This window comes from Carassius gibelio, chromosome B14, assembly GCF_023724105.1.
Source record: "Carassius gibelio isolate Cgi1373 ecotype wild population from Czech Republic chromosome B14, carGib1.2-hapl.c, whole genome shotgun sequence".
Taxonomy (NCBI): domain Eukaryota; kingdom Metazoa; phylum Chordata; class Actinopteri; order Cypriniformes; family Cyprinidae; genus Carassius; species Carassius gibelio.
This window is the reverse complement of record NC_068409.1, coordinates 23,495,622-23,742,225: the sequence shown is the minus strand read 5'-3', so window position 1 is coordinate 23,742,225 and position 246,604 is coordinate 23,495,622. Positions and strand designations below refer to the sequence as shown.

Here is a 246,604-nt window from a genome sequence, read left to right as displayed (position 1 = left end):
CTGGTAGATGGGCCATCTCAGTGACGGGTGAAAATGGAGGCCCTTCCACAAATGACAGCCCCCTGGGAGAGGAGAGCCTCTCATGGCAAACAAGCATTAGGAGCTTCTTGCACACTTTAGCAAAATAAATAAATAAATGGAAAAAAAAACAATGAAGAACATCACAGAAAACTGACAAAAAAGAACCTATTTTACAAAAACAGAGCATGACAAGAGACAGCACTTAACGTCCCCAAATGCACTACACCCATGGGATCTGCTTCAATTACTGCTGCAAGTTCAATGAAGAAAACCATAGACAGCCTTACAGCGAAGACCGGGCCTATGAAGGAAACTGAATCCGTCAGAAAACATTTCCATTTGAACACTAACAGGCGTCTTACCTAGTTACGTTATTATTAAACAGCAAAATTCTAAATTAGTAACTATGGAAGAAAATATAGACTTATGTACCATGAGCAGTGATTTATCCATCACATAGTTCTCATATGAAGCTTTGATCAGCCATAATTTAGCTTGATAATTTTACAGTTAAGTTGGGATATTCATTGAACATATACATGTGTTTATGCAGGAATGCAGTCACCTACAGTTTTAAAAACTGATGTCAATGCGCATTCTTTAAGAATGTTTATGAAATTCTGCATTTACTTTAATGCAGATTTGGCTATTAGTAATTGTCAATTTGTAAAAAATAAAATAAATTCCGTAAAAGTAAATGTCTGAGTAAATGTCAAAATATCAGAGAAATGTCAGGGGCAAAACATTAAGTTGGTAGATATGTTTTGGTTGTCTTGAATTTATTTTGGCCTAAGATATAAGCAGCGGGATGTTAATGAAATGAAAATAAATGAAACGGCTCAAACAGTGGAAATGTAAATTGCATGTACTTCAAAGTGAAATCTGCAAGGGAGATCTTGGTTGTAAATGTACAAAGGCATCATTGTCTAAAATGGTCCATGAAATAAAGTGGAATGTTTTTAGTTTTCCGTGCTGTTTGATTTTATGCACCCAAATCAACATTTAGATTTGAAAATGAAAAGTTTTGTCCTGATAGAATAATGTCTCCCTGTTTTTTTTTGTTTGTTTTTTTTTGCCAAAAATAAATGATGGAAGAAAAATAGCATAGAAAATAATATTTTATCAATATCCAAAACATTGGCAGGATGTGAGCTTAACTGTCAGTAGGGGGCACTGTCACACAACATAAAAATGTTCTCTCTTTTCCCTCTCATCACAATATGTAAGGCCTTAATAATATTTCAGTCAGTATTTTTCACTTTGTTATCATTATAAACACCCTGGACTGTGGTGGAGCAATAATAGTCAGTGAATGGGTGCAATAATAGCCTACCTATTTGTAATTATAGATAATAGTATACAATTAGCACAGAGCTTGGCAAGACACTATACCGAACTGTATTTAGATGAGGTTTTACAACACCATATAAACCCCATCGTTTTAACAGAGTTTCATATCTGCATTATGAGCTCTGTCTCAACTACATCTTATAATTACTGTCCCAAAACTGCCTCACTGCACACACACACACACATATACACAAACATGGTGCATCCTGGTGGAAAGGCAAAAGTGACCTGTCATGCAGAGAGAGGTCAGATGATGGATGATGTGTGGGTGGTTCTATCGCTTGGGAAAAAGACCCAGGGGCTGACTGTGGCCTGTGCAAGGGCCAACAATAACATCCTTAAATAAAACAGCATGAAAAGAGTCCCGTATCCCATAGCCAGTCCAGCGCAGGACTAAGAAATGGCTACAAAATGGAGCAAGAGCTGTAAAATTAGAGCAAATGCCACAAACAATGAACATTGTTTCGTAATGGCATTGTAAAAGGGGAAAAACCCAACTATGCCGAGTTTCTGCAGATTGGAAACATGTGTGGTGAATAAAATAAATAAATAAAAATTTTCAGATTTCCCACTCCCACTCTGAAATGATGTGCTGACCACATTTTCATGGGAAATGCTACAGCGTAAACGGCAGAAATTTACTAGTGATCACTGTCCCATGGTTTTCTTTTATAAAAAGCTTGCACTCAACAACATTTTGTTTAACAAATCTAACAGGAGTTAAAAAAGCTGGGTGTCTATAATACACAATTTTTGTGAATAAAATCATTCAGGATAAATAACTGAAAAAATGTATCAAATGCCTAAAATGTCCCTGGATGGACATTTTAAGTATCATATTTAATTGTGTCTTTCCTGTGAATTACAGTAAACAAACACATACTGATTACTGTAAATTGTTTATAATCTCTTACATGTATAGCTATATACAATGTCTTGGCACTGAATGAGTTAAAATCCACTCAGTGCTTTAGTCCAATTCCCAACATGTTCCTGTCATTTTTGTGCCCCTGACACATTGTGTTCTGAAGCAGAAAGCATCTGCTCTTTTATGGGCAAATTCAATTAGTAATTAAGCGGAGTAAAAAAAAAAGAGGAGTCAACATCTGGAGCAGTTACATGTTAATGTGATAAACTGAAAAAAAGGTAAGATGGGAGAATATGACGGCATAAAATGTTCAAGGACATTGGTCTCACAGATACTTTTTCACATGTTAAGTTTATTCAGCTGTAGAGGAAGGGTTAAATGGGAGATGTCATGTTTACAAAGACCCCAGAAAAGAAAGCTCTTTTAAAGACAACTTAAGTAATACTTTTTTTTTATGAAAGCTGGTGTATAGGGTTTGGATGTGAAATCACTTTCAACAACAACAAAAGACTGTAGTATTGTTGGCGTGAGGAGAAGGAAAAATTCCATAGTAGAAAAACTGAGGGGAATTGAGATAAGACTAGCAAACAAGACCCAGCTGTGAAAAGGTACTGTTGGCAAAACTCCAGAAAGGATGGGGAGGGTTCCATCTTCACCCACAACCATTACTTAATTAGTCCATAAAGTGAAATTACACCTATCCAACAATGAATGCATAATCTCTATCATCCTTGAGCATTAAACAAATGAATCGCAGAACAAAAGGCAAACAGACCACAAATAAGAAATCCATCTTGTTATTGGATGCTTTGTGGCAAGTACAGAGTTAAAAACACACAAGAAAAGTGTGAATGATGTCACTCGAATCTTGTTGGTTTCTCATAAACGGCAGGGTTTTATTGAGCCAGAGATATAAAGATAGTCAGCTGCAGTTAGGAAATACGGGTTCACTGAGCAAGGTTTACTGGAGACGCTGTGCCAGACTACAATTAGACATGTTCTCTACACGGAAAATATTTAAAAGCAGTGTAAAGTGCATGGGGGGCTTTATTCATGAATAGATTATGTTTATTTAGTATGAATTCTCATATAAAAAGTGTTGTTGGACGGCTTTGTTAGTACTGAATGGCGTATCCACTTTCCTCATTGTTGGCACCGTTAAATTATGTATTCAATTAGTTATGTAGCTGCTAAAAAGTATATAAAACAGAACTCAGAGTAATTCTCTGCACTGACCCATCTGAATTTGTTAATATGAAGTGAAAATATATATGTTTGTCCTACAACTATACGTATCTTTGTAAGAAGTGCACATTTTAGCAGTGGATTGAGCTTACACAAGAAAAACAGAATCTTGTCTTCATCATCACACAAGAATGAGCAAATCTGAACGAAGTCAAGGCCGCATGATGGATGAGCTCCACCTCAGTAATGGAGACTTGATCAGAGAGATCCAAAGTTATCTTAGGCTGCACTGAAATTGATCAATACCGTGCATTTTCCCTCTCTCTTCAACTTTTCTTTCTCCCGCTATCAGCACATCCCTTCATTGGTCTTCATTTGCCCCCGCAAACTTATGAAAATGCTCCGAGATGATTAACACAGACTTAATGACCTGCAAAAACAACAGCAGCTCGTGAGTTTCTTCAATTTGCCATTGCCCACCTCCCTCCCCCATATGAGGGAACAATATACCCCTGCCTTGCTCTCATAAGGATTCATTACCCTGCTCTGAGATTTCCAGGCCAGGCGAGGGAAGCGTTATTTCCCCTGTGTTGGCTCTCACATCGGCAGGGCCATTACTCTTAACACTCCTGCAAAGGGGCTAATGGGGCAGCTTTACTGACAGAGAAGAGGAAGGGGAGGAAGAGAGGGAGAGGGTGGGTGGGTGAGAAGGGGCTGAGATGATATGGTAATCAGAGAGGGAAGGGATTTGGGAATTCCGAGTGCATGGAAGAAGTGGGAATGAGAAGTAAGAAATGTAATTTGTTGAACTTGGGCCAAAATTACAAAGCTTTGAAAAATGAGATAATGAGGCAAACTATCGTTCCATTTATGCTTGTGATTATAAAAAAATTAAAAAAAACTTTAATTCAGGGTAATGTCGTTCTGTAATTTGGACACTCATTTACTCTTTGTAATGACAATGTTGAATGGTGGAAGGTGCTAAAAGGTGAATGGGAAAGTAGTGTATGATTACATCGATGCAACACTGTTCCCATTGTAAGTAGACCCTCTCAGTTCCAGAATGAGGACACATTAAGGTTGTTTTATCCATATTACAGGGAGCTGCCCCTGCCAATATCCAAGACCTACAGTACTACTATTACAGGCCCAACCAGAGGTGGCGATTACAGGGGCAATTAAACTTAAACGTAGAGATGTAAGATTGGTGGGGACTTCCAAACACTGCAAGCATTCTGAGACTTGAGAGAATGAATGCTGGGGGTCAGCAGTCTGCCTAGGTCAAACTACTTATGTAAACATGAACGTGGGAATAATATTTACCTAGCGGTTTATTAAAATGGGTAACCTATTATTATGCAAAATAATTAACAATTAATTCTTAAACTGGCGTTGTGGTCTTCATCTTAAGCTTAATGATATTTTTGTTTTTAACTAGTGCTGTCAATTGTTGATTAATCGCATTCAAAATAAAAGTTTTTGTTTACAAAATATATGTGTGTGTACTGTGTTTATTTATTATGTAGGCTTATATACAAATACATGCACACACAGAATATTTTGAAAATATTTACATATACAGTATATTAACGCGGAAGCAAGATTAATTTTTAATGAGCTTAAAAGAAGGCATGTCACACCACTGTTTATCAATTTGCACTGGCACCAATAGCTGCTCGCATAAAATTCAAGGCATTGATGTTTGCCTACCAAACCACCACTGGCTCTGCACCCCTTTACCTAAATTCATTACTTCTGACCTATGTGCCATCTAGAAGCTTGCGTTCGTTCTGCAAGTGAACATCACTTGATTGTGCCATCCCAAAGAAGCACAATGTCACTTTTACGTACTTTTAAATAAAATGTTCTAAACAAAATGTTCTAAACAGATCTTTTATTTTGTATGCAATTAATCACAATTAATTGTTTGGCAGCACTATTCTTAACACACTATCAGGTTGTGTATTAGTTATAAAAAAAAATAATAATAATTCTGCCGGGTACATTTTTACTACAGTAGGTGACTGTTTTTATCAATGAGTCACTGAATAATTCATAACTTTGATTCATTAAGTAACAAAACAAGTGAATGCAATTTTGAGTCACTGAACTGTTCACCAATTAAATACAAACCGTTAATTCATTCAAGGATGAAACACCATGTGTTGCTGTTTGCATGAGTTGGTACTAACCAGTGTTAATTTTGACAGCAAATTCAGATTTAGTCTTAGTCTTAGTCTTTTGAATAACACACCATTTAGTTTTAGTCACATTTTAGTCATCTGAAATGTTTTAGTCTTAGTCTAGTTTTAGTCGACTAAATATCATAAGAGTTTTAGTCTTAGTCTAGTCTTAAGTCTTTTAGTCTTAGTCTAGTTTTTTTTTTAGTAGAACAAAGTCAACTTAGTTGACTTGACTAAATGTTTCCATCAGTCTGTTATGGAATGGTATTTATAAAATAAACATAAGGCCTGCTCTCAATGAAAAATATACATGCTCTCTGAAAAAGATATGCATTCGTCCTGAATGATATGCAATGCATATGACATTCTTTCAAGATGAAGTACAGTATTATTGAAATAGACAACCACCTATATTATATTTGTATTGTATGTTCATTCTATTTCTTTATTTGTGATATTTACACAAAGTTTACATTTTTTAAGTTTGTTTTTGTTCATTTAAAATAGCACTGCATAGTCTTCACTGTAAAATAAAATACACAATCAAACCAAAATGTATTCAGACACCTTCAACGTTTCTTACAATATCACAGTTTATCTGCTGTATTTTAGAAATTGGTAATAAAATATGACAATAACTCAGGGTTAAACGGTGTCAGAACAACAAATTCATCTTGATAATGTCTGATGCAATGCTTAATTTGGTTCAGTCTGTGGTGTGAAAAGGTTGCATTAGCAATTAAAGAAAGAAACACTTAAGCAAAACATGCTCAGGTCCCTAATAATTTTTTTTTTTTTTTGTATTTTTTAGTCACTAGTAAAACAATATAATCTATTCTATCTGATTTTTGGATTGACTTTGGATAAATTCTTGTTAAAACTACAAAGTAATTTAATCAAGAGCAGTGAGTGATTTACTTTCATTTTCATACATTAAAGACACTGACAGCAGAGCTAGTAAATTAGGCGCGGTCACTTTAAGAGACAAATGCATCCGTTATAAAGATACACATCCGATTTCTTTCCAACTCTTTACTTTCACTGAAGACACAACTACAGACCTTTTCGAACACACTTTCCAAGACGGGTACTTGACATATTTAGTATGTATTTGTTGTCGGTACAAAAGCAAGAAGACTTTGAGACGCGTCTCTGCTTGCTCCCTGAACACCGCGCTGCTGAATTGAGCTCTTTCACTTTTCGCTCTTTTTCTTATGTTTATTTAAAATGCGATTTGTATTTGTTCGTTCAGGTGCAGGAGGACGCAAACGTCCTGAAGGAGAACTCGGTTCAGTGTTGCGCGAGTAACCAGCTGCTCAGTTCAACTTTCCCGCAGCGCGGGGCTGAAGCCAACTTGATGTGTTGAATGCTTGGAGCACGTTATAAAACGTATTCTTACACATTTCTGTTTTAATAAATGCTCATATTAAAACATAGCATTACACATAAGTAGGTACAAAAATAATCAGTGATACATTTACGACCCCATAAAAATTTGGGTCGCAATGGCATTTCAAAAGGTCGCAGTAGTTCCCTGTGTAAACAACTTAACTGTTATGAAAACGTCCTCGAAACTGTGCGAATTTCTGCAAACTCATCTTTGTTCTCTTTTCTGTGTAACTGCTGCTGCGTTTGTTTAGCTGTTGCGCTTGCATTTGCCGCGGCTTTTTAAAATGGCTCGGCTGCTTCTGCATAGATCAACCTACCCTCAAAGATTCGCTCTGATTGGATCTCTTCTCCATTCGTCCCTCCCATATATTTTCGTCTCATTTTTATTCGTTGACTAAAGTGTCAGTTATATTTCGTCACGTTTTTCGTCATCATATCTGACTTTTTATTTAGTTTTTATTTAGTTTTCGTCCGTGAAAAAGGTTAGTTGACGAATATTTTTCGTCATAGTCTTCGTCAACGAAATTAACACTGGTACTAACCTAACAGTATGTGACTTTGTCTGGAATTATTATTTGTTAAATCAATATGTGAGGAAATGTGATGCATATTTTATTTGAAAATATATAAAACCAAACGTTTGAAGTTTTGTTTATGCATTTTTGTTTTTTTTGGTATTAGTATTAATATTAATATCTTAATACATAATATTATATGGTCAAAATATTTTTTATATATAATTTTCATTCAAATGTATTTTTACAAAAACTGGAATGTTAATGAATGTTAAAGATCTAAGTTGATGTTTGGATCAGTTAATAAGAAAGTATAAAGCAGCATGTAATCTAGTAGGCTTCATAGACAACAATAAAAGCACACTTTGTGTACTCAAGTGATGGATGTTTAAAAACTGGAGATGTTTAAGATCATCCTTCAAGGGTTTATAGTAAAATCTATATCTGAAAAAAAAAAAAAAAGATATAGAGTAAAATATCTTAAGTCCTTTGGTCCCATGGTGCATAATGTCATCGTCTCCCACAATGCATTGCTTAGTACGGTGCCCTTGACTTCCCCCAGTCCACAGTCTCAGCCAATCAGTCGTCTCCTCCAGGGACCAAACCTCATTAACTGCTTACAGAAAAAAAAATTCTCTATTTAATTGCTCTTCTTAATAGACCCGAGTAGGATGGAGGAGTGACAGCTGTATACATACATGCTCCTACACTCTCACAAACCCAGACACATGTACAAATTCTTCAAGAAATAATAAATGCTCATATAGTATAACCCGAATGCATTGTATAAGACAAAAATTGGAAAAGGGAGAAGACAAATAGTAATCTCGACCTGTTTGGACCCAAACTGTAGTCCTCCACAAACCATAATCCCATATTCACAGGCACCATTTGGCAGTCGTTCCGTTAATCCCATCCCGCCTGATTTCCAGGGAAAGATACAAGGGAGATGTGGGAAATAAGTTACAGCTCTCATCACGTCTGCCTTTGGGACAACAGCTTACAGAAAGCTGTCATTTGGGAAACCGGGCTGTAATTGCTTTTTGTGTATTAAAGAGAAGTGTCAGGGCCAAAGACCGAAAGGGCTTGGCTTGTGTTCCACAAGAGACCCCGTCCCATGAATGCATTCATCCTATGTCTTTCGTTTAGAAGATCCTTGCGCATTTCCCATATTTCAAACAAAAGAGGAATTAAGGGCCTATTGGTGAGGTGGCGAACAGGGGGAGTCTTTGTGGAGGGACGCATGGGACAGGAGAGCTGCATTGTCTCTCCGCACACATTGTATTCCTGTAGTCACAATGAAGCTGTGAGTCAGCCTGGCAGTCAAAGCCAAGGTCAGACCTGAGGAGAGGCAGGGGCTCTAGAGGCACAGCGATGTTAAACGCACTCATTTTAACCACACTGTACGTCCTCTCTCAAGCACAGATGGGTGGTGACATGCAGGGAGAGTGGAGAAGCGTAAAGCTGTCCCGGGTGGAGGGTAAAAAGCTATGTAATTATGTATGTCGCATGACAACATATTATGATCCCGTGGAGTGTAAAGGCATACGCAGAGCAAATAAATTTCCAGTCGCTCAGTACAACACATTGATCCACATTTTGCTTTAAAATAAAACATTTTTAATACAAATGCATTAACAATATGCTTTTTTTTTTTTTTTAAATACATAAGTCAAGAGTTTCTTACATTACAAAAATAATGATCTACATTTAGTTTAGGTATTTTGTCTTATTTTTCATCATTAACATATAGACTCAAGATACATATTTTTAAGAATATGTCTTCTTCATTGGCAAATATTTTTGCTTGTTTTAAGCACAAATCAAACTGTTGTCAGTGAAGCTTACACTTCAATGGGAAAAAGAAAAACTTTTAATTAGGTACGAGCAATAGTCTTATGTTTTATGTCACTTTTTTATGTCTCAAGTAAACTCATCTTAATGATGTTTGGGTTTTCTGAGAAAAGACAAATATATAATTTTTTATATCATTTTCATTCAAATGTTTTTTTTTTTTACAAAAACTGGAATGTTAATAAACGTTAAAGGTCTAAGTAGATTTGTAGGTTTTGATAAGTTAATTACAAAATATAAAGCAGCATGTAAACTAGTAGGCTATACATAGACAACAATAAAAGCACACTTTGTGTAATACTACTAGTGATGGATGTTTAAAAATGGAGATGTTTAAGATCATCCTTCAAGGGTTTTCTGTCCTTTTAATGTAAAATATATATTCTGGCACTGTAGCACTAAGATGCTGTATATATTTAAAATTGATCTTCATATTGTATATTACTGGACTTTTTTCAGTGCAAACTTTTTCAGTGTTTTCTTTCATTTGTTTCATCAAACCATGTAAGCATTTCCCTCTTCTCTCAGCTCAATAATATCATTATAAGAGCTCCAGAAAGTTGTTGGTCTTTTATAATTCCACATTCCACTTTATGTCAATAGACTCTGAGCTGTGACAAGAGTTCGGCTTCCATTCACTTCCCATTATGGACTAGAGAGTGGATTGTTGTTTGTCTTTTAATACAGTAGAACACTCTACATCTATCTCCACCTCGTATATATGTTTACTTCTGTATCTACACTCTTTCCACTAACAGTAATGGAAAACATAAACATAAACATTAACATAAACATTAACATTAACATTAATAAAGAAACAAGTGAAAACCTGCACACTGCTGATTGTGTTCTTCAGGCCAATTGCACATATAGAAGCAATTAAGACTATTGCATTGAAAGAATCCTATATTATCATTAAACACTACCTCAGGCCAAAAGTGTTGCTTAGGCTATTTGGTTTTCAATGATCAGAGCAATCTGCTCTCTGTTAAGTTATTCAAACAGCTCCACTACAATGTAACCTAAACATTTCAAGAAATCATACCAAATGCACTTAAGCAGCTGAAAAATTAAACAAAACTGATTTCAATTAGGAAGAGTTTAATAAATATTGCAAGTGCAGGGACACAGTGTAATGTGAGGGGCAGAAGAAATTAACCTCATATTTAATCACTGTCACACCAGACAGAAAAACAACAGAAAATGACAAAACTCTCTCCCATGATGCTGCACAGTTTGACAGGAAAGATGCTAGTGACAGGTTGCTGTAATCTTGGGAGATTGTTCAGCATAGAAGTAATTAATACAAAACCCATCACAAACAAATCTGTGAGTACATTCCACATCAACAAGCCGGTAACGTCGTGATCCATGTGAAATTCAATCAAGACATCTTTCCTCCGGGCATTTTTAACACTTGAAAAGACGTCTGGGAGACATCCACTCCTGAATGACCACTGAATGTGAATATTTATGATATGACTGGATTATCTTTTATTGTTTCAGGAAACCCTAAAGACTTTATACAAAAACAATTGTTCCTTTCATTTTGGAGGGCTGGGATAAACAAAGGTGTCTGATACATACACCACAATTCAAGAAGAAATTAATATTCAGCAAGAGCACATTAAAGGACATTTTTAAAGTTAGAAAATGTTAAGCGGCACGACTGGATTCAGCATTGATAATACTAATAAATTAAGCTTCCTGCAAAATTCTTAAAGATTTTATGAAACATTTAAATGTACCCAAATAACTGACATGGATATCAAAGATCAGTCAACGTCCATTGCTAACTGTGTCAAGCCTTTGTTGTGGCACTAATGGAGAGATTCAGAACGCGAGGAAGAGGTGGTGACCTGCCATGCATGCATGTCTGAAACGCACGTTGAATACAGCCCCACAAGCTGCTACATATCCATTTACATAATTTACCCATTGCACCCATATGCTAGCAGGACAAACGCCATTGTTCCTGTGAGGGCCGTCTGAACACTCCTTCTGTGTTCCAGTCTTTGGAGAACACACAGGGAGAGGCTGCCCAGTCATGATTAGCTATTCTGCTACTCCTCCCAAACAGCAGCCCAGCTAATGCTGTTTTTGTCCGTCTGTATTACTAAGGAGGAACTGGCCCCTAAATGCCACTGATAAGTATACAAGTGCAAAATCGGATCAGCAGCTCTCTTTCTCGCTCTCCCTCACACATCCACACACTAACTCTCTTTCTTTCTCTCCTATAAGTCCTTAACTGGGCTCGAGGCCTCTAAGCAAGTGTCGTCCCTGGTGGCAGTTGGTGGCAAAGAGCTCAGTAGATGTCAGCGCTCGAAGAAGGGTGACTGGGACAGACTCCAGCCCCCGAGAGCGAACGAATTCCCACTGTTACACAAAGCAGCACAGATTAGAGCTGTTGAAGAGCGACCACTACTATAGAAGGACAAAATGATATCCAGCCAAGATGGCTCAGATAAGTAAGGGTAATGTATATGATTAAATCCGAATTTGAAAGGCCCACACAAGCTCCAATGTCCAAACAAATGCTAAACACTACATACATTGCCTCTCTGTTATTTCTTAAATATACGTAAAGGGTATTATCCCCCTACAAAACTGAATTAATTATTTTCTCTGAAACAAACTAATGAATGATTTAATAAATAAATACAGGTATTAGAAGGTTTCAGAAAGATGTTGAGCAGTGAGAATTGTATTTATTTATTTCAGATGAATTAGGTCACACAAATGGCAAAAGATTCTGTAAAGGTGAATATTTCTTTATGTTGTTATATGTATATATAAATTAAATATTTTAAAATAAACAAACTAAAAAAATAATAAATAAAAAATAAAAATATGAGTGGAGGCTAACAGGATTAACAGTTTTTTATTTATTTATAATTATTATATTATACTTTTTATTATATTATACTTTTCAGTAAATTGCTAATATTATTATTATATTTAATGTGTGTGTGTGTGTGTGTGTGTGTATTACGCCTATATTGCATTAGTATTATATTACGATATACAATAAATATTGTTAAATAAATATAATAATTGTGTATGTATTAGAAGAGTATCACAAAGTTGTTGAACAGTAAGCATTTTTTGTGTATTTTTTATAAAATGTATTAGGTCATAAAAAAATCTGATGTTTTCATTGGTTATTATAACAGTTCTATAATTATTATTAAATAATTGTTTTAAATGTAGTAATAATTTAACTTAAATATTTTAAATAGTTAAATATGCTCAATGTCCACAATTCTTTTATTTTGCCGTGACCTGATCACATCAAGCCAAAAGAGGGCAGCATAGAGCTACTAGGAAACGTATCCTGTGTTGCTGTCTGTCATCGTCTGATCAGGCTGTGAGTCTTAAACTGAGTGTTTAAGTAAAATGTTGGTACTTCATCAATGTATTTTACTACAGAAATTACAGTGAATAGTGTGTGCGCCTGACACTTCAGAGCTTACTGCAATAAAAATGTGCATGTGAATTGCTATTAATCAATAACGCAAATAATCAAATTAAAAAAATAGCCTAAATAAAGAAACAATGTTGATAAATGTTCAACATTTCAACATGTAACATTTTCTGCTTGTGATTCTGTAAAACGATGTTTCGGGTCAAATTTAACTCAATAAGTTGCACAATGGTAGATTCCTTTAAGATCATTATCAGCCGTTGCATTTCAGTTTGTTGCTTTTTGATCTAAAGTCTACATTTAATATCCTATTTACACAACATCCAAAATAGATTATGCACATTTTTGCGGTTTAATATTATTCTCCCATAACAGCCAGTTAAAAGATTTTACAAGTGTATTGACAGTAAACAATATTCCTAGCATTGCATTTCCATTCTTTTCCAAGTTCTAAATTAAATTCTTAAGTAGAGAGTTTATTACAAACAAGCACTGAATTAAACCAAAACAAATGATCATTTATGTATCATTCGAGGAAAATATTTATATGTTACCACAATACTGACTTACAGGTCTAAAATATGTTGCTATTTAAATGGAGACATAAATCTACTCCTGATGTTTTGATCTGCACTTTAATAAAAACAAGAAAATATTTGGTGCAGTGACAAAGAATCCTCTGTCAGCATCTTTAGTTATGGCACGTCCGGCTGAGGGCATGTGAGGCACATGATGGGGCAGGGGCTCCTGCAGATGACAGATCAGTTGAGATGTAAACATTATTCTGGAGACATTTATGGACCGCGCTGTGTGGCAGGCGGCATTGTTTATGTTCTCCCTCTGTAGTGAACAGAGAAGTCATATTTGACTTGCGTGCAGCACAACATCATACAATTTTAATGACTCTTAAGTATCACATTTTCCTCCCCATTCTTCTCGAAACGAAACGGCTTTATATGCATCAATGGCACTTGTTGGTCTGTGGTGACATTTTTATAATTCCAGCCAGGGCTCTGCTATTTATTTACGTGCAATGGAACTTTTTAAGTTGAAAAATGCTGCAATCGATTTTAAGTGCCCATGTGCCACCAGAGCTCTGCAGCAGTGCAAATTGTGGTTTGTTTGTAGTCGGTGCATCCTCACAATTAGAAGAATGCAAAAAATGGTGCATTCAGAGGTTAAATTGTTCAAATCTTTTCCCAATTATGCCCCAAAAGGTACAAAAGCTAACACTGGGGCAGTACCTTTTTAAAAAAGTTACTCCTTTGCACCTTATTTACCCCTAAAGGTGCATATTTGTACCTTAAAATACCCAAGTGGAAAACAAGGGACTCCAACAGACTAGCATAGCAGGTTTATGAACATAGAGACACCAAAAGCTGTGAAGAAGTCCCTCTAGAAATGCTGTATTTCTCTCATATGAGTGGAGGCTAACAGGGTTAACAGGTTCAGGTGGCTTGCTATAAGCACAGGTAACTGCTGGATTTGGCACAGTTATGGACTCGTGTTTTTCAGTTGAGTCAGCCAGTGAGGGATAAGGATGGGACAAATGCCCCTTCAAAAATAGCATGGGGCAGCTGGTGCATGCAGTCTTTCAGCACACCCCTCCTGGGCCAGGACATGGAGGCTGGTACATTAACTCTGGTCTGTATGGCCTCTCCTCAGCTTTGGGCCAACACTTTAAAGGTTAATGTGGACCCCAAGGTTTCACCAAGCCATCTTCCATTACGGCGCTGCAACAGTATGGGTTACAAAATCGCTCCCAGTTGACAAGGAGGAGTGCTTGTGTACCCTCGGTGAGACATGGAAATCATTTACACCCATTAGCTCCCTGCCCCAACATGTTGTAGCGAGCCAGAACAGCGCTCATAATGTATTAATACTTACTAATTCATTTGATACGCCCTTACAAGTCTGTCCCTGAAGCCCACCTGCATTTACTTGTGTGGTAACAATGCATATCAGCATGTTGTGTGGTTCAAAGAATTAAAATGGTTTTGAAGAGCCTATAAGTATATATAAAGCGCCTATTATATAATATAATGAATTATAATAATGTAATGAATTATTATATATATATATATATATATATATATATATATATATATATATATATATTTATATTTCACTTTTTTTAAAAGATTATCATACATGTCAGAATAATGTTTCACAGTAAAATGAAATATGCTAATTAAATATATACATTTGCTATCATTATATATTTATTAGATTTTAGAATTTTTAGTCTATAATACTTCACAATTTTTTTATGTATTACCTAATAAAATATATAAATATGTAATTTTATACATGGCATAATACAATATATATTTCTAAATAGATATATTTATAATATATTATTATAAATGTATTTTATTATAATATTTTATTTTATAAAATTGTAAAATAAAATGAATTTAAATAAATATATTTTAATATATTTTTTGTAGTATTATTTACATTATTTTCTTCAACAAATTAATCAACATTCAACATTTTATAATCACCTCAAACAACTTAATTCACACACTAACTTTTGCGAGCTGATGTAACAGAACAGTTTGTATGCAGGCAGAAATGAGGCCAGCCCTAATGCCCCTATCAGGCTAATTGAGACATATTTGCTCAACAGTTGTGTGTTCTCATGCTGCCAGCAGATGTCCCCTGGTACAGGGTTTCACCATGTTTGACAGGTTGGCTATTCACCTGTCAGTCAGAGCAGAATTTAGCCGATCTCCCCCTTCATTCGCCCTCACGGTGAGCCAGCTATCAAGAACTGCTCTTTTTAAAACTTTGTTTGGAGTAGTCGGGCCACATGTGTCTCTGCGCCACTGACAAACTATGTGCAAGTGGTGACTGAGCCATCATGACAAAGACATTACCCAAAAGCCCCCATACTTTAGATCCGGCAGCCAATGTCATCATGACGTGCTTCAAAGCAGCTGTCTCTCCTATCCACTGCAATGAATGACTGAGGTGGAAAAATGGAAAGAGAAATACATGCCGAACAGAAAGTCAGTAACCTGGAATTTAGTTTATTTTATTATCACAAGTTGCTGATAAATTAAGCTTAAACAGGATCGTTTGTTAAGAATATATGCTCAATATAGGACCTGATACACATTGAATGAAATGTAATAAAATATTGCTGTAAAAAGTTGTTGGATATCTTTTTGACTCAATGTGCCATTTTCAAGTTATTTCGGCAATCACTGTGCCATACTTTACTCAGGTCATATTTAAATATTTGTTTATTTATTCTTTTCATCAGCATTTTTCTGCTTGACACGTGGTACTTTTCGACAGTGACTTCATCATTTCTTTACTACTTTATATAGATCTTCTTACTGGTAAACATGCAACACTTGTAAAACTTACATTTGAATTTAAATGAACATATTTTAGTACAGAAGCCTTGAACAATTCCCTTATAAATAACAAGCACCGACTTTACAATAAAACATAAGTTCCCCAATTAATAAATATTTGTAGTTTAGAGTTGTGTGAAATTCAGAACCGGAATTTAAACAGCATTCTTAATTCAATTCTCAATTCATGAGGTAGCAGGATAGATAAATGCAATTTACGTTCGCAAATAAAATGAACTGAGATTTGGAATTTAAACAGCATATAAAAATAAAACATTTAACTAAAATCAAAGTTGGCCAAGGCTAGGCTTTAGAGAATGACACATGGATGAATGAATGTATAGGTAGATGTATTAATTCATGATTTTGAATAAACTATATATATATAACTTTTTTTATTATTAATACATCATTTTCCAGAATGCATTATCTGACTTGGATTATAATTATTTTTTTATTACAAGCTTGTAAATTATTTTTTTTTCTGTCATTCATATTCATCTTTCTGTGGAATGTGGCCAACTCAATCCAAAATCCTGGTTTGCTTCTTGGATGCACATTGGATGAAATCGCATGAGAATAATACTGTAAGCTCCAGGTATGAATCTCTCAATATGCGCTTGTCTCTGTTGGCAGAGAGTCGGGGTCATGTGGGCATTTATGTAACTCTACCTGACAGCCCCGATACAGTGATGTATTTTTAAGGTGAGGCCTATACTATAATGTGGTGACAAGGCCAGTAGTGGATTTTACAACATCTCAGGCAAGAGCTTCCTGTAAAAACAAAGCTCTTAAGCAGCCAATTTATGGTCCCTTCGCAATCTGGAGTAATGCCTATTTCTCTTGTTACCGTGGCAGTGAGCCTCTGGCACATGCTGCGTTGCGTTTGAATAGTAGAAACGTACATGACTTCATTGTGTGGTGATACAGTGAGCTGCCCGTGGCGGAAAAGCAACAGAACGAGAGCAGAGGAAGATCTCAATTCCGTCCTATGGCATGAATAATGCTCCTGAATGGAAGAGCCAGATGTTTATTTAATGGAGGGCCTCACAAAACCCACCAGAGTGCTTCTATTATTCTAAAGCCCTTAACTCTGGGCCCTTCAATACGGTTTAAACAGTTTAAACATTCATCAAACTGCAATCAGCATTCTGAAGAGGCAGATGAAACACAGACGGATGAAATTAGACACACTGTCTTTCATTAAAACACTGTGGATGTATTCTGTAAAACAAAGTGGATGTATGATGAACTGAAACGAATACAAAGCAAGAAAATGCCCCAGTTGAATTCTCGCCATTAAAGTCAAATCTGTCTTTCGCTCCCATTCTCCGTTTTTCTCTCTCCTCCTTCTCCCTTTAGTCTTCTCTGTCTTTGTTTCCACTAACTCTTTGTTTCCAAATCTCTCATTCGCCGTGTCTGATTTGCAGCTACTAGGGCCGTGACTGTTAGAAATTGGGACTTTTTTGGGAAACAAAGCAGTTTAAATGACCTGACAAAGTTTATTCTGGTGCCCCCGCGTCACTCACTCTCGTTCGATTCCATCAGCCAGCTTCTCATTTATGTGGGGCGTCCAGACAGGGTTTTCATTGGCCGGGCATCGGTCCAGTGTCACAGGAGTTATGGACAGGTGTCACAAGCAACTTCTGTCTCTCCTGCCTTTCCTGTTTTTCCCAAGGGGCAGCTGGATTCTGCAGACTAGACACTGAACAGAGGTTAACTGCAGTGACCTTAGAGAGCACAACAACCTGCATCTTACAGACTGGGACCTCAGGGACCTGTGGGAGTTTTCTGTGCATCTGATATTGAAGTCGTTGGGCCATGGGACTGGAGTGATTCAGACTATTAGATGGTACTGATCACAATATGCTTAAGGCACAATTGTAAACACATTAAACTCATTTTGAACTTTAGTCGGTCAGTTACTGGTCCGTGTGTGATATTTCAACACCACCAGGTAAAGAAAATCCTGCTGCTTGTTTATTTCTTGTCTCTGAGTATCATTAGCACATTTTCTCTCTCTCTCTCTCTCTCTCTCTCTCTTACACACACACACACACACACACACACACACGGATGCTTCAAATCTATACATTTTGTTTTCTAAATAAGCACATACATAGACTTCTACAGACTCACCATAACCTATTCTACTCTTATTGAAAATGTTTAGCAAATGTAAAATAATATTAATTAAAGAGAACTGCAAAACAGTATTTTGTTCTAGTTCTATTTCTCCAGAGAACGGTTTTGACATATTTGTTTTATACTTTTAATTTATATAAAAGTATAGTTAAATAGTTTCACAAACACATTTTCCCACTGATTCTATCTTTTTGATCCAGAGCTAATAGATAGATAGATAGATAGATAGATAGATAGATAGATAGATAGATAGATAGATAGATAGATAGATAGATAGATAGATAGATAGATAGATAGATAGATAGATAGATGTGTATATCTTCACACACACACACACACATATATATATATATACAATATGTAACAGATTAAATTTTTTTTAAACATCTTTACTTAGTTTAACACTCCTCACACATACACCGCAATTCCAATAAAGTTACAAGAAAGAGAGGAAAACAGGAAACAGATGTGAGAGAGCAAAAAAAGGAATGAAGATGTTAATCACATAAAGGAGGAGATAAAACAGTCCTGACAGACGTAACATCACATCCTGATAAGACAGTTGTATGACTGTGTGTTGCATAAGTACAAATCAGCCTCGCTCTTACACATGCTCCCTGGGTGAAGGTGATGTCGTGAGCATGTGACTGGCAATGAAATAACGTGATTGTGGCAGTGCATGTCTTGTTCTCCTGACAGGCAGAGCACTATTTGCATGTCCGTGAGTCTCAGATGCAAGGGCCGACAGAGAGAGAATCCCACCATTTTCTGATAATGATGTCCTGTGGTTCCTCAGCTGTCTGTGCCTGCTCCCTAAATGTTTTTTTTTTTTTTTATGGCAGATAAGCTAAGCAAACTAAAAGGCTGTTTAAAGCTGTCAGGACCTGACAACTATTACCCACTCATTTACATGTCTTTAAGCATGCTCCGACAGGATGTCTCATAACTCTGAAGCACCTAGTTCAGGCTTTAATGAACTACACCTTTCCCTCCCTTTCCCCTTATTTGCTACTTTCTCAGTACTTGGTAACAAGAGATCATGTCTACAAGGAATAAGCAGAATTTATGAATTTATGAAGTGGTGCCAATTCAGGGGCAATTTAAATCGCATATGCCACACATATTTATATGTGTGTGTAAATGTTAGAAATGTTGTACTTTTTTAATAATATAGTTAGTTCATACGGAAAAAGTGAACTTCTCTTCTCTTGTTTTCTCATTAGTTACTGAGTGTGAGCAAAAGAGGTGGAGTGAAATATAGATTGCAAGAAAGAAATATTTTACATTACCTTTCATTTTTTAAAAGTCCAATACTGTGTTCTACAATAATATCGACTTCTCACTTTGATAAAATATACACTGCTAAAATCTTTAGTAACAGACCATAGTGTTTAATGAGGCAAACCTCCATGATGCATCATGAATTGACACACATCTTTTTAGCGGTGGTTGGGGTTATTAAGATTCAAGAGTCAAGGCCTGTTCACACCAAGGACGATAACTACAAAAACTATAATGTTTAAAAAATCATTGTAATAATAGGATAATAGGAAAGTTCAAACCACAACTATAGCTATATATCACAGAATGGAATCACATACAGAATGATTTAATCACAGCTGATAAACAATAAACATTGACAGCCAATCAGAATCCACCTGATGCTGTGGAGCTTACATCAAATGTGTTTTTTTTTTTTTTTTTTTTTTTTTTACATTGGAATTTCAGTTTTTAAATAATTTTAATGGTACACTGACCTCTAATAAGTCAAATGGCTTTTGTTTCTATCCCATACTTCCTCTCAAACATCACTTCTGGGTGTTATACAGACAACATAACTGCAGCATCTTTATAGTTGTCTCAACCTCAGATGTATTTGATGCCTTGGCTATTCAAAGCATCCAAGGTTCCCAGAGGTTCCCAAAGTTCTGGCTACGTGATACTATCTTCATAGTTATCCTTATTGATTCTAATCAGCATTATTATATCTGGCTAATGTAAGTGTTCAGAATGTATGTTTGGCTCATAAATGTCTAGTCTCCATTATATCAAATCTGAAAAATATAACAGGGTGCACAAAACACCTTGACTATACAGTATATACAGTAGTTATATCTGGCCAGTGCACTTTTAAAGTATCAATACAGAGTTAATTGCATAAATTCCTTTGTGTTGAGATCCCTCTGCTCTTCTCACTATAATCGCCCTCAGTCTAACATTGGATCAAATTTCCCTCCTCTCTGACCTTCAGCCTCCTCATGTTCTCCAACCTTTCTCAAGCAGTGCAGCCCACCCCTTGTTGCTCGTGTTTCCATCTTGACAGGTCCGTGGTGTTACTCAGAGGGTTGTGCCTCCTGCCCGAAGCCCTCTATCTCCTCACAGAAGCAGCTGTTTTTACACAACTGTATCATCCTCTGGGGCTCCGGTGGGACTCCATGCAGCATCGTTAATCACAGCACCTCGTGCCTTCCTGGAGCTGAACTTCTTCTGCAGCACCATCCATCATAAAAAAGCAGAGTATGTGCTTTGGCTTTTCAGAAATAAATTGAGACACTACAAGAAAAAAGCAATTAAGGAAGGAGTTTGGCCTATCATTCACAGGCTAATGTATCAAAATCCAGGATCAGTGAGTGGTAAGGGTTTTATTTTTTTTATACTTTTGATCCAATCTGTCAGATGAAAACTGATAAAGAGAAAGCCAAATAAAAAATATGAAATATGTAGTTCGCATTGGCACAACTGAGTCCTACTATAATGAGCATAAGTTTTGGCAGAGGTTGAGGATTGAGTGCGCCTGGTTTGGCTGCCACAGTTGCAGGAAGAAGTATGTGAACATTTACTTGCATTATTAGAAACATTTCAAGGTTCAAAAAGAATGTAAAAACAACAAGAAAAAATATTTTCAAAGATTTTCACTGCAAACATTTGCAAGAGAGAAGTAGCAGTGCCTGATTAATGAAACAATCATTTGTTTCAGCAGGATCTCTCTTGAATAGGATTTTGGTGAATCAGCTGACTCAGTTTATAAAATCACTAAATTATCTGGTCAGAAATTTGATTCAGTCTTTTTGACAGTCTACTTAAATAACATGGAAACAATGACATCCTCATGTCTTTAGTGAATACACCATATAAACATTCACAGTGCAAAAGTATGTGAACCCTTGGATTGTTTGGTATTAATTCAGCAGCAAGATTTTCTGCACAACATTTTGGAAGATTTTTTGCTACATTTCTATTTACAAAACTCACAACCGGCAAAATTCTTGAGATATGAATCACTCTCTTGAGATTATGCCAAAGCATCTAAATTGGGTTAAGCTCATTAATTCTCAGAAATAACATTCTGTTTAAGACATTTTGTTGTTGGTTTATTCCTATGCTCTGGGTAACTGTGTTGTTGCCTTACCCAACTTTGTATAAGCATCAGTTGGTGGACAGATGGGCTTACATTCTCCTGCAAATGTCCTGATAAACATGAGAATTCATTGTTCTGTCGATGATAGCAAGCTGTCCAGGCCCTGAGGCAGTAAAACAGCCACAAACCATCATGGCCTCTCCTCCATACAGTACTTTACATTTGGGATGAAATATCGGTGTGCAGTGCCATTTTTATTAAAACAACTTGATTTTGGTTTGATCTGTCCCTAGAATATTTAGAATATAAAAATATAAGCTCATTTACATCTTAAATATTCTAAGTATAAACTGATAAAACAGATAACATCAGAAATACAATAACAAATGTAGATTCTACAGCGTCTAATACTTCAGCTCCATTCATCGCACTCATAGAAAAATTGCAGTGCTTTACAAATATAGGACAGGAAGAGCTAAATAAACTTATCATCAGAACCTGTAATTACTGAAAGAGTTGTTACCTGTAGCCGAAAGAACCACTTCTCAATATTATTAACTCGTCGTTATCTCTAGGTCACATCCCAAAACCATTCAAGCTGGCAGTCAGTAAGCCTCTTATTAAGAAGCCACTACTAGATCCTAGTGAACTGGCAAATTACAGACCCATTTCAAATATTCAATTTGTGTCTAAAATTTTATGAAAAATTGTCTGCTCAACTGTGCTCCTTCCTGCAAAAAAAAAAAAAGGATCTGTATGAAGAATTTCAGGTTTCAGGCCCCACCATAGCACAGAAACTGCACTTGTTAAAATTACAAATGACTCCCTTCTTGTGTCAGACCAAGGCTGCATCTCATTGCTAGTTTTACTTGATCTTAGTGCTGCGTTCGACACCATAGATCATGACATACTCATAGATTGATTACAAAACTATACAGGTATTCAAGGGCAGGCTTTAAGATGGTTTAGATCCTGTCTGATTGCTACCACTTTCTTTATTCACATTAAACGGGAGTGGATGGCTTAAGATTTACTAACTCATATTCATAAATCCTCAAGGGAATGTCTCTGAATTAATTGATGCTCGTGCCCCCCTTGAGATGTGCTGGCACCCCCCTGGGCTAAAATATAAGAAAAATATAAGAAACCCCCTGGGTTAAAATATATATTGTTATTCCCTGAAAATCTTGATAACCACCCTACAATGTCTGATTCATGAATGAATTGTTCCATTGAGTCAGACAGATATTTTTTTATCAATAATTTAGTCCAGTTCACTAAATCAGTCTGAATGATTTGTTAATGTTAACGGATGAGAATTTTTGTTATTAGATGAACTATTATTGTAGGTTAATGAGAACCAGTCACCTGGCTTAGCTGGCCAAGAGGTCTTTATTTCACAAGCTCTGATTAGTTGACATTTCACTTTAACCTTGAGCTCAGAGAACGTTCTATCACTGGAAGGCAGGGATAAAAAATAGAAAGTGCACTGGAAAAAGAAAATCAGCACGGCAGGTTGACTGAAAGTACATGGACAATATTGTTTGCAATACATGTTAACTTGTTCAACACAGCCATCTTCGCCAGTTTCTACAAACATTTTAATGGTCCTTTCATACAAATGACCACATCATTTGGTTGGAACACAAATGTGATATAATAACTCTATCAGTCGAGATTTTCGTGAAAATGAACTCCAGCCTGTCCTTATATCAGACGTACAATTACTGGAGATTACAAGAGAATTATTTCCACATGTTCTCAATAAAAACAACATAATCTCTCTCTCTTCCAGAACATTAAGGTACTTTTGTTTGGCCTTCAGCTGAAAGGCTGGGGATACAGAGAGCATACTGAGTGACAGACTAATATAGCATGTTACTATCGTAATTATATAGCTCACAGATTTATATAGTGTTTGAAAAATCTGTAAATATCAAATATAGTACTGAAATGTGTTTTATAAAAGGAATTTGGCTGAGCGCCCCCTGTCTTTAAGCATAAATGTGTACTGTACATATTTCAGGTTACACACACACACACACACAGACACACATTTCCCACTCACCAGCTGCATGGAAGTTTAATGCTTGTTAAAGTACTAGATCAAATTGTGTACATCTAAATCAGTGTTCACTAGCTTCATTCAGCAGAAAACTGTAATTTTCCTTCTCCAAAAATGTAGGTCAGTGGCCAAAAAAAAGTATTTGAACAATTTAGCTATATACTTAAAAATGTATGAATGTCTTTGAAGTAGCTATAGCGAAATACAAAACAGATGCAACGTAATAAAACAGATAGCACACTTTTCAAGTAAAATATATTTAAAAAGAGCGAGAGAAAAAGAGAGAGAGAGAGAGAGAGAGAGAGAGAGAGAGAGAGAGAGAGATGATCAGAAAAGTTACCCATACATTAAAATGAAATTCAAACATTTCAAGTGTCCCAAAAACTTTTTTGGGCCACTACATGTCACCCTGGATCATTTTTATGTATTTATAATATCTTAATATCTATGGAGTTAGAAATGTGTCTTTATTACATGCGAGAAAATAAAAGATCTGAGAGAAAAAAAAAAGTTTGAGAGAAAAAGTTATCACACTAATAGCAAAATACATTTCATGAGAGAAAAAACAATATTTGAGAGAAAAAGTTTTCATGCCAATAGCAAAAAATAATAATATTTGAGACTAAAAAAAGTTTTGAGATAAGTATTTTGTCATAGAACATAAAAAAATATACATTTGAAATTTTAAAAATTACTTCTGAGAAAAAAATCTCTCTCAAAATACTTTGAAAAAAAACTCTCAAATATATATTTTTTGCTATCAGTGTGAAAATATTTTCTCAAAAAAAAAAAAAGTGTTTCTCTCGAAACGCTTTTCTTTGCTCTTGATGCAATTTCTTGCTCTCGTGTCAGGATTTTGCTTTCACTGTGAGAATTGTGTCATGGGCGGGGCCACGTTCCTATTGGCCAGTCGGGTGAGCATCGTCTTGTCTTGGGAGTCGAACTGAATCATTACACCATTGTTCGGTTCACCTGCATAGATGCCTCTGCCTTATGGATAGTTAAGTTGAGCAGTGAGCACGGACACTCCAATGTTTGGGTAAGATGATGACACACAGCTGGCTGAGCAAGTTCAGTATCACTGAAGATTAAACATTAAAAATAGCACTCATATTCATGAATGAATGTGTATTATATTATTTGCTTGCTAATCGCTAGTAAAGCTAACCAGCCATCATGCTAGGTAAACTTGCAAACTCACCTGGTTTATACTATGTTTAAATCAAATGCCAAATTAATGTTTTGATTTAGATAGTTTCACGCCTTATTTAGTGAGTAGTGAGCAGTGATTGATATACCGTTTGAAAGTGTCCCACCTAGTTTTGTTTAAAATAGTCTTTGTATGGTTGTTGCACATGTTTAGCTACACTGCATGTATAGCTCGCAAACTCAGCTACACGGGGCTTATTCTAAATATTTTTTACCATCTAGCTGAGGTCTAGAGCTGACAAGGTAAATTGCAGGTCTAGGACTAACTCTTACATTAGCAACCCACAAATATGTTTGTGCCTGTACTGTCATGGTAATTATTTTTTCTTTTAAATCTTTCAAACGGTATGTCAATCACTGTCTAACGTTAGCTAGTTGTAGGGTTGCCACCTTCCATGCATACTAACTTAGTTGAAAGTTGTGCGGGAGGTTGTAAGAACAAGCAGTTACTCTTCAGGTGCTTTGAGGCTAGCAAGTGCAAAGGTAGAAACTAGCTCACTACTCACTAAATAAGGCGTGAAACTATCTAAATCAAAACATTAATTTGGCATTTGATTTAAACATAGTATAAACCAGGTGAGTTTGCAAGTTTACCTAGCATGATGGCTGGTTAGCTTTACTAGCGATTAGCAAGCAAATAATATAATACACGTTCATTCATGAATATGAGTGCTATTTTTTAATGTTTAATCTTCAGTGATACTGAACTTGCTCAGCCAGCTGTGTGTCATCATCTTACCCAAACATTGGAGTGTCGGTGCTCACTGCTCAACTTAACTATCCATAAGGCAGAGGCATCTATGCAGGTGAACCGAACAATGGTGTAATGATTCAGTTCGACTCCCAAGACAAGACGATGCTCACCCGACTGGCCAATAGGAACGTGGCCCCGCCCATGACACAATTCTCACAGTGAAAGCAAAATCCTGACACGAGAGCAAGAAATTGCATCAAGAGCAAAGAAAAGCGTTTCGAGAGAAACACTTTTTTTTTAGAGAAAATATTTTCACACTGATAGCAAAACATATATATTTGAGAGTTTTTTTCAAAGTATTTTGAGAGAGATTTTTTTTCTCAGAAATAATTTTAAAAATTTCAAATGTATATTTTTTTATGTTCTATGACAAAATACTTTATCTCAAAACTTTTTTTAGTCTCAAATATTATTATTTTTTGCTATTGGCATGAAAACTTTTTCTCTCAAATATTCTTTTTTCTCTCATGAAATGTTTTTTTGCTATCAGTGTGATAACTTTTTCTCTCAAACTTTTTTTTTTCTCTCAGATCTTTTATTTTCTCGCATGTAATAAAGAACCAAATCTCACTCCATAAATATCCCATTCGGATAAAATTTCTCAACAGTCTAAAACAAAAATAAAGACATCAGGACAAGCATCCTGAAGAAGAAGAAGGAAAAAATAAACACTCCCACATCCATATCAAAAGTTTAATTTAAGGACTCTAGTGTGCAAAAAGGTATGGAGAGAGATACTGATAGATGAAAGGCTAAATATGGAATCACACAAGAAATTGATCCCATTGGCCATTGTGTGCGTGCTGTCCATGGCCGGCTCTGTCCATCTGGCTGAACTACAAGACAAACTTCATAAAAGGGCCAGGAAAAACAGGTCACTCCTGATAAGAAAACAGCACTGACAAAGAGTGTTCTCATTGGACTTCATTGCTGTAAGGATGTTGTTCCTCAAAAAAGACTCTCAATTTCTGTGCGATCAGACTGTGAGTTGAGTGTTCAAGTGGGTGTGTCGGCAGCTTTCATAAAGGAAGTGCATATACGTTAGTTCAGCTAAAGTGCTAGGAAATATGAGCCTGATCGCCCTCTGTTAGTATGGACTGTAACAGTTCTCTTTATAAAAGGGGAAAATACATATGTCTAACACCGGTTATATGACAAAGCAGAAAGTGTTCTCATGACCTTAATGGTGCAGTGAGTTTTAATTCCAAAAGCATGTGTTTCAAATATAGATAGTTGTTTTAAGTTTTTCAATTCTACTGTCAAACAATTTGGTTATGTTTTAAAATGTAATTGTGGAGCTGAAATGTCGAAACCAAAACATCACTATGGCTTGGGTTTCTAATGTTTCTAATTTGTTAAAATATGCTGAGTGAATGACAAAAGTTTAACTTGAGCTCGCCAAGAAAAACACATCAGACACCGGTCCGCTGTGGGACAGACTTTCTTTTAGAGGCATAATCAATGTATCCTTTGTTGCTGGTGAAAGGAAAGAGAACTATTGTCAAATACATATAGGGTATTTTTTTTACAAGAAGCATGACTTTTAAAATATTCCCATGAGCACTTTACAAGATGGAAGTTCAAATAGACCGAGTACTTCTCTACAACCAAGGACCACCGGAACATCTGGCAGAATCATGCATATGAAATACAAACCTTCCTATTGCACAAGAATATGTGAAAGTGAAGCGGTCAATCTAGAAGTTGCATTTTCATGTGAGAAGTAAGAAAATTATACACAGAGTACTATGGCATACAGGTGCATCTCAATAAATTAGAATGTTGTGGAAAAGTTCATTTATTTCAGTAATTCAACTTTTGAATTCAAATTGTGAAACTTGTGTATTAAATAAATTCAATGCAAATTAAATTCACAGACTGAAGTAGTTTAAGTCTTTGGTTATATTTAATTGTGATGATTTTGGCTAACATTTAACAAAAACCCACCAACCCACCATCTCAACAAATTAGAATCCTTCCATAAGACCAAAAAAAATAAAAAAATCTGGACTTCTGGAAACTATGTTAATTTACTGTACATGTACTCAGTACTTGGTAGGGGCTCCTTTTGCTTTGAATCGATTTTGCTTGACAATCCTCATAAGGCTGCGGTTCTCTCAGTTTGTTGTGTATCTTTTTCTTCCACACATTTTCCTTCCACTCAACTTTCTGTTAACATGCTTGGATACAGCACTCAGTGACCAGCCAGCTTCTTTGGCAATTAATTTTTGTGGCTTACCCTCCTTGAGAAGGGTTGATTGTCTTCTGGACAACTGTCAGATCAGCAGTCTTCCTCATGATTTTGTATCTGAGTGAAACAAACTGAGAGACCATTCTAATTTGTTGAGAGAGTGAATTGATGGGTTTTTGTTAAATTTAAGCCAAAATCATCACGATTAAAAGAACTGAAGACTTAAACTATTTAAGTCTGTGTACATTGAATTTAATACACAAGTTTCAAAATTTGAGTTTGAAATTACTGAAATAAATGAACTTTTCCACATTTTTATTTATTGAGATGCACCTGTACATGAGAAATGTAACCCATCGTAGAGATGAGAATCGTTTAGTGTTTTAACGATTATGGTTCCACCATCTATCTATCTATCTATCTATCTATCTATCTATCTATCTATCTATCTATCTATCTATCTATCTATCTATCTATCTATCTATCTATCTATCTATCTATCTATCTATCTATCTATCGATCTGTGTTTTGATGGCTCGTAAGAGTCACTTGTTCAGGAATCAAATGTACTGGGTGCAATTTATGCTTTTGAGTCAGTAAAAACTACACTTTGAGATCTATAGTTTCTTTTTCTTTTTTTTTGCAACCAGTTCTGAAAAGAACTTTAGTGTTTTTAGGCATTTAGTGTATCTGTTAATGTGTGTGTGGCAGCTGGTCACAGGCTCTTCGAGGAAGCTATAGGTCTGAGAGAGGCCTAAGTGTTTCATACCTGCCTCCCACCCATTGCCCCCTGCTCCCTCCGAACAACGGCCCCTTACATCGCTGGACTTTCTCACCTCCTCAAGCCCAACACAAACAGAGCGCAATGTGGAAAAAAGATCCCTATTTCCCAAGAGTACGCGAGAGAGCTTCACCAGATGTTTATAAACCATAACTTTGAAATATGGCACAAAAATGCTTACATGCTGTCATGTTGCGTTAATACTGAGAGAACGACAAAAAGAAGTCTAATTATTTCCAGATGAGGATATTTTTCTCTCTCTCTTTCTCATGTTGGAACGCGAGGAGTGTCCAAACTTCATAAATCTGAAATATGTGCTGCGCTCTCCATTTTTTGCTTCCTCTAAATGCCCCCCACCCAGCTGAAAAAGAAAGAACGAAGAAGAAAAACACAGAATGGAAGTGGGCTACAGAGAGCTTGGCCTCGGGGGTGGGGGTAGGTGGAAGAGTTACTGCCCTCTAGTTCATTATAAAAATCAGCTCGGCGTGTTTGCCTTTCTGAGCGGTTTCCTCATGCTGTGAATCGGTGGTGGAAAGAATCTAACATTTATCATCATTTTGATGAAAATAAATCCATAAAGCATGTAAAATCGACTTATTTTCGCACCATTTTCCCCACACCATTCACTCCAAGACAAAAAAAAATCACAACGAACGATCCTTAAAAAGGGCCAAACAGCAGCATGACAACGAGGAGGTCTTTTTAAAACCGAACTGCACAGTGCCTAAGAGACTCGAACCTGGCTTCTCGCTCAGTGGAATTCAGAATAAAGGTGAAGAGCAGTAACACCACACTGTAAAGCCTGCAGGGCATTTGGGCACTGTGATTAGATTGAGTCCAATAGTACAGCCAAGACGTCAAAATGATGGAGAAACACGCAGCAGACCTGCAGGTCTGGAAGCCATTAGACAGGTTTGAGGCAACACTACACCACAAACAGACAGCTATTGCATCCATAATAGCAGTGGGTGTTCGCTATCATATTTTATGCCCTTCTTTGTGGATGTCTATGTAAAAATTTTCAATGACCCAACATATAATAGCTGTAGTGTGTGCTAATAACGGTTGTATTATTCTCCACTTTTCTCTGTTACGCACACATTCACAAAAATAAACGTGCACACAGTGCCTACATCACACCTCGCTGTTTACGGAGGTTACAAAGTGCCAAATTCATGTCCACACATAATGACTCCCAGAGTTCCAAAATCATGGAGAATCCCTATTATCCCATCTCCCTGCAGATGAACTCATTCACAAAAAGGTCCATATCACATGCCGCATGTGTCCAAACTAGGAGGCATTGCCTTGATACAGTACAGTATATCCCCTGAGAAGGACAACAAGCGAGAGCTTCTTCAACACGCTCACACACACTCGAGCGTAATTGAGATGCATACATAAATTAGACGTGCAAAGTTTCCTCCCCCCGGACTGAAGTTCCTTGGTCCTTGAGATTAAGCACTCATCTCCGTATTGACATGTTTGTGCGGCTGTAGGTGTTTCGATTTAAGCCCAATCGATTCCTTTAAGTATCTAATATAAGGAAGGCAGGCCGTAAACACGTCAAATTAGCAGTAATGAATAGCACCGCACAAGCAGAAGGGGCTGTCGAAGGGACAATACTTTAGGAAGAGTTATATGTGCCTGCCCTCTCCAGCACAGAGGGTTAAACGGTGCCTTGGCAGCCTCCGCTCCAAAGTGGATAGGGCTGTGCGGTGGTCACACACTGTTTCATTGGCTGGGGTACAACAGCAACAAGCAGAAATTAATGTGAATCTGTAGCTGATTTTAGTGGGCAACAGGGCCTGTAAACAGGAAACTTTCACAAGCCCTCCAGCCCCAAGGAGATGAGCCAGGAGCGGGGTATGAACGCGCCAAGATGGAGCACGGGGGTGGTGGCGAGGATGGATGTGTGTATGGAAAGATAGCTATTTCACAATCACACACATGAAGCGGAGATGGATAGACGAACGGATGAGTAAACTATAAGGCCTGTATGAAGACGCAAGAAAGACAGGCAGAGAGAAACGGAGGCAAAGAGGAAGGGAAAACAAACGTGCACATTTATTTTCCCTCGCCGTATTTATAAAACAGCTTTAATAAACCATAATTCCTTTCGCAGGGTCTTGTATATTGTTACAAGAACAGCTGGGGCATGTTTTGTCTCAATGTCGTGGTTTGCCTTGCCAGAAATTTAGGTTGTACAAAAAAGATCTTATACTACATCTGATATCCGTCTTTGCTATATACGTTTGCACGAATTCAGCATTTAAATACAGAATTGTTTCATTAAATGGCAAATCTTCCATCACTGATACACAACATTAATCACCGATTAGCTTGTCTCGTGACTCTGAAGTTCTGTCATTATACTATAATGGCACTTAATGATGCTTGGGAAACGTAACTAATAGAAAAGAATATATAACATGAGAAATCACTACAAAGCATCAATCAATGTGTCTCTGTCAATGGAGAGTCCCGTCAAACGAACAAGCCTCTATTCTGACCCCATTAAGAACAAATCAAGGGCTGATTTGCTCCATGTCCAAATGTCACGCAGAGTTAGTGCTATACAAGACGGTGATAATTATTTGCTAATATACAGTAGTTCTCAACTGGGACGCTAACATGGAAGCAAAAGGACCGGACAGAACATTAGTAAACAATTAAGTTTACAATGTGTTTAATGTGTGTTTTTTTTATTAGAGCCAATGGAGTCCAGTATGTTTTGGACACTATTAACTTTCGTCGTAATGTCAAGCATTCTTCAAAAAATCTTCCGTAGAAGAAAAAAAAAAAATCAAACAGCTTTGGGTAAATTATGACATCATTTTCATTTTTGGGTGAACTATTCCTTTTAAAAGTTGCAAAGCTCTGTCCTCTTATGTACCTGTTATGGAATATGTTTAGTTAATGAAGGCTGTTAGATCGATCAGTTATCAGAAAAGCCAAAGATCACCGTCGCGTAATGCACTCCGGCAAATGCACCTGCCATAATTGAGTGACGTGCACATGCTCTATTAGCTTTGTGGATTTATTGTGGTGTCCCTGTCCATTTATCTCCTTTATGATGTTGTAATCATAACCACACATTGTGATAAATAATTACTGCCATGGAATAAACAGCTAAACACACAGATACCTGCACTAATGGCTCCACATTCATAATTCAGCTATCTCACTCCTCTGCCACTCTGCAGTCAATTTACTGAATCACAGCCAATTGGCAGCCACAGCAGGAGGTGAGAATAGCCAGAGCAATCAAACGAACGGTAATATATGCAGGTTTGTCTAACAGAGTTCATGTTCCCTCATTCTCTGTGGTGCCACCTGTGATATCTAAACGGCTAAATGCAGCCTCCGTCATCCATTAGGTCCCTCCGACCCTCTCATTAGTCCTACTCACAGCAAATTACCTGCAGCAATTAGAATAAATATCAAACACAACAAGCGACACTGCAAGCCCCGGCCACGGCACATTCGGGTTCACGCTGGAACACCTACTGTGGGTGTTCTGATTAGGGTGAAACTTACATCAGAGCCCTGCAGTGCAGCCTAGGTAAAACACGGTGTTAAATGGACAGTGTCACCGCAGTCTTTTTGCCTTGTCAGGATTGCACCTTTTGCATTGTATGTTCTGGTTACAGATGATGAGGTTGACTCAAAGATCTGGTTGATAATAGCAGTTCGGGGGAAGAAAATCAGTACATATTGGTCTGTTCCTCTAACAAATCTCTCATATGACTGTAGAAGACTTTAGCTATTATACAAGTCACAAATCATGCTCTCATTGTGCTTTTGTCTGACAATTCCTCAAAGTCAGCCATGATCACTAGTCACGTCTAGCTAGATATTCACGTTTGTTTTGTTTACAGAACCATCAACAGCGCGTCTTGTGTGCTGCGCTAATCACTCCGCCCAAGTAGCCACTCCACCAAGTAACGTTAGCTGTGCTCCTACGCCTAGTGAGAATATAGTTCCCAGTATTTGTACGATTAAAAATGGTCTCTGTCTCATATTGCCTTGTTATGTGTACACGCTGTGACTATACAGACCACAACATGTAAATAGGAAAATGTTTGCATTATTTTGTCACTTATTGGGATTACTATGCTACCATTATCCATTTACATCCAGTCTTTGTGCTAAGCTAGGCTAGCGGTGGGTGCGTCAAATAACACTTACAGAATCCCAAGTCCCAAAAAGTCGGAGTGTTCCTTTAAAGTTGGAAAGCTTCATTCTCCATTAATTGTAATAATGTAAAAGCACAACCAGTTAATTCTTTAAAAACAAGTTGGTGAGTACACGAATGTATGAAACTACACCGATTACATCTCAAATACTTCTGAAATAGGCTATGCGACCATGTAATGCAGACTTCAAACTGCTGAAGATGGACCCTGATGTGCAGAATATGAAGTAAATCTTGATTTATGCTTTTGCCCTTTTCTTCGAGTGTGCACGTTAATAGCAGTAAATCTGCAGTTATGTCTAGAGGGATCTGTCTACAGTGCAAAAATCTAGGAGGCTTTTGCAAATCAAGCCCTGTATCAGAATTGACTGTTATAGACAAACATGCAAAGATTAGCTATATAAATACATCTTTTTTAGAAGATACAAAGCCTTATATGGGAATGACAACAAGATTATGTAAACAGCATGTCGTCATTGTCTATGGCCATATTCATACAGTAGCAGAATATTGTTTTAAACAGAAAACAAACCAACACGCATATTTGAGTGCATAATGTGGTTCTTTTCACACACAGTATTGTAGACAACAGAATTCCATAACCAAATTTTGGGGGTTGGGGTAGTCCCCATCGGTATGAAATCACGGTCCGGACATTGACCGGTGTTCTGTCGATTTGTGCGACCCTGTCAGATTTTGCTATCTCCCATTAAAACAGTGGGTAGTACAATTCGACAACGAAAAAATGCTACCTGTAAAATGATGGTTTATTAATGTCTAAAAAAAATTTAATATAATAAAATGTTATATAAGTATTGACAATACCCAACACTGACTGAAACGATTTAAACAGAAACTTCATATTGAAAAAAATAAAAAATAACTATGAACCAGTTCCCAGCTGTCTTTATTTTATAACCACAATAATCCCAATGCATCCAATTCAATTCTTCCTCCTAGAGGGAAGTGTCACTCCTCATTTGAGGCCAAATGTTTTAACATTTCATGTCCTTTATGATCAGTGGAGTCATGTAAAGGACATGTGAGTTTACATTCACTGCATTATTGTGGCTGTTTTGTGTGTGAAGTGTCTGTACCCACACACTCAGGTACCTGGCAGCATTCCCTTCTCTCTTGGTGCCTTCCCGCATTGGTTCGAACATCCCTCTCTGATCTTAGGTATCTCTCCCTTCTCTCTGTGGACTATGAGGACCCTCTCACTCGCTCGCTCTCCGTTTCATGTCCTATTCTTCTCTCTTGTGGCTTTTTATTCATTCAATTTTTTTCCCCCTCTTTTCAACCCGTCGTCTTTGTCTCGTTCTTTCCTTGTTTTCTCCTTTTCTCCGTTCTCCCCAAGCTCCCCCGTGGGACCCCTGCTTTCCCTCTCAAAGATGCCTTTCAGCTCTCCTCTCCTCCTCTATCCCTGCTCAAGGGAAGAGCTGGAGACCTGCTTCATTAATTAATTTATTTATTTGGCGCGGGCTGATGTACTTCCTGCATGTTTTAGTCTTTGTCCTAAGGTATAATCTGAAAGGTTTTTGAGCAGGTATCTGTGCAGTAAAGAACATTCCGTACATGACTATTAATTGAATGATACGCAATAATGTTGTATGGATTACATCAGGATCTGCTGGCTGGAATATCTGGAAAGCATGCATGTTTACGATATTTCCAATGATTAAACATAATTGCAAATATTGAACATAAACAAAATTAAAATAAAGTTGATAATGTATAGTGTCAGAAATAAATCAGAAATACTCAATCAGTTTATTTATTTAAATTGAACATTGTGGAAACTAATGATTTTTTTTCTTGAGAAACAAGATGCTACTTGACATAGCTGAGAACTGAACGAGCAACTTCTGAGGAATATACATGTTCCTCTGTGTGTTCAGTACTCTGATGCTTTCTAAGTGCCGCATAAAAATAATCAGCTCACTCATTAATGCTGGAAGAGGCTGATTTGCTCTATAGAGTTTCTGTCAGCGAATGTCAACAATGACAAGTGGAGAGAGATGCGTACACACCTCTGTTCAAATTGTCATCTATCACTCATTCCTGTACATTAGCTCCCAGACAGTCTTCCCCTGGGATCTGTGACGAAGAGAGAGTGGGAAGAGTGACAGAAAGAGAGAAAAAGACAGTAAGAGAGAGAAGGAGAGATAAGTAATCCTTCACTTGTGATGTTTAATGTTCAAAGTGGGCTTTGTTTGCTAAGTGCCTCACGGCGGGGTGTGGACTGAAGGTTTGGGGGGTGAGGGGGGCGGCCGTGTCTCTCAATAATCCATTAGCTAATGGCTGTACAAAGCTCTGCCATCTTACCTCCATACAGAAGCCAGCTGAACAAAAATACTGACATAAAACTGACAATTACTGACTCCAAAACACTCAGACATTAGAACTAGGTGGCAATATAAAGAATTCAAAGATCAGACTTGACTCAGAATCAACTTTCTGGCAAGACTGAGCAATGAATAGGAAAAGAGAGAGAGAGAGAATAATAAAAATAATATAATACTGTAAAATATGTTAAAATACTTATTTTTAAATTTTAATTATATTTATCAGTATTATTGTTTTTACTTATTTTTGATCAAATAAATACAGACTTGGTGAGCGTGAGCAGCTTTTATTAGATTATTTTTCAAAATAGTTGAAAAATAAATTATTTATATTAATCACATTTTCCCATTACAAACAGGGTTGCCAGGTTTTCACAATAAAACCTACTCAATTGCTACTCAAAACTAGCCCATGCCATTTCGAGGAGGGATGCATTCTGGGGGGTAAAATAATTTTTTTGACAGAGGGTTCCACTGGTTAAATTAGCATTTTATGGTCTAAATATCACATGGGGTTGTTTAAGCCTGCGGACATTAAAACAATCCCTGGCAACAGTGTTGAAATAACCCAGTTCCGAGGGAAAACCGCGGACTTGGCAACACTGATTACAAAACTTTTTTTTAAATAGTGCATTGTGGATCATAACCTTACTTTATATTAGGTGTCCTTAAATACTATGTACTTGCATGAGGTATTGGTATGTTTAATGGTGGGTTAAGATGTAAGGGATGGGTCAAAAATGTAATTATGTTATGTAATTATCTCTGTATTAAGTACAGAAATTAATTACAAATGTAACTACATGCAGGTTTTTTTTATATATAAGTACAATGTAAAAGCATGTATGTACACAATAAGTGCATTGGATCAAATATTAATTTAAACGTAAGTACATAGTAGTTAAGTCTACCTAATATAAAGTGGGACCAACAATCTAATAATTGTGGCCTCTTTATTTCAGCAAACAGACAACCACTGATTCTGGCTTTAAAACAACAGCAATTCCCACTGAAACCATGAGCTAGATTTAGATTTTTACTAATGTTTCAGGGTCATATGAAGCTCTTTTAAGCTGAGGTGGAGTTTGCCCTCATGTAATCGGGTCAGCAGAATCTTGCCAGTGACTTTTATAAGCTAATCAGATCAAGAGCATCTTAAATTAAATATGCAAAAAAAAAAAAAAAAAAAGAGAGATTAGTTTTTGCTGATGACCGTAAATGCAAATGATGAGTCAATTAAATGCAATGGAAAGTTCAATTAATAAGTTGAAGAGCCCATCTTATCATGTTTGTGAAAGTCTGAGCCCACATTCATTATGCTATCAGGTATATAATAATTTAATGAATGGGGCTAATTAAAATGTGCTACTTAAAGGGGAATTAGTGGGTTGGGGTAGAAGGAATGTGGGCTGGGCCCAAGGAGAGATCATTCCCCAGAGATAACGAACAATCAGACATCTGTTGGCAATAAGATGGCACAAAAATAACATGCCGGGTTACTTTGTAACATCTATTTTCCTAACATGCCCCCAAACGCCTGCTTCTGGAAGAAAGGATCAAGGAGAAAAAAAGACACTCCAGGAAAAAAGAAATCACAGACAAGAAGTAACTTTAATTTAATATTGTGAACTTTGAAAAGTTATTTTACAGCTTTCATCAAAAATGATAACAATCTATACAGTAGTTTTTGTCTTGAGTTTTCCTATCAATAGAACGGTTCAGTGTGTATTCAGTCAAAATAATAAAAAAAAAAAAATTAAACAAACAAACACAAGAATAGGAGACAGGAAAAAAGGAGACCAGCTTTTTGGTTCGAGTCTTGTGTCCAATCAAATGCTTTCATTTTATAAGGAGTCCATCTTATTCATTGCGTTGGAGCTGCTAACAAAGCCACAAATGGAAAAGAAAAACATCATGAATGGTCTATCATCAGTCATTTCTGATCAAAAGTCCTCACACATCAGCATATTAAAAGCCATTTTTCTGTTAGATGGCAGATCGCAGACACACATTACAGAAGACAGCACTTAAACCATTGATAAAAGAGCCCTGAAGACGATCCTCGAGGGCCGACTCGGCTGACAGTAGAATTAGACTCGAGTCACAGCGTTACAGACTGGGAGTCAGAACCTCAGCTCCGGGGGCAAGGCCTTGTGCTCTGATATGGATTCACTTTGCTCAGGGTGAGAAATACATCAATGATACCATACAAAGTGCTATGGCACGACCCAAAAACATGCAGGTTCACATGCACCTCCAGCTAAAGCGAACGTCCCCTCAGAGTGAACGGTGACACTGTAGAATATGGCTTGAGCTCTCAAGAACGCAGCGGACATAAACGAATGAAAAAAGGCAGCCTTTTGCTTTAAATTAACAAGAAAGTGCAACCCATGGCACTAGCAACACAGAAAATATAATCTCTCTCATTATCCTTCATAATACAAACAACAGAAAAAGGGCAAATAATTAATTTAACCCTTCTCGTTTTAGGTAAAACAGACCAATTTGTGCTTTTTTTTCCTGGAAAGAAATCCCTTAAGGAACTCTGTGGCTACTGTTACTGGTAGTGGTGGTTGTGAAGTCTGTACAAGTGATTTTTACGCTTATGGGTTTGCATTGTTAAGGCATCAATACTGCTGGTACTGATATATGTGTGAGAGAGAGTGGAATAGACAGGTCTATAAGCTGGCATAAATAATCAGATAAATAAAAGAGGAAAGAAAAGAGCGTGGATTAAAACTTCATCAAACACGTCCTTCTAGGTTTGACACACAAAATAAAACCATCACTCTCAGAGAAGAGCCCATGCATGTTATTACAATAGTACAGGTTCTGTCAGCCTCAAGGAAAAGATATAGATTTATATATTCATCATATATTTATATATATATAATATATATTTATATATATAATCTACGTAACTAAATGCTGAGATGCTACTTTTTTGCCATACATTAAAAAATTCCAAAAAGAAAACAATTGCTTTTTAACTTACAAATTATACAAAAATAGACAATGGCTTTTTACGAATAAAATAAAAATGGAAAGCTTGACGTGATACAAAACATGGACCTAAATTCAAACAAAGACATTAACAATAAAGACAATGCCGGTGATAAACGCCAACAGATGGATAAACAATCACGAAAAACCTTCCACAATCAAAGTGAATTTGGGGAGAAAAGCAATATACAAAATCTGGATATACATACATTATTTATATGGATATTTTACAGAGACTCCCCTCTTTTTGTCCAGAATCCATGATTTGTGTTTGCTGAAATTGGTGAGATTTTGTGTAACTTATGCAACGAACCGACTGTCAGTATTATTATGAGCTGCCATAAGCCATTCTGAGATAAATACAAATAAAACAAAGACTTTGGCAACTGAAAGTATATGTACAAAAATAGACGACTACCAAAGTGAGCCAATCAAATTGCTGGGTGTTGGGTGTTTGACACATTTGGAAAGCATCCTTCCTACAATGCTGTCTAAACATGAAAATACTTAGCTAATTCAAGTAATGTCCCCCCAAAACAAGCCAAAGAAACACATAGAAAAGGAAAAAAATGGGTTGCTTTAACCGTTGGCTCTGAAATAATATTCTTCTTATACTTCATTTAACCTGTATCCTTCACTAGCAAACACAGCAAACCAAACACATTAAAATGTATATATCACAGTTTCATTTTTTTTTCCATAGACAAAGCAAAAACTAAAAAGAAAAAACTAATCAGCACATTCTTTGAGCACACATAAAATTCAAAAGTTATTTTTTTTTTAATTTAAATGGCATGGCAACTGAGGTCTTTTTCCTTCAGTCCATCTGCTTACTGCATATCTCTGCTCTATTTAGCAGCAAATATTTGCAAGAACATAAATTCTGATTTGTTGTGGAAATTGGGTCACTTTTTCTTCTCTTTGAGGATGGATCTGAACATTCAAAAATTACAGCATGACAGCATTTAATAACTCTTAAATAACTTTCCTACATCATAGCCATTCAAACCAACTGGTACCCAAATGCTTTGTATGACATATGATAAAAATAAAAAAAAACAATAGGCAAGTGAGTATGGCGCTACAATTTCATTTCGTATGAAAACAAACAATATTATGGCAAACATTTTGTTGGCTTCTCTTTTTTTGGGACAAAAAAAAAACAAAAAACTTTTTTTTCTGTGTTCAAACGGTTGGCCGTTGCTCTCAGTTGGATTTTGCACCAATGTGTCTATTTATATAAAAACTGGTCAGTATTAACAGAGATCTGTGCTGTTGCCCGTCGCTGCTCCAAGAAACATTACAGATGCACCCGCTCCTAAAGTGTCATGTTTGTGTGATACAGTCTGTAAAAAAGGCATGTGATCATTCAATTCATCAAAAAAGCCCATGAACAAAATAAAAAGGAGTTACATCTCTCCTTTCTGCATGGGCAAAACACGGGGGTGAAGTCCTTCGGTACAGCAGTCCAGAACAGCTTAAAAACAAAAGCAAACAAACCATTTCTTCCCATGAAATGAGATTCCTTTGTCAAAAGGCCTGAGTTTTAAAACTTTAGTTTTCATGTCTCCTCCACCAGAAATTGCCTTCAGCCTAGAGAGTAGATTCTCTGGTCAGAGCTGAAATCAAATGTGCCTCTTCAGCGGCCCAGGAGCCCCTACATGGGAGGAACAATCATCCCTGGGATCGCTATAGTCACAGGAAGAGAGAAAGAGAGAGAAAAAGAGTAAGACATGGGATTGTTTGGTTTCATCTGTCATGCAACAAAACCAAAAGAAAAGCATCTGGAAAGCACATCGTACTCAAATGATATGAACAAATAAGACCTTGCACAAAGAGAGAGAAAAATCGTATTGCTTTTTAAGTTTAGGACTTCAAATAATGCAAATAATTTCCATTAGTTGCCAAAAACGTATAATTTTCTTGTGTGTGTGTGAGAGAGAGAGTTTAGAAATAGTTTTAGTTTTAATGAATGATTTTAATCCTGATGCGCTTACTGAAATGTTGTGCAAAGAAATGTAAGGGTTAGCTTAAGACAATGCTCATGGATCACATTCAAATAAGAGGGTACAATATGGCTTCAATCAACTGAAGGAGGGATGGAGAGACTAAATGGATGCAGTAGTATATTCCATAATTCTCTGTGCTTTCGATCACACCGAAGTTGTGCATTAATCAGAAGGATGTACAATTCCCTGTGAGTGGATGAGGATAATCTTTATTCCGTATGATCCACCTAAGGTTGCAGGTCGGCCGTGTTTAATTGGAGTCATTGTCAGGATAAATAGTGACTTGCTTTACAGGCTGTATATCAGTCTCCCCATCAGGGAGCCATTATATGAACAATTCATCAATCCAATTAGTGATAACACTATAGGACGGCTTGGCAACGCATTAGCTAATGCTTCTCTCCCATGAGGACAAAGCTCCAAGGGTTCGGAGGAGACGGTCAGGATATTCTTACAGTCGGAGGGATTTTGCATTTACATGAAGAGCGTAGAGGACAAACTCAGTGTATGCATGCAGTTGAAGTTATTTTTACCCTTAAAAATGACTTCCATTGGTGTAATCCAGTATAATCCAGTCATATTAAATAATATATTTGACTTGAATAAAAACAGGTCATTTAAAGCAGTTTTTATTTGACCTTGTAGCGTTTCGCCTGTTTCGATGAGCGACTGAGTGTTTACTTCACGTGCCTATGGGGACCGACGCACATTTATGCGGACATCATTTTTACGAGACAAATTACATACAAACAGCTATGCTAATGAAAAGTGCATGCAGTGTATACATAGTCTGACCGAAATTAACTGGCTTGCCAACATTTAAACAAAAATAGCTTAAGCTTAGATAAATAATATTGGCTCTCAAACATTAAACAATGTTCAGTCAAACATTAGTATCACTTCTGTTCATTATTGGCCAAGAAGGAGGAAGTCCCATGAGCACTGAGCCGGGTTTCTCTCTCCATCACTCCCAACTTTCAGCAGGCCACATCACCGCACCAGATTTTTCATGTAACATATTGGCTTCCTATTGATTTCCTCTCGCTGGTCCCTCATCTCTAATTCCTGGGTTATTTCCTGAGTGTCTCTGCCTCATTTGGAATGGAAAAAAAAAATTGAGTGGTGACCGACAATCGGTCATTGGGTCAGAGTGCTGAGTGCATATCAACATACGGAGAGGAAGCACTCCACGCTCGCAGATAAGAGATGTCTGCCTCAAACGCTCAATTACTTTAATATTGTCTCAATGAGGATGTCTAGATATTTCAGATCAACACCCGGGGCCGAATGCTGTGCAGAGTAATTGTCATAAATCAGAGGAAGCTGATTATGGCTTTGTTTCAGAAAATAGTGAACATATGTCTTTATAGATATCACACAACTGGTTTTATGTAGCCTGCTACTATTTGGCTGAGTCTCAAAAAAAAAAAAAAAGATGAAGGAATGTACCCTAACTGAAACTAACTAACTAACTAACTAACTAACTAGATAGATAGATAGATAAATAAATAATAATAATAATAATAATGTAATGTAGGACCATTAACACATTTGTTTACATTGTGTCATGTTTGCAATTGTCAGTATATATTAAAATCCACGTATTTATTTATTGGCATTTTTTAAACATTTGTAGGCTTATTTTTATCAAACAAAATGGCCAGGATTACTTTATTACTTTATGAAATATTGTCCATATTAAAAAATTTAAAATCATGAAAATAATGCCCAAAACGCAGAAAATTTTAATAGCCCTAAATATTCAGCTTTTAGAATTTTATATTAATGGATGTTAACAGACGTATGGTTGGTTAACTGACAAACACAAGCGAACAAAAAACAAACTCTGAGGAGGATTTGACGCAGGAAACAGGAAGTCAGGCAGGAAATGAAACACATATGGCATGCTCTTCAAGATGTGCAGCAGGCTCCCAGCAGAAGAGAGGAGAACGAGGGAGGATGAAGGCAGAGGATGCTCTGACAGTAACGCTGATGGATGGCTTAATGGATAGAAAGAGAGGATGATGAAGAAAGAGTGTGAGACAAGTGTAACATACTTCAGGAGAAGGCCAGTCCCTGCAGGGAGCTGGCGGTTGAGTACTTGCTAGAGTCCACAAAAGATTGATCTACTGGAAGCAGAGCGAGAAAGCAGGGGAAGGGGAAGGAAGATGATGGAAACAGAGAGAAAGAGAGTTATTTTTTAAGTACAAAAAGAGGAATTGGGTCAGAGAAGCAAATACAAAAACAAATTACCACAAGTTAGGACAAACTGACAGCTGTCTAAGTGTTAGAAGGCTGTAGATCAGACACTTCAGCTCGGTTTCAAAACAAGTGAGTTGCATCACTGCCAAATGCCTACTTAGACAGATGCCTTTCAACCTCATAAGTGACTATTTGGAAAGCTTTACATAGGCACAGATTCATTGTGTTATATAAACAGTGCTCTGCTTTGACAAAAAAGTAGACAAAACTAGGTCCCTTCGAAGGCAGCATAATTAGCTTATTGTAATTTTGGAGGCAGCTCACTTGGTTTTATAACAGAGTGCTTTGAAACAACACTGCACAGCAAAATCCATATAAAAAGGGTATAAAAACTATATACATATATAAATATAAATATACACAAACATACCGACACACATTATTGTTTAAAAGTTTGGGTCAGTAAGATTTTTATTTTAAGAAGTACTTTTTCTCTCAAAAGGGAAACATTATTGATCAAAAGTGACAGTACAGGCTTTGACATTATTGCAATAGATTGCAATAAATACTGTTCTTCAGATTTGTCTGTTCTTTAAAGAATCCTGAAAAAAGGATCACTGTTTTCATCAAAACATTAAGCAACACAACATTTTCCCCATTAATAATGATGATATTTGTATCTTGAGCAGCAAATCAGCATATTAGAGTGATTTCTGAAGCATCATATGAAGCATTAATAACGATGCTGAAAATTCAGCTTTGCCATCACAGGAGTGAATTATTTTAAAATATCAAAAGGTATTTCACAATATTACAGTTGTACTGTATTTTTGATCACATTAATGCAGCCTTGGTGAGACTTCTTAAAAACAACTTACGGAACCCCACGTTTTTGAAGGCACGTGTGTGTGAATATACAGTATGCATATATAGGTCAAGCTTTATATTCTGCTGTTCCTCTCACCTTGGAGGCCGTTTCCATTGGCACTGGTGCAGGTGGGGGGCGGCGAGGCCTGGGGCCGCACGACGGGAGCAAAAGCGCTCTTCTGTTTGACTGCAGACACCATGTTGGCCGGAGAGAAAGAGAAGATGCCTGAGGAACTGCTGCAGTTGGAGGGAAGACTGGTGGAGGAGGCCATGGTGGGACTGGAAGGAACAACTGAGGGACGGGAATGAACGAGAGAGGGGAAAGGGTTTAGGGAGGATACCTTATAGACCTTATATATCTTATAGACTTATACCTCTCATATTATAGGCAAATACCTGTGTAATATAAACATATATAGTACTCCTTGACTGGAGGTTCACAGTGCTTCACAGATGCAGTCTGCTCCTCTCAGAACAACATTAGCACAGGTCCCTCCCCTGTCCCATCTCTACTGCCTCTCCTTTTGTCTATTAATACCCTAAGAGCATTTTCCCCCTCAACGATTTTACAATTACTCCTGTCGTATTTCAGCTGCTCTCTTATATCCTGCTCTACCTTTATTGTTGTTATTATTCTGCGCTTAAATTTTATGGCACTTTCCCAAGTAAATTCTCCTGATAGTGTCATAATCCATTTATGAAGGCCTAACTAATCAATTAATGAAAATTGGAGTCCACAAAGCCTGCTCTCTCGCATTGATTGAAAGTGTCAGCATGGAGTCAGTGAGCCTGTTAAAATACTTGTTAACATCACGGAATCAAAGTACCGAAGTTGAATTGCTTCTCCCGCAATTAGTTTATTGATTTAATTAAGACGCTTTAATTTAGAAGCCGCGCGAGAAGATTGGTGTTATACGAATGGCTAAGCATTATAGACAGCGTCTGATCATGACTGAAGAAAAGAGTGGATAGGATTTGATTTCTGTTCTTAAAGACACACACACATACATACACACACGCGCGCGCACACACACACACGTCAAACGTTTGGGGTCAGTAAGAAGAAGCTTCTTATGCTCACAAAGGCTGCATTTATTTGATCAAAAATACAGTAAAAATACAGTAATATTGTAAAATATTGTCACATTTCAAAACAACTATTTTACATTTTGATATATTTTAAAATGAATCTTATTCCCTAAGCTGAATTTTCAGCATCATTACTTCAGTCTTCAGTGTCACATGATCCTTTAGAAATCATTCTAATATGCTGATTTGGTACTCAAGAAACATTTCCTATAATAATCACAGTTGATCAGGATTATATGATGAATAGGAAGTTCAAAAGAACAGCTGAATGTAAAATAAATAAAAGTAACCATTTCTTTAAATAAAAGGAAAAAAAAGAATGGTAATGGTAATTTTGAAAAATATAAAAAAGAGAGAAAAACAGAGAGGATCAGTACTCACTGGCATAAGGAGAGTTGGCAGCAGAGCCATTGAGGAAGTTGGGCGAACCTCCCAGCGTGGTCATGCCTGTGTTGCCATATCCATTCATACTAGTAGAGACGGTACTGTAGCTACTCTGCTGGGGGGTCGTGCTGGGTACATAACCGTGAGGGGATACACTGCTTGTGTTTCGACTGAAACCTGAAACACACATATAATGAGGAAAAGAATATATTTAGAAATGAACAGAATCAGCTCCTGGTCATCACTGACTTAAATTTTATGGAAAAGAGCACTGTGAGCATTCTACTAAACTCCTCCTTTTTTGTTACTGGGTAGGAATAAAATCATGGACGTCTGGAATGTCATGAGGATGAATGATGAGAGAAATCTCATTTTTGGGTGAACTATTCCTTTAAAAAAAGATGTGTGTGTCAGTGGCATACGGAGGCAGACAGGACAGGAGGATGATATGGACTATAAATATACATCAGGACATTAAACGCTGACATGGGTGAAAGCAGCAGGAAGTTCTCGCTCCAGGAGTCCCCGCTGTCTGGTACAAAGGCAGCGCTCATCTCTGCTCTGCTTACTATTCATTCTCCCTTTCATCAGACGACTGATAAATTATTGCTGACTTAACACAAATCATTAACTGTCACAGAGGCCAAGGAATGCTGAGGTGAGGTAAAGGAGCCTGGAGGTTCAGGGAGCATTGCTGAATGCTTGTATTTGTCTGCATGCTGTCTATCTCGCTAGTTTTCACCTACTTGCCTAAGGTTTGAAGGACGCAGCAGACTACTGAATACCGTGATCTGGCACAATTTACTGAGACAGAATCACTCTTATATAAAAGGGAGACAAATGGAAAACAGACAATGATTTGATAATTGCTCAAGTGAATTTGCCCATTAATTTCTCTCTTTTCATACACACACGCAAACTCTCATAGTCAATCACTTTTTTTGTGAATGGTCAAAATATAAGATTGGTGGCATCTCTGCTCACCCTGATTGGTTCCTTGTATGGACTCAGAGACATTGACAGCGAGCTGGCTGTGGAAGGAGTTGACTCCCATCATGCCAGCGTGGACTGAGCTGTTGGCCAGACCTGACAGTTGGTTGTGTCCACGTGGGACGTTGTAGAGCGCCTCTGCGATATCCGCCGCTCTTTTCAGAATGATCTCCTGTTAGGATCAACACAAAAATGGACCAATGATTAAAAGAATATTATCTAGCCAAAAAAAAAAAAAATTATGTATATAGAATTCAGTCACCTTAAAAAATAATCATTCAGTATAAATAATAATGGTATAATATACAAAACAGATCAATAAATAATGTTAATAAATAAACAAAACAGAAACCAATAAAAATTAAAATTAAATGAAAAAGAAATAATAAATCATCAAAAAATAAAAGTGAAAATAGTACTTAAAAAAATAAAAATAAATAAACAACAATTTAAAAACCAAAAAAAAAATACCCACTGCAATTATTTCTTAAGATGATTATATCTAAGCACGGGCAACCTATGAGCTGGCAGATAAAATTCACCTTGGTAAAATAAGATCAAAGGAATCAGTGAATAAGAGAGTCCATTTTTTTTAATACTAAAAGAACAAAATCTAGAAGTAGAATCATTAAAGATATCTTTATCTGATAGTCAGCCCAGCTAGAGAAAAGACACTAGTTTTGGTGGCTGGGGAAGGGGGGCTGCACATTTTGATCGAAAATTAATGTCTCATAATTTCCCCTCATAAAGACTACAGGACCGTGAGGAGGTTGGGGGGATAAGGGTTCCTGAGAGAGAGCTCTTTGAGTGGGTTGATGACTGGAGTCATGCTCCATCCACTACCCAGCCTAAATAATTCAGCATCGCTGCACTCATGCTCAGCTCTCAATCGATGAGCATATGCCCTCACTCGCAGTTCATAACTGATCTAACATTGAAGATGCCCTTGTGGTCATTCAAACCAATGAGAGAGAGAGTTCTGGAGGAATTATATTGGGGGATTTATGTTGAGGGAAAATGCTAGGGAATATTAGAGAACAATTCTATAGTCTTAAAGCTCTAAAATGGCCTTAACTGAGAACAAATGCTTAATTGTGTTGCTCAATTAAACCACTGAAATGTGGAACATGGCATTATTTACAATGATCCTATAACACATTGTGCCTCTTTTACTAATTATACAGTTTGATCTCTCTTATGCACATGCACTCTTGCCTGAGAGGATGTGTAGCTAAATTTTACTTTTCATTTTAGAAAAGAGTTTTTCAATATCTAATAATATGCAGTATTTTTAAAAACGGTCTTAACAGATTACTTCTTTTTAAGGTAATTTTAGAATGTGATTTCTAAAAATTATAAAATGTCATAGTAAATTAAAAATATATTTTACACCCAAATTATTTTTTAATTGTGATTTCTACATGAATATGTACCTAAACACATTTATGAACAAATACATGTATATGCATGGATACCGAATGAGGCCCTTTTTGTCTCTGAGTGCTTATGGTTTGACGTTTCATTGTGTTCAACTGAATCTCACCTGATTATTGTGTGGCATCCCATACAGAGCTTCCACCAGGTCTGCTGCCCTCTTCAGAATCACCTCCTATAAGACAGAAAAGACAAATGTGGCACTTTAGATTTCCAAGACAGTTTTGATGCTAAATACACAAAACATAATCTTCATAACTAGACCAATTTACTTGACAATTGGTGATATTATAACTGATAAAATGGAAAAACAATAATGGAGAAAATGGAGAAAAAAAAAGATTCAAAAACATTTTATAGACATTTTCTGAAAACAAGTCTTAATCATATGCTATTATTTTATGAAATTAAGCATTTTAAGTAGTTTAGAAAGCAATGTTATTATTATTAATTATTTTTTTTTATTAAGCCAACACATTGCATTCAGTTTTTCCAGTCTAATTGGTTACTAGACACTCGACAGACACAAACAAACTTACACTACAATTACTACAGGATCAGTCCCTTTGGAACAACATCAGTTTCAGTGCTTTACTAAAGGACAAAATGCTAGATTGCTCTTGACAGGGTTTAAACATGCAACCTTTGAATTGCTAGCCAATATCCTTGACCACCACTCCCCTACCATTTTTAGAAGGTACAGTATACATCTTAGAAAACACTTTAACAGCCCTGTACTTCATCTAGCTCTTCCTACCAACAATACTGCCACCGTTTCCATGTATAATACATGAATACAAACACATTTAAAGCAAATACATGCATGTTAGTACATGCAAACGACCGCTCCACAGGAGGCAAGAGCTACAGTAACGCTATTTTCCTTCCAGGTAATCGACTTTCACTTCCATAACCGAAAATCTATTTATTACCATCCTTTTCACACATTAAACATTTATTTACACAGTGTTTTTTACACTGTGTATTCATTTCCTTTCTTCCAAGCCCTCTTCTCCTCTTCATTTTTTTAAACCCTGAAGCTCCAGCGGAACCCTTTTTAAAAGTTAATGTGCCGGTGCTGAGGAAATAAGCTCGCAGTGCGACAACCAGAAAATTGTTCTCACCCTCGGCGTATAACCCTCGCTGTGAACAAGCCCCCGAGCATGTGTGCCTGCCTGCTAGCCGACATATTGCCTTTCAATCAGGCCCCCCGCCTCCCCCCGGCGGCCCCAGATGCAACACACAGGCACGAACATGACGAGGGGGTCAGCAAAGCAATAAAGATTTTTAGTGCGCTGTCCAAGGTGCTAAATTCACTCAATAATGGGAGCTCTGGCACTGCGTTAACCCCTCGTTAGGGGTGCTTCGCGGGGGAGGCGCCCGTCTTCGCTCGCCCGGGCTTGGGCTGGGTGATTGAGAGAAGTGCGGGAGCCTGGGGAGGCCTAAAGTGGTGCTTTAGTATGGATGTGTGACTCCGACGGACTCTCTTCTCCTTTACCCTCTTCTTGGCGGGATGGTGGAAGAACATAAGGGATGAGAAGCATTAGTCTATGGCTTGGTCCCCTGCTGCACCAGCACTGTGTCATTTTATCCAGTCCACCTCTCCTCTACTTCTACCCTTTTCGCACTCACTTGCCTTTGTTAGAAGGTCTCATCCTTACCTATCAATCTCCTGTCATTACGATATTGGGGGGTGGGGGAGAGATCTGTTGAGAGGGCAAATCCAATAAGGAAGGGGCCAAAAGTTTGTCCAGATAAACAAATAAATGCTATTAGCACGGGCCGTGTGTGGTGGCCCTGTGTCTGGAAGCAGAGCCCATTTCCTGGGTGAGTAGCAGGGCTTCCAGTAAGGACCAAGCAGGGAGCCAGGAGCGGTAAACAGGAAAGAAACCTGATCTCGGATCTGCGTGTCTGTATAGCTGTCTATCAGTCAGAGCCATCATAACCCATACTCAATCCTCCCCCTTCTCCATGAGCTGTGAGCTACGAGGACCCGATCTCTGCTTCGACCCATTTGGAGTGTCTTTAGCACCCTGACAGGTGTTTTCCAGCCTTGTTTCCCATCAACGTGAAAGCTGAGATGTATATATACATTCATAGTAATACATAAGCAAGTATAAATGTGAATGTGTGCAAGCAAACAACCCCAGGCGTAGTGTTTTGAAGAATATAATAACAAAATAGCCCACAGCGCAGCACCGTTAGGGCCAGCCTCCACATTAATGTGTGCCGGACATTGAATCTGTTCCTGTGTGTAAATTATGGTGGCTGGTAATATGATATACATTCATTAGGAAGGGGACTGCTGAAAAAATGAAATAAGGCCCGGGTCACATCTGGAATGTTAAGGCAATGGCGTCTGCACATTTACAAGGAAGCCAGGCCTGTAAAAACATGACAAATTTATTCCTGTGCTTGTTCATTTGCAATTTTATCATCTCCTAATGTTCTATTAGAGCAGTATTACCAGCAGGGTCACCGGCGTCGCTCATGCGGAACGGAGCCCAGTGATGATGTCATACTTCCTGCTCTGCTTCCCTAACCTCATGGACTGCTGGACTTGTGGAGATTCTGGTTTTATTACAGTAGCTTAACTGAGGTCCCTCACACTTGCTGCTGTGCAGTCTCAAAATAAATATATCTTATATGTCCTTCAGTCCACAGCATCTCATGGAAACAAAGGCTGTCAGGTGATTAACATTTTTTATTAAATGAATTACATGATATGCAAATTTAGGGGAAACGCCCCTAAAGGAGATTATTTAAAGCATTGTAGTAGAGTAGTAAAGCACTGAATCAGGAGTCAATGTATTTTTATCTTATTTACATATTACTGAATATATAGCATAAAAAAAACCTTGCTTAGATCAACTAACCACATTTTTAATTTTGGTAATTAAATATTTATAAACATAACAGATTATAAATATTATTAATCATTAATATTGTTAACCATGCACTTAAAGTTAAATTGACAGCCTTAATGCAAGCATTAAAAAACTAATTTCTAGCATGTAAGAACAGCATATACTCTATATATGGTGCACTAAATGCAAACCCAATCCAAGTGGGATGTACATATAATCTTTGCAATCTAACCACACAAACTCATATGCCTCTATCTGTTTTCAATAACTGTAAATGCTTGGCTCAAACTGTGACCACACTGGTGTGTAATGTCATGCTGTTTATATCCACCAAGGCTGCAATCCATTTTGATGAATGAGGGCTATCTTATAGTGAGCCTTTCCCTATCCTGACAATAATCTAATCTTCAGTTTCAAACACACCATTTGTCGCTGATGTAAGAGATACGATACTCCAAAAGTGAGTCAATACAACCGTGACAGTTCTCAGAATAATGTGTCAGGTTTTAATCTGACAGAAAAGTGCCTTTACCATAGTAATCGTAAATATATGACAGTAAGTAAATGGAACCTTATGAGTGCAGTGGTTCATAAAAAATATGGCTTGTGTTGTTATAATGTATGACAGTTAATGATTAATTCAGTAACAACTGCAAGTTTTTTAAGGTACATATGTGTTAATTACCTTTGCGTAAGGTAAACTGTGATTTATGCAAGAGTGCATTGAGTGAATGTGGCCATCGTATTGCGTAGACATGGTGAATCACATGTGAATTAGAGCAGAATGTCCGTTACATGAGTGTGAGCACAGCTGATGCACACTTCTTTGACTTCCGCAGATTTGAGTTTGCTCACTCTGTCAAATGTATTGCTTAACATGGAGGCTTATCCACTGAGCTTATCTAATGCAAAATCAAATATCCTTAGTCTCCCTCCAACCCCCCCCCCCATATCTTCCTTCCATCAATATCTTCCTATCATAAACATCAGTCACTGTGCTCTTTAACTAGTGTGGCTTCATTGCATAATTCATATTCTCTCCGGGCCCCAAAGGTTACTTTCTGAAAGTCAATAATAACCTGTCTGTCCACATCTGCACAGTACGACAGTGGAGTGCAGCCACCAACAATTTGCAAAGACTCAATTGCTTATATAACGAATACTATTTTTTAAATAGTTTTGCTACAGTTGTCTTTACTTGCTTTGAGATTTGCAATGCTGGCCTAGAATAACTTGTGCAGGTTAAGTTTAACTAGATCCATATTCAGATATTTTATAGCGGCCTTATGGATTTCCCAGCAAAATATAAAGAGCGTGCTGCAGTGTTACCCAGAAGCAGGAGATTTTTTCCTGGAAGCACAGATTGAATTCTGGACCCTGTGGAGGCAGCCAAGGGGGATCAGGTGGATGTGAAGTGACAGGGAAAATGTGGGAAACAACGCTGACAGAAGAGATGGAGAGAGACCAAACAAGGCCGCAGCCTAGATGTGCTGAATATGGGCCAGGTGCATTCTGGGACAAAGATTCCACTATTCAATTATTAGTTTCTCCTTCAAATGATTCCATATACAATAGATAAATATATAAACTCTACAATAAACAAGAAAATAAATTATTTGTAATGTATTATATTAATCAGTATATATAAACATCCATTTAAAATATGAAATAATATATGAAAAATTTACACACTTATATACATAATAATACATATATTTTAAACAATATTTGGGAAGTCAAAGGTCCATTCAGTGGGTCCTTGTGGGCCTTATATTACTATCACTGCACACGTGCAAAAATCGTGTTGTTATATGGTACTTCAGATGTGATATTTCAATAAACTTTTCTTAAAAAAAATATAAAAAACCATCTTGTTGAACTATTGCTGCGTAATAAATTTGCTGGGCTGGATAACATAGTAGTAAGCTTGTTCAAGGACTGAGAGAAACAAGTTAACCTGCCGTGTTCCACACTTGGCCCTCACCTGTGATTGAGTCCAGCAGTTTAGAGAAGTGCCGTCAACAAACTGTTATTGCCTCAATAAAGGGCAAAATCAATAGTGCTGAAATGAGTGGCTGGGCACGGTAGCCGACGCTGTTAATATCTCGCTGAGAGTGTTTGAACGAGAGGAGGAGGGACAGAAATAGGGAGGGGAATACAGGGAATACAGGGAAAGATGCATACAGCCTCAGATACTCGAGGAAATCAGGGTAAAATCCATTTGCTAACACCAGCCTTGTCCCGACAACTGGCCGGACATGTATAGGTACACAAAGAAATTATTTCTCATTTACCTTTCCCATGTTCAATACTCTTTCCTTGTGCAGCCTTGGCTGCCTCTCCCACCTTGTGGTGACTCAATTATTGTTGGGCGAGCAGTAATAAAGTGAGGGCTGTGGTGCCTTCGATCGGCTGACCTGTGAGAAGGCAGCACCGGACAGCTGACTTCACCATGATGGATCACCCTGCTCTCTCTCTCTCTCTCTCTCTCTCTATGCCAACCTGTCAAGGCCCAGGACTTAAGGTGTACATGTTTGTGTGTTGTGATCTGCATTCTCTGGAGATGAACATTAACCAAGTTGGCATACACAATGAATACCTGTGTGTTGGCTCTATTTTTGACATGTGCATACTATATAGGGCAACATTTGAGGGTAAAAAAGTCATTTTCTATTCATCAGTCTTTCATTTTTTTCATATAGAAAAATGTAAATCTGTCAAGAAAGACCTAACATGAGCTTGGGGGTTGTTAAGTGATAGCATATGCTTCTGGTGAAGCCAAAAGTACACTAAGCCCTACACTACCTGTAATCCTCCATATCACACACACACATGCAGAGCATTTTTTAAATGTCTTTAAGTAAAGAGTGGTTAACATTCTTGAAATAAGACTGAGAAGCAAAATGACCAATATATTAACATTTGTATTTAGACAAATATAAAAAAAATGTATAAAGGTTTTAAAGGGAAAAAAGCAAATAGGGCAAATATAAAAAAATTATATTGCTTCATATATATATTTTTTTAATATGGCTATTTTTCTTACCCAATTAGATTTTTTTCTCTGTTTATAATCATGAACCTCAATTAATTTGGTTAGATTTCTCTGAAAACAAGGCTTAATATGTCATTTTGCTTTTAAAGTGGGGTTGTTGAAAAAGTGGGCACGTACTTCAGTATCTTAATATAACCAAACAAGCATCTAACTGCTTCCTCTGGGACTTCCCCTACACCTGACCCTGAAGCTGTCTCACCGAGTAGTTTTGCCTACCTGTTTTATTCAGCACCTCTAATAGAGTGAGGCTCACTTGTGGGCCATCCCACCCTATTCATTAAAAGGTAAAGATTCGGTTAAAAATATGGGCGGCCGTTAAGCGGGCTCTCTGGGGAGTGTGGCCACGAATGTATTCAGATCTACCTCCTTTGCACTGAAAATAGTGGGAAAGATGTGACAAGTGACCCCGACCATGACCCACCTAATACATTCAGCTTCATCATCAGCCCAGGAAAATGAATCCAAATCAAGCCAAGGTTAAGATCACAGAGAGCATATGTGAGCAACATGCTGCCCCAGTTTCAATGAGAATTACCAGACTGTTCCAATATGTCAGAAAAAGAAAAATAATCATCATGGGGTGCATTTAACTTTTTCTCTTTCTGCAGAGAAGCTGACAAGCAAATGACAAAAACAGGGTTCCCGAATATTTTGACAAATTGATTCCTATGGCATGTTGATTTTTAACAATTTTTTAACAATATTTTATTGATTGTTTGAATGAACTGTATGAATTTGGAAATGGAAATCACAATTGTAAAATGTAATATATATATATATATATATATATATCCAGATGACCGTGGGAACTTTCAATGTGCTATTTTAAATGTCTAGCAATTTATATTTTATTTGTATCTGTCATTATAAGGGTACATTTATATCTTCATCAGTGACATCAATGAGCCAGTAATGTAATAGTCCCTATCAGCGTAAGGAGGGACGAGTAGCAACACATGTTTGCTGGGCCCTTTAGTGGGTCAGCACAGTGCTCCAGTACATGATGGAGGGGGAGTGTGTGTTTGCAAGTATGCGTGTGTGTGTGTGTGTGGTAGCACAGGGTTCAGACTGTGGGACTGCAGAGGAAGGTATTCAGACAATGTCCATGTGGTTCATTAGGGACTGAGATCAAACACTGTGGCCCTCTTTAGCCCCACTGACAGGAGACAGAAGATCTGTCCTCTCCCCACCAGCTGGGGAATGGACTCTAACATGAGGGATGAGTGAGAGAGTGAGCGAAGAGAATGAAAGAAGAAATAGAGAGATAGAGGAAGGAAAAGGACTACTATGTGGGAAAGCCTGAATGTGCAATCTCCTGATGTTGGATAAAAAAAAAAAAAAATCTAATGGAAAACTGTTTAAGACATGTTAAGCTAAAGATATTCTTAAGCTACAGATAACATTTTGGACACATCTGAGTTAATATTTTCATAGTTTTGATTTTGTCATTATTATGTAGATAAAATGTGCATGATAATAATAATAATAATAATAATAATAATAATAAATGGGAAATATGCACACATTTGACAGGAAGCATATTTTTTTAAACCTTGCCTGACTACAACACCCAATCTGTGCTGTAACCCATGACCCGTTTAGTGTGCCTGCAAAATGTTAAAATTTGACATCACAAAGGCTCAACTATGATATCACTTCCTGTCAAACACTCACTGAGTTCCACATCACTGAACTGTGTGCCTCAATGAAAATAAGGAGAGGGAAAAAACAGACTGTGTGCCAGGGTTATTAAAGTCATAAAAAAGAAAAAAATGAATTTTGCCTCAACAAACTAATTTGCTGCTTATTACTAGTTAATAAGGTAGTTGTTAAGTTTAAGTATTGGGTAGGATTAGGGATGTAGAATATGGTCATGCAGAATATATGCTTTATAAGTACTAATAAAAAGCCAATATGTAAATAATGGGCATGCTTATAAACAACTAGCTAATAGTGGGAATTTGTCTTTACACTAAGGTGTACGTATAAAACTATGATATTACTATGATATTAAAATAACATTGCTGTGTGCTGCAGGTCACATGAGATCAGCAGTCCACTGGAACTACTTGACCACCAACTCTACATTTGCCTGATTCCTGTAGATTGGGTTTGGTTTGACTCCACATGCGTTGACCCCCTGGTCTAATTTGATGTGTTTAAGATGTAATGGATTGGGAGGTGGCTCATGGGCCGGGAATACTGATGGCCCAGCTTTGATACAGAGGGCTTCTAACAGCACAAGGTCATTCCTGAGCGTGAGCAGGCCCAGCCAGCCATAATTACTTTTTTTTTTTTACACTATTAAGTGGTGCTGCTGGAGCGGGGCTCTGGGGTATAGGACACGCACAACAAGATAAAGTAATGTTTATTTATCCCTCCCAAAGGATCCATTTACTTGGCCTGCCTCTCCTTAAGAAATGTGCATGGAGAGAGAAATAACCACCAAACTGGGTCCACAACTGGGCTCCTTTCATGAGAATGCCGAACACAACTGCATGGAATTAAATATAAAGTATATAATCTCTGAACTGAAGGAGTCTTTAATGAATGGTTCAAATACATAGACCGTGTTTCAGTTAAGGCTACCGTGATAAATGGAAATCAGGACAAGTGTGTTTATGTTAGTAATTGCTCTTTGAAAACAAAAGCGAAGTAGAGAAATTAAAGTCAACACTGAAACCCATTTTTCTTCTATAATGCGATGAGTGAAACATCATATTCAATGAGAAAATATCTGGACGATGGGAGTTATTCTTTGGGATTTCTTATTCTTTTAGATACCAGATTAGAGCCAAACAGTGTCTAAATAGTTATTTGGGTATTGGTTAACATTATTCAGTAGCCTGTGTGGCCTGACTAACATCAGCAGAAAACAAAAAGCTATTTGAAAGGATAATCTTTGGAATAAAGCACCAATGAACTGTCCACAATAAGAAAGTAAATAGGGTCAATATTGACTTCATGTTAACGTTAAAAGAAAGAAAGCACAATAGTTACGTCATGTTAGAGAACTGACCTTTGGTAAGCGCTCAGGGTCGCCTGGGTGTCTAGGGATCACCTTCTGTAGCCGCTGGAAACCGTAGTCAATAGTGGGTTCATTCAGTGCTGCAGGAAAAAGAAAATTCAACCATGTTACCGCAGGGTAATTCAACACCCCTCTGCAATTACCATTACAAAGAAATCTATATAAAACATAAGTGTCATTTCCTTCAAACCTCAATATATAGTTCCAAAAAACACAAAAGCAAAAAGCAATAAAATGATAGCTAAAGTATCAAATATTATGTTTCCTAACTAGCTGCCAAAATATCTGTATCGATTCCCACTATGCTTTAGCAGTTTGCAACCACAAGGCACCACTTTATGAATAAAACAACACTTGAGCAGTTTGTGTGAATGGATCCTGTCTATTTTTGCAGTCGGCGGAATGGCACAACCTTCATGGAAAGCTTCAAAAACCGGTTGTGAGCAATGAGACTTGAGACAGATCCAACTGCATTGCAAGTGCTATAGTTTAACAGCAATGTAACTTTTTGAATTAAATTATAATAATTTATTATTTAACAATTAATTATTAATAATTTATTAATAATTTAAATGATTAAAATTAATAATAATAATACCAAAAAAATGACAAGTTGCAATTATTATTTGTTGCAATCAATATTATATGGTGAACACATAATGTTTATTAAGCTTAAGATGTACTGAACTAATAATATCCCTTTAAACACAAAACCACATACAGCTAATATCACACAGAGCCAGAAGCAGCCAGATCATTTCACCTATAAGCAAGATTAAGATCAACACAGAACTTAAAGGCGCCTTTTTAAATTTGCTGTGTCCTTAAACAAACTCCAATAACAAATAATTCTGAATTCTACTCCCTCTTCTGTTTTGTATATGTAAGCACCAGTAATCTTCAAAACAAATCCATAGACCTCTGTTATGAGCAAATAATTAAATTAAAGTTTTCATTTCTGTAAAGCGGCACCTCCCACTCCTCAGAGGCCCACAGACAGCTTCAAGAATGCTCACTGAGGACAAAGCAATAAGATAATATTGAAAAAGGAACCCGATCTGTGTGATAGGGCCAAACATCCTGCACGGGTGGACCACATGGTGCTTGGTCCAATGTTTTTCTAACCTCCCTGGATTGAGTGGGACTTTCACACTGAGACAATGGGTCTTTCTCCAGCACTGGCCCACTGAGATTGTTTGTGTGTTTATCTGTTGTGGTGTTAAACTCCAGCCCTCAGGGGCACATTCACACAGAGCCCTTCTTTACTTCACTGAGAGAGACTAAGAGATGTACAGAGAGATATATTTTCAGCAGAGATACTCGATATTTGATATGCAGCATACAGAAAAGTGGTCCAAAAAGTAGACCCCGATCAATTTATCGTTTTGTTGATTTTATCGGCCGATATGAGCCTGTTGTCGATATATTGGTATTGGCGAATATGCCACCGATACAGTTATTTAATTTTTTTACAAATCATATAAGCGCACTCCATTATTTGCTACTGACCTGGATAAGATGCTTTTTAAGTCTATGGAAAACCATTAAAACTTTGAACGGCCATATCTCCATAACGGCGCAACAGATCCGCACCAAATTGGGGGGGGGTCACTTCAACTCAAGGAACCCTCTGGAACGGCGAATCGAGTGTACGTCTAGAGGCCCCCTTTCGAATGAGACCCCCGCGTCGACAGCCCCCAGGGTTCGGGAGTTACGTGTGGTTAGATTTTCAGTCCGGCGTCGGATATCACTATAATCAGACTGATTTTGTTTTAAAGTTTAATGTTAAATTGTTAAATGCTCTGCCTCCATTACATATCTTTGTCACATCATTACAAGTGATCGATCACCACATTTGAGTATTCATTGCAATAAATGTGTTTATGTACGTATATATATTCTGTTTATGTATATACTATATTCTACAGTATATAGTACCAGTCAAATGTTTGGACACATGAATGGGAATGTGTCCAAACATTTGACTCTGTACTGTATTATAATATACACAAAGAATATTTGCTGATATAGCAATATTGGCCTTTTTTTACTCCCTAATATCAGTATCGGCACCAAAAAACCCATATCAGTCAGGGTCTATCCGAAAGTAGTAAGACATGAAAGATAAAGAAATCAATGAATTTCAATGCATATTGTACATCGATCCACTAACATTTGAAGAGTTTCACAATAGTTGAGTTTCAAAATAATGCCAAAAAAATTTTTTATATTCATACTAAACTGTATATCCATTTTTTAAGTCTTTTTAAACCTAACAAACAGCCTTTTTTAAAAAGTTGTCTTTGAAAAGTGTGCTTTCCTATTTTAAAATAAATGGCTTATTTTAAAATAACATTTTAAAGTGTCACGATACATTATGTTGCCACTTTATACTGGTTTTAAGCTGGGTTTATACTATATATGTATATATATATATATATATATATATATATATATATATATATATATATATATATATATATATATATATATATATGCTGCACAAAATATATATATTTTAAAATTTGCTAAACATTTTTCATACTTAAACAATTATCAGCACTTACAGTGAGCAAATTCAAAGAAATGTACGTTGGACATAATGTATTCCACAATGGAAGGAAGTCAGGAAAGAGGGCCAAGATCTTACTTTAATTCTCAAATACTATAATAAAATGATTTGGGTATATGACATAAGGTCCCTTAAGAGTCCCTCTAATAGTTGTTCACTCCTCACATGTACTTTTACCCTCTCTTATTCTCTTTTGATAGACTGACCGCCTTTCTTTAGCCTGAAGCATCAAATCTCAAACAGAACAGAGGAGGAGCAGCAAAAAATAGCAATTGAGGACTGGAGTCCTCTGGCCTTCAGTTAATTGTCTTGCTGAAGACTGGGGTAAAAGAAAAACAGAAGTGTAACAGCCTCTCTCTCTTCCGGCCTCCCTTCTGTTTGCCCTGTAGGCCGCAGCCTGGACGTTTCCTGAGGGAGTTCACCCAGCTCCCATCAGCTCCACAGCTGAGAGGACAGACTGTGGGCAGCCTCTGAATGCAGTGGAGTGGATTCAGATGGCCAAGGGCCCAGACAGAACCAGACCCCTGGAGCCCAGAACCCAAGCTGTGCCCAGCCTGGCCTTCCTCCACCAGGGAACAGGGGCAGCTCTGACTGTACATCGATGCCTCTTGATACAACATCCAATGGCAGGTGGGATCTACAGCTTTGTGAGAACATGCAAATGCTGGTCAGTATCTGGTTTTGACATAAAGCCTGAAATGTGCATTGAAAAGAAATAAGTTATTTGTGAAATACCAGGCTAAATCCTAACCAACTCTATAAAATGTCATGTTTACTTTTACAATAAGCTGTAACTTCATTAAAAAGCGGTTGACATTGCCTAATAACAGCAGACCTCATCCGGCGAGACACAGCAGAGCTCAACGACTCGCTGATTGAGTGGCGGCATTAACCTTGACTCTCTCGGCCGCAATGACCGCCTGGATGCACAATCATTCACGCCGCACTGTGAATGACTGGCTGTTTACTTAAAGAGCAAGACAAGAAAAAAAAAACAGTTAAAACAATCCTGGAGAATGATGGAGAACAGACCACAGCTATCGGCGAAGGAAAGAACAACAAAAACAGTCGAATGTGACAGAATGATTCAAAGCCGCCCTGCAGCTGACAATACATCATATCTAAATAGGCTTCCTGTAATCAGGTCTGTTGGTGGTTTGGAGACAGGGATATGGAAGTGCGGACCGGTGCAGAGTGCAGAAGTGGCCCGAGTGGAGCATGAATGGGGGCTGGGGGGGAACAGATTGCAGGATATCGTAATGGGAAAGAAATAGATGGAGGCTGAATGAAAGATTGTGTTGTGCAGTATTACAGCAGGTCTGACATGGAGGTAGAGGAGAGAATGAATGGGAGAGTAAAAGAGCGTGGGTTGAATGAACTATGCAAAGAGAAAGCTGTAGCTGCAAGGTCTGGACAGCCACCAGCTCCTGTGGCTTGAAGACAAAATGACGCAATATTCGCAACACAAATAATCTGTTGTATTTCTGGGTGAAACAAAATAGTAAAAGGTACAATACCATCCAAAAGTCTGGGGTTGGTAAGATTTATTTGTATTTTTTGGAATGAAATTTCAAATAACTTCGAATAAATGTTCTATTTTAATATATAGAAATGTTTTGTAACACTATAAAAGTCTTTACGGTCACTTTTTATCAATTTAATTCATTCTTGCTAAATTAAAGTATTAATTCATTTCCAAAAGATCAATCTTACTGACCCCAAACGTTTTAACAGTAATGTAAAAAAAAAAAAAAAAAAAATATATATATATATATATATATATATATATATATATATATATAAAACATAAAACATAAAAAAATAAATTAATTTTATCCAGTAGTATTTGAATACATTTTGAAAAGTGATAAATGGTTAATAATATTTTTCTCTGACTAAACAGTTGCATCATAAGAAAAGTTGTTTCAATGGAAGAAGAAGATATTGCCTGTAAATTATAAAATTGCCTGTAAATTAGATTTTTTCTTTTTGTATTTTTTTATTCAAATAATAACAAGAATTAATGATTTGTGAGACATGGACCAAGACCTGAGACGATTATTAGCAGAGCTTCAATCTCATTATAAATAATTTGTCTTCAAGAAAACACATGCAATAAAAGCCGTAAAAGAGCTGGTTTTGAGGAAATCCCCACTAAACTCATTTAGGAGTGAATAATCAAGTGGCTGCTGGAGCAGAACTTTTGTGAGGGTCTAGACAGGGAACATTTAAAGTACGTCTCTTTCAAGTGGACCCATGTGCTAGCATAATGAGACTCAGGCCATGATGCAAAGCACCTCTGGGTGTTGAGTTAATGTGCTGATACAGAGATGGATGGGCCAGATCTCAGGCTAAACTGTACTCCGCCACACTTACAGACATCTGCACATGTTTACTCTCCTTCATTGCTATTGATTTTCACATACTGTACAATCCTCTCACCAGCCGACTCAATAATGCAGATAATGCTTGCTGGGAAAGAGACTGTGTACTGAACAGTTAGCCGTATAGTGCTACTATAAATTATATAGCCTCTGAACGGCCACTGAAAACAATGATGCAAACATTTCGTGGACATGAATCCATGCAATTCTGGTATGTGTCACAAATCAAACTGACATTGACCAGTGACAGTACAGTAAGTTACCACAATAACAAACCCAAACCCTTGAGACCACACAGAGAAGAAAAAAACACCTCCTGTGGTGGGCCATGGAGTGAACTTTATCAGAAAGATTGAATAAAACAGTGTATTTTGAGAGATACACTTACACCAAACAGGGAAGTAAAATCCCAGGAGCTTCTTCATTTCCGGAGCCTCTATGTCCTACTTGGTGTGTAACGTTGTTTACCAAACCATGTACAGCAGAGCTGTATATTTATAGAGAAACACCTTTCAACTGTCCATGCACTTGTTTACTTTTACAGTTCCAGAAACTCGCAAGCTGCGGTTTCCATTTCTTTCTGGGCTCAGGGAACGGTTTCACGACAGAAATAACACCGGCCAGCACCCAACATATATGATAGAGTTGGTTTCATGTCATCACAGATTCATTGCAGCTCTCCGATTTCATACGCGAAGGAGAACGAAAAGGTTACGTGTGATGTCATGAGCTGAAATAAAATCTACAAAATCAATATTTAAAAGAGCAGAATATCTGCCATATACCATGCCATCTCATTACGTTTACTGAATACAATCAATATAGGCAAATATAGGTCTGTTACGGATCTAACCGGAGCTCCTGGAGGTGTAAATTTAATGTTCTGCCTCGCGGACAAAAGAAAAAAAAACTATCAAGGATCCTAGCCGATTTTCCAAAAAAGGAAAGCTACAAATGCATTAACAATCGACAGCTCTCCTTTTTCTCGTGAAGATGGGATCAAAACGAGTAAAACATATCAGCAATAAATAAATAAATGAACAACAACCACTGCTTGAAGGATTCCTCGCAATCACACAGATCAATGCTCATTGAAATTTCATGAAGGCACAGCCGGATCGCTTCATATTTCACAATAATAACTACAGGCCCGCGGGGGTGAAGAGGGGAGAGGAGGGGAGGGGAACAAGCCACTACTAAAAGACAATACTATGAGTGCTGTCAAAAGCAGATGGAGATAGTCAAAACAGTGCGATTTAAAATACCTTACACCACCAAAAAATCCTACACTTAATATCTCGCACAGAAGCCCGAGGGCAGCATGTGGGCGGCAGTTTTTAGACGGTATTTGTGGCTTTCCTGTTTTTGAGACCAGATGCTAGCACTGAGCTGCTGGTGGTAAATTGAATCAGCTGACCACACATAGACCTGCAGGGCTAGACTGACGGAGCAGAAAGGCATGCTGGGTAATTGGTCTTTAGCAGAACCTTTTAACAGGCACTTGTGGGCTTTGTACAGAGCTGTTAATGTCAGGGTGGTAATGTTCTGTACATGTTAGGGAATGGCAGACTCCGTTTTAGCTTCTCTCTCTCTCTCTCTCGCTCTCTGTTTTCCCCAGAGCTCTCTTTCATTCAGGTGTGATCTCATATGCTGTGGATAGGAATCGATAGGCTCAGTGGCAGGGTGTTCGATGCCTGCCTGAATTATTGCTTCATTTCTCTCCCTATATAGATGAGGCCTGTTTTTCCTCAGCCCTCCCCACGCCAGGATCAATACCTCACAATCTCATTTTTATCCATTTTTCCATAAACCCAGTGATTGCGTTTATTTGGAAAATCCGACAAGCTAAATAAGGCATCACTTTAAGACAGGGGGGAGAAAAAAATCTTGGAACCTGTGGCCGTAAAATGGATGACTTGTTTTTCTTGATCGTGAGCAGAAGCTTCTAAAAGACAGAGACATCTGTGTGAAATGGCCCACTGAAGACGCCCCGCTGTTGAGCAAACCAATTGCTCTATATCTTTATGGCTACAATCTCCACCATACAGAGGTTTAGCAATTTAATTGGAACGGTTATCATTGATCACCTAGTGTGACCCCATTTGTCAATAGAATTAAAGAGACTCATTATCAAAATCGAACGATCACTCAACCCACTCAAGAAGAAAGCCTCTATCAAATCTAGTGCTTGAAAAAAAAATAATAATAAGTTGGTGACTATGAATGCATAAAGGATTTACATTTACAGTGGGGTCCAAAAGTCTTAGACCATGTAGAGATTATTATTTAAATTAACATTAAAAGGTTTAGGGTGAGTAATATTAACTTATTTATTCATTAAAGAAATGTAGTCAGCAGGAATGCATTTAATGTATTGAAAGTGAAAGCAACAACATTTATAACATTACGAAAACAATTTATATATATATATATATATATATATATATATATATATATATATATATATATATATATATATATATATATATATTGCAAGTTGCTCATAAAGTCATTCATAAAATTATGCTGGATAATATGATCATCAGGTTTTACACAAACTTGTAGATTCTACGCATCTTGAGTGTATTAAAGCAAAAGGATGAGCAAAATTTAAATATTCTGAGCTTCAACCCAAGCGTTGATATAATTTTGTATCAAACTGATTTTTCCATGTCGTCTCACACTTTTGGACCCTAACGTCAATGCATTTGCATTAAAAGAGAGGGTGAATGCATGTATGATGTGAAGTCTGGCTTTTCCTCAACTAAAGTGACAAATGCCTCCCATAGACTTAATCATTGGGCAGGCGTAGAGAGCCCCCTCTAATGTGATCGAGCAGAGTCTTTTAATATCAGGCCTGATGGGTGCTGTTCAGCCCACTGGCCTGCATACTGAGCAGCAACCAATTGCCTGCTGAACATTTCAAGTGATTCATCAAAACCTCCAATCTATCGGCCGCACAGGGCTTCACATACGCTCACTGGCAGATAGCATTATAACTGTCTCTTTCCCTCAAAAACAGACGGAAAACTCCTTTGACGAATGATGCAAACATGGCAATCTGGTGAGAAGTAATACACAACCAAACATGGAAATACATTTGTTGCAGATGAATTGAAAGGGAGGGTGAGAGAGAGAAAGTAGGGAGGAATGATCCATCCCTCTTATCTGCGGAGTGCCATGCAGGATGGGTAATGTCCCAGGCGGTGAGTGTTTAATTGTTTCTGACAAAAAATATAATTGCAGAGAGCTTCTGGATGTTTAATTGCAGAGACCCAGAAACTGTTGGCGACATCACTTTGACTGGGTCTTCCTCATTAAAGCTTGGGTTTGTGAAAGGGGCCTTAACTTTAATGTTCCAGCAATGCAAGAAAGTGCCTGGTGAGTTGGGAAATGATGGCTACTGTACCAAATGTTACTGAAATATGCTGTTACTTTTAGTTAATTCCATCATTTCCAAACCGTATGGTTTTCTTTCTTCCGTAGTGTACAAAAAAAAAAAAAATCTAGTGGTCATTTTTCCATTCAGTTGAATTCAATGAATGGGGACTGGATCTGTCAAACTTAATACCTTAATTATGATATCTTTATGTAAGAAACAGACCAAAATGTAAGTTACTATTTACTGAAAACTTATTTGGAACCATGTTCCGCAGTTTTTACATTTTGCATATTCTTTACTATAGGTACTGTTGCAAAGGGTATTAAACCCTCCAGAACAGACCACCTCCGGGCAAAAGTGAGCTACATATTAAAATATACTGGCATACTGGTAAACCTGATGGTATATTGGTCAGAAAATGCATATCTTTGCACTTCCTGTATTTAATCGTAATTACCCGAGTAAGTGTGTGCATATATTTTCCTCACAGCTGCCTTGATAATGCACTGCCTTTTTAATTAATCTAACCGCTGCCACTGTATACCATCCAATGCACATCCATGACATTTCTGTATCCAGTTCACGTACAATCTGTTGCACCTTAGCTTATTTTTATGCGTATATAATGTAGAATGTGTACATTCTGTGTATAATGTGTAGTGCTAACTGTATGTATGTACGTATTGAGTATAATGTGTAGTGTAATGCTAACTGTAAGTAGGTCTAATAGTACACTGTGTGTACTGACTATATGTATGTGCATATTGCACATTTTCACCTGATGAAGTCTGTATGGTTATATGTCAACTGTTTCTGCAATTTCTGTAGCACGCTCCCAAGAAGTTCCCTCACCAAGTTACAGTACATTTGCTGTGGTGATGTGACAATAAATTGACTTGACTTGTCTAATACAGCTTATGAAGTGAAAAGTCATTTGAACTACCTTGCCTAAAATTTCCATCCAGTTGTCTAAAAGGAAGAAGGTGTCTCTCCAGGGTGAGCTCGTGCTGTGTTATGGCTTCTCTGGAGTACTGAGTAATGAGTGCTCAGCACATCACAAAAATAAAGTTGTTGAATTTGATGTTTGAAATTCACCTGGTAGTCGTGTCTATCTCTGTATCTAGTTGTAACACAATATGATAAACAGACACACACGCACTCACGCACACTTTATAGTGCTTTTGATTATTTGCGTTTATACCCCATTTATTGTAGTTGCATGGAAATAAACACCCAGCACATTTTCCACAGAAAAGTGAAAGTCATGCGTGTTTGGAATGATATAATGATGAGTAAATTATGACTGAACTTTCATTTTTAGGTGAACTATCCCCTTAACTAAAAACTGTTGGCCAGCCAGAGGCACCGTTCACACGAGCATGTGCCAAGAATCCTAGAGAATCTGAGACTTCTGAAATGAGAGGAATCCATTTACTGGGTGGCTGCTGGGTTCATAATCAGAGTGAAGTCAAAGCCAAAACACAGCTCTATCACTACAGACGGAATGGTATCAAATATAATCAGCATCATAATTTACTCCTAAAGACAATACTCTAAAATCATACATGTGGTACATACATAATTGTGAGAACCATGCATTCAAAGTAAAAAGCAAAATGAAATGAGTTTTTTTTTTTTTCTGAAAGGCTTGTTTTTTTTCTCTCCACCATGGCTGTAAGGGATGTTATCCAGGTACGGCTCAGCCTTTCCGCATGGCTGTGTGGTGTTTGAGCGAGGCAGCATCAGTGCACCATTGATTTAATTAGGTCTCCATCTCCTCTGCCTGACAGAAGTTGATTAGAGGTGCCAGATGCCCCATGTGTAATTCCACTGCCAGCTGCCACATAGCTTTGCCAATACTCTATGATTAGTACCCACTGGCAACTGAGCAAGGCACAGGTGCCAACTGGAGCTAGGAGAGAAAGACACATACAGGCTGATGTCCCACTGCAGTAGCTGGTACAGGGGGACAAGAGGAAGAGAGACGGCCCAAAATGCTTCAAACTGAGGAAAATTGCATGGTGGGGCCAACCTGAGGGCTGGGCAGCAGTTTAATGTGTGTGGAGACTGACAGCTCTGCATTTGGTCTCTTGTCATTAACAGCATTGGGTTTCAGTGCTGTGCGCATTAAAACGGCACATTTAATCAAAAGCTTTCTTGATGGTTATTAAGCTTGAAGCTTTAGCAAAAGGGGCACATCTAGAAGTGCAGCCATAAAACGGGGTGACCATCTGCCCTCTGTTTTGGAGGGTGTGTGGCTGAACGTGTGCTTGCATGGTTGTGTGCGAATGTCTAAATCCCTCTCTCCACTCCTCCCCATGTGCTCGCTGAATAGGCCATGAAAAGAAGCCAAGTCCAGAGCCATAAACCCAACGAGCATACTCATTCACACCCACAAATGCACAGGCATATACATAGACACCTACTGAGCCAACAATACCCACAGCTGTGCACTGTTTAAACCTATTGATGAGACAGGCCTTTAACATTGCTCCCTTCAGCGTTTTAACGCTCTTCAGAAAAGCTGCGCTTGTACTTTGACTGCAAACTCTAAATTTAAACGAAAAAAGCTGCAAGATCAGCGAACAAACTCTTCACCTCATCCTCCACTGTTTCATGTTGTTTTACCATTAGATTCCATCTTACACTTCCATCATGTGCTTCTCTTACTTCTGGAACTAAGTTAATTACTTCTCGTTGGCTGAACTCCCAATATGTAGAGTGTACAGTAAACTCATTTTGAAGCCAGCAGATATCACAGGTGACCTCTTTTTCCTCTATAAGATAAATCCTACATTTCCCTTATCTGTGCAGGCTGCAGGATCTTCCTAGAGTTCGAGGCACAGCCATTTGTATTAAGCTGTGTGCTAAGGAAATTGGTAGGATTCCTCTATGGTGTAGGTTTCTCGCTACAGGAAGCACTGGGTGACATACTCAACCGCGACCGACGAGAAATCAAGAACAGTTGAAAAGGAATACGACATGATGGTTGTACACAGCTGACAGATGCTTAATGTTATTCTTACCTGTGTAGATAAATCTGCCTGGTGTGCCTTTGCAGAACTGCTTTGACTTGTAGGACAGAGTGACCTCCACAACCCCGGGAATGTGTCTGGGAGGAGTCTGAACTCGGATGGCATGAGGGGTAATGAGCTGAAAAATACAATTAAAAATAAAACAGATTATATAGGTTGAAATAAGGCAACAAAATATTAAAATAAACAAAATACAATGTGTATGACCTTTCATTCCAAAGGAACCTGAACTGATCACAACATCAATGTTCATTATTTGGTCAATTACTTCCAAAAGATAAGACATTTTACTCTATTATTATTATTTTTAAATATACTGTATTTTTGACCATTGTACTGTAGAACTATTTCACAAAAATTTAAAATGTGCATACCCACGTCTAACTGCAACCATACTAGCTGAGATATTAAACTGTATTGTATTGTTCTCTGATTAGACTATGATTTGACTGCTTACAGTGTGAAACTGTGCTCAATTGCTTTTGAAGAGGATCTATGCAACTACAAAGCAGCTGCGAGTGCTCAGTTTCTCTGCAAACGCTCTGTCATATTCAAAGCCAGCAGCACTGGTGCTGCTTTACATGGCTTTAAACTGTCCCTTTCATTGCTCACTTAGCTGGGCTTTCATATGCCAGGCACTGCACTTCTCACCTCTCAGATAAATATGGCATTGTCAATGAGAAGCTTTTTATAGAATTACCTCTTTCATCTAGCTCTTCCCAACATGAGCAGTGCAGAAACTGAGTGAGTAAAAGACCAAAACAGATGGACAGACAGGAAAACAGACAGACTGGCTGACCAAAATGGAGAACAGAAGCATTATGCCCATTCAAACTGGCACGTGTCTTTTCATATTTGTAAGCCAAGTGGATTTTGGTTAGGTTTCTCAACTATTTTAGTTAAAAAGGAGCATTCATTAATTTTTATTTGTATACAAATGTATTTTGATCCTAGTTGTGATTCCCAAATCTCTGTTGTAGTTGTTGTTTTTTTTGGCGAGAGCATGGCATGGATTTATTCTTGGCAGAAGTTTGCATAGAAAGGTAACTGACCTCACTCCAGACCAGCATGGTGCCAAAGATGACCTGTAGACCGTCGAAGAAGTTATCACCAATGATGATGACTGTGGCACCCCCTGTCGTCCAGCCTTCACTGGGACTGATGGCCTTAATGCAAGGGGTAGCTGTTTTAGAGAAAGACGAAGTGGAAAGAAATGAGTAAGCCAGTGGCTGTTGTATAAAATAAACAGCTAGTTAATCTCGAAAAGGCATATGCAATATACATTAATTATGACTATATGTATTTGCCTGAATACATCAAGATACCTGTAAAGAGACAAAATATAAATGATGTCAAAAAGCATCAGAATAAACATCTGGAAGCAGCCAGCAAATCATCACTAGTGTGCATTACCTGTGACATAATTTCATGCACAGACTTAATACTTAGGAAATAAATCTAAACCTGTGCAACTGATTTCATCCTGATTACAGCAAATAGATTTATGAGCCACACTCTATTAGGAAGCTTTAGGCACAGCATAATGACAAGTGACTGACTCATTAGAGTCGTCACATATGATTAGACTGTGGCCATTCCTCTGCACCCTCCCCATATGCTTCCTGACAGCGGCGCGAGCATGAGAGATGATGCCCGCTCACTGATCATTTATCTCAATCCACCCTGTATAGTAGCATGATTCACTGCTGTGGTTGCCAGGAAATCACCTGCACCCTCACCCTGATCATCTCTATCTGTGTTTTAGGAGCATTTTATTGTCGCTATTGCCACGTGAAGGAACACGACTCGGAGAGTGGAGTGACAGCATTGTCTCCTCCCCGCTCAGTGTTCTGCTCCAGCTTCACTCTTATTCTCACTGGTGACAGAAACCCCACTACATAGTCAGCATTGTTACAGCTCAACTGTCAAGTTTCTCTTTATCCTCTTCTCTCTTTGACATATGTATTTATTTAAGAGATAATATAAATTTCAAAAAAAAACAAAAAAACGTAAATTAACAATTTGACATAAGTATATATATATATATATATATATATATATATATATATATATATATATATATGTGTGTGTGTGTGTGTGTGTGTGTGTGTGTGTGTGTGTGTGTGTGTGTGTGCGTGTGTATGTATATATGTATAGAGTGCAATCTGAAATTTCATCTAAAATTAGGTCCTTTTCATTGCCATTAAGGTGAAATAACTGAACATAAACATAGGAGCCTGAGAAAAAGGCTAATTTATATATATATATATATATTATTTATATATATATATATATATATATATATATATATATATATATATATATATATATATATATATATATATATATATATATATATATATATATATATATATTATATATTATATATTTTTCTCAGGCTCCTATGTTTAATATATTGTTTATTCTATGTCTATGTATACACACACACACACACACATACAACATGCACGTTTATATTATTAAATTTAATACAATTTATATACAAATTTAATAAATCAATATTGGAAATTTAATTCTGCATGCTAATTTTCCCCAGTTTTCACATTTTGATTGCTTTGCTGTTATCTAATGCTCAGTTATTTTTTTTAAGAAGACAAACAATTTATACATTTTATTTATTATTAAAATTACTTTTTGTAAAAATTAAATATTTTAAAATATTACATTATGTAATTACATTGTTATATGTAAAAATTATAAAAATAAGTATGTACAAAATAAAGTTGTAACACTTAAACTCAGTTTTAGCATTTAAAACTATGACTAAAGCTATTTTAGTCTTTAATGTTTTATTTTGAAATTATTCAAATGAGTATATCCCATATCATGAAAATTATCATCAGCAGCCAGAATATTAATATTAAAATCATATAATAAGAAGTCAAATCATGTTTGCCTGATTTCCATACAGTTGTGTGATGCATTAGTATGATGAATTTTGATTAGACTACAATATTTTGCATTGTCTATATTCTGTATATTTTCGCTTGATGATTTCTCATGTCTCTTCCAGCTTGTTTCTGGTCGTCCTCATACACACTCATGTTCATCTGTCATTTATTTAAATGTTTTGTTCTTTTGATATTGCATATGATATATACAACTTATTCATACTGGTCCACAGACGCTCAGACTCGGTTGACCAAACGGAGAGAAGGCAAAACAGGGAAACAAGACACAGAGTGAAAGCCCCCCTGGTGCTCTGCTTATAAAAGGCATAATTCCCCTCCGCCTTTGTTTAAGTCATGGACATAATTAATGAAATCTGAGGGTCGGGCTGGAAAAGATCAGTCAGTGATGAGTGTACAATAGCAGCACTCCTCCCTCCAACCCCTCCTTCTTTCCCCTCTGGGGGTGGAAGAAGAACACGAATGCTAATTCCGCTTGATTATACACACACCTTTATTAAATATTACACTGACCCCATGTGTGCGCGAGGAGGGAGGGGGCCAGGTGCAAGCGCTTGTTTTATGACACTCGTGCAAATGTCATGAGCGCTGGAGTTTGCCAGGCACAGAGAAAATCCGGAGTCCTTACAGCAGTCGATCAAAAGGCCAGGCGCCCTGGGACACTCTGAGAAAACAGCAGCCAGCCATAAAAATTCAACACCTTAACGAGTTTAAATTTCATTTCAACGTGTTGAACTTTGGCACAGGATTCTAAAGATCGGTGTCTCACTGAAGGCGCTTAAACAGACTAATTACTGCTGTTCTAATTTGCTGCTGAATTTAAATAGAAGGAAAAGACATGAGGGAGAGAAAAATGAAAAGTAAGAGTCCTCGGAGACAGAGAACAGGAGAGTCTGTCACGGGTGGCTCTGTTGTCTTCTCTGACTCTGGTAGGGGGACTGAACACACATCCTTTAACAAGCATTACACACCGCTCTGACTGTAGGCAGGACCCCTGGGCAAGGGTGGGGGTCTACACTCAATACACGTATGATAGTGCACCTAACTGAGGCAGACGTGTGGTGGAGGCAGATGGCCTGTGTGCAGGAGGTGCTCGGTGCTGCTGACAGAACCTGAATTGAGATGAGACGAGGCTGTAGGCCTCACTCGCACAGCTCCAAACTGGTGTGTGTCAGCTACCGGCGATGCTCTGGGAAGAGCTAGCATAGATAACAGCAGGGGAGATGGAGAGTTTCAGCAGCAGGGGATAAATAGTCTGGGGAATGAAGTTAGGGAAGCTAAACTGTAGTTTGTGAAGCTATAGTGCAATCATGCTACCCACTTGAAAAAGCAGTTAGCACCACTACAAGCTACAAATGAATGGAAGCTAGCTACATTATGATCAAATCTGAAGTCGGTTCATTGAAATTCTTTAATACTAACTAAGACTGCATTTATAGTTAAAAAGTATAACATTTATTTTATTACAGTGATGGCAAAACTAAGTTTTCAGCAACCACTTCAGTCTTCATTGTCACATGGTCCTTAAGAAATTATTAAAACGTGCCGATTTTAAGCATAGACATACATTTCTCATTATCATCAATTTTGTAAATATTGCTGATTAATATTTTTGTAGAAAAATGTTGTGAAAAAATGATAATGAAAAAAAGTGTTTTAATTAAAAATTATTTTATTATTCAGCAACAGCAGAAAGTCTGTTTTATACTGCAAGTGTGTAATCATTTTTGGGTGAGTTTAGGACTTTTTATATCCATGTTAAATATAGAAATGCTAAGTAATAATATTCCAAACTGCTGCATCTGTGGAAGACCGTTATAGTCTTCCAGGATTCATATCATATTTGCAGTGTCCTGTTGAATGTTTTCCTGAAGGTATATTGCATATTAAGTATGGAATTACATCTTTTAGATTAAGGAGCTTGATTTTAATGCATTTCAATGACCCCAAATGTACAAATCAAATCTCCTTAGACCAATCAAAATTTCACATATATTCTGTGTACCAGCCATGTAGTAATTTTCAGAAGTGAAGTAATCCACTTTGCAGCCCTGAGGACTTCCCCAGCTTGTCTGTGCTCTTTTTATTTTTCTTCTCCGAAGCTGTGTCGTGGGTGACTGCTGGGCATAATGCAATTTGGCGGCGTGATAAACCAGGAGAGATGAAGAGGAACGCTGGAGCAATCTGTGATGGTAATCTTGGCCTAAGACGACTCTTTTCCAGGGTGCTGAAATTGTGCATGGATTAAGCAGATGGTGGAATGTGAATCCATCTGATAGGATTAAACTTTGGTGCCTCCTCTGCCGCCATCTGTTCCCTCACGCTCGCTCTTACACACATCTCAGATACAAGCACAATAGCTTTCTCTTCTACAAACTTACATTCTCAAGCCCTGCAGACACCTATTTCCACCACAGTGCGTTTGTGACATGACCTCACGTATTGGTGCCCTCACTTTACCCTCGTCTCCGCAGCCCAGAGCAATCAACACACATGCACGCCATATCTGACAGAGCAGGCTCATTAGCTGGAAGGAACTGGAAATTGTTTAAAACTGACACAATAATGGCCAAGAGAGGCTGAGCAGGGGTGAAAGAAGGGAAGTGTGCTATTAGAAGGCCATCTTTTGTGTTAATTTTTGTAGAAAAACTTACAGAATAATTTTAAATCGATTTAAATATGGTAAAATGTGTTAAAAAAAAAATTGGGAGCGGAAAGCATTATTATATTAGCTAAAATAGTTCACAAAAATAAAGAAAATATATTTATCCTCAGTCCATCCAAGAAATAGATGAGCTTATTTCTTTACAGAAATTTTGCATTACAGTGCATCACTTGCTCACCAGTAGATCCTCTGCACTAAATGGGTGCCGTCAAAATGAGATTTCAAACAGCTGATAACTCATTAGCATCTTGTGAAGTGAAAAGCTGCATGCTTGTAAGAAACAAATGCATGTCCATAATCCATAATAAGGCCTTCCCATCCACAAATGTTTTGACCAACATATTTGTTTAGGCCTGTTTTGGACTATTTTCTCTCGTAAACAGTGTTTGATCTGAATATACAATACAACATTTTCATGGCAGAAAGCAATATTATAGATAGAGGACTTAGATAAACTCATGTACATCTTGGATGGCCTGAGGGTGAGCAAATTTTCATTTTTGGGTGAACTATTCCTTTAATAAGATCATACACAAGGGGCAGGAATGTGTAGCACACGGTGAATGACAGGTGTTTCAATTTCAAGTGGAATTTAGTTATTACAAGAACTCTGTTTTGAATTTTGGAGCTCTGACATTGTTTCTGCATTTCCCTCCAAGAAAAATATATGTGCATGTCAGGGTTTTATATGAGACATAATGAGGAATTACAATATAAGCCTGTCTGTCTCAGGAATTATCCTATACTTTCTTTTGGAAAAAAGAGAAGGAAAGAAAAATAAAAAATCTCCACAATTTATTTTTTTAAGTATGTCCAAGGCTTTAGAAAACTGACTTTTTTAATCTTCTCAGTGCAGTGGAAACTCTGCTGAAGACGTCCCCAGGAGAATAGAGAGAACTTAATCATCATCATCATCATCATCAAATCAGCATCATTTAAATCCTCAATTTCTCATCATAAATAGAGGTTAACAGTCCAACTGAAAAATATGTTCTTATCTAGAATCATCCCAAACATAAATGAGAAAATGATTGGATTTGATTGCGGCTGAGGATCAAATCAGTGCTCAAATCATGTCCACATGTTATTAGACAGATTTAGGAGGGCCGCACCATAACCTGCAACACTACAAGAGGAAAGCAGATAAAGCCACATGCCATTCAGAAAAGAAATGCTCGGGCTTAAGCCTTAGAGCTCTCATAAGACACATGTTCAAACCTATAGAGAACTGGCCACTTGCGGAATGCTGCATTCTCTGCTCTTTTCTTAGCCCGGGTGCATTGTTGGTGCTTTACTGCACAGCTATTGTTGGTATGCTGTTTATAAGTCAAATGAAAGCCCGGTTAGCTCAAACCACCTGTAATATTTGGCGGTGACGAGACTTGTTAGTGGCATTAAAACATGACAGCAGCACATAGACATGCTGACTCTGATTAAATGGTCACAGTCGTCTTTCAGCCAGTGGAGAGTCAAGAGTTTCGTCTGTGCTCAACTGCTCCCCGGATCATTAAATAATAAAGTTGAAAATAGTCTGGATGGATAGTGTACTGATTAAAGCTCTGAGCTGGATGAAAGGTTTCAGGTTCAAATTCAGTTATACCACTGTTCAACATTCCCTGACTTGTTATACCCACTAGGCCATATCCGCAATTTTAAAGCTTTTTCATATCCCCTTTATATGCTGAGAAAACTATAAGTAAGTTAATTTTCATGAACATTTTGGGTTTGTAACATTCAGATCCTTGTTTTGTCCCGATTATTTGTCCCGGTGTTCCTGTGGCCAGTGGTAGAGCATTGCGTTAGCAGCACAAAAGGTTGTGGGTTCAATTCCCAGTGAACATACATACACTCAAATGTATAGCCTGAATGCACTGTAAGTCGCTTTGGATAAATGTAAACTGAAGATGGGGGAGGGTTCAGGAAACCTGAAATCACAATTTTTGCAAATTTTCCATTTGGTGGTTAGAAATGGCACACTTCAGCTTTAAGCTGTGTCAGTAAGTTTATAAGTTGACGTAAGAGAAGAGTACAGTTCTAGCCATGATGGGGAACCATCTGTGCTCATGAAGCCAAACCATGAAACTAAATTGAGTGTGACAAAAGTGGCTTAGTTTCGCTGAATGGTGCTAGGGACGTTGCTATTACTAGTTAGCTTCGTGAAAAAAAAAAAAAAAAAAGAGCTGGTTTTGAGGGAAGTATAATGAAGGAAATTTTACATTGGGTTGCACTACATTACACTAAGTCTTTTATTCCTGCAGTCTGTCTCTTCCATATGTCTCATTTTTCAGTCACTATACAAAAAAAAAAAAAATGTGTATATCAATATGAAACAACGTGTGATCTTTTTTCTCAACAAACTGCATGTAAACAGATACAGTACATACACTCACCGTGTTCTAGGTATGATGGAGTGCCTTCAGACGGGTCCAGCCTGCGAGCTCTGCGTCCATGTTTAGAGTTATTGTGAACAAACATGTTATCAGACACAGCCAGGACGTGTCCATCCACGCTCACCGTTGTAGACACCACCACCTGCAAGAGACAAATGCTGACTGTACTTCACTTGACCCGCAAAGACATACTCTGCTCTTGTATACAAATTAATACGTAGCTCAAACAAACAGCTGAAGTGTTGGAGCAGCACATACACATGGTACGCCTGTGTGACTGCTGACTGATAAATCGACGAACAGACACATTTCACCAGAGAGCCTTGAACAATGACAGCAGCTAACAGCTCTCACAGAGCTGAAGATGAAGACTAGAAGTGTCCCACAGCAACTGAGGAGCCTCTTGATTTAAATGACTCTCAGGCTTTGAGAGGTCTCTCAATCTCAAGAGAGGAAGAGGCTTGATGAGACTTGGCGAACACTGCTTACATTATCCCTGTTCTGGGCAGCCACTTCATTCGCTCAAAGCTTTCTTTTTCTCCCTCTTCTCTACATCCGTATCTCTTCATTTATTCTCTAGTACTCACACTTTATCTGGTAAGAAAACCTTTCATTGGTCAACCATTCATACATTTTTAGTGAAATACAGTGGATTGTCAATTGAAAAACAGAATTTATAAGGGTCATGTTTCGTAATATATTCTCTGATTTCAATGCTTATCTTAATTTAAGGTGTTTTAAGTATTATTTAAATATTGAAAGTGTTTTATTGTGTTTAAAGCTGATTAATCACCATGTATTATGTAATTAATTCATTTAGAAAAGTTTATCAATTGACATCTCTGAAATATTTTTACATTTCAAACTATTTAATTGTTCATTAACTACTTATTTGTTTTGTATTATTGAATATAATAATGATTTTAATGTTATTAATGGACATTTTTATAGTGTTGCCATTTCACGCAGCAAGCAATGCAAGTGTAGCTTATGTCATGGTTAAAATTGTAATTTTGCCATTTTAATTTGGAAGTGTGAGCTGAGCGAATGTGTTTCCTACCTGAAATCGCCGCATGTCTCGTGGGTTCCCTGCATTCTTTAGGCAGTTCTGGTTGCATTTGAGGAAGAATTTCAGGAAAAACCTGGAAAAATACAGAATAGCAGATTTTATTAGGTAAATCTGTTTTGTTCTGATCTAGACTGTGGTGTTACAAAGAGGTAAAGATTTCAGTGATGTGTGACAGCACATCACTATTTTGTTGTTAACATACTTTTCTGTATAGACTTTTACTATTCTGTGCATTAATACTATAAGGTCACAGCTACACGTTTATTCACACACACAGACACTGGTCTTAGAAATGAAGCACAGATCATCTGTCGAGAACCCAGAAACAGGTTGTCAGCTGACATAAGGAGAAAAAAGCAGGAGAAAGATCAAGAGAGATTGAAGTGTGATGTTGAGGTCACTCTGAAGCACAATTCAACCCAGCGAGAACATCCAATATTGTGAGTATTACTGTTCCATTCATCAATCAAATTAATAATGTGTGTCAAATGATTTGTACATGTTTCTTATTTATGGGTTTTAAGAACAGTGTTTTTATGCTGAATCCAGTGGGTTGTCAAATCTTGTTTGGCTGTGATTCTGTGTGTTTCCCCTCCTTCTCTGTGGTCCGAAATCTACAATATTAATTAGCACAGCAGGGTTTCTCTCTTTTTTCTTCATTCATGGTTTTCCTGTTCACTGCACTGGTATAGTTGAGAACCAATGTCTGTCTGCAGCATCTATCCACTATTATATCTGCTGTCTCTCACTATTCACACAAATGCATCAACACTCAGTAGCCTTGTGATCACACAGTTTAGGATTCCATTGCTGGAGTCTTTTAATAATTCACTGATAAACAAGTACTTTCTTAGTTTCCTTTTAAGAGAACTCTGCGATACTAACACATCATCTCCACAGTAGTAATGCGCCTGTATGCATGTTTCATACACGGATTACATAATCTGAGAATATTTGTTTTCCATTTATACTGGTTCATTTGAAAGTAGGCATTTCACTCTCTCTATATATATTTTGAATGTCTGTAAGGCAAAGATATATATATCTTATATATCATATATATATGAAGTTTCACCCTCAAGTTCACACAGCCCGAGATGGCAGAAAGTGCTTCCTGTTTGCTTTCATCATTTTACAAAAGCACATTTTGTTGTTATTTTGAGTGCACCCAAATAAACGTAGAGTCTTTACAGATTTGAAAGATGTATTACTCTCATCTGTATGACCAAAAATGATGGAGTATTTTAGGAGTAGGTGCGCACACTGGTGTCTGTCCTGCTGTGAGCACTACTGTTCAGCTTCCACACTCCACCCAGACACTTCAATAGGGTACATTTATTTATGTAAAATTGCTAATACTTACATATTTCAGATGATAAGCCATATTTGTGGCGGATTAATGTTTAGATGTCCTGCCTGATGTACTGTATTAGACAGCATAGACCAGCAGTTAACGATCTGTCAGTCACAGAGTGTGTGTGTGTGTGTATGTGGAGCTGGCTTGTTAGTGCTGAAGGAATGTAAGATGCATAGTCTGTGTGCGCTCGCTGTGATTAGTCTAGGATAAGCAGCCCAGGTCTCTTCCTTTGCTCTTTAATCTACTGTTTGTGTCGCCCCTCTAACATCTACACCATCTTACATCCATGTGCATCAATCCATTCATCCCTTTCTCATGCCTTTGTGCCTTGTAGCATGTAAGATTGAAAATTTACACTGTATGTATATGTTTGTGTGTGTGGGTGTATATACATATGTATAGATATCATGCATAGCAAGGCGCATATACTGTAGATCACATCTTGCATTTTGCAGCTCAGTGTGTGTGTGCATTGATGAGAACATGTTTGTCAGTGTTATCCGCTGTGTTGTTTGGGTAAACAGATTAGCGCTACAGGCCTCGTCTATAATATCATTTAAGAGCTCTAAGCCGCAGCTTTCTTTCCCACTGATTCCCTCCTGCCACTGACCCTGTCTGAGCGCTCCTGACCTGTCCCTTATTCTTCCACGCTCTCGCTTTCCTTCTCTTACTCTCTTTCCTGCTTTGTGTGGAGATAAGTCTGGGCTTAACCCCATCTCTGACATCACGCTCTCATAGTCCTCCTAAATCCCCTGCAAAACCCTGGGTGCCCTTAGTTTAGGAAGACATCCTTTGTCTTTCTTTCCCTCCGTGCTATGGATTTGTCCTTTTGGTCTCCCAACCGCACGCCACTTTCTCATAAACACTCACTCATAGTTTTTAGAACCCTCATCCACATGTGTAATGTGGATATAGTTTGACTTTGTTGACCCTGTAGCTCCATTAGCAATAGCGAGAGTACTCCGATGCCTGCCGAACAGGGAGGGGACATGTAATCACACGTGTAATGTTTAATAAAGTGCGCACTGTCCCCTCCATAGGGCACTTCGGACAGGGACCTTATGCTTTTAGAAGAGATTGGACGGTATGTTGCAAATGGCATGGCTAAGAGCACTTCAATTAGAGAGGGCTATTATCACAGTCAGCGTGAGGAAGAGGGCAACACTCCAAGTGTCTGATGGGTAGGATGAGTTTAAGTCACAGCACAGAGCATGACCTGTCATACATACTGCTCTGCTTAATAACTCTTACATTGTACTTTTAGACACATCAAACCGGCTGCTAATGAAACTGTAACTGAGATGGAAGGAGTACAGATGACAGCGTGGAAGAATGAGAGAGTAGCTGCGCTCTTATTCACAGGGGTTCTGTGCAGTGTTCATTGCTTGCTATACACACTGAGTGAGATATATCGGTTAAAGTTCACTTCACTTGAGAAAATGCCCCATTCGGGAATGCTGCAGTGTCATCAAACACATGAGACACATCGCACAGGTGTACATTTACATTACCGTTCTAATGATTGCCTGTGATTTTTATTATTTCATTTTATCTTTATTTTAAATCTTAAAATATATTTTGTTTCCTTGATTTCAAAGCTGAATTTTCACCTCCTCTCTTTGTTTATTTAAAAAACAATGATGTGATGTCAGATGGCTTGCAGTGACTTGTTGCTATTATTTCTATACACTAACTGTGATGTGATGTACTGATTGATACGATTGCTTCCTGTGTATTTTGCAGTGCCATTCGGACTGAACACAGTGGGTCAAATAGCCTGTAACGTTCACTTTGCAGTGCCCTAATGGGTGATTGTAGCTTACCCAGGCCATGAAGAGGGGTAAGAGTAAATGTCAGGCCGAAAAAGGAGCGCAATGAATTAAAGCAGCAGTGGAAGGGTGATGGTGTTGGAGTAGGCAGGGTTAATGTAATCCAAAAACAAATCGACCTTTGACCTCGGCCTGTCTAAGGGTCACATCTGTCCGCTCAGCTCTGGCCTCTTAATTAACTCTCCTGCAGGGTCGCCCAACTTGGACACTCAGCCGTTAATCCATTTGCATTATTCACCTCAAATCTCAGCCGAGGTATGATTCACAAAAAAAATGAAGCCTGTTTCGCTCTACGTCAAATTAAATACCAAACAGCCACACAGGACAGTGCTCTTTACAATCAAGACACCCACTCAAAATGCAACGATCACAGAAACATGCGCTTTAATAAACGAAAGAGCATTTGGGAAAGTCTCTGCAGCCTCTCATTGAGTTCGAGTCACTCCTAAAAGCACATCAAACAAAATCAAATTGCCCCCCACCCTGTGTTTGCAGTAATACTTGTAGCCTAAGTCACTAGCGCTATTGATTTAAATGCATTTGACTGTAGCTGTGAGGGTGGTTTCAGATGAATGATAGCGGCGTGCGGAGAGAGCGGCTGATCTGGAGTCAGCACTAACTGCAGCAGCATGGCATTATAGCATGTGGCATGTGCGAGTATGGTATTACCCACACTCTCAGTAAATGAGACCAAGTCAACGGCACCAGCCATCAATTATTCAGAGGCTGAGATGGCAATTATGGCACTGAGCACAACCAACATGAATATTTTATGAAGGCTAACGCAGACCATAAGAGTGTGAGAGGGGGTGACTGAGAGAAAGATAATATAAATGTGTCCATTTCTGGGAGACACAGCCGATGCCAGTTCTTGCCATGGAGCGACACTCAAAGTGCCATTCGGTATGGCATGATATCTTTCTTCATCCGCTCTCTCCTCACCTTACACCATCTTATCTTCATTCCCATCTCCCAGAATGTCTCTGTGAGAGAGCAGCATGGGCTGTCTTAATAGGAGCAGGGGCAGATGTCCTCACAAGGCAGCTCTCCATTACCTCTACTCTGTGTGCATGATAGGAATGTTGCAGTTGTTTAAAACACAGAGTTTGAGTTGTGGCTAATTGAGTAAGGCGACACCATGTTGACGAGTGATAGGCTAATCTTCTGAGCGGCAGCGTTAAAGCCGAGCAGCCCTGTAACTTGCTGTACGTTTCAGCCTCTGTTTGTCATCCGCTCTCTCTCTCTCTCTCTCTGCCCCTTGTAGATAAACATATCGCTCATGCTTTGAAAATACACAAGTGCGTCAGTTAGCCTCTCTCCTGAACGGTCTCTAATATGCACATAATTCCTTCAAGACCAGATACTGCAAATAAAATAATAATAACGCAAGTAGAACAATCCGACAGCTACAACACGTCTAACCTTCCCCTCTTTCCGCCTTCAGGCAAGCAGAGACCAGTAGGCATGTTGTGCTGACAGCTCTAAAATTGCTTACAATACACATCTCCAAAAGATCTGTCCCAGGCAAAAAAAAAAAAAAAAAAGGAAGAAATATCACCGGCTTGCTTAGCTGGTCTTTCAGATGTCTTATTTTTCCCTCCTCCCTCCATTTATTATGGCTGGATTTCTGCACTGGCCTGCGAGTTTGGTGCCAAATGCAACCGAAGAACTATTTCAGAAAGAAAGAGTGAGAAAGAAGAAATGGAGAGCGAGCAAAGAGAATTCTCTTATCATAACATGAGAGTAGAAGAATTCGCACTCTGTGTCCTCCATTGTCTACAAATGTTTCCTCAAGAGAGGAAGCATTATTTATTTTTAGTCCTGTTTAGCTGAGGTTGTGTGGACCATTTTGGTGCACAGAATTTATATACTTATAAAAATGTATTTATGTATTGTATATTAAAGGTACACTAGTAATTTTTCTCATCTGAGGTTTTAAGATATATGTATACGTACATTATTACAGTGCTAAATATAAATGCTGTTTGATATATTTTTAGATGAATAAAACGTAAAAATAAATAAATAAACTAATAAATGTATCACAGTTTCCACAAAAATATTAAGCAGCACAACTGTCTCCAGCATTGATAATAATAATAAATGTTTCTTGCGCAGCAAATCAGCATATTAGAATGATTTCTGAAGGATCATGTGACACTGATGACTGAAGTAATGATGTGGAAAATTCAGTTTTGTCATTATATAGTAAATTACATTTAGAAATAATTTCAAATACATTGATTTAGATTGTAATAATATTTAACAATATTGCTGTTTTTTTAATCAAATACATTATTTTACATTAAGTCGGCCACCTCATTGGGGATGCCATTTTTGATACCACATGACCAGTCGCTTTATATCATTAAAAATCCTCTTATTTAACACTTTCAGCACTGGACTAAATGAGTCAAAGCTTATTGAATTGCACATTTCTCCAATGGTATCACGTGGCAATGCATTCTGCTGCATCCAAGCCACTAGTTGTTAGTATAAGTCCAAGACAACCATTAGCCAGCTAAACATAAAAAAGATAAAAATATATATACACTTAAAAGTATCATAGTATATTGTGTGCTCACTCCAAAGAGGTTACAATTAATGAGGCCTGTTCCTCTTACTCTACGAAAGCTCCTGAGCATTAACCGGTTTGATTTGCAGCATTTCCTCTCTCAGACAATCCACTGGCATCTTATGTCATTACCTCCTGGCCCGTGTCGATTTAAGAGCAATGCATGCAAGACACAATCTCTGCAAAATAACAACAAAGAGTAGAGTGAGACAGAACGAGTGAGCGAGAGACAATGAACGTGAAAGAGGAGAGCGAGGAGAGAAATTTCACATCAGACAGCGGGACCAGACCCAGGAGACGAGTGCAGTGCAGACGGGAGAATTATTTTACATAATAAATGCTTCAAATTCAAGCCTGTAATTGATAGCTGAAGCCAGGGGACGATGTGCAGCCACCACACATGGGTTTTGGGGAGCTGTCAATCAAACGCTGCCACTGGAGAAGGGATAATGATTGTCATATGACAACTGCCTGATTTAATGTAATCATTGCAGCTAAAGCTATTGTTTACAAGTGCAAGTGAAGGTGTGTGAGCGAGCAAGACCAGCAGTAGTACAGCAGTCGATGGTGTAATAAGTCAAACTTGAGGGTGGGTTTAGAGAGTGGAAGTGCACTAGTTTGCAGCTGTTTCATCCATTTTTTGCGAAGATTTACACATCGAACTCTTTCGTCTCCGGCTTAATGCCTGTAATTGACTAATTCAGCATAAATGACCTCTGTTTCAGCTAATCATACAGAATGCTACGGACAAACAGATATAATTTCTGTAAACAGCCTCTGTACTGTGCATCGCCCATGTATACAAGCCACAAATTAATTGCATCGCTCAGAGGGAAATACAAGATCCCACACAACATATTCAAAGCAATGTGAACTGCGCAAATAGGTGGAAAGTAAAAAAATACAAATAAAAAAGTATATTAAATACATTCTGTTATGCATAATTTACATATCTTAAACTAAATATACAAGAAAAGAGAGAAAGGGAGAGAGGGAGAGAGATAGAGAGAGAGAGACCACCCTCCTGTATATTTCAGAAGCTGTAGGCAAACACCTCAATAATTCATGACGGAGAGATTGATTTTTTTCCTTTGGCGAGAGGCAGCAGATGTGGCAGGGATGGATGGAGGGAGGGAGGAAGGGTGGGAATGGAGGGGTGGTGGAGGGACAGCACAGGCCTGAGGGTTAGCAGCCAGTGGGATCATTAGACCGCCTGCTTTTTGTGTGAAGACTGGAGCTTTACAGTACACTGTTACTCACTGCCACAGGGCTCAAACAAACCAGCCTGAGTAATACTCAGTTACACACACGTCCCTAAATTCCCTAAAAACCACAGAATAGAAGGATGCAGTCAGATCAAACTTGTTTTTTGACCTAATGCCATTCAATGTGATGTCTGCAAAAAAAAAAATTCAATTCAAAACTGGGCTCCATGGATAGTTACATCACATTCCTTTTTGCTATCTAGTGAAAGTAAAGCCTAACTTTTTAGCTGATTATGACATGAATTCAATTATTATTTATTTTTATTGACATGGTTTGCATTAGTTATTTTACTATGGTATCATGAACAAACAATGAACTATTCACTGAAATTTTTATATCATATATTAGTCTAGGTTAATTTAATGTACTGTATATGTGATATATATGATACAGAAATGATGAGGTTAGAGAAAAGAGCAGAGCAGAGAGAAATGTAAAGGAGGGAGTTGGTTCCCCCTTGCGTGTCTGATGGAATCAACCTCGGGTGTGACGGGACGGCAGGTGAGGCTTTGAGAGCAAGCGACATCCTTTTGTCATCGCCTGCTCTCACAAATAATTCATGGCATCAGAGGGAAGGCGAGCGAGGGAGGCGTATTGACAGCTACCACTTCTACTTGCCTTCACCTGTCTTATCCAGTCACCCGCAGATGGGACGCAAAGGACAGAGGGACCTTTTCACAGAGACCGAATGCGAATGCTTTTCTCTTCCACTGACCTAATTAGAGCTCACTCGCGCTCCCTGCCTTCATCTCCTGTTATCTGGCATGTCCCACTAAAACCTAATCACTCTTTTAACCCAGCGCAAAGGGGTCCATTTTACCAGTTGTATATTGGCAGCGCTCACAGGATGCTTTGCAAAAGTGCATGTGGAAAATTCAAATCAAACTGCTTTCGAAATTATTATTCTGTGTATCTCTAAGGAATCCACTTATTCTTTTTGAATTCTTTATTGGCTTTGGTTCGATGAAGAGCCTTTAGAGATTCCAAAAGTGGGTTTTCTCAGCATTTCAATAGAAGAACCATTTTGGGTTCAGCAAAGAACATTTCTGTGAACAGTTATTAAAAGAACCATTTTCCATCGTGTAAAGAACATCCAAATAATCTTATACCATTTTATTACTATTACATTGTTTATTACATTATGCTTTGGAACAAGGCATTTAAAAAATGACTGTCAACAGCGTTTAAAGACTGCTGATGACACTGTTTATTAATATGTCTTTTGCTCCCTCCCTTTCTCTCTCTCTACATACTGTATGTTAATGCACAGTACATCTATTTATATGTCTGTTCCAGTGCTTTTCTCCATCATTTGATTCATTTCTTTAAATGCAATAATTCGTATAAAGTTAATTCCAGTCCTCAAATCTGATGCTAATAAAGAACCTTTCTTTGTAATAGTGCGATTCCACAAATGGTTCCATATAGAGGAAAACATTTTCTTCACATTAAGAAAAAAAAAATGGTTCTTTTAGGAGCTGTTCACTGAGAGGTTCTTTTGGGAACCCAAATTGGTTATTTTTTTGGCTGTGAAAATCCACTTTCTGGAACCCTTATTTTTTTAATTGTAGGATATTTAAAAGACTGAGCAGGAGACAAAAAGGTGTGGCAAAGTGGGATATGCGACCCTTTTAGTGCTATTGAGTGTTATATCAGAGGGTGACTGTGAGGTGGAGTGTCTCCGCCGCTTGGTAATCTGCTTCTGATAATTTATTATTTACATTATATTAGACAACGCCGCACAGTCAGATGGGAGCGCTACAAAACTACAGCATATTGATTTTAACAGCGAGCTGTCTGCAGCGATTTGTGGCGGCACAGGGGCTTGTCTGCGAGTGCCAGCCTCGCAGGATCACAGGGACAGGATGCCACTGTGCTACATGCTAATGCGCACTTTAAACATTTAACACTAGGAGGTGCTGTAATTGCTCTGACAGTTGACAGGTGACCAGCAGAGTGTAACACACACTGCTGTCCCCACCCCCCCTCCTCCTCCTCCCTTATACCGACAGTATTTCTCTCTTCCTCAAAAGTCTCTTTGGGTTAAACCCTGCTCTCTCAAGCTCTCCGAAAAAGCAGGGATGAACGTTGCGATTCTGCATTCTACCTGAATGCAGTGGCTAATTAGAAGAGGAGGAATTATGGGCTGTGAGATAAGTGGAGGAATTTTTTCACTGGTCTGAGATAGATAGTGTCCGCCGTAGCGTGCTGGAGGTGCCGTCACCTTTTCATTAGCATCTTCGTTAATTACTGGTTCCAGGCTGTTTGGAGTTAGCATCATTAGCCCGATAGTGCTGGAAATATTAGTACAGCAAATTGGTGTGGTTTTCAATTGGGTTAAACAGGAAAACATTCAACCTTCATATAAAGAGGGTTGAGGTTTATTAAATTAGCCTCCTGCAAATGAGTACATTTTGCCCTATCGTGCCTCCCAGCACAAATTTACCAAAATAATTACACAGCCGGGCTGCCGATGCAGTCATATTTTAATAATCTCACTTTCTCGCTTTCATTAAGTTAAGATGGGGTTTATGTGTCACTTCAGTACAATTAAACACACAATCACAACCTGAGAAAAGCGCGAACATCAAAGCAGTAATAACTTTTAAATAATCCCTGTAGCGACCAAAATTATTACACCAGATATAATAAACATCTTGGTAATTGCCAGCAGTACGGCATCCTCAGTGGGACATTTTTTTTGATCTGCGGTACGAGCCGCGTCAAGATAAAACTACAGAGTGGAGAGAGGAGGGGCCCGAAGGAGCCGAGAGACAAGAGCTCTAATTATAAGAACATGAAACACTTCCTAAATAGCTACTAAATGAGGAAACCAAATGAGTCTGGTGATATTACAGTTTAAAATACACTTTAGACAAGTTGGCCTGGTTAAAAGAAACTTTTAAAGACACAAATGCAACCATAATCAGCAGAAGAAAAAAAAGAAAGAAATGTTGGTTTGGAAATAATGGATTCACTGGGTTGATTTCATGTTTACAAAGACATTTAAGACATTGTTTGAGATAAGCAGATAAGTAAGGAAGTATATTTTTGCATACATATATAAGGTAAATATAATAAACAAAAATATATAAGGTAATTGAGAGATTAAGTTTTAAAATTAGAAATTAAGGCACAATTGTGAGATACTGTATGAAGTTTATATGAAGGTATACAGTCGCAATTACTAGTTGCAAGAGTGAGAAATAAAGTTAGAGTTATGAGATATAAAGTCAATTTGTGGGATATAAAATCACAATGTGATATCTGAAGTCACTTTGTGAGATCTGTAGCTGTAATAACCTTTCTAATTAGTTTTAAAGGTGGAAACAGACTTTTATACTGTAGGTAACTGCAGAGATACACACATAACTATTCCAAATGTCAGTAAGAATTTGTTTTTTGAAATACTTTTTTTTTTTTTTTTACTCCGCAAGAATGCATTTGATTAAAAGTCATTTATAACGTTGCAAAAGATTTATACTGCAAATAAATGATGTTCTTTTAACTTTCTTTTTATCAAATAATCCTGAAAAAAAGAAAACATGACAGTTATTAAGCAGTTCATATTAGAAGAATATTGAAGGATCATGTGACACTGATTCAGCTTTGCCGTCACAAGAATAAATTACATTTAAAAATATATTTCAAATTGTAATAATATTTTCTAATTATTTTGAAATGCATCATAGAGACGACTTTCAAAAACATTACAAATCTTAATTTTCAATGGTGTAACTGTTCTGATAATCACATGAGCAGGACAGTTCTCCTGAAATGAGAGATGGGTGTTTTGGGTGCCCCTCTTGCCCTTTAGAACTTGTCTCATAACTGTGACCCGTGTAAAAAGGTTCTTTATAACTATCTGTTTTAAATACTAACCATATCTGTAACATGATATGATAAACTCAACTATAATCATCAAGCAAGTCCACAACATCAGTAGGATTAATAGAGCATGTCATGTGTCACTGGAGGTGCAGTGCACTAAAAACCTTATCTGATCCATATTAATGGCCCTTGAAGAATGGAGTTAACCTGTGGGATCCATCCTTCTCACCTCTCAATTAAAAGCTTCCCTCCCTCCCAACCACACATACAGTACACAATGCTCAAGTAGTGCTCCATCTCTATTACCCAGAAGACATTAGCCAGTCTGTTTCTTTATCCAATCAGATGGAGGTTCCATTCTCTTCTCTTCCCTGCCCAGTTCCTTTTTTGTTCCCCTCTGACAGTCTGTATAAATAGCTCGGGATGAAGTCATTCCTCAAGCACTGCTGGCAGGCCCTTTCATTATTTACACTATTTACTTGAGGGGGGAAGTCACGGCTTGCCGTCTGATTTATCTGTCTGAGAAATGAGCTCCGCTATGCAGATCATCTCCGGAACAAAAGCGACGCGCCGGCGTGTTGCGCTGCCACACTAATTTGGTTCATGAAGTGTGTAACACAGTCCTCTTTGGCAGGGGGGCTTCATTTGTCTCTGACTTTATTAAACTAATATATAACAATCTTCTCTGCGCTCAAAGCTCCGGCGCACAGGCTGCGTACCCTGAGCCGAGCGCAACACTGCAGGCTGCTTCAGAGAAGAGCTGCTACTGGAAGAAGTCAGTAACTGCTAGTGAACTCTTGAATCAAAACAGCTGGAACATGTCAAAACAATGCTATCTAACTTGCAGAGGTTTGGTTTTATCAGGACTATTTAAATAAAAAAAAAAAAAACTATATTTAATTATGATATAAACATTCATGCACTACAGTTCAAAGTTTTTGTAATATTTTTAATGCCTTTGAAAGAAGTCTTGCAGGCTCACTGAGCCTGCTTTTATTTGATCAGTAAAATTATTTGACATTTTCAGCAGTTATCAGTGTCACATGACCCTTCAGAAATCATTCTAATAGGCTGATTTGGTTCTTATTATCAATACTAAAAACAGCTGTACTGCCTAATAGTTTCTGGCGAAACAGTGATACATTTTTATAGAATTGTTTGATGAATGGAAAGTTTGAAAGCTAAGGACAACGGGAATTTGTACCAATGGGAATGTTTTTACTTTCATTTTTGATCGATTTAAGGCATCCTTGCTGATTTCAAATTATTAATTGCTTTCTTTCAAATAATGACAAATTAAGAAATGTGTATTTCTTGCATTTTACTAATTTCTTAAATAAAATTTACAATGTTAAAATATTAATGCTATTTTTTTCTTTTTCTTTTTTTCCAAAGCAGCTTTTCGAAGAATAGAAAAATCCTCCAGTACCCAGACAAAAACTCCTTAAGATCTTCAAGCAGATGGAGAACAAAACCAAGACTCAGCTGGAGGCTGGCACATTTAAACAAATGTATGGGTGCATATATACATAAATGCTTATTTAAACTGATGTAATCCATTTTAGTAGAATTGAATTCCCAACTAAATCAGATAACAGATTATTATTCTATTTTTATTTAATTTGTTGGCATTTTTGTCTCTTATGGTGATATTGTCGACCTAGTCCTGCTTAGTTTCTGAACTCAGTCTATAATCTTCCAAGAAATATTATCATATCCACATTTTGAGTTCACAAAATCTTCTGAAGCACGAAGAGGAAAAAGCGTGGGAACTCTACAGTGCATGTGAAAGTGATGTGTGTCAAGAGAAGAACAATAATCAGACGGATGTGTCTATCATCACAAGGTAGTCTCAGATCCTGCCTCCCCCCGCTGTTGGGCTGAACCCTGGGGAGGGTGTTAATTCAAACCACATGTTCGGTTTTCAGCTGCCACTCCACTACCTCCTTCGTCTGTTGGTGGAGCTCTCATTTTGGGGGACTTCTCTGCATCTCTGGAGTCGAAGTTTCACATGAAAATATATATCTGGGTTTCCTGATAAAATCTCTTTCATAGTTCCAGCTTGTGCATTGTTTTGATACCCTCCTCCCTTTTTTTCTATGTGTGCGTGTTGGTAAGAACGTTACCTGCATTCAGAGGGCACAGGCCATGCATCACTGACACTTCATCTCAGCCTTACTGCCTTGTTTCTGTACTGACCCCTTTCCCCTAGCTGCCGTGCGGTATTATTTAAGTAGATTTATGAGGCGGTGTCCCGTGCCAGGAGCTAGGGAGGCAGACACCTCGGGGGCCGAGGAACAACAAGGGGGGCCCATTAATAACCCACAGCCAGGCCTTCGCTCCCAGTCTGGACTGTGGAGACTTAGGTTCCTCCCCCTTAGGAGAGACCGCAGGCTAGCAGGCAGCTACCTGAGTCCCACACACGGAGGTGGGGTAACGGATCTGGCAGACACGTGGGCCCCTGCCGAGGAGCTCTGCAGAGCAGCCGCTTGTGATGGATGGGAGGAGGCAGATGCTATCTGAGCTCGGGCCATCTGTAAGAGCTCAGAGTAACAGTGGGGTCACTGACAGACAGCGCCGGAGAGAGAAAAAGGGGCGAGCCCGCCTAGTGTGTAGGATCCCGCTAGGCACGTGTATCGGGCAGAAGGTGCGAGAGGGCATGTTGGCATGCTAATACTGTGTGAGAGAGTCAGGACGGGTCTCTGTACTCACAAAGAGGGCACCATGTTCTTTGTCACTGAGGACAGGCAGAGACACACACACACATTTCTTCATGTCACACATGCTCAGACAGGCTGCCATTCGGTATCGGGTGAAATACGGGAGGATGACACCAAATTTGATGTGAAAGTGGAAAGAAACAATGCACTGAGAAGAGTATACTGAACTGTATAGGAAGTCGGTGTGGCTGTATGTGACATGAGTGTGTAGCTGTCAACGGCTTCGCTGAGAGACTGGCAGGAAACACCTTCCATGTTAGCCCATGTCTATTTAAAAAGCAATGTTTTATTCAGACACAACATCTCATTGCACTGAAAAATTTATCAGTCCCTACTCTCTGTCTAATCCTGTCCTGTGTCAGGTAATTCCACTCTGTTTTTCTTTAAATATTTCTCATGACAAAGTGGAGGGGTGCCGGACTCATCATGTCACATTGATGGAAGCAGAAAGTGGGAGTCTCGGACTCCTGAATTCAGAGTGCATTTCTCCAGTGGAAGCCCTAAAACCCCTTTTAAGGGAGTATTGGCTATGATTGCCTATTACACCCTTTAGTATTAATGCAACTTTGTTAATTCCACATAGACTGACCCTTTGCTAAGAACCGTTCCTCCTGGGCTACTGTTTCTGTGAACAGCATGGTTTTCAGTAAATATCATTACTACACGTGCCACAGTGTCTATGTTTTTTATTATTATTATTATTATTATTATTATTTTAAGGTAATTTAAGATAAATTGTGTTTAAAACTATCCAAACACGGATCTTCCATAGATTTGGATTAGAAATAAAAAAAACTTTGTCATGAAAAAAATGGTGGATAACAACAGTTGATTATGTACACTACCTTTTAAGGGTTGGTAAGATTTTTTCATCTCCCCAAAACAAACACTCATTAGCATAATCAGCCACGTCTATCAATTTGTTTTTAGTTTAACTGCTGTCATTCCAGTCTAACAGTTTATAGACTTAAAGTTATCAAAACTGTCTACATGTCTGTAGCTACAGTAGCTACTTAAAAACAGCATGTCCGGTTTAAAGGCTCAGACATTTGAGGGTAATCTATCGTCCTCATGAGTACTGAGGTTTCTTCCGGCCACAGTAACAATGCGTTGGCTAAGTATTCACGTCTTTGTTTATGTACTTTCTTAAAGGTTTCTTCCACTTAGCCACAGAGCACAGCCTTAAATAAGGGCTTCCCTGGCATGACTGGACTTCAGCAGGGCAATGGCCAAAGTACATAAAACAATATGACTGTTGGGCAGAATGAATGAGATATGTATTGCTGAAAGAAAGATGTGTGTGTGTTTTTGTGAAGCACATAGTACATAGGATTTAATTCTATGATGTTGTAAATAAATGGCTGTCAGGGTGATGGACATGCTCGGCAGGCACGGCTGATTGAAACACTTCCTTTCTAAAGCAGCCCTCATAAATCTGAGACAGACAAAGTGATGTCAATCGCGCCGAGCGTCTCCCAACTGGGTGTGCCACCGCTGGCCCGCTGCCAAACCCCAGAACCACATTACCACCCAATAGCCCACCCCAAGTCCCCTCTCTTCCTGCGGCCATGAGTAATAAAGAATGGCCTTGTCACTAGGCCACTCGAAGACTGTCAATACACAGCCGTCTAAGCGCAAGATCCGTTTCAGCATCATTACAGGCACACACACACATAAAATCGGCACCCTTGCTAATTAAATACTCCAGCAGCTGCGCTAGGTTATTTCTTTTCAAGTGGCCCAGCACCCAGGGATATCCAGGCGCCCAGCCAGAACAACAGTCCAGGGCCCAAGTAAAGCTACAGGGTTAACTGTTGACCTGTCAGAGGGGCTTGACCCCTGCTAAGGAATCAAATAATGCTTTATTACCATAGGACTGCACTAGTAGACTAAAATTTGCACTAATGCATTTATATTAGGTGACGGCAGTCCGCCAGGGTACTTTTTCTTTGCTTGTAGGTGATGTATAAACGCACAAATACTTTAAAATTAAGTATCTGCAAACTAAATTCAAAGTATAGTATGCAAGCTATATTTATCTTGATAAAGAGTTCCTGTGTAAGCAAGGGCACATTGTGTAAATGCATACGGTGTTGATAGATGTGCTCATTTTATTCTTCTTTTTTCATTTGCCGTAACTATTGTATTAAATTACACTAAAACAATGCCCTTTGCATGAGTTTGGAGCAGGAATCCCACTTCTCCTCTTGCTGTGTATTCATAATCCATTATAAAATATTACAAATCTGTTGTGGAGAAACTCCAGAAAGAATGGGTTTGATTTAACCTTGAGAATGGGAACAAAGGACAAATGGGACACAGCTGTAGTGTAAAATAGTAATAAAATTAATTCAAAGAGTCGCAAAAGCACCATGCCAGTTTCTGAATGAGAATAAACTACTAAAGTCTGACCGGTTTAGTTGATTTCAGTCATCGCTATCACATGATGGCACTTTTAAGAAACAATCTTGTTAGAAATATCAATCAGAATCTTAAAAGAATAGTTCACTCAAAAAAATAAATAAATAAAAAAATTATAATAAAAAAAGAAAAAAGTATTGATTCATTCTAATGTCCATCAAACATGTATAACTTCCTTTCTTTCATTAGTAAAAAAATAGATGGTGGAGATGGAAAAAGGAAAAGAACAGCATGAACATTCTTCAAAATATCTCCATTTGTGTTCCACAGAAAAAAATAAAATAAAAAAATAATCATGCTGGATTGGAACATCACAAATGTGGTAAGTAAACTGAATTTTCATTTTTGGAGGACTGTCTCTTTAAAAAGTTAGACGTTAGACGTGTTTATTCCACGTACAAGTCGAGTTTAGCTTGGCAGTATCTGGGCAGCTCTCTGTGCTGCAGAGCAGTAGCTAAAGGTAAAGGTGGGTGCAAAGGGAGGTGAGGGTCACAGGGGCGAGCGGAGCGCAGGGTGCCAGAGGACGTGTTGTGTCCCCTTCCGTGTTTGTCAAACAAATTAAACACGTTCTGGAGTCTTCACCTGCCCCAGCCACCATGCCACATATGGCCCACCAGAAACAAAATAAGGCATCGCGCATACATTACCATACTTAATCAACCACCCTCTCCATTTAATATGCAAATTTGCTGAAATATTACTGAATGCCGTCTGTTCTAAATGAATAAATTTGAATCGCAATTAGAATAATCCTTTATAATTAATGAAAACTGTCAATTTCGGTTCATAAGTAATTTGATTAACGAGATGATGGCACACTTATCAAGTTCAGTGGACTGTTAGATTTTCGTACGGCGGCTAAAGGAAAGAATATAGGTCTTGTTTCAGCACAGCACTGGGACGGACATCAGAAACCATGATGAATAGTTAATAACAAAAGTAATTAATAAACTTATGAGGTCAGGTTGCGCCCCAGCAGGGTTCCTGGATTTTAAAGCCAGAATCTTGAGATATGTTTATCAAGTGAGGCGAGAGAATCCTTGAACTTGAGCGCAGCGCTCTTCCACTCAGTTTACACTTCTCTCTCAGCTGACTTTAGAGGCAAGTACCGGGTAAAAGATCAAAAGTTAAATATGTAAATAAATGCCACATATTACAGGCCTGTTTTCCTTCTAATCAGGCTGCACATGCCCAGACTAGTGTTCAGGGTTACTGCCATCTCATTGTGAATCTGCTGAGGCAAACTCAACTCTCCTTATTGCTCCAGATTCAGTATGTGTACGTACAGTATGTTGAGTCCTTGACTAAACACTGCCGTAAGCACTTTAACAAACAAGAGATGCTGTTCTTACGGCCAATGGGGTGAGAGCCAGAGATTCTAACATCATCCATCCACACAAAGCTCTTAAAATATATATATTCCCTTTGTAGCACTAAAACTGTACAGAGCACTGGGCAAAGAACTCAGCAAAACGAAACTGGCTTAGGCTCTGTATGTGTGCATGTGTGTGTGTTGAGGTAGGTGAAACAGAAGGGGGAAGCAGTTAATTAGAGCCGTTATGGTGTTGGGAAACAACAGCAAGGTTAAGGCTACATGCTGATGAAGTATTTGGAAGTCATTAGCCAAGATGAGTAAAGGTCTCTCCAAAAGAGTGCATGAGAGAGAGAGCGCGAAAAGGAAAAAGGAAAGTAATAGAGATGAAATTATATCTGGACAGGGTAAAATCAGTGAAGGTATGAGGTAGATGGAGAACGTGTGATATGTTAACAGTCTAAATTAGTGCACAGTACTGCATCTAAACACACATTCCCATATATTCTATGATACTAATGGTATTTTATGGCTGTTGAATTAACTAATGGTATTTTTGTCTTACCTGTTAGAAGACAGCATAGCACAGAGAAGCAGCAGCATTAGAGAAAAAGACACAGACAGAAAATGTTAAGAAATATTTAAGCATACACACTGTATATTAAAAATACACTTTAAATGCAGAAATGAACATACATTATTGTGCTTGAAAGTTACGGTTACAGGTCACCGCAGAAATGAGCTATGACCACTGTGTTATGTATTTGGATGAAAACTTCTACATTTGAACACTTCATGATCGAGTTTGCATGTACACTATATTATTCAAAAGTTTTGGGTCAGATTTGATAAATTTTATAATTTGATCAAAAATACAGTCAAAACTGTAATAATGTGAAATTATTTATTGAATAGAAAGCACTTAAAATTATTTAATGAAAGAAAATGTCCTCACATTTGCTAAATGCATTGCATCCTCACTGGACAGAGAAAAAAATAATACGTAAAAAAAGACCATCTGACCAGTATTATATAACAGAATATTAGCTATTATTACAGTCCTGTCACATAAGACTTCATATGTAAATATTGAAAACACCAACGTTCCATGGTGTTTAGGATGCATCTTCATGAAGAAGCTCATTATGTAGGCAGCAAAGCAGCTAGAGTATGAACATACAGTACTAATGATTAAAAGTATTTCACAGTATCTCCATGATGTTTGATGGAGTTTAACTGCTCTTAATTGAAGCGAATATTAAAAGGATTTTCCCTCAGGCAATCAAAAGGAAATTCATTTAAACACAGTCAATAGCAACAAACTAACAACCAGCTAGAGCTCCTGCAACAGCCCTAAAGATTTCAGACATGAATTATTCAGAGGCCTTGACCGGATTTTTAAAGACTATAAAACAAGATAACCACATCTTCAACAGATTTTCTTCTGTAAAATGCACTGCACAACACAACTTTAGTGAATACATTACACACACGCACAACAACACACTAGTACTTGTGTGCGTGCAGGCCTCTGTGGACTGTGTTTGGAATATGGGCTTCAAAGGTCTGTGTGGAGATTAGGTCACACAGCAGGAAGTGACATGCTGTGGGCTGAGATGTGTTTTCCTCCTCAGTCCAATATCACAGACAGGCCGGTGGGGTCAAGAGTAAAGCCGATAACATATTAATTAGTGAATGTGTGAACGCTGCGTCTTCAAGTATTAGTAAATAAACTGTGTCCAGTGTTGATGTAGTGCATTTTATTTAAAGGGGGAGACTAACAGACTACAAGCCATTAAGGCCCTGTTGGGTCCTGAGTCACACCCATAATGGTGAGACCCCATAATAATGTGATTTTCACCTAAGTCACAAGTGTCTATTGCTCCAACCCACCAATAATTAGTCACATCCACAGTGCTGTGTCTCCGACTAATTAGCAAATTATGTTGAAAATAGCAGCCCCCTAATTAATGCTATTATGGCATTTCTGAAGTTGCTGCTTTAATTAGTGAGGAATCGGAGCATGCATTTCAATGCTGGCAGAGTTATACATGCTCTCTTCTGTGTAACTGGCTTTTTAACCATCCGTATAACACATATCGTGTAATTAAAAACACACTCCTCCCCCCAAACACACTCATATGCGCTTCCTCTCATCAAGCGCCACATCTCCTCCCACCTGTCAATTGTCCAAAAAGCGCATTAGAACAAATGATCTATGCGAGCGTTGGATCACCGAATAACACAAACAATTGAATGTGAATCATTTGGCATTTTGGAGCAACAACAAAAACATTTGTTTTACTTCCCTGAAAGAGTCACAGATTGTCCCCATTATTACAGACGCCTGTTTCAGAGAAACAAAGAAAAAATGCTCTGAGGTAATTGTGATTTCATGTCTCATACTTGTGGGTTTATTAGTATTATTGAAACTTTATATTTCACATTGCAATTTTTATTTCTCATAATCGTGATTTTATATCTCAAAATTAGATTTGTATTCTTTCTTTCTTGTAGCTCTGACCATACTTTATTGTTCACTCTCATTTCACTCTCTTCCTTTTTGCTTGCTCCTCCATTCTCCGTCAGCATCAAAGATGAGTGTGGGACATAGAATGAAGTGACAGTAATGAGCTTGTTGAAAATGATAGCTCAGCTCATCAGTGTTCAGGAGACGTGTTTATTCTATAGTGTCATCAATGGTGCTCTTAACCCAGACTCACGGTCCAACACAATGCCCTTATTCTCTGTTCTCTGGCCTTTGTTAGGCCTCAAACATGTACACAGTATCCCACACAAGGACGCTCAGAGCCAAAGCATCTCTCTGTCCCGATCACCTCATGCATTCAGTCTGATTGTGTAACTAAATATACGGATGCATCGGCTTCTTCTCTGGTTTCACGACGGGCTCATTGTTTTCATCATTTTCCTTTGTTTTCCTGTCCGTGTGGTAAGATTTTGTAACTGTTAAGTAAGATTTGTACGAGTGATGGAAACCTCCCTCTCAGGTAGGATGGTTGTCTTTGGTTGCAAGCTGACCCGGGCCGCCCTTGCACAGTGTGCACTTAGCTTGGCTTTAGCCCAAGGTGAACTCTGAAACGCTAGACATATCTGCTCTCTCTCAGTGAGTGGCACTTCAATGAGCCATCAATCCCCACTCTTGCCCCTCTCCCTGTGTAAAGTTCTGGGTTCTGATGTATACTGGGCTTCTTCCCCCTTCTTTCAGGCCAGTAAATGGGTCTATTTTAATCCGAGAGGGTGGGGGGGGGTTGCTCATGAAGCACCCGTTGCAGGTGGGTGCATGTCCACATGTTGTTACTTTCGCTGTTTCGTACGGCAGCGATTCCGTCGAGACCTCTTGGAAAAATGGTTGCGGTTACGGCTGCTACGCTGGGCTAAGCAGTGCTGTGCCTCAGGAGAGCATGACTAACACAAATATACAACAACAACTTAACACAGCTCGTAAAGCACAACAGAACCCGCAGACACGGCTCTGGAACACACACGGCCACATGTGCACTCGCTCAGCCCGATAGCAGTAAGATCTGGCAATAAGTCACGGCCAATCTCCCTACTATTCCTTCAGGGCCAAATCGGATCCCGGTGTGGAACCCTGGCAAGACTTACTCAACACACAATGTGCCTGTAATAGTGCAAGTCTAATCTCTCCAGTTTGGCCGGGGCACCTGGTTAAAGTTAAGAGGGTGCAGTTATAGTCAATTATGATCCCATATAACACGTAGAAATACACGCCACCCGTTCCAAGGGCATAATTGGAAACAGCTCCGACATGCCTGAGGTCAAAACAAAATGTAGCAGAGCACCTCCCCGCCGGAGCCGGCCAGCCTGGGAGGCTTCAACGGGAGAGTGTGCCACCCATCAAAGCTCCCCAGCAGGCAGGAGCCCTACCCCTTGACCCCACCACCCATGTGGGCCGCATGACATCCAACCCGCTCTGGGCCTCACCACTTTGACCTGAATGAGAGTAACACACACTTATACTTACTGCCAGATATACACACAACCCATCAGATTAAAGTCCTGCTGTTTGCAGCGTGGACAGAAGGGCACAGCGGGATACCTTCCTCCACCTCATCTCTCTATCTTTATTCTCGTTCCTTTCTTTGTCTCCATCTGTCACTCCAGCTCTGACATGTCCAAAGGTCTGCCCTTCCCAACCTCACTTCAATAGGACACATCTTCACCCAGCAGTGAGGATTTTGGGGGATGCTGATTTGCAACCGCTCACCCTCTGAGAAGCCAGGCCCTCCTGTTCCCTTCTGCTAACACGTCGAATGACAAATAAAGGCTCAGCATTTTCTGCGTTGATAAGGGAGCAGATAAAGCTGTTTCAGACAGAATGAATGGCACTTTTTGCAGCAGGCGTCATAGTGAGCCACCACATCTGCTCTGTAGCACCCCTGCCCTTGGTTTCCTCTCTCAGGTCTTACTTTGACGGGACTGATGAGTGACTCCAGGTAATGGCTGTGGAGATCTCTATCCATTCACATAGACTTAAACAGTGCTTAGTGCTTTTCTTGGCTAGTATTAATCTTATTTTACAGTTAAAATATCTAAAATGCTTTGAAACAAGATTATTTACTTGAGAAGCAATACTTCGTTAGATATTAAGAGAATGGATCTTTAATATATGTTGTAAACACTAGTAGATTTTTATTTAAATAAAAATAGAAAAAAAATATATAGTAAGACAAAATACACTTATTTTATGTACAATCTATAAAAACAAGGCATACACTGCATTGATTTTCTAATACATAAATCTTGTTTTAACAATATTTCGGTATTTCAGTGTATAATTATTAGTACAAATTATTTAAAAATAAATAAAAAAAACATTAATAAGTCATTTTTTGCAGCACTGATGCAGCAATAAACACTTTTAAACAATAAAAAAAATGTACTGCAGTGCAAAACAATATGTTATGCAAAACAACTACATGTAGCATTTTCAACCTTGTCACAAAAATGTTTTCTACATGTTACAGATATTTAAAGCTAACTCTGTATCTCTCTAATGCCCTCTTGCATTTAGATAATAACCACCATGTTATGCCAAGAATTGGTGTTTCCGTATTGATGTTTCTGCCCTAAATGAAAAGTGAAAGAAGAGGCCGACAGCACATGCAAACAGTATCATAACCACAGAACAGATTTTTCTACTGAAAAGCTACAAGCGCTACAATACAAACACAGACTGTGTAAAAAATTGCAGAGGCAATTGGGTAGTGCAGAACAGGTGTTTAAATGTCACACTAGTAAAGCCATCCTATCTTAGAGAGGATGCGAGATGTAGTGAACCACCTGTGCTCTATTTCCCCTCCACAAACTGATGCTTCAGCTCCTCTGGCCCAGCCTTAGGCTGCAACCGGGGTAAAAGGTGGTGCTGAGGGGGGTGTCAGGGGTGAAAGGTTGCCTCTTTGTCTGTCTCTCAGACAGGCCATGCACAGCAACGCAGGAACCAGAGCTGCATGGGGACTAACTTGATTGACAACTGACATTACCCCCCCTGCCCTCATGGCTGGAGGGACAGAGGGTGCGATGGTTATCCAAGCAGAGAAATGTCAGAGTCCAGACGCTGTCAGAGTGCGTCCTTCCAGCCGCCCTTTTCTCTCGCTCTTTTATAGTGTCGTCTTTTTCTCATGTCCAATCTTTAGAGCAGTTTTGTGCTTTCTTAGAGTGTTGTAGAGTTGCTGTGTGGTTCGGGTCAGAGAGAAGCATCACAGAGGCAGAAGGGCAGCAACAGTGCTTATTTAATGAGGTTACTGTCTCCTATTTGAGAAAGTTACATATATCCCTCCTGAAACACACTCACAGGAGAAATACATCACACAGAGATATCAAACTTGGTGACACACACACACACACACACACACAAAGGCTTGGCACACAAAAGAGTCTGGGCTCTTTGTATATGTTGACGGCAAGAGTAGACAGAGATTAAGCGATTAGGGTTACAGTGATAGGGGAGTAGTGAACGGCAGCACAAAGCCTGGATCAGCTGACCCCACCAAACCAAGTCATTTACCGAAGCCGCCAGTGTCTATCATTCATTTACAGCATGCTATACTTAGACAGGCCATTCAAGGGCCACTGTACACCTTTACTGTGTGCATAAGTCCATGCAATCTATCCATTTCATTCAGTTGATAGGCGAAGTAAGAACTGATTTTGATTCACAAGGACAGTGCTTTAAACAAGTTACTCAGGCTTTTAACTTTTTTGTTTTTGCTTCACCAAAAAGAACCAGTTCACAAGGTTCATTTGTTTGTAAATCAGGCTACACTGCCATAGTAAAAAAAGTATTATTTATAAAAAAAAAAAAAAAAAACACATTTATTTTATACTATGTATAGTTCAAATCTATTAACATTTTTACTGGCATGAGACTTAGTGATATAAAAATTATAATGAAACTCTATTTAAATACTTTGCTTATTTATTTCTTATTATTAAGCCTAAAATGTGTTTACTGTTGAGAGTGTCACTACTGTTCAGAATTGTAAGTCTTTAATTGCAAGATATATTAAAAATTTACCTTAAGTATACTTGCAATAGTTCTACTTTGCCCCAATCATAATTCTTTATTTGGACTTCAGCAATACTGGTTGTGATGTACATGTATGTTTTTGATTAACTAGGAAGAATTTTGTAATTTTAGTCAGTTGTTAATGAATAGTACTACACTGATTGCATTCATCTTTACTATTAACTTAGCAGTTTTTTGCATGCAACATTCAAGATGCAATTAAGCTGCTAATGAATAACTGATTCATATGCAGCATTCAGATGACATGCATTTTATGCATTAAATTAATTTGAAACCATTAAGATTTATAAAATCTCAGTACCGCAGAGACAGGGAAAGGTAGAGCATGTAAACCATGACACCATGAGTCAAAACAGGGATCATTAGCTAACCGGAATCCCTGAACTAACCCAGCAATAGTTTTAATTTAATGCATGTATGTGGGTTTAATATCGCTGGAGGCTAAAGTGTATTTGCAGTAGCGGTGCTCGGAGGACGGTGCGCTGTTTATGCATTCAGCAGTGGTAATGGAGCTCTTTATGCTGCTAAAATGCGAAGTCTGGGCTCATTTCCACAGTGTTGCTGATTCCTTCAGCCTCTGCTTACTCCGTTTTCATTTGCAAGCGCAGGTCTGCCCCTCCATAAACCAGTAACAAGCTGCACATCAGAATGTATGGAATCAAAGTCCTGCTACTGCTTACAGAGTCTATTTATATTCCTCTGTTTGCTAAACCTCACTGGTGTCTCATTTGAAAAAGAAATAAAAACAAACATATAGCCTTGTTTTCCCTTTCGAAATATAGTGTATTTACTCCTTCATTTCACACTATGCAGTTCTAGTAATCAAAAAATGTGAAGATGAATGGAGTTTCATTTGAAGTTGCCATATAACAGAGCATAGCGTTAGCATCACCCCACATTGTAACCTTGCTCCCAGCAAGCTCAATGATTGTAGATAAGTATCTAGGTAGAGCTACACATGCTCCTCATGCTCGACTGACTGACTAAATGACCAACCATTTGCCTTCATTACTGTAGTTTGGACCACCAGTTGCCCTCTCAGTCCAGACCTCAATATCTATTTGCTTCATTATCATTAAGCTAATTGCTTCTCTTGGATGCAAGGGCTACCTCATCAATGACCTTGTTTAGGGGTAACATTAAAGTTATCTCATGAGCTCTAGGCCCCACATTGCGAAGAAATATGGGATTAGGGGGGGCGTTTGTGTAGTACCACAAAACTTATCTTCGTTTTTGGGCAGCAAGAAGCTGGCGACAGTTGGCTAGTTAGCACAGGGTGCGGCAGTCTGGGCAAGATTAGCATCGTGGAGAAGCAGAGAAGGTTCTGTTCACTTCCTCAGATCAGCAGTACTCTTCATACTTCAACTTCAAAAGCCACTCAACATCAATTAAACACAGCCACCACCAGACGCCCACCACTAAAGACCTGGAGTTATATAACGGCTTTCTTGTTTGGATGCGGCAGAAATGAGTTTGCTTGTTTTTTGTTGTTTTTTTTCAAGAGAAGGGAGGTTTTTAGAAGATGCCATAAGGCTCATGTAACCGTACGACAAGGGTGTTTTACTTCAAAGTACAGCATGCTTTTTTTTTGTTGGAAATATAAGATATCTTTGGTTGCATCATTAAAATAATCATATTTTACAATCAAAGATTTGGCCTAATTGTGAAATTCTGCCATTTTGTTTTGTACTTGATAACATTTTACATTTAAATTCAGTACAATAACAATTATTTCATTTTAGGTCCCACACAAGGTGATCGTCATATTTGGGAGCCCTTGGCATCAGAACATTTAAAAAACCCTTGTATATTTTGTTCTCAAGAGTATAGTCTACTCATATAACTAAATGCTTTGGCAGAGCTAGTAAAATAGATGCAGTGAACAATAATAATGACTGGTTAAAATTGTCATTCTAAACTGTTCTTGTTTTGTAATTCTTCCAGAACAATCATCCCAATCTATTCCATATTTTAGATACACAAAAAGCATGTATTTTTCCTACAAAGCTACACATAACCCTGACAATGTGAATGTTCGTCAAACTAAAGTTTCATTCTCATCTGATATTTGCAACTTAGGCCACTTTGAAGGTGCCTTCAAGCCTCTAACAAATTAGTTTTTCTCCCATTTTTATTCATCATAATTAGTGTATACCTGCTTGTTTTTGTTTTGGAGGAAGCTTGCATCATTATGAATTAACAGGTCCTATTGTTCCTACATCTGTTATTGTTCTGGCTGTAGCCTGAACCCTGATTACTGAGCAGTGTGAACACCTGGAAGCAGGTGTTTTGGCAGGACGCATGTGCCTGAGGAGGGGTTGCTGGGATTTGGAAGGCTACACAGCAGAGGGACACATAATTCTGCCCACAGCGCTCTTTCACCCGCAACAACTCACCCAAGTCAATCACTGTTATATGCATAAACATTTGACATGCATTTTTTATCCACTGTTTTGCTTAAAGATACAGTAAACAAGGCTTAGAGGCTTGTCTTTTGCTGTTCCATGACTCTTCTCCTCAAGTGTCCTCAAAGACAGAGAGAAATAATTGGTGTGTGAAGATGTTTACTTCAGGTTGGTTGTATATCTTCACCATTTTCTGATGTTTGAACATGAAAAAATACATCAGGAACAACACTCAACCACTTATTTTCTTCTCTTAGACCTGCATCGGATGATTTTACGTTGTTTATTTACTAATTTAAACATTTTGTTTTAAGCAGACAGACATTACTGAAATGCTTAATGGATGGGCCTGTGAAACTGGAAGGTGAGAGGGTGTCAGAACGTTCCAATAAAAACATTTGGAGATGAAGAGAAAAGCGAGAGACAATCTTTCATCCTGCTCTCTTCCTGAAAAGCAGCCTCGCCAAAACAGTGTACCTCTAAAGACTTCATGAAGTTGTGCTGATCAAAGATACAGCGCTTCAGTATAGATTACAGCTCAAGGGAGATATCCAGACGCCACGCTGTTTCCCTCACAGTCAGTGCGTTTACATTAAACTCTGTCCAAATCATTACAGCGATCCAAACAGCGTGTAAAGGTCAAAGGGTGGACAGACTTGGATGAATGTATAGACTTTCAGCTATTCTGGATTATTAATGTACGTAAAACATCAGCATAAATGTCAGCTTCTAACAAATTAACATTAGGAGCAAAGTGCAGTACTATTCATAATGAACAATGTAAACATGGCAAGCTACCGTCTGTCCAAAAAATCAATTCTCACTCATCCATTGTTCTTTAAATAAACACGCCATCCTATAAGGCTGGATTCTACCTAATGCGTGTTTAAAACTAGTAAATGTTTGTATACAATAGGAAATGAGAGGTGGACACAGGATGTTAGACATCTTGCTATTCAGCTTTGTCCAGTGTCATTCTGATTGTACACTATTTGCTCCAGGATATATAAGAACAAGGGAAGGAAGGGTAGACAACGACTGGATATGTTTCCATTTCACGCCTGGTTCCCATCGCTCAGATCTGCTGTGCACCAGAAGGAATTGACATCATGGCTTTATAATGGCACACACTGGACTGGACTAAGAATGTGACAAGAGCTAGAAAGAGACAATGTGAGTTAACTGTATATGTTTTCCATATAATTTCATCCAGGTTTGCTGCGCCTGTTAGTACTATGTAGCACTGTTACGGTGTGTGTTTGAAAAAGTGTGTGTGAATGTACCCTTTACAGGTGGAACATACAGATATAGTCTATATATACAAATACAGATTGATATAGTCGTTATAGATATAGATAGATGATTGGATAGATATGTATGATGGATGAATGGATGGATGGATATGTAGATAGACAGATATTCATGAATATAGAGAGACAAACAAACTGAATGACATTTTGTTTGGCACTTTGCATATTCACATGTGTGCCTCGGACAGATAGAGCCACAGTGCATGTGTGGAATTAGCTGTGTGTTATTGATAGAGACAGCATCTCGCTCAGGTTTGTCCCGCTTCCATTAATGAGGCTGAATTTCTCCTTGCGTCCTCTCACAGGGGACCTTACCATGCATATTAAAATTCTCCCCAACTTTCAGAAGTAATAAAGTAAAGGCGTGTAAACGTGTATGTTTTTTTTCCTCTAGTTTTCCCCTGTGTGCGCTGTAGAGACTGACTGGTTTCATGGGAACTAATTAACCTCACCTGTGTTAATTACTGCCGCAAACCAATCAACTGTTCCGACGCTAATTACCCTTTTTTTCTGGCTGGCTGCAAGTCACCATGACAACACATATAACCTCAAGGGCCGACAGTCACACCGCAGACCAAGTTTTCCTGCGTTTTATTTCAATCCAAACTGTGAACATCAAAACATGAACATAAGGAACAGAAGTTTTGTTCCCAGCTATGTACTTGAATCCTACATTGGAGGTGTTTATATTCGTCGGACTTAATCAAAGAGAAAAACTCCTGCATGCAGCATTTGGAAACACACTTGCTTCATAATGTGAGTCACGTAGCTTTTAAAACGGAACGCATGAAATAAGGTGAAGTGTGTAGACTTAATAAAGAGCAGCCCAGTAACAACATCTTATAAAGGTTTTGTGTGTGTGTGTGTGTGTGTGTGTGTGTGTGGATAAAAGAGAGGTGAAGAACACAAGGAAGAGAGGAGAAAGGGAGGGGGATATGTGTCTGTTGTATGATGGGATTGATTTTCTTTCAGTGGGGTGTAGCGGGTTGGCCAGAGTAGACAGAGGGGTCTTGTGGTGCCCTGCCTGACCTCTCCATATGCCTGCTGTTCACCCAGTCACCATTGTACTGACAACCACTGCCTCCTCCCTCATCAATACACTGAGACACAGAAAGAGATAGTATGAGAGAGAGAGAGACAGAGAAATGGGTCTTTGTTGTGTGTCGGGGGAGTAATCTATGATAGTTAATAAAGCAGAGAAACGACAGCATTTTCTCATATGCCCAATATACAAGCCCATCCTGTCAAAAATATGACAGCAATAGAACAGGAGTGCTTTCATTTTAATGAAAAACTGAAAAGAGAGAGAAATATTTCTGAAATAAAATGCTTTGATTCTTCTTTAATTGACATTTTGTTATGAATTGTTAGTGAGATGAGATGTGTAGCTGAATATTATTAGTAAATGTAAATTATTACGCATAATAAAGGTCTCAAGCTGCATAAAGTATTGCTAATATATATTTAAAGGCAAACAACACAAAATGTAGGCCAAGTCAAGTCAGTAAACAATGCATGATTTTATTTTATTTTATTTTATTTTAGCAGTGCTGGTTCACTTGGTTCCCCTTGGTATGATAATAGGTAATTCTTTTTACAAAATTACACAATTTTATTGTAAAGAAAAGAGCAGCTTTGACATTTTACTAAGGGTGTATTCACACCTGTCTTGTTTGGTTCAATTCAGTTGTGGTGGTGTTTACGGGCGACCGCACAGTTAATTCACTACGAAAAATCTCCATGATTAGCCTGTTTTGAACTTCCTGCTTTTCCCTGCTTAATCATTTTCTGCCAATGAATGGATGTCCTTAGTCAACGTGTGGTTTTGTTTACAATTTTTGGTTCACTTGCAATATGGGTAGTGTGAAAGCGAACCGCATAAAATTTTTTTTTTAAATCAACATTGTATTTGGTCCAGAACAAAGCAAGCAACATAGTGGACTTCCCTGATGTGAATACACCCTAAGTAACTTCTTTGTGTTCAACAGGAAAAACCAGCAACCTGAGGCTTACAATATTTGGTCCGATACATTTTACATTGTTCTTGTTACACTTTACTATAGTAATAACTTATAACAAGTATGCATAGTTACATGCAACTAACCCTAAGCCAAACCTATTGTTTCCAATACATGCTGTTAATTAATATTACTCAGTAATTATACAGCTATACCGTAACAAGAACACTATATAGTGTAACTAAATATTTTCTTCATTTTAAATCTAATGATCCAGAAAATGTGCGACTTGATTGGAAAAACCTAGATTTAGATGTAAATCTGTAATTTACATCTTGTAGCCCTACAATAATAGCTCAATTATCCAGAGTATAAACACTTTTATAGGAAGGTGCATTCAAAAACCACTCTGCTTAAAAATTGGGGGGGTTGGGTGCTGTCATCTGTGTCTTCCTGAAGACCTTGCTGTTACAGCCTGTGTGTGTGTGTGTGTGCGGATCGACCAGCCCCTCTTCCACACCCAAAGGTCTGTTGTCCAGTGCCGAGCGGAGCTTCTGTCCTAATGTAATATAGATGAGGCTGGATACAGGCTTCACATACAGTGATAGGTTCTTGCAATAGTAAATTATAAATCAACATCGATTTAGCCCCAATCCATCCTCTACCCCATCCCCCCCTCCAAAACACGGCCTCCCTCTCTCACACACACACACACACACTCATCATAAACACACATGCGTGCACACACACACACACTTCTGCACTTCCCACTTAGAAGTTCATCAGAAGGCACCAAGGCTGAAGTGCACTTTATCAGATTAGGTCTGGGCATGTCTATCAAATATGAATGAGACGAGAGACTTCAGCTGAGCCATGAGCCAGACAAGGCAAAAGAGGCAGTACAAGGTTAATCACACACACACACACACACACACACACACACACACACACACACACGTACAGTACCTGCACACATAAGCACTGAACACACCTCACCTTTAGCACTCACAGCTACACGTGTGCCATCTAGTGTGACAGGTGCAGATGCAGTAGATGTTCACACACACAAACACGCTCGGGCTGACAAGCTTGCTGAGACTGCACTACAAACATTCGCACATCTATGCCTCTATCACTTCCCTCATGGGACAGGAATAGTTCTCCAAGGATATCCCTCCGTTGCGCTCTCTTCATCTCTTCCTTCGCTCTGTTCTTAAGCCCTCTTCAAAGGCTCCACTGGTTTTTGAAAATAAAGGACCTTGGCTGAGAGCTGCTTTTATGTTACCAGCTGTCTTATTAAGGGGATGTTTTTCAGCCCTCAGACTCTCTTGATTCCATTCAATTTCCTAATGAATCTCAGAGGTTCCGCTTATTTCCAACATTAGGGTGTGGAGAGCACTGGGGTGGAGAGGAGTCATGGCTTAACTTAGATCCTCGCAGCATGCACACAATGGTACGGGAGCACTGCTATTATATTCGCTTCGGGAAAAGAAGATAATACCTTATTCCTCTGCTTATTTTTTCTTAAGCGCCGTTTCCATCTTTTATAGTCTGTTTCGGTATTGTGTTGAAACGAACGGCGGCTGGAATTCTCCATGCGAACACTCAGCATTTTCAGCACTCTCACACCCTCTCCTTTGTTTTTCGGGACTTTTTTCCCCGCTTTCCACTCCCATACCTTCTTCCCACCTTTAGTGTTGCTGTTAGAAGTCAGATTCCTCTATAGAAATCTCAAGTGGCACTTGTGCTAGGAGTAGTGTGTGTATGTGTGTGTGTGTTTATGTTTGGCTGCTGGAGTAGATCTGTTTTGGAACACAGCAGCTGGTTTCTACCTGGAGTATGATGGTAATCAACTGAATGGCCTGCTACCATGTTCCAAAAAACAGCATGACCACCTTATGACTACTGGTAGATTGTTTATTGCTGGTACAAGATGGTCAGATGACCAGTTTAGACCAGCTACAAACCAGTTGGAAAACACAGATAGCAGTTTAACCTGGATTGTGGTTGTACCTGACCATGTGGAACAATTAGATGTGGGATCAGTTGATTTAGTCAACTTTTAGATTAAACTGACAAATAGAAAAGAACAGTTAACAAAGTCAACAATAAACCATTTTGATTTAAAGTCATATTTAAGGGCAGTGAAAGAAGAAACAGACTTATTATGGAGATCCCCTTACAGAAAGCACTTAACAACTCCGTATCGTCCACACTCTCTGTTGAGAGAGTTTTAATATAAAATAGCTAGGAGATATTGTGCACAAACACACAATGGATTTTAAGCATACTAATGCGATAACACGCTTAAATTCGCTTTCCTTTTATCTCCATTAACTTCCATTTCTAATAAGAACTTTTTGGTGCTTTTCCACCGTAATAAACACAAGCCTGAGTTATTGAGCCTATTTTTCAGAGTTGTTTGTGGTAATTTCATTGTGCGCTGCGTCTTCCTCTAAATAAATTGTGTTTCATTTCTTGAAGCGGTAATTTCCATCCCTCATTAGAGAGAGCGCAGGCCTGGTGCTGCGGGTCACAGGAGGCAGATCGGGAGGTAATGAGCAGAGGATCTAAATATTACAACTGCCATTTAGAGTGTGATACCCAGCCATTACACACACTTAACTAATGCTGACAGGCTTTACAATTACCTCCTCCTCTCTCGTTTTTAACTGCACCCATAATACACTGTAAAAATCTCAAATTATTAAATTGCGTAAATATGATGAATGGGCGAGCGCTCTGAAATCGTTTCTGCGATTCAATGCTTTAGTGCATAAATGTTTTGCCCGCACAATACGTTTTTATTCAATAACAGCCGGAATGGCTCCTTGCAGCGAAAAGGACTGGACTTATTTCAACACATTTGCTTTAAATGCCGCTGCTGGAAATCTGATTTGTTGATATTTAGGCCTGCGTTTAAGTAAGTTAGGGGCAAAGTGAGCCACAGTGAAAGTGAATGGGATTAGAGGAAGGGAAAACTCATAAAGATGAAGAATGGAGAATGAACAGGTTTAAACAAAGCAGCCATTGAATTCCGATAGAGCTGCGGCTTACCGCTCATTTTTTTGAGCGAAGCAATAACTGAACAGCAATAACCGAGCGCACCTCTCTTACTCATGCAAACACACTCACACACATAAAACCAGCTTCAGAGGCCTCATTTATCTGTACAATTAAGCATGTTCACTCTTACAACGGACACATTTAAAGCCGTCCAAGGTATGTGGAGCGGGGGCATGAGCAGCGCTATCTACAAAGCTTATGTATCTGTTTCCAATAGAGCCCTTCTGTTCTCCAGAGTGCTATTGATTGGCGACTGATGGCCGAGCCGGCAGACACAAAGCTAAACTAATTAAAGTGTGAGCTGGAACGCTAGCACGGATGCTGCCTGAGCGCACATTCAATTATCATGTGGGCACAACAATGCACTGGTAAAAACACACACACATGCACCACACTGCATGACCGAAGCAAAATCGTCTGCTCTGATTAAGTGTGTGTTGTTTGTACGGTAAAAGGAGGAGTTACACGGAGCCCACATTACATGCCGTGAGGAAGCTCTAGAAACATGCACAAACCATTTATGGAGATGTATAGCAGCAAGGATTTTGATTTCTCGCTATTGATCTGTGCTGCTGTATGCAAACAGCCTTAGTAAAGCTGGAGCAATGCATGCTGGGTGCAGGTGATATATAGAGCTGGAGAGCTGTAAAAGCCCAATCAGATACTGTGATTCCGCTACAGCTCTTTTATAGGAGCCAAGCTTAAACCTAGGGGCTGAGCTGTCAAAATAAAGATTTAAAGTCAAAGAAACAGCACTGCCAACACATTTTGTTTGCATAAACTGATGTTTTTCTGGGTGAAACCGGATATTCATTGAGATAGAAAATGTATATTGAGAACTTTATTTAGCTGGGAATTGATTGCATCGTAAAAAATGAGCCAGACCTGAGATTGTGTTTGCTAAAATAACACCTAAAATACTATTTTGCTGTTTCCTAATATTATCCACTAGTCTGTGTGGACAAAGTGACGTCAGTGGAAAAATGGAAAGTCCTTTTTAGCAAATATTCTTTGGAATAACATGCATGTAAATCATGTACAATAATACCAAGAATGAATTTTAAGAAAGGAAATAGCGTTAAAAAAGGGTATAATATAAAGTGTATATTTTCATTTATTTAAAACCATAATATTTATAATTTTAATTGTGCTAAAGTGCTAATCTGCTTTCTTTTTAACTCCATTAACTCAAATTTCTAATAAGAACTTTTTGGGCATTTCTGACCTAATAAAACACAAGTCTGAATTACCAGGAAGAGTTGTTCATAATAAACATTAACTGAAATGAAACAAAATATTAAATACTTAAAAACTTGTTTCAGCTAATCGCCAAGGCAACATTTCTTATTTTTATTTTGTTTAAATTGAACAATAATAAAAAAAGAAAGAAGAAAAGAAAAGAAATGACAAAATCTCACTAAAAATGAAAACACAAAGTGCTTAAAAATTAGTTAAAATATATTAATAAAAAAGGATACCGATTTACTAAAAATAACTTTAAACTTGGATCTTACATAAAACAATCCCAAGGGGAAACAAATATAAATGAAATTGTATGTTCTGTGTTTTCTCTGTGGTATGTCACACAGGTCTTGACTGTTGCCCTTTAACGCTGAAGTCACCATATGGAATAACTGTGAGGAGGGAGATCTGTGACAGTGTGGCTTTAAATCAACCACAGCCAATGATAGCGCTTGTTAATCTCTGCTCCACTCAAAAGCCCCCACCGCTGCCTGCTGGTAAACACATGCCGCGCTAGGGGTCACAACCTTTGACCTGTGTAAGACAAGCTAGTTTTGAGGCAGACCTCTCATATAATGGCTCATTAAAATGCACGCCCACAGCTGCCATTATGGGATGCTTTGTAATGACTTTATGGCGAACAGGGAGAATAAATAAGGGGCACCATGCCACGCATGTCTCCTTGACACATAGTGACCCCTTCTTCAGATGACCATTGTTGGAGTGTGCCAACACTATTGTGTACATCAGTTTGTGTGTTGAGTGCATGTGTTCTTATGGGAATCGTAATGAATATAATAATTTCGAATTGTCTTAACGAAACTGGTTCCATTAATGATTCTATTAGATTTTTAAGATTTTTCAAAGAAATTAATACTTTTATTCATAAAGTTTGCATTATGTTAATAAAAAGTTACAGTAAAGACATTTACAGTATTTACAAAAGATTTTATTTCAAATAAATGCTGTTCTTTTTTACTTTCCATACACCAAACAAAAAAAACTTTTTCAAAAAATATTTCGCATAACTGTTTTCAACACTGACAAAAAAAAAAAAAAAAAAAAAAAGTTTCTTGAGTGTCAAATAAGCACACAATTTCTGAGGGATCATGTGACACTGAAGTCTGGCTTAATGATGTTGAAAATTCGGCTTTGCATCACAGAAATAAATTACATTTTAATTTAAATTCAAATAGAAAATTATTTCACAATATTTGCTGTTTTACTGTATTTTGGATCAAAAAAATGCAGCCTTGGTGAACCAAAACATGTCTTCTTTCAAAAACAAAGAAATCTACCTCAAGTTTTTGAATGGCAGTGCATAAATCATGAGATATACAAATTAGATTTCAATTAAAGAATGCACAAATCGTTTAAGTGATGATGAATGAAGTCTTGAAGTTAGCTGTTAGCTATATGTTTCTAATTTACTAAAAAGAACCCTTGAGCTTTGTTTTTGATTCATTAATAAGAACAAACTGATTACATGTACATGTTTGTACAAAAAGAAAAGCACTAGTGTTTCCAACTTTTGCACCTCTCTGTATTTAGGATTTATATGTGTTGTGTGAGCACTGTGGAGGAGGTTATGAAAGATGGTGAATGGATGGCACTCTGATGAAAGACTCAGCGAACATTCGTAGGAGGAACACGCACTGGGTTCTGAGCTCTCATTACACACCGGAGCAAACACACCTCCTAACTTTCCTTGAACCCCTCCCTCCATCTCTCTCTTTCTGTGCTTCTCTTTCCTTCCCACAATCTCCTTTTCCAATTCCTCAGGGGCTGACTGACAACTCCTCACCACCTACACCCCTTCATGACACCTTTCAGTCACACAAGATCTCCTTTTAAGTCTCAAAATACAACACACACACACTCTACAGTAATTACTACCATATCTTTGTGAACTCCACCAGAAAGGTATTGTACTGTATTTTAAAGCTGTTCGTAATCATGACAGCTGCATTTAAAAAAAAAAAAAAAGACAAAAACAAAACAAGAGTAGTACTGGATGAAGAGAGATCTGTTGTTTCTTTTTTTCTTCACATACTTGTTTGTCTCGAAGGTCCCGGAGGAGATCTGAACTAGTAAGCATATATCTAGGTAAACATGTTGTCACTGTAAAGGATCTCCAGAACTGAGATGCAAAAGGTGTTGAGATGTCATTGTAAGTTGTTTCTGCTGTTGATCTCTGCTCTTGCCTTAAATAAATTGTTTCAGTCATTCTGAGGGAATTGTGGGAACTGGTGTGAGTTTGTGCTTTACAGGCAAGGGGTAATGGGAAGCAGATGTGTGGAGAGCTGGAATGTCTCTGTCCAGGATACAGCAGGACCTGAGAGCAGTCCTACCCATCATCCCGGGCAGAAACAAACACACACACATAAGTACTCAAACACAAACAGTTATAAATGCTTAATGCAAAAGATAAAAAATAGTTTTTTTTTTTTTGCTTTTATTTATTTCCTATTTTGGTTATATATATATATATATATATATATATATATATATATATATATATATATATATATATATATATATATATATATATATATATATATATATATATATATATATTTACAACCCCAAACTTATAAATTAATTCCTAGTATGTATTAGGAATTAATTCATAAGTTTGGGATTGTTAAGACTTTGAATGTTTTTGAAAGAAGTCTCTTATGCTTACTAATGGTGTGTTCACCATACGCAAAGCGTATATGCCCTTTGCGTCCCTCGATCTAGATTACTTGTGTGATGTTTTTCGTGTCACTCGCGCAATTTTTTTTATTTGTGCAATTGAGGCAAAAAACATCCCCATGAGTATAACCATGGTGAGAATAAAAACGATCACTGCTTTGTACCTGTTGTGGATGTCCCAAAAACTCCAGAAAGCCAAACACAGATCCGGGTTCACAGCACCATACAGAGGCGCACACAACTCTGAAAAGTTGTATCATAGGTTTCGGAGTGCCCACAAACAGCTACAATAATGCGCCTCTCCATTTCCGGATTAAATCAGATGCGCCAATAAGCTCTGTGCTGATTGGCTTGCGCGAGAACGCATCAGGCGAATTTTGAACTTGCACGAAAAACGAGATTTAGGCGGATTTAGATTAAAAACAGGTGTTGTGCTTAATATTTTTGTGGAAACCATGATAAAAAAAATTCAGGATTCTTTGATTAAAGAAAAAAAAACATTTATTTAATCTCTCTAAACTTTATATCTTTGAAACATTTCTAACATTATGCCTTTACTGTTACTTTTTAATAATTAAAGCATCCTTGATTATAAATACCATTTTTCTATTCATAAAGAAGTCGTACTATGCATAAAATGTATTGTGTACTTGTTTATATTTGGCACTTAGACTAGAAAAAAAGAAAGCACGGAAAACAATGTTTGTCCTAGGATGTCTCATCACATTAAACTCCAAGTAACGAACTAAGGCATTCTGTATTTTCTTTTTGAATTGTAAAAGCAGTTTAAATAATAAAAATACGCTGCCCCACTGAATTAGCCTTAAGTTATTTACATTATAGTTTTATATAGCATGAGTGTAAAAACAGTTTGACAGAAACAAACAGAACACTCAAACAAATGAGGTGGGTTCATAAGCTAGCATCTACATTTAAATCTTCACAAATCCTGACAAGTAAAGCAACAACAAAACACACCAACTGCTGCATGATGGACTGGGTTTGAAGACGGAATACATAATGTGTGCTCAGATTAATGCCTGCATGTCTTTATATTAAGTCCAGCGGTCCCATCAAAGGAGCGGGTGTATTTGAAATGAGAGAGATGACATGTTTACAAGTTATTTGTTAATGATTTTGAGTGTATTTTGAGGCTATGTAGTCATCAGCAGCTTTGATCATGGACTGCTGTTGACCGTAATTGCCTGTGTATTGACAGCTTCTCTTTTAATTAATTACTTGGGCTCGTTCAGCTCACAGCCATACTTTGTTCTGCTATTTTTGTATCTCAGATGCGCAGGACTGATTGTCAAAATCTGATAATAACTCAGACTTTGCACAAGTCAAGTAAATAAAAAAGAGATTAAAGGAGCAAGAAGATGCGCTGTAAGAAAAAAACAAAGCTATTGTCTGCGTTTTTGTGCCGGTGCAGGCATTCGTGTTTACTGTTCATCTACAAACAAATGTCATGTCAGTATGACAGTTAGTATGTTGTGCATCTGTAATACATTTCAGCTTGTGTTTATTACGAGTTTCCTCTCTTCCTGTTCTTTTGGCAGTGGCGCGGTAGTGGTTAAGGCTAAAGGATGATGACCTGACGTTTTCCGGTTTGATCCTCACAATGACATATTTGTTCCTTTTCTATTTTGCCTTCACGGATTTTAGGAGAACATTCGGGCAATTCTGTCCAAATGCATGCCAGAAGATGTAGCATGATAAAACAGTGCTATGAAGATTCTCGAATTTTATCATAGTGGTATTACGGTTGATGAGTACAGTATATCAAGAGCGGTCAGGTGATAAATGTCCCACCGCTGTTCCTCTTTCTCAGGTGACTGATATCAGCTCTTCTATCCATCATCATCCCTGTACGGTGGGAAATGGAGCTCTTTCTGTGTTTTTTCGTCAGGGTACTGCCGTCACCGCCTCTGACACTCTCTGTCACAGCACAGTCATCCAGCATTCACACCTCTCAGCCTGACGAGTCGCTTGGGATGCCACATACACACTCCTGACAGACACCTCAAACAGCCGTCATTCTCTTCATCATTAACACAACACCCTGGCACACTTTTAAATACTGCTCTAGCAACCACTTATTGACTGACTCACCGAGAGGATGGTTTGTGCTGTCTGAAGAGGCAGGTAGAGATGAGATGGAATTCTTAATAAAAGTACCTACACCCTAGAAATATTCACTCAATACACTGTTTGAGTATTTGGTTCTGAAATCAATCTTAGATATAATGGAAATGTAGGGAGAAAATGTGTTAATTGTAATGAAAGTACTGCTAGAGTCATTTCTGTGAGGCATTTTTATGAAAATTAAACACATTTGCCTCCCGCATTTGAATGATTTTCTTCTGTTTTACCGTTTCGCGGCATACCGCATTTTTCACACCTGGAAACATCAATATTTAATCATTATAATTCATCATTTTTATTTCATTTTCTCCTGTTTTACAGTCTCTTGGCATTCTGCATTTTTCACACCTTGAGACATCAATGTTTAATAATTATAATTTAGAATTTTTCGAAAATATTTGAATTATACAATTTTAAGTTTAAAATTGTTATTAATTTATTTATAATAATATGCCATTTATATAATGTTATATACTTTATGATTTGTTTAATTAGTTTTATAACATAATTTCAGACAGATGTCTGGAAGTGAAATAAATAGACTTGCCGATAGAAAGATTACAAATTAAATATTAATACTTTTACTGAGCAAGAATTAAATTGATAAAAAGTGACAGTAGAAACCAAAATATTTATGTTTCTAATAAATGCTGTTGTTTTGAACTGATCTGGTTTTCATAAATACTTTATGCAGTACAACTCTTTTCTACATTGATGCAAATAGAATGATTTCTGAAGGATCATGTGACAGACAGACTGGAGTAATGGCTGCAGGCTTGTTACACAGCAATAAAGCACATTTTAAAATATATTTAAAAAGAAAAGTTGTTTTAAATTGTAAAAAATATTTTATTTTGCTTTTATAAAAAAGTAATATGATAAAAGACACCACAATGTCTCAACAACAATCACAAACTAGACAGCCCAAAAAACTGAAACTGTAACAAACAAAACTGAAACTGTAACAAACAGAATGTGTATACCTTGTTTTATAACATGCATCTGACAAACATACTGTACGCACACACACATTCATGCAGTTTACTCAGACCCACACCCCCTCTCACTCTCCAACACACAACGCAGGTCTTCCTACTATTGTCAGGACTAAGACCACAAGTGCCGCTCATTACTCGGGAACGATTGTCGACATTTCCGGGACAAATTATAAAAAGCAACAGCAGAAATCCATACGCCCTGCCATCAGCGGCCGGGCAACTCAAGCCAGCAAGGATACAGAGGGAGTCACCTGCAGGAATGTCGGTACGGTACGGAAAAAAGACAGAAATGGAAAAATGGAAGAACAGCGGCGGATTAAAAAAGAAGCACGCCTGCCAGTCACAGTGTTTACATTTGTTCTGATCTCCCTGACAGCAGCTGAACCTTTCGGCTTCTCTTTGAAGTCGCTCTGCTTGTGTTCACACTCTTTCTCTTTTTGACCGGTAAACACAAGCCAGTGAATTCAGTCCTTGTCAAACACTGTTCTAAGAACAGCCAGGGGTTCCCTGCCAGTTCTGCTAGATTACAGAAGAGCAGGGGAGGTCAGAGCGACTGACGGGTGACTGCAGGGACAGATGAAGAGATGGATGAGGAGGGGAAGGGAGATCTGTGGTGCTTTCCTCCTCATGCATCCTCACTCATTTAGGCTGTAATGAAGCGTGAGACAGGCCCCCTCCTTACACTCCTCTCATCTATCTCATTCTCTTTCTGTCTCCCTCTCTTTCTAGGTCCTGATCTGGAATGCTTCAACCATGAGATACAGCCTAAATGAACACCCTGTGATAAGGGCACAAGGTCATGAGCCAGTGAAATTCAGGTTAGAATATAAGCAAAACAGCTCAATTTACAGAATTTACTAAGTGTCATAATTAAGCAAATTCACATAAGCAAGATTTATGTTTTACTGAATAAAACCTGTGCAGTTGTCGGTATGATTTAAGCTGATTACCTTGTTGTTTATGCATTTGGGACCTAAATTTGCTTAACAAAACTAAACATTAATTCTGCAGTTGCAAAAAAATAAATAAGACACAAGACTGTTAAACAATAGAAAATTACTGAAATGTGAAGGAAATAATGCATAATTGCCATAACTAATGTATAACTGTCATAAAAATAATGCACAAAATCTTAATGCTTCTAAAAATGTACTTCATTTTCTTTAGATACATAATGTTTTTTTTGTTTTTTTTTTTACATTGGCTTCAATGTTGCTTCTAATTAAGCAATTTCACAAGCTGTTGTACTCAGTAACATGAGTTGTATGAAATTTTTTGTACCAGTCTTATAAAAAATTACATTATTTGGATTAATTTCAGACAAGATTTGACCAGTTAGTTTACCATTGTATAAATGCACTTACATTGCATTTATACGCCATATTCCTGCAATCTCAGTTGCAGGAAAATGTGACTCAAATTTGTCAATTGAATGATGGAAATCTAAAAATAAAAACAAAAGAAAACATCTCACCACCATAAAAAGGCTATGGAGGAGATGGCGCAAAATTACAGATTTTATATGTATGACTTCAGGGCTTTGTGCGTGGGGCCATGTGTCATTTTAAGTGAATGATGACAGGCATAGAGCAGAGCCCTAAAACACGCCAACCTGCATGTTTCAGGTGAGCTGTAACCCAGCATGAGTAGAGCCCGGAGGACACCAGATGTGTCAATCTGGCCGTTTTGTCGCCGGCCGCGTGTAACAGATCACAATCAGTGAAGCACTGATAACAGCCATTGTAAAGTTGTGAGGTCTGCTCTTATTTCTCTCTCACTCCTGGCTCGGTGCCTGTGGTGAGTGGAGGTCGGGCCGTGCTGCACGGGGCAGGCCTGTTGACGGCTGACAGTGGTGTGATGGATTGGTTCCCGTGGAAACAGCCTGCCTGGCCATACATCACCCAGAGCTGAAGCTGCTGCCTGGAGCAACATGGGGGAACGTCCACTTGCCATACTCTCACTAACCCCTCTCACACCTATATAGCCTTTAAACTATATTATTAAACATTATTATTTTTAAACTACCCAGGGAAACCTTTCTGTTTGAATTTTGTGTCCGATTTCTTATTCGCCTCATTGGGTGAGTGTGTGCTTTTGTGTCAGAGGAAGGGGGTGGGCCGCTGCGTGGAGGTCTGTCTGGCCTGTTTTTGGAAGGATGAGGGAAAAGCAGCTTCCTGTCCCTTGTAGGGGGGATGATTTCAGGAGCAGGGGGGTTTAAGCCAGATGTGAGGCCTGGTTTAAAGGTCACGGCGTAGCAAAGCTCTCCTTCCTGCAGTCACACACACACACACTGTTATTTTCTGCATCTCAAGCATCTTTCTGTCAACAGAGCATCTCTGTTGGCCTGTGTTTTGGAGTCTCCCTCCCAGCTTCCCGAAGAGGTGTAGACAGAGCTGATGAGCCTGGTGTTGTTTTTACAACCAAGGCTCATTGGAAAAAAAACTGACATTTATGTGAAATAATATTACATTGCTTCTTGCATAAAAACTAATGGTCCAGTGAGTGGTGCTAAATGCATGTCAGTTCTATTTGAAACAGAAAGACATGAATTTGGCAATGTTTTATTACGTTGGTATGATGTATATTTTGGCAGTTTGGAAATGAAACGTCCAGTTAGTTGCAATTAAAGGTTAATGCTGTATCTCATACTAAGCCCTACTGTAAACCGAACCAATAACGTTAACAAAATCTTGTGGTTCACAGTATTTACACCTAAGCACTCCATGTTGTACCGGGGGGGCTACCAAGCAAGTTTACTACATCAGAAAAGCCATATACATGGAGATGGTTATGTAATTTGAACAAAATGTACTACTTTACAAATCGTGTACTATGGTAAAAGTATTTTGAGGTCATGCAAATCTGTATAGCTCTTGCATGATCTGTTCTTTTTATTTATAGCTTAGTGCAAATGAGTGAAGTGAAAAGCAGAATAGGAAGGAAGGGGAGGAAACTAAATGGACCTGGAGAAGAGTATAAGATAGATGAAACGCACTTGTGCAGCCCCTTTGCTTCTGTGCTCAATTATGGAGTGTTTAGAGCAAGGTTAATCTGCCTACACAGCTTGAGCGTGGCACTTAACAGACGACTCCTCATTGAGGGTGTCCAAACAAATCAGAGGTGTGGGAACAAAACAAAGAGCCAACGGAGTGGCAGAGCCCCATTTCACACCTCATTTGAAAAACAAATTGAATGAATCTCCCCAGATTCACTGTCGGATCAAGGAACTGGATTGAGTCAAGTACTCCTTCCCTCCACCTACTGTATAATCGCTCCATCTATAATCTAGCTCATTCCCGAATCTGTGCTGAATGACCTATTCTAACCAGGATAAAAAGAGGGGGCAAGAGAACAAGAGAGAAAGAAAAAGCACCAACACTATCAAATTTATTGCATTCTTCCTGCGAATTCAGGTCACAAAGATTTCCTGCATTAGTCCATGAGGATCTCAGCACCATATATCACATGGACCTTTTATGAATTTATTTACCAAGCCAGAGCTCTCCGTGCACCCGCATTTCCTTTGCTTTTCTTCTGCATCTCTCAGGAAGCAGCCATGTGATGGCCACATAAATCCTGAGTCCTTTTAGAGCATTTTTACTAATTAACATTCCACTATACGGACACTTATGCCACGATGCATTAAATAGGAAATAAGGCAGTAATTTACAAGCTTTCATTTACAATTCAACATCAAAACAGGCGAAAACAAACTCTCATGGTAAATTCAACCAAAGTAGGCACATAATCAAACAGCAATCCTTCTAAATCTGCTTAAAAAACACACTAATATTCTTCATGCATTTTTTATGTTTCTTCTCCTCAACAGTTCATGACTTTGACCTCAGTATTACAAAACACAAACTCTTTATGTGTTTGATCTATTGCACTTGTTATAATATATGATAGATGTGATTGATTTTTTTTAAAGGTTTATTATGCAATGACAGCTATGAGCAAGCCAATTCTAGTCAACTGACTGTCCGTCAGTTTATTTATATATTTAATTTGCTGAAATATCTCTATAAGACCATGAACACCTCAATAAAGTGGTTGATCTTGAGAGTGTCAATTAGTCATCAAAAACCTTTATAACCCACAAGCAGATTGAATGAAGGCAGTTCCAAGTTGCAAGTTTGTACCAAATGTGTGCAAATTCAGCTGCAAAAGTCATGCCTTGATGTAAACCTCTAGTTATTCATTCAGGTTGCTCCGAAGACTCTCATCTGCTATTTCCAGTATAATCTCGATATTCATGCACATGCACGGCCCAGCACTCGGCAAATAGTCATCTCCTCACAAACGCATGGACACGCGGAAGGGTCAGGGGAAGATGTGTGGTGCAGGCAGAGCAGCCACGCTGTAAACATTTCATTGTAATGGAATTTGTAATTTGATGATGTAGTAATGTAGAGGTCAGGGAACGAGAGCTTCAATAAAACAGCACACGCTGAGGCCGTCTCTCTCTCTCTGCTAGATCTGTGGATGTTTATCCTCCACGTTTCAGTCATCGTTGCTCTCATTATTGTAAAAATGACTATGCAGACATAAATCTCACCTCTAATTGTTTTCATCCTCAAAAATTTCAGTCGCCAACTTTAAACGATAAGACGAGGAGTGTGGGTGATCAGGGACATCCAGTAATGAGCAGTCAGGAGCCGTTAAATAAAGCCCTGCCCCCAGAGCCACCTCTCTATCGCAGTGTGAGACCATTAACAGCACGGAGCAAAGCCCCTAAATCAGCAGCAATCAGAGCGCTACTGGTCTGGACTCCTCATTACACACACACACACACATACACACACATACAGCCATTGTCTGACCATACTGTGCCCCAGACACACTCATCTGTCATGAGGGAGGAAACACAGATAAGGAGATCTGAGAGGAGTGGATGCGAGCAGCAGACCTTATTAATACGCACAAGTGCGGAGTCGATAAAAGCCATGTCCACAGCTATCAGGGGCCCTTTACGGCTTAAGAAGGGATCCGTGAGCCGACCGTCATCAGTCAGTTTAGTGTGTTATTCTACATTCTAATGATAGAAGCCACTCTGGGAGAGGAAATGCTGTGGTTTAGTGGTCTTCATGTGGAAGGAAACAGCCATGTTGTGACAGGACCACCCTTCATCCCTCCTGTCCCGTATCTCTCTCTGTCTGTCTTTCTCTCTCAGCATACACCTTTCAGAACACGCTGCTGACCTGTGACCCCTCTTCCTGGCTGGACTCAAATCGTAAACACATGAGCTGTCTGCCAAGCTCTGCTCTGCTGAGTTTGTTCCATCCCTTCAGCATTAAATGGCCGACAGACAGCTATCAATCAATCAAAATACCAATGAGAGAGAAATATACCTTGATTATGATAGAATTTGAATTATGATATAAGTATATTGAATGTTTTTTAAGTTATATTTAGAATATTATTTTAAAGCTGAATTTAAAATGATTTACAAGCAGGTTTCTGGCACACTCTAACAGTCTGCCATTGGTCGAACAGAGAGTTTGCTAACTTTAACTTATGTAGAGTATAATAATATCAGATTTACTATATAATTCAATTTCTTTTTCAAGGCTGAAAATTAAAAGTAAGATACTTTTCAGCCAGCATAATTACAGAAGGATTAAAAATATATCTATTTATTTATTGTATTTGTATTATTATTATTATTATTTACATTAAAAACAAATTACATAATAAATTGTTATTACTTTAAATCTATAAAATAACAAAATAAAATATTTTTACAAAATTTTACAAAATGACTTTGAGTGGGATATGTCTCCCCCAGTATTCAAATTAGCACTCAATCAATATGGTTTTAGATTGACAGATCCTTCTGTTTACATTAAGGTGATGAATTGGAATTGGTGTGAATTAATTTCTTGTCTGTAGAGCAAATGTTTTAAGACTAAGGCAAGAGAAAGTTTGATTTGGAAATACTGTCACTATCCTGAAAAGACACTGTGCCAAATTATAATTATAATAGAAGAATGAGAGAATATATGTGAGGAATAAACTAAAGCTCCATTTCTCACAATGAAAGCCTGTTGAAAGAGAGTGGCCATGCTACATGGGTGAAGAATTATTCCTGCTCAATTCCCAATCAATATTGCCCAGTTCATACACTGATATTCAATAACTGTATTTGCCTTATAATTTCTGCATCTGTTTTTTCCTCCAACCTCCTCTGTTCTAAAGGTACCAGCACTTAAGGCGCTGAGCAATTATGGAAATGGAGCTCAGCATCCCTCCATCGCTCCCACTCGGAACAGACGAGGCGGCAGCGGCTTGACGGCTAATCGATAAGCGCTCTCCTAAGAGCAGCATTGCGACCTCTGACCTCTGTAAGCCCGGCGTCTGACAGCTGACAAAAGGAGAGCTTTATTTGACTGAATTAGAAAATTGCATCATTCCATTTCGCCTCATGGACAGAGAAAAAGGAAAAGACAAAGAGAGAAGCGGGAGGTGCAGGGAATGATTGTCAGTTCAAAAACAAACAAACATGCAGCAGAAATCAGGACATGAGAGACAGGAAGTTATGTAAGCGCTAGCTCTGCGGTTTTGGATCACTGCCTTCCTCTAAACTCTATACATTAATTTCGCTGTTTTTATCAGTTTTCAGCGCCATTGTCTTGCTCTCAGTCACTTACAGTAAACATTCAACGTGTAAACTGCTCAGGAGAAAAAACTCAACCTGTCAGAACAGAAGAATGAGGTAATTGGGTGGTATACAGGCCAGTTGTTAGCTTTTTCCCCCCACTAGAGCCAAGCAAACAGTCATAAGTGCCAGATTAGCCATCAGTGGTTTTCAAAGTCAAGTCTTTTTACCTAATTTTTAAAGCAATTCACCCAAAAATGATCATTCAGCATAATAATAAAGGTTTTTCGTTTGTTTCTGTCATAAATCTACTGTATGGCCGCAGAAGGCTTAATAAGTGCCATCAACCATATTTATGGTGCGTTTTGGTCCTTTTATGAGTTTGACATCACATTATGTATTTGTATAGGAAAGAGCAGCAATTCTGCTTAATACCTGTTTTGTGCTCCACAGATATAAGAAGTCATTGTTCGAGTGACATGAGGCCGATTACAGTAGATGATAAAATAATTTCCACTTTCCAGAAATGTTTCTTAAGCAGCAGATCAGCAAGAATGAGAATTAGAATTTCTTCTTGTGACACTGAAGACTGGAGCAATGGCTACTGAAAATCCAGATGTGCTATCACAGGAATCATTTACATTTTTAAATATATCATTATTCATGTAGAAAATGTATATTTTAAATTATAATAACATTTCGCCATGTTACAGTTTTATTCTATTTTTTATTAAATAAATGCAGCCTTGTTGAGCATAAGAGACTTCTAACAAAAACAATGTCTTATCGTTTTACTTTAAATGCATTGACTGTAAGCTGAATATAACAGATATGGTAACACTATTGGTGATGGAGAGAGTCTAGGTGAAGGTCAGACAAAGAGGGAGAATGAGGCTCTTAAGGCTGGATTAAAGTCTGCCATCCTCTAATTGAGTTGAAGCAATTAATGAATGTGAATAGTCTTCTGTGACAATAGCGTGATATATGTGCAAACTGAAATGTACCGGACATGTTTGTTGTTTTTGGGCACTGGTGCCGTACTGTCAGGGTGGAGGGGAGTGCTAAAAACAACAATGCAGACCACAGTAGGAGGCTGTGGTCTACTTCCTGTGTGGTGCACACTGGGAAGTATCAAATGCACAGACACAACTATCCTAAACAAAACAACTCTCCCTGTAATTCTTAAACATCTGTGACTGACAGCTGTGCTGTAGAATATAGTCTGGGTAAAAATAGCTTAGCTCAAAATGACCTGTGTGCAAATCTGGCCATGTTGTGTTTTCAGTGGAGGCATCCTAATTTGCATCTAGTAAAGAGGGGGCATATTTTCTCTGCATTCCGCTCTTTCTTGCTTTCACACACCCTTTCTCTTAGGTCTAAAATCTACTGCACAAAATGCCCTAAATAGTTGACGCACTGCCTCTGGAGAACTGGGACATAATTCATTTGGGTTAGTGTGGCTCTCACATCCCCTTCACAAACATCTGAACAAAAGCAGACAGAAACACAAGCAGGTAGGGAGTCAGATTTAGGCTTCATGAAGAAAGAACAAGAGAGAGACAGTGGATTTTCACTTGGCTGAAGAGAAAGAGAGAGAGCAACAGGGTGTCTACAGCTTACTGCTTACATAGGCAGCTGACTTCTATGGTTGCATCTTAATTGAATGATTGATTTGGAACGCATAAATATGCATAGCACACACATTTTGAATAAAGTAGTAAATATTTATTTCATTTTCTTTTAATTATTTAAAAAATATTTTATATTAATTCTTTTTTTTAATTGATCAATGTATTTTTTTATACTTTTTTAAATATGTGAGCCAGATTTTTCCACCAACAAATGTTATTTCTGATTTCAAATATCATGATTGTGACTATATTACTTTTCACAATTAAATATTTTATTAGTTAAAAAAGGCAGAAACAGGCTTTCAATATTTATTTATTATACATCTTACTGAGTTCTTTTAAAAGTATATATTATATACTCTACCATTCAAAAGTTTAGAGTTGTAAGATTTTTTTATGTTTTATGTCTTACGCTCACAGAGGCTGCATTGTATCAAAATACAAAAAAAGTAATATTTACAAGAATTGTTTTTTATTCATATTTATTTAAAATGCATTTTATTTATGTGGTTGCAAAACAATTTTTTTTTACTTCTGAATTTTCGAATTATTTTTTTACATTGTAAAAGTTTTTTAGTTTTAATTACTAAATTAATTTATTTCAAAACAAAAATAAAACTTACCCCAAATGTTAAGAATAGCAGTGTATTTATCTGTTTTTTCTTTTATTCTTTTAATGCAATTTATTTATATATAATATATGGTATTTATTTGTCAATTGAGTTCATCACAATGCATTCTGGAACTGCCTTCTCCACACAAGTTACATGCAATGCTGTTTTAGAATTTGTGCAAAATGAGGTGACTCAGAAGGTAGCATAAACTACATACCACCGACCTGCCATGAAAATGATACCTCCAGAGGCAGCTCACTAGGTTTTGAAACAGACCTTGGTTGTGTACTTTTTAAACACATATAAAAAGGACACACTTCTCCAAACTCTTCCACAGTGTATCCTTAAAAAGAGGTACCACAGACAGGAGGAGGTCAGGTGAGCTCTGAGGCAATGTGAGAAACCAGCTCTGAATGCACCCAGTGCTGAACTATAACATGTCCATCTATTTTTCATTCTCTGACCCTTTTGTGATTCAGAATATCATTCTCTGCCCTTCGCTCTCTCTCTCTCTCTCTCTCTCTCTCTCTCTCTCTCTTTCTTCATCCAGCACTTACAGAGCTGTAACCTGAGCCATCCATTTACCCTGCCAGGGCCACAGCTCTCTCTCTCTCTCTCTCTCTCTCTCTCTCTCTCTCTCTCTCTCTCTCTCGCTCTCACTGTGTGTTTCTAAGTTTATGTGAACACTGAATGATAACATGAGCACTTGTGCATAGAAGTGGAACCCTGACATCACTTCATGAAGGACTTCAAGGCAACACGGCAAGCATTCAAGCTATTAATACGAACAAGATTAGCATTTTTTTTCCACATGCACATCAATAATAGAGATGCACATTACATCTCGAGCACTACATCATTTACGTACCAAGAGCACGTACTACACTTATCAAAATATGTATGTCAGCAGGTAAAACGTATTTGTAATTCATTCAACGCTAACACCCAGATAGGGGTGGCATGTACAAACGCAGAGACAGAGAGACAGAGTGAGTGGTCCTCTTTCCTCAGCAAAACACTAAAACACAGAAATCTGATTACGCATTGAGGATGAAACAGATGAGAAATGAGAGACGCCTCCACCAGCTTCTACTAGACAGATGTGTGTGTCTGTGTGTTTGTGTACACTTTTGTTCCCAACCCCCAATTGTGCAAAATTAAGCAAAAGTGTCAGACTTGTTTCCTTATGTTGTAGGCTTCTTAACTAGCTTAACCATCACATCTCCAGTGGTCAACCAGCCTCACGAGAACCTTCACAGTTTAAAAAAAATATGTTCTAAGAATGTTTTGCTAGCATTCCATTTATGCTCAAAACATTCAGTTTTTTAAATGTTTAAAATACTTTTTTATTGGTTATATTAACAGTAGGGAAGTGAATGTTCTCACAATCATTTGAAACTAGCAATAAGTTATATATATATATAGATCAACTGAAATGGTTCAGAAATATGTGCTATGAGCAACTATGAAGAACTTGCTGTTTATTGCTTTGCCAGAATAGTAGCCACAAGTTATGAGAACATTCCCTGTTAACTGGGATGCTGGTTGACCAACATTTTTGGACCATTATGAAAGTTTATTTTGGTTTAGACTGTTTCACATTGAGCAAGGCAAAAAATTTCTCTAATCATAAAATGATCTTGCGCACTCCTAGCCGTAAGTGGCTAATTCAGAGCAGAATGTATTACAATAGCATTAGCGCCATAATATGTGTTGATTGTGCACATATGTGAGCTTGAGCACATAAAGAGTGAAAAAACGCGAGAGCATGTGTATAAAGAGAGCTGGTGTCCGCTACAAGATGAAAGCCCATTGACGTTTTAAAGCAGCTTCGACCTTTGCCTGCATCTGGCTGTCAATCACAGTTACCCACAGTCCCCTGAGGCAGTTTTGCCCGGCCCCAGGAAAAAAAAAATTAAAAAATAAGATGGTGAAAGAGTGAGAGAAAGAAAGAAACATCAGGAACACAACATGGAGGGAGCTCCAGGCCAGCCCAGTGAAGCCACCAGCACCTTAGGGCTGCATAATCATCCACTACTCAGCAACTCAGCAGCATTCACTGTGCACTACAGTTCCCACAGTCCTCAGCCCTAAGGCCCAAATATACAGGATGTCAATCAAATTGTTGAGTACTGATGGTGTTCTTGGAGATCCAATAGCTGCACTCGTCTTCTGCACTTGTTTGTACAGGCTCCCTGATGTGCGGAATATTGATGGAGGAAGATAATGATTAGTGTTTGTGATAGACCTCTCAGCCACCCTACTGACCTATACAACTACTGCAACTCCTGCCTTTATTGCCCAATCTTTATTGCCCAGTCACTGTTAATGGTTTTTAAGATCTGTATTGCCAAATACGTTTAAAAGGAAAGTTCACCTATTTTTTTTTTGTCATAATTTACTAATCATCATGTCATCTAACTTCTTTCTTTCTTCAAATACATTTAAATGGAGACATTTAGCAGAATGTCCCTGCTACTCTTTTCAATATAATGCAATGTAAAAAATAAAGTCAAAACTTTCATCTGTCATAATAAAATTTGAATCAGGTTTGATTTTCTGTGTTTTTCGCATCTGTAGCAAGCATTTTGATAGGAAAGGATGATGAATACAAAAATCCCCTGAAAAAACGAGGACCTCTAATGATGGCAGAACTTTTTTTCTTGGGTGAACTGTTCCTTTAATGGCTCCCAGTGTAGATTGAATTGACAGGGCATGGCATAGAGTTCAGACAGATATTTTTATTGGGCAGAGCTAGTGTAGGGTCTAGCAATTAGAGGAGTAGACATAAGGCATAATGTAGTCAGTCTCAGACAGTACAAACAAGATTAACTTCCAGGTGGGCGCAGTGTAAGGCACACACACATACACACACAACCAACACACTCAGGTCCAGCAGCAGAAAGCACGTCCAGTGGTAAAAACATATTTGAGCAGTGTCAGCCAATGAAAAGGCTCGGTATTCTGTATGATACTAATGAAACACACACACAAACTATAACTGATCTGGAAAAACATACACAGTCCTCCATTGAATACATTTACTCTGAGAGGGTCTAAACATCTCACCCTCATGGTAGCAACATGGGAGGTGTGCTTGAACAAGGTCTTAGGTCTTAAAAATGGACTTAACATAAGTTCTTAATGCATATTTCTTGTCTTACTATGATCCCTGTCCTAAATTGTTTCATTTTTGATAACCTGGATGTATGACACAATACAGAAGAAATCCGTCAATCTCAAATTCATGTTATTCTTTCTATATTCTTAAATGTAACAGTTACTTTTCACTATCAAATCAATTTCAGATTTCTAAAATCAAGCCCTGTTGCTCATTTGCATCACATTGTGCAGGTAAAATGGGTTGCAAATGCCACTTCACATTGATTTAACATAATACATTCCGTGATCTTTACCTGAACTGAATGAGAATGTATAGCAAACGTATAGGCCGAAGACGACACGGTTGTGGCGATAAAAATAGAACAAAGAGAAAAAGAGAGAGAGCGATGGATGACAGGGTAAATGACAATGTGTGTGTTTAAAAGAAAGGTGATCATGAGGAGTGAAGGGAATAGGGTGGGAGCTAAGAGAAGGGGTATAAAGAGGCACATCTGTGCTTAACTTGCTCCAGGGCAAGTCTGTTCCCTCTGACACCTTCTAAACACACACACATACTCGTGTTCAAACACTTCCAATGTTTCAGTAATGGGGCACTTTTTTTTTTTTAAATAAACTATAATTAGTGAACAATGAGTGCTTAACGGTTACAAAATCTCTTACTTTCTCTCCTTCATTCTTATTTTTAAGACTCACACTACATATACTATGTGTAAGTATAATATTTGTTTCTAAGAAAATATCATAAAAATAGGGGAACCCAGGCCTGTCGGTAAACTAAATTAGCATCTAATGCAAATGAGTTGGGTGCTTAATGGTGGAACAGGTGCAGTCAGGGTCCCTAAATGAGATAAATGAATAAAACATCCCTGGGCACGCCTGTGAAAGCTGACACAAAATCAATGGCATGAATTATTCAGCAGCCAGCCCAGGCTGTGTGCTGCTGACCTCTCACCACAGGAAGTGCATCCCAAACACAACAAACCACAACAATGGACTTCAGACACGGGGGTTCCCTCTGTGCAGCACGCACGCAAATACACACACCCACTGAGCGCTACACAATGCTAAATATAGATCTATGAAATCTTGATTGGCTTCACCATGTGGATGGGAGAAACCAATATAGAATGTGTTTAATGCCAAAAAATTTGTTCTTAATCAGAATTTTTTTCTCTATTTTTTTCTCAAGGAAAATATCTAAATAAGATTTACTTTAGAGGAAAAACTGTGGATATGAACCTTACTCAATTTTGTTCGATTATTGCTTTAAGCAAGAAAACAAACATTATTTTCCAATGATCAAACATACTGTAATTCAATATAAATTCAATATAAAATTCAATATAAACTCTATAAAAATGACTACATATTTTGAAGGAATACTCCATCCCAAAATGAAAATTTTGTCATTAATCACTTAACCCCATGTTATTCCAAACCCGTAAAAGCTTCGTTCCTCTTCGGAACACAATTTAAGATATTTTGGATGAAAAATGGGAGGCTTGAGACTGTCCCATAGACTTCCAAGTAAATTTCACTGTCAAGGTCCATAAAAGTATAAAAAGCATCGTCAGAATAGTCCATTTGCCATCAGTGTTTCAACCATAACGTTACGAAGCGACGAGAACACTTTTTGTACACGAATAAAACAAAACAAATTACTTTATTTAACAGTTCCTTTGTCAACAGTCTCCTCTGTGTCTCCCCACATCACTCAAACTGTCTACGTCTCTTGTATCAGCCGTGCCACAAGGATGCGCTGTTTTCTTTCAAATCAAAGCATAAATGCACATAGAAACAAAGCATTCTTGTGGTGTGGCTGACACAAAAGAGCAAATGCAGCATACAGTGATGTGGAGAGACACATAGGAGACTGTTGACAAAGGAATTGCGGAATCGAGTCGTTATTTTTGTTTTATTCGCATACACAAAATCATTTACTTGGCAGTCTATGGGACAGTCTCAAGCCTCCTGGTTTTCATCCAATATATCTTAAATTGTGTTCCGAAGACGAACGAAGCTTTTACAGTTTTGGAACGACATGGAGGTGAGTGATTACATTACACAGTTTTCATTTTGGGGTGAAGTATCCCTTTAGGCAATTTATGTTTATACATTTTTTTATATTTTGAGCTATCAAAAAGACAAAAAAAAAATAACCTAAATAAAGGTATTTGTCTTCAGTAAGGAATTACAAGACAAATAAACATTTAGGATGTTCACATACTTTTTACAAACTTGTTTTTTCACATACTTTTTACATACCTTTTTTTTTCATTTTTGGATGCGGCTGATCACTTGTTTAAGTATGTGTGTGTTCATCTGTGTGTTTGTGTGTGTTGAAAGAACTAATCGGATTACCCTGATGCCCCTGCATGAGCGCATCCAGTGGAGATAGGCGGGGTGGGGGGGGGGGGATGCAGTGGTTTCCCAGCATGCCCTTTACAGGGAAATCTGACGCTGCTTACAGTAGACTGAGAAAAACTTCAGGTTTAACATGAATAAGTTGTATATGCGAGCTTGCATTTTAAAAAGTGAATGACTGGGAGAGTACAGTGCATCTGTTGCTGCAGAACTAGACAGGAAGCCGCCCTGAAGCTGCGGTGACATCACCTTCCCCGGGAGGAGTACTTCCTGTCTGACATTCCTCAATCAACACACATACACTTGTGAGGAAATGGCATACATCAACAATACCCTCTATATGAACACACACAAACACACGGTCTCACCCGCACACAAGCTTCTTAAAACAACACCAGTCTAATCTGTGTCACCAGTAGTGTGTGAAAATGAGACCGTTTGGTTATTTTTCTTGGAATGAAAGCACATTTTTCTCTTTGTTTTACTCTTACACACTCTTTCTCATCACTAAGTGTTGTCAGTAGCATTGAGTGGCTGATCAGTCATCATGTGGGTCAGATCTCTGTCTAAAGCGTGTGAAGTGGATCAGTGATCTGGCTGATCTGTGGCTCTTATCTGTGGGAGCAGAGGAGAAGACTCAGGCTGCCAGGGTTTCCAGCATTAGCCTGAAGGGCCGATCAGCCGTTCCAGAGATCACAAACTTATGCCCTGTGTGTGAACAACAGGCTGGACAAGCAGAGACAAAAGAGCACTGAGTAAAGCAGAGAGAATAGTTGTGTGTTTGCATGTGTTTCTGACCTATGAACTTGGGGACTAAATGTTCTATCATTGAGAATGCAATTCATTTGAAAAAAATGAATTTGCAAGTAAAGCAGAAATCTTTATCCAGTGTGTTAAAGAGCACATATCTGTCACTTCCAGAGACAGTTACACAAAATATGCATTACTTTTAATAAGTTTGAGGTCAGAAGTAATTTTTTTCTTAAATGAAATTAATACTTTTATTCAGTAAGGATGCATTAAATTGTAAGTTATAATTTTACAAAATATTTTTCTTTCAAATAAATGCTGTTCTTTTGAACTTTCTATCCAAAAACATAATGATAATAATAACAAGACATTTTTCTTGAATACTAAATCAGCATTTTAGTATGATTTCTGAAGGATCATGTGACTCTAGACTAGAGTAATGGCTGCTGAAATTTCAGCCACAGAAATATGAATTATATATTAAAATATGAATTAACTAACATTTACAATATTTCTGTTTTTAATTAAATCAGATGAAACTAAATCAAATTATTTTTATTAAATGAATGCAGCCTCAAAAGCATTCTTTCAAAAACATTAGAAAATATTACTAACCCCAAACTTTTAGCATAAAAGTTTGATAGCATAAACTGACAAGTTGTAGCCTCTGGTCAAGCCATTATAACTGAATGATTTGCGGTTTAAAGCGTGAAGACATCATACTCTGAAGAAGTTTTCAAGCAAATTTGGGGAAAAGTCACATGCCATTTAGAAATTAATGAAGTTAATATGTGTCATTCCCATTTAGATACCTAGATAAATGTGTTTGTGTGTGTGCGTGTGTGTGTGTGTTTGGGTGTGTGTGTGTGAAAGAGAGAGAGAGAGCAACAGAGAAGCAAAGCGGGTGCTCAGTACAGAGAGAAAGTAAAGACAGAATGGTAAAGTTGTCATGGGAGGACAGCACACACAGGGCCACACACACAGGCACGGGCGAGTGGAGAGGAGTGCATGCTCTTCTTTGGGAATCATCCAGGCGGATGATGGAATTGTTGACAGTGAGCTGCATATCTTTAACCCCGTATTAACTCAGAACAGCAGAGCTTGGCCTTTTATTATTCCTGCACCGTTTGGGCTTAAGTAGGCCACACATATACACCTATACACAGACTCACACACACAAGCACAGACACACACACACACACACACACACACACACGGGAAGAGACATTGTCACTGCATAGGAGCACATCACCTTTCAGCAGCTGTGACAGCCCAGCCTAGAGAGTCACGCACACTTTTTAAAGGCCAACCCACACATTTTCCTGGACTCACAGTTCCTTTGTATCTCTTTCAGAGTGAAAGACTCCCCAGTTCATTTTCAGAGAGAAGACAGAGACATGTTTACCGCAAATGCTTTCTTTCAATGTATTACGATCATGGCTCACACACACAGATGCTCACGCTGAGCTCTCCACAGTCTCTCAGTCTTAATTGCCACACAATAGGCCTACAGACCGGACAGGATTACATTAACAATGGGAGCTCCAGCGTGTGAGGATCACTCTCTGGCCACCGATTCAGAGAGCAGCTCTGTGAAATAGAGCCCGCTAATCCACTAATGCAAACATACTGCAAGAATATAACGCTGCTCACTGTCACTGGCTCTTTCCCAACCATCCAGCCTTGAGTTGCTGTTTTATTGCTTAAATGATGCTCTTTTAGAGCTCAGCAAACTATATATACACATTGTTTTTTCAAAGACATTACAAAAAAAATCTTAACAACCCCAACCTTTTGAATGGTAGTGTAAATAATCAATTCATTTTTAAACAAACTGCAAATAAGAAATAAATTGGCAGCATTCCATAATGCACCATAAGGGCTCTGTTCACACACTAGACATTATTGCGTCTATCTGGGCTATTTTTTAATTGTGTAAACAAGCATTAAATGGATGCTTTTTCAGCATCTAAATCAATGAGCACTATTAGCAAGGCGTTATATCACTTTAAAAGAAGTTTAACTTTATGAAATACATTCTATAGCATTCTCATGCTGTTTTTGAATAAAATAGCACATCCTTTTTGAGCGGCCCCTAGCAGAGAAGGAGCAAAAATGGTTCTGTGAAAGCACCCTGTGAAACATTTCTCCCTGTTCTGCTTTCATGAGAGCCGAAGGTCTTCTTCTAGAAGGTCAAATCTAGCCAGCAATATAGTTGCGAGCCAAAGGCCTCCATTAAACATTCAGAGAAAGGGCACATCAGCCCTTTCCGTGGCGTTTTCCATCCTTCGCTATGTTATTTCTTCATGAAGTGGATATCCAGATGTTAAAGATTACATCACAAATAAAGCCTTCCAGCGGGGTCAGGGCTCACGACTGAGTGCAAAGCCACAGAACTCCCACGGTTAGCGCGGGAACTCTGAACTTTCTGCACTCCGAAATCATTATCAGTGTTTAAGAGTATCCATGGTGAGGAAGGCATCAACTGCAATGTTCCCAGGGAGATAGAACGACACCTTTCCCTATTACTGTACAGCTTATTGAGCTTCAATTACTCCTAACACACACAATGATAAGAGAGAAAGAAATCGAGAGAGAATAAGCGAGAGAGAGAGCTTCTAAGGGATGTGAAAGAGATGAAACAGGAGGCAGTGAAAAGGCCTGCTATTAGATGTCACTGGCCTTTTGTGTCCGTGTCAATGAGAGCAGATTAAAGTATTTGAAATAATCTTACTGGGGCATTAACAGAGCTCAGAGGGTAAAAGAGGAGAAGAAAAGGAGAAGACGAGGAGTCAGTCACAACACACATACATTTACACATGAAATGAGATTAGATACAGCCATCCAATGTAAACTAAAAACACCATCTGAGGAAAAAAAGGCTAGCCAGTTTTAAATTCAAGTGAGTAATTCAATTTACCCCAATCAGATTTTCAAAAGCTTCCCAATGAGTCCAAAAACTCGAAACCCAGTCCCGTGACACACATCTCGCACTGCTGCAAGTAAGATTTGTTCTTTTAACAATCTAATAAGGCATTGTTAGTTGTCTTTATTTCCCTGGCATTCCTCTGGTTTTGCTGAAGTGGCCTGTTGTGCCGTCTTATGAGAGGAACCTAATTAGGAAATCACTTTCATTACTCTTCCAGAGGAATTAGCGCTAGCCTTGCTAATTACTGCTGTAAAACCTAATCAGCTCTTTGAAACAAGACCACACTAATGAGCTCTTATTTATTCAGCTAAATAACTTCAAGGAAAGGAAGACGCTCAAAATCATATTTTTGATGAATTTGGGAGCGCGCGCTCGTCTGCGCTTGCCATAATTGATTCTGTTCAATCCTGCGCCTTGTTGGTTGGGAACCCCAGAATGTGTATCCAGCCAAGAAAATTCAGTAAACTCTTCCATATCCCCCACTCTTTTTTCAAATGACCTATTTTCCCGGCTTTTGAGACACACGTGACTAATAGGAAACTGTTACTAATTCCTATTTTACTTCTAGGCAATTAGCGATGCCCTCTGAGCCTAACATCTGACATCTGAGCCTAAAGGGCTGTGTGGTGACCTCGAGCCCAGTTGCATGACTTCAGCCAGACCTGAAACACAACCGTTCAGAGTCAGACCACAACAGGAGGATCTGAGGAAGCATTTCACAAACTTTATGCAGAATAAGTGATGGGCAGTGTGTTTGTGAGAGCGTGTGTGTTGGGTGGAGGTGATGCCACGTGGCATCGAGGGGCTGCAGCTGTCTATGTAAGCTGTGAAGCGTTCTAGCCCAGTGGAGCAGAAATGGGCCAGCCGCACAGACACAGCAGCCAGGTAGAAGCCTCTCTTACTCTGTTACAAACACGCACACACACTTCACTACGGCTGGCGAACCTACAGCTGTGTTCATCTGATAGCACAGGCCACTGACTTATTAACACACAGATGAGAGCACACCTTTGACACTTAACCGCACTTTAATCTGCAGAAATCCACGCTTAGTTTGCTCGCACCACAACACGATCGAGTCAGAAAATGAAACAGTCTCGGCCTCAATAATAATGTGAGATGGTGGTATGATCTTTTAAACAAAAACGGTAGGAGACGCGCTTCGCTGCACACGCTGCTGCCTCCAGAAGTCTCGCACATCTTCAATGCTGATTATTCATACATGCACACTTCAGAGCACACTTCATACTCAACAACCCCGACAGGGCCTCAAAACAGCCCGGCCCGATCACTAAACAATTACTGTTTTGCAAACAAATGGCTTCTGGTCCCAGGAAGCCTTTTTTATGCTTGTTGTCAAGTTGTTTTTCTCACTGATGGTGAATTCTTTGAACTGCTGCCTTTGATTTGGATAGTTTTATATTGAGCAATAGAGTGTATATAGTGATGTAGAGCAGCCACACAAAGCTATCATATTAAATGCAATTTTTATTTGTTTGAAAATAACTTGAATTTATTGAGTGCATTATCTCTGTACTGACGCTAACACTGCATTAAACATAGGCTCTTATTTAATTTGATATGAATTTAAACATGTTTCTAAAAAAAAAAAAGATATACAGTCTGTTATTTGTTTGTACTTACCCAAGTTTTGGTTTGAACATGGGGGGGGGGAGTGGGGAGGTTGAATTGTTCCTTTAACAGTTCATCAGGCTCTGAATGATTTAATCTAAACCATCTTTTGCAAGGCTATGTAGCGTTGCTTTTAACTGTAGCATTTGTTATTATAGCCTATTAATCATTACCAGGCCAATTTTTAACTTTTTTTAATTAATCAATATAGCATTTGTTATGAAGAAACAATCGCCTGCACATTTAGAACCAATAGCTACAACATGCCACAGTAAAAATCTCTAGGGAAAAATCTATTCCCTTCACAGACTATGTAATACAAATTCCACAACAAGTTTGACTAAATTTTACACAATACATAATCATTCTATAGCCTAATAAAGATACATTCTAGTAAAGGTGGTCTGGATTAGTTTAAAAATATTTTAATATATGTTACTCCTGATTCAAGTCTTTTTAGTTTATTTGCCTTTTCATTCTTGCAAAAAAAAAAAAAAAAAAAAAATGAATTACCCCCCCCCCCCCAAAAAAAAAAAATCTTACTGACCACCAACTTTTGAACAGTAGTGTATTCTGGTAGTGTATGAAGATATAAAGACTTTCAGTAACACCACTTTCAGCACTTCCACTGGACTAGCAAAGAAAAGTAATGTCTACATACAACATGCAAACATCTGATATCCAGCTCTTACCTGTCAATGATGACCGGGTCAGAGGGCGTCTCGTTACGATTGCCACAACTTTTCTTGTCACAGCAGCGGCTAAAAGAGATGGAGGGAGAGAAAGAGAGGAAGAAAGCAGTTAACCTACGTGTTACTGCACATATATCAGCACTGACCTAAAACACAGTGGAGAAGGAAGAGTTAGCAATTATAAAGTAGTCTTTCTTTTACTCCTCCAAGGCAGGCATTCACTCAAGCTGTACACACAGCACACAATATGCTGCCTCTCAGCCTGTGTATTAGTAATTACTGCTAACAGACTCTCCGACTCAGGGATGATCACTGAAGCATTAGAAATGTGGCTGATAACAGGGCAGTTAACCAGTGATGGAGAGAGAAGATGAGGCCAGAGAGCAGGAAAGGAAAGAATACAAGAGGAGAGGTGAAAGTAAAGAGGGCACTTAAAGGAGACTTTTTTAGAATACATCCTGGAAGGATTTCAGGTCAGACAGAAGGGGAAAGTTGCCTGTGTGTATGTGTTTTTTAAGGTGTTTGAACTGTGTTCCCAAAAGAAAATGTTTTATTTAAATATACACTATATTGCCAAAAGTATTAGAACACCCGTTCTAATAAACAGGTTTGACTTTGGTAATTTCCATGAGTACAGATCTTAATGTTTAAGCCTATGATGATATTCTAAGGAATCGTGTGCTTCTAATTTTATAGCAACAGTTTGGACAGGACGCCTTTCTATTCTAACATTACAATGCCTCTGTGTAAAAGGCAAGGTTCACAAAGAAATGATTGATTCAATCAGTGTGGAAGAACTTGACCGGTCTGCTAGAGCCAAGTTCTAATCCCAGCTGAACACCTCTGGCGTGACATTAAATGCAGACTTTGAGCCAAAATCTCATCCGAAACAACCAACGACTTGTATATATGGGTACGGTAATTTTTGACACTTCCAAAACTGTTGCAACAGAGATGGAAATACAATTTTTAAATACACAAATTATGTTTCCATCTTTGTTGCCACAGTTTTGAAAGTGCCTTTTTCTGTTCTAAAGAAGGGGTTGTTATGTTTTTAAATACAATATTTTTGTGTATATGTGTATATGTTATAATATGTATTTAAGATACAGATTATTATTATTATATATATATAATTGATATATTTATGAACTTTATATATACTTTTTCTAATTGATGTTTATTTTTATAGTGAATGAAAACAGAAAAAAGTGGGCACACTTGGGCTCCAAACATTTTTATAGTTAATAAAATTATAATGGTTTTGATGCACAACCTATTATCATTCCCTAAATATCAAAGAAAATCAAGCAAAGTGTGATGGTGGTTTAGTATGTTTGTCAAACATTCTATATTTAATTTCATAGGTTACTCTGCATGGGACAGCAGAGGAGAGCAAGATGGATACTAGAGCATGAGCAAGTAAAAGAAGACAGGAGGGATGGAAAGGAGGTGTATACATGATGTCTTTGGTGGATGGAGGCTGGCGGTAAACAGCAGGTGGGGCGGCGGTTTCAGGTTTCCCAGCACAGATGGCAGAGGGGCTCAATTGAGAGAGAGTATAGGGCTTGAGGTGTCATGTGATAGGAGCAGAACCGATCTGTGTGTGAGTGGGCTCCTTTAGGCCTGATGAGCTTGATAACATGGATTGAGCTTGACCCCTCATTCACGTATAAGCACCCTCGTTAGTTTGGACACAGTGTGGGCTTCTGTCTCAGTTTACTCTTGCTGTCGTATTTTTATCGTCCTCTGCTCTCATTTTCTCTCACTCCTCTGAGAGCAGTCAAGTCTTTAGCAATGTTCTCTCAGAAGTGGGTCACACAGGAGCAAAGCTTTCTGGGATGCGAGGGGTGTGCAAAGATGGATTTGACACTCCAATAACCCAATGGTCAGCCGGAGCCCAAGGGAAACCGCAACACGGCCGCCCACCACCACCCGTGAACCTCCAAGCCCCCCCAACAACCCTATGCTAATGACTCCATGCATGCTCTGGCTTCATTCAGGGGGATTTTTCACCCATTTCGGCTCGTTCTGCTCCATCCCAGCGGACCTGCAGGGAAACTGTAATCTTTAATCTCAAGCGTTTCCTCCTGCTGCAGCATTTGAAGAAATTATATCCAAATTGCCGCACGTAATTACCAGGATGTGGCCCGCGCTGATGCCATTAAAGCTGAACTGCCCTTAGCCCAGCTCCTTTACAGACAGCAGCTCTAAAATATCCCCCAAAACCAAACAAAACAGCATTTCTCCAACTGTGACCACCCAGCCTTTAATAATCTGGACAAGTTTGTCATGTTTTATCTGCACCACTCAAACCAAACAAAACCTCATCAATCCGTGCATATGAGGATGTGGAACTCCATCATAAAGAGCCCAGAGTGATTGTTTCTAGCCTTGCCTCTGAGCGAGTTGTTTGGGAAAATGTGCCTCTGTCTCACGCTTGCAGGCCCATGCGGCACCATATGGCTAATGGCAAGGCGTACAGCAATTAACAGCCCTGATTAATGGAGAGCAGTCTAATTGCAGACTGGTAATTGTGCCTTTCTTTCAGCACAGGCTCTGCATCGAAACACCATATACAGATGAAGAAGGAGAAAAGGAGGAAGATAGAGACGACAATGGATTGTTTACTTATTTTCATTTTCGCCTGATTTTGGAAAGCTGTTTGGTATGAAACGGAGTACAGGCATTTGCATTTGTGGGACCTTAAGAGTACCAGTAGTGATATGTACTTCAGATGTGATCTGTGTAATCCTACAGTGGCAGATCAAAGCTGACGTGGTGAGCCTTTGTAGACACGTATGGTACTAAGTGTTTGTGTCAATACACATCGTTAAATCAGTGACTACTTTGAAAGAGCGATAACAGAAGGCTGTGCGCGACTGCGTGTGTGTGCGTCTAAGAAAGGTAGTCAAGGGGAGCCAAAGATTGAAAGAGAAAGAGGAGAGAGCCTTGGCTCGCATGCACATATTTCATTGTCAAAACTCAAAGCAAGCTGCATTCATTAGCTCTGGAATAACAAGAGGATTCTTATTGAGTAATGAGTTTTTCCTTGTCCTAATTAACCAAGCATGAGTGGTATATTTTTAGTAGAAAACTGTTCAAATGCTCTCCACTTCAACCAAAAATAGATGAGGACTCATCTCCACAACCCAGTTTTAAGTGCAAGGAATTTATCTTTTGATTTTAATTAAAGGTGCATGGCTTTCTCTCGCTCTCTCTTTTTCTTGCAGAGCAGAAAGTGGATGACCTGGATAGAGATTCAGGAAAGGGGTTGCTCTGAACTTAAGGTCCGTCTTCATTCATTTTTCATATTTTAAAACTCCATTGCTTATGCTGTAGCTACAAACAGGGACATGCAAAATTCAGAACTGGCTCCCTTTCAATTCAATAATGTGAATTTAACAGGAAGTGAAATATGCATATCTGCAAATGAATAAATAATGGATAATTTCTTCTTTTTTTTTTTTTTTTTTTTTTTTGCTTAAGTCAAATTATCTGCTTTTATGGTACTTTTTAGCTCTATGTGGGGAAGAAGCAGCATAATCAATTCTGTCTAACATGTCTATTTATTTTCAGCAGAAGAAAGTAAGTCATAAAGTTTTGAAACAACGTGAGATGTTCATGTTGTTTTTATGTTTTGGCAAACTATTGCTGTGACATCTAGTACATCACCCATCAATCCATTCATCCATCCCTGTAAACCTTCAAGGCTACACTTTTCATCAGAATTACAAACAAGTTTTACGTTTTTTTAGTTAAAACTAGTTAAGTTTAAAATTTCAATTGCAATTACTTATTCAAACTGCAATTATGCAGTTCAAATTCAGTACAAATACAGGAATTACAATTCTGGCACACAAAATGAACTGTACAGAAGTGTATTTCTCTGCTTGCTTTTTGTGTGTGTGTATTTATGTCATCAAGAAATAAAATAAGCACCACCAATCACTGAAACATCAGCCTCCAAAAATAGAAATGCTGCCTGCCATCTTTTTTGGACAAAGCCGAGCTTTGATTTCTAAGGCTGAGGCAGAGTCTGGGAAAAGAACACGTCTAACTCTGATAGGAAACAGGCTGGCATACGTTTATCAGGATCCCATTTGGACTGGTGGAAAATGATCTGGGAGTGTATTGTGTAATAGTGCATTGTAAGTCTAAACTTGAGCCTTGATATAAACGCACTGCATCCCTCTGAAATAGAAGTAAACTGTTTATAAAGTTTTGACGGATATGTATGATAAATTTAAAAATAATGATCTGACCTTTCAGCAAATTTAAAGTAATGTTAATCTATCCTCCCCTTATGTCTAATTTTACAGCAGGGCTTTTAACACAGCTGTGTTTGTGTGTGTGTGTGTGTGTGAGTGAGTGAGAGAGAGAGCAGAAAGCTCAGTCTTGTCACACTAACACTGGATCCAGAGGTCTGCAGTCTTGCCAAGACCAAAATGATGCCAAAGTAAAGCTCTCACAGTCAGCGGGCAGAGCTTGGTAGGGAAGGTTCAAGAGCTTGATTGTGTAATAGTAAAGGAGGGTGTGTGTGTGTGTGTGTGTGTGTGTGTTTCTCACCTGCACATGATCTCGTGCGTCAGCAGGACCCTGCACATCTCTGGGTTTTTGTCTTGCCCTTCATAGATAATTGCCTGATGAACAAGAGAAGGTGGAAAATGTGGTTAGAGAAAATTGACAAACAAGATTTTCTTCTTGTGGTATGAACGCTCTGAGCATGCACACATTTCCATGACTTATTCCCAGGGTGTTTAAATGCTATCATCATAATAATCGAATGTCTGTTTGCATCGTTTCACTGAAACAGAAACATTATGACATCACATCGTTGTGCCATACACACAATGCAGCACTCATGGGCGGTTATGTGACCCTTATTCCATCTGGCATAGGACGGCCGTTGAAAGATCTCGTGCAGCATGGGAATGATCAGGTCAGTTTCAGTTTCTGTTATCAGAATGTTCTGTTCATTTGGTGCCATGTTTCTCACTCTACACATTGGGCTCTGAATTTCATAGATGTCTTTTCGTTTCAGCTAATCAATCAATCAAAACTGCCCCATGCACAGTGGGAATGCTTGTACAGGGTCTCTGTGTGCCGGGTGGGCCGTCTATGACTGAGCCAGGCTCAAAGTGGGCAATTTAATGCCCACTTACCTGCTGCAATGGAAAACGATCCTTAACTGCCTCTCTAAGAGCTTAAACTTGATGCATCACGTTGGGTTATGTGAGAACCAATGGTGTTTGGTGTTTGGTGTCAGTCAACACAAAAGTTTAAATGTGCACATCTGTGATTCAATGAATAAATATTTAGATTTCTGTGTGTTCCACATAACACTACTGGTACTTTTTGAATCTATATGGGAAAGAGCAGCGTTATCATTCAGTCTAAGATCTCTATTTGTGTTCCACAGAAGAAATTGTCATTCAGGTTTTAATGATGACAAGAGTTTTCATGTTTGTGTGAACTGTTACTTTAATATCCAATCTATTACTTGTATCTGATAACTGCCAACGGAGTTTATTTATTTTGTTTAACATTTGACACAAATTGCCAATGCTAGATTTTTATTGTGACAGAGCTGCACACAATTTGCGATTCAAACTAAATGAAAGAATGTTCATGTAACTTTAATTTTTAACTAAAAAAAGTTTGTCAAGAGAATTTGATAGATAGATCTGTCAAAACATCCCAGAATTCATTACCTGTGCAATTTAATTGAATTCCAATTCAGAAAACTACTCTTTCTGTCATTCCAATTATGTGGGGGTGTGGTTAATTTAATTCCAATTCACTCCCATGAATTGAAAAGAGGCCTGAATTTTGCACAATCCTGCATTGTACGTATGCTCTTGGCACCATCCAGCGCCATCATTTGTTACTCGTTGGTTTAATTAAAAGCAGACAGGGAGAATAAAAAGAACTATGTGTGTAGTGTTTGTTGAACTGTGCAGATTACTGTCCTATTATGTCATAGCGGACCACCCTTGCCATAGTGCCCACCCCCACAGGCATTACAAATTGGTAATGCAGAAACTCAAAACATTATTGCTCAGCAAAGCACCCTTATTACTACATGATCAAATATGTTTGTGAAGTAAAAAAAAAAAAAAAAGTTAAAAAAGGACAAACAGATAAACTGCTTAACTACAGGTCCCTCTAAAGATGTGTTGTACTCCAGCTAGTGTGAAATAGCCCTCTAGGAAAGATGTGTGCATGTGAGCTGCCATAAGCCTGCATCTGTGAGACCCAGTGCATGTGTATGCATTCACGCATGTATTTGTGCGTTAGCATGTGTGTGTTTATGTGTGTGGCAAGCAGTTGGGCTGCCAGACTGGAGCATAGTGAGCCATCTGGCCCAGCCAACACTTCATCCAAAAACCTCAGCTTTGTTTCCATCCTCCAATTCCACACAAGATGTCCCCCACAGCCATGAATCAGTGACTCTACTCAAAACATACACACACTGCAGCCTATTAACAGGCTGCTCTCTGTCACACACACACACACACTTAAACCCGATTGCCATGAATCACTCCCTATTTCTCTATGAACACACATATACATGGCACCCATGGCAACTGAAGACACAGAAAAACAGCTGATGGTTCTAATGAGGAACTGTTTCCCTCACAAGCGCACAATGCTTTTTCAATTACATGAAACACTAAACAAGTTTTATAAGCAAAGCATCAGACCCAGAAAAAAAGAAGAAAGTTTATTCATATTTGATGTATTTATTTCCTGTCATTGCAGTGACTTGAGGACATAGGTGATAGGGGACATCTGTTTGTTAGGTTTCGTATTGTGGAAATGAGGGTCAAGGTCCTCTAAAAGCGCACAAGCATGCATCACTGTCTGAGCCTAGAGCCTCGACCCCGCAGGCTTTCTGAGAGAAAGCGGGAGGCAGAGAGAGCAGTTCAGGCCACACAAAGACGTCCTCTACACCACACATTCATTTCATATATAAGACCAGCTATTTATCACACAAAGCCCCTGCAAACAGACTCGGAATAACTCCATGCCGAGAACAGTATATAAGTGCCTGGAAAAAGTCTGAAAACAGTTTGTCAATTTCTCCTCAGAGGCAAACTCAACAATGGCCGTGCATCCTCTGGATTCGAGCTAGTGCAACACCAAGCTTATTTGGGTGGATTTTTCTCTATCCCCTGCTGTCACATCTGTCGTCGAAAGGCAAAATGCTGCATGTTGTTTATGTAAAGACTGAACTTTGGTCTCTTTAACCAGGGCATGTAACCTAACAAAAACATAATATACAGTACATGAACATATATACTGTAACAAAATCTATTTTAGGACTGTTAAAAGTAAATGTAAATCTGCTGTGGAGTTATATTTATTGTGATTTATTATTATTACAAAATGTATTAAACATTATAGATTAGGGGGTCACTGGCATTGAAAAATTGAAAACACCTTGTCTTAGACTATGATCAGTCTTGTGTCAGGTGGGTTTGGTTCGGTTATGCTCAGATTTAGAGAAAATGCATCTTTAAGATTACAGTGTATAGTAGCTTTGAATGCTTAATCACTGCAATCTTTAGGCCCTCAAAGCTTGTGTGTGTAAATATTTGCAAATGAGTTGCATTAAGCCTTTATGTGGGCTGGCACAGAGCACCCATTCACGTCCTGTCTGACATCATCAGAGTCTCCAAACAGCTAGTGATTACAGGAAATATCTAATATAGGAGATTTGTGTCACTTTGTTGCATGTCGTACACTTTGGGGAAGTGTTTCTGGCATGTAAACACACCCTATTCCGTAATTAACAGGAAAAATACATACACAAGCAGAAAGGACGGCCGAGACCTCCCTCTCTCCTGTGCAAATTTATTTAGGAACCTGCCTGAAGCTTAGCTCTAGAAAACAAACGCAGCAACAGGCAAGCTACAGCTCAGAGTTACCAACCAGTTCCAGCCCAGCATTTTTCTGAACAAAGCTCTCCTTACGGAGGGCAAAAAGCGCATGAAACATGCATGGCACGGTGTGCCGAGGTGTGTGTGAAGCTTTCATTAGGCCCTGATGCTGCTTTTAATGCATATTTTATATTGCACAAACTGCTTCTCAAATCTCGTTTGAGAGCCGCCAGTGCCGCCTTGTACTGACAGCCGCATCTGAGGCATGTAAACAATGCACTGTAAATACATGAAAACACATTTCCCTCTTTGTTACCATCACGCTAGCGTGTCAGCGCAGTGTGGGTGCGCATTAAGCCCGAGTATGTGATTCGCTTTTGTTCTGCGCTTCAGCTGTTGAGGGAAACATTTGGATGGAAGGATAAAGAGCGAGAGAGAGAGTCTTTTACTGCATTGTCTTCATCAGATCTGTCACAAGCTCATGCGTTGATCACAGAACCGGCCTGTCAGCTTGACACCCGCTCCATCTCTCCTTACCAGAGCCAACCGTTCCCACAGGCAAACCGAGAAAGCGTATATGGGTCTGTTGGGTGTGTGAGCACAAGACGGCCACTGAATATGTCAGTTTTATGCACTGAATGTAACCGTTTTGATCCCAGCAGCTCTAGCCCAAGTTGTTTAATTGTCTCTAATAGCTGTGTGTATGTACAGAAGCTAACTGTGTGGTCAGGCGACTGGACTTTACCGCCTTGCTAAGTGCTAAAGAGAAGTGTGTGTTGAACAGCTCTATAAACCTGCTCATCAGCCCTCCCGCCTGACACTGCCAAAGCCAGCACATGCTGAGAGGAGAGGCGCTCTGTAGCCTCTCTGTGCAGAGTTATGGGGCTTTAATGGGAAATCTTAAACACATTGCGAGCCCTCCTCAGCATATGTAGGCTGACTGCTCACCGCAGAGTGGTTTTGGACTGGGTTTTCCGAAAGGCATTTAAAGACCAGCTAACACTCTGTCATAACCTAAACCGTGTTTCACGCTGACATGGACAAGAGAAAAAAAACTGCGCAGTCAAATGACAACGAGAGCAGACAAGTCTAAAGTGGAGCCAGGCTTAAGGTTTTAACACAAAAAGGTATGTTCACATGCATGTGTCCATTGTGCATTGTCAGTAATTTATTAATGTCACATTCATACAAAGCAACTTTCTTTTGGTCAGTGAGTTAAAACCATATGACCAATTTGAGCATCTGGCAAATATCTGTGTTAGTAAATTTTTCACCCTCATAAAAAATTAAATGACTGAATTTCACACTCCAAAAATAGTTTAGCAACATTAAATATACCCTGCCCCTAAAAAAAAAACTAAAAAAAAGTTTTTTAAACATTTCAGAAAGGGATTCTGGGTAATGTAGTGAAAAAGCCTTCTATTGTTCAAAACCTGAGCGAAAAAATTTTACCTTTTGGGGTACAACAGCTTGTCACTGGAACAGTACCCTTTAAAGGACATAATTGTACCTTTTTTATTTTTATTTTTTACCCCTATTAGGTACATATTAGTACCTTAGAGAAGTGATACATACCCTTAAGGTACTAATATGTACCTAATAGGGGTAAAAGAAAAGGTACAAATATGTCCTTAAGGGTACTGCTCCAGTTACAAGCTTTTGTACCCCAAAAGGTTAAATTCTGACCCCTTTTTTTTAGTGTGTAGAAAAGTTGTACCTTTAGGGGCTTGTCATTGATACCCTTAAAAAGACGACTTTGTACCTCAGCGTGACAATATGTACCCTTTTGGTACTACTATGAAAATGCGCAGTTGTTCTTTTAACAGTACGGCCACACTGACAGGCTGTTGTGCCCCTAAAGGTACAGATTTTGCATATTTTTATGTAAAAGCCAAAGTACCTTGCTTTACTACCTGATACTAGCTAGCATGTTGGCTCGGCCGCCAAACTCTCTTCCACACACACCATCTCTCTTTCTCGCTCACTCAGTGGCACCACATCATTAACAGGTATGGCAGGGCAGTTTGCCACAGAAATAGCCAGTAAATCAGTTGGTAATATATGTGCACGTGGGAGACAACCCTGGGGAGATAAACGGCTTTTTATTGAGACACTCCGTGAAAGGCTGAGCCGAGGCCAGTCCCCCTGGCCACTGTATTTACCTCAGGGGTGTCAGAGAACAGTCTCACTCCCTCAGCACAACGCTCCTGCCTTTCACCCACACACATAAATCTGTCCCGCCACACATCGGCCAAACCACTGAGCAGAGCGAGGGCAAGCACTAGCATCAGTAACAGCACCTAGCTCCTTGCACATAAACATTCATGCAAAGGAAATTATAAACCACAAACAGATCACACAATACAGAAAGGGGAGCTGCGGAACTTTTTGAGCCAAATGTTACATGCAGGGATTTTGTAGTAGGAATTTCTGAATAGAAATTAATGGTGTGGGTCATGACAACAAGTATATTAGTGAAACTGTAGTATTTGCTTTTTCTTTCTTTTTTATTTATTTATTTATTGTCAAAAAATTAAATATATTTAAAAAAGAATTCTAATACTTATAAAATAAATATTAGACACTATTACATAATGAATACATTAATTTATAGTTGTTTTCAAATATATACAAACGGTAATAAATTTAAGAACACATTCTGTAAAAGATTAAATGTTGCATACAAAATAAAGATCAAATTAAAATAATTGTAAGATTAATTTTAATATTTCTCTCACTCTCCACTTCTTAATAAGCACATATACACACACATAAAGCAAAACAGTAGCAACAGGGTGAAACAATGGGGTAAGCGTGCTGGCATGTTTAAATCACATGATATAGTAAGTGTTCAGAGCGTTAGCAGGTTGTCTGTCACAGCGCCTGCTAATTACCTCATATCCATACACACTTCATCCAGGCTGGGGTAACACACACACACACATATTACTTGTCCTAAAAAAAATGCCTTTTATGAAAACAGCTCATAAGAAACACAATTATTTTAGTAATTAATCAAAACAGCTTTGCATATTTATTTGATTACAAATGAATTCTAAATATTTTTCTCTCATTTATACTTATCAACTCAACTTTCAACTAAAATGTATTGCCACACATCTTGACTCGCGGCTCTAATCGCTGTTGAATACACTTCCCTAAAATGTCTTCATAACAACATTTCTAGACAGAGAGCATGGGAGAGGAAATGAGGAGACGAGTGGGAAAGAGAGAATGGAAGAGAGGGAGAGGCTGTTTCTGATTTAGGGGGAAAAGGAAGAGCGCCACATATGAGATTGTGAGGTCACTCTTGCTGCCCTGTTTTCTCATATGAGTTTTTCTCCAGGGTTAAAGCTCACAACCTGCATGGTTAATATGACAAGCTATAACAGCCTTCATAGGTGTGTGTTCATAACAAACATCTGTTCCCACAACACATTTGAATATGCACTATCTGCAAGAGAGTCACACGCATACACACACACACACACACACTCAAAAACTTATGCTGTTTAAACATTGAAAGGCACCGCTGGATAATCCCCTGTGACAGACAATGAATACAACTGAATGTCTCTTTCTTTCTTTCCCTCTTAGCTATCAATCTCACTGTCACACGTATGCACATAAATACATGCATACGCTCAGTCATCTTAAATGATGTCCCAGAGAGAGTATGTCATATTTAGACACTAACCGATCCTCGTGCCCCTGAGGCATGCTAGAGTGTGTAACCCAAACTCACCAGGGTGCACGGCACACATGCACACGTTCACTCTCACTGCATATCACACACAGACTCTCACCAGACGATTCACCAGCGAACCGTGGGGATTTTGAAATAACGTCCTACCTGTTTGGTCATGGAGTCAATCAGGCGTACATAAAAGTCCTGTTCTGTTCTGATGCCTGCAGAGGAGAGAAAATAAGTCCTCTTTAACTCACAATGCAATCATATGCACAAACATGGATCGGAAATGAATCTGGCAGGTATATATTTATCATACACAATGACATGGCTTTAATACAGCATAGATGCTTCAAATGTCTAGACAACCCAACCCAACATAGAGTGCACACAGTGTTAAAGGATTATGTGGAAAAATGGCTTTGGATGGAACTCAAACTTATGTAGACCTAGATACATAAACTAAATAAAAAAAATAGCTTTTGCAAAAAAAAATATCAAGAAAAATGTATGGTTTATAAAAGTGTGAAATAGACATAATCAGAAATAACAATTGCAGAAAACATGATTTTCGAAAAAAATAAATAATAATATGTCCAAAACATCTTCTAAAAAGGATGAGGATCGTTTAGGACCAGCGCAACAAATTTTCAAACGTCTGGTTGTCATTTACCACATTAGCAGACAGAAAAGAGTGTACTTTCATTATGGCCAGGCCATTAGCTTCCATCAAAAATGAAGTGCACATTTCTGGAAAACGCGTAACCGGAAAAGTGCACTAATGGGGATCGTTTTGTGTTACATTAATGTTTATAGTTAAAACGCTACGACTTTGCAGCGCATCTTAATCGATTTTGTTTGAACAATTATACGAATTGTTATTATTATTGTTACAGTATTATTGTTATTATTTCAGGACATTATATTCATTTGAATCAATCTGATCTAGTTACATGATGAATTATTTATTTCTGTCAGCCCTCCTTGTCTTTCTATCAGTCTCGCTGTCTTTTATATTATTCAGATTGTCGCGCTGAAGTAAATCCCTGATGTGTTTATGCAAAGTTCAATGAGTCTTGATGCGTTTCTTCTTACCGTTGCTGTAAAGAAGCTGCAATCTGTAATGGATCCCATTGTTTGTCTTTTCTCCGGTAGTTTCCTGCAAAAATAAATTCAATGGTTAGCGAGAAAGACCTAATTGTCTATTTCTGAAGAGCCTCGTGAGTCAGAACGGCTATTCCCTTGCGGACCAGGAGGCCGAAAAAAAAAAAAAAAAAAAAAAAAAAACCTGCTAACGCACATTAGCCAGCCGAAACTGAGTAAACGAACGAGTTAAAAATACTTATTATTATTATTATTATTATTACTATTATAATTATTATAAGTCGTATGTATTGTACAGGGTGATTTCACAATTTAATAACAATGTGCCCGTGGTATAGACGTGTACAAAATTATTAAATACACAGTAGGCATTAATAGCCACATCTTTTAATGAAACCAGCCACTTCGCTCACCATGATTAAGTGCTCACAAAACATTTTATTTGTGTGGAGTATTTTTATTAAAGCAGCATATGGTCCTTCAAAATAATAATAATACAAATAAAAATAAAATCATTTTTTTAAATAGAATCTTAAAAGGAAATATTACCTTTATGACCCTAAGTTATCACTGTAACATTTCTGCAAAAATATAGCTACTCTACAGATTTGTTAGTAAATGGATAAATTACTGAAGGGAACAAATATAAAACATGAGGCTTTCTTAAATTATAAAGGATGCGTAAGAAAAAAAAAAGATATATATACAAATAAAAATCTAATGATTAAATTGAAGTTTTTAGGAATTCTTGCAGAACAGTAATTTAATGCAAGAATATAATTTACTGAGTATAGGCAAATAAGCGTTCAGCTTTAGGCTAATATCAATAACATTTAATCTAGCCTAAAATTATGCATTTTCATTCAAATTTGTAAAACCAATATGCAAAAGAGAACGTGTCACTTGCCTTTTCTTTTTCAACAAATCCAACAAAAGTAGTTCTTTCAATTTCCACGGGTTGTCCTTGTCTGTCGTATAGCGCTAAAACGAAGTGGAAGAAGTTGGATTTGCGAAGATTTGAAGGAGGCTGTTTCTCAAAGTGTGCTCGAGCAAGACCCACTCCACTACGAACACATACAAGACAGAGAGAGGATGAAATATATTTATATATGTATAATAAAAAAACTAACAAAAAAAACATAGTTTTGTGATTATTTAATTACAAAAGGGTTCAAATGCATTTTTTAGCTTTCAAATTGCAGTGCAAAAGCTCTTAAATTTTACCTTTGACAGTTTAATAGTTTAAACAAATAGGCTATTTAAAAGTAGCCTGTTAATGAAAGGCCAGTCTTTTAAAAAGTCAGTGAGATGTTTCAATTATTTTTATTTTCTTAAATAGCATAACAACAACAGATATAATTGTTGATAATCAAATATATATATATAAGAACTCTGTTCAGCTGCTTATAACAAGCTACTGGAAAGGATTGTCTTTCAAATTCAGTATTTAAAATTTAAAAAGTATTTAAAAAGCTAGTGGTTGCAAAGTCACTTAGAAGCAAACGCTTATGGCTGTTTTAACGTTAAGAATAATAATGTTAGAAACAGGCTAAGAAAACCAGTTTTAATGTGACTTGCAACTCAAGCATTCTGTGTGTTGATGCCAACAGCACGCCGAAGAAGATGCTACGAACTTATCGCAGCAATAAATCAATCTCTTTGTCACCTGGTTATTAATAAGCAGATATCGCGCACTGATTACGATGATATACAAGAGAGCGTTTTGTGTCGTCCCAGGAAGATAAGCGCACAATATTCCGTCTAGCTGTTCACGTAGCGCTGAAGACCGCCGCCGGCTTACCTCTGAGCGGCTGTGTTCGCATCCAACACCCCGGCACCCTGCATCCATGTCCGGACAGCGTTCATCCCGGCACCGATGGGCTCCTCTTTCATACTACTCCCGCTCCTTTGAATGCTGTCTTGAATCCCGAACATGAAAACAGACTCCTGTCACCGTCTCAGTCGGCGCTTGCTTCTTTTGATCGCTCCGTTAAAAAAAAGACAAGGAGAAGTGTATGGGTGAGCAGGTGTCACCGCGTTTGTCTCTATTAGCGCTTCCTCTCTGAAACAGAAAACAGAGCGACGTGCCAAAAGAAACGCGAGATGTCAACATCCAGGTTTGGGAACACCGTGCAACAAACAAACAAAAACTGCGAGATTAGACTGGAGTTCCCTTTGGTCTAACGTGCGCAAGAAAAAAGTCTAATGTCACTTTAAGAAACAATAGGATCAAGAACGGGCTTCGCTGAGGGTTAGATCAAATGTCATCATCCAGAGACTTTTTTTTCTTTATTTTCTCCTCCTTTCCTTCCCTGTCTTTCTCCACAAAGAGTATTCTCTGATCAGATCACATGAATGAGCAATATGAAATCAACCAGGAGAGGTGGACCCTTGTGGAGACAGCTCCCTCGCTGTTCCCCTTGTTCAAACGGGAGTGATTTGTGTCCTTTCCCAAAGGAATCCGATTTGACTGTCTCTGGGAACTAAACACAAGCAAACTAACCCCAAAGGGAGGAGGAAGAGGAGGGAGTGACTGCGCGCGCAGGGCCGCCCCCCAAACATAAGTAAAGCCGAACTACCATTAGCTGTCCACCCAACCACGAAGCCCGTCGCCTAATTAGATATCACAGCCCGTCCTGCCCACTTAGCGAGCGGCATGTTTAGAAATAAAGAAGAAAAAAGACACGGAAAAAAGTAATGCGCCGCGCGTTAAATGTCACGAAGAAACTGGCAACCAGAGCGCGCGACTGAAGCCAAATTTATGAGGTTCACATGGACGCAGATATAGTTTATATATATATAGTGTGAGATTATTTTAGAAAAATCACAGTAAGTTTGTTTAAATACCGGTCTAGGGATGAGCTGGTGTTTTAAAACGTTCAAGGGTTGGACTTTTAAAAGGGATTTTTCAAGAAAATGTCGGGGTGTTGAGGTTCGTCTCGAGCTGTTAAACTTGTCTTTTGGCGCCCCTGACACAGTTAAGCGAATATCAACTATCCTAAAGACTTTTTAAACAAGGCAGTATTTTTGGAGAAATGTAAATATAATAAATTGATAAATAATGTCAGTGTTTCTTCATATTTTTTTTGATTAAATATCGATGGTGATCCTGACACAAAGTGCTCAAGCAGCCTCCTGTTGCTATGGTTACCTGATGGGGAACGCTGTTTCTGCTCGCGAGCGTCTGTTTACATCCAGGTAAAAATGAACTTTTACATACTTTTGTAATATAATTTATTTTCCTTTTTTTTGGTTAGTGAAACAACACCAAACACCCGCGTTTTTATTATTAGGATATTATTCTTTATTTAAAACACGTTTGAATATAATTAAGACAATGATGAAATATACTAAACAGAGATCCCCTGTCATCGAGTTTTTATGTATGAGACATATCAGTCCACGTGACATGTTTGACAACTGATGTGAGGAAATTAATAATTAGTGTCAAACCAGTGTCGTTAGATTTAGAAAAAAAGGCGTTAGAGCAAAATGTGAACTTTGTTTCAGATTAATTGTTATCAATAGCCTAATTAAAAACGTATTAATAATATGATTAAATTATTTAATACATTTAATGAGGCATATATTGTATTTAAAAAGCCATTGCTGATATATAAAAAAGTCACGTACAGATTCATAATCCATAAAACATCTGTTGTAATACATAAACGACGGTAAACGCATTTAACAAAACTGGATAGTACAGACCCAAACAGTTTAACAGCTGCTTTGTCAGATTTGATATAAAACGACTGTAATAACGTATGTACAGAAGTAAATGCTGGGCGCGCAAAACCATTTTATAGCAACTTTTTCATTTTTCACACAACAGCAGTTGTGTTTTAGATTTAGAATGCAACTATAAAGCTTTATGATATTTTAGAAATGATGCAAAAATGAGCATATGCATGCACGGGAAATGGATATTGTATCTTCTAGAGCTGAATGGAATCCTGCAGACAGCGGACAGAGGAAGTGTAGAGTCCGGTCCAATCCAGTGTTGGTCAGAGAGAGGGGAATTCTGCTCCCCCTGGGTCCCCCTGTATATTTATATTCCCACACAGCAGTTTAAAGTGGCAGAAACTACATAAGCAGTGGTAGTGGAAACGGTGCGTTTTCATGTGTCCAAATAAGAAACAGCCATTACTTATATTAAAACGAGTTTTGTGCATCACTTAAATATAGCTTCGTGTGCATGTGTGTAGTCTAAAAAAAATTGCCTGTATTTACGATAACCTGATAAAGATACTTAAATTAACCTTTATATAATATAAATATTCCTATTGCTGACAGCGACAAATTCGATTTGATTTGTAAAACAGATGTCCACATAAATCACGCTGTCGTTGATGAGTAGCCTACCAACCGTATAATTGAATTGAACTGAAACATAAAATAAATCATAATGCAAAACAAAGTTCTTGTGACGTGAGATAATTCAGTCAGTAGGCTACTTTTATCAGTTTCAAACCATTAGGCCGCGTGTCAATATATATATATATATATATATATATATATATATATATATATATATATATATATATATATATATATATATATGTATATATGTAGCCTATGTTTATTTAAAAGAAAAAAAATCTATTAACACTGTCAGGTAGGCCTAGTTTTATAATGTTGTAGCCTGCGTAAAATTCGTGCAACATAAAACAAAAGTCAAGACAATTGTGTTGTTTTCTTAATGCACCAAAATATCCATTGTTACCTTTGACTTTGTTTTCCATCTCAGTTTGACCTATATGAAATTGAGAAATAAGAGTTTCAGCTCATGGTGATTATGAAAACTGCTAAAATGTGTGCATATTCTGTGCATAATATAACGACTAAGAGAGTCTGTGGGTAGTGGAAAAGAAAAGAAATCGTGAACGTGTCGAGAATCGGACACAGGAGACGCGTGATTATTGGTTGACAGTCCAACATTGCCATCTTGTGGCCACACATGGAAAAGAAATGGGAAAAGAATTTGACTAAAGCTATAGTTAAAAACCTTATGTACTCGCTCATGTTATCGCAAACCCGAATGAGGTTCTTCAGTGAAACGAAAAGAGATGTTAGGCAGAATTCGAGGGACTGTAAAATTCAGTCACTGATCACATTCATTGATTTTTATTTCATAAAATGGAAGTTAATAGTATCTGGCACGTTATTGGATTTTTGGTTAAACTGTCCTTTTAAAATAGGCTTATCAGAATGAACTTGTGATCGTAGGCCTACTTTTGATTATGTGCATTACAACAGAACCCCTCGTCAAGATTTAGGTCAGAATTGAAAAAATGATATAGCTACTTTACTGTGATACTTGACCTTAAACTAGCTGTTCCATTGAAGGCCTTCAGATACACACACACACACACACACACACACACACACACACTCACTGAGAGACACACACACCAAAATGAGTGGAGGAGAAACTCACACTGGAGGGGACTTGTGAAGACAACATAATTTATATTCTAGTTCCGTGAGAAAAAGTACCTAGGGAATATCTGGCCTTTCCAAAATGACCGAGTGCTTTGTTCTTGAGTTTCACATGTATTTTTTTGTAAAATTTTTTTTTTTTTCTATTTTACACAAAGGTCGGGGTTCAAGGCTAACTTTGATCAGAAGGATGGAGAGGGGTTAAAGGGTAGCGTTCTTTGATTTGCTAATGTTTCCTCCATTCTCTCTTCCTGCCCCTCATGCTAAAGGGAGTTAAAGTGCTCACACAGGAAAAGCAGATAAATGCTCACATCTGCCTGCACTGAGACACCTCACACTGCGCTTAAATATCGCGGGAATATGCCATAACTGTTTATCACATTTCCAAATCCATACAGTAAAATACTTACGTTAAAAGAATAATTATGGCTATGACACCTGCACAGATGAGGGATGTACAGTAACTCTATAAGAGGTTAAGGGAAGCAAGTGATCTTCAGACCTCTGAAAGATGGTGAGTGGTCAGGAAATGAGTGCATATCCTGTCTGTGTCTCTTCATTGGATGTTTTGATGGTTTCAGCAGTCTGACATTACCTCAGCACTCAGGTGTGGGTCTGTTTGATTCATCACAGGTGAGTTTAAGAGTCCTGTAGGTCTTATTATGCTTCAGAAAGGCACTGTGAAAGAAAGCCATGACAAATGTTTCATGGGTTTGGTTTGGATTTATTCTGACATTAAGGCTCACGTTCAGGCACATTTAACTGAATTCAGTTGCAATTCAAACAGAAGTTACAAATAGGAGCACAAATTCAGAACAGTAATAGAATTATTTTCACTAAATGTTCACATCATAATAATGTACAAAATGGAAAAATGTATATTAATAAAAGATAATAACAGATTTGTTAAAGGGGTCATCGGATGCCCATTTTCCTCAAGTAGATATGATTCTTTAGGGTCTTAATGAAAAATCTGTGACAGTTTGGTTAAAATTTCTCAATGGTAGTGTAAAACAACCCTTTTTAGCTTATCGAAAAGAAGCTCTTTTCAGAGCAAGCCATTTTGTAGCATTTTCCTTTAAATGTTACTGAGCTCTGCTGACCCCGCCCCTCTCTTCCTGAGTTGCTCTCAGAGAGAGTTTACTTTAGCTGCATTCATGGTGAAACTTGCTAATTAGCACATTATTAGGTGAATTGCAAAGATTCATGATAAATCAACAACAACCTTATACTCACTTTTTCTGTTGGTTAAACCAGATCACGAATGACTCACACGAACATAAACTAATTTAGATAAATGGGGGGGGGGGTGCATTCCCTTCAAAAACAAGCATAGTCCACTGCATCTTCAGCGGCTCAGATGTCAGGAGTTAATGACAACTGCTTTGTTCATTATTACATCCAACAACAAAACACCTCAATTGATTAGGAGACATTCTTGTCTACATCTGCTCCAAGTGAAACAATGGCGGACTGATGATGACAGCTCACTCAGGGCGGGTCTAAGGTAAGACACCAGTCCAGTCTGTATCGAAGTGCTACTGTCAATCAAACTATTATGGGAGGGGCCTGAGATCGGCTTGATTCGCTCTGTTCCCACGAGCCACGGCTCTCGGCCCCGCCCCACTTGTCACAATGAAATAATAATTAAATTAATACTTATAAATTCATTATTATGATCATAGTCACATATGGCTTTAAGAGCAGTAGGTCTAAGAGCTTTAAGTCTTTTATGACTTAGAAAGGCAGTGGAAGAAAGCCAAGACAAATATTTCATACTTAAGGTTTGGATTTATTCTTACATTCAGGTTCACGTTCAGACTTAAGGCATATTTTACTGAATTCAGCTGCAATTCAAACAAAGTTAGCCTTCACATAACACCGTTCTACATTTTTATAAAATAAAAATAAAAAATAAATAAAGAGGTTAAATTCAGCATGCTACAGAATACACTCCAGTCTCGTTCAGATTTGCTTTTAAATGGAAAATAGCTGTAACAGCTTAAAAAAAGAAAAAAAATGGTGGCTTAGATAAAAGTAACCTTTTTGTAGATTAAAAATCCCACAAAACGCAAACACCATTCATTTAACAAACAATGTTAAATACATTTAACTTAAACACTAAATAAAAAGAAAAACAGGCATTCGCAAAGTGTGCTCATACATTGTGTTGTACAATGTATTTAATACATACAATGTATTCATATTCACAAATGCGCTAAATGCCAAATACTGATGAGAATGATATTGACTCTCTTAAAACGGTCATAGTGTTTATCCACAGCCAAAGGCACTTCCCACTACCGCCACTAGAGGTCGCAAGAGGCGCAGCGTTCATATAAGCCTGAGGCCGCTTCACGACACGCGATGCTGCTTAACACTGTACTTTTGCATATCAAAACTCCTTTACATATATATTTGTACATGGGTATATATTTAATATATAACTTGATTCAATGCATACACACCAAAATATTTGGTATCAGACAAGACAAACTTTGGAGCATTTCTTTATGTCATATTAGTGCAAATGCAGTGGCATATATATGTATATATATTTTCTCTGAATAAAACAAATGGAGAACAGAAAAAAGACAGGCTACTGATATTGGATACTTAGAGCGTGCTAGTGGATATGTGCTAAGTGCCTACAGAGCATCACAGCACTATATTGAAAGGTAACATGATCACATTCAGGTTGGTGTTCGCTGAAGATTGTAGTTTCGTAATAAAGGGTTGAGGATTGGGGAACAGCTGGTGTTTTGGTAGATCCAGATGTGGAAGGGGTAAAATTTTTATTTTCACCTCTGATAAGCTTTCTGACCTCTAAAATCTATGATTTTTCTGGATGAGAGGGGGGCGGTAGAAGGATTTGGACCGTATAGATGTCTCAGGAGCATTCCATGTGTACATACTGTATCAGTCACAGAGTGGGCCGACAGTGTCCCATCAGACCCTCTGCTGTAACACTGTCTTTTGTCCAGCAGTGTGTGGAGTTGGGTTTGGCTCAAGGCAGCTTTTAGGATTGGGAGGAGGAGCAGGCAGGAGTGTCACCGTCGTCTTTTAGCCCAACCATGAGGTCTGATGCTGAAGCGAGAGTGGTGTCATCTTGCTGGGGAACCTGGAGAGCTGAATCTGACTCTGGATGCTGTGAAGGGTCCAGATCACCTGCTAGCTGTATTGGGGGCTCTTGTGGCGGGGCGTCCTGTGTTGAAGAGCCGGGTTGTAATGAGCCTTTCAGCTGGTTGTGGCAAAGAGGGCAGGTCTCCTGCACATACAACCACTTTTTCAAGCAGCCGGCATGGAAGAGGTGACTGCAGGGGGTGATCACAGCTGACGTCATGTCCTAGATTCAAGAACAGAAGAGGAAAGTTATAAAAAAAAAAAGAAAGAATAATTAATAATAATAATACAATTATTATCATCATCAATAATATAACAATTATTTATAATTATAACATTATTATAATTATATATAATAATAAATTATTGTTATCATCATCATCCTCATCATTATTCCAACAATGGCAAATTATTATAAGTATAGTTAATAATAATAATAATCATCATCACCATCATCATCATAACAATAATAATAATACATTATTTTTTTATTAATATGTTTATTATATGTTGAGTAATAATATAATAATTTTCTTTGTATATTAATATTCATTATACTGATATAATAATTTGTCATTGGTATAATAATAATGCAATTCATTAATAATACAATTATTAGTAGTATTCAGTAATATAGTATACATAATAATAATAATAATAATAATTCTTCACATATTATTACATTGTTATGGTTATTATATCATTTTATCACTGAATCATTTATTCAGTTGATTTGTTCGAACAGCTGATTCATTCAGGAATGAAGCAAGTGACTGTGTTTATGAAAGGATAATCATGAATCACTGACACTTTCATGAATAAAACATGGCTGTGTTTGCTTTTAGAGATGCGCAACGGCTCAGCTGTGACTTTGTTTTAAACAATTTTCATTGACAAAATAGAGCAAAATCAGGCAGTAGTGTAATAGTCAGACAATATAATGTTGTCACTTAATATTAACTTAACTAATTGTTTATTGAACGGTTGTATTAAATCATTATCACATTTGCAATCTCCCTTAATAATCTTTAAACGCTGTCAGTTTTCACTTCAAGTGTTTAAGGGAATGTTTTTTTTAAGGTTTCTTCCTAGTGTGTTATGAATGTGGTTGTTAGGTGGTTGCTTACTGACCAAAGTCAAAACAGCACACCCTTAATTAAATCTCTATTATATTCTAGTCTCTGGATAAGGCTCCTTCAAAGTAAGTCTACAATATTGTCCGCCAAAAAAAGAAATCTTAAATCCAATCACTTGGAAAAGTCCTTCCAATATTAGATATGTCCATGTATATAACACAGATGGTGTGGCACAAATTATGTGCATAAGTTTAATAGTTAGAGGATTGTATGAACAATAGTGATGCACCGTAACTGAACCCACCATCTATCTAACACAGAAATACACAAGAAGACACGTGCTACAGAATGTACCTGGGCATCCATCACACACACACACACACCTGGTAGCAGATGGAACAGATGTCATTGTGCTGCTGGAGTTGTTGGTGAGAAGCTGTAGGCAGGCTCTTGATCTTGTTGACAGCATCTCTGCGGAGCAGGAAACTCTGCCAGCCCAGCTGGGCCCTCAGCCACACGTTATAGTAAGAATGGATGAGCACGATGGTGGAGCCCATCACGGTCCACTCCCCAAACACTGTCTCCGACACACCGTACGCCACCACGCACAGCGCAACCAGGAACTCCAGCAGCCTGTAGGTGCCGTTCACCCAGTAGATGACATCATCCATGTTCTCCACCGGAGCCTTGCTGAGCTCCTCCACCATGAAGAGCACATAGATCAGCAGCGTGCCCAGCACCTGAGAGTCAAAAGAGTTTAAAACAGAGGGACAGTTGAATTTCACCTTACACAAATGAGCAATAATCACACTCCTACACACCTGAAATAGGTCTTTCAGTGATTAGTAGATAGTAGGGTGGTGAAATGCTGATTTATATAATGTAAGAATTGGTCAAATTATTAGGAATTATTTAATAATAAATAATCATAAATATATGATTTTTTTTTACATATAGTTTTATTTTTGGCTTTGCATCGCAGGAATAAATTATATATGAAATATATGAAAAAAAAGAAAACAGTCATTTTAAATTATAATAACATCACAATATTTCACACACAAAAAATTTCACAAAAAAATGCTGATTATACATAATGTAGAAATTGGTCCAATAACCACTTACTTTACACTTAATCAAATTATTAAACTGTATTAATTATTATGAATATGAATATATATATATATATATATATATATATATATATATATATATATATATATACATACACATTGTTGCCATTAATAAAAATGTAAACATAGAATATCACCATTATAAATAAATTACTACTACTAAATTAATTATTTAAAGATCAATAAACATTATTATTATATTTAGTACAAAATATTGTTAACATTTTACAATAACTTTACATTTGTTAACATTAGTTTAACTGTATTATAGGTAACATGAACAACAACAACAAAAAAAAATAATACATCTGAAACATTTAAGAATTTTAAATTCAACATTTACTAATACATTATTAAAACCAAAAGATATATCTGTTAATATTAACCAATGGAACTGTGCTGACAGTAACTAAAAATTAAGTTATATTTTATTAACTGTGTGTGTGTGTGTGTGTGTGTGTGTGTGTGTGTGTGTGTGTGTGTGTGTGTTTGTTTAAAGTATGTATGTATACGTTTTAATAATTAAGTTGTAGAACACATATGTGCATTATTTCCTTACAAACAGGATGCAAAGATTCTCTTAAAGCAGAGTTTCATTTCTCCTTTCTTTAAGAATAAACTTTCTTTAAGAATAATCTTTAATTTCCCTGAGATACAGGATATTTTTTGGGAATTACAGTAAAGGCTCACAGAACCAGTTTCAACAAGATGATCAACGAGAAACATAAACATCATCCAAATAACGGGAAAGTTTTTTTTTATAGCTTTACATTAGAAGGCCGTTAGAGAACAGAGAAAATCATATAATACATATATAAGGATCCTCTATTAGATCTGCATTTTGTATGGATAATGCTACCAAAATTCATTAAAATCTCCAAGATGTTTGTCAAGATTGTATTGCAACAACATATTCTATATCAGGAATAAAATCTCAACACAATGATAATATTCCTACAGTGCCATCCAGAGAGTTACAGTTTCTCAAATTAATTTCTGTTCAGTTTCTACTCCTTTACACTGTTTCTCACACTCAGAGCTGATGGCGTGTTTGTGTTTGTGTGGGAGCTCTACCTGTAATGAGGTCAAGATGCTGGAGGAGATGATGATCAGCAGCCAGAAGTCCATGTGGAAGAACTGACATATCATGTAGGACATGTAGGCTGGGAACACCAGCAGAAACGAGCACAAGCTAACCGCTCTAAAGTGTTTCCATAAACTCCTGTTGGCAATAATGATTATAAAATTAAATTACAATGTTGACTTGTATAATACAGAAATATTTGACTTCAGCAATCATCCTTATGTACTTGTCTCTGGAGGCTCCCAGCGCCAGCACTATGGGATCAGCTATCTCCAGCATAGACTGCAGGATGGAGGCCACCACAATGAAGAGGATGATGCTGAGGAGGAAGGCTCTGTGGATGACCTGGAGCTCGATCAGTCCAGTCTGAACAGCGAGGATCAGAAGAGTGATTCCCTCCGTCATTCCCCTGAGAGAGAGATGAGGGATTGATGGACTTGTGTGATTTCCATAGTCAATTGTGTAAAAAAAAAAAAAAAAAAGTGCCATAATGATTCAAATATAGACTTCATGCCAAACTGTTTAACAGGGTTATAATGGTATACTGTAGTTACTTAAGGAAGGATTAAATGGAAGACAGATTGGCAGCTCAAATAGAGGTACAAAGCATGAAGAAGAGCCCCTTTGCCGAGATAAGACAGGTTCAATGCATTGAACTGATCAAAAGACATTTTGACACTAAACACATTTATAATATGCTGAAAGATTAGTATTTTAAATAAACACTGTTCTTTTGAACTGTCTATTAAGCAAAGTATCCTGAAAAAGAAAAAAATAAGAGGCACAATTGTTTTCAGCATTGATAATAATAAGATATGTTTCTTTAGTAGTAAATCAGCATATTAGAATGATTTCTGAAGGATCATAGGACACTGCTATAAAATAAATGTGGAAAATATATTAAAATAGAAATTAGAAAACTAATTTAATTTAAATTGTAATAACATTTCACAATATTTCTGCTATTTTTTAATCAAATAAATGCATTTAAGTCTTTCTTCAGAAACATTAAAAATAACCTCAAATATAATTAATATTAATAAAAGTAAATAAAACATTAAATAATAAAAAAATGATGTTTTATTAATTAATAATAAATAAATAAGACGACATTCCTACGTGTTTCATAAGAAAAAAAACTTTTTGAGTGACAGGAGGGTGGGTATATGATACCTGTGCATGGTGTTGTCATTCATGAAAGCCCTATAGCCCTGCAGGTAGAACTTGCAAAGAGTGAGCACTCCCAAAGCAACGAATGAAACGGTGAAGACCAGGCCCAGCAGGGAGTACGGAGTACAACAGCACTCTGCAATACTGGAGACCATTTACATTTAGAAATGAAGTGCTGTGCACCTTCATGTGACCAAAATCAATCAAACATTTAGCATTTACAAACAGTTCATCGAATATTTTACTGGAAAATAAATCAAGATCAGTGACACCTATGTTATTCTATTTCTCTATGACGATCTTTAGTTTAATGTTCAGGATTGACAAGCAGAGCAGAGCAGCCTGAGCTTCAACTCACCTGGTGAGAAAAAGGAAGAGCAGCCTCTCTCTAGATGTGGGCTGGTCCCGTGTGCTGAAGTATGTGTAGATTTGCAGAGCAAACAGAACCAGCCAGAAACACATGAACAACACGGGCAGAACCAACTGATTCCACAGAGACATACCGAGAGCCAGCAAGCCATAAACCTCCACCACCTACCAGAATAATATGGAGAAGAGCTTAATTCTTGTTTCTTTGATTTAACACTGTTCTAAAACTCATTCTTTAGCCTCTAACCTGTGCAAGTTCCCGGTACGCTGTCTTGGCCAAATTAAATGGCACCAGCAGGTTGGAGGCCAAAAAGTAGATGACTTCCAGGCCTGTGAAAATCATGGCAAAACGATTGACGAAAACGATGGTCTCCAAAGGGACCAGGCACAGCCTGGCCACCAGAGGGAGCAAGTGCGCTGAGAACAGCCAAATGCGCTTGGTCTGCATCACACAGGAGCACAAGGTACAGACCACCAGCTGGCCTATTCACACATAAACACAGAGAAATAAAACATCTTATTCAAAAAAGAATTAAAGATATAGAAATGTTAGCAATAATAAGATGACTATTAGAGTACAGCAAAGCATCAGACCTAAATCTGTGCCGTTTGTTCCCTACTGTACTCACTGACATTAATGAATGCATCTGTTCTGGCTGGAGTTAATTAGGCCCTACAGATTTTAGAGTAATGGCTGAAGGACCCAGCAGCACTCAAGAACTCAATGAGCACAACAGTGAAACAGCAAACAGTAGATGCTAGGGATGTATTTTACCACAAAATGAAAAAAGACAGAAATTAGATGCATACATATCATGAAGCCTATTATGGACCAGCATATTCTTTCAAATGGGGGGGGGATCTCATAAATGTGATGCAGTAAGAAAAGAATTCTGTCTGTACACAATGTCTTTCTAAAAAATAAATAAATAAACATAAACTTACAAAATTACAAAAATGTCCATTCAGTATAGCATGTACTGTATTAATGTATACATAGGATTATACTTTAAAGTAAATGTACTTTACGATTTAAATAGTTATTTTTATTTACATGAAAGAAGGTCTTAGTTTAGACCAATGTTTTATTTTTACTTTTTCACAAATTATATATATGGTTTGGTTCAAACCTTATATTTTGATTTAAAGACTATAAATAAAGACCTACAGATGTTTACTGTAAATTATTTTTTAAGTACGCATAATCTTTGCTATGTACTAACAAAAATAAAAAATTAATACATTTATAAATAAAACCCACCGAAAATTCTGCAGTTTCAGTAAAGCCAGCCAGTTTGTTAATGCATTAACTAAAGTTAATTAATGGGACTTTATTGTAAAGTGTTACTTATGCAAATTGTGTCATTTATTATTATTATTATTATTATTATTATTATTATTATTATTATTATTATTATTATAAGGTGAAAAATGACAGGGATATATTTGGGTAGTGAGATTTATCTCCCTAAATGTCAAGAGTAACATAGAAAGAGAAAGGGTGGAAAAAATATAGTTGATGAGAAAGCAAGAAAGTCAGGGGAAGGGACGGAAAGTGAGATAGAGTTAGGGAAAGTATGACATATTACAAATAAGGGGAAGGGGATACAGTATTTGTGAGTGAGAAAAAAAATTAATATAGGAAGTGAGCAGGAGTGGTTTTGACATTAAGTAAGGATGGTTCTTATAGAAAAAGTGATGAGAGGGGAAATATGACAGCTGCATCTATGGCTTTAGTGTGGTTTAGGGCAGGCAGCATATAAGACGGGAACAAGAGTGGGAAATGCCTTGATCTCTGACATCACATCTCAAGACATGCAAAACTACCCAACTCTCCCTAGAATGACACTACATGAGCACACGTTCCGACTGAATAAGAGCTGTAATGAGTCAGTATTGGACTCGCACACAACAGGAACATGACTTGGAACATTCATTTGAGAGTCAACATGAAATCAGAACTGGCCCGCTTTAACTTATTAATACAACTTCATAGATAGTGCTTGACTGTATATTATTTTAAATACATTTTTATTAATTATATATATTTAAACAAATTATATTGTTTTATTAATAATTAATAATTGATTAATTAATTGATTAATATTAAAAACAAATATTTGTAATTATATATTCAATAATTCATCAGTACACATTATTCTAATGAAAAAAGTTTTTATAAGCTTTTATTAGAATGTAATAACTTCTTACTCTAAAACTAGCTTTTCAACTGACATCACAAGTGTCCCTTTCTTTCAGGCCTGCAACAACCACTGAGATGCTTTAGAGAGTTTGTAAGGCACTTACAGATGAGCGCAGTAGTGAAGCGGTTGATGGACAGAGGCTCCAGGTACAGCGGGCCCTCATAGCCTGACTCCAGTTCACTGCGCACATAGTCCCTGAAACAGAGAACAGAGACCTTATTCTAACCTCTCACAGCGCGACATTCCCCGAGTCATCACAGCCTGTGGAGGATCTATACTTACAGCCCGAGTCAGACAGAGCAGAGCGGTGGAACCATCGCTCCATCTGTTTTTATCAGACTAGAGTTCCTGAGAGAACAATCCCTTATATAACACTCAGCTGAGTCCCACTGAGCAAACAAAATAACCACTACTGACATTCAGAAGTTTAAAATACTCATTTACCCTTAGCTAAGTTTTTTTTTTTAATAAGGGGTCTGCAAGCCCTAGAGGCTCTGCAGGGGCTCCAGCAATTATTTTTGATCTAAAACTAATTTTTTTTTGTGTGGTAGGAAAAAAAATGTCCTGTATAACTTTGTTCATGGAACACAAAGGAAGAATTTCTGAATAATGTGCTGGTCACTCTTTTTTTAACCAATTATAATGCATGAAACTAAAGCTTAAAAATTATGCAAAATTATAATTAAAGCATCATAAAAGTGGACAGTAAATGCTGTGCACTTTTAAAGCCCTCCAATATCTTTTGGTAAAATTTTGATTATTGAAATGGCTTCACAACATCATAACAATTTTTTTTTCTACATGACTCGGACAAGTTGGGAGAGTAACTTTAGAGGACCGAATGGATGTCATATATGGCACACATATACCTGAATAAACATTTACAAAGCTTGCTTAAATTCTTATCTGAGCTTGGCTCTGCTCAGTTTGAGCAGGCAAAGAGGGAATAAAGGGAGGCAGGTGAGTTACGAGCTGGCAGTAATGGCTTTGCCACACTTGGTTGATCTTAATTTGAGCAGCCACTGCTTTTTCTACCAACACATATAATGCTGAGAAATGTGCTAGAAAGCTCTCTCTTAATCTGACACTAAACAGCCAGCTGTCAAACACAAAACACAACACTGTAATTGAGGACCAATGAGCATGGCAGAGGAGCCTCCAGTAAAGTAACATGTCTGTTGTAATGCCTGCTCAGATATTAACGTTCTCTCTACCTTCCAAGCATTAAAAACATTTATTTTTGTGTAGCATTAATATAAATGTTAACAGAAGTAAAAAAAAAAAATCTTCCTTTTGGCTAGGTTCTTTGTTAATCACATTATTAATTAGGTTATTAATTCATTATTATTGTTCAAATAGTACTAAAGGTATTAAAATACAAAATAAATAAACATTTATGTTCCATGTAGAAACAACTGCATAGAGGTTAGAAAGACATGAAGGCAAGTAAATAATAACATAATATAATATACACTACCGTACAAAACTTTGGGATCCATACGCTTTTAAGAAATTATTATTTAGCAAGGATCAAAGGTGACAGTAAACTTTTTTTTCTATTTCAATAAATGTTCCTTAATATGATATGATATATGATAATATAATACAATACAAAACCATTTTGGAGTGACCTATCACCTTAAAGGGATAGTTCACCCAAAAATGAAAATTTCCCCATGATTTACTCACTCTTAAGTCATCCTAGCTCTATATTACTTTCTTATTTCAGATAAATACAATCAAGTTACTGTATATGAAAAAATGTCCTGGCTCTTCCAAGCTTTATAATGTCAATGAATGGGGGTTGAGATTTTGAAGCCCAAAAAAGTGCATCTGTCCATCATAAAAAGTGCTCCACATAGCCCTGATGGTTAATAAAGGCCTTTTGAAGCAAATGTACTGTATGCATTTGTGTAAGAAAAATGTCCATATTTAAAACTTTATAAACCATAATCTCTGGCTTCTGCTAACCATCATATGTGGATTCACGAGAGAGTGGTGTTCCAGTTTAAAATAAATAAAATAATAAATATAAGAAAAAAACAAAACATTTTACTTAAATATAAAAAGCTAATATTTACTCCTTTTTATACATATGAACTTTCATAATTTTCAAACTTGCTGGCTAGTAAGTAAATGTGCTGCCAGATTCAGCACTGCTGAGTGAAGAGTGAAACGTGTCAGTGAATGAAATGACACAGTTTTGTTTTGTGCTTTGATAACAGCAGCGAATAGCCTAGATTTATGCTTTCAGTTCGAACGGAATGTCAACTATGTCGGTATGCAAATGAGTAGTCTGAACTTATTTACACAGGGCTTTTTTTGCTCACACATGCACACCTGCGTACTTATGTGAACTCCTAATAATAAAGATTGGAAGAGCCAGGACATTTTTAAAATTACTCTGATTGTCTGAACGAAGAATGTCATATACACCTAGGATGACTTGAGGGTCTGTAAATTGTGGGGTTACTTCAATTTTTGGGGAGAACTATCCCTTTAAGGACAAAGTAACAAACAAAGATAAGTGTAAACAAATATAATCAACCATACTGTAAAAATTTACCTGATTTAAAATGCATGATGGATTCTCTCCTGATGAATGGCAAACAGTGTTTTTTAGGGAATTTTAGTGGCTATCAGGGTTATTATGGTGGGAGCAGCTTTTCTGTCAATCTCTTTCTATTTCTGAAGTCCTAAACTCTCACCTTGAGATCTGGTGACCAGCGAACAGCAGCAGAGCAGTGAGCACATACAGGTAGAGCTGCACCAGGTGCTGTCGGGGCAGGGTGAGCAGAACCAGACTCAGGATGTAGCCTGAAAGAGAGAGGGATAAAGAATGAGACCGCTGTTAGACTGCTATGTGAGGATGCTGTCAAGCACACAGAAGGGCCTCTGAGGACACATCTCTCTCAATATCTCTCAGACCAGCAGAGAGAGTCCATTCACTCAAGACTGTCACACAGCCAGAGCTCACCGACTGAATTATCCGGATATCCCGTTCATTGATACTCACACCTGCAAAAAGAGTCTTTGGCTATGCTCAGAAAGGAATACTAGCATACTGTTCAGTGGGCAGAATATACCATATAGAGTACTACCTACTATTTTTTTAATAGCATATGAGACAAACAACATGCAAAATGCTAATATAAAAAAGTAGCTATATTGTAATATTGTTCATAACTTATTTGGCAGTCTGATGTGCATAATTAGTAAGATCATGTAAAAAAAAATCATGAATGTATAAGCTATAAATAATGTTTAGACCAGCACCATTTAAATGTATGATTTAGCTTTTATACAACAGTAACTTACATTGTAAACCTTAATTTTACAACTACAAAATCTATTGCAGTTGTGTATGAATCAGTGTTTCTGAACAAATCGAGGGAATAATTAGATGACTCATTAATACACACAGCTACATACTATTATTTTTTTTTATATTTATATTTATGCATTTAGCAGACGCTTAAGCGACTTACATTGCATTCAAGCTAAAAAATTTCTCCCATCATGTTTTCCCTGGGATTCGAACCCCCAACCTTGCGCTTTGTAACGCAATGCTCTACCACTTGAGCTACAGGAAAAATACTTAATCAGTATTTTTTAACTAAGTAGGTGAGTCAATCATTCATTCACTCAAAGGGCAATCACTTGTCACCACCTGCTAGAATTATAGAAAGATGTAACCTGCAAAAATCGTCACTTAATATTCTCAACATAATGTACTAATACACAAACTGACTGGAAAATACTGACAGTCACTTCTGGAAAGCGCAAACAGAAACTATCGGAGTGATAGTGACAAGTCCCAGTGCTGCTGAACTGGCACTCTTGAAGCACTGACTGGCCAATCAAATTCGAGGACTGGAACTAACTGCTATTTAATGCACTGTACATTTATGTAACTAGTAGATCATCAAGTTATTTTAGGCATACAGAAAATGTGCAGCATAAACAGTACAAGTTGGATGCTGTTTTGAGCCTACTGTATGTTATGGCCATCACTGAGAAAACGGAAATAGTAGACAACACAATTTCAACATGAGAAGTAGGTTATTGGAATGCTTGCATTATACATTTACCTAAAAAAACAAAGCATTATTTCCTGAAATGTAAATAGATTCAGTATTATATGTTATAACGAACAAGGGTATTGTAGTACATGATTCAGCCTCCAGTCTTACATTCACTGGCTCACGCTGACGTGTTTGTGTGTTCATACGAGTGTGTGTAGACAGGATGAGGTGGGAGATTAAGGCTTTTGCCATGCACAGATTAAGCTTTAATTACTCCACTGCCAAACCCTCTTGATCCCTCCTGTTGCGTAACTGTTTATCTGATGTTCAACACTCACCCTCTCCACTTCACTTCTGCCATTCACAAATATAAAAACATGCACCATACTCCACTGTCTAGAACACAGGAGAAACGCAACACAGTGGAAATATTCTACTTGGATTGAAGACACAAAGTTTATATCAGTATTGATTAATGTGAAGTATGCTGGCACACTAGCTTGAACCAATGCAATTACCTGGGAATAAAGTTAGCGCTGAAATATGAGGAAGCTCTCGCCAGGTCAAAGAGCAGAGGACTTGGCCAGGTTTGTGGCTGGATAAAATGTTGAAAGACAGCTCATATTATCCATAGGCAGTAAAGACGGAAAGTGCCCGTGATCTTGCTGACAGTAGATGTTCTCCATGTCTCAATTTAACCTCTCTGCTTTTGTGTCTTCAGCCAAACCAAACTCTCTGTACTTTATCTTCTCCTATATATATGTATTGTTAAAAAGAGTTGGATGGACAATGCTCTGTTTCCAAAATATAATCATAGGGCTAAAGTCCAGGATATATAGATTATAACAAAAAGTGGAGTTGTTCTGCAGAAATGTCAGCTTCATAGTGTTAAGTAAGGACATCTCTATTAGTTCTAATAGCACTGCAGTGTCATATTTTGAAACTGAAGTGTTGAACAGACAGAACAGGCCTATTTTTTTCCACTTCATTCTAGTGCAAAATCCACAGGAGGTTCTCAGGGCCAGGTGGTTTTTCTTAACTCTAACACAAACCCAGCAAGCCTGAGATTAAAGAAATGCACCAAAGTTTCTCCTGACAGCAGCGCTTTTCATCTGTGGGAGCTACTGTACTTGGACTAAGTCCCCCATTCAGCAGGGGGTCCTGAGGGTACTGTAGCACCACCAACACTGAACAAGTTACACCTGCAAAACAAAGCTGCAGCCAAGAACAGGAGCTGCTGAAATTCTATTAAACAGAACACCAGTAATGTTCCTGCTAGCAGTAGCTCTGAAATGTCAGAGCAATAGCTAATAAAGCGCACTGCAGAGATGGAAGAATGGAACTGTTTTCTGCTGCTTTGTTTTATGTAATAACCGAGAAAAACAAATCATGCCTGTTTGTTGTAAATTATTCATTTATTGTTGTGAATACACTTAATCTACTACATGTTGGTATTTTAGACAGTTAGTGTGGAAAGAGAATATTATGTTTAATAAAAAGGTGAATGTCATAAAAAGAAAAAATCATTTAAATAGTTTAAAACGCATGTGCAGCATTTTCAAAAAAAGTAGTCTTTGATTTATTTTGGTTTCATATGTATTTATTATGGTTTTAATAAACAAATATAATGAATGAATGAATAAATAATAAACAAATTACAATATTGCAGAGTTTTTTTGTTCAGTATGTTTCTGAATGTTGTTTTCATGTGCATGATTAAATGGACTAAAGATCTGTCAGTATGCAAAAATAGCAGTTTTAAGGAAATATTAATAAACAAGTCAAAAATATAACATAAATAAAGTTGAAAATGTTAATCCATTTGTTACGGCCTAAGCAAGTCAAGTCACTGTATGTATAAATTGCATTTTGAATAAATGATTAGATGAGCATAGTTGCATTGGCAAAAATTACAATGTGTATCCATCCAAAACAATAACTTTTTATTCTGTAAGCTAGATGTACAGTGTGCCGTATTGTTTTGCAATTTGCTGGGTGTTAGTCTGTGTTCTAGAGTCATTACCAGAAGCTGCCATTATTGTACAAACACATCCGCATGTAACCTCAAAAGCCGCCTCTCCAGGGTAAATAACAGCCACATGGGCATAGCACATGACCACACACACACACACACACACACACACACACACACACACACACACACACATACAGACAAATCACTGTCATTAGGGTTTGTTCCTTTGGGTATTACACAAACATCTGCTCCAAAAGCCAGTTTTCCTGGAGTCTGTGGCTTTAATTAAAGTTTATAAACCATAAAAAGATGGGGTTATGTGGATGAAGTTGTACTAAAGTTACTTACAAACAAAACAAACTGGAACCTAAAAACATGCTCTACAAGTCGGAAACCCTTTCAGATAGAAAAACAAATGTGAACAACTGAGAAGGGGAGAAAATAAAGTAATTAGCAACAAAGAGTTTCACAAACATCAACACAGCACGATCCTTGTGAATAACTCATGAGATGCGTGTGTTTGGATGTGTGCAGCAGATGAATGGGGGCTGATGCTACGCTCCACTGAGTCTTTTTAAAACTCAGGACAGGGGGCTGAGAGAGTCCTGTGGCCTGAATCAGTCGCCTCTGACTCCAGACCATTGTCAGCAGGACCACAGGGTAAATAAACAGCGAGAAATAGGTTTGAATGGGTTATTTTCATTTGATTATTCTTTTGCATTTGAGGTTTTTGCCAGCTCATTTAAGTTTTTTCCATTTTCCACTCAATCATCTTCAACATTCAATTATTCGTAAGCACAAAAACATATTAATAAGATGCAAAAAAGCCACAAATTCACCAACATGTAAAATAGATACACATTTCCAAAACAGTGTTTTAAGTAGCAAGAAGGAAACAGGGAAACAAATAAACTGATCTACAGATGAGTACCATGGTGCAGAGATGGCAATACCATGCTACCTTGATGGGCATTTCATGGTGTACCCCAGAATTCATCACATAAAATAGGTTTGTTACTCACCCACATAGTGAAGGTAGAGGGCCAGGTACTTGTACTGGAAGAGGGGGTTGTTGTTGAGGCTGCTTCTCTGGATCTTTTGGAAGAAGGAGCTGACATCCCAGCGGTACAGCACCTCTAGTAACATGATACTGGGGACCCGCAGGCCCACATTCAGCACCGCCTCCACCCGCTCCTTCACAGCCATCACTCCTGACTACCGCCAACCACACACAATTCACTGGCACTATCACACACCAGCACTGCACTGATACGAGATAGAGAGCAACAAACAGAGATAGAGAGAGAGGTTCATGACTGTCAGACAGTAAAAAAGCTTTTGTCTGAGACATGCCCCGATGCATAAGAAAAGCTCTGAAAACAAGACCAGAATACTGATTAAGAGAATTATTTCTCAACTGAATACATGAGCGAATACAAAAAGTTTATATGCAAGTTATAATTAGACAGAGTACATTTAAAATGTGGCAGCATTGTACTGAAGTGGACAGAGTTAAACACAGGTTATTACATAACCTGTTTGTTTCCTTAGGGCTGCATGTTTTAAACTTACACAAAACACAGTGTAGACGTTGCATCTGATAAACAGCATAATAGACTATAATTTAGCAAATAATGTAGATAACTTGATTGTCAAAGTTTCCAAAGAACTGCAGAGCAGCAGTTACATGATCTATTTTGCACTCAGTGTGCTACCTGTACAAACTTTTGAAGGAGGCGTACATTTTTGTAAATGTGTTCTTTTTGTGACATACTTGTAAAATACCTACTTAAATATATAATAAAGGTATATATACAGACAGAAGGCTATATGTTTGTATTTTTAGCAGGAAAATGTTTCGCCAGCCTACTGTTGCTATGGTTACCTCGTAATGCTTGAGCATTTCTGCCACTTATCTAACTTTTGTGATTAATGAAACCTTCCAAATCCCTTAAAACGTATACTTGTCTGTAAAAATAGATACTTTTATCATCACAACTTGTTGTTCTGACTTCCTTTGGGAGATTTAAACTTTACTAAAAAAGTATCCCGGCCAATCGACCCCACTCTGATTCAGTGTTTTCTAATGTTAGAGCCAGCGGGAGCTGTCGAAATGAACTATAGTAACCCCGACCACATTGAAAATGCAGTGTGTGACTGGTTGATCTCACAATGAGCCTGTTGCAGTACTAAATAAGCGCGTCGACAAAAAGAACTTCGTTTTCCGTGCTATTGAGGCAAATAAAACCAAACGAGAGGATATTGATGTAGCCAATGTTGTCTGTAATGTTACACTGACGCGACGCTGCGTTAACACGTACGTTGTGATTACCGGTGTTAAACGTCTGTAATAAAAGGAAACCTGCACGGAAATATTCAGATATCTCTGGTCTCTAATTGCACGTTATATAACGTTAACAGCGTTACTTGGATGCAGCTATAGCTATGTAGTACGCGGCTAACGTTATAAATGTGCCTCCTCTCTCTAGAGATGCTGCTATGAACTGCAGTGACCTCGGATAACAAACACTGACACACTCATGTCCGGATCCCCAGCTCAATGAACCGCAATTTAACAGACAACATAAACATTCAACTTACACAATTAGGACTCTCGCAAGTGCTCACGACTACGATGTCAGACCTTTATTCTTCTGTCGGATGTCAACCATGTTGACGGAGGAATGAACGTAGTGGTTGGCGGTCTCAGGGAAATGGCATTCCTACCAACGCGGCGCGGCACCTGGACTGGTATCACATCATCCCGCAGCCATTACAGATCGCCACAGTGATCGGTACTGAGCATGTGCGCCGCGGAGAGCGGATTAGCGAGCGCGTGGCATCGCGAGGGCACAGCCACACACTGGACACTGAGAGAAAGAGAGGGAAGAGAGAGAGGTTGTGGACAGGTGGAATGATAAGGAGTCACACATTCACACGGGCTGAGAATAATACAAAAATGATAATCGACTTTAATTAGGCTATATGTGACACTGCCTTTTCACATTAATATATCTCTGCCCCGTCGCCTTTTTGGCGTTGAGAAAAGTCAGCCTGAGAGCCTATTATTTCTTTCAATAATAAAACACATATAACACACACACACACAATAGTCGAAGTAGGCCTGTATATGTATTAGTGTGTTTGACCCTGGACCACAAAACCACCCATATAAGGGTCAGTTTTTTTTAAAATTGAGATTTCTACAGCATGTATGGTTTGTTAGTATAGGACAAAATTTGCCAACTATTTGAAAATCTGGAATTCGAGGGTGCGAAAAATAATTCGAAATATTTGAACAATAATTTTGACCCATACAATGTATATTTGGCTAATCTTACAAATTTACCCATTCTACTTATGACTTTTTTTGTGGGGTTACGCACATATACTGTAACATATTTAATTGTGTCAGTGTCAATATATATATGGACCTTACTGTATAGGCCTATATAGAGAGAGACAGAGATAGATAGATAGATAGATAGATAGATAGATAGATAGATAGATAGATAGATAGATAGATAGATAGATAGATAGATAGATAGATAGATAGATAGATTTAAAGAAGTGTAATGATCTATCTCTGCTTCTTCACACAGAACAAAAGAAAAAGCATGTGGTGAAAAACTGTTGACCTTAATCACACTTTGTGGGGAATTATCATCTCCCAACCCCTAGTAATTTCTCCTCTTGTGGTGAAGACACAGCTGGCTCAGCTATTCACTCATGTCGATGTGAACTTCCCTCCTGTATGAAGCATCATTTACGGAGTATGAAGTAGCACTACGATGTAGGAATATACGGTAACTATCCATTCAGTAATAAAATACAATAGGTCACATGTTAACCCACAATGGCGGTGCCAAAGCAGCTGTCTTGTGGTAAACCAAAACAATAGTTTCAAAAACAAGAGCCCTGAATCATGTCAAAATCACAATCTCATCATTTTCATCTTGAATTTGTTTGTTTGGTGAAAACTCATTTGTGAAATTACTGTTAGATGCTAAAAGAATAACAGGGAGATCACTGTAGACATTTCAGACTGTACTCTACCTATTTGCATATTAAATTTTTCATATCCACAGAAGGGATGTCTGCTACATATAGACTGTAAATCATTTAATTATGAGATTGTTTCTATCAGCCTACTATAAGAGCACATGTCCTAGAGGGAGTGAGCCAATATTCTCTTTTAGTCTCTATCCTTCATAAGTAGGTCAGCAATCTGAACCCTGTCTCTCATAATGATGTTGAGGAAATGCTTATTAAATCAAGCTTTTTTTTTGTCGCACTTGCCCTGAAATAACTGTTAACTGAAAAGAGTGACTAAGACCTTCTCAAGGTATACATCTCAGTCTTATAAACCTCAATGTTTATTCCCAGACATAATGCATTTAACCAAGTAAATGTACAGGCTCTTTTTTAATTACATGATCTATTTTCATTTTTTCATTTTCATTCACCTCATTTAAAATTGCTTTCTGTCTGGTTTGTGATTAGTAGAGTTCCAGTCACAGCTGATCAGATAAGTTAATGATATAGCCCTTTCATATAAACATTTTATTATATATTTTTTTATTATTATTATTATTATTTTTTTTTTTGTCATTTACCAGTTTCAGTTAATGAATGGCAGGTGTGTTTGGGTAAGTTCCTCAAAATGAGTTAGTAATGCACCAATTGTGTCATTTCCAAAAACCCAACATTTGTGTTTTTTACGACAGGCAATTCATGGTGGTTAATGTCACTCATGTGTGTTACACATGTTTTTTCCAGGCTTCAATACAGGACTTGTTTTTCACACAACACTTGAACAATCAGTAATCAGCTGATTTAGGTGGTTCTTTTGATTTGATGCCCGAACTGGGGAATAGCATGTCGCTTTGCTCCACATTGAGATGTGACAGTAATTCCTGTCTTGAGCAGTCTTATGTGTGATCTACAGAGAAAGAAAACACATTTGCACATAATTAGGACCCTAACGAAGTCCAAACCTTTCAATGTGAGTGATATTTAGCAAAATACACACTGCATAATTGTTTAGAACTGGTGAGGCATCAAGTGAAACCAAGTGAACTTGTGAGACATCAAGGGAAAACTAAACATTACAAAGCAAAACCGAATTAAGAGCATATAGATGTTTTATGTCTTAAATAATCAAGTAAAGACATCAGCAATCATAATAAATACATTTAACACAGTTAAAATGCACTACAGTTATAAATAATTCATTTAAGAGCATAAGTGTTATTACAATAAATACATTATTACAAGAACACATATTATGTGTTTGCATTTAATTACACAGTATATGACCATAGAAGGTCTTATAGAGTCAGTCATTGTTCATAACTACAGAAAGCATCATAATGGTTCTATTGATTTTGATTTAATGATGCATAATAAATTATAGCGTCTTTAACTTTGGTTCTCTGTTCCTCTGCTTTCCGTTTTTCCTGGTTTTGCATCTAAAAATGAACAGAGAAACTTTGTATTATAATGTGAGCAGAAAATAAACTTTTGTAAAGCTATAAGGACATTTAAATGGGAGTAGAGCAAATTGCTAATGAATATAACAAATCTTAGATACACATACTTGTACTGGCTCCAGTCACTCCATGAGGAATTGCAGAATTCGTCCTTGGCTCTCACACACACACACATCCCTTTTGTCACTGGCAGCTGGTGACTTTGTGTGAATAAAATCTGAGCAAAACAAATATTAATATATTTAAAGTTCTGACCAAAATGTAAAAAAAAAAAATCTATATTACAATTGAAAACAGTTCTTTTAAATTGTAACAATTTTTCATAATATTACTGTTTTTATCGTATTTTTTATTAAATAAATGCAGCCTAATTATTCCGGATAGTCTTTTGACCAGTAGTGTGTTGATTACCTCTTGTAAGTTCGGTTTGGAGCAGTCACATTTTTCACGTTTCCGACAGCGAACCACTTGGAACATGAGAGGGAAGTAAGATGATGGTGTGTTCCAGGAGTGTGGGTATTTGACCTCTACTGATGTTTTGTTGATCCTACTAATAGGCACCACATCAGGCCTCACTACGGAGAGCAGAGAAAAGTTAATATTTAGTTTAGCAGCAAACGGATTCAATTTTCTTAGCAGTTTTTGAGAGCTCACCGATATCCATGAAGTAGAACTTTGTATTGTAGGATTCAACAACAAAGCTGCTTCTGAAGTATATGGTCAGGTTGATGCGCTCCACCTCCTCTGCATAAGAACAGTAGTCATGGTCCAAGCATGTGATAGACTGTCCTCCGTCATCCAGACTGCAGCTGATGTTGCTTCCACCATGAGGGCTGGAACAGAATCAATCAAGATTTTTTTTTTTTATTACTATTGATTTATTTTTCTCCATTGCGTCATTGCAGATCGCAGAGCCTAAGGTAAGACTGAGAAACTTACCGTGTGGCTTTGATATGAACAACATGGCCATTCCTGTTCTCACCCCATTCCCATTTACATTTGAACGAACCTCCGTAGTTATTTGTTGAACAATCAATGTAACCTTGTTAGGTAATTCAGTAAAAAAAAAAAAAAAAGTTATTCAGTAATAAAATGATGATAAACGAAAACATGTTATATAAATTATAAACACTACCATTCAAACATTTGCAGGGGAAATTTATAATTATTATTTTTAAAGAAATTAATGCTTTAATTCAGCTTTAATTTATTTAATGCATATATTTTATTCATAATGCTACAACAGATTTAATAAATGCTATTCTTTTGAACTTTAAATTCATACAATCAAGAAAAAAAAGAAGTTTTTTTAAGCACCAAATTAGAATGATTTCTGAAAGATCATGTGACACTGACGAGTAATTACTGTTTAAAATGAATTAAAGTACATTCAAATAGATTTTAAAAAATCATATATATATATATATATATATATATATATATATATATATAATATTTCAGTTTTACTGTTTTTACTTACGTTTTTCTAAAATAAGTGAACCTTTAATGATCATCAAAAATTTTAATCCTACTGACCCCAATATATTTTTGTACAAATAACATGATATAATTTAATATTTTACTGTTAAAAAGTTTCACTATTGAAGACTTGAAATGATAAAAAATCTTTACAATTTTTAAAATCAATATCACGACAAGTTTACACAATGTTAAAGATGGTTGTACCTTTCTCAGGAGTATTCTTGATAAACTTCCTGAAGGACCACTGAGCCAGCACCAGTGTGTGGTTTAGATAGGATCCCTCACTGTTGAAACAGGAGAAGTTGCCCCCCTTCCAGGCCTCCACTGTGACGACGATCCTGTTTCCTTGATCCTCCAGATTTTCCTCGTTGTTTCTGGTCCATGTAATATTTTCCCCTTCATAGGCTTCTCCACAGATAAGTGGCACCATGTTTACATCTTCACTTGCATCGACATTCACAACAAGCACTGATGATAGAGAACAGAAAAACATGTGAGAAGTGCAAATATAACAATATATGCTTTCATTCTAATAAAATAAATTCAGCAGTTTAGAAAAGAGAGCTCAAGTATTTTTTCAGACAAACAAACCATTTGGTTTAAGTGTCCAGTAACTCTCAGCTGTTTTGATGGATCCGTCAGCAGAGGACCGGAGAAACACCAACATACTCAAAAAGAGAAAAAACATCTGTTGGTGGAAAAAAGAGAAAAGTTTAGACTGCAATGAATACTCTTAATCACTGGTTCTCAGTTGTGACTGCAGGTTTAATCTTACAGAAGGTTAAAAAATGCAACTATTTCATTAAAGTTGTGCTTTTAAGAAAGCAAAATCGAGACTTATCAACTTCTAAAAGATAAGTGAAAACATTACATATCATGTTGTATCTAGTTAAGCGCTTTGTTTTGTAATATGGATATTACTAACAGAACAAACAATAGGCTAAATATTTTATTTGTTAAACTGGTAAATGATACTTCAGTAGTTGTTTATGCAAGAATAACATTGCTAATTATGTGCTGATAATCTTACATATTATTGGGCCTATGCAATAAAAATGCATTAAAATATATTTAAACAAAATAACTGAGCGGTTATTTTAATGACAATATAAAATGAGTTTGAAATAAGACTTACCATCGATCGGTCAAAAATCCAACAAGATTGACGTCCACAACCAGAATGACTTTGCTTTGTTGTTGTGTTTAGAATGCAAGCTTATAAGTAAAATGTCAGGAGGACAGAATTTCCCTGACCAGGAAAAGTCCACTGCAGGTTATAGAGGAAGCAAACCCTGCATGAGCAACTCCATCATCACTAATTCTCTCACTTCCACTGAACCTTTTCACTGTCCACTCTCTTCTCTAATACTGGACTATTTAGAGCCTATACATTAACACAACCCATTCGATATATATATATATATATATATATATATATACACATATATATCATTATTCTTTACCAGATTGTATTATATTGGGCAGGAAAACATAAGACATGAAATTGCTAAGTGGTTTCCAAGGCGGACTATAATTGAGCCTAGGGTGGGAAAAGATATTAAGTCAATATTTGTTTTCCAACACCTTGGGTATTTTTGCCACAAGTTCTCATCTAAAAGCCAGAGGATGATTTACCTGGTTGTGTTACTGTGTTTAATTTGCTTGTCCCTGCTATCCTTTGGTTTTTCCATTTCACAATTGGGTTATTCCCCTTTCCTGTCAGATAATGACATTGAGTGATTTGTGCATTTAAATTACTGATTTTAAAAATTACTGAAACTGATTACTGATTTAAATTTCACAATAAATAATGATGACACTATTCCACCTGACATATCAAAAGAGTTTTAAATGCCCGGATAACATAGAAAAAAAAAAGGAAAGAAAAAAAGGAAACAAAACTGTCAGTAGGCATTTTCCCAAGCTGTTGTTATAAAAAGAGTGATAAGAAATAGCATTGTAATTTTTTTATAGCCTATGCCTACTTAGAACATGGACTTTTTACCAATAATAAACCACTTATTAAAGGGGTCATATGATGCGATTTAAATTATTCCTTCCTTTTTGGAGTATTACAAGCTCTTGGTGCATACAGAAGATCTGTAAAGTTGCAAAGACTAAAGTCTCAAATTCAAAGATATATTCTTTATAAAAGTTAAGACTCCTCCACACCTACCTGAAGCGGCTCGTTCTAACACACCCCCACATCTCTACGTCACTGTGGGAAGATTAACACCACCCTAATGTTCACACAAAGAAAGGCATACCCTTTATTCTCGATGTAGTATTGCTGTTGCCACCATCATGTCGTATAGACGCTGTGTGTTTCACTGTGAAAGTGAAACTACTTTGTTTGGCCTTCCAAAAGAGGACGATACTCGATGCGTCATGCCTGGAGCTGATCCGTGCTGGTCACTGAGGAAATACATCAATTTTGCACTGTGGATCGCCGGATCGGCTTTCACCATGGCTTACTCCTTCGTAGAATCCGCCGGCCGCGCCGTTCTAAAGCCGTGCTCACTCTAGGCCTCCAGCCTCTGCTTACTCAAGGCCGTGGTGTGTGACGCTGATTTGTTAAGAAAGCAAAACTACTTTGTTTGGCCTTCCAAAAGTGGACACGACTAGAAATCATGTTCATGTCTCATCGTTCCGGCCGGACAGTGCCTCACAATATGTTAAGGGGTGTAACATTTCTGTCACACACGTGAGGTATTCGGCCAATCACAACACACTGGATAATCAGAGCACACCTCGCTATTCAGACTGATGAGTTTTGTAACAATTAACGTATTTCAGAAAGCGGGGCTTAGAGGAGAAACAATAATGTAGAGTATGTGTAAATTAATGTGTGTGTGTGTGTTTTTCTTTTTACCTTAAACAGCATAAACATTTCATCACAGCAACATCTTTTTAGCATCAACTTTTTAGCAACATCATATGACCTCTTTAAACTTTCAAGAACACCCTTAATCTCTACAGTAAACCCACAAAAACCAGTCAAGTCTTGTTACAGTTTATTTCCAGGGTGCAAGTAGGAATACAACATTGCTTATTTAAAGTAAATAAAATAAAATAACGTATATGCTGTGCCATAGATAGGCTATTACAAAAGAAAAGGCTATTACACTGAATGCATCCAGGTTGCGATTGGAGCAGTGGATCAGGTCTGTGTAAAATTTCCCCACAAAGTTTTATAATGGAGCACAGCCAAAAACAAACATGCACTGAGAATGACTAAACTAACTTAATTATGAGCGCCAATGAAAAATTTATTTCATTTTTTAATGAAATAAACTATTGCGACAGCCTGAGCTTTGAAGCTAGTAGTTGCGACAGCCATAAAAACCGCAGTTTTCAAACAAATTAAAAAATATATACATAAAAAAATCGAGTTATATCCAGTTTTTTCATGTATTTGTTTTGTGATTCCACTATTTTAAAACTATTTTGAAAGTCAGTAAACTTAATATAATTTAAGTTGAAATTACTCATACAACTAAGTTGATTATACTGACTCTGTTCAAGCAGAAAGCTGTAGGCCTATGTGTCTCATTTCTGTTCGCCTTTGGCGTTCTTTAGATTATTAGCAGTACTCTCATAAGACAAACATAAATGCCGTTATGTACTGAAGCATTGGAAACAAAACCAATGGTTAAAAAACAGTAGCTAATATATAAAAATGAAGAGGACAGCTGCGTATTTTGCCTCCTTCTCCTGCCCGTCATTACTAAGCAACGGGGTAAACAAAACAGTGCCTAATTACCATGGTAACAGCATTAATTGTTGATTGATAGTGGTTAACATTACTCTAATCTAAAGAGCAAAATGAAGTTAAAAAAGGGGGTTTTCTTCGAATATTTGAATTTCAACAAGTTTCATTGCCTTCTCTCACTGACTAACACTAAAATAATTTATGATTATTTTTGTCTTCTGGATATTCATGAGAAAAAAACACTGAATGGTAAGAATACGCTAATAATTACTTGTTAATGCGCATTTCCCCTTCAACACGAGATCAACTGACAAATCTGTAATTTTTTTATGTAATCAGTCTTTTTATGTAATTTTTATTCATCTGCAATAGGTGGATACATAGCTACAATGGAATTTCGGTATTTGGAATAACTGTGATGCTTTTCTTTTCCCTTCCCTTCCTCAGACATTCAGTTCTACCATTTCATGAAGCATGTGACAACAATGGGGAAGAAACATATAATGCTGACGTTCGACATGCTGGATTGGGATGGTGATGGAGAAATTGGTTTTGAGGAGTTTTATATGATAGTTTGCATTCTCCTCAGTAGTGAAGTAAGACATTCTCTTACAAAACATGATCACATCAAAAACAGCCCCTCCACATGTACCACAACCATACAGGGCTCACAATATCTGAGCAAAAAACGATCTTCCTCTTTTTTTTATGCTGCAGGAAAAACCCATTCAATGCCAAATTTCCTCAGTCTTTATCATTGTTATTGTTTTATGAGAGGTTGTGATCAATGTCACATGTGCTGAAATGTGTATCTGTACATAGCACGATGTGGAAGAGACCTTCATCTGTCACCATTTCCTCCCTGTCTTTGAACTGTTGGATATGGACGGTAGCAAAACCATCAACCTGAAAGAGTTCAAGACGTCTGGATTCCTTTTCAATCTCAAGGGGTCTGATTTCAAAAAGATCTTGAACCTGTTTGACATCACTGGGGATGAGGTACAGATGTCATACAACTACCAGTGCTGCTTAACCATCAAATATGGAATCTGTTAACAGCATTTAACATCACTGTAAAATCCTCCATAATTACTAACATATGCGAACACAATTTAGTGACTATTAACCACTGATTACTACATTTTCATAGCACGTACAAATAATTGCATTTTAATTGGCAAATAACAGTTTATCATTGTTAACAGATTCTTTCAGTAAAGGATGCATAAATGGCAATCATATTGCTTTTTTTCAGCAAATTAACACTATTTGATTTTAAGTATTTTTATTTTTGGTTAAATAGCTAAAAAAAAAATTTTTTACATTTATGTAAACACTTAAATGTTATGTAAAAAATATCTTAAATTAAATACAGAAATAGCTAGCGGCAGGCGACCACCTCCAATGTGTACATAGAGAGGGGTTATCAATTTCAGACAAATTTGGAAGATATTATTCATGGGGATTGTTGTATGATCAAACAACTTGTGCATAATAGAGCATTAAATCTAAAATGAAATCTTTAATTACCAACAGTGCCTGAATCTAAGTGAGTTTCAGAAGTTTACCATGATGTGCATGGATGCCCAGAAGGAGTTTCAGAGAAAACCTGGAAAATTACACCGTCTCATGGACATCTGCACATATTTTGTGAAAGAAGATTAACTTCATTTACTCGACTGAGTAAAATATGCCTCAGAAAAAAAAAAAATAATAATAAAGGGTCTTCTGTTTTACTCTGACTACTGTCTTATGTAATTAATAGGAAAAACAATATCAGTAATTGTAAGCATCAAAAGTAAAATAGAAGAGACAGTTAAGTAGGCCTAAGAAGGTTAAGAATGATATCACATACCATATTTTCCGGACTATAAGTCACACTTTTTTTCATAGTTTGGCTGGTCCTGTGACTTATAGTCAGGTGCGACTTATTTATCAAAATTAATTTGACATGAACCAAGAGAAATGAACTAAGACAAATGAACCAAGAGAAAACATTACCGTCTCCCGCCGCGAGAGGGCGCTCTATGCTGCTCAGTGCTCCTGTAGTCTACACTGAAGACATAGAATGCCCTCTCGTGGCTGGAGACGGTAATGTTTTCTCTTGGTTCTAAATAAATGCGACTTATAATCCAGTGCGATTTATATATGTTTTTTTCCTCATCATGACGTATTTTGGACTGATGCGACTTATACTCATGCGACTTATACTCAGGTGCGACCTATAGTTCGAAAAATACGGTAGCCTAGATGTTTACCTATAACGTAGATCCCAGATTAGTCGCATTTTTACTCAAGTGAAAATTTTCTCAGGCTATATTCATTTCTGTTAAAGAAACATACATTTTCGCTTTGGCTACACAAAAGCTGTTAATATATTTCCACTATGAATGCCCATGAAAAATATACAATTCATTATAGGTGCACTGTGTGAGGCTGTCACAATGGAATCTGTTGCCAGTCAATTTTGTAGGCTTTCATAAAATGTGAACAGTCATTCGATTTTGAAACAGCTATTCATGAAGAGTAAAATGTGAAATGAAAAAATTAACTCATCTGACTACTATTTTTGCCAACAATATTAATAAATTGTATACATTTGTGTGTGCAAAAGTTATTCTAATTTAACATTTTCTGTAAAACACATTTGTGTAACTGACCTTATGGCTATTGAAATATAACCCGTTGACAACTAGCCCCATCTCCCTATACATACGGCCTACTATTATAGTTCCATACATGATTTTATGAGTTTATGACATATGCTTCCCTTTGCCCTGAAACCCTTTAAACCTTTAAATGTTTCCACCACAATCGTTTATTTAGTGAAACTGAACTTTCACAGAGAGAGAGAGTTTACTTCCCACATTTACCACTGAAAGGGAACTTGACAGTCACCTTTAGCAGCTGACAACAGTGACACACTGTCTTTTCTGAATCTATTTTATGTTTGACATTTAGTATAAGTTACAGTTGTTATGTTATACATATGAATAGCATGTTAATGTAGATTTGCCTTTTTTTTTTTTTTATGCTTGTGTGATCGTCTTCCATGAATGTTTTAACTCAAAGTATAGGCTAAGCTCTTTTGGATGTTCTACATGACAGCCAGAAGAGGGCAATAGCGTACCAGTGCTCATACCCTTGCATTAGTCAACATTTGAGTCAGTGGCAGAATTGATATCTTTATACTAGAGTACTACTCTTCCTATTATATATGTGCATTTTAAAAGGTCAAAATATTGAGGTCAGTATTTATATATATATACTTTTCTATTTAATTTTAGTTTTGAAAGAAATGAATACTTTTATTCGAATACAATGTGATAACCGCAGCCAGAAAGCAAACTGAAACGAGAAGACTATGTATTTTAGGACTTAGTTACTGAAATGTGGAAGATTTAAATGTCAGCATGAAAGTAAAACTACCAAAGTGCTGATTATAAACATTTGTACACAAATACACACATCAGGGTCATTATAAAAGGGCAAAAACTTCACATAAAAATGGCCCACATGACATTTATATATTCTATTGTATTCTTTGTAAAGCCTCCATCTATTTTTTTGAAGGTATGTTACTGATCTTTTGAGACAATTGATTGATGCTCATGTTTATCAAAATATCATAATTTGCCAAAACTGCCAAAAACGCTCTTTTATTGATTAAAGCCATCTCTTAAAATAAACTGCAATATTACATTCAGATCAGATCTGCCTCCATTCATGAAAATAACCAATAGATAGAACTATAACTCACTGGCCTATATTTTTTTCTTTTTAATTATTCATTCACTTGAATGTACTTCCATTGCACCACAACGTTAACTGTTCTGGGTTCAATTATAGAGAAAGTCCAAACAGTGAATATATTTCTAAAAATCTTTTGTTAAATGTCCCATTTGAGATCTTTTTTTTATTTTTTTATTCTGTAATTCTATAAAACCTCTTAGAGTACCCACTGAAAGTAAATGTTCCTGTGCTTTTGGAAGCACTTTATTTATGTATTTTTATTTATTTATTTATTTTTAAGAGTAAACGATTACAGAATTTGTATTTAATAGTGAACTCTACAAGAGGTAACAAACATAATTAAGTGTCCACTAGATGGCGGCAATCACCAAGGAGGATCAGGTGGTTAGGAGACATCAATCACTGAGTTACAGCAAGCACACAACAACAGAAAAATAATAGGATAAAACTCATTGGTCATTAGTGAGTTTAACTATTTAAGACCATTTAGGATGTCTTACTTTGAGGAGCATTAGACTAATCTAAACATACAGCAAAGGGTAACAGAGAGAGCCGGATATCTTAGGATTCAGTGTGCACATTTAAGCAAGAAATTCATTATGGTGCAAGGGAGCTCTCCTTTCAATAAGTGTGGGCGAAGGATCTGGGAAAGGTGGTGCTTTAACATCTGTCTGGTGCCATGACTGACAGATAGATCAATAACTGTAGCTTTTATTATAGCAGAGTCAAAGGCGGAAAATCAGGGTGACTCAGAAAATATCCTAATGAAAAGCAAACCCTCACCCAGTCAATGATCACAAGTGTATCAAAGGCATAACAAGATTCATCAGTGCTTTATTCTCAGAAGCGGTATATTAGACAGCCATTCCCAGAGCAGCCATCACTTTTGCCTTTAAAACTAATTAAGCTTTCAAATGTAGTCAGACTGACTGTCAAAGAATCAAGTGTGTAAGTTTATCAATAAAGTTACAAATAATATCTGTTAAAATTCTGAAGTGTAGCAACCAGTGGGTTCTTTGCTATCTCATACATTTTATTGCTTTCCACACCAATTAAGATCACGGCAGATTTTTGTAAAATAATATGTGCAAACAAGCAAGGTTGTAATATCATTTTGTAGAAATGTCACAACAAGCATGTTTTTCCTTTGAAACTGGTTGCTAACTTACATGTGGGGAGTCATAGGCCAACCTACGTAAAAACAATACTAAACTTTCTGAAAAAAAATCATATTTATTATGAGAATCAAATACCCTGCTTAAAACATTTGACTGTAATTTTGAATAAGATTATTTCATATAGTGATACTGTCATGTTTTTTTTTTCTTCTGCCTACTATATCTATTCCCTTACTAACTTACGGAAAGAACTTTCAAGAGCTTTCAAGAGTGATGACAGCAGATTAAGGTACAATCATATGGAAACAAGGTAACTGACTTGACAGCACTGGTCAGGTCAGAAATATCCACGTTATTAATATGCTCATCAAGGCACAGATCAAACTGAATCCATCACACATAAGTGAATATAGCAGCACTGTCATAGGGTGTAAAATTAATCTCTACAAGCAGTCTATACCTCAAATGGATATTCCTTGTGTATTTTGAAACAAATTTCCCTTCAGAATATTTATCCCTTCAAGCAGCTCTAGCTGACGACAGGCCCGGAAACCCCTGGCCTAGCAATTCTGCAGAAGAGCGAACCTGAATATTAGACTTCACTAAGGATGTGAGACATTTTGAAGTGTAAGAACAAAAACAACTGTAAAAAAGAATATACTGAAGGAAAAACCTGCAAAGTACCCCAGACTGTATAAAAGGTATTATACTGTACAATAAGGTAAGGAGATGCTAACCCATCCATGATACCCTGAGCTAGTTCATGAGCATCACCCAGATCCCTTTATGTACCTAAAAGGCTAGACTCGTATCCCAGAACTCACCTCTCTTGTTGCATAGCTGGCCATCCATCACTGGGTACCTACTTTTAATTTTGGGTTTGTTCCAACAATGGACAGAAAAACATGAATTTTCCCTTTTTTAACCACCAAGATGATATAAACTAGATCAAACTATAAGCTACAAAACTGAGAAGAGATTAACAGGCTGATAGGTCATGAATACATCATCATAATGCGTCATTAAAACAAAACAGAAAAGAAAAACAAACCATTTGGACCTTCTCCATTTCCTTTTTCCTTTGTGGATGTAAATAACATGATCTACAGTAACAGTATCATGGATACAGTATCGACCAATCTGAGGTTTTCATCTGAGGTCAGTTGACACAGTGAGTGTTTGTGTGTGGGTGATTGGGTTTTGTCTTAACCGTGGTGACTGAATGTCCCCAAAATGACCGTGAAACCTGAAATCACCTTCATAACATGTGAACCAGCTACTGGGTCATCATGAGGAAAATGTCTTATTGTCCTCATTAAAAAGTAAAAATGCAGATTAATTTCAGATTGCAATATATATATATATATATATATATATATATATATATATATATATATATATATATATATATATATATATATATATATATATATATATATATATATATAATTAGCACATTTTAAAACAACACAAGTAGCATAGAAAAACAATGAGTGTGTGGTACTTAATGTCCTCGTGAACTTGGATAGGTTATGTCACGAGTGATATGACGTCGTGTAATGATCAGACTGGTCATTTGTTTGTCTGGCGAATCACACTTTTGTTGTTTTGTCGATGGACTATACATTCAGAAAGATATCAGCTTTATAAATCTAAATCTATCATTTAAAGTTTTTGTTTTATTTATTTTTGCAAGACATTATTATCCAGCTAAACCCAACGGCTTTCGTGTCAAACGTATGTTTTTGTATTATTTTCCACGCATTCGTCGCCTCTCCACCAGGGGATGCTATAGTCTCATAATTAATTTTCTGTTAACGCGCTGTAAGATCATCGTGTTTATTCCAGGAACCGACTGAGATCATGGATATATTAGCTATGTGCAGTCTACGTCACGTTTCTTCATTTACTATTAATATTTTTTTAATGAATTTATGTTTTAATCCCCTAAACTTCACGTTGCTTAATACGTCCACAATGCAACTGAAAACCTATTTGTCAGTTTACTGTTACTCAGTAGTGAAATCTTTATAGTGATATTACCACAAATATAATTAAATACATTTATAAATACATTGGCCTACAACTTAGAGAGAGACCATGTTGACTGTTCCCAACGTGATAAAGTCTACAATGATTTCATCAGTTACCATGTTTCCCACCAAGCTTTGGAAAAATGTACATTCTGTTTTGATGACATATGATGTCAGCTGAGTAAAGGCAGACAGCCACCACAGAGAGCCTAAGGGGTTGGTCCAGGAATAGAGTCCAAGAAAGTGGCTGCCTGCTTCATACTGCCGCAGACGGAATGAAAAAATGGTATTCGTTTGCTCAGGAAATATTTAGGACAGACCACCACCAATGATTCCTGCTCTGTAAAAAAAAGACCTTATCTAAAGTGTGTTGAAGTACACACACAGTACTTCCCTTTAAAGGGATATTTTACCCAATAAATAAATATCATGTGGGTGGGAACCAGGGAAATCACTCTTCGCTTGACAGACAGATCTATCCTGTTTTGACTTCTCTGCAGTGACCTCACAATGTAGTTAGAAGTTTCAAGAGAAAAGACGGTGGAAGAGAAAATAAATAAAGAGACTCTGATGAGAAGTTCTGGGAGACATTTTAAATATTTTGCCCACCAAAGTTTTGAAATTACTCTAGGCAGGTTTGAAAATGCAAATTCCCATTGTATATCTCCCTCCGCCAAGTTGGAAAGTCATTGAGGTGTGTTGTGCTGTAAAATATGGTTTGTAGAGAAAGAGAGCAACTTTTTATCACACTCTGCCATATAGCCTGAGAATATGGTTTGACAGAGAAGGGACATATTGACTTTCCCAGAAACCACAAAATGTTCCTACCTGTTCTCTGCATCTTTTTGAATACAAATTGATCACATCACAATACATTAAAAATGGCAGAGGCATCAATTGGGTATTAGATGTGAGAAATCAATGCGAGGTGAGAATCAGAAATGAGAGGTACAAGCACAAGATGACGATGCGTATGATAATTATATGTCAAGAACAGCCTTTAAAGTGAGCAAATGTTTGATTTTTCAAGGCTCATTCATATGGCTATTTAACAGGTGAGAGGAGGCATTGACTGTTAATTGCAGTTCCCATCTTCTTCGCCGACTCTGATTTGTTCTTATTGTAGACTCTGTGTAACTCTGTGATGATTAATGCACATTACATAGAACAGGGACCGTAGGGTTCAGTGAAAAGGTATAAGTTTGCCATTTCATAATCAATGTCTTTTTTCAGCAAAATGAGCCATGACAGAAGTTATGCAAAACTGTCAGAAAAATGTATGTTTAAGGGTCGTCTGCCAACTTTATTTATATCTAAAAATTGCATTTTAACACATCAGAGTAGTTAAGGTACTATTAATGAACAATTTAGGGGAAAACAGACACAAAAATGTTGCTTTAGAGTTATTTCTCCAATTGCAGGCTGTTGGACCTCTTAAGGTAAAATTTTCACTTATTTTTTCAGAGTATACAAGATCTTATATTGACATAGATACCCTCACAGGCTCACACAATGATAATTAGAAAATTCTAGTAAAATGTAGAAAAACCTGACCATTTATTTTCAAATCTGCACTGATTCTGTGATCTTATGAAGACAGTGACTTACCATTTTACCTATGAAATGAAATGTTATTTTGTCATAATCTTGATCGTGATTTCTGAGTTGAAAATTTTCTTAAACAACACTGTTTAATCTGATGTCCCAGATTAGAGATCATGCATCTCTATTGAGCCCATTTGCAAAGTCAACAGCGGATCATTACCTAACAACCCATGTGGCAAAACATAGATACGGAGGAGAGCTGAGGGTGCCATAAAACGGGACTGGACCACAGAGGAGGACCGCGAGGGCTGAGTGTGCCATTTGGGACACGGCCTGAGAGCTGTTTTCATGCCCTTGAACTTCTGTTTATCAGGATGTGTAAGAGAAGAAACTCTTGCTCTCCTGGAGCACCAGTACTAAACAAACACACAAACACATGAATTTTATTTCCCATGCATTCCTTACCCAAATAACTTTACCAGATTCCAAGTAACAATGATGTTTTAATGAAAATAATCCAGTGAAACATTTATTTTTAAGCAGAAGTGCTACTGATGATACAGTGCCAATGATGATGACAGATTTGCTTGGAGCACTTAGCACTGGGATTTAAAAACATACAGTACAGACCAAAAGTTTGGACACACCTTCTCATTTAAAGAGTTTTCTTTATTTTCATGACTATGAAAATTGTAGAGTCACACTGAAGGCATCAAGGGCTATTTGACCAAGAAGGAGAGTGATGGGGTGCTGCGCCAGATGACCTGGTCTCCACAGTCACCGGACCTGAACCCAATGGAGATGGTTTAGGGGTGAGCTGGACCGCAGACTGAAGGCAAAAGGGTCAACAAGTGCTAAGCATCTCTCGGGGAACTCCTTCAAGACTGTTGAAGACCATTTCAGGTGACTACCTCTTGAAGCTCATCAAGAGAATGCCAAGAGTGTGCAAAGCAGTAATCAAAGCAAAAGGTGGCTACCTTGAAGAACCTAAAATATGACATATTTTCAGTTGTTTCAAACTTTTTTGTTATGTATATAATTCCATATATAATTTCACATGTGTTAATTCATAGTTTTGATGCCTTCAGTGTGAATCTACAATTTTCATAGTCATGAAAATAAAGAAAACTCTTTGAATGAGAAGGTGTGTCCAAACTTTTGGCCTGTACTGTACTTTAAATAGATTTTTATTAGAGATGATCAACAGCCTAACAGAAAGTTCATAATCAAGCTTAATGTTCCATCTAGAATATTAGCTACAGCTAGTGTGATTGCTCTGTGTGTCATTTCCTTTGCTGTTGCAAAGCATGCAAAGCTGCACTTGCCCATCTAACCGAGGCATAATCACCGGAAATAAAGTCTATCAAATCTTAAAAACCTAAAATTCCTTAAAAGGTTATTTTTTGTTTGTTTGTTTGTTTGTTTTCTCTCTCTCTATAGACCTGGATCTAAAACAGAAAACCTAGACACTGGTCAATGAGCCAGAAGGTGCAAGGAATTTATGCTCTTGTGAAATTAAATTTAGATTTATCTCAAATCATCTGCAAAACCATTTGAAAAACTTAAGCCTGAAGTCAAATGCCCAGACTGAATCTTATGACTCAACTGCATCATAACTAATACAATTAAATATAGACGATTGCCAGTGAATGTTAACATTTTTTTGCAGATGTGGTCCCGTTGCATGTGATTATCATACTTCAGCATCAGTTTAGCAAGGTCAGTGAACAGTCAGAATAGTCATATTACTTCTTTGATAAGATCAACTTCAAACAGAATTTGCAAGATTTTCACATGCATATAAAATCATTGTAAGCTGAGCTGTTTGTGCTATCCTGCGTTTTGTCCTAATGTGTCTTCCTTTCAGCTCTTCAGGAGTTCAAATAAAAATAGCTTCTGGATGCAGTAGTGAAGTTTCTTTCTATCTCTCTCTTTATGGCCTCATGGTGTAATAATGCTCCATTGCCTCTCTTTGAAGCTTTAGATGCTCAGCATGAAATTTCTTTACACTAAATACAATACATATATTTCTAAGATCCACTGCATAAGGATGGTCTTTCAGTATTTTCCTTGTATAGTACATGTACCTATTAGCACATGACAGGTACACAGGTATACTGTCACTTTATCTTTAGGCCATGAAAGGATGTTTGTTTAATGCAAATTCATTAAAGGTTTGCATGCAGTCATGATAAAAATAAATAAACAATGCTTTCTGTATTTTAGATGTGATAAAAACAATACAAATAAAGTATTTGGTACAAGGCACACTTGGTGTCTTTTTTCCATGCAATGCAAATGTGTTGAGCATTCGAAAGAACATGTGCAACATGAGATGTACATTATCTAAGTGAGATCTATTATATGTGGAAGGCAGTAGCATCTCAGAGCTAAGCAGAAGAGAAGCTTTGTACTCAGAGAATTTAGTTTGCTCCTTATACTATACTGCAGTTCAGACATCATCATTGGCTGAATTGATGGCAATACTGTTGCTTGAAAAGGTCATTTTACTTTCAGTCAGTCAAAAGACTATCAGAGATACAATTTGCATGCTTTAGGGATTTTTTTTTCTTTGTGCCCCTAAATGTTTTGCAGAAATCAGATCATTTGAGCACAAGTACCTTAATTATTCACTGCTGGCATGGTGGCATCACACTATGACTTTTATATTGCATATCTAGTTATTCATTCATTGTAATAGCTACACAGTTTATTAAATGTAATAGGTCATTGTACTTATTCATTTTACTTTTCCCAATTGTCTGTTCTTTTTAGCCCCGAAGTATAAAAAAATAATTTCACAGTTTCATGTAAATGACAACATTATGAAGTCAAACATTCTCTCAGAAATTATGGAAGTTACGAAAATTACTTCACCATAATAGTGGGCCATTTGGGCGAGAGGCAACACAATGCCTTTTACGGTTAGAGTTCTTAGCTATAATGTCATGTATAATATTAGTTGTGTACGTGTTGGAAGCAATGTAATTCAGAAAAGTTATTTTAGATCCCTGTGTCTAATTCATAAAGAGATGCTTGGTAAAGACCCCTTATTATCATCTCTATTCATGTTTCATAAGGCATCAGAAACACATATAATTATCTCATCAGCACCTCTCATAATTTGGCGTTAATTAAAGATTTTTGTTCCAAAATTAAAATGTGTGAATTATTTATTGGCAGGATAAATGATGGTGGAATAATCACTCACATTGTTTAGATGCTCTTGATACAGACACGTTTTGTAAGGACTGACAAAAATGTTAGTAAGTGAATGAATTCATATGTCTTAAAAACCCAAACCAGAAATACTACCCTAATATCTTGACAGAACCAATGACTAAACTAATAATGAGATGGAATTATTATGAATTATGGACTGGTATTTTGGCAAGAAGGGATGCTTTACATTAATGAAACAACATTAATGATATTTTCTTACACGTATGCAGCTTTTCACTTCAAAATATGTTAATTCATGGACTGGAGTCATGTGGATCACTTGTAGATTATTGTGATGTTTTATCAGCTGTTTGACTCTCTACAAAGGATCAATTGGTTAAGCAAGTGATTTAATGCTAAATCTCTCTAAATGGTTCTGATGAAGAAACAAACTCATCAACATCTTGGATAGCCTGAGGGTAAGTAGATTTTCAGCTGATTTTCTTTCTTTTATTTTTTTGTTGTTGTGAAGAATCTCTTTATCTCAAAAATAATCATAAAAGCAATAGTCATGACATTTGCCAAGTATGTTAACCCATACTCAGAATTGTTGCTCTGCATTTAACCCATCCAAGTGCAAACACACACAGCAGTGAGAAGTGAACACACACCCAGAGCAGTGGGCAGCTATAGATCCAGCACCCGGGGTCGGGGAGCAACTGGGGTTCAGTGCCCTGCTCAAGGACACTTCAGCCATGGGTACTGAGGGTGAAAGAGAGCGCTGTTCATTAACCCCCCCAACTCCTGCCAGCACCGAGACTTGAACCTGCAACCTTTGGGGTACAAGTTCAACTGTCTAACCATTAGGCCACAGCTGCCACCACTATCAAACTAGATGTGCAGCATTATGTTATATTCACACGTCTCTGTGCGACATACGGAGGTAATGGTCAGTGCTATGACTTCTGCCATTTGGTCCTTGTTATATTAGATGTCTCACTTTTTTTTTCTTAAATGTGTGGAAAAAAATGTGTAATTGTGAGCTGACTTTAATTCATTCATTTCCAAGTGTAAAAAAAGAGAGAAGCAATCAAAGGTGCTGATTATTACAGCATGTATCCAAAAAAAGTTCAGATTTGCATTTGTAGCCACCAGACTCGAGTCGCTTTTCAAAGTGTTTATTTTTTAACTCGAGAGTTCTGTAACCAAGTTTAATGTAGTTCTGTTTTCTTCAGGAGTCTTCATTGAAGTCTCATCTGTCCTTTGAGGTGTGAGCTGAGACAACAGTCGTCCTGTATGAGTCTAGCCTTTCATCTTCCACTAACAAAGTTAGCCAAAACCACAAACACTCTCGCTTTTCAGAACTGGTAAGTGGAAAAAGCCCACCACAGCTGCTCTGTTCTTCAGCAGACCAATCTCTTGCACCATGTCAGTCATTGTTAGCACCGTGAAGGATCCAAGCTTGCAGCACCTTTCTCTACATTTACCACTGAACAATTACTCTCAATCTCACAATATCACACAATCTCCTCCGGTTTGTCATGTTCAATGGCCAGGACACATCAAGGGACAGTGCCTTATTGCTCACTTCATAATTGGTAAATTCAATTTCAAAAAAGCACTTCTGTCTGTTGCCAAAGAATAAAAAATCAATTTAATACCTGTAATGAGAAATTAGTTGTTAATTGTGTATAATTTTGGCTCCACCCAGGCTCATTAGGAAATGGCAAAAACATGCTTAAGCATACATTTCACTGCACCTTCCAGCTGAAATGAACACTAGAGGAAGTAAAACACCATAAAATAGTGTCATGACCTCAAAACATTTTTACCATAGTGCATGATTGTGAACTAATACATTTTGATGTTTGCATCACATAAGCAGTTCTATATGTATGGCTTTCGCTGACATAGCAAACTTGCTTGCTAGCTCACCTGGTACAGCACTGAATTAACATTTTATGAGTACGAATCCTGTGAAACACAAATCACAATACTCCACAAAAGAGCTCAAACAGGATTTTGCTTCAGCAAATGTACTTCTCTCTCACATTTGCTTTTGCACACATTATCGGTTACATTTAAGGTAGGGTTTAAGGTGTACATTTATTTATTTAGCACCAGTTACTGGACATATCACTTTGAAACTACCGTAAAACCTGCTACAAGGTTTCACAGAGATACAAAAAATGTGATTAATTTCACTCTAAATGATTATAATACTTTCTGCCGAGGTTGTGTTTAGAAAATCTGGAAGCCCTTTACAGTGGTTTTTACCCCCATCCCGTTTCACGCATCATATCTGCCAGCAAGAGGTGGCTTAATTTATTGTTCTCACACCTGTCTCTCATTTGTCACATTAGTCATAACTATGCAACAGGGCTAATTGGTATTCATGAATGTGCTTGCTGGAAGTTATTCATTATTGGGATACATTAACATGAATTAAAAAGTAAATGAACAAAAGGACATGGAATTAAGGGCTAAATGGGACCTTTGGTCAAGTGCATTACATGGTGTGTGTCCTTGTCTATTATCAACTCCAACCTTCTCTATAAGATTGAATTTTATGGATTTATGAAAGGGGATGTGTAAGAGGTGCTGTTATCTGTGCTTTGGTTTCATCTATGTGTCTGAGTAGAGAACAGCACATTTCTTTTGGAGAGCAGAGAAACAGGATAATAAATCTTCTGTGACTCAGGTCTAAATTTGATTGATAAATCTCAATAGTGCAGGTTATTTTTTGAAGGAAACTTGAAATAATCAGATTGACCCGATACTATACAATAACAGACTGAATTCTTTCTAATCCATTTAAAGATGAAATCTTTGAAGGCGTTGTGTTCGGTTTTCGAAGGCAATTTGGCTTTAACACATATGTGAGTTGGGTCTTTTTTCTTTATAAAAAAGAATAAAAAATCAAGTAGTATGCATCACTGGATATAGCTGTCGGTCATTTTCAATCGTAAAATGTATCATTAAAAGTTAACTAATATTAGAGGGGTCATATGATTGCAATTGCAGTTTTCCTTACTCTTTAGAGTGTTACAAGCTTTTCAAGCATAGATAAGATCCATAAAGTTGCAAAGACTAAAATCTCAAACCCAAAGAGACATTCTTTATAAAAGTTAAGGCTCGTCCACGCCATGTCTACGTCACTGTGTGGGAAGATTTGCATAACACCGCCCACATGTTCAAGCAAATAAAGAATGTATTACTTTGATTCTTGCTGTAGTATTGTTACCACTGCCGCCATATTATGGAGATATCTGTGCGTTTTGTTGTGAAAGCGAAACTACTTTGTTTGGCCTTCCTAAAGAGGAAAAGTTAAGTTGTATTTACAACACTGTTCCAGAACATACATGGTCTCATGGCATAAAATGTACCTGGGTGCACTTTTTAGCTTAGCACGGAATACGTACCAATAAGTACACATAACTGCAGTTTCCAAAAGAAATGAGCAGTAAAAGTCTGGCACCTTTTATTCCTTTTTAAAGAGTTTTGATTAAAGCTTAATTTTCACACAATTACCTGAAGAATATCATGTTATGACTTCAAAACAATATTAATAAGCTGGGAGATTTGAAAACTGCTGAATTTGAACGTTAGCATTGCAAATTGCCAGCAAAATATACTGTATATGGGTTTTCAGCTGCAGTAATTTTGTTCAGTAGCTCATGGAGTAAGGAGATGTACTTGAAAGGTGAGGAGCTCCGTTTTGAATCCCGTTTAATGGCGGTTCGACAAAGCAATTCATTTTAAGAAAGTTCAAATGGCATTTTATATCAGTTTTTGTATTTGTTAACACTATCGGGTTTAGGGTTGAATTTGGTTTAGTTGCACAAAAAGTTCACAGAGGTACATATCGTTATGTGACCAGGTTGTCAAGAACAGTTCAACCCAAATATTAATGTGTATATTAAATATGTGCAGTGCATTTTAATATGGAGTGTTTCCTGAACCTGAGAAAGCTGTGCACAACGGCTGTTTCTATAAAGTGGGGCAATTACAACATTGCAAGGACAGTTTGGCGCGTCTGACTCACAGCCTGTAAGTACATTTTCATATTTAACTAATAATGTGCATTACATTGCATTACACTGGATACACAAAATAGTGTTATTTTTAGTAACGTCATATGACCCTTTTAAATGATTTGCAGCTTCATCTTACCATGCTTTCTTAAGCATTAAACTGACACTTCGCATTCTGCTTTTGTGAACATTAAACCTCGCCTACTTTGATTTGATTGGCCATTTCAGTCATGTTGACATTGATGAGCATTAGACTGCCGAGGCTTTGATCTGAAGTGCCTAGTATGTGCAGCAGTCATGCATGCATCCATGGACTAGCGCAACTTAATTCTCACACTTAATAGTATTTACAGCTCCTAACAGGCTGTGTGATTATGAAAAGTTATTACCTCAAAATGTACGTCAGTTTGCAGTTTTTCCTACTGTTTGCATGCTTGTGATTATCCCTCCTCATGCCGTTGTTGGCACGCATGCCCTAGGTGGTGACCCCTGATTCAGTAGTATTACAGAACGGTTTATTTATTTTTATTTTTGCACACTGCTTTGGCTATCAATATGATGTTTTGAATAGAGGCTTCAGAGACATAACACAGCATATTTAGTTTGCATGAAACTTCCTTAAGTTCAGCTTCCTTTACTAGACAGAAGAAGGAACAAGGATGGGATGATAACCTAAACTCTCTCTGCTCATAAACTCTCACACGCATATAAACAAATATAAAGAAAAAAATAACCACATTTTCTTTAAAATGGCTCCACAGGGGCAAGCAGTAGAGATGGATTTCCTTATATCCCAGCCATTTTGATTATAGACTAAGCTCCAAACAACTCAGTGGGAGGAGCATGGCAGGCACCAGCACTAGATTTGCAACTGTCTGTATTTTTGACTTTCTCTTAGAGTCAAATTCCGTTCCTCTTTTTGAAAACTGATATGCCACAATGTTCTTCCAGCAGCAACCAGAGCATATCAGCATGCGACAGTGCTGCGTGACATTAATCGTTGCTCTAGATGGAATGGAAGGATCATTATAAACAGCCTGATAAGTATGCCCTGGCCTCGTGTCTTGGTGTCCCAGTGTGGACCTTATTGGAGATTGTGCAAAATGGAAAAGAGTCTGACTAGAGCACACCTCTCCAGCACCATGTGCCTCTGCTGGAATGAATTCCCAGACCCTAGATAAAGTATCGTGTGACTGCAGAAGCTGACTGTCATAAATCAAACTAGACTGGTACGTGGGACATACTGTACACACATTTACACGTAAAAGCATGTGGTGCTTCTTCTACTATGGTATTTGTGGCCCCACAAAATAATCACACTTTACTCACTCTAACTATGTTCAGCAGTGTACACTTCTGATTAACAGTTTGGAATAAGATATTGATGTATTTACTTAAATACAGTAATTAATAACTTTAGAAAGGACACATACAATTTATCAAAAGAGACAAAAAATAATTTTTACCAAAGATTTCTATTTTAAAATAAAAGGTGTTCTTTTGAATTGTCTTTTTTTTAATAATTTATGTATTTCAATTCAAAAACACATTTAATTCAATTCAATTATGCAAGTGAATTTTTCAGAATCAGAAAAAGCTTTATTGCCAAGTATGCTTAGAATTTGTTTTAGTGAATTTGTTTTTTGTTTAGTTGGGGCTCTCTAGCACTGGCCAGATGGCAAAAGTTCAAAAAGGGAATAACCTGAATGTGAGGGATCCAGAGTAATGCAATGTCAGTGTCTCACTTCAGGTCCTGGAAGATGATGGATCCACTGCAGCCACAGTGCTGTCTATGATAGTGAGTGGGTAGAGTGCAGGGGGGTTTCTCCTGAAGTCCACTAACATCTCCACTGTTTTGACCATGTTCAACTCCAGGTTGTTAAGACTGCACCAGACAGCCACCTGCTCAACCTCTTGTTTGTAAGCAGACTTGTACCATCCTGGATGAGAAGGATGTCTGTAGTGTCATCTGCAACTCCAAGAGCTTGACAGACGGGTCTTGAGAGGTGCAGTTGTTGATGTACGGGGAGAAGAGCAATGGGGAGAGAACATGTCCCTGAGGGGCACCAGTGTTGACTGGAGTGACTGTTTGACATGAATTTCCCCAGTCTCACTAGCTGTTGCCTATCTGTCAGAAAGCTGGTGATCCATTGACAGATAGAGCTAGGGACAGAGAGCTGGGTTAGTTTGCTCTGGAGGAGTGCTGAAATGATGATGTTGAAGGCCGAACTAAAGTCCACAAAACAGGATCCTCACAAAGTCCCTGCTTTGTGCAGATTTTGGAGGATTTAGTGCAGTCCACGGGCCTGTTTGCTTGTTGAGCAAACTGCAGGGGGTCCAGTAAGGGTCCAGTGATGCCCTTCAGATGAGCCAGAACCAGTGTTTCGAACCACTCCATGATGGTGGAGCAGGAACAGGAACAGGATGATGGTTGAGCATTTGAAGAAGGGAAGGGACATCACACAACTCCAGAGATATTCAGCATTTCGTTAGTTCAGGCAGGCCACGTCAGTCAAGCTTGCATCAGTCGACAGTCAGCTGTTCCCGACACCTATCACAAGCAGTCTATTTAAATTCCAATACTTCAGCATCTTCTCCATCGCACCGCTGCTTGCAAATAACTCCCCCTTCCAACCCCAACTCCACCTAACAGAACCATGGCCATAGCCGGGCTTTGAAAATTACTGAGGTCCAGGGGGTTTCTAATAACCTCCTTATTATGGAATTGTGCTATAATAACCCCTATAAACACTATAAAAACACTTGAAAAGAGTCAGAAATGTAGATGTTTTTGGAGGGATGCTTATTTTTATCATACCCGATTTAATCCATCAAAGTTTGTTAATACTTTATTTTACTATATTTATGGGGTGTATAATTTTATCAGTTGTTTATTATTAATGCAACCATACATATTGCTGTTATTGTTTTTATTTATAACCATTATATAGCTGATAACTTTGTCTAGTGCTCCTATGAATGTTTATAGCATGATTTGTGAAAGTTTAACTACTATTTTACTAAAGTTTAAAATAAAGTATTTGGTAGGGTAAGGATACCCTTACGCTCACAACTCTCCGAAGACTCGTTCAACTCGGGAGTGCCTCACAGCGATCATTTTCATACCACGGACGCTAAACATCCTGAATTAAACTGAACATGCAGACATTCAATGTGAGGAGTTTGACAGCAAATTAGTCATTCAGAGAACAACTTTTATTTTTGAACATGAAAAATTTACTGAGGTCCGGACCTCAGTAACCTCATAGCAAGCTACGGGCCTGAACAGAACCTGTAATCTGATCTGATTTTTGTTTCTTCCTTTACAGTTCACTTCATTGGAAGCATTCTCTATCACATTTTTTTACAACTCATGTAATAGTGAATTGCATTTATGTTGCATATAATGGTTCTGTTCTGTTCCGGGGGGTTTGTCTTGCTGCTCTCCCCACTTTGTCCAGTCATGGCTGCATGCACAGGCATGTGGAGTGTTGCCCAGAACCATTCCGCCAACACTAACTGAATGCAATGTAATTGTAATAAATATACTTGGTGAAAGTGGTCCTGATTGAACTATTGAAGATCTGTGAAAAGATGGGGGCCAGTTGGTCAGCACAGTTTTTCATTGTCTCTCGGTCTGGGCTTGGTGCCTTTCTTCTCTCGTTCTTTCTGAAGACCTGGCACACATTCTCTTCTCTGATCTGTAGTGCAGGAGTAGGGGTACTACAGGGCAGGAGTAGGGTAGAGGGGGGGGTTACAGGATTTTTCCTTTGAAGACACAATATTTTATTTACCAATAGTTATTCCTAATTTTTCCTTCTACTTTCTCTTCCGTTCACTTTTTTTTCCCTGGTAATGCCCACCACCAACATAGCCTATACTTTATTAGGGGTGTAATGGTTCACAAAATTCATTGTTCAGTTTGATACGACACAGTAGTGTCACTGTTCGGTTCTGAAGGCGAGCCAATGGATATCACAAAGACTATAGAATACCCAAGAAATGTCACTCATATAGTTTTGAATGGAGAAAAATGCAATGCTCAATATGGCCGCTCAATCGCAGGAAGCCCTGCCTTCTGAATGAAAGAGCCAATCGCTAATCGATAAAGTCATCTTGTCACTGCAGTTGCCGTTAGAAGTCCCGGTTGCTATAGGAACAGTCAGTGCTCTGAGCCAAGACTGAGCATACGCACTGGCTGATCTAGTTTGAAAAATAAGCTTTTTATACCGCTATGAGCAAAAGTAATTAAATAACATTCATGACAGCTGTTGTCATATTTCATTGGTGATTTCAAATATTTAATCGTAAGCTTAGTGAACAGTTTTGGAGAATTTGAAGTTTCCCCACACAAAGTAATAGGAGCTGAACTTGCGTTGCCGAAATAAATTTCAGAGATAGCCACCGACTGACATGACTTGCCTTAACGGGACTTTGATATCACACACAAGCAATGTGCACTTTACAGAAAGTGTAAATAAAAAAATAATGAATATATATATATATAAAAAATCTACATACATAGGAAATATTTCTGAGGATCATGTGACACTGAAAATCGGACTAATACCTGCTGAAAATAAGAAAGAAAAATAAATTAAATATAGAAAACAGCAATTTTAAATTGTAATAATATAATATTAATGTTTTTAATGTTGTTTTTTTTTTTTAACAAATCTCAGAGAACTACTGTGTGTAATAATAATATCAATAATATTGATTAATAATATGATTTTACAATGGATTTTCATAATTTAAAATTATGATTCAAATATATAACTATGAGGCATGTTAAGAGTAGCAATGGTAAATTATAAAGTAAAATAAAAAACAAACAAACAAAAACTTTTATTTTGACCCCTATAACAATATGAGAAATGGCGGAAACCCCTGGAACATTACAGTAAAATACCAAATGTTGAAGAAACACTCCCTTTGTCATTTTCCAAACACTCACGATTTTATTATATAAGAGTATTTATATATCTGATTGGGCTAATGTTTGTTGGGGCCAAACAAAGATAAATGTTTATAGCTGTTGACATGACAGTTCATCTCCTTTCTGCAGCACAAGTCCACTGTAGTTCAATTCCAATCACGGCACATTTGTCATCCATCTGCCCCCTTCGAACTCACTCGGTCACCAATCCATTAACCGTGCCAAGAATTCCACTGTGTTGGCATTATAGCCTAGAATCACTTCAATCTGTCTGTCAATCCATCTATTTAACCAAGTCTGATCATATTAAGTGAGACAAAATGTAAAAGTTCAAATGAAATATCCAGTATCGACCACCATTCTGAATATTAGGGAGCTCCGTTTTAAACAAGCAATTTTCTCAATCAATCCACTCCATACGTCCTGTACCGAAGGAGCTCTGATTCAACTAACAAGGTCTCCTTTTCATCAGCTCTCCTTTGTTAAAAAAAAAAAGAGGAGAAAGTGCTGTATTGTTCACATTGTACTAATACAAATGGACCAGGATGTGTTTTCATTCATTAGGCTTCTCATAGGTCTTTACAAATGATATTAGTGAGGGCTTCTTACCATGCTCATGCTGTGCCTGTGTAATGGTGCGCTTTGATAGGATGCTGTTGAGATAACAGGCAGCATTCCTGTAGATAATGGCAGGCCACAGAGGCAACGGACCACTTGTGCCGACTGCCTGGGTTCTACTGCTGATGATATCAGCTTTGCTGCTGGGAAAAAGGTTATTTCCATCTGCTTAAAGTACAGGAGCTGCACCTGGCACTGCTGCACTCTCTCTTTCTTTCGCTCTCTCTGGAGGAACTACACGTTTTGTCATATTGGATTCAGAGGAAAGAACAGGCCATATGGCTTTTACTATGCAAGCAAACAAATGCCTCATTTATTTACTATTCAAAAGAGAGAGCGATAGATCAATAAGGGTGACAAAAAGACAAAGAGCTCAGATAAATGAGCTTACAAGTTTCTGTAGGGAAGACTTTTTCTCTTTTTTTTTTAAATTTCATTTGTTTAATTTAATAAGAAAATAAGACGTTTAATAAGGACTGAAGTGTTGCCTACTTTACATGATCTCTTACCAGTGGTCTATACTGTACACACCAGTCAGAGAATCTTATAATGTGAAAATTTATTTTATTCCAAAAACAACTAATTAAACCTGCTTTATACAAGCCTGTCCAAAGGTTTGGGGCGTGTAAGATTTTTTGAAAGATGTTTCAATTAAGCTGCATTTATTTGATGAAAAAAGAAAAAAAAGAAAGAAAAACAGTAATATTGTGATAACAGTTTAAAATAACAGTGTTCTGTGATAACATTGCACTTATATCTGCACTTATATGAAGATTTTTTTTTTTTTATTGAATGAAATATTTAACAAGAACAACACTTATTTGAAATTTAAATGTTTTGGAATATTTCTATTTTATGCAAACTTTTTGAATAAATGTATTAACTTAAAGCAAAAAAATAAAAATCATCACATAATTTTCCAATTTGATAAAGTGAAAAATCTCTTTAATTAAATTTTGCTTCTAAATTTAATTTAGAAGATTGTTGTAGTAAAGTCAGAATGACCTCCTCTCCTATAGGTTCACAAAACGGTCGTCCTTAAAATGCATTGCTGTTCTATTGCAAGCAATCTTAAAGATTCCTAAATGCACCTACTTTCGGAAGGCCAAATAAAGTGCTTTTTCTTTCACCTAGATGCATACAGCATCTCCTTGACATGACTGCTTCAGCACTACTGCGGTAACTAAACCATGCCTTCTTTCTTTGCGTGAACATTTGGCCGACATTACGCAAAAATATTTCCACACAGTGATGTAGATATGTGGAGGCATGTATAAACAAGGTGTTTCACGAGGGCATGGCAGATTCTTAACTTTGATAAAGACTATCTCTTTGGATTTGAACCTTTAGTCTTTGCAACTTTACAGATCTTCATTATGCACCAAGAGTTTGATTTTAAAATTGAAATCGCATCATATGACCCCTTTAGGGGCACTAAAAATCATCAAAATCAGAGGAGTTAACAGTTTGCTCAGATGAATAAAAAGAAGTATAATAGTTCTTAAAATGATTGTTGATTCATATGGGATCTGTTGTTATCCCTGAAGGCATTCGCATTTGGGGAATAGTGTGGGAAGTTGATTCCTGCCTTAGCTGTAGGGCTAGAAACCTACCTGCTTTGTCACCCTCTTCATGAGTTCCAAGTAATACATTTTCCACATGACTTGTTGAAAGAATATCAAACTCTGCCTGTAATGATTTGTGTTCCTTAGAAATATCTGGAGATGGGGTAACCACAAATATATGGTCTAATTTGGTAATTTTCTGTGTTATCTCACTGATTTGTCTTGTGACTGATATTTAATATGATTGAGGCATTCAAAGCCTCCCAAAAAGAGATGCAGATATCTCTGGACTTTTGTGAATTTGTGGATATGAAAATTCCGCAAAGCTTTGGTCCAGTAACAACGATAAAAGTAATAATAAATAATAATAAAAAAGAATGAAGAAAAATTTTATCCATTAGAATAAACTTTACAGTCTTTGTGGATTGCCAATAATAGAAGTTCAATATTACAACTAGGTACTGTATATTGATTTCCAGTACCCAGGTCAGACCTGGCTCAATCCATGAACTATGTATGCATCATTATCTACAGTTCCTGTAGATTGCAAGTTTTTGCGAATTAATGCCAGTGCTGCAGACGGTTCCACAACATTGTGTGAAATTCCATCAGCTGTAGTAACCCTCAGAACCGAGGGGAAAAGTAAGCCAAACTTGAGTCCAGGACAAGGACATGAATGGAGAACACGTTTGACATCTCTGAATGCAAGCCGTTTCTTAGCCACAGTCACAGTGTAGTCAGCGAAAACTGAGGAGGCTGGCCTTTCTTTGGTTTCTCACGCACTATATGGTGTGTGTGATCCAACAGGGCCTTATCCTGAAGCCGCAACACTTCCTGCAGAAGCTGGGCAACAGGAAGACCCACCTTCAGGAAGACCCATCAGTCTTTCTCCTAGATCAACCCTCCAAACCTTCGCACTTAGCGCCAAGATGAGTTAAGCATTTTTTGAGAGACAAAGACAAATTCTTCAGTTCCATTATGCGATCACTATTATTCGAAAGAGATCACTTCAGTTTTTTGATAGTATTAGTGTTGGATTCAACCATCTGTTGTAAAGGTTCCAGCCAGCCTTTAACGTTTGACCGCACTGTGGCAATCTCCAAGCGTAAGTCAGTATATGGTCTATTTTCTGTCAAATCTCATACTTGACAGAGTCCAGTATCATCTGAAGACAAGTTATATTCCCAAATAAATTATCCACGGCACACTCATTTGTCAAGGACCTGTTAGCTCCACCTGAAGACGGCCTCCCTCCCTTACCCCCGGCGGCTTTGGAGCGAGACGTCACCATGTTCACCACTTATGATTAATGCAAGTGTAGTCTTACAGGATTTCAGCTAGTTTTAAAACATTTCATGAAAACAACAACAACAACTGTTGTACTGTTGAATAAGTGAATAATTCTGCTGCCTTCTATGGGAGTGACTGAAGACATATCCTAGATGCTTTACATGCAGCAGCTATATTTAGCACTATTAAATGGCACATTAAATAGAAAAACAGTCCCATTAAAAAACTAAACTCATTATAACAAGACCTTATTTGACCACTATCAGTCTCCTGGCATGACGGATATGATGTGTGTGACTTATAAAATTAGTTGTTTAACTGTACTCCTATCAAATGTTTGACTCATAGATGTTGTGATGTCTGTCTATTTTAGTATCTGGAGCCATAGAGACTTGATTAACAAGGTGATCTGCTCCCAGAGGCATGAAGAGTACCGACCTCAACTGCTTTTGCATTCCTCTTTATTCACACAAACAAACACACACACACACACACAAACAGAGAAGATCTCACCAAAAGATGCCTTGGAATGCAGCACATGTAACTTCAGTAATGTCATGCATGGGAGGATCTCATAAAGCTGTGACAGAAACATTGCCAGAAACATCGCCATATTGATCTAAATGTGCTTCAAAATGAAATACACCAACATGAGGAAGTGCAACAAAAACTGGCATGTAAAAATTGTTTGGATTTGGTCTGGGTTTGAGGAATTGATCTTCAGGACATCACTAATAGTGATGGGGATTTTGGTGTGTTATGAATGAATTACTGCATGATGAACAAAATTTGTTTGCTTCAATTATTTATTCTGAAACAGCTTCAGATTATGTCTGAACTCTCAACCTGGCAGTGGATTTTAAATTGGACATACAGTCAAGCATTTATCTTCATTAACGACAGTGTTGCTGTCCATGTTGCTAGTTTTTTACACAAACACACACACACACACACACACACACACACACACACATATATATATATGACCTTCTGAATGTGAACCATAAACATTTACTGTACTTCGAAAACTGTTCAAATGTCACACTGCCCATATTGTGTCCCATAATGTTCTGTGTACTGTCAAGCAATGTATTGTCATGTGCTGTACGTGTCCTGTATGTACCATGGTTTGCATTTACATGCGTTCATTCATTTCTTTCCAAAGTGGCTCACAAATGAGGAACATCGCATGCAACTTATCATAAGAGCCAAAAATAATGTAGTACACATTTCCATTTAGAGCACAAACAGAAAAAGAATAGCGAGAACAAGAATATTTTAGAACCATAAAACTCACCATGAAACCGATCTATAAAAAATACATTAGAAGCGTACCTCTGATATTTCTCACTGATTCTGTCACATATTTCAGCTGGATTCTGCCCACAGAGAAATTGGAGACTATTTGTTGATCCCAGAGGCTGTAAAGTTGGTAGGGCCATTAACTCAGCAGGAAGTTGAGTTGGCATTAGTTGGGTGATTTAGCTTTTCAACTGCTTTTGTAAATTAGGCCAACAGCAGAAATGCAACAGCAGTCTAATCTTTCTAAACTGTATGACTTTCTCTTTCTTTCATCTCTGAAACATGATAAAGAGAAATGTCTGTGGGGTAAATAAAAAAAACTGTTAGCTTATTTTCTGTTCTGTAAAAGAAAGTCAATCATACAGATTTGAGTTACATGAGGTTCATTTATGGCCGGGATACCTATCGCTTTAAGTTTAATCAATATATATGTGACCCTGGACCACAAAAACATAGCTTGACTACGTCAGACTTTGTACTTCCGCTCAATTACAGTTCCCTTCTGTACTCAGTCTGAGATAGCAAACCATCTCCCACTTTTCCTCCGGCTCCAAAACAGCCAGCCAATCAACGAACAGAGGGCAGGCTGAGAGCCGTGACGTAGACGCTAAGCTCAGAGTTTAACATCGTAGTTTAGGAAAGGGAAATCAAAAACAACTGCTTACATGGAGACATGGGATGCTATTGCTATTATGCCCTTCCAGACTCTGTCTACGAAGCAAAGCAAAGTAGCAGAGTTTGGTATAACCAGTTTAACAAAAACAGTCTTAAGTGTCAATTTTTCTAAATTGAGATACATCACACAAAAGCTGAATAAATAAGCTTGCAAATGATTTATTGTTTGTTAGGATAGGACATTATTTGTCTGAGATACAACTATTTGAAAATCTGGAATCTGAGGGTGCAAAAAATTTGCCTTTAAAGTTGTCCAAATGAAGTTCTATAAAAAAAAGTTCAAAGTTTTGATATATTTACAGTAGGTGGTTTACAAAATATATTAATGGAATATGATCTTTACTTAATATCCTAATGATTTTTGTCATAAAAGAAAAACTATCATTTTGACCCAAACAATGTATTTTTGGATATAGCTACAAATATACCCCAGCGACTTAAGACTGGATTTGTGGGCCAGGGTCACATACAGTATGTGAGTGTTTTAATATTGTGTTTCTATTTTTAACATCATGTTCTGATTACTTGTTACTTTGCCACATTGCAAATAATTTTAAGTGCAATCATTACCTCCAGAGAGTCTTTGCGTCAGACCTTGCTAAGAACAGTATTTGGAGCAATAAGTCTTAACTTTTGTTTTGGCTTGTGACAAAACAATGTCTTGAGTGTTGTACAGGGTGAATCAGGAAGCATTATTTTTTTAAACTACAAATGTGATGTTACCACACGTGTCCTTGACCAGCTTTGAAAGTTGTTTCGTTAATGGACCACATTTAGACCTGTATTTATTGCCATCCACTTGGATGCATGCCACACATTCCCTCAGCAAACTGTTTTAGCCTTAATACTGAAGTACAAAAGTATGTATACAGCAGTATGTATTAATATATATTCATATTAATGGCTAGAAATTCTAGAAGTTTGCAAACACCAGTAAACCCACAATGAAATCAATCAAAAGGACTGATGATATTCCTCAGATTGATTTGTTTCTGTTTTGTGTTGAATACAGATCAATGGGAGACGTTGTACTCGAACACCTCTGGATGGTTTGACATTTAGAGAGATATAATTGAAGGTCGGTGATATGACACATCATTTTATCGTTGCTGTAAAAGCAAGGGCATAAGTTAGCTTGATGATATTTCTGAGGACCAATCAATGGCCATTACACAGACACTAAGGCAATCAGGATCAATTTAGAGTGGCCTGAACTATCCTTCAATTCATTAACCTAACTCAACATAAGATGAGTCAGCTCCAAGCTCAATATTTGAGAAATAATCGCCAAAACAATAATGACAGGCATACAGAAGACACTTCTCCAAGTATCCATCTTGAGGAACGAGAGAGCATTTGATGGCTTCAAAAACTACTTGGAAGAAAGAAAGCAGCATATACACTGACTAAACACACACACATAATGGTATAGAAAGAAGGATTGAAAGAAAACATAGAAAAATCTAATCAAGAACCTCTCTCCCGTGCCCGCCGAACTGTGAAATGGATGTGGGACATCTAATCGGCTGCTAATAGGACAGTCTGCTGTAGTCGAGATACAGCATTGACAGGCACTCTCGCTAAAGTCACTCTGTCCCAAAGTAACACAGCTCACGTCTCACACGAGGCTGTTATCTTCATCTCTCCACTTGCCTCAACTGTTTCTGCAGATGGAGGGCTTCTCAAACTCAAAGATGCCTTATTTCCTTCCAGCCCCTTTGAAACAGGAAGCAGCCATCTTCTGCTCACAGGCAATGGGTGGGTATGGATGTTAAAATCATGCAAATTGGCGCTTACAGTTGAGGCAAACAAAGCAGCAGGAATTAAACAAGAGGCTGTGTGAAAGGAGGTAGAGATGTTCTGGAATTCATGCTGTGAATGTGTTATAAAAAAATATATAATAATAAATAAATAAATCCTTCCAGCTTGTCAGCAAGAGTGAGTCTTTCTCCTAGAGTATAAAAGTACAATTAGAGGGAGGGTCTTCTTTAGTTATATTATAAAGTCATATAATTAGAATCACACAGCAATAAATATGTCTAACAGCGTCAGAACAGTTATGCTTTCATTTTAGGATTTTGAATAGACCATTGTATCCTAGAGGGTCATCAGAGTCTGTCTGTGTTGAAAGTAGAAACTTTGTGGCTGGTGACTGACTGGATTGCTGTATAATAATATGCAATGTTGGGGAAGGTATTTTAAATGACAGTTTACTAAACAACAGACAGTCAAGGTACTCCTTGAAAAATCAGTTTGCAACGTGGCAATATCTTTAAATATATAACTATGAGATGATATTTCCTTCTCTACAGCAGCATTTATCTGGTACAAATACATTGAAGACCTTATCAATTTATTATCCCAGGCTGGAAAAAAACATGCCTGTGGAGACATTCCTGCTAAATTATGTTGCTTCTTGCATGTTCTGCAACACTTTCGAAGTGAAATGCTTAGCGAGTGTCACTTGTTATTGCAGAAGTTTGAAACTGCAATGTTGGGTGAAACGTTACAAAGCTTTATCTCCCTTACATTTAGCATGCTACCTACACTAAACCTAAACGACAGGGTTAACGAAAAGTAAACGTGAGATAAAAATGCATTTGCTGAAGCCGCCTTACCATTTTAGCTTTCTGCTAGTCTTTGAGCTGTTTGTTTCATGACATGTATCACACTCATACCTGAGCACTCCACATCAGAAGTGCTATATTTACCAGGTGAGCTACCGAGCAAGTGTACTACATAAGAAAAAACATAGATATGAAGCAGGTTATTTAATCCAAACATAAAAATGTATTAATTTTACAAATCATGTATGGTAAAGTGTTCTGAGGCCATATTATAGTTCATTGAACCACATTAAAATGAGTCTTTAGTAATTAATAATCTGCCACTGTCATATCATATATTGTGTAAAAAGGAATACAATTGGTTGGTTTTACTTATGTTTATTTCAGCTGAAAACTGCAATTAATTGTATGTGTAAGTCTTTTGAGGTTTGCATAAATGTAGGCATAGATTTTTTTCAGAGACCCTATGTTAAAATGAAATCATAAAATAATGCTCGAGTCAGATTAGCTCGTTAGACTTAGCTGTTAAACTGAATGTGCAATGCATGTGACAAAAAAATTGTAGCAGTTGGCCACGCTACACTAAGACTTGCTGGCCAAGTTATCTTATTAATACCGGAAAATGTTTTGAACACAGATAAACTACTGTTTGCTGAAAAATGTAGTTACGTGTAATTAAAAAGATTATTAAAAAAAAAAAATCTTTCATAATCACTTTCTACTGTAGGACATTAAATATTTTTTTGCCCACACAATGAATTTCAATGGTCCCCAAAAGTGGTTAATTACCAACATTCTTCAACGTACCTTTTGTTTTCTACAGAAAAATAAAAATGTATACAGCTTTAAAATGAAATGACGGTGAGTAAATGATAACATTCACTTTTAGAGTAAAGTATCTCTTTAAGTTTTTTTAAAAGTTACTTACTCCATCAGAGGTCAAACCACGTGCAAACAAATGTGTTGCTCAGAAGTGTTTGGATGTTCACTTCTATCTGCGGCTTATCAGTAGCCTGCAAAGAAGTCTGCTGCATGAGAGAAATTTGTGATGCAGATGAAATGGGGTATTTCAGCAGCTTTCAGCTTCACAAGTACATAGTGGATTGACTGCTCTGAATACATAAACATGACAACTAAATACAATAAAAAATAAACAACAAAAGCCAGCATCCAAGCAAACAAATATGATGAAGCTACTAAAAGCTAAGACAACCAACATGGTTGCAACATTTTTAAATTAACCAAGCTGAAATTTGAGTTTTGCACCTGTCAATCTAAAAATACACAAAACTGCACTGGATCATAAGTATCCAGCAAAATACATTATTCATTATAAAAATCAACTAATCAATATGCAAATGCCATACTGTCAATTATATAAATTAGTTTTTTACAAAAAGTAGCGGTAACTTTTTGTGTTTTACCATTTCTTCTAGGTTACACAAAAAAATGATGCTTGGCAGACAGTTTAGAGAACAAGTTATTCATCACCAACACCACATGGAAGGAGTCCAATGCGTTTTAAACACAGCAACAGAATGGACCAAAACTGAGAGAGACCATGTGACTCATCATCCACAGCAGACACAGACAATGTATGTGTCTATTTTCATGTATTTAGGCCATAGTATTAGTTGCCAAGTACGCAGGGAAGAGTGTAGGAACCACGTCCCCTCACAAAGGCCAGATGACATCTGGTTCATCTCAACACTGTACTAAAATGAAATGCAGAATACTTTACAATTAATTATAAGGATGATATAATACCATTGCAGACAGTCGTGTAATGCTTCACATCACTGACCTTGCGTCCAGACAGAACTTCAAATACTAGCTCATTTCTTTACCTTGGAAAATGTTTCCCCTCAACCATTCTATATAAGTTGCTCACTCCATTTATATTACATAGTAGGTTCTTAGTTATGCAATACGTTTTATAATACAATTTGTGGCATAATTTGCATGTCAATATATTGTAACTCACAGTTACATTTTGACAATAAGTCACTCCAGCAGCGGTTTGTGAGAGCTATTAAACAAAACAAGATAACTCTGCGGTTCTGAATTATTAATAACTTTTTAATGACCATCTTTAAGCAACCTCTGTGCACAAATCGATACAAATGTTCCATGAAAATTTTCCGTTGACTTCATTCGCATTCTTGATGATCTTCATTGCATGTCATTTATATGAACAATTTTAAATGGCTTAATTCAACCAGCCAGATGAAATGCTCTCACAACCTATTACCATAACCTAATTCATGCAACCTGATCAATTGCACAATGAAAGAGGCAAATAGAACTGTTTGACTTTGTTGTTCTGTCAAGTTACAAATTAAGGCAACTGGCTGAGATGGTATTAATTATAGACATCTTTTGTCAATAGGCTTTTGTTCCCAGCCAAACTAAACGAATCATGTGTTCAGAGCTGCAGAATGCTCATAAAACATGGTATTTGCAGACACAAAATACTGTTAAGATCAAGATTCTTGTGAAAATGGCTTCAGAAGGTAGACCTTGTGCATGTAATTGGAGGCTAAATTAAATTTGGTATTTATTTTCTGGACCACAGCCAAAAATACAGAGAGATTAAAATGAAAGTGCCAAAAACAGGAAAGCATTCGTTGAGAAAAGGTGTGAACTCATTCAACTGCCTCGGGTAGAACAGGTGAAGTCAACAACAGTTATCACGAATCATTCCAAAACATAATTATCGTGACCATACACAGTTGTTGAGTTCAAGATAGCATTTAAGAACTTGTATTTTGAGTTTATGATCAAATGAAACCCATGCTAACATAACCCTCAAATGGGTGGGACTAGATTAGGCATGATCAAGCTTGAAATGAGCATGAATGGTATGAAGTAGTAAGAAGGAAATGAAAATAGACTAAGGTGCTTGAGCATTACTGATGGGGCTGTGGTTGAACATAGGACAAAAAAGCTTGGGAAACACTGCTGTGTTGCACCTTAAAAGACCAGGTGGTAATAAATCTTCTGAATTCTGTCTGGAATCCAATCCAGGATTAACTTGTTTAGGTGAGTTAGAAGTCGACAGCGCTACAGTCCAGCATTTGTTATAGAAAAAACTTGTAAAAGAGCTTTGCGAGCTTGCGTCCATCTGTGAAACTTCACAGAAATCCTCCTCGGAAGTATTTTTAGTTATCCAAGCCAATGAACTCATCCTAAGGCTTAGTGCTGCAACTCTCCGCTAATGCCATCTTTAGACAAAACTTTCTCAGTCAATTCAGTCGCTGGTTTTATATAAATATCCTGCAGACCCTGTAATGACGCACAGATGTGCCTTATCTAAAAGTATAAAAATGGTAGTGGGGCAATTACAATTTCTAGACATCTAAACTGCAGATGTTCCAAATGATTGGTGACCTAGTGCCATTCCCAAACTGAACCCCCCCTCCAAATACGCACCTTCTATCTCTGAGAGGTGATTTTTCCCTATTCCAGCAACACTTATGATTGGACTATGTCTGTGTTGTCCCATGACATGACTGTGCAACACACAATGCTGACCTACATTTACAGTGTACTTAGGCCAAAGAGTGAACTTCATGCAAACCAAAATGTATACTTCTTTCATAATGGGTGTTTACAGGATATAACACACACACACACACACTTTCAAGTTTAATACTTTTAAAAACTTTTTATTTTATGTATTTATGTATTATGTATAGTTTGATATCCTTCTGTAGTAGAATATAACCGCTTAAAGCAGATTTCACATTCAGCATTTTATATGCCCTAAATATAAATAAATACAATTTTCAAACTTTTAGAAATTTTACTGATTAATGTCACAATTCATGGACATTCATAATTTAAAGAAGAAAAAAAATGCATTATGCCTTTAATTTACACATAACTCAAAATAAACATCTTGACCAGAAGACAATGCTCTGAGATATTCAGCCATATATAATATACACAATGTCTGTAAAAGTCAATGAATTACAAACTTTAAATGGAAAGTTATCATCAAATCAGCTTGCCTAAACTAAGCATGAATCTTTCCGCAGCTTGAAGCATTAAGTCGAGTTAGATTCACAGTGTCGAGAAATCTGGAGAATGTTATTATAAAGATAAACTTTGACACATGTGTTTATAATGCTCACATCTATAGTATTCTGAAATATAGTTGTTGACTTTCTCAAGCATAAATTATTTAAGAAAGGAATATAGAAGGCTTATGGATGACATTAAACACTATTTTTTTCAGATATAAATTCTGAGCATTAACAGGAAACATCCTTTTCTTTGCAAAATGTTCTAAAACAAGTCACATTTTTTCCCCTATAAAAAAACGAGAGAAAAACTAAAACTTGTGATCACCATCTGAAGATCTTTTGATTTGTCGTCTATAAGAGACAAACAAAGCTTTGTGAAAATCTTGATAGAAAACAATTAGTCATTGCTTCAAATAATCACATGATGACTTATCTTGTACACTGAATGCATACATCTTAAGATATTTATTTTGTAAAAGTTGTGCATTTCCTCCAAGAAACTTGCATTCGATTGCAAAAGCATATAGTTTGAGTTTTTCCATTGACAATTAAACTATATCACCAGTTTGGCAATCATGCAAAGTTTTGGAAGTGAACTCAAAAGCCTAACAAAAAAATGTTTTGCCCAATCTCTTTTTTCCATCACCATGCTGTGCTTGGGGTTCCATATGAAATAATTAGAAATTTAACAAATATTTAATATAATACTGAGGCCACGAGCAGTATTTATATACAAGACCAGTACACATGAGACAATTACTACTCAAATTCAATGAACAACAATAAAGGACTGATAAACAAATAAAAAAACTAAAAGAATATTATAGGAATGTGAATACTGACCACATACAAAACTAATTAAGAATAAGATTAGAAAATAAAAACTAGAAAAAAAAAGCAAAATTATTATTAAAATTTTTTTTGGATCACCTTCAAATTTGGTGAGTGTGGTCATAAGACCTTTGCAACGCTATATCGAAGGGCGTGTCCCTAGAGGCCTGACAAAGTTTGATGTTTCGCTATGAAACAGGAAGTTGCTGTAACTCATGCAATCAATGTCCGATTTGTCCCAAACTTCACACGTTTGATACGAGTCCTGTCCTGAACACATGTCCATGCCCATATTCAGTTATAGTCATAGCGCCACCTGCTGGCAACAGGAAGTGTCATGGTTAACACTTCTATGGACTGCTAGTAACATATATATATATATATATATATATATATATATATATATATATATATATATATATATACACACACACATATATATATATATATATACACACACACATATATATATATATATATATATATATATATATATATATATACATATATATATATATATATATATATTTTTTTTTTTTTTTTTTTTTTTTTTTTTTTTTTTTACATATTGAATAGAATATATACAATGGCCAGATAAATATAAATAAATATTAAGTAAGGCACATACACATTATGGAAGCAGAAAGAAAGAAAAAGGAGAAAGTAGGCATCTCTTCATTCCTCTTTGAGTATTGAAAACTATATAAATAATAAATTATATTAATTAAAAAAATAATTATTTTTATCATCTAATACTATTCCAAACATAATGTATTTTCTAACAAAATTGGGCAGTGACTGAATTTTTGTCTCCAACCAATAAGACATATTTTCACAGAAAATTCTGGAATACACACAATAAAAGAAAAGATGATCAGTTGTATCAATGTCAACTTGACAGAAAGTACAGGCATTTTCTTCAAAATTAAACTGGTGTCTTTAAAACTTAGATGAGGGATATATACAGTTAAACATAATTCAAATTAGTTTCCTTTGCTTTGGAAGCCACTGGAAAGCTTATATACTGTGTTCACAATGGTTTAATAGTTGGCTAATCATAAGCTTACAAAATACTATTTTGGTACAAGGATGTTGGATATTAAAACAAGACAATACGTTTGTTGGGAAGCATTGCTTTAAGGGTTGTTATCATTAAAGAAAAGTGACCAGAATTCATATGAACCAACTGGTATGTAAAAAAAAAAGTGTTTAGTACTAGATTTATAAAACTTTATGGAATGGCATTTAAAACACACTCAAATGGTTTATGTTCACAGTGCAAAGTGTATTTGGAACATACTTCCCTGAAGGATAACAATCTCCCATCTTCGTTCATTAAATAAAGAACTGACCAAACACCCTTTCAAGCCAATCAAGAATAGAGACTTATATCTAAATAGAATAAACCTATTGTTCCATATTTGGGTTCTGTGTGGAGTGTAATTGTGATTGTATAATAATTTCCAAAACAGCAAGACCTGTTGTTGAAAGGAAGATAGTTTGATTGGTAGTCTGAGAAAAAGAAAAACAACAACATCTTAGTAGGAAATCAATTCCACCCAAATTTCTAAATAAACCTCTGGGAATAGAAAACTAAACTTTTTTTTTTTTTTTTTGCTATACAATTTTTAAGCCATTTAACCTTCAATGTACCATTCATACAGGAAAAATAAAAGGTGTGTAATCCTACATTTTCATAGTCTTGTTTTGTGCTTTTTAAATATTTTATATGTTTTCTCCATATAAAGTTAAAGATAATTTGGTTGATGGCATTAATATCTCTATCAGAAATAGAAAGACAAGATGCAGGATATATACACCTATCCAAACTCTCCATTTTGGTTAAATAAATTCTACCAAAATGTACAAATCCAATTGCATCCATGCATCAACTCAACCTCTGCATTCATTACATCTGTCCCAAACATTTAGTTTTTCCATCATGATCTCATCTTTAGGAATGTGTATGCCTAAATATTGAACACTTGACTTGATTGGGATATTATATGCAGTTTTAAGGGGGATTCATGTATGTATTGTCACATTTGGAAATATTAAGTTTTAAACCAGAAACAAATAAATAAATAATAATTATCTCAATTACCTTAAAGAATAATGTGGTATCATCAGCCACTTGACCATAATGGGAATTTGAATTTGAATTTTTTAATAGCCTAAGGAGGGCCAACATCACTGTAGCCAAAATAAACAATGAAGGTGAGCTGGTGCAGCCTTGTTTAACTCCCCTCTTGATATCAAATCTAGGTGAAGAACCTGTTGGTAGGGCAACTGAGCTATTAGTATTTGTGTAAAATAACTGAATAACCTTAGAAAAATTCTCACCAAACCCATACATTTGTAAACACTTAAAAACAAAGGAATGCTCTAACATATCAAAAGCTTTATAGAAGACTAGAAATAAGAGAAACAGCAAGTGTTAAATAGGCTAGCAACATGCTATAAAAATGCTAAAACATGTTAGCAACACTTAGCTAAGTGCTAAAGCATGCTATTAGTAATGCAAAGAAACAGGACTGTAACTCATGCATGCAGCGTCCAGTCTGCCCCAAACTTTACATGTTTGATAACACTTCTACATGCCAATATTCTGTAATATTCATAGCGCCATCTACTGTCAACAGGAAGTGACATGTTTAACACCATGAGCACTATAAGCAACATCCTAAAATATGCCATTGAGTGCTAAACATGCTAGAATCATGCTCAAACATGTTAGCAAAACTTACTAAGTGCTATACCATGCTTTTAATGCCCTGAACGAGTAAGTTTCTGTAACTCATCACAATATCCAATCTGCATAGTGCCACAAGCTGGCAGCAGGAAGCTTGGCACATGACTTTGATATGTTCTTCCTATATTTGACACTTAAAATGCATATTGCTCACCATTCGTTTTTTTCCTAAAGTAATCGGGTGGGGATGGGTTTTGTCACTTATATCTGTGCTTAACATATTGTTTTTTTATTTGGTTGTATTATGGTTTCAGGTGTTTCCTGTCACGCACTGTGAAGTGTCTAGTGTGTTTGTAAAAGACCAGGAATTAAATTGTGAGTCACACAATTATTATTATATTTTTAATGTATTTAATAATATAATATAAAAAGTTCTGAATTTTGAGGGTGAATCACAATTGAATTCTTGATGTAACTAAAAAGATTTATGACCAGAACGAGACAAGATACAAGACGAGAGAGTGTGGTGTAAACGACCTTCTAAAATACCAGACACGTGACCACATGCTTTCATCAGCACCCTTAGTGCTGCACGCATAGCAGGATGTTAATAAACTCCTTAAGCACGACACAATTATTTTTGAATGCATTAAATGATATTATTCGCATAAGAAATTGAGTGGAGTTTAATAAAAACTCTGATATTATTGCCCAAACCACCTATAAATATAGAAACCCTTAAAAGATATGTGACCTGATATAAGCTGTCAGCAGTTACAAAGAGGAAGCAAAATGTTCTTTTTAACACCCACATGTCCTCCCTTTATGACACTCTGTGTGGGTAGAATTTTATTAAAACATACGTAATCGCATTGTGCACAAAACCCTTTTCACAGTTTCTGTAGACGGATCATTTGCATTGGTTTCATGATAAAGTGTATGAACAGAAACCAGAGAAGTTTTGAACATTCAGAACTTTCTGAACAATTGCTGCATTGATCAGTTCAGCAGTTCATCTGATAGTGAACCTTCTGACCAAAAAGCTAAAACAACAAGACAGTCAAATCTCTTGCTTGACATAGCATAATAATGTGAAAAGCGCAATGCATCATGACCTTTTGACACTGAGCTACAGAACTAGGATGCCTACAAACTCATTACGAGTCACTTCCTGTCCTCCTATAAAGCTCTTCCTCTCTGCTGCTCCCACCGTACTTACAAACAACACGTCCATGACCCCTGGCTTTGGGTGTGCCATGAGGGTTTAAAGGGAAGACATATAAAATGCAGATACAATGACATTGTAAAAGGACAGGAAATCAGTATGTTCTTCTTGTTTAGACTGGTCTTCATATGGAGTTTGACATGACTGTCTGCAGGGCCAACAAGCTTTCATACTGTATGCGATTAGGACATTCACTTTTTGCTTACCTAGAGATTGTCCAAAAATTATTTGGAGATGGATTCTTCCAAAACCTAGTAAGATTAAAACAAACAAAAAATCTAAAACAGCACAGCAAGAAGCTCTTTGAAAATAATAACATAAAAATGTTAATAAACTTGTACTACATTTCTATAAAAGTAGCTGATAAGAAAATAAGAAGTGTACAATTTTAAAAAGCATTTTTTAATTCATATAATGCAGTTCATATGAAAATGTTATAGTCTTTATGGAAGTCACTCATGAGGTTCTACACAGAAAAAAAAATTGCTAGTAAATTTCACTGTAAAATGTACTCCAATCAGGCTATTTATTTAATTATTTTTTATAATTGTATTTTTTACAGCATAGGCTATATGCACTGAAACTTCCTGAGTTTAGAACCTTCGAGTGTGAGCGTGACTAAAGATTGCAAATACTATTTTATCATTTTTATCATCATTTCAGGGAAGTGAACATTATGAAAGTACAGTATGCTATTATTATTATTATTTTATTTTTTTTCTGTGATAAAACTTGATAACACTCTCCAGAAAATTCCAGATTTCTATGAGCTGTAGATACAAACTGCTGACAGGTGGTTTATGGAAAGCAGGACAGACTATCTGCTAAGAGATGTTGGAATGTATTCTATCCAGACAGCAGGCTGGATGAAGTGAATGTTCCGGTCACTAGCTTTTATGACTATTATATGCAGCAGATGACTGTAATACTTTTATCAGTTCAGCCTAAATTTTCAGAAAGCACAAACTAGTGTAGTCCCTTATTGTAGAATATGAAAGTAGCATATTTGATTTATAAAACAAGGGCTTGTTAAAGTAATTCCACACCACCCTAGACAGAAAGTGATAATTATATAGGAAGTAGGTGTGACCAATGCACAGTACATGTATTCAGTATTGGTTATGCATTGTTCTCCTTTAATGCACGCCAGCCTTGCTCAGACCTCAACCCCACATCCTGTTCTTGCTCAAGGCCAGAGTAAGGATCTCAACATAAAATTATCTGCTGCTAGTATAGAAAAGTACTTGGTAAATGATCAAAGGATTGATTCCTTAAAAAAAAAAAAAAACCTAATCACAAAGATGCTTTGTATTCAACAGCTAAATTAAAATGTTATGTTTTAGTCCATGCCAGAATCATGTTTTTTTGTGTGTGTGTTTAAAATGTTTTCTCTGACCTACAGTGTCTCCCAAAACACCAATAATCTAAATGTTATTGTACAAAATTGAAAAAAAGAAAAAACAAACAACCCCCCCCCCCAAAAAAAAACAAACAAAAAAATATATAATTTGAGGAGATGGGGCAAGTTTCATCATGTCCTGTGACATGTCAACAAAACATTTGTTCTAACAATAGTATGATCATTCTATTCTAGAACAAATGACACGAGCATTTGAGATAGTATCTCTCAGTACAGCAAGTTCTCCACCGCATTCGCTGATTGTAATATATTAGAAAACGTCGGCACAGGAAATACCAAATCTGATTGGACCCACCATAATTATAATAAGCATCAAAGATCGTATATGCATCATGTCATTGTAAAATCTTGAAACACATAGCACAAGTTGTAGCTTGTAAAATGTAACTGACAGTAAGTTGTTGAGATATTTGCATTATTAATCATGACTGGTCTCGTCTCCCTTCCATATAATTAAATTTTCACTGCAAAATAACTGACATGCAGGTAAATTACATGTATGCTCAATGACAAAGCTGCTCTGAGAAAACATTTCATTAACACACAATTGAAATCACGTATTCTCTTCAGGAAATGCAAGTTTGGATACGTGATCAAGACTTTATAGGTGATTACCAGGAAAAGCATGATTACAGCAAATCAGTATAGCAATTTTCATTAGGGCAAAGGCTATTTTCATAGTTTCATGGTGCAAAATGTTCCCAATAACATTCTTTCATGATCTTTAAACAGATATGAAGAATTACAGGAATGCAACAATAGTCAGTGTTCTTTTTATCTCTCCGTATGTTCAGTTTGCTGTAGGTCTGCTTATGCAGGTGTTGTACTGGAATTGCATAAAATAGATCTTAACAGCACTGCTTTCATAGAAATGAATGTGAATGTCATAAGCTTTTCATATCTAACCACTTATACTCATTCCTCAAATCTTCTGAATCTCTTTAACACATAACCAACATCTTAAACTCCCAGGTGCCGAAGGCTGAAAGATTTACTGCCATACTCTTAAAAGCCTTGGCTATATTCTGGAAAAAACACTGGAAATGTTTTTCTGTTTTCCTCTTCCTATGTCATCTATGGTCACATAAGTTCAAATAATGAAGGTGCAAAAATGACATAAAACCACAGGATGTTCTTTCTCTCATGGTGAAACCCTGGAACGTGAGAGGTTCTCAGATCGAAAAGACTATTAAGGTCTAGGCTGGCACGCAGAACAAAACCACTGAATTTATCTGCACTGCCTTGGGTGTAAAGTTATTCTAGCATGGCTAAAGCTAATTAATAGAGACACAAAGGTGAATAATACAGTATAACTGACTGACACTGACTGTTTTGTTTGAAGCATGCATTTTGAGCATGGTAAGAGCAATCTTTATTCTGTCATGGCGAGCACTAGCAAAACGTTTAGAGGATGTGTGCATCAATGTCGTCGTTATTTGACACCTGATGACACACACGATCTCTGCGGGGTTTTTTGGAGGGGGCTAAGAGCACACACGCAGTGTCCATGAGGGGGCAATTTGCATGCATTGTGACTATTGCTATGTGCTGTATTAACAAAAACATAAATGACATAAATAAAACACTAACACTGACAAGCTACGCAATATCACATTCATAATAGAATGTGATTCATCTAATGAATGCGATATAGCTTAGCTTGTCAGTGATCTTAGGCTCTGTGTATTAAATGTATCTGAATAATTTCCATCTGAAAGAACGTGATGGAGATTTACCGGTACTATTAATCACAGAACCGGCTTCATTAACGAAATGCTCATGACAATCACATGCGATTTATCATGGAACCCTTGTTTGTTGATGTCAAAAATCCCTTCAGCTGATCTCCTGGGCCATATTCATAACGAATCTTAATGCAAAAAGTAGCTCCCAGTGACAAAATTCTAAGAAATTTCTTAGAAATGTGGGCGTTTACTCTTAAAATTAAAGAAAAAATCCTAGTAAAGAAAAAAAGTAATTCAGAAAGCATCTTAACCCTTAAAAGAGGTCTTGAGGTCAAACTTGGAGCACAGACGAGGACTTTTAAGAGGCTTAAGAGTTTCTTTAGCAGAGGAGAAAATGGCAGAAAGACGAAGAGGCAGAAGAAATGTGTTGCAGACAATGGATGACAGTGAGTTAATAAGATGGTATAGATTATATAATAATTTATAATTTAATATATAAAGTAATCACTACATTACAATATTTGGCAACTGGGAAAATGCAACAATGCAGTAGTGATGATTTGGGTCTGTCACAACCTTCTGTAAGAAGAGTGATCACACAAACAATTACTGCACTTTCAGAACATCTTATTGTGTCGCAGTTTATTTCGCTTCCACTGGACATTCCCACCTTGCAGGCTCAAAAAACTGCATTTATGAATATAGCAGGCTTACAGGTGCGCACAAGCAGGGGGAATGAACCGTTGATAGTTTGTGCTATACACTCCCATGTCTGCTTCTTGACTCTTGCTGTGACACCTGGTCCGAATTTTCCTTTAAGAATGGCCTTTTGTTCATCCACTAATTGGGCTAACAGTAAACACTGTTTGGCTTTCTCGCCCTTCTTGGTTTTGATTCCATGTTTGATACATTAAAACCAACACTCAAACTGCCACTTAAATAGGACAGCAATCACTGTAATTGGAAACAGTGGAACAATTTTTATCATTCTAAGCCAATAAAGTACCTTATAAGAAATTAAAAGAATGGTAAATAAAGAAAAAAGATTTATATACACACATATAAAGCGTGTTTGTGTGTGTGTGTGTGTGTGTGTGTGTGTGTGTGTGTGTGTGTGTGTGTGTGTGTGTGTGTGTGTGTGTGTGTGTGTGTTTGTGTGTGTGTGTGTGTGAGAGAGAGAGAGAGAGAGAGAGAGAGAGAATGGTCAAATAGGAAAAATTAAACATGTAAATTCAAAGTAAGAATTAGAATAGACCCTATACTTAAAATCACTTTTTTTTCCTTTTTGGACAACCAACCTATCACAGTCTTCAAAAGATTGTGTCATACATAGCAACCGGGTCAACCCCGCCTCCTCACCAAGATGAAAGTTTTTGTCTTTTCCTTACTCAGAGTTGCTCCCAGATCGGTCCCGAATCGCTCTTAAGCTAAGACTCCTACGTAAAAGTTTTTAAGCTAAATTAAGAGTTTTCTGAGAGGATTCTTAGAATCTTTATGTATACGGGCCCAGGTCTGGCGGTAGCACTTTTAGCTTAGCTTAGCATAGATCAATGAATCTGACTGGACCGTTAGCATCTCGCTCAAAAATGACCAAAGAGTTTAAATATTTTTTCTATTTAAAACTTGACTCTTCTGTAGTTACATAGTGTACCAAGAATGATGGAAAATGAAAAGTTTTTTTTCTAGGCCGATATGGCTAGGAACTATAATCTCATTCCAACATAATAATCAAGGAACTTCAGTTCTTCAGGGACTTCAGGAACTCCATGCAGTACCACGGAGGCAGCAGGCGCAGTGATACTACACAGTGCCTGAACATAGTCCCCAGCTAGTTTGTGTAGTTGCAGCAATAGCAGAGTTGCTGGAGACTATTTCCAGGTGCTGCTAGCGTCTAATCAGATTGAATGATCTATGCTAAGCTAAGCTAAAAGCGCCGGCTGATCAGCTGAATAGATTCGAAAACTGTAAAACTCAACTATTTAACTCTAGGGGAGATGGAAAATTAGCCTATTTTCCAAAAAAAAGTGGTGTGTTCCTTTAAGATTTAGCAGAATGGTAAAAAGACACAGATGTAACAGGTGTGTGTTTAAGAGTATTTGGCTTCAAATGCCACTTAATTCTAATCAAGGACTGAATCTATTCCATTTAGAAATTAAAATGATAGATAAATATAACTAATCACATCACTGCAGAGTAAGTGGCATATGTGGTTGGAACTCTGCAGTGTTGCATGCACAATTACCCATGTGCACTCACCCGCTGAGAGCCCACCTCAACCTACAGCAACCCCTGCTTCTGCTCTTCCTCTGCAGAGAGGAACTGCACGAAATGGCTCACTGCTATTTATAAATGTTGGAAAGTGCCTGTAACATAGCAACAAAAACAACCGTTTACTGTCGGCGAGCTGAAAAACCAGAATGCAGCAGGGTCAGAAGGTAAGACTGGGTGTGGCCACGTCGAGGAAGTGTCTGATAGACAGGGAAGTTCAAGAGAAAATGGGACATATCCTATTTCCACAGTGCAGGGAAAGGAAAACATGAACACAATAAAAAGACTGACCTTGTTTCATTACCTCTGACAAAGCTGAAATATCTTTTCATGATTGTACACATGAATTAATGCTCTTGTTTATTTCTTATCCTTAATGGATCACCTCAGTCTGAGCAATGACCAAAACTTTAGATGTAATTATTAGATATGGCTTGAATACGTTTCAGTTGATTGGCAAAACAAAAGGGAACCACTTAATCTGTCCCCAGGGCAGCCACTCATTTCAGACGAAAATCTATATGCAACAGTTTGGAATGAATAATGAAAATCAAATAATGTAGGTGAAAGGTTGAAGTATAAGCACATTCATAATGTATGTCCTCACACACAGCCTTTTATGAAGTCCATTCTCATCTTTAAATGTTGGAAATTTATTCATTGCTCTTTCATTTCAGAGTGAGACAAATATTGGTGAAGACTCAAAGCGGCACTGTTGATGGTACATTCCCACTGCAGGTTGACTCCTGAGAAATGAAGTGCTGTTTAATTATTGATAGTCCTATTTATCCTCATCTATGTCAGTTAATCATGACCGCTCCTGTCATTCTCAAAAACGCATTACAGATTCACACTTAGTGTGTGACTGCTGCTCACTCACTCTTCCCCCTCCTCTCATTGGGATGTGAATTATATTAGTGCAGTTCGATCAAAAACATTTTCCCATGATTATTTTCATCTCTGAGGGATACAATGCCTTTATGGGAGCTCTATGGAGAGTAAATGCCAAGGATTTTTGAATGCTGTCCAGTTCAAATAACTCATTGAATACTGTGGCTCTAAAATATCTTTGGAATTGACAGTTCTTATTTTATAGAATATTGCAGTTTTTTAAATGATTTATCCATGCCCATCATTATATTTTTGCCCCTGTAATCTTTAAACAAAAACAAAAATAAAATATTATTATTGTAACTTTTTTCCCTTTATTCTAATAAGACATTTCTTCTTCTTCTAATATGCAATTTCATCCAGGCATGCATCACGATAAAGAAGCTTACAATTCCATTTTGATGCCAACTTTAAATGGTAAAAAAAGCTGAATCTGATAACTGTTTATAGTGCAGACAAAACTGAAATGGGAAGGTAAATGTGTTTATCTATGTCTCAAACAAGTTCTAAACCGAGGCATAGTTTTGATTCTTATCAAGAGCTGGTGGTTTTTGATGACACTCGTCTGGAAACAGGGTCACTTAAGCAACAGGGTTAACTAGTAACTAAGAAGATAAGTACAGATTTGTCAATAGTACACTTTGTATTTTCTAAAAATGCTTTTTTTTTTTTTTTTTTTTTTTTTGCTATAAAGAGTCTGTTATTCCAATGTGATGGACTTGGAAAGGGCTACCAAAACAAGGCTAAATACAGGTGGTGTTTGTTGACTGTGGGTAAAGCCTCCATGTAGAAACACCCAGTCGTTACGTGGTGTTCGCTGCCTCGGGTGCTGTTGAAAGATAGTTTCATTATAATATAATATAATATAATATAATATAATATAATATAATATAATATAATATAATATAATATAATATAATATAATATAATATAATATAATATAATATAATATAATATAATATAATTTGACAAGACAGTCAATGAAGAAATGCTCTCACTTTTTGTCCATTTGCATTGGGTCTGATACACAGAATGAATATTGCATTTAAATGAGCAGTAAACATTTAATTAATATTTATTTATTTATTTGTACAAGTAAAACCCTTGTTTGACTATACCAATGTAATTTCCTTGCTGGAAGCAACACCTCATCACAATATAATAAGAAAATTCGCCTGATTTTTATCTTTTTAATATCAAAATAGAGTGAGAATGAATGAGTGTTCCATCTCTTATCCAAGAGCAGATATTTCCCAGGTATCCTGAGAGAATGGGGGAGGAAATGTTTCGACCATCTGTTTGCTACACCAGCACATTTATGTATATATCTCTCAATAACTGTTGCAGAAACCAGGTCAACTCTGTGACACTTATTTATACTGTATTTCCCTTTCCTGCTTATAGGCCCATTACTGTGCTCATCTCGGCTCACAGCCCCGCCCCCTTCTGTCATGTATTCAAACACCCTTAGTCTCTCACTCAATCGTTATCTTTAATATGTCTGTTTCATGGTATAAACTGCATCTCACTTTTCATGATGTACAGTGAGTGACATCATTGATTCCTTCCATTCCAAACACACATATTTGACCTCAAAATCATTTATTCCTGTCTGGCCTCTTACCATCACTAGTCTCGGAAAATACAAAAAGTTCACTATGTACATTGAAAAATTATGATTTCATTACAATACAATTGCATGGCAAAATACTTCATTCAGAGCACTGTTACTACTGTAATTATATACAGTATATAGGTATAAACATATACATACTGTATGTGTATGTAATTAAAAAGAAATTAAGATGAAGAAAAAGCAGAAATTCTACCAGTATATCAAGTCCGTAGCTTCACATTTGTCAATTCTCTTCAATATCACTAGCACCTTCACATAAAGGCCTTATAAGGACCAGATGTAAGGAAATCTCTTGAGACCATTTCATAACCATTAATGTCAAACCCAATTCCAAACAGTATAATAAAGTCAGCTGACAGTTTCAAGGATATGGCAACAAATGATACAGTGCTTTTAAAATACGTATGCAGTTCACGAAAGCAGTGAGTAATGTCACATAAATGACTGCGTAAATGTGCTTACAGGTTTTCCTGTAGATAACCTCTGTCTGTCCAAAAGAAACAACTGACTCTCATTTACACAAATGCCATCACCCTACATGGTACTGATAAGACTGGATGAGGAGGAAATTCGTCAAAGGCAAAGACTCACAAGCAGACTGACAAAACAGGTGCAGACAGACAATTGCAATGAGTAAATAAATAATATGTGTTTATACATATGTACTGTATGTATCTGCGTGTGATTTTGCACTTGTTATTTTCAGGATAGTTTGCTTGGTTATCCTGCAGGATCTGACAAGACTGATATAAAATATAATCTAGTGTCACAGCAATCTGGCAACTGGCAAGTTATTGTCACTGCATTCTGTTTAATGGAAACTGCAGTTTGGGCACTCGAGTGGTATACAACATTCCTTCAGTGCTGCAGGACGATGGGCAAATGGAGATTAATTCTTAAGTCCATCCACAATTGTTGATTTGTAATGGAACATTAGCTTTCGTAAATTATAATACAGAACAAAAAACTAAAGCCAATATTTTCTTATTTCCCACCTGCGACTGTCCCACTCATCATCTTACAAACAACTTATCTCCTCTAGGACATTTCCACATGCTCTTCCTCTCCTTGAGGAATCCAACTCTCATACTTAGAGAGTATTGAACGCCTACACTGAGACACAGCCCCTATGATGTTAAGCCAATGCATACAAAGCCAATTAGAAACAACATAAAAACACAGTTCCCACTGCAGAATTCACTGGCGCTCATGTCTTCTGGAAGACCATTATCCATTTTTCACCAGTGCCCTTTATAACTTTGCCAGCCAGCATCTGGATTTCCTAGTGACGGGGGTGTTGGAATTTATTTATATCTGGAAGATCACAGAGAAATAAAGAAAATAAACAGTTGATTCCAAAGAATCTGTCCACATGCACATCAGCATTCAACACAGAGACTGGTTGTGATTACTCATACAACATATAAGGCCTGTCTAGTCCTACTCAACAGGGAGCGAAGCCAACTGTAACAATGATAAAGTCACAGATTCCCAAAAACCACAATATACAGACTTCAATAGAATTCATTCTTTTATTATGATTCCTGGATTATTCCATGATAGCTTTTGTACAGGTTAGGACAGAGATCCCTACGTAATGTGAACATTTGAACAGAGAAACGTGAACTACTTATATTTTTGCTTTGTCAGATTGGGCTGTTTTGAATTTGATTATGCAGGGAAAAATGGTTTGGCCAGGTGGTCAAAGTGTGGGCTGGTTTGGGGTAAGTTTGGTAGTTTTCTAACATCTATTTGGTTTACAAACAAAACCCAAGTGTGCATGTGCTGCATCCAATCAGTCATCATAACGTTTCTAAATGCACACCCCCCACTGCAGTCGGCTGATGCTGTTCGGGTCAGTAGACAGATGTAATGATCCATGAGAAATGTTTTTTTAGCACAATAAGGAGTCAGATTTTGAAAGTATATCTGTATATTAAAGTGATAACAATGCCAGAGCCTAAAAATAGGTTACACGGTAAAGAGCGGGAGAGTGACTCATCTTTCAATATGTGAATTACACCTGTGGAGGGAGCTGACATGAAGGCTCTAATATTTTAACTCTGTAATCAGAGCACACTTGAATAATTGAATTACATTAGGAACTGAATACCATGCTGTCCAGCATCAGAACGTTTTTACTTTCCAGACTGGTACCTGCTGGACTTGATTAGTTTTGACTGTGTTTGACTAAAGTTCTGTATTATAAAATATTCACAAAAGGCTTCCTCTAATTCTGTTTCAATCTAAAGTGCGTCACAAAGGTAAATGCATTTTTATTGTTCATTTTTTCATTATCAGATTTTTGTGCAGTATGTATCAATGAATAACACAGTTTTGACTGTCATGGTGTGTGCATGAACAAGTGTGAAAAATTGGCCACTTTTTGCATTTAAATTGGTTTATCCTGATTGTTGAAAATTATACATGTATTTTTTCTAGAGTAACGGGAAATTAATTGATTGCCGTTTATACATGCCAGTGTCTGCCTGCATATTTTAGTCATATTTGGTAATTATAAATTTTGTGCCCTGTATTTTGCCTGATTCTATCAGGTTTTTATTTTTTAATCTATTTTTATATTATTTTGTCATAATTTTTTAGCTTTGAAGAGTTAAAACCGGTCCTTATCAACCTTGACTAATAAGGAAATACAATTCTACAAATCATTATTTTGACTGTTAAAGTTTTGGGAGTTTTTTTTTTTTTCCTTTTCTTTTTTTTGCATACTGCATTAAATTGATCAGAAGTGACAGTAAAGACATTTATAATGTTAGAAATGATTTCTATGTCAGATGAATGCTGTTCTTTTAAACTTTCTATTCGTCAAAGACATCCCTGTTTTTCTTTAAATTTTATATGTAAAAAACTTTTGACAGGGTCAGGTTTTACATTCTCACTTTTAAAAAAGGGGAATTTAATTCCTGATTGTTCCTGTTTAAACTCAGGATGACCAGTTTCTCCCAAAAGATTAAACATTAAGGTATTCAACTTTGTATACTGTATCTTATCTAGCAGACACGATTTGTTACCCAGAGCACTTATCAGTACATTTACTACTTGGTCCTCGAGCAATTTGCACTTAAGAGCTCTGCTGACAATGCATTCTCAGTTATTTTCCAGTTCATAGATCATTCGTACCAGTTTTTGGATCATCAATCCAGACTGAATCCTCAACAATAATGGAAACATTTTAAAGGGTTTTTAAAATGTTTGAACCCTTTTAAATGTAGAACATGCATTAAAATGATGGACCTTTGTGAGCTGGTGGCAAATGAGCTACTTCTTAATCGGCTTTTTCAGGAACGACCGGTACCAGGCATTCCATAAACAGAAGTCTCAAATAACGCAGAGACAATACCTCATTGTACTCATGAGTGTTACAGTAAACTAAAGTTAAAACATTTTTGTTCATTAAAATAAAGGTGAAATAAAATAAAACTGAAATATTAGAAGAATAAAAAATTATGAAAACATTGTTACCTTGGCAATCTGAAAGAAAATCTATTTAAATTTGAGTTAATAAAATTATGAAAAACTAAATTGACAAAGTAAATTATAGCTATAGAGAGAGAAAAAACATACAAGCACAAACAAATCAACGCTGGTACTCAATGTTCAGTGGCTTGAGAATAAAGAAATCTAGATTTATGGACTCAACAGTTAATAATTAGTGCTGACAAACAATTAATCGTGATTACTGTAAATCGCATCCAAAATAAACATTTTTGACGTAACATCAAACGTATACTGTGTATATTTATAATGTATATATGATTACAAATATATATATATTCAAAATAAATTTTATTTTTATATATTCAATTAATTTATAAGAATATAAATATATAAATGAATATACATTTAAGTATTTTCAAAATATACTGTATGTGTGTGTATTTATATGTACATAATAAATACACAGTGCACATACATAAATTATGTAAACAAAAACATATATTTTAGATGCGATTAATCGCGGTATTACAGCTTTATTTGACAACTGTACAAACAAGCACCACACTCTTTTTAGTTGTTGGCAGCTTCTTCATTCCATCTGAAACCACAGATGGCAAACCTATTAAATCTGCTGCTCCCATGAAATCACTGAAAGTCTGTGCATTCCAAACGGATATATTGCCCTCCAAAGGGCACTTCGGAGTGAAAACAATCATGGCTGCCATACTGAAGGGTCGTTCCAAACTTAAGTGTTTAAAACTGGCCACTTCAAAGGTCCTTTGGAATGTAGGATTTTGAAGGGTACAACTGTTGGACACTTCGGGCCCCCATGATCCTTTGCGCTGATTCTTTCCACGATCACGCTGCCTCCATGTGTGGGCATGGCATAATGACACAGAAGGGCACTTCAAGAAACAGTTGTTTGGTTCCCTACAACCTTCAACCCTTAAAAGCTCTCACTCCGGAGGGTAAACCCTTTGAAGGGATTACAGCATATGGATGAACCCTTCTGAATGGAACGCAGCAAGAATCTAGTAATCTTGAAGACAGCTGGTTCATGTGTGTTAAATTAGGGTTGCAGCTAAACTCTGGTGGAAGGTGGCCCTCGAAGAGCAGCACTGCACATCCCTGATGTAGTCCCATTCATGTTTTACATTCCCACTCATATTCCTTCTTTATAAAAATGATGAAAAGAAGCCATTTTCCTCAAATTCACAGACCCGTCCTCTAATATCTCTGCAGACATGACTCTGCTACATCTAATCTGATCTTTACCTCATATCCACATTGTAACACACAGTCCATGACATTCAGAAAGCACACAGAAAAAACACACATAGCAGAGACAAGAAATCTACTAATCATTACTTATATCTCCATGTTCCAAGGGTACTCAAAGTCCACCTGCTAATTTTCATTTCGTCAGACTAATCAAACTCTACAGTATATCTTGTACCATGTGCCAGATACACAGAGCTGTATCTCCAAAGAAAAAAAAACTGCAAAATGAAAAAAAAAAAAAAAAAAAAAAAAAATATATATATATATATATATATATATATATATATATATATATATATATGTGTTTTGTATTTGACTACATAGGTCATTAAATGTCACAAATACTGTACGTATAATAGAATTTTAATAAAAACACTTAAAACACTTTCTAAAAACATATTGTGAATAACTAAAAGAAGTTAAATAAAAATGTTTTTACTCTTTTTTTAAAGCACTGAAAGATATGCATTACCCTTCAGCGTGTTCCTAATATGTATTTGTCTATCTTCTGCTGAACATAAAAATATATATTTTGTCTTATCAGCTGTTGCCCATTCCAATTACTTCTATAGTATTTTTTCCCATACTATGGAAGACAATGGGGACCAGCAACTGTTTTAATTTTGGGGTGATTTTCATTTTTAAGCATAAATGTTTGGTTAATTTCTTTCAAGTTATACAATAAAATAAAAACACTAATGGCATACACTATGGCCTTTCAAGTACTGGAGGCATGATTCTGGACATCTGTTTCTGGACATTCAGATGACACACAGACATTAGTAATCGGCATTAATGATTTTTTACTCACTCTAGCATATAAAGACTGTCCAGACCTGCTCAGCAGGTCCGACCCATAGGAAGCAAAGCCAGCAACTCAAAAATGATATGGGCATTGTTTAACAAAATACACAAATGAAAACCTACACAGAGTTTCATTCTCTGGATGATGGACAAACCAAAGCAGATGTTTGAAATTTTAAGCACAAGAACTTGAGTCCACAACCTCAAAAGCAAACACACACACACAAACACAAATAAAAAACAAATATAATTTTTCTCATTTTCTTTGCATTCACCTCCGGTCTAGCTTAATTCCTAGCTTCCCAATAAACCTGGAATTTTACACTATGAATATACTGACATGAATGAGTTTATTTATGAGTGACAATGAGTGAAAATATATACTTAAAACTAGTCTGCACTATTTTAAATACAATTCCAGTCTTACTGTAGCTGTCAGGTTGTTGTTACTTAATCCTGTAGCAGCAGTGCAGCCTTCACCTCACTCTCTGCTCATTGGCTGGAAGTCAGCTATGATGTCATCACAGAATGTTATAAGGGCTCTGACAAATAGCCTGGGAGCCACACTTAACGTAACAGCACATTCGGCAGAGTGACTGTGTGTGAGAGAGGTTGAGAAAATTGCTGTGGTGACAGAGGAAGTGAGAGCAAAAGTGAGAGAGAAAGAGCTAAGCATGCAAAGGAAAGCTGGGGAGGATCTACTCGTTCGTAACAAACCTATAAACCTTAAAAGCATGCTTTAACTTTGTATGGAAGGAGGGCTGGAGGTGGAAGTCATTTTTGGAGGTTTGTTTAAATAAATTGCGTTTTCTTTGCATTGGATTGCACTGTTTTACAGTTTGCTTAGTGTTTGCATTTTTAAATGGTTAACAGCTCAGTGCTCAAGCCTTTGTGTTAAACTTTTCTTAACTAATTCAGTATATTTCTGTTTTTCATTTTGAACTCTCAGGTCATGGCAAACACCAGTCTGTCTTCAAACTGTCCAAATGACACCCAGTCTAACATTGGCGAACCACAGATGTTTCTGTTTGGCACACTCATGTCTGTTCTTGTTCTGATCATTGTCTTTGGCAATGTGTTGGTGATTACAGCCATTGGCCGCTTCCAACGACTTCAGACCGTCACAAACTGTTTCATCACGTCACTTGCGTGTGCAGACCTGGTCATGGGATTGGTGGTGGTGCCTTTCGGCGCCCTTAACATCAACCTTGGCATTTGGCACTTCGGCAGATTCTGGTGTAATTTCTGGACAGCCACTGATGTTCTGTGCGTCACGGCCAGTATCGAGACGCTCTGTGTCATCGCTATGGATCGCTACCTTGCCATAACATCCCCCTTCCACTACCAGTCCTTACTGACGAAGAGAAGAGCTTGCATCATTGTGCTTCTGGTGTGGGTCATTGCTGGGCTCATTTCCTTCCTACCTATCTATATGGACTGGTGGAGTGATAAAGCAGCAGAATGCTGCTTACAGGATGTTTACTGCTGTGACTTCATCACCAATCCTCCCTATGCCCTCATCTCATCTATAATCTCTTTCTACATGCCCCTGGTGATCATGATTTTTGTCTACAGCCGCGTCTTCCAGGAGGCAAGGAAGCAGCTGAAGAAGATAGACAAAAGTGAGGGACGATTTCATGCTCAAAACAATGGCAAAATACAAGAGGTTGCAAGCAGCCAATGTGAGGCAAGGACCGCCAAGAAGCCCAAGTTCTGCCTGAAGGAACATAAAGCTTTGAAGACTTTGGGCATCATCATGGGTATATTTACGCTGTGTTGGCTCCCATTCTTTGTACTACATGTAGTCGTGAACATCAATAAACAATTAAAACAAATGGGCCATACTGACCTTATATACAAAATCTTAAACTGGATAGGTTACGCTAACTCAGCATTTAACCCACTGATCTACTGTAGAAGTCCAGAGTTTAGGTATGCTTTCAAGGAGATTCTATGCCTTAACAGGTCACGTTACCCTAATGTTAGGCCAGTCAATGGATATATATACAGTGGACACAGCTGGCAAAGTGACCACCGAGGGCGAAGCAAAGGCAGCTCAGAGGACAGTGACCCAGCTGAGAAAGAGGGACGCATGTCAGCAGATAAAACAGACTCTAATGGGAACTGCAGTAAAAACCTTATGAGTGTGTTGTAAATCACCTTGCGAGTTCTGGATCATTCTACTGTGACCTCTCAATGTGTCACATAAGGACAGGTTAACCCTCCTCTGGTAAGTGACCAATAGTAAGTTTGTGTCGGACAAAGGGACATTTTTAAACATTTGTTTTTCTCATCTACCTCATTGCTTTCTCTTAGATTCACTTGCTCTATCAGCTCATTTCACCACTCAAATAGGTCTGTGCTAAAAAAAAGTAGTTTCAGCTAAAGAAAAATACAAACTAAATGCTAAACATGTTTATCAATTCAGTTTATCAATCAATTTGTTTTTCTTTGATAGCATTGAAAAAGAACTTTGAAGTGGATGTTCAGTAAAGGGAACTCCCTCCTGAGTCATGTTTCTGTCGTCTTGCATAAAGTGAGGAACTGAGTTTGAGTTTGAAAGAATATTTTCTTCCATTAGATCAACAGATTAAATCAGGTATAGATTCTGAAGCATTTTCACTCTAATATAGTTACATTTGGAAGCAAATATTAAACAATTCAGACTACAACTAGCATTACTTCATAAGTGTCAGGTTCATGTCTGTAAAAAAAAGTCAACACATAAAAATTCTTAACCTGGCACTGCTCTGTTCTAACTAGTCTAGAGTACATCTAAAAATGTCTAGGTTAAAAATGACCCAACTGGTAACTCAGCACATAAACAAAACCTCTTACCACAATGAAAGAGGAAGAGAAAACGCATGTTCATACCAGCTTTTTTAAGGAAATTGTTGAATTATAGTTCTGTCTTTTAGTCATGTAACTGTTTAAGCAGTGTCTCCTTAGATGAGCTAATGCACAATATCGTATTCTCACTGCATAAACAAATTCTCTATCTCATGCTTAAACTGTGTATGATAACAGAACTTCTCTGGTGGCCTGTTTTGATCTGTGTTATGTCATTTCGCATCCCTCAGCAGGCACAGTTCAGAATGCTGCCAAATCCAAATTATTCACCATAGGAATGTTCTTAACATTTTCCAGTACAAATGAGCACAGTCCGTCAAGCTTCTGTGTAAATCCCTGAGATTCAGTGTTTATCAAAGTCATTATGTGACTCCCTCTCAAAAAAAAAAAAAAAAAACATTATCTAGAAAGATAAATAAATTAGGAGGCATTGGGTTTCCTGTCAAACTCAGCTTATGCATGCAGTGCAAAGCACACAGCAATGTTCCTGTTTCTCTCTCTCACTCACATTTAATCTAAAGTTCCATGCATATCAAAACTGTCACTGTGGTAAACTGTTTCAATACTTGTCAGTGTTTGTGAACTATTAATTTAGGGCAAGTGTCTCTCTGTTACTGTGCAGCTTGTTTATGCGGTCGAGAAATGTGAACTTTGCTCTTTAGGATATCTTTTCGTATTTGTTGTGGCTTTTTGTGGTCTTGATTGATTTTATGTGCAAAGCAAAATGCTTTGAGGATTTCAAACATTTCTACACATTAACTCATCATGGATAAGCTGATAAAATAATATTGTTTCACTGAAGCATTACATCCAAGTGCAGTTTAAAACCAGCTTCTTAAAAGGGTGCGCTCTAAATCTGTCCAATATTTTACATTGTAAACATTAGTCAAACATTGTCAATGTATATCTAAATGTTAGAGAAAAAAACTATAGAGATTAAAAGAATGCTCTGTTCACTGTAAACACTGGACTACCAAGCAACAGCGTGCATGTCCTTTTTCAGTAAATGAAAGTGAATGTGACAGCTCGGACAGATCTGTTAACACTGCACCCTTCTGGGAAGGATTTTCTCTGCATGTAGATCACAGTAACCTCCCATGTGAAACTCTGACCTGTACCACCTTGTGCTGAATGAAATATTTGTGCAATCTTTGCTTTGATTGTGGCAATGTGATTTACTGTCGTGTTAGAAGTTTATATTAATACTGCCTTCTCTGTGGACACGCTTAACCAGTTGAGTAAAGTGTTTACATTTATAAATGTCTTTCAGTTAGACATGGGTCACAAATTATTGGCGTGCAAATTGCCATGAATTGCACTTTCATCTTAGTAATTAAGCAATGCTCTGGAGTTAATGTCATGCTATAGACATCATATTGATGTCACCTTCAGAATTGAATGTGCACTAAGTTTTTTTTTTTTTTTTTTTTTTTTTTTTTTAAGTTTAACAAATACATACAAATTTGTAGAGTTGCATCCCAAAAGACATTCTATTGTATATGAGGGAGGTCTACTTTCAAGGTGGCCACCACTCTGAAATCACATGACCAACCAAATACTTCTTATTTTATCTTCTTATTTGATAATTTTAGTAAAATAAATTAATCATGAATAACACATATGGCTCTGTAAAGGCAAATTATGCATATTTATGCTTTAGCATAATTCTGCATTAGTGCAAATAGGTGTTACAAATATCCAGTGTCATACTGGCCAGTGAAATAGAAACAAAAAATTGCTTAGTGCACATTATAGTCCATCATCTGTGTCTGTACAGTTGGAAAAAATACATTTCATAGTCACCCTTGGTCTTAAAATGTTATGCTTAACAGTTTGAAACAGACATTTTGGAAAGCATAATTTGCCTTGGAGGAGATTAATTGTCACATTTGTAAGTACAGACACAGTGTGGACAGCCTCTTACTGATGCATGAACATGTGATAAAAATTCCTTGAATATTGTTTTAATGATATAAGAGCAGATTTCAAATTCATAATGCAAATGAACATTTGGTAGGCAAAAGTTCAAAGAAAGCTTCCCACTCAACAACTTTTTTAGACGTGCTTAATTCATGGCATGTGCACTGTATATAATGTTGTTCCAGTTTTATGTTTACCTACATTTCCTTGAGCTACTTTCGCACAAGATTTATCACTGTATTGTTGAACTACAGTGAAGTACGTTCAACTATATTTGTCTCTCTTAGTGGTATTTATGAAATACAAGTGTCATGCCATTTGTATTCTGTAATAAATTATGTATTTAATGTATGCCTGGATGTGACGGATCTTTTTTTCAATGTTTAGAGAAAAGGTGCAAAGCCCGCGAATGAACTCCTAACATGTTCCTTACACAGAAAGTCAAAACAAAAGGATAAATCACAGCCATAACAGCAAAAGAAACAACTTAAAATAATCCTAAAGTATTAATAGGCATAGCTGCATACATTTCAAATTCATTTCTGATGCATAAATAGCATTAGTCAGCCAGAGCGTGAGTGCTTTTACAGTATGACTTTGTTTAAGTATTAGATTCAGCGCCCATCAGCCACCTTCTCTGTTCTCTCTATTCTGTAGGTCATCAGAAAGCATATCCCTCATCGCTGAAAAGTTAATCAATCAGTGAATCACCACAAGTATGATTTGTGTCCATCTGTGCTGCAAACATCCCCTTAAGAATAACTTCACCCTTTGCATGCATAGCTGCAACTCAGCCATGTCTATTTCAGTATGGGAACGAGACCCTGCAGCATGTGATTGGAATAGACTGTGATATTGTAAAATGTTTCCATTCTAAGCAGAGGTTTATTACTATATCAGATTCCATTAGAATTCATTCTCATTCACCTCATATGCCTGTGAACAAAAGTGCAGCCTGGATAAAATGAATTAGGTGGCATAATGTCAAGTAATGTCAAAGTGTTTGGCCCAACAGAACCTCTGTAGGCTATGGATAGATATATATATATATATAGGAAGAATAAGGCTATACAACCGATACATTAAAAAGACAATGATTCATGACGTTTTAGTGGTAAATGTTCCCTTGATTGATTGGTTCATATGCCTGCTGTGACATTCAGGAAAGAGCAAAGAGAATGAAGAGAAAATAGATTAATTTAATGAAAGGAAAATTTGACATAAATGGACCCACTAGAGAGGAAAATATAGGAAGGTTTTTACCATGAACCCAATTAGTCATGGTAAAAAGATACATGAAGAAATGGATAGATGAATGTAATGATGAACATGAATAGAATAAAAGTAAAATTCAGGCATTGTAATACCTTACAATCCCAATACTGTACTACATAAAAAAATAATGCAGGTTATGTTATAATGCTATCTAACGTAACTGAGATTATATGCCTTATTACAGTGATGTTACATTGATAAAAATTAATAAAAATCAAATCAAATTAAATTATGCTATTTATAACAATGCAGATTTAGTATGCAATTTATAATAATAAACATAATATATTTGTGTGTGTGTGTGTGTATGTGTGTGTGTGTTTATTATACAATACATACAGAATTGCATTTGTTTTGTATTGATTTTGATTTTGCTAGCTTGATAAAAATAATTTAAGATCACCAGTCTTCATTTTTTTATATTATATTAATAATATCTATATTTTATATCTTTATGCATTTCAAATAAAGCCATGAAAGCACATGGGTATGACAAAAATGAACTGAACTGACAAGACAAAAAAAAAAATAAATACATGTCATAAAGATCTTCAGCAAGCAGGAGAAAAAAAAGAACCATGTGAAAAATAAATTGTACAATTAGTCATTAAAGAGGCTCAGAGGATGTGATTTCCAGAGGTTTATCTCTTTGAAAAACACTGTGCCTTTGACGTTAAACTAGAATACGTGTGAAGAGAAGAAAACAGACAACACAACCTCACCTATAACATCAACAGACTCAAACAAACAGGCAGCTAGTCTGAACACCTCATTCTTTGACCCTCTCACCACTAAATCAAAGTCTATTCCACCGTGAGAAGGTTTTATACGGTCACAAGACTTTAACCAGCTTAAGAACTGCCTGGTTATTAAATGTGATTTAGAACTACTGAACAAGAGCCGCTGGTTGTTATTCACGAGTGCTCTCCAAACTGATCCGATCATTTACCTCAATTACACTTGAGCCTCGGCTGAGCTATAGGCAGCACGTCTCAGTTATTAAATCATGCTCAGCTCTCCACCACAAATAAAACTGTTGCATCAGTTGGCACCTCTTAAAAAGACTTAAAACCCCTGTCAAGCACTCAAACGGCTTCTCTGTCAATATACAATTTGGAACATGATGTCTTTCTCTGGATTCCACATGCTCATGTCACAGGCCAAATCTCCTTCTCTGCAGTATCTCAGTTCCTTAGAAGCTTCCTAATGGAATCATGTTGTGAGTGGAAAAGTGCACCATCTTTTATTCTAAAGATTTTTAGAAAAGAGCCAAAACTGATGGCGAAGAAAAGGTTTCCGTATCTCCAGCAAAAGAGCAGGGTGCTGACCATGGCACCACACAGTCTAACAGCACTGGTCTGTGAGAGACCTCCACAGGCCACCCCAATAAAGTCATTCTCCTGCCCTTGGGGGTTAAAACAGCACAGTGTCAGAGCATGGTTTAATTCAGCCTTGAAGTCCAAGAAAAAATACTGAAAATACTAGTCAAACAAACAGCCCACGGCTACATGCCCTGCTCCTTTCCCACGTTTGATACATCTGCCATTTCTTGCTATTAGCCTTCAGCATATTATATAAATCTCTAAATCTGACAGCAACATGCCACAGCTGTCATCATGGCTGTGCAGAACAAAGAACTTTTGCGCCGTAATAGTGCCGTAATGGTCTGAACATAAGGAGAGGGAACATCAGTAGAATACAACATAAAACACTAGATATCACCACAGAAGAGCTGCATGACACATGTGGACACACATGAAAACTAACGCTTCTGCATATGCAGTAAAACACAAAAACAACTAGCCGCGTACACAAATGACCATAGGGGAGATGAAATGAGAAACCACAAAAGTGCTCTCAGGAGAGATTATAGAGTCTCTCACAGGAGCCATTTTCACATAGTAAGAGCCGAGGGTCTCCTGCGTGCTTAATGATTTTGCCATTAGAGTAATCCAGCATCTCATTTTCTCCCTCCAGAACATAATGTCCACCATGTGATTTCAACACTATAGTCGACCAGCTGTGACTCGCAGTCCTGCCATGAGTTTATGCAATTTTAATTGATGCTGTATGCTAATTTACACGGTAATGGAGAAATAACATGAAAAAAAAAACATGGTTTATACATGGGATGGTTTTTAAAAGCTCAACTTCACTTTAGAGCATCAGAAAATATGAAAAAAATACAATTAACTGAAATTGGGAGAATGTGCTTCAAGGGCACTGTTCAGTAGTAATAGGTCTGTGAAGATAGGCTTTTAACTGAGATGTAAAAAAAAACATGCATTTCACAAAATAAATACATTTATGAAGTGTATTTGACTTGTTTTCCAACAAAACCATCCTTGGATTTTACAGATATTATATTATATTATATTATATAATATAATATAATATTATATTATATTATATTATATTATATTATATTATATTATATTATATTATATTATATTATATTATATCTTTCACAGAAAAAATATACATTTTGTCTTGTTTTCCAAATATATACATAATATAATATAATTGCCTATAACGGCACAGTACTTTAGATATGTTTAAAACAAGAAACAAATGCTAATGAGGTAATAAACAATAAACTTAATTAGTAAATGTAAGTAAAAAGTTAATTCATGTGGATGTTTCAATGCAAAATAAGTTTTTGTAGTGACGTACTAGTTTCTTTGTGTGTGCAAAATGACCTGCATTGGTTGGTGACCTGTATTTGTTTATTTTAAGCTTTTGTGTCACAAACGATCTTGCATTATCTTGAAGCACTAAATGAGGTTTGCTCTAATTAATGTAAAAGGCAGATGGAGCAGTGATCCGGTTTAAACTGGGTTCTGCATACAAAAAAAAAGTCTATAAAGGAAGATTTGTTCGTCAAAATGGATAATCAATAAGGCTTCCATCTGTGGGGTTAATAATGAATGACTTACATTAACTTTGTCCCTTTTTGTTCAAGGTTTTCAAAGTACTTCAAAGAGTGACTAATTTCCGGTCCCTATTGACGTACAGCACAAAGACCTGCTTCATGCACTACTCTCCACATTTCACAGAAATCTAATGCTAAGACCCTGCTTTTACTGAGAACCATTTGAGCACATGAAAAGAGCGAATAAATTTAGATCCAAATCATCCTATGAGGTATTTAATCTACTCCGGCTTGCTCTTCACGCATATCAATGCACATATACACAGTGCGTATTAAAATAACTAAAGCATGCACTTTTTTTCTCTCATTTTAAAATCTGATTATTCCACTCAGACGTTTAACACATTAATTCAATGTCATACCTGAAAAAAAGTTATTAAGCAAAAGATGCATTTTTATAACATGACTGTTTGGCATAGGTTAAAGAACCAAAGACAGAAACTTTCATCATTCTTATTATGTGGGTATAATTAAGCCTTTTGTTTCCACTTTAGATAAAGCCTCAGACTGTCTATATCGCGAAACTAATATAGTCCTTAATATAATGTGTTCCCTTTGTGGAACAGGATTGCTATTGTTTATTAGTGTAAATTACTTGCTGCGGTCATCATATGGACATCTGTTATCCTGGATGTCTGCCCATACTGAAATCAGACCCATCCAGCATTGAATGCCGATGGTATGTGTCATTCTCTCTCACTCCCTCATCCCTTTTCTTGTGTTTACTTCTGAGATACAAGCCCTACAGCTCTGAAATGCAGAATGAATAAATGTCGGGGATTCATTGTCATAAAGAATACACAGAAGCCATAAATGGTAACAGAAATGGAGACATAAGTGTCTGTGGAATTACTCATAGAGACACTAAGTGGAGGAGGCTGGCAGGAGGTGTCAGACTGGACTTCTGTTACATCATGTGGGGAGTATCCAGGTCTCATAATCGCTGCTTTGATGTCCATTGCTGGAGATACATAAAACAAAACATTTTCACCCAAAAGAAAATGTGCTGTAAATGCTGACATAAATTTTTTATTAGAGTCTTTTATATTGTCACTGTAATAAATGTTTGCATTGCCGAAGCAATCCCATTGGACTTAGATTAAAGAAATCAGTTACTATTTTAGTTTTGTGCTAATATGCACACACAACTTTACTAAAAAAAAACACTTCAGAGATGTTGGCAAATAATGGGATTACGTTCAATGAATGCATGTAAAAAAAAATATATATATATTTATTTATTTTTGAAATTATAAATGAAACAAAAAAAATTTGGAGTAAGTGTTGGGAAAAAAAAAATTGTACTGTATCTTCACCTTTTTGTGGGGCAAAAATTTGAAAAACTCTTAAAGACTATTAATAAGAAACTCTTATGATTCTCTACGAATTAATTTAACTGACTTCAGTTTTCTTCATACTACTGGATGCAGTTCAGTCGTTTGATGTTTTACTATTGTATATAAAAAAGGACACTTAGAATCATCGATTTAGAGCAGAAAGCTGTTTCCAATTGAATGCCAGACCTTTGCACACGTCTTATACATCTGTTTTTCAGAATTAACAGAATCATGTAGGAATGTGAGAAGTAGAGTGATGTCATGGCACAGAAAACAGGTGTTAATGAAGCAATTTATCCAAGCTTAGTGTCTTATTTGCCTAGCCAAATGAGACAAGCACAAGAATAGAACAGTCCCAGATGGGCTTTTGAATGGTCTTCCAATGATAACATGTTGAAATTTCAATCTTTATTTCACTTACAGTGTAGCTTGCAGCATACACTCTTAAAATAAAGGTACATCAATGTCTCAATAGTAGCACCTTTATGTTTTATTATTAAAGCACCTATTACAAAGAATTATATTTGAATAGAGGATAATAAGTATGACTTTAAAAACGTTTTATTTATTTTTTTGTATAATATTCTACTATGCTCTTTTTAGGAAATTCATTATTATATTATGACAGTTCTAACACACTTTATGTTTTTTTTATACATAAATACATTGTCAACACTGAAGACGTGTATTTAAGTAAATGCATTAGCAAGAATGCAAAAAGCAGTAACGTATAGCTTTGTTTTGTGGTCTGACAACATTTGTATGCGTCATTTACTAGTATATTACTACAGAACGTATGTCTTAGTTGAGGTTGCATGATGTTAATTCAGCAGCTAACAATTCATAGGAAATCCCATTGTGACGCAAGTAAGGAGGTCAGAGAACAGACATCAAATTAGAGGTGTCAGCCCTTCCTGAACATCACCAGCTAGAGTGTAACACCTTATAAAGTCAAAAACATCACCTTCCACACACATGATCAGCTGAACTGCAAATCTCATCTGCAGATGATAAGAAAAAGATGCGGTCTATAATGACTATAGCTAATTATGATGAGCGCTCAATGAATTTAAAAGCAAGAGGTCACCATTAATATGTAATTAGCATCCTCCTGGCAGCCATTACACAAGTGAAGAAACAATTCTGATTTCCCCCAGGAATCAACAGTAATTCAGTGTTACTAAAACGTGTTTTTTTTTTCTCCTTTATCCAATAAAGTTCATTACAACCAGACTGTGACAAATCCAACATTGTAATCACAGCTTCTCCCACAAATATTTTTAATGGTTACCTCAATTTTTAATTTGTCATTAACATTCAAAATAAAATCGCACTGAGCATGTTCTCTTTTTTTCTGGAAATCAGTCAAAATGAACTGATCCAAAGCTAAAGGTAATGCTCTGTGTATCTCTTGCTGTGGTTTATTGGGTGAGACACCCCTGGCATACAGTGATAAGTGGCAAGCTGCACTAATATGGAATGAGAGATTTATTGGAAACCAACAGCGGCTCATTAGAGGAGAACCTGTCTCCAGAGCTCTATTTGAAGTCTTTAACTTAGTTTACCAGTCCATGGCACCTCGCCAAGATACCTGCTGCCATGAAGCCTGCCTATTTTCTGAGCATAATGCTAAGTGAGGACAGTCAGTAGTGCGATTTAACTACAGCCCTATGTTTTTACTGGTTATAAGTTTGAAATAATATGCAATTATTTCATCAGAAATACAGTAAAAAAAACAACAACAATATTGTGAACTATGTTTTCTACCAAATATTATTATAAATTCTAATATTAAGCAGTAAAAACTTTTTCAACAATGAGAACCATTATTATTAATACCTGAGTATTAACTAAGCACCAAATCAGCATATTAGAATGATTTCTGAAGGATCATGTGACACTTTTGAAAATATGCTTTGCCATTACAGGAATAAATAACAATTTAAAAATATATTACAACAGAAAACTGTCCTTTATATTGTAATAATATTTCACAATATACTGTAGCTTTTGTACTGTACTTTTTCAAATAAATTAAGTCTTGGTAAACATAATATTTAACAAAAATCATATTTTTCCATAATTTTGATCAGTAGTGGACATTCAGCTGCATTATTTGTGACTGATGCTGGCACTCGACATGCAGCACTTGGTTGCTATTCAGCCTTTTACTCTGCTGGGTAGCCAATTCATTCTGCATTTTATATGTGCCAGGTCGAAATGACTCCCAACCACTAAAACAATTACTGAGAGAAAGTTTTGATATAGCACAGTGAGTGCTGATAATTGGAGGTGTTTGAGAACGAACGACTTGCATTCTGGTTTCGAAGCTCTGATGGTGTGGGAGTTGGACCTTACACTTCATTGCAGTGAGAGACAGCACATAAATTAATTAAGAACTTAATGTTCATATTAATTTGAAGCCTCTTGATGAAAAGCGCTTTTTAACCAAGTCCCTTCGGAAAGCTTTTAGTCCTCTCTCTGTGCCAGGAATACATTATTTGCTGGCTAAAATGATTGCAAAACATACACATAGTACACAATATATTTACCAGGGTGAGTTAGTCATGTGGTCATTATGAGATATAATGAAAAGGATGCCTTTAATTAAATGAGCAAGAGGCGAACTGGGATGTATCATTTGTAACTTTATGAATGTCCCTTGAATAAATAGTTTCTAAGGTAATTAGGTTTCAGTGCAATTTGGGACCAATGAGAGCTTAAATGATTGAGTACAGTACAAGTTTCACGTCCTTTAAAATCAGATTTTATAAATGACAGTTATGTATCTTAGGTATGTCACAAATCTTCATTAGGACTTTCAGTCGAAATATGTAATGCATAACCAATAAATAAAACTTTCATAGGCTTTATTAATAAAAAATAATTTAATAAAATACAGCATCGGAAATGGCATATTTATAGTGAAAAATTGAAATGTTGAAAGGCGACAAATGCATTCACAGAAATTTCAACTGTTTTTACAAGTAATGTTATGTAATTGATGGTTTAAACAACGTTGATACTAGAGGCTAAGGTGGGTCAGAGCTGTGTGGCCTACCACTGACTAACTTGTGTCTGTGCACAGAATTTCAAGCAGGCACAGAGTCACCTCAGTGCAGCCTAACTCAGCTGTGTAGAGACACAATTCAAACAAACAAACAAACAGACAGACAGACATGAACACCCAAATGGGCATCACTGTGGTCCCATTAAAATAAATGAAGAAGCTTTAACACAGCTGTGTAAGAGGACATGTGATATCCTTTGTTGACAACAAAGCCAGAACTGCAAAACCGGTTGCGGATGTAAATGCAGACATTTAGGCTTTTTTATTAATAGAACACACACACACACACACACACACACACACACACACGAAGGGAGGGAGGCAGGAGGAGAGAGAGACCAGGAGTAGTGCCAACTGCCACTTAAGAAAACAAAGTTAGGAAATATAATTAATTGAAACACTCACAGAGCAGCAGGCTTCTGGTATACGATGTGGAACTTCCGCGTTTAGAAGAAAGGTGGATTCTTGTCGGTAACAAAATAAATATATATAAAACATAAATTTGAATTGTTTGAAGGATAGTAAACTATATTAATTTACGGGTTAACAGTAGTAGGCCTACAATTAACATGCTATAGTAATATTGTAGCCTAATTCATCCAAAGAAAGTATTTAAAAATATCGTCACACTAAAAAAATATTTATATGAAGGATGCTACACTTTAATCATCGGCTCAGTTTTCACCTTATAGTCACAAGTGAGGAATATATTCGGAAGTGAAGCGAATCACCTTGGCCTATATCTCCCTCTAGTGGATGATAAAATTAGTACAACACAACATGTTTATTTTGAGTAAAGGTCTACGCTACAACGGTTTCGGAGGTTGTAAGGACACAACC

At 37.3% G+C, this 246,604-nt stretch overlaps 5 protein-coding genes across 15 annotated transcripts in view; 1 reads left to right on the top strand and 4 right to left on the bottom strand.

Moving 5' to 3' along the window:
• Positions 1 to 36,795: 36,795 nt before the first annotated feature.
• ebf1a (EBF transcription factor 1a) lies at positions 36,796 to 151,757 on the bottom strand. Of its 5 annotated transcripts, none has more exons than XM_052574814.1 (17): positions 151,074 to 151,757; positions 150,180 to 150,336; positions 149,264 to 149,327; positions 148,334 to 148,389; positions 141,164 to 141,237; positions 136,595 to 136,663; positions 76,550 to 76,631; positions 75,490 to 75,631; positions 68,557 to 68,687; positions 67,496 to 67,622; positions 56,123 to 56,211; positions 47,291 to 47,356; positions 45,742 to 45,919; positions 44,755 to 44,934; positions 43,382 to 43,576; positions 42,273 to 42,344; positions 36,796 to 39,895 (listed from the first exon to the last, which is right to left on the bottom strand). In XM_052574814.1, exons 1-16 carry the CDS (start codon positions 151,205 to 151,207, stop codon positions 42,274 to 42,276), a joined length of 1,815 nt encoding a protein of 604 aa, XP_052430774.1. In that variant the 5' UTR covers positions 151,208 to 151,757; the 3' UTR covers positions 36,796 to 39,895; position 42,273. The 5 variants fall into 5 exon arrangements, with proteins under 5 accessions (XP_052430774.1, XP_052430775.1, XP_052430776.1 ...); XM_052574815.1 differs by having other exon boundaries at positions 42,273 to 42,341; XM_052574816.1 differs by lacking the exon at positions 42,273 to 42,344.
• A 4,728-nt stretch (positions 151,758 to 156,485) lies between these two features.
• On the bottom strand, positions 156,486 to 173,734 carry rnf145a (ring finger protein 145a). 2 transcript variants are annotated; one of them, XM_052573683.1, is made up of 11 exons: positions 173,475 to 173,734; positions 171,896 to 172,134; positions 167,582 to 167,690; positions 164,977 to 165,068; positions 162,917 to 163,152; positions 162,659 to 162,834; positions 162,304 to 162,444; positions 161,357 to 161,539; positions 161,121 to 161,268; positions 159,297 to 159,653; positions 156,486 to 158,060 (listed from the first exon to the last, which is right to left on the bottom strand). In XM_052573683.1, exons 2-11 carry the CDS (start codon positions 172,077 to 172,079, stop codon positions 157,734 to 157,736), a joined length of 1,953 nt encoding a protein of 650 aa, XP_052429643.1. In that variant the 5' UTR covers positions 172,080 to 172,134; positions 173,475 to 173,734; the 3' UTR covers positions 156,486 to 157,733. The 2 variants fall into 2 exon arrangements, with proteins under 2 accessions (XP_052429643.1, XP_052429642.1); XM_052573682.1 differs by having other exon boundaries at positions 171,896 to 172,139; positions 173,475 to 173,733.
• A 2,296-nt stretch (positions 173,735 to 176,030) lies between these two features.
• Positions 176,031 to 179,235, bottom strand: il12ba (interleukin 12Ba). The gene is made up of 7 exons (XM_052575015.1): positions 178,439 to 179,235; positions 178,052 to 178,315; positions 177,305 to 177,407; positions 177,020 to 177,198; positions 176,777 to 176,940; positions 176,473 to 176,582; positions 176,031 to 176,344 (listed from the first exon to the last, which is right to left on the bottom strand). Exons 1-7 carry the CDS (start codon positions 178,533 to 178,535, stop codon positions 176,284 to 176,286), a joined length of 978 nt encoding a protein of 325 aa, XP_052430975.1. The 5' UTR covers positions 178,536 to 179,235; the 3' UTR covers positions 176,031 to 176,283.
• Positions 179,236 to 232,943: 53,708 nt separating this feature from the next.
• The window catches only part of LOC127971865 (beta-2 adrenergic receptor-like), a 91,594-nt gene continuing 77,933 nt past the window's right edge, over positions 232,944 to 246,604 (top strand). The window contains exons 1-2 of one of the 2 annotated variants that reach the window (XM_052575131.1): positions 232,944 to 233,166; positions 233,330 to 237,501. In XM_052575131.1, coding sequence (XP_052431091.1) covers positions 233,333 to 234,535 — 1,203 coding nt within the window. In that variant the 5' untranslated portion in view covers positions 232,944 to 233,166; positions 233,330 to 233,332 and the 3' untranslated portion in view covers positions 234,536 to 237,501. Of the gene's footprint in view, positions 233,167 to 233,329; positions 237,502 to 246,604 lie in introns of those variants that run through there. The other variant, XR_008156942.1, reaches the window with a different exon arrangement.
• Positions 245,459 to 246,604, bottom strand: part of LOC127971859 (SH3 domain and tetratricopeptide repeat-containing protein 2) — a 102,207-nt gene continuing 101,061 nt past the window's right edge. For 3 of the 5 annotated variants that reach the window (XM_052575111.1, XM_052575110.1, XM_052575112.1), the window contains one exon: positions 245,459 to 246,604. This exon is cut by the window's right edge and continues 1,419 nt beyond it. The gene's annotated coding sequence lies outside the window, so the exon portion shown is untranslated. The other 2 variants (XM_052575114.1, XM_052575115.1) reach the window with 1 other exon arrangement.

Excerpts from the sequence above, each read along its gene's own strand:
- rnf145a (XM_052573683.1), bottom strand. The coding sequence starts at position 172,079 with ATGGCTGTGAAGGAGCGGGTGGAGGCGGTGCTGAATGTGGGCCTGCGG. Across the intron at positions 161,540-162,303 it reads AATGACAACACCATGCACAG|GGGAATGACGGAGGGAATCA; the intron begins GTATCATATACC and ends TCTCTCTCTCAG. Across the intron at positions 159,654-161,120 it reads GCATCTTGACCTCATTACAG|GTGCTGGGCACGCTGCTGAT; the intron begins GTAGAGCTCCCA and ends TTTGACTCTCAG.
- il12ba (XM_052575015.1), bottom strand. The coding sequence starts at position 178,535 with ATGTTTTTTCTCTTTTTGAGTATGTTGGTGTTTCTCCGGTCCTCTGCT. Across the intron at positions 177,199-177,304 it reads GTTCATATCAAAGCCACACG|CCCTCATGGTGGAAGCAACA; the intron begins GTAAGTTTCTCA and ends ATTCTGTTCCAG. Across the intron at positions 176,941-177,019 it reads GTTCTACTTCATGGATATCG|TGAGGCCTGATGTGGTGCCT; the intron begins GTGAGCTCTCAA and ends TGCTCTCCGTAG.
- ebf1a (XM_052574813.1), bottom strand. The coding sequence starts at position 151,207 with ATGTTCGGGATTCAAGACAGCATTCAAAGGAGCGGGAGTAGTATGAAA. Across the intron at positions 148,390-149,263 it reads GCAGCTTCTTTACAGCAACG|GCATCAGAACAGAACAGGAC; the intron begins GTAAGAAGAAAC and ends TCTCCTCTGCAG. Across the intron at positions 47,357-56,122 it reads ACCCTGAGCGCTTACCAAAG|GAGGTGATTCTGAAGAGGGC; the intron begins GTCAGTTCTCTA and ends TCTGTCTTATAG.